General features: G+C 29.2%; 3 protein-coding genes and 1 long non-coding RNA gene across 7 annotated transcripts; 1 reads left to right on the plus strand and 3 right to left on the minus strand.

The window, feature by feature from the left end:
• The first annotated feature begins 44,004 nt into the window (after nt 1–44,004).
• LOC136977432 (uncharacterized) lies at nt 44,005–46,554 on the plus strand. The gene is made up of 3 exons (XR_010881087.1): nt 44,005–44,264; nt 45,052–45,160; nt 46,294–46,554. It is a non-coding gene; the product is annotated as an uncharacterized lncRNA (long non-coding RNA).
• Nucleotides 46,555–56,316: 9,762 nt separating this feature from the next.
• Nucleotides 56,317–131,670, minus strand: LOC136977567 (protein expanded-like). Of its 3 annotated transcripts, XM_067273081.1 has the most exons (14): nt 131,438–131,670; nt 121,337–121,482; nt 118,931–119,021; nt 98,820–98,899; nt 97,910–97,989; nt 93,832–94,018; nt 83,193–83,417; nt 79,401–79,472; nt 71,900–72,071; nt 70,216–70,452; nt 69,348–69,500; nt 66,443–67,740; nt 66,002–66,063; nt 57,229–57,360 (listed from the first exon to the last, which is right to left on the minus strand). In XM_067273081.1, the coding sequence occupies exons 2-13, from the start codon at nt 121,448–121,450 to the stop codon at nt 66,046–66,048; spliced, it is 2,727 nt and encodes a 908-aa protein (XP_067129182.1). In that variant the 5' UTR covers nt 121,451–121,482; nt 131,438–131,670; the 3' UTR covers nt 57,229–57,360; nt 66,002–66,045. The 3 variants fall into 3 exon arrangements, with proteins under 3 accessions (XP_067129164.1, XP_067129173.1, XP_067129182.1); XM_067273063.1 differs by lacking the exon at nt 66,002–66,063 and having other exon boundaries at nt 56,317–57,360; nt 131,438–131,667; XM_067273072.1 differs by lacking the exons at nt 66,002–66,063; nt 131,438–131,670 and adding an exon at nt 122,414–122,423 and having other exon boundaries at nt 56,317–57,360.
• A 5,815-nt stretch (nt 131,671–137,485) lies between these two features.
• Nucleotides 137,486–205,905, minus strand: LOC136977614 (uncharacterized). 2 transcript variants are annotated; one of them, XM_067273151.1, is made up of 13 exons: nt 205,675–205,905; nt 184,941–185,029; nt 183,039–183,252; nt 180,189–180,320; nt 172,494–172,553; nt 168,338–168,613; nt 160,628–160,729; nt 159,711–159,815; nt 157,786–157,917; nt 157,508–157,597; nt 151,943–152,044; nt 139,815–139,934; nt 137,486–139,352 (listed from the first exon to the last, which is right to left on the minus strand). In XM_067273151.1, the coding sequence occupies exons 1-13, from the start codon at nt 205,699–205,701 to the stop codon at nt 139,221–139,223; spliced, it is 1,581 nt and encodes a 526-aa protein (XP_067129252.1). In that variant the 5' UTR covers nt 205,702–205,905; the 3' UTR covers nt 137,486–139,220. The 2 variants fall into 2 exon arrangements, with proteins under 2 accessions (XP_067129252.1, XP_067129258.1); XM_067273157.1 differs by lacking the exon at nt 157,508–157,597 and having other exon boundaries at nt 205,675–205,903.
• On the minus strand, nt 176,105–176,993 carry LOC136977437 (U11/U12 small nuclear ribonucleoprotein 48 kDa protein-like). The gene is given in 2 exon segments (XM_067272930.1): nt 176,105–176,474; nt 176,476–176,993. Coding segments are annotated over 2 exon segments (813 nt in total). The 5' UTR covers nt 176,989–176,993; the 3' UTR covers nt 176,105–176,174.
• Nucleotides 205,906–227,201: the final 21,296 nt, after the last annotated feature.

Below are 227,201 nucleotides of genomic sequence, written 5' to 3' on the forward strand. Positions count from 1 at the left end.
TCAGTGAGGTGTTCTTTTGAGTATTACTTGAATAAACAACCTCTAGACGTGTCTCCAGACTAGGCATCTCACCCGGTTTTATCCTATACAAATTATTTTCTTTTAAATAAATATAAAATTTCTCCATGTAACTTAGGAAATTTTTATAATGACGTATAATTATTTTATTATTTTTAAAACTCTAATATAATAAGGCTAATTTCATTAAATTTTTATTATTTTTATAAGGATGTTATTTAATATTTTCAGTACGTTAAAAACAAGAAGTAAGGACTCTTGCTTGGTTTTCTCGGCACTTAACTGGAAGCTAAGGGAAACGGAAAGCTAATTTTCAATTATATTACAATACAAAATTTAAATAATAAAAGCTTAAAAGCAGAAATTTTGTTGAATTATGTTAAATTTCTCTATTTTTAAAAAAGAATATTTAAATTTAAAAAAACACCGATTATGATTCAAAGTTAAAATTGTGTGTGGCACATTCTGTGGAAAATTTTATTTAAAAAACAATTTTAATATTATTGATTATTATAAAAAAACAAAAGGCTTAAATTTGAGAGTAGAGATGAGTTTGCACAAAAATATAAATGCCTATAACGAGTAAAATTTTAATTAAGTCTAATCCACACAAAATCCCACGTATGTCCCCACGCTAATTACCAAAATCCACGCTGGACTTTTAATTACCAAAATTTAATAGCATCAACGCTTCATATATATAAAATAATCCTGCCAAGTTTCAAAATTTTTGGTCCATCCAGTCCTAAGATAATCAAAAATAAACGCCGACAAACACAGAATTTTTGACTCCTGGAGTTTCAAAACGTTGATCGATCACCATACTCTTCCATAACAGCGAGGAAAGCAAAAATTCAATAACGTATTGGCTTGTAGAATGTGTAGTTATTAAACGTACAAATATATATATTCTTAATAATTTATAACTGATAGATATTCGGACTAGCTAAATGGAAAAAGAGACCCACCAATGGTCGAGTGGATAGCAACATTGAACAATGGTAATTCAGTTCCAAGTTCGCACCTGATCAACAGTTCCAGATTTTCTTCAGGTGCCTAACACTTAATAGGTGATATTCATCCCGGAAGATACTCCTTTTGACAGATTGCACTCGTGTTTGCTGTCTTATCCAAACAAGCAAACAAACACTCATACATAATAGTCAATTCCATTGAGGATAGAACCCATCCATAATGGGTTAATTGAAATTGGTAAATTGTATTGTACTAGTATCTTGTATCAACATATCAAGCTAAATTAAAAGATTACAAACGATTTAATGAATATAAATTACAAATTATGCTTAATTTATTAAATAAATTTTTTACAGACAATAAAAAAGTGTTTGTTAATTAAATAATCTTGCGATTCTAAAATTTCTACAATGGTTTCACTTCTAACGCTTTTAATCTTTTCCTTTTATTTAATAATTTAACAGATTAAATTGAAGAAATTACATCATATTTCTTATTATACGTTTTCATGAAAAAATCCAGAATCAAATTCTATTTGACTCGAAATTTTCAAGGAGAACCGATTCAATTCATTGATTTTCATTTCTTATCGAACCCATCATAAAACTGATACACTATAAATGCTATTCATCGCTATTATATAAAATCTCGATGCAAGTAGAAAAGAATGCATTATAAAAAGAATGCTCAAGTATTATGTAGGGATTTGACCGGATGTAGAAAACTCTTGCTACTGCTTACATGAAACAGAATGCCTATATAACATATTCTTGTACTTTTTTCAACATGTTAAAGTTTTTTAATGATTTTTATAAATTTATTTTATAACTAGAGCTGGGAATTTTAGTTGATGTTATCTTACATTTAAGTAATTATAGTAGTTAGTAAAAAGTGGAAAACAGTTTTTAAATGAAATTACTTGGGTATAAATGGCTATAATCATTACATAATATAATATTAGGCTATAATTGTTTACACAAAATCTCTTCTACATTTATGTTTTATTGCATTTTTCTATGAACAAAGCAGGATATAATCAAACAACACTTAACCATGCCCCAATTCAAATTCAAGTTTATTAGCGTAGTAGGCATTAGCCTGTTACAAGGGGGTTAATTATACATTTTTTAGGATATTATAATCTACAATTTTAGTTCTTCTTTAACATTATATGCCTTTTTCAATTTATTAGTTAGCCTTAATGCTTAATTAACAATTAATACATTGCCTTAATAATCTATTGACAGTATTGTATAGCCCATAAATGTCATTACTATTAACTTTATTTAGTTTATTATACAAATCAATTTCCGTCTTTTGGTTATACCTTTGATTTTTAGTAAATACAGTAGAGCGTCGATAAGTGGAACGTCGGTAAGTGAATGCCGAAAGTGGAACGATTTTCAGTCGGACTGTGTCGTGCTGAATCGAATGTTTTTGATACTAAATTTACTTCTAAAGTATAATTTTCATGTTTTTTATATTCTTTAATATATTTATTTTGTTTGTACAAAATGCAGAAATAATTTTTAACGATACGATAGCCTCGATGATTATTATAAAAATTTTCGTTAGGCTTAAAATCGACGAAAATTCAACACGAAGCGACACGCAACGGAGAAAAATTCAACAGGAAGCGATACGCAACGGAGAAAAATTTGAACATCGGACAGGTTAATGTATTTTTTCGTACAAAGTCGGAAACTGGAACAAATCATTAACTGGAAGGACCCCAGTCCCCAATTGGTTCCACTTATCGACGCTCTACTGTATTTAAATCTTGTTCTTCCTTCTCGTTACATCCATAGATTAAGTGTAGTTTTGATAATTTTTTTCCACACTTGGAGCAGGTACATTGATCATATTGTATGTATTTATTTATAATAACTAGACCTTTTTGACCATGCCCCTATCGCACAATGACAGGTTCAGGTGGAAGACCGATGATTCAACAAAAGTCTTTCTTCTGCACGCTGCTTTTACAAATATTTTTTAAGTTCAGATAAATATCTGTCAACTAGCGGTTCCTAATCAATTTTGATACTTGATGAATTACATGAGTAGCACAAGTTACATGGATCATTTCTGGGAACCACTTTTTTAAACCTTGACATGATTTAATCATGTATGGAGCTGCATCGATTAGAAAAAGTAACAAATTTTTCACAGAAATCCCCTTTTGTAGAACCCCGTTTACTGGTCTTTTTCGACCGCCCAGATTTGATCCTGGGTCTCCCGAAGTACTAGACTATTGTTTTCACCATCGTGGTCATCTGGTCGTTTATCATATTTATTAATTAACACTAAATAATACGAGTATTATTCATTTCTTAATTAATGACAAAAATAGCCCAGAAACGTAGAAATCGTAATACAATGATATGCCACTAAACATATATTACGTAATTGAAAGAAAAAGTACAACATATTTAAGCACAAATTGAAAGGCTGAACTCAACAGTGGTCTAACCTTCTCCGATGTCAAAACTGAGTTAATGGTTCTCTCATGTATTAAATATACTATATCTAAATAATATGAAATATTACTAGATTAAATATTGATGGAAACAAAATAAGTATATTAGCAAAATATGAAAAACTAGCGTATAATATTATTTAAATTCATATTATTTATTTATAAAATTTGTATGTTTTCCGAGGCGAAAAACCCATATAAAGAAAGCGACGAAGATAAATAAACCAAGGATATACGTAATTATAATTTTTTTTTTTTTTTACATTTATTGATAGAACTAAATTATTCGGTAGGAATTGTACTGTGAAATACAATACCTCAAAACTGGGTTAGACCACTATCATAATCAACTTTTCAATTATTTTTTAAATTTATATTTTTATATGTTATATACTGGAAGTGACTATATCTTCAAATAAATCTCTTATGAACTTTGATGTAACGGCAATATGTAAATAATTTAGTTCTATCAATAAATATAGAAAAAGATTTATAATTACGAATATCCTTGGTTTATTTATCTTCGTCGCTCTCTTTATATGGATTTTCGCCTTGGAAAAAATAAATGTGTAAAAATTTCATAAATAGATAATATCAATTGATTTTTGTAAACATACAGAAAAAATCTTAATTTTAAAATATCTTTATTATAATTCTTTTTAATATAGATCGAAATCTAAACTGTATTTTCAAACATATTGTATAAGAAAAAATTAAATTTAGTCTCTACCTTACTATTTATTATTTCATTTTAATTTTTTATAACTAATTTTTTATATAATTAATTATATTTCTTCAGTTGTACACATAAATTGATTTATTTCTCTGAGACATTTATAACAGAAATCCGTATCGATTGTTCGAGCCGAGTTAAAAAATCCTTTCAATTTTCAATTCTGTAGTCATTTATTCTCTGATTTAACAGATTGAGAAATTTTTACGGGTATATTCGAATTCTAATTCGATAATTTCTTTTAAACAGCAGCTAGTGTCGGCCGGATGGCCAAGTAAAGGCGTCAGCTTGCTGCTCTAGGAGGCCCCTGAATCGAATGTAAAGCGAGCAACCCCAAGAATTTTTCATTGGATTTTTACTTAGTCATAGTCTAATTAATGGTTTTTAATAATTATAGTATAGGCTATGTTTCAAATGAGTTGTTTAATAATTTTATAAATTAACTGAAAAATATTCTGAGTAAATAATAAAATGGTAAAAATTGTAAAAATATAGATGCTAATTTAAGTCCAGTTTATAGTTTATCCTCATTGCAAAATTCCATAAACAACGTTGGTTGTAGATAAATTTTATTTAGATTCTTTGCATAACGAAATTTTCTAAACAGATTATCTGTTTAGAGAGTTTTGTTACTCTTTAATTCATTTTATTGTTATATTTTAAACGGAACTTTACTTATGCAAATTGAAGGATGAGTCATCGAGTAAAAAATAAGAAAACTTCGAAGTAAATTACAATATTATTTTATGCTGATTTCGTGAAAGAGAAGAAAATAATTTAAAATTTCGTACTGTCATTTCCAAAATACATTTTATATCCAATCGACAGTCACTTCAGGTAGCAACCAATAACTGACAGTTTATACGAATAGACAGACAAGTGCAAATGACAGTTTAGATTAGTTTCGTATGTCGACAAAAATGGAGAAGTAATAAAAATTGTCATGTGAACATATATTCATAGGCATCTATGATTTAGAATAAGTATAAATAAATAAATATATAGAGTATAGTACATGCAGAAAATTATAGTATTTCGCATTAAAATGATGGAGATATTTTATATAGTTATAAAATTCATAAATCGCGGCATGTCGGAAAATGTTGGTTTATTCAAACGCCTAATACTGCAGTATATTATTACCATTGTCAGAAAGTACTGCGACTATTTTTTGGCCTAAAATTAGTTCCAGTACTTTCTGAGTAACCGATTGATGGTCTATACATTTACGCGTACCTGGAGCCTAAATCGGTATAACAAATGTATTTGAGCTCGTATGAAGTACAGTAATTTCATAGAGGATATTTTCAACATGAATGAATGGCACGTGAATGTGTAGGCGAAATTTATGAATGTCATTGTCATTGGCAAACATTTCTTTCCCTCAAATTTATCAGTCACCGACTATTTGGAATTTGTGAAAAATAATCTGCCTTACCTGTTAGATGGGCTATGACTATCAATGGTTTTGATATCCAATATGATGGCCCACCAGCTTTGCCGAAGACAGGTTCTTTAAAAACACTGAATTTTAAAAATTCTATTTGAAAGTTTAAAATTTAGTCACATAAAATACATTTGATTGCATGATTAATAATTAACCAAATTGCACAGTATAATGATAAAAATTAACAGAATTAGCAAATTGTTAAACTAAATAATTTGACATTTATAATTTACGTAAGAATATTATAAATTTTCAACAAATATTAAATTAACATTTAGTTTTTTCGTATTGCAGTATATTTTATAATACATTATTTATTGGTTTTAAAATGAACCGACCTAAGTATCAGGTAAATATCAAATTTTATAAATGTATATTTTATTCATAAAAATGTCTTATCAAATGGAAACATATCGAAGTTTAATGTTAAAGAAGAGAGTTTGGTTTCACGCACAACTTCTCACACACCATTGCTTCTCACGCGAAATGTGATTAATATTAAACAGATATCAAAATAGTTCTCAGAAAAATTTTAAAGAGGAAAACATATGAAAAAATACTGCATAGAAAGCAATTTAGCTTTAATCTCTTATCAATAGAGAGAGACTCAATATATACAACAGGTTACGAAACTGTAAGATAGTAACACGCTTTACATAAAACTGACGAACATTAAACAGATATCAAAGTAGTTCTTCACTTCTCGTTTATCGCTGTAACTTTGCTAATCATTACATGAACTCTTCTCGACTATCTGATGATGACTATTGCACCCCTGTTAATTATAAGTTATTCCCATTAAGGACGCCCAAAACTCATACTACTTAACTCTTGATTAATGTATTAAACAGTAGCTAATTAGTGGAGCCTCTTAATTAATTTTCTCTTCTCATCGCTTCCAGTCGGTAATTAATAGATTTCCTCTAATGTTTTTCAAAAAATGTCGAATCAAGTATCACATATTGCTAATCGTCTAAATTACCCAACGAATTCTTGACATAAATTAATATTCGTTTTAGCTAAAGTTAAATGAAATGTTTTTAAATAAATATAATGTAATTAAAATAAACATTTAATTAAATATTAATTGAAAAAATTATCAATTAAAACAATCCAAGTTATTTGAAGTTTTATTAACTAACTCTGAACAATGTGTTTCAAAAATCCAGTGATAAGCAGAGGGATTTGAAGTGAAAAGATCGTTTAACCATTTAATATCTGGTAACAGAATACGAAAAGAATTTTATTTGCTAACTTTTTATATGCATTAAATATTAAATTTTTTATAAACTCCGATATTTACTTTTAAGTATTGAATCTTCCATTCACAAAACTTCTTAACAAAGTTTCTAAATATTTCACGATCCCAAGATTATCTTTTTCATAGTTTACTTTAAGAAAAGTTTTTAATCTACAACTGAAATATTAGAAGGTTTCTCGAGACGATCCTATTGTTCGACGTTTTCAATTCAACCTCCTTTAAAAAGCAAGTTGATCGAGACAGAATTTCTCTTTGAGCATCTCCAACAAGAGGGTTGCTGCACGATCTCTTCTAGTAATAACTGTTGCAGGATTATGAAAACTAATCCGGTATTACTTTCTGAAAATTTCGGTTCTTTTTTTCTTCTTTTTAAAGTCTGTATACTCCAGAAAGCTTATCTTAAAGAATAGATGGTATTCTACACATTCTCCTCTTTTTCCTAAAGGATTTTAATATTGTGAATACTCCATTAAAGTACTAGAATTTTTGTATTTTAAAGTATTGAAACTGGAATAAAAAAATATAACGTATTAATTCTTAATAACCATAATATATTATCTGTTGCTGGTAAGATATAATAATAAAATGGCATTATTAAAACCATTAAATGTGCATTTTAATAAAATAATTTTTTTCTAAGATTCTCTTAGGAAAAAAAATTTTTATATAACAATAACAATGCTTATTAATTACATTATGCATCATATGATTATAAAAGCGTTATTGTTGTTTTTTATTATAAGATATCGCAAATTATTTCTTATTTGAGAGACTAGTAATTCTCTTATCTAAAAGAAAAGCCTCTTATCTCCTAAGAGACGATATACAGAAAATGTTTAATGGCTTAGAAATGATTAACGATATATCTTATGTGTTAAGCTGGCGATGTTTTTACATCAAACGATTTTTTAACTGTTTATAATAAAAGTAAACTTATTAAACATCGAATATTTTAACCTTAAAAAAATTACATCAGCATCCGTATCAAAATATATATATATAAAAAAGTCGCAATTCATGAATTTTGTTTTAATATTAAAATGAAGTATAAAAATCATATTTTTGGAACTTCTTGGAAATAGTTATAGAGTTCGTTATTTGCATACTTTTTATATTTTCAACATTCTTATTACCATAAAAATCCCTTAGGAAACGAGTCAGAATTTTTGTATTCAATGGTTTCTGTCATAAAATCTTATTTTTTTCCCCGGGAAGCCTTGTTAGGAGAGATCAGAATATTCATTGATACTTTCTCTATATAATGCAAATAAGTTGAAGAAATCCGCAGAAAAAAGCGAAAAAATCCGTATGTCACAATATTAAAAAATTCATTTTCCATGATTATTAAAGGCGAAAAGAATTTTTTTTCCTTTTTACGTAAGTTATATTGAAATCTATTCGGACGTAATAATTAAGATAATTTTTATATAATAAGAATAGTAAAATAACAAATTATTGATTATAAGAAAGATTCTTGTGAATCTTTCTTATAAATACAGTGAATAACTCGTAATTTATCTTATGTATCAAATGTTTCTTCCTTTATATCCAAGCAATTGCCTATTACTTCTCGTCGTTAAGATGAGTTATTCTGTTAGAAGATTTTAGAACAACTTCATTACTAATATGCGACTAAGTCAACTAACTTAAGAAGTTTCTTTCAAGAATATATCTTAATAGGTATTAATAAAGTTACTAATTTTAGATTTTAATGAAGACAAGCTTCTTTACATTATATTCCGATAATATATTAAGTACAAAGTATATAGCACCGACACGTATTTTCTTCAATGTAATTTTCTCATCTAAAAGTGCTTTAGATGAAATGTCAATATAGATCCGAGTTTGACTTATTTGTCTTTCTCTCTCAATACTCATCTTGTTAATGGAGGAATGTAAGATACAACGCAAGTTCTTTCAGAAATGTTAATATTAATTATAATAAAATGTAATTATTAAATATTTTAACTTCAATATTTTAATTAAATTTAATTTATAAGTCCGCAAGTGTCACGTAAAAAAATTATCCCGATATGTAAGGGAGTGCTTGACACGTGTTGTAAGTAAAGTAGTTTATATTCATGTCAAATATACGAAAACCTATGTTCGTTCGAGGATCGTATTAAGATCAAAACGAAAAGGAAGATTGTGCTAGATGATAGATAAAGGAAGCTATACTGTGACTCTAAGAAGGAAATTCAGGATAGACAATGGAAATCTTAAGATTGCCCTTAGGAACTGTCCAGAAGATTGAACACCAAAGAAGAAGTCGAACTCAAGACAATATATATATATATATACTTCAAGAAAATTTTCTTGGAATCTTTATCTTATCGTTTTCAATTTCAAAACTATGGAAATTCACAATTTCTAGTACAATATTACAATATGTTAATAGATATGTTTTTAATTACGCAATCTTATTTTATTCTTCAAGATTTAAAAACCAAATACGGTTCGTTTTTAAAAAAGGAGAAAGTAGTGCTTTATGCTTTAGATACCACTTCGGATATTCCAGAGAAAATTGTTTTGTCGTTAAGAAAACTTTGACAGGAAAATTGCTTCCTTTTCGTCCCGTTAAACCGTATCGTATTTCCTCTTCACACAAAAGAATTATTTCACAAAGTTTCGAGAGTCTACAAAATCTAGAATTTTCAAAGCAATTTTATCAATTGAAATTTAAAAACAGCCTAATTTTTTTAACCTAATGATTACGTCTTCGAATTCTTAAATGCAGATTTGTATGCGTAATTTCATATTTACAGAATAAATTTCGTGTTCGAATAATAAATTAATTGAATTTTAATTTATTAATTTTTTACCATTACCTGCAAAATTTGTCACCATTTTCTACGGCTTTTATTTCATAAATACTGATATATTATAATTAGTTAATTTATCTTAACTGTAATTAATAAAGCTCATATAATTCTACTACCCTTAAAAAAGGTATAGTATTTAAGATACGGTTTATATCTTAAATACTATATAAAACCTATAACATAAAATTTGATACTTTCTGTAATATTTATTCTGAAACTTCTGTTGGTTTTATTTTTAATTATTTTCTGTTGGTCTGTTGGTTAATTTTTTAAATAATTTCTATTCAATATTTGAAGAAAATTATTTTATCTATAAGATACGCTAATACTTACTTTTGTTTATAATAAAACATAACATTTACATCTGAGATATTCTTTGATATTCTTGTACGAGTTTTATTAACAAAGTTTCAGTGCTTTTTACTGTCATCTTTACAAGACTTTGATGTAGGAGCATCATTTTAAGAAATGTTAAATCAAATTATAAATGTTTGAATCTGAAAACCTGCAAAGCATACCATTTATATGTATTGAGGAGTGTACGTCTATTTACAGAAAGTTATCCATCACGTGATTTCCAATCGAATATTCATCATCTTGTTGACTCGATCAAAAGTCCATCCGAGCGAAAATTCGAACGGAAGGATCAAAAGACAAGAGTAAAAGAAGTACACAATCGATTGTGACAAAGAGAACATCCAGTCGAAATTTAAACACGGTTTAATGAACTGTTCTTTGTTATTTGTATTATAATTCGTGACTTTAGTTTTAATTTATAGACTATAATTGCAATAATAAGATTGGAAAATCCTTTAATATAATTCCTTTTTAATTTTTAAAAGGTAATTTATCTAATTCAACATTGTAATTAAATAATAATTTAATTTAAATAAATATATGTATTACAATATATATTTAAGTAAGTTTATTAAATAAACTTCATTTAAAATAATTTCTAAAATTTAGTTTAATATTGTTAAAATTTGTAAAATAGTCAAGATTTTCATTATTATATTAATAATAACGGTAAATAAGCTGTTAAATATTTTATTTAATGTAAAATAATTATTTTAATGTGTTAAAATGTGTAAAAGAGTAACGAAGCTACGTTTCAATTTTATATATAATCTGGTAAATTTATAATAATATTTATACTTTATTCGCTATCAAACAAATATATATTTCACGAAATTCAAATGTAATTTCAAATTTTCTTTCCTCCTCATATACTTTATCATAGTGACTTGATAAATAAATAAATAATGCAGAATGCAATATATAGTATATATTCATAATGCTAGTAATACATGAATATTTCACATCTGAAATAAAATAAATAAATAAATGATCTATAGGCTAATCGATACGTTTTAGATTATTTTCGAATTTGCAGATTGAAAAGTTTAGAATGTATCAAGAATAGTAATGAAAATAATTGATTTAGCCAAGAAATTATTGTTTTTCTCATCTGTTTTTATATTATTCCTTCTTTTTGTTATCCAGTTTGGTTTGTTTTAGTTATTATTTAAAGATTCGTTATTCGAGATTTAATTATTCCTTTCAAAATTACACGAACCTTCAGTGCTTTAAATAATTTTTAATTTTTCTATCTTCTTATAACTTACATAAATTATGCTATTTTTATCTTGTACAGTACATAATAATGAAAATTCATTACATAAAAATATTTAATTATTTACAAAATATAATCATTTTTATTTTTATAAAAATAAATATTTTAATCTGATAACTTCATGTTCCAAATAATAACAATGCAATATGTGCGGGATGAATACATTTAGACTTAATCTGTATAAAATACAACGTGTCTGTCTGATTGTCTGTCGTTCTATATACTTCCAAACTCTGACAGGTGTGCACCGAATTTTTTATAGCTTCTCTGCAGGCTACTGCAGAAAATATAGTGCCATGAAAATTGGACACTTCACTCCGTCCCCTTGATACTTCACAGGCTAAACAGGGCTTTGTTTAGCTGCCGGAAATAATAGAAATTTCAATGTGGTTTCATTTTAATGCTCGTCCTTACAGGCAATGCCAGGCATATTCACTAGTTATGAATATTTTCTAATTAAAACATGCATTATTTTAGAAATGCTTATTGATTTTGAACGAAGGAAATTTAATAAACGTGTAGCATATATGTCTTGCCTTAGAATTACAGACTATAAACAATCTTTTCTTAAAATTAAATTAATGAAGACCGAATATTTGTTGACATTTCATAAAGTAGGCATTAAAGTAAATGCATTAAAACGTTGTCGTTTCCCAAAATTAGCAAATGGAGTTAATTTTGAAGTTAATATAACATCAAACATTGCTTTTAGTTATGTTTGATGTTATAAATTTTTATAAAATCAGAAATGTTTAATTACCTTAACGTTGAAAGATCTAATGTGAAAATGATTACACAACATTGTATAAAAGTATTATTTAAGTGCTGCCAAAACTCATACATTTAAATAATTGTTCGTTTTGTCATACATTATTTACGAAAATATTCTAAATAAATACAGAATGATAGTGTTTAGAACTGTTTACAATTTTTTACTTTTGCGGTTGTTATATATCATAGAGGGAAAGTATGGCGATCGGTCAAAAGATTATTCCCCCAAGACTTTTACAGTTTTAGACTCAGGGGACCTTAAAACATCGAGAAATGCAAAAAAAGTTGGGATTTTTTTCTGTATATATGGATGTTTGTGTGGGTGTATTTGGCACGATTTTCTTCACCTTCGAAGTTTAATAACTCCTGTACCCTTTTGTCGAAAATTTTCTGAAATTTTGCAGCTAGGTTTGTGTATTAGGTGGATTCGTGCAGATTAAATTTTGGTGGTTAAAGGTCGACGGGGCGGGGAGTAAAGGGAATCGCGTGTCATATCTCGAGTAGGGTCAAAAATTAATGACGATTTTACTCGTTATTAGCATTTACAACGTTTTTATAAAATCCACCCCTACTTTCAACATTAATATTTTCTGCCATTTTATAATAATTAATAATATAAAAACGTTTTCAAATAAAATCTCATAACAGATGGCGCGGCACACAATTTTAACTTTTGCCGGGAAAGTTACGCAACTCGTTGCTTGATTTTTATATACAGCCTGTGTTTGGAATCTCATAAATCATTTCCGTTTGGAGTTTCGTGAACAAATTACATTTAAACCAATTTTAAATTAATCTTTTTAGATTGATTTTTTAAAAATAATAATAATAACATATTCATAAAAATACTTAAATTTTTTTAAAAATAAAAAATATATATATTAAATTATTAGCGATTCAGGAAAATGATTTCACATATTACTTTAATTCTAAAAAAATAATATCCATAAATATTAATTTTCTGCTTGAGACATTAAAATCAGTGTTTGTTGATGATAAAATTTGCTCAACCGCACTTACCAATGCCAAATAAAAATTGAAAATCAAATAAAATAAAAGCTAAATTTACCAAAATAAGTATTGGAAATGATTTCCCCCCTTTTTTTGCATTTTATGCAGATACTGAACAAACATTGCCTCCAGCAAAATACAGAAAGCTAAGGTCGATACGAAAAAATAAATAATTTTTTTTTTACAATTATAAATTTAAATCAATCATTCAGATTAATCAAATAATTTATATATTTAACACACACTTATACACAATATTAATTTGTATAATTCTAGAATTAAAATAAATAAATAATCTAAAACACATCAATAATAACTTTTTAAGAGCAAATTATTCACTTAGAATTACAGTATATAAATGAGTTTTATTATATAATAACCATGTAAATTATTTTTATTCTAAAATCAATTTAAAATTTTAATTTTAATTTTTTCTTATTTTAAAAATTTAAAAAAAAATGAAAGAAAAAAAAATATTAAACGATTTGTTTAATATTTAATTAATGTGTTATTTATTCCTCTAAATTTAATATATTTTAGTAAAAAGTAGTCTTTAGCATGTTTCTTACTCGTGCGAAAAAGAAAAAAATACAGCATTCACATATAAAAATCTGATTCCAATAAAGGAAAAATAAAAATTAAAAATAATAATATTGGATTATTATTTTTCTTTCTTCGGCTATTTTAAAAGTGATTATTGATGTTTAATAGTTTAAAGGAGAAAAAAAAAAGTTTTTAAAAATATTTTAAAAATTCCGGCAAGAGATTCATTTTGAAAAGTTTTATCGTGACGACACTACAAATATTTTAGTAAATGTCAGCGAGTTGACATTTATTTGCATTTTTTCTTCACTATTAGCAATTAAAATTTTTATTTACAATTAAATCTTATCAAGTACACGTTAAATAACGATATAAATATTTATTTAAATTTAAAAAAAAAATTAAAAATATTCTTCAAACGAAAAATTCTACCTTTTTAATTTCCTCATTAAAAAAACTTAATTTTTCGCATTTTTAAAATACTGATTAGTTCATTTAATGTAATAGTCTAATTTAGTTTTTTCAAAAAAAAACCAATTTTTCACAAGTGATCAAATCTGTTGTAGTTCTTTCATCATAAAAAAATTTATTTTTTGTCTTATAGTTTCGGACGTATTATACCATTAAGGTTGAGTAATGCATCATTTATAATATCTTACTAGCTTTCTATTTTAAATTCAACATCAAAATCCCATATTTTACACAATTTGCAAAAAACCCATTAAATGTATATTTCCCGAAAAAGTAGTTTTCAGCTTCCCATTAAATTTAATATTCAAAAAATTTATAGTCTGAACGTTTCAAAGCATAATTTTCTTAAAGCATCAATACGTATTACCGATTAAATATTGTAGAAATCTATAATTAGAAATACCGTTTATTAAAGCTGAATAAATTTATCACGATCAACATTAATTTGAAACAAATTTAAATTAAGTCGGAATAGAAGTTTCGATCTATTATACTTACTTGTTAATATAGATGTTGTTAGTAAATGTGCCAGTTTCACTATTGTTATAATCACAAACACGTCTGTTTTAGAATTAAATTCATTCCGAAAACAGCAATTCTACTAGAAACAATCTCGAATTTAAAATTAAAATAATTATTTTACAATCTGAGACTTCTACTTTAATTTATATTAATTAAACGATAAAGAAAAACGAGAATTATACACGGATAACATGTTTCTTTTGTTTGTTACATAAATTTTTTGTCTTCTTAATGGTCATTCAGTATTTTTTTTTATTATTATAATTTTACTAGTAAATATGCAATTCTACTGAAATGTTTTTTTTCCTGTTTTTTATTTTTTAAATCGCGCAGGAATGTAGAACCTATTGAAAACACATTTATCATTCTTTCAATATTGCTTCATTTGAAAAAAATAACAAAAAATAACTACCTATGTAACAGAGTTCTAGAATTATAACCTTTCTTGTTTGTTTAATAACCTTGTGAAATAACTTATGAAGTGAAGAAGGAAAAAAAAGAGCCAAATTTGTATCGATTTTGTATTCACTTTTATCACACGATGCTGTAATTTTATAGAAAATGATGTATTAAAAGTTGTTTTAAAAAATGTTTATCTCTTGTTTTCTCGCCACATTTATTGATATAGAATTATTGAGTTGTATAGATTTTTAGTTAAAGGGACACCCTCGAAAAAAGTATATTTTAATTATATCTATCTTCAATAACTCTTGTTCTATTGGTTAAATTGGTCTGACTTGGCACAAAAACATGCATTATTCACCAAAGCTAACAAAGAAAGTAGTTTCCTTCCATAATGCATTAAGGTAGTTGTAGTGGATAAGTAATTCATTCCGATTATGGTTTCTATAAACACATTGTGTGCCATTAAAGTAGTAGAGAATTAAAGTGTTCTTTGTTTTCCTCTTCGTTGACTTGCAAATCAACCAAAACAACTTTACTAACAAATATAAGGATTTATATTCAGTCGATGAACTTTTATTATTATTTTTTTTTAACATTAAAGGAAATATTATAATGATTTGTGGAAAATTTTAATCCGTTTTTGGCCTGTAAGGAGTTTAAAATTACTCAAACATTTAATCAAGAACAAGTAGTAATGGAACTATCAATGTTTGCACAGTCAATGCTCTGTCGAATCGCAAGTACTCCAATTAATTTTGGAGAAAAGCTTATTCTTAATAGTCTAAGTACTTCCAAAGAAAATAAATAAACTGGACAATTTATTTTGATAGCAACTGTAAGAGAATTGCAGCTTTAAATTGTGAAACTTTAATGAGGATTATTCAAATAATTACTTTTTAATATTTTCTTTCTGCAAATAACTAACTTAACTTTTTAAAATAATAAATATTAATATTTATAATAATTCGTAATTAATTTTTAATTCTTAGTTTTCGTTTAAATTTTCACATACAAATAATAATAATAAAAGAAACGTAAAATAATAATTATTTTAAACAATTTAATCTATATAAATATACTTTTGTTCCATTTTATTTTAAAATTAATTATTATTTAAATTAATTAAAAATTAAATTTTATTTCTTTCTCATCATAAATAAAAATTATTATTTTAAATATAAAAAAAAATTTTAAGATTTTTTATCATCTGTCAATTTTCATTTTCATTCTTACAATAATAATAATTACATTTTTTAGGATAATTACAATTATAAAACTTTAGAAAATAATCAAATAAAAATTAATTGCAATTTCAATTATTTAAAATTTAATATTTCTCAAGTAAAAAAATTTTACAAAATAGTAATTTTATATTTTAAAGCAATATATATATTATTAAATATAGAAAACTTTATATAATATATAATAAGAAATAAAAACTTAATAATATATATATATATATATATATATATATTATATAATATTAAATTTTATTTTTCTAATTATATTTATACTTATCTACTTATATTTTATTTAAAAAAGTAATTTTTATTGCATTATTTATCAATTTTTAATCATAATTTAATTTCTTATAAATAAAAATTCTATTATTTAATCATTTTTAAAAACTTAACTCGCTTTTTGTTTTTGTAGATAAACAGCAAAACATTTTTAAACGTAAATTCACTTAATGTACCTTTTTTTATATATAAGAAACAAAGTAATGTAGCACATAAAAATGAAAATTATAATTAAAAATCAATAATTACTATTTTCATAATTAAAGTTTAAAATTTATATTTATTTTATTTATCCAACAAATAATAATTGTTTATTAGGTTATATCTTGTTACAGGAGGTAAAATTGAAACGATTAAATATAATTTAGATTAAAATATATTAACACAATTGCATTCAGTTACAAATATTCATTATTTTTTTAATAAAAATTCAAATTTAAAATTTTATAAAATATAATTTAGTTATTTTTATTTTTTAAACTCTTTTTTTTATCCCAGTTTTTTTTTAAGTTAATTTTACATATACTGTATTTTACATAAATTAAAATAAATGGTATAGTTTTATAATGAAATTATAATAATTTAATTTTTTTAAACTTTCTAAACAAAAGAATTATTTTTAAATTATTACATTTTTTATATTTATTATTATTATTTTTTTAAAATATTTTCAGTTAATTCTAATTCTTTTTGTATATCTGGCATCCGAAGAGGTCGATTGATCTTTTGTCCTGCTTCACTTTTTTTTTTATCATATATTCGATTATATTTCTAAATTTAAATACTAGAACTAGTTATAACCGGTTATTTTTATATAACTTTGCATTTATAATAGATCGTAACAACATAATTTATGTATTCGATAAAAATAAATCGTCAAATATAACAGATTTATGATTAATAAATCAAAAATACTCGTGCATCATCCCATCAATCTTTCTCTGTTTTCTGTCAGATTTAAAATTTTAAACTATAGTCGTTGGATGAACCAATTATTAAATATAGATTTGTAGTTTAAAAGTAACTCGATATAAAAAATTAAATTATTTTTACCTACAATTCAACGATTAAACTATAAGTAAATTAAATTGTTTTAAAATAAATTATTTAAAAAGTTATGAAAAGTTTTTCTTCTTAAAATTTCTAAACTTTAAATTAAAAAAAAAAAAATTAAAATGAACCTATTCAACAGACTAAAATTTTTTACATTAAGTACATTAAGGTTTTATTTTTAAGTTCAATTTTTAGAATAAAATTCTGAATTTTTATGCTTTATACATATATATTTCTTTTTAAATTTTAATAAGCTTAACGTTAAACTTAAAAAAATATATATATTCAGTAATATTTTAAGCGTCAGATCATACTATATATCAAAAGTTACAGGTTCTTCATAATTTCTTCATAGAATAAACGAGCAAAAGGGGAAATAAGAAACTTGAGAGAATAAAGAAATTAAAAATAAGCTCTAAACAAAAAAAAACTGAAATAAAAAGAAAGTAAAATGATTTGCATATTCTTTGTTTATCTGGTTTTTTAATTGACACGCTTGAAGTTATTAATAGTCCAGTGTTTACTTAAGAGCAGGTTTATACAATTTGAAAAGAAAAACCCACATTTACATAACAATTAAAATAAGAATTCAATTTTAATCAAAATGAAGTACTTGCTGGAAAAGAGCAAGAATTATAAAATTTGAACAAAAAAAAAATCAAGAATATTCAATTTTTTATGTTTTTAAAAAAATGTAATAAATATAAAATTAATTCATAAATTTAAATTTGAGTGAAATGAATATTACATAGACGCTAACTTAATTGAATTTTTTAAAATATTATTATTTGCTCAGTAAATATAAAATGATCAATTAATTTATACTTTAAAAAAAATAAGCTACAGGATAATTTGCATATTCGGATTTGCTGTTCGTAACATAACAATATTAAAATCATTTTAATTGTAATTTTTCTTTTTATAATTTAGTTTTAATGTTAATTGAAAGGCAGCTATATTTAATGCAATGAAGATATTTTTAAATACACGAAACAGTTATTGTAAAATTTAAATAAATTATTTTAAAAAAATTCAATTAAATCGCTAACCATTTTTTATATTATTCAATATATTTTTAAATTTAAAATTTTGTAATCGTAATTTCTAATAACAAATTTCTCGAAGTTACTTACATTTTTATTAACATTAAATTTTTACTTTTTTACCATTAAAATATAAAATTATTCTTTATTAAATGAAAAATAAATAAAAATTTTTATAAAAGGTGATGTAATAATTAATTTTAGAACCATTTGTTCTTACATCGATGCTGAAAGATACTTTCTAGTATCAATCGTTATGTTCTTCACAATCAATATCGAAAATAGTTGAAGAGATTTTGATGAATTTCAGTACAAGGAAAAAAAATTATAAGACAAACAGATAAAATCCATATAATTCGAAATAAACGTCTATTAGCTATGCTTACATTCTCACTGTTTTGATATTTAATACTGTATTAAACTTAAAAAAGTAGATAATCCAATTATGCTTTAAATGATAGTTTGATAATTTACAAAGTTTAATGTTTAATTAAATATCTACAATAAATTTCTCTTGCAAAAACTTTAAAATAAAGAAAAATTTTGATGACAATTTCGAGAATTATAAAAATTTTTGTTATCAATATAATCCTATCGTAGACAATAAAGTACTGTACATTATTTTAGTGACATTTCCAACATCAATGTTGAAGTATCTTAACGTCACTCGTTCGCACAATCTCCTACAGATTGAAGTTATTTGTGAGGATTTCGAACAACATACACATTATCTGAAGTGTCTTGGACACATTTTGAAAAAAAATTTAATATAAGGATTATATTCAAATCATTTAAAATTTAAAATTGTTTCGTTCATATCAGGTAAGTTAAAAATTTTTATATAAATTTAATTACTTGACTGGTAAATTCTTATATTTATATACAATTTTATATTAACAAAATTCTGTAAATTTTATAAATTCAAAATTATTGAATAAATATAAAACTCAAGTGTAATAATTCTAGGAGACAAAAGTAAAATATTTTTTAAAATATTAAATATATTTATTTTAAAATAATCTAATTTTAAAAGGTATTTGATTTAAAATTATAATTGGAAGTCATAAAATATCAAAACCTTATTCGTCTAAAGAAAATATTGTAGAAATAAAAATTTTCTGAGCCATTATATTGATGCTATGAAACGTTTTCGTTTTTAATATATTGTTCATTACATATTAATCAGGTAGAGAGATCTTTTAGATAGAAAACTGGATATGAAAAGCTCTTAATTTTCATTCTTAATATATCTCATAGCGTATAGAAGAAATTTAGCATTAAGAAGCATTAAGAAATAAAAATAATTTTCAATAACATACTTCCTTTTATATTCTTATAAGAAATTTCCTAGGAGACAAATAATAATAAAATCTAGAATTAACAAGAAATCGATTCCCGCCTATAGTATCAATGCAGCCTTAGAGATATATTGAATCTAGGTTTTAATATATCTCTGAGGCTGCAAGGCCCTTTCCATCTACTCACCATTGAAATGATTTTCTGAAATCAAGCAGATCTATTTTAAAAATTTATGAAAATTGATAAAATTTGTAATAATTTTTTATTCATTTATCATTGCTTTACCTTTAAATTGTTTCGAACTCAAATAACACAGGCCTACACGTTTTTTTTTTTTTTTTTCCTTCTCTCGCTTTACCGCCTTGAATATCAAGATATGATTTCATTCAAAATTTCTAAAAAAAAAATATATATTTTTTAGTAATTAATTTACAGTACAATGATTACAGATGAGTGATTAGAAAAATTTCTCAATTAAAAGTCGTAGTTTTTTTTCTCTTTTTCTTTTGTTTCGAAAATTAAATAATTTTAAAGTATTTTAACTGAGATGAATTTTTTAAATTATAAATTAAAGAATTAAATGATGTATAATTTATGAATTTTTTAAAAATTTAAATTAATCTTTTAATTACAATTTTTTTTTACTTATTTTTTATTTTAAAATAAAGCTTTTATTACAAATATTACAAAAATGCATTTTTATTTTTTTAAATTATTTGCTGATACTTATGAAACTGCGATGATGCTTTTATTATTTCAAAATTATCATGCAAAATATGAATTTTTTTAAAGTTAATTCTCATCAATCAGAATATAGAAAAATAATTTAAAAGAAATATATATATATATAATTTTAAATAAAATATTAAGTTTATTTATTTACTAAAATATAATTTCCAGAAATAGCATTTTAACATCACATTAAATTTCAATTATATTTTATGTCTTATGAAAGAATTTTTTAGAAAATTTAATTTATTTTATATTAAGAAGCTCTCATATTCGACATTTATTAAAATAAGCTTTGCTGTAGTTAGTTTAATAACTTTAAAAAATAATATTTAACAAAATGTAATAGGATACTAAGTCTATAATATATATTTTATTAGCGGGTGGCCTTTTATGAAAATAATTTGAAATTTTATACGAAAATGTAACTTTATTCTTAGCTCTATGTTTAAGGTATATATGCAATTTTCTTCGAAATTTAAAATAGGTTTTAAAAGGAGAGAAGAATTCGGAACACGTTGAAGAGATGCAAAGAAAGCTTTTTTTTTTTTATGAAAATGTAATATTACTTTTTGGATTATAAACTCGAGAATTCAAGAGCATCGTTATTCAAGAAGTATGCTTTTAAATTAACATTACAGCAATAGATTATTCTAAAAGTGAAATTAATTTATATAAACTTACTTGAAATTTGTTTGTATAATTTCGCATTCTTTCGTTTAATATCGAATTTTTAAAAGAAACGAAATGTTTTCTACTAAAAATTCCAAGCTGTAACAAAGAATAAATTTCATTTTTTTCATAAAAAATTTAATTGAAATGTTTCAACTGTTAAAAAAATTCAAATTTATTTATTTATTTTTTTAATAATATATTTTAGTAAAAGAACATTAAATAGTTTTTGCGACAGAACAAATCTTAATACTGTATCTGCTTTGTTTACTTTTAAGCTTTTTTTATAGCTATTGGCTATTTAGAATATTATTTTTAATCACGTCAAATTTGGATGATAAATTTGATTGTATTTTTGTCATGAATATTAATGGATATTCTTATAAAAAAAATAATAAGGAGTGACGTTAATATGAAATAGTTTTCTTGACTGTTTTCTGTTGATGATTCAATTCGATAAGTAAAATTCATTTTGTATGTTAAACAAACCGGCAATTTAGATTTTACAAAGAATTTTTTTAATATTAATTTTTCTGAATATTGTTAATTTTTAATTTCAAATTAAATTTTAAAATGCCATATTTGATAATTATAATTTCTTCGGATTTTCATCTAAAATTTATGTTTCATAATTCATTTTTTAGTAAATTTGTATTGTAAAATATATAAATTAATTCATAAAATATTAATTAATTAATTTATATAAAATTTTCTTAAATTTTTAAAACTTCTTCATTTTTAATCAAAAACTTTTATCTTTTAACTTTTTTCCATTTATAGAAGTCTCAAATGGCTTGTTTTTCATTAATAATAAAACAAAATAATTAATAGTTTGAACAAATTACGAGGAAAATAAATATTATTATTTTTTATTTATAAAAATTAATTAAATAAATATTTAAAACAAATTATGTAATGTAGCTTTTATCAGTTTTATTCGCTAGCTTTTCATTTATTTTACTTTTTTTTATATATTAAAATTTTCAACAGATGAATTCAATTTGTATCATCTCTAAGGAATATTTTTTTCTATAAAATAAACATTTTAATAATAAATTAGTGCTTTAAAAATTATTTATTAAATCTAAAAAATGTAATTTGGAATATAAAAACTGAAAGTAGATAATTTTACTTTTTAAATGTATATCATAAACGATGGATAACAAATTTAAATGCCTTAACATTCATGCAGTGGGATTCAGAGGTTCTTTATTAACATAAAATGAGAACAACGTTTAAAGGAACATGTAATAGAATTTTTATCAAAGGAAAGAGTGAAAATGCATCCAATATTTATCGTAGGCTTTTGAATGTTTATGGAGAAGAAACTCTTTTCTACTGTCAAGATACCAGATGGATCAGCCATTTCCGGTGCACGGTTGAAGAGGAATTTAGTAAACGTGGAAAGAGCAGTCGTCTCGAAACAGCCACGATCTCCAATAATGATCATGAAAATTGAAGAGGGGAGAATCCACAGCTTAAAGTATAATCGACGATTATCAGGGAAATATCAGTTCTACGAGGGACGAAGAACAACACAACTGAAATTTGTAGCAACACTATAAAGCTATCTGATAAGGAAAGGTGCTTTTCTGAAAATAATCGTTACAGAAGATGATGTATGGGCTCTATATTTCGACCGTGAAATAAAAGCCTAAAGCAAAAATGGACGGAGAAAAAAGAAACGAAACGTTTTCAGATAAGGTTATGTTAGCTTCGAATAGGGAAACTTGCCAATGGGATTATGAAAAAACACGTGAATGGCGATTCCTGTACAGCAATTGATGTGCTCCCGTTATTCGACAATGCCAGACCACACATACACGACCAATTCACTAAAAGGTAAGGCTAAGGAAGTGTGGTTGAACGATCCTTTTACCCTCCTTAAAGTACTAACTTGAAACTCAATGATTTTTGGGATATAAATCATTTAAGGATAGAATTTTGCAAAACCGTTTAATGAAAATATTATATATTCTACTTTCATATTTTTTTCAATAAACTTTTCATTTAAATATGTATTATGAATAAAATATCGAAAAAAAATGTAGCCTATAATTTCCTACAATTATAAATGATAAAAGTTAATATTTAACCAAGATTTTTATTGAATTCATAGAAAATATAACATAAAAAATAAGTTTTAACAGAAAAAAACAATATCTAGTTACATAAATTCAGGCATAACAATGGATACAGTACACTTCACATATATATTAAAATTATTTTCATTTCAATTCGCATATTACCGGGTATATAAATTACATTTTATTTTCTATGTTTAAAGTAAAAATAAAAATAAATAAATATTTATATCCTCCCAAAAATATATATATTTTAATACAAAATTGATTTCTGGTATAATGAAATTGAAAATATTCTATTTTTTACTTCACAGAAAAGTAATTTGCAACGTTTTATGTTTTTATTATTCTACATAAGAAAGGAATAAGATTACGTTGAATGTTTCATGAATATATATATATATATATAGTTGCATTTTTTAAATAATAAATATTTAATTTACTTTCTATTACAGAACTATATGATCAAAAAAAGCATGAACTTTATATAGTTACGGTATGCTTTTGACCATACTAAAAACGAGTATTCCTTATTTATTTATAAAAAAAAGTCGAATAAATCGTTACAAAAAAATCAATTTTCTGTATTTTTTGTGTATAGAATTTTTTATATTTTTTAATATTATTTTTATTGGATTTTTTTATATTAAATTGTAAATATAGTTTTTACAACAAAAATTACTAAGATAGATGTTTATTATTTTAAAAATGATATTTGTTTAGTATTACTCAATTATTATTAACTTCAGATAATAGTAATAATAATAAAAAACATTGGATTATTATTATTATTATTAAAAAAAGGATATGAAAAACAGCTTGAAGAATTTTCCATAATTTAATTTTCTTAATATATTCACTCATAAAAATTCGAAAATAAATTACCAAAAATAAAAAAAAAACAAATAAAAATTTCGTTTAGAATTTACAGAAATTATATTATTTAAATTCAAACGAAAGTGAAGGTTCTTTTTGTAAATTTATTTTTTAAACCTTACTAAATAAAATTCTAAGTTTTTATAAAATCAAATATTTTGGGTATCGATTTTCAAATTCTAGAAACCGTGTTGAAAAAAGCAAGAGATTTTCAGCTTTAAAAATATATCTATAAAAATTTTGTTTTAGATTTTAAAATATTAAAATATAGTTTATATTATAAACGTATTCAAATAATTTATTTTTTTAATAATATATATATATATATATTTATTTTTTTTGCATATTTTAGTACATAAAATATAAACGAAGTGCTATCTTCTATATATAAAATAAAAGCAAATTAATTTGCATGTAGAATATTTAACCCCTTGTAAGTTAATAGAACAAGTGACGAATGTGTTTACACAGTTTACAAATTAATCAATACATAATTATTTATTCTACGGTTATAGCAACGCTGAAATAATTGATAAACATGCAAATGATCAAGTCTCTTCTTGCAAAATAAATATGCTTATAATGCATAATAAATATTTATCCGCGCGTGAACACATAATTATAAATTATATATACAGTATTATAAAACAGCAATAAATTTTTTAAAAAAAACTTTAAGAAAGTTTCTAAATACTAAAAAATTTATATATAATGTGGTGTTTATGTGCTCATAATCTTTATAATCAAATAACTATTAGATAAATAATTAATTAAATTTAAACAAATTTACGAAAACTTTTCACTAATAAACGATAAAAATTTCCTTAAATTTCTTTTAGTATAATTATAAGAGGAAATAAATAAAATAATTAAAGTATTAAATCAATTACTTCATCAGCAAATTTGTCAAAAAAAAACGAATAATTTGAAAGATTTTTTAAAATATTAAATTATATTTTAACTATTGTAGTCTTTTCTGGAGGAAACACTCTTGGTTTTGATGTTAGTCTCAAATAAAATTTCTAGAATAGTAAATTATAAAATCAACGTAGCTGAATTACTATTATTCTGTGTCTCGGAAAGTTATTTGCTCTATTGAGTTACCGAACTTTACCATTCACATAATCTTCCATTGGATCCGACAGGTTTTACTTATAAGAACATCCAGTATGAAGGTTGGCAATGCAGTCATTGAATAGAGAAGACAAAGAATACACTCTGTGTGATGTATGATAGACAAAAAGTAATGAAAGATAAGATATCGCCCAGTTCCTTTGGTTTATATCCACATACATTGTCAACATATATGCCACAGTCTTATTCTGTCGCTCGATAAGTCCATCTGTCTGAGAGCGATAGGCGGTGGTTGACTTGTCTATACAGACGAGCGATTTCGTGTTCAATCTTTGCTAAGACTGTTTGACCACGGTCATCGATAATGGCACGTGTTGCTGGATATTATCTAATCGATTAATTCTTGTCCTTTATATTATGTTACCTATCTAATGATGGCAAAGTATTCGATAAATTTAATAAAAAAAATTATCTCTGATACAAGTTACCGTAATTATTCTGTATTGATTATTTCGATATTAATACACTTGGTGCAGGGCTAATATGTATATATTAATAATTTATTTTATATGATAAACTTATTAAATGATATGAACGACATAATTAATAATTAGAATGAAAGTTTTTTAGATGAATAATATAAAGAGGAGATGTCTAATATTATATGTACAGTACAGTACAGGAAATAATCACATCTTGCTATTAAAAATTATTATAGCCTATATGAATTAAAATAATTTTTGTCATATAAATATTAATAAAATTATAAAATTAGATTAAAATGAAAATAAATTATATTTTAAATGCTTTTAAGCTGACAACAATTTATATTTCAATTCTAGCGACGACATTTACTTTCTTATTGGAAATTATTTATTTATTTTCTTTTATTTGCATTTTCTAGTTTTATTTAATATTTATTTAATAAAATAAAACTTTCGTTATTTACTTTTATCTATCTAAATGACATATATTTATTTTAATAATGAATAAATATATATCATTTAAATGTTATATATATGTGTTATAAAATATATATTAATATATATATATGTTGTATATTACAATTTATCTGCTTTTCTTTTGTATTTTACCTTATGATTCGTTTATTTTAATAATAACATAAACATATATCTTGGCAACATATAAAAATATATATCTATATACTTATTTACAAGATCTGCTATGCAATCCTCAAGTTACCATATATTTCAACGACGTATTCAATCAATTGTCTCCTGGGCGCTTTCCGTTACTCCTAATATCCATTTTCAAATTTTTAAAATATTATATATAATGTAGAGTCTCCTATCTTTCTAAACATGCCTAAAACATCTAAAAAGTATCATTTGAAATGCCCTTCCGTTAAAGATCATCAATTATTCTAGAAAAATTTTGAAAACTAAATGTAGGAATAATGCTATATATTTATTTATTTCTACTAAGCTTATGTATTGCGTTGAAGGATGATTTACACACTTTAATTTTTAACTTTATAAAATGCAAGAATTTTAATAATTTAATTACTGATAGGATATTATTAAAATTCTTCTAGGAATATTAAAAATAAAAAAAAGAAAGTATACATTAAAATGCTTCAATTAATCCATCAATCAGTTTTATTGTTGTTGTATAAAGTATGATTCTTTCATCATTTTTCCCAAGCTAATTTCCTGATCAGTAATTAGCTTTAATGTTTATAATCCCTAAAGTTCTGAGAAGCGGAAGGAAACGTGAAATCAAGGAAATATTTGTTAACGGTTCAGAGAACGTTACTAATTAATTTGATAGGATTTACAATTGGTGAATATTTGTTTGTAGAAATGTTGCTTTGTACTGAAAGTTATTTTATGCTTTTTTCCTTCTTTCTTCGCTTTCTAATTCTGTAACAGTTTAAATCTTTGCTTAGTTTAGTTTTAATGAAAAAGAAAGACGTTTAGAAATAAATAATAAGAGCATTTCAATAGCGCTTCTCATAATCTATATATTATTTAATAAATAATTATTCTAACCAAATTGAATTATGAATGTAAATAACTAAAAATTTAAGTTAGTTATAGCTTCTCATTCTCTTATAGATCAGTAATTTTATTTAATTTATATCAATTTTTCTTTAATTACTCTATATTAAACGTATACCTAAAACACTACTTTAACATTTTAATTTGGAAAATATTTAAATCATTTTTATACAAAACTAAATTAACTGAAACTATTAGCATCTTATGACTTTTAAATAATTATAATAATGACAATTCAGTTAATGTCGACTATTTAAAAATTTAAATGAAATAATATATTTAAAATTTTGTTTTATTTTAATATAAACGATTTCTTAAATTTTATAAATTATACAACGATAAAATTAAATTAAAAATATTAGAAGAAAAGAAAGGAAAGACAGGCAGAAAGCGATCAATAACAATGTTAACGAAAACAATTAAATTAAGTTCGTATAATTAATAAAAATTAATAAATAAATGATTAAAGTTAAAATTTTACTCGTTAGATGAACAATTTTACGAGATTAATAGATCATAAATATGTTAAATGAAGGAGATAATTAAATATTAATTAATATCATTAAATGAATTTATTAATTTGCACGTTAAAAAAAGCTAAAGATTAAATGACTTTTTAAAATCGTTTATGGAAAAAATTAAGATATAAAAGTGTCATTGGATTGATAAAGCATTATATTTTGTAATATAAAAAGTTTAAATAGGTAAAACTAAAACAATTTTTTAAATCATTAGATTTTAGGAAGTGAAGACGATAACTGTTTTCTATGCACGACTAATTATCTCTCTCTTGACTTCCATTTCTGCTCTAATGCTATTGTTAAGCTAATAATACTCAACGAAAATTTCATTAGTTAAAACATTTTCTCTTATAATTATATTATACTTTAAATATTCCCAAATTTTTTAATGCATTATTAAAATAATTTCGCTCTTTGAGAGATGTGCCAATACGAAGAAACAAAAGTGAAAATCATTCAGATAAGAGGAAAGAATATAAAAATAAGAAGCCAGTTTAAAATATTCCTTTTCATAAAACTGTCTAAAAGAATATTTCAATTCAAAATAGAAAAATATATCAATTTTGACGTCATCGGTTGCTAGGGAAACTTCAGACAATAAAGAGACAATCGAGTGCACAAACATTGTTTCCAGAAATTTTGTCATTCCTTGTTCAAACAAAAGGAATTGTAATTTTACTTCCAGGAAATAATTCTCGTTTCTTTATCTATAATTTACTCAATGTCTTATGCGGATATTAAATTAACGATATTTATCGTTTGTAAATTCGTTTCTCAAAAATTATAAATAAATGAAATTTGTAATACGATTTTCTAATACATTAAAAATAACATGGCTTCTATATACTTCATTACTTATATATAATTTTATGATAAATAAGTAATAAACGAATATGTATGGTTACTCTGTAATTTCATTTCATTTATAATATATTTATTGAAATTTTACCGTTTTTAATTACATTTTATTTAAAACATTTAAGAATATGGTTTTAAATGATAATAATAATAATTTGTTAATAAATTTTTTATTCTTTAGGTCTATAAATTATAAATATTCCGGGATAGTTAGCAAGTTATTGTTATTATTATTTTAAAAATGAATGAAAAGAAACGAGAATTTATTTATATGATTGAAAATTAGTTAATAAGTAAATTAATTAACTAATTAAAAATTAATTATTTATACAAACTTAGAAACTTTATGTTTTTTTCAAATTACTATTGATTAATGATTAATGAATAAAAATGAGAGTATTTTGTTGAAAAAAGTATAAGATTTACAATTTTTTTTATTATTATTATTTAAAAGCTTTCTAGCCAAAAAAAAAACTTAATGCGTTATCTAAAAACATAAAATGGCTACTTTCTGTATTAAAAAGCAGTTTCGTTTTTTAGACGTAAAAACAAGTTTTAAAGTTCTTTTATATCACTAAATCTAACAAAGTCAATTCTATTGATAAAGACTCATTCGTAATTCAACTTTAAAACCTCCACCTTTAACACGGCTCGAGGTCTAACAAGAACAAAGTAAAGAGAAGAGTTTGACAGGAAGAAGGATCTTTGAACGGAAGAAAAGGTGGGAGAATAGAGTCCGACTGGAACTATTTTTCTTCTTTGTGTTTCATAGCTTTTGCCACTCCTTTGCTTCTTTTTTCTCCTTTCGTTTCTTGTCCTGGAGACTCGAACAAGAACTCGAACCGTACGTTCCTGTAGTGTCCAACCAACATCAGCAACGAATCACGTCTTTCTTGTTCTCGGCTCCCATTATGCTCTCTCTTTTCAAATCCACGCCTGAGACTTGTACAAGTCTGTTGTGATAAATGGTTATCCTTCACTTAACCCCTATCTCCTTCCTTTTTTATATATACTTATTTCATTTCACAATTATTCGAAATTACTTTAGTTACAGTGTTATATATTCTCTAAAGAAACAAAAAAAAAAAGGGAAACACTTCACAGGTTAATCTTAAATATAATTTACTTTTATCTACACTAAATTAAAAAATTAATAAAAAGCTTAGTTTTAAAATACCGTTAAAATATGAATTAATTGTATTATGAAGCATAAAATTATAATTAAAAATTGTATAATTTTTTAATGTCCGTTTTTTAAGCACCGGAAACTTTCCTTTAAAGTAAAGCTGTAAGAAAATTACGAACAAAATTCAATATTGTAACGTATTAAATCAAATTTCTGCTATTTTAAATAATTTATAATATACTTAGATTAAATGAAAATAAATTGTGTTATAACAACATTAATTATGAATATATAATTTGCATTAATTTCACTTTAAAAAAGGTAAACAATATTAAATATATTGTGAAAGCTAAAATTATAATAAATAATATTAAATATATAGTGAAAGATAAAATTTATTGTACAGAAAATTAATTACTTTGACCAAATATACATACTTATATATTGTTATATATATATATATATATATATATATTATGCATAGAAAAATGTTTTTAAGAAAAAAATAACTAAAAATTAATATTTAAATTGTTATTAATGTAATATAGTTTAATTTTTTACAGCGTTAGAGAATGAATAAATTTTCGTTTTATCATTATAATAATAGTAATAGTATGCATCTTGAAAAAATGTATAAACATAAAAGAAATATATATATAATAGAATGACTGTCTGTCTAATTTCTATACACATTAAAATCGTTTGACTAATTTTGTAACAAGTTCTTCAGAATTACCTTCGTAAAGTACTGTACAGTACTGTACAGTACATGCTATCGTAGAACCTGGACACCCTCATCCCTGATTTCATCCCCTTAAAACTTTATGATAATTTAAGTTTAATGCATAATTAATTTATGTAAATAAGCATTGCGTAATAATTAATGAAGGCACCACGCGATTTACGAATCATATTCTTATTGATGATTTCAAAGAGTATAAGGTTTCCGGGATATGCAAGCTCAACCAAAATGACTCTGTCGATAGAGTTGACTAAATTTTACTTGTTTTTAGAATAATTATAATAAGGATAATAATTTATAAAATTATTTCTTATTGTATTAAACTGTACAATTAAAAGTTACATTAGGTCAGTGTTTTCCAATCTGCGCGGCGTGAGAATATTCCAAGGGAAGCATTCAATTTTTAATCAAACAAATAAAAAAAAGTCAAATCGATGTCGAAAAAATGAATCTGCAAAACAGTTATGCCTAATTCACAACCCTCGTCTGAACGTCTCGGATACGAATGCTAAAAATCCATCCACACTCTTGCCGAAACGTCTCGACAAGAGTGAGCCCCGGCGAACAATATACTTTATTTAATGGGGTATATTGTTTTGTAGGCCATTAAATAAATTATAAAGACAGTATTTATGAAATTAGGTTGTTATGAAAATTGAGGAAAGGGCAACAATTTTTTTTTCTGAAATAAAGGGGGTAGAGTACAGAAAATTTGGAAACCACTGCATTAGACTAATATAAAGAGTAATATGTTTTAAATATATATTTAAAAAGAATATATATATACATTATTACAAAAATATGTTTATTTACTTACAAATTTTTGTAAGTAAATAAACATATACTTTATTAATAAATTTTTGTAAGTATGCATATATCTATATATATTATATTTAACTAGAGTTTTCTTTAAATGTTTACATTATTTATCCTTTTTTCTATCTACAGATATTATAATGAATTTCTTTCCCGAATCTCCATTGTTACTGCATTATCATCAATCAATGCCAAAGGAATTCTAAACCGATAAGAGCTTTAATGTATTTTAATATATAAACTACACAGCTTACAATTATACTTTTAAAACTGTCATTTATATTCTGTTTTATAATCGAATATCTTTCATTGACGTCTAACATCATTTAACAAGAATATATATATATATATATATATATAAAGTCTTTATTTATTTACATTTTTAGCAGAACATTTTCACAAATACTACGTAAAATAGAACGTTTAATGTGTTATAAAGATAAGATTTCATTTTTAATTACTTAAAATTTTATAAATGCACTTTTTTAATTTAAATGATTAGTTAAAGTACTGTACTTAATGAAAATTAAAATCATATGTATGCATGCATATAGAATTTCTAAAAAAAAATTAATTTTTTAGATAAAAATTTATACATATTTGAAAATAAACCAACACATGAACTTCATTGTGGCATTAAAATTTTTCTATCCTTTTTTACAGATTGAAAATTTATTTCCTTTTATTGGTAGAAGCGATGTTAATCACATAAAAAAAAAGAATAGTAAAGTATAGAATTTCTATTGAAATGAACAGATTAAAGAGAAACAAGAAACTAAATTCGCAGTTTGAGTTGATCGGATTTCTTCCCAGTTAATTTGACAGCCATATGATTGACAACAAATGTAGATAGTCTCTTGTGTCTTGTCCCTTTATGTAGATAGACACAATGCATTGTTATTATTGTCACCAGAATCCATTCTACAAACTAAATCGCATGTCGCAACTTGATACTATAATTATATTATGTACAGACAAATATCGAATGTTTGTAATAAAAATCAATATCATTTAATTAAACACTATTATACAAATGATATTAATCGTTGTATATATAAATTTTTAAAATTTACACTGATTTGGTTACCGATAAGTTTTTAAAAATGAAGTTTACGTTTTGTTAAAATTAAAAATTTCTTTTATACGTTTTTATGAAAAATAATGAAATTTATTTAGCGAAACAATTTTCTATCTTTTTTTATTATAAATATATATATAGACAAAAGAAATTTTTCGTCTCCTCTCATCAATTTTGAGTCTTATAAAAAACACAAAAAACAAGTAAAAATCGAGCTAAGAGAATTCTAGAACCTCGAATATTTTTTATAGAAAACAAATGCAAATTAATTTTTTATTCTATCCAAGAAAAATCGAAAAAATCGAAGTAGATTCTTAATCGACTTGCATTTTTTTAAAATATTTTTTATTGCATGTTTAGAAAAACTAAGTAAATACATTGAGTTAAGGTATTCATACACATGCGTGGTCTGGATTAAACTTTACATCATGTTTTGATAGAAAAGGACGTTTTTTTCGTATTCTCGAAATCAGAAAAAAATAAGTAAATAAATAAAAATTGCCGATAAAGCAAATTCTTCGACCGAAATTTAAAATTTAAATGTCGGTGAAGCTACCGATTAATTTTCACTTTGACGATTTTTAGTAAGAGGGAATAAGAAGAAGAGAAATTCTGCTAGCGGTTGATGTAAAGAAAGTATACATGTTGAAGGCACTTTCAATGATTTCTCTCACGCTTCACAGAATTACGTCTCTCATCCATTACCAAACTACAAAAATGGCAGTAGACTTACTTTCCGGATGTCTCCATCATATTCAAAGGAAACGTCGGAAATAGGATAGTGCAAGAAGCAAAACGAACAAAAGTTCTAACAATACTCTATAGTATTATTTCTTAGTCTAAAGTTAATATTTAAAAATAAGTTTATAAAATAAATAGAATACATTTAAATGAATTCAAACTGATGGAAATTAATATATTAAATTTACGTTAGAAACGTCTAGAACTTATAATTAATAATAGAAAGAAAAATAATTATAATTACTGTGTAAAAGATATTATTATTCGGTATTATATAGCAGTGATTACAATATACGTTTTAGTTTAATTGTTAATAATATTTTATGGATTACAATTATTTTCATTTCAAAGGCAATAAACGAATACTTCAGTCTATTACATAATGCATAAATTTTATTTTTATTAGAAATACAAATGAAAGACCAGATATCTATTTTAACATTATGACTAATTAACTAGGAATCTAGTTGCTATTACTACCAAATTATTGCACTTAAAACCGTGTGCTATTATGTGATATCATTACTCTAGTGTGGTATTAATGGACAACTAATACAAGAGTACTGCAATGAGTATCTACTTATGTAAGTATTATACAATTTATTATATATAATAAAAACTTGCATAATTCTTTAACTATTTGTTTAATTGCTTACATTTTGTTGTATAATTTTACAGATATAAAAATAAAGCTTTTCAAAATTAATTACAATATTTTCGATTTAAATTCTACAACAATGTCGGGAACATAAAAAATGGCCGTTGTTTGGCGGTTATTTGATATGCATTTTTGTTTAAAAAGTTTCTGCATAAAATGGCCTTTGTTTAGAGGTTGGCCATTATTGGAGGTTCGACTGTATAGATCTATTAAATGTAAAGCTAAATGACAAATCAAAACTATTATCAAAACTAGTTCAAAATTGTGTGTTTTAAATTTTATATTTAATATCAGATGATCGTCTTCTATATATATCTAATGTACCCCTAGTTAAGAATACATACACTCTATATATTGCATATTTCGTAAGATAGTTTCAAAAAAGCTTTTACATTACTACAAATCTGCTGTATGATAAATATCTTTTTATGTTTGAAATCTAAAAGCAGTAATGCGATTGTATCACTCAATAAAAGTAAATTTTATTTTTTAAATATAGATTTAATGTCGTATAACAGGAAACATTAGACAAAATTGCAAAGCTTCTAAAATATTATATAGTACAGAATTATCTCCAAAATTTTTATCTGCTGCATACAGATTATTGAAAATGTAGAAATTTTTTGAACCATTTTTCCAAAAAGAAAAAGAATCTCTTAAAGACAAACTAGACTAAAACTGCTGCCAGAAAAATGATAAAGAATTGATCAAACAAGTCAGAGTTTCCCACTTAATCAAATTAAATGCATAAATTAAACTGATGGAATTTCCACTCAACATTTGACAATAAAATCAGGAAATTCAATACTTTTTCACAAACTGAATTGAAAATATAAGTTTTGTCTTGAAAAGAAAATAAAATTTTTCACAAAGAATTTGAATATTTTTATATTAGACTTGGAAAATATTTTCATTTTTATTATTAAACTGTATATTTAAAAAAATGTATCATAAATATTTCATTTATATTACAAAAATTGAATTTTGATCAATAAATTAAGCGGTAAATAATAATATTTTTGAATAAACTGGTAACCAAACTATGAAGTAATGTTCAAAAATAACCACTCAGTCAGGTTTGACGAAAAACACAAATTTTATATTTACAGTAAATGTACAAAGTAATCCAAATTAGAGTTACAATTAAATATGCACAACACTAATTCCAACAACAACCGACTATTCCCGTACAAATTCGTCGAAAGAACTCCTTACGAACAAACAGACTTGTAATTAACAAAACCTCCGAGTCAGGAACAAGTTCATACACAAACACGTAACTTCCAACGAGAGAGTTAGTTAGCACCTCGATAACGACGATCTCCCTTGATCCGATCCGATCCGATCACCTCCGATACGATCACACCATCCCAGCCGATCGCGATACGAACTTAAATAGTCGACGGCGTTCGAACCCTGCTCCAATCAAATTTGAATGTTCCCGCAACGGCCGCCAACGGTCACTTCCCGCCGGCCAATCGTCCGATGGTTGACGATTCGAAACTTAACGGTTCTTCCCACGGAAGTTCCTAACGGTCGTTTCCAACGGCCGATCCTAACGACTTTTCCGTTATGACAGTTCGTTATAACAAACAGGTGGGAATCGCGCGTCTTGGCGATTCCATACCTTACATATGATATTTTTGAAAATTATTAAAAATATTCAAGAAAATTGTAAAATTAAAATTAATTTTGGTTAATGTTACCTATGGTTCCAAAATGGCGGATCTTCTCTGATTCCAGCAAATAGAAGGAAGGAAACAGTGGGGACGCACGTTCTAACCTAACTTAACCTATTCTAATAATTTTGTTGGTAATAATTATGGTAATTTATTAGAATAGATTGGGTTAGGTTAGAACGTGCGTCCCCACTGTTTCCCTTCTTCTATTTGCTGGAATCAGAGACGAGCCGCCATTTTGAAACCATAGGTAACATTAACCAAAATTAGTTTTAAAAAAAGGAAAGATTGAATACATACACATTTTATACACTTTATATACATATAAATTATAGTAAGGACAGCCCATAAATTACGTAACACAGATATGGGTGGGTGGATATGCAGGTAATCATTACGAAGCTTTACAAGAGGGTATTTACGAAAATGTTATGTATGTAGAGTCTCAACCTTGGGTAACGGAATGATTCATTTTTATTTCTGAAGTGTCGCATAGAAAACCGTTACTGTTTTGTACTGTACGTCATACTGTATAAATAATAAATAAAATAATGTAACGTTTAGTAATGCAATCTGTGTTGTGATTATTCCTTAATACAATAAAGAGAGTTAGTCGAGGATATGCGTTACGGAATTTTTGGGGTGGATATGTACGATAGCGTTACGGAGCGTTACGGGGTTGGGATGATGATTGAAAAGTATAAAAATAACGTCATGTAATTTATGGACTATCTCTAAAGCTCTGAATAAAAATTACTTTAACCAAATTACCTATGGCAATTTAAAAATCGTATTAAATGTCCATAAATATCAGTTTTAAGTTTACAGTTTATTTATTTTAAAAGTTCTATAAAAAATATTAAATTAGATTGCTTATTTCAAACTTATAAATTGCGATTTTTATTTTTTTATTATTTTTTTCAGAATTAAAAAAGTTAATCAAGAAATTTTTGAAGGTAGTTTCCTTTAATTTCTTTTTTAATTCGCACGATAAATTTATTACTGCTTTAGATTAGATCTTCACTAATTTAGATATGAAAAATTTATCTTTTTAAAATTTAAATTAATGTAATTTATAGATGATCTTATTTTAAGATTAGAAAGCCAACAAAGTATACCGGAATATATAATTTTTTATTGCTCTGTGATTTTTTATTGCTAAAAAATTTAAATTTTATCACAGATTAAATAACGTATTCGTATAATAAAAAAAAATTAGTATTTTATTCGAATAAAAACAAAATGCTTTTTAATTTGAAAAATTTATCGTTATACATTTTTTCCAATTAGTTCCACTTTTTTGTCAAGCTTCTAATATAACAAAAATCAATATTTTTGCTTCATCTTTCTAATTTTTAAAAATTGCTTAAATTTTGTTTAATAAATTTCATCTTTTTCTTGATTTTAAGTATATAATATCAAATCATTTATATGAGTACAATAAACAAGCTTACTGTTTATAGTATAACTGTTACAGATATTCAATAAATTTATAGTAGTAATAATAATAATATATATAATATATAATTTTAGATATTCAGTTTAAATAATAACAGATTAACTTTTTATGTTTTAAAGATGATAATTTTTTTTTTTAGTTTAATCTATAAGCATCAATTTTCAAAAATTCAATTCTATTTATTACTTTTATATAGAATAGAAATAAAAATATTATAACCATTTAATTATTTTTAAATTAATTATTTGAATTTTTCATTATTAAATTATTTTAAACATTAAAAACATAATTATTAATTAAAATTATATTATATCATTAAGATTTATATCATTAAGAGAAAAAAAACATTATTTTCAAGTATAGAAGTAAATAAATATAATACTTTAATTCATAATATTACAATATTCAATTTTTAAAATTAAACTTCTAAGAATGTAAAGCATTTTTTAAAATTCAAAATAATTTTTAAATATGTAATTTATTTAAAAATAATATCATTTATCATTTATTTAATTATCTAATCTTTAGATTTTTAGATTAATATTGAACTTTTTATATTATTTTATGCATTTTGCTTTCTTATTAAAAAAATTATTAATTAAAAAGTTCAATAAATTTAATTTCAACTTCATCACGTTTTAATTAATAATATTTCTTTTTTTAGTCATTTTATTGTTGTACAAGTAGCCATTATCATATATTTCACTATATTTTTTTTTTCTCAAGTCCTTACATTTACAAAAACTTTATAATAATTATATTTCATAAGTAAATATAAATAAATCAGAAGTGGGTGCTTATTAATAATAACCATTAACATTTCTTATCTAATTATTTTAATAAATAAAAATCAGCCACTTCATTACACTAGAATTTTAAAAATTATTATATTAATTAAATTTATGTTTTCTTTTTTTTAATTATTTAGTAACAATCTCCTTCTTTACAAGAGGTTGTTTTTCCTCCTTTAGATGTGTTAATAACTGCTTATCCTTTCAGTTCGTTAGAATTATTATTATTATTATTATTATTCTTTCTATACTCAAATATTTGTCAAATTTTGAAATATTTTATAGCCAAAATGTTAGGTATAATCTCAACACGTATATTTCATTTCTTATGGGTAACATATCTCTGTTGGAGTCAATATTTTTTTATGCTGACTACAGTCTATCACGTGGAACTTTTAGAATCACGTGTCAAAAAACGGAAAAAAAGAATATATATATATATATATATATATAGAAAATATCATATCGTTATAATTTTTCACTCTAGTTCTCTGAGAAAATACAGTACATCATTTTATTTTATTTTTTTTTATTTGCTCTTATTCTATTTTTTTACAGATCATTCTGAAAATCGTTTTTCAAATATCATTTATCTGATAGACAATTTCAGAATCAATAAATCAAAAATTTTTATCCTGAAAAATGTATTTAAATTTCACTGTCTAATTATTAAATCAAATTGAAATAATTAAGTAATTTTTATATATTTTTTTCAGACTATTAAAAATCTATTATTATGATTAATGATTTTCTGTATTATAAAATATAAAAAAATAATTTCTGTTATGTACGTCTAGATATTAAAAATTGAATAAAGTGATATTATTTTAATTAAAAATTATTATAATAAATAAGATGAAAACACTTAAATTATATATTAAATAAATTATTAAATAATGTTATAAAACTACATAATACGAAAATTTAATTTTTATATGAATATTTATAACTATACTTTTGTTTTAATAATTGAAATTAAAATGAAAGAAATGAAAAAAAAGGCTAATTTAATTTAAAATATATTTTAAACAAAATTTTATTATATTTTTAAAGTTGCTTTTAATTCTTTAAACAAATTTTATTTTGAAATGTCTAACATCTTTTCAAATATTTATAAATGATTCAAATTCGAATGCTCATAACATTATTATTATTATTATTATTTTTTAATTATTAAAAATTGAGATACAAAACAAAATATGACAAATTTTTATGTTTTAAATAATAATTTTCATTACAAAATAAAAACAATTAGTAATAACTATAATAAATATCTTATACGTACTGTACAGCACATTTTAAGATACAAGGTTGATATAAAGATAACGCTTTATTTATTTAATTATTTAAATAATGTTTAAGCTGTATATATTTAAGAAATGTATACCCATTACTATGTAAATAATTCATTATATATACTGTATATAATAAATTGTTTTATATAGTAATGACTCTGATGAGTATAAACTTCTTAATTTTGATAGTGTTTTAATATATGTGAGAAATTTAAATTGATATCAGTAATAAAATGAGATATATTTAAGAAGTGAAGTAATTTTTACTTATTTTAACTCTGCTTAACATAACCCACCCTTCTGCAGGAATGTATTAATCAAATAAATTATTATTATCATTAAAAATTAAGTTATTTTCTAATTTCTATAGAGTTTTTCATCGTTGCTAACAAAAAAAAAATTAACTAAACAAAGTAAAAAACCTAAAAAAATAAATATTTTTATTTACAGTAGTGGATGTTTTTAATTTTCTATATTAAGTTTGTTTTATATTTATAGTAATATATTTCTTGAATTTTTTAAATTGAAGAAAAATACTTTAAATTCAATCACAGGGACTAAATCAAAATTCTTTTAAGGCTTCTATTATATGTTATATTTTTTTTATAACGAATCAAGATGTAATTTCTTCTATCTAAAATTTCTAATTGTCGGAACGTTCTCCGAATAAAAGCGATAAAAAGAATATTTAAAAAAATATATTTTAAATATAATTTTATGTAAATTCACTTTAAAAAAAATCGATATTCGACCGATTCGAGAAATCTCAAAAGTAAACTGACAAAAAATATATATATTAAAGTATTGAATATCAAATTTTAAACATTTCTAAATTTCTCTCCAGAAGGATTTTCTTTCTCTCCTTTTATGTTATTTTTTGTATCTTCAGAAAAAAACTGTCAGCTGTCATCAAACTTATCAAAATTGAATCTTCTTAGTAGAATATGTAATTTTAAACATAGCAAATATAGCCTTGTAAATTGTAATACAAAGAGTTGATTCTAAATGAATCCGAGCTCTTCCAATATTTTTGAACATAATAAATCACTTTGACATAACAGATGGCTTTATGTATAGTAGAATTTAGATAATACTATTCAAGAGAATAAACTAGTGTTCTCGACATAATTAATAACTTCTAACTCATACATCATCGATACTCTAGATACGTAAAAGACGAAATTAATTTAACAAAACGAAAATGGCCAACCGAACTTACTAAAATACGTTCTCTAGGGCGTAAAGTTTTCTTCATCGTTTTCTTCATTTTGTTATTGTTGAGTATCATTATTCCTGAAGATAATTTTGTTAACGGTTCTCTTCTTTGTCTCGCTGCCTTACATCTTATCGTGTTGTTAAAGAAATTACATTCTATTACAGAATGTAAGTGACGTTGTCTCACAAAAATGATTCTACTCTCTAAATAGTTTTACTCTAAAAGTCCTCATCTTAAAAAAGAAAGAAAAAATGTATAATTTGATCTAGTTTTAAGCCAGTTTTCTGTAATTTAGAGTAGCGTTAATGCTGTAGAAAAATAACCGAAGTTTTTCTTTAATTCGTTTTATTCGAAAACTTATATTTTGTGGACTTCTTCAATAATTCAATTAATGACTTTATTCACGTTCTCGAGAATTTATATACAATTACGCATGTTTTTATCATAAAAGATCATCACTAATGAGAAATCTTTTCGATTTTTAAAAATTTATTTTAATACAATTTAGATTAAAATCTATTTATGTTCTTTGGATGGAAAAATAAAAATTTAATTGATTCAGTTTGTGCCTTTTATAGGGACATCTTTCACATATTTTTCAACAAACTTCTCATTTTTCAATTTCCTAGAGTCAAATTTCAAATCATTTATCTATCAGTTTTCAAAATTTTTGACAGATATTGAACTTCTATATATCAATTAAATCGATATTAGTTGATAAAATTAAACTTTAAATTTAGATTTATCAATTGAATGTTGACGTAAATTTAAATTTAAAATTTTACTCAATGAAGTGTAAAATATGAAGATAAAAGTTCGATAAAAATAATATATTTATATATATATATATACATAAATGGAAAAAAACTCATAATTAACCATAATTAATTATATTCAGTTAATGACGATTACGCATTTAATTAAGAAATAATCACGAATAAAGCTCTTTATTATCGTAATATATTTTTAATGACGTTCATTAATAGAAAATTTAAGAGATAAATAAATTATATTTAAAATAATTATCATTTTATCTCAATTCTCTCATAATAATTTTTGCAGGAAACTAATTTCAACAGAAAAATGATTTTTGTAGAAAATCACTTTTCTCAAATAAAAATTTCCCATTTAGTTAATGGAAGATATTAAATTTATTTTTAGATCTATTATTCTTTTTCCTCTCGAATGATTATTGTTATCTTCTCTTGTATCCTAGAACATAAAACAATCTGAAAATTAGAGAAATTACTTAATGAGATATGTAATTCATATCTGTACAGTGACAAAAATTTAAAGTAAGTGTTTAATAATTATTAATTTAATTTTATATTAAAATAATTTAAAAGCTTATAGTTTAATTGATTGTTTTAGTTAACTACTTTGACTGATTATGCATTTAATTATGTTTGTTTGTTGATTTTAAGTAAACCCTCCGCATTATGAAACAGAATGGAAACTTTTTTAAATTTTAAAGATGGAGTCTATGAAGAATACGATACAGTCTTTGTTGCTTTAGCATTTGGATAAAATCTACAATCCATCGATCAAGTTGTCTATCCGAGCGGAAGAAAATAATCAAAAGAGATGCTTAGAATCTGATGTCAAAACTACACTTAACTCCAATGGATACTTTGATGCAGCAGACTTTCACAGAAGGGGAAAAAATCCCTAAATAAAAACTACACAGTTGCTTCACCTGAAAAAATTACCTTTGAAGATTAATGGGACGGTGGATATTTATAAGAAGGTTTTTAAGTTATATTGTAACCGTTCGAGGAGTTTTTTCCCCCAAAAGTGTTTTCTTTATAAAGAGAATATTTGAAACTTTATTATGTGAAAAGGTGAAGAACCTTCTGCTAACTTAGCTAAAAACGTTGGTAGTAAATTTTTGCCGAGCATGAACATTTTATATGAATTAATAATAAATAAGCGTTAATGAAAAGATTGAATTGCTCTTTTTTGTATTCGGTAGAATAGAATTTTTTGATTTAAAACTCTTAAAGGAAATAAGTAAAATTCTATAACGCGTTTTTATTGCTAGCAGTCATACAGCTCGCTAGTTTTTAACAATATAAAGAAAATAATAATAATAACTCATTAATTTTATGTTAAAATATTAGATAATTTATATTATATCTTGTGATTTACCGAAGCAGCTTGTAAACATTCATACCATACGTGATTGCAGTTTGTACGCTACTTTTCTCCCAGAGTAGATGCTTTAGTTTTCTTTAGATTAAAGTTGAAGCTGATCTATAATGATTGCTGTTCAATAAAACATGGCAGGGAATATAAATAACTGTTTCTACATATAAAATAAATAATTTAATACTTAAATCTTTAATAATTAATGAGCTACTGTTGCTAACACGTAGACTTACGAAAGAAGTTTTGCTGTACTTTTCGAAAGTAATATTATTTAATAACATTGTTTCTTAAAATACCGAGAAAATTTATAGATAAATATTTATATAATATTTTAGTTTTTTTTGTATGATAATAAATTTGGATAAAAAGAGCAAAATATTTAAGAAATCGATTTAAAGTTCTTAATTCTTTCAGCTGAAAACAACTCTGAAAGCAAAATGATATTGTTAGAATAATTAACTTACAAAAGCTCGATGTTATCTTAATTAATGAGTAAAATGCAACGAACAACGATAGTAACAAGGAACATTTTCTTATAAATTAGGATTAACTAAGAAAGTTTGTAGAAAGTTTAAACATATATTTTCTTGTAAATTATAAAGGTAAGAGTCTTTTACACTTAGCGAAAAGAGTATAAGCTACAACGTTTCTTAGTAACTCGAAAAAAATTCCTTTCGCTCGATCTACTTCATTAGACTTTAAAAGCATTATCAATCTTTAGAATTAGTTTGGTGGCCATTCTTCCAAATTCTTTCTTTCATCTGCCATTCTTAAAAGTATTATCAATATTGCTTTCCAATATTTTCGATACATTATCGTCAGACGTTAGCATGCATTTTTAATTAAAGGAAAGATGTCGAGTCTGACATTGTATTTTTGTTTTATCGACAGTTTAGACTATTTAAAAGTGAAATGTTTCCTGGAAAAATTTTTAAAAGTATTCTGCAAATGAAAGATAGTCCTAGCTTGTCAAAAGCAGAAATGGATAAAGTAATAAATTACTGACACAGTTCGACGTCCCAGTTTTGTATATGGCAGTACTATTTTCTGGAATCTATTTTAACATAAAAAATGACATTCGAATGAATTTTAAAAAATTTTATTTTGATTAATAAGAATTTTAGAAACTTAATCATATTAAAAACGGAAAATATCTCAAAATTTTTGAATATTAAAAAAATAAATAATGTTAGGAGCATTATAATCGATTTAAAAAATGCTTTAGCAAAACCATTATCGTATGTAATTATTACTAACGTGTTTAGAAAATTTAAATATTTTTAAAATATTTTTTAATATGTTATAGTTATTTGATATTATAATATATATATATATATATATATTTTCCATATAAAATCGTTACGAAAGTTTGGGAAAAGTTGGGAACAACTTCAGATATTGGACCAGGAAAGTGCCATCTGGCGCTCTTTAAACGAACTAGATAGGACAATTTGAATGTAGAAGAGGCCATTACAACCATCTTTGCGGATGATGTAATAGAGAGAGAGGATAGAAATATGGGAAAGCGAGTGAGGAAATGCCACCTGTGATCAAACTGTTTAACGTCGTTAAACGAAGTTTTGAGAGGAAATCGTTCGAGAAAAGCGTATTTTCGCTCTTCTAGAATAGTTTGGCAAAACTGGGTCGACGTTCGTGATGTATAATATCCACATCCCGGTAATAATGGATAAATATTGGATATTTAATAATTTAAATATTATATATTATCCTGAAACTCCGACAAAACTTCGACTAACTCAGTTTAATTTTATAAATTATTTCACATGCCCTTTAAAGCGAATACACTACTTTTAATTGATGAGACTTGTTCGTACCTGGAAAATATATTAATATTTGTATTAATTAAAGAGACGACATTCTATAAAGCACTGGAACTTTTATAAAGTCTCCCTAATGATATTAATTATCGGGTTTAAAATGAATATTAACATTTCTAGTAAAAGTTCTTCACATACGTACGTTTAAATTCTTAAATTTATGTATTCTTTTGTTTATAAAATATTAATATTTTAAAATTTTACAAGTATAACTCTATATATATTTTACAATCTAATCTATTCAGCTAGAATTCTACACAGTAGCTACAGAATAATGCATAGAGCAACTAAAATATCATAAACAAATTTTAGACATATCTAAAAATCAATATTATTAAAATAAAACATATACATATAAACATATCTAAAATTAAATTTCTAAATATTAAAACATTTATAAAATATTGTGACTTTTAATTAATGTTTTATAAAACATATATATATATATATATATATATATATATATATATATTAATCAATAATTTTTACTGTTACTAAATTAAATAGTAATTAACACTTCTTTTCGTATTATTGTTTTAGAACTTAGTTATATTTATAATCTTTTTTTTTTTAAATAAAAATTAAATATTTAGAATAAAACCCTAATTGAATTTCTCACTTTATAGAGTTGCTACGACTTTCAATTATCGACAGAAAGCGTTGGAAAAAGTACCAAGAATCGAATCACGTCTCTAATCCGTACCAACAATCCTCGTCACGTTTCCATCTAATCAAGTAACTCTTTTATTTTAAACATTCGTTCTGACTTTAAATTCTTTTCTTCACTTTTAATTTTAATTATTTTAATATAAAAATACAAATTTTTAATTAATTTCTTCTGTTTATATTAATTTGTTTGTTATCAGAAATATAAAAAGATTTAAAAGATCAATCATATTTTTGACACAGTTTTCCAATGCAAAAATTTATTATTCAATTTTTTTTTTTTTTTTTAAATTCTTAATTAAATTAAACTTATAATAGCCGTTGTTTAAATTACTTGTTTGTATCGGTCGTTTGCATTAAGTAAATACGTACAATTCATTTTGCTGTCCATTGGTATGATTGGACAGATAAACAATGCAGGAAAGATGGATGTACAGGGGTCGATTCTATCAGGTTCAGACTTCCTTGGAGACTTCTGTTGCGATTAGAATCTTGTTTCGGTCAAGCCTAGAAAAAGAAAAATATAATCTTTTCCTAGTAAATATATCAGAAAAAATATTTCATTCGATCTTATGCTGATTTTTCTATAGATTAAAAAATATATATGTGATATAGAATCGATTTGGTTTTGAATTTCTATAACTAAGAGTCTATTTTAAAATTGAAAAATAAAATTTTTCTGTGGTGATTTTTATGTGGATTTTTTTAAATTAAAAATGTGATTTAATAAATGTTTTTGTTATTAATTTTATACACGAAAAATATCTAAATATTTAATACATGTTTTTATTATTGTTGTACGACTGCTTGTAAAATAGAATATATCTAAATTTTAGCTCAAAATTAACTCTGAATATAATTAAATTTGATTTCATAATAAAACATTAAAAATTTATTTATTTTTTTTAAATGAAAAATTGTTTTATATTTATTCAAAAACGTTTGACGGCATCAACGATAAAATGTCTAATTGAAAATTGTAGTTTGAACGATTATAAAACTAATTTTATGCTAAATATTTTATTTTCCGTTTAAACTGAGATATTATTTTAAAATGAAATAAACTATAAGAATAATGATGCTATTAACTAACTTTTTACTGACATGTAATTTCTGATAAACATTTTAAAACTTAATAAATATATACGTCAGAATGTTTATTTTAAAAGTGAAAAGTAATGAAAACCCGATTATTTTCTCAGAATTTGCTGTTTATTCGACGTACTTGAGAAACTGCAAAGTGCTCGAAGCGATCGTTAAATAGTTAGGTATTCTACTGAGGCCCGTACGTGATCTTCCGCCTCCTACTCATTAACTGGTACGAGAGTCTGCCTTTAATTATCAAACAACCACTACTAGAATCTCTTAAGATGCAACACATCTACGTCCGGTCCTCCTTCTCGTCTCAACATTTGATTTGTTCGAAAATTTTTATTATGTAATTCACTCGAATTGTATAAGAAAATTCCTTTTAGTATATTCAATTTTCTGATGCGATGTATGCCCAAAACACGATCCAATTGTTATTATTGTTATGAGTAATATCGAATTTTTTCTTTAAATAAATCTAAAATTTAAGCCATTAGTAAAAATTGATTAAAAAAAATAAAATAATTATTATATATTTGAGTGAAAAGTTTTAAGAGAACGTATTTTAAAGCAATTTTAAAATTGAATTTTTTTTTTTAAATTCAATTATATGTAATTTTTATATTTATACTTGTTTTATGTGTATTTTTCCTCTTCCATTAAAAATTTATTCTAAACATTAAAATTATATAATATTTTATTTTTTAATTTTTACTTATAATATTAAAAAAAAATTAAGATTCTATTAAAGATAGAAATTCCACCTTTTATAAAATAAGTAAATTTAATACAGTTGTAAAATAAAAAATAAAAAATAACCAGAATAAACAACTTGATAAAGACTTAATGGTAAAAGGTAGACACAAATATTAAAATAAAATCACCCCAAATGTGCAAAATTCACTAATTCTTTTAAGAAATAGAATAACTTGCAAATGAAAAAATGGAGAAAAATAAATAAAATCAGAAATTTATTTAAACATTTAAATTCATAAAAATTTAAAATTCGAAATGGAAAAGAAAATAAAAATTTTAATTTACAATGGAAAGGAATAAATTATTTCATTAAATATTTGTTAATTTATCAAAAACTTTCAGGAATAAACAGTCAAATTATAATTTAATTAAAATTAGTTGAATCTGGATATAGTTGAATTATCTAATGTTTAGAAATTGTAAACATGAAAAATATTAAACTTTAAAACAAAATTGAAAATGTCGAAGATAATTATTTCATTTTAATTAGTTATTTTGTTTATATTAAAATAATAAAACTAATTTTAATTAATATATCATTGCTATTTTTATCTGTAACTTAATATAAACATTCTCTTTGAATATTCATGCATTTTCATTCTTAATTAATTGTGACAATTAATGTTTATAAAATTCATACAAAAAGTATGAATCGAAATGAGATCTGAAAACGAATTTACAAAACAACAGCTGTAAAAAAAACTTTCGAATTCTAAATTAAAAAATATTTCAAATTTAAAATAATCTTTTATACAGTTGTGTAAAATATAAAATATTAATATATATTATATATAAATATATAAATACACATTTATTTTCTAATATCCATCTTTAAAAAGAATCATTTTAAAAAACTTTTCGAATGTACACACAATTGAAGAATGTAAAATAATTCCTTACTGCTGTTCAATAAATTGAACTTAATTAAAGGTATGGAAATAACTTTTAAAAATACAGTAATTTATTATAAATTTTATCAAGTGTTAAGATTTAGTATAATAACGATTAAATGAAAAATTGTTTGTACAGCATTCAGTATAAATAAGTATATATTTTGTGTTTAAAACTAGATTTAATGTAATTTTATCTCTTTTTTAAATTTATATTTAACAAACTGAAGAAAAAATATTTATAAGCGTGTATAAATTAGTAGACATTGCTTAAATTAATTATGTTGACTTTATGTATTATTGTAAATTCAGTAATGTTTGGCGTATTATTAGTTTTCGTTTTTAACTTTATCCAAATAAAATTTAACTTTAATTCGCTGTTTTTTTCACTCATAATCAATGTATTGGATTCGCTCCAAAATTTTTCTAGATGTGTATCAGAAAGATCTTCCATTATTTCGAATATGCAAAAAATTAGGGCTTGGTCTGCTGAAACGTTTTCTGTAACGATCATTTTAAGCTATCTCAATCCACATATCACAAATATATATACTGTCTTATCTGTTTTAATCGAATTATTCCCAAGTACTGTATCTTAACCAAGTTATTCTTTGAATTTACCGTGATTAAAAAAAAATCATTTAAACTTTTCCATTTTAAAACTGAGTCTATCAATGCAAATTTTCAGATACTTTTAATTTAATGTAATGACAATTATTTGTTCTAATATTGAAATTTTAGCTCTACCTTTATCATTTGGAGGGTCAACTTATGCTGTTTATAGAAAACAGATTTTTGTTGTATAATAGAGGAGATTATTTTCTTTAAATTAGCATTTTATAAAATTTGTTTTAACTTTTCTCTTGTATTTGTTCTATTACAATGTCATCATAAATCGTAGTTTATATTTATAAAAACTATCACTAGATATATTACATACAGTACATTGTAGATTGAAGAGTTATTGTATTATGTATTATGCAGTTAAGTGAAAAAAGAATATGGCTTCCCTACAAGGATATTTGTCCTTGACAGAATTTATTTCTTCCTTGCTATTGTTTTTCTGCGCTTGGTTCTATACTTCAACAATGATGTTGTCTTCAAATATGTATCCACAGATAGCTAGGTCATTGTCAACGTTGACAAAATCTTCGAATGACACTTTTTCATCACTCGTTGCTGCAACGAAATCGATCCAGTCTTTTTCAATATAATCTACAAATTCTGGTGGAAATTCTGATTTATTCAGAAATTGACTGAAACCTGAATTTGTGAAGCAATTTGCAACGGTACTTCGTGAAACTCCATTCCAATCTCTGTTAATTAATCATTCATATTACATATAACAAGTTTACTAAAATGTCATGTGATGTGACTTCAAAAATATACATCATCTTTTGTGTGATAAGCTTTCCAGATCGTAATTTAAAGTTTTGAATGATTTCCAGATCTAAAAGATTTCAATCTAGAAGTTGTATTTGGTGGTAATTCAACGATTCCAGAGTGGGAGTCGTTGAATGTACTGTAATTGTCAATAAAAATATTTTTTTTACTGTTTTCGGCGATCTTGTGGGAGTCTAACTTTTTCATCAGTTAGAAAAATCGCTGATGTGTTCCATGCTTTCTTAATTGCTGCATCTTGTATTGCTAAAATCTTGACGGCGTGAAAACATGACGGTTTTAAAGATTTTTCAATTAATAATGATATTGGTTTTTCATCACCTGTCGTGTTCGTTGTCAAAAGAAGAGTTACACGTTCTTTGCTTTTCTTGTCTCCGTGACATGTTTTAAATGTCTGCTGGATATTGTTTTGTCCGGCAGACATTTAAAAAAAATAAGCCCATTTCGCTTGTGTTGAAAACATCATCCAAGTTATAGTTCTGTACAACCTCTAATAAATTTTTCAACCACTTCGTTCAATTCTCCTCTCGCACTTCTGCATTTTCATCATAGATTCTATTAAAAACTTTTCCATGCCTTTTATATTTATTTAGCTTTCCGCTGCTTGCTTTGAATTCGATCAGTGGCGTAGCACCGTTAAATACGCGAGAGATATATCTTCACTTAAAAATATTGTAGTGTCTAATGATTATTGATATGGTACTCTTATTAATAACACCTGTCCATAAACCGCGACCTAAGAACGAGAGAATTCTCCCTCTTGGTCCTCTATATATTCATCCTTACCAAAATGACATTACGACACTGAATCTGGTAAGTTCCAACTACTGACCAGATTATATAGCTTCCTTTCTAATAAGTTCTGTATCGTTTTGAGCATCGTCCTCTAAGAACTTTAATTTTGACGTTCTACCATTTGTATTTAGAATCGTCTCTCTCATAATAAACAAGGTATAAACGAGTATGCTGTATAGACAGTCTCCGACTTACGACGGAGTTTCATTCTGGAACTTTTGTCGTAAGTTGAACACAAATAATAACGATGTTAATAGGGTTCAAACTGAAGTTTACTATTTTAATTCATTTATTAATTATTGTATTTTATTAATTAGGATTCAAGGATAACTCTCGGATTGTCAATCTTATACAAAAGAATAAAATATACTATGAGTTTGTATTGCAGTATTCATGCACAGTTAATTTTATTTTTAATTGTTAATTTCTATTTATTTAATTTATTATTAATTCAATTTAACATCATTCTAATTTCAATTTCATAATAATGATCAAAGTCCGAATCCAGTTATTATAATTCCGAGAAAGATAGCGGACCCAAATATCATCCCTGCTCCTAATATCGCACCCACTCCCAACTCGCTGTCCAAGTGAATGGTGTTCCTGTGAAGTATGTCTGCCCGCAGCAACGTAAAAGTTCAGTCACTGTTGTGCCGATATTTTTCACGAAACATCGGTTAATTCGAGTAACAGGGAAGTGCATTTATCAACAAGACAAAATTCGGCATATTTCGAAGATGAGTAGGTTTCTAGTAATGGGGAGTACGTTTAACTGTATTCTGTATTTAACAAACTTCCATTTTACATAACGATTATCAGCCAGAGAAATGTTTTGTGTATGCAAGTAGTATATTAAATTTTTCCATTCGTGTCTAATATCGTTGTTTTTGTATTCACAATATCATATAGAAAATGATATTTATTACGAACATTGGAAAGTCTGTCCTAGTCTCCATTGGAGAATTCATTCATTCATTCATTTTACTTATTATTCACTGTCAAGTATAGTACATTCCTGGTCCCGCATGGAGCATTACCAGGAGATAAACAATACAATTACATTACAATATATATTCGTAGGCCACTGTGCTACTGGCCGATGTAACACGGTCCCCCGTAAATCAATTTGCCTGGCCCATCGACTCGCTGTGGATCAGCAGCGATAGTGACGTCTTCGCCTCTTGAAAATTCAATACAACAATCACTGGACAAAATACTGAGCGGAATGCAATCAATAAAAACAATAAAAAAAAAAAAAAAAATCTGACGAACACGAAAAATCCGAAGAACCACAAGAACAAAAACCAAGCCAAAAACAGCTCGGAAAGCTGTGAAGACAGCGTCTAATAATTCGGACACTTCCGAATCGAATGAAGAAAATGAATGAAGTTATGAAGAAGACACCCGATGTCATTTATAGTATGTTTCAGTGGCGTAGCGAGGGGGCAAGGGGGTGTATCATGCACCGGGCGCCACTCGCAGAGAGGCGCCCAAGTGGTTTCCAAGACAAACTATATGTGTTTCTGGGGAGAAGGGGCACCAATAAAGTGTCGTGCCCCGGGCGCCAGTTATGTTCGCTACGCCACTGGTATGTTTCTGGCCTTATTCCGTTGATAAGCACGGAAAAAAACGTATTTGATGCAACAGGTGTTTTCAGTGGAGTCATGAAGATTATGATGCAGAATCCCGAAGAGACAATAGATATTGTACATAGATAATGTACAATACTGTACGTTCTGTTTGAATGGTTAAAACTGAAAGATGATGATGATTATTATTATTATTATGTTGCAAATGTCATGCTAAGCTGATACTGGCATCAAGTGCTATGCCGGATTAAAGCAAAGCCATCTAAACAAGCGTAACATTAAGCTGTGTTATTGGTATGTGTGCACACATCTAGAAATTTCCTAACAATGTGACGTGTTCAATATTGCAGCTGTCTGTAGTGCCATGTATATGTTTTTATTAACCCCTCTTCAGTCCTTTTTTTACAGATAGTATTCGATTATTTAACACAGATTGGTATTAAAATTAGGTAATTAAACTGGATATATTAAAAAAAACTGTGTGTGGATAAAAGTGTAATTGATAAGATTTAAAAATAAAATAAATAAATTGATATTAAATTGGGTTTAAAAAAACTCTTTATTCAAATCAAAAGAAACTAGTAACGGAAACGATCAACCAAAGATTTTTCCTTGTAAATTGTATATTAGTGTATTGTAAGATTATTCTGCTAAATTAAAATCAATTAAGTTTTATATAAATTGTGTTATTGATTGTGTTTTCATGTTTATTTATTTTTGTTATTTTCGACTCTCCGTCCTGAGGACACTAAGAAGACTCTTTAATCATGTCTATGGTAGGTTCGTCCAGGTTCCACAATGAGTGGCTGAATAGAGGGACGGAACGCGACATATCCGAGACAGATCACCCGAAAAATTCCTGGCGTTTTTCGACAGGAATTTTACGGGTTTGAACCGGATTCCCAGAGCGATAGGCCATCCGGGATGCGCCTGAAATTCATTAATAACACAAACTTGGATGTTAATACTGGCAGTATTTATGAAAAACTATTGATCTAAAACATTCATAATAAAGGGTAATTATTATTTAGGCTGTACAATTAAAGTTAGACTTTCTGACAAAATGTTTCATTATAAAATTTATTAATAATCTGAATTAATTTATATAAATGAATAAGTGGAAGTATAAGAGTTTCGTCCTTCCTGAAAAGACAAAAAAATTTCTTGAACTATAAGTTTGAACATATTCTAAATCCCTTCCATAAACGCAAAGATAGCGAAAAAGTGAAATTTCTAATAAAAAATACGTATTTTTTTCAACAACAAATAGTTTATTGTTAGTGCTAATCAATATTAGCCTACTTGTGTTTTCGATTGTTATAGAAGTGCGTTCGTTTGTTTTATAAACCCAAGGGTCACCCTAGCTTTTTATAGCAATTGCCAACCTATTCGCCGGGTTACTTTTTCGCTTACTGTAACTTTTTGTATCAACCAGAAATGAAAGGACGGCCGACAATATAAAAAATGCAGAGCTTTTATGACTGAGTTTCTCAAGCAGCTTTATTTTTGTTTATTAACAGTAAAATTATGTCGACTAAGACGGATTCGTGTTCTGTGATACTCTTTTTCACTGCGTGACTGTTTTTTTTCCGGGCTGCTCTCTGGAAATTCGCCATTCTAATCAGCAGATAAATATAATTTTCGCAAATTGCGAATTTTGCGACAAGCAGTGTGATTCCTGAAACGGTTTTGCAATTTTTTAATAGAAAAATGAGTGAAGAGGAGGACTTGTTGGAGTAGGATATTTAGACGAAGAACTACAAGCAAAAAAAGGAAGTGTACAAAAAATGGAGTAAACAGAAAAACAGGTAGATGATCATCCCACAAAGCATTCTAAGGATCTAGGGCCTAGTCTAAACTACTTTCGGTAAAACCAGAGTTTTGGCATCTAACGAGAAACTTAGTTTGCTCATTCGAATATCGAACCGTATGTAAGCTTACGAGAGTTTAGCTGTCAGCTAATGCATTTATGTTTGGTATGGCTTCGAATGTGCGATATAAGGCCCCTCGTTTCCACCGGATACTGAAATTTCGATGTTATCGAAAATAGTTAAGACTAGATCCCCGGTAGCTAGTCGATTTCCGCCTGATTCCCCGGAGTAGGCTATTCTCAACCTCTGGAGGATCCAGAAACCAAGTGGATTTCCTTTCGATATCCAGGAAAATATCCAACATCCAATGGTTTCAGAAATTGCTAGGTTCTCCATCATCAGAGCATCCTCAACATATCGAGTCGGATCACTAACCTCCATTGGGATAAATCCAATGTATACAGGCTGAAATTGGCTTACATGCGCCACCAGGAGATCGAGACCGAAATAGGGACTGAGGACATCCAATTCGACCGCAACAAACTTCATCGGAAGACCATCTCCAGAATTAAAGAAACTGCTAAAGAAAGAGAGGAAATGCTCTTGTTCCAGCTTCCGTGATTCAAAAAGTCAAAACTGGGACCGGATATGGAAGATTTGAGGAACATCTTCGGACGTTTGAGGAATCATTTTTTCTGATAAGCGCAATTCTGATAGACTGCGTATTGTTCTAATTCGATTCTTATCTTATTCAATGTTATTTAACTCATCGATTGGGTAAAGATTAAGACATTAACCTTTTCATGGTGAATGGCTTTTAAGACCCAGCAAAGTATGTCAGCACTACTGCCAGCAGGATCATTCATGCTGGAGCAGCAGTCATGCCAGCAGGATCACTCATGGTGGCAACTTGGCCGCGCGGCCAAGTTGCCACCTTGACCGCTCGGCCATCCTGCTGTTAATCCGAATGGGTTGAAAAACCCCAGGAATTTTTTGGGGGCTCGCAATCCACACGTCGGGTCCTGTCCCTCACGACCCGAGTCGAATCCGGAATGGACTTTGCTAAAAAAAGCCTTCCTAGTGTCCACAGGGCAGAGAGTTGTAATAAAGATAATGTTTCTAAGAATTTTCTCACGCAAAAATTTGCATTTTCGTCTTTAAAGTTATTTGATGCATCAAGTTTTGAATTTTGCATTCGTTTTTAGCTATTCTTCATCGTATGCTCCATTTAATATATGTTTTCGAATAAATTTTGGTTGGCAATTTGATTTTTCTTAACAGTTTCTTGAAACTTCTTTTTGTCTTAACAGTTGTACAATTTATTGTTTCATGGAATGAAGGTTTAAAATATAATTTCCTACTTTTTAATTTTAATACAAGTTTTTAATTTTCTTAATAGCGAGCTGGCGCATTGGTATTTTCTATTATAACTTTATGAATAATTATAACGTTACGAGTATAAGCGAAGTCTCCCGTTATAAAAATAAGCTTGTAACGGTATCCAATAGTAGTAGCCTAATCGTTTGCTTATAACAGCCAATAAGATGTATCAAAACGTTGACGTCATTTTATGAAACATGAAACTAAGGAATTTCGATTTTTTTAACACTAAAAGGCGTAACAATTCGCAAATTACTGAAGAATGTGTATTTCAAGAAAAACTAAAGTAAAAAATACAAACTTCTTTAAATATAATGGATAAAAGCTTATATATACAATGGAATCCGCTTATTATGATCACTTGGGACTTGCAACTTTTAATAATAATAATAATAATAATAATTTGATAACATTAAACAGAGGATAAAAAATGTTCATTACTGAACTCAATTTATTATAATTACAGCATGAATGCCTTCGATTTATATTTATCGCAAATTGTACACTTAATACAGCATTACACGTACAGTACTGTACATGCTACATTTCTTATAAACAACTGTTTTTAACTCAACAAAATACTTGAAATTTACTTTTGGGAATGATCAAAGACCATGCGGTATACGTATTTTCTAATTCTTATATGTATTCCTTACAGTATGTAAGATAAAAGGTATGCTTTGATTAAAAGTAAGTTTCGAAAAAGATTCATTTAATATGGATTTTCTAAAAATCCTTATAGTTTGTCTCCAAAATTAATTATCACAATTGATAACAATAGCCAAAATTTGATTATAATAGATGGATTATTTTAAATTAATTTTATATACTGTTTTTTGAACAAACCGTTTATAACAACAATAACCGATTGATATTATCCCCGATTATAATAACCGGATTCCACTGTATTTATATTTTGAGATTCGTAAGATTCTAATTCCGAATGAAATGGTAACAACCACTCTACCTGACCAAATAAGTCCAAATAATTCAAGAAATAAGAAAATAAAGGCTAAATGGGAAACATTTCAAAGGATGCTTAAAGTTACAAACCTTTTATAACTATTATATTCAAAATTCATAGGATTATAATTGAAAAAGTTTCTCAACTTAATGGACAATCGCAATAAACTAAGTATTTTATGAATCGATTGATAGTCAAAACTATCAATATAGATAAAGTATGAAATTCAACGTAGAATAAACATTTGTTTCGAAAGGAGGGGAAAAATAGTTTGAACAATGCATTATGTACAAAACTTTGCATTCAAAATTATGTAATTTTATCAACTATAATCAAAAAATAAATAGATTCTGAAATATTTATGCGCTGGATATTTAATCAGAACATAAATATTTTAAAAAATCGAATTAACGGATATGTTTACCATATTCGTATGCATCGTTTTAATTATTTGTGTTAACATTTACTAACAGTAAATATTAACATTTAAATACATACTAATCCGATTGTTTCTTTGATATACATATAATTTTTTTAGATATAACAATAACAATTTTATTGATATAAATTTCAAATGTTCATCATCACCTAATTTTACAAAGAAAAAAATATATTTTAACATTAGGGAATATTAAATATCCCAAGTTATTCAATAAGAATACAATATAACAACACTTTTTACAAAATTTAATAAAATATAATCAAATGACAACACTTTCTAAACACCATAACAGTATTAATATACAAATTAAGAATTTCGTCGTTGTCCGTTTAGATATTAATATATACATCAATATTAAATTTACCAATGTTGTGAACATTTACTATATTTTTATGAACAAAATCACATGATGGCATTTTTCTGGAATAAATATTAACTGGTTTGTTCTTTTGCATATAATCTTCCATTACAACCCTGAGCAAAAGATAGCTTTCTTGGTATTAGTTGCCTCTGAGCATGCATATTTTTATTCAAGTGCTCAAAATAACCATTATTCAGATGATCGTCGCTCAGTGTTGAAAATGATGCAAATATTGAAGACGGATGTTGACAATACGTCGTATGAGAATGATGTAATTCCGAATGAAAATGAGACGATGCAAAGGGATACGTGTTATTGAATTCGTTTGATAAGCTCGATCCAGTACCTTGATTCAAAATTGTCTTGTTTCCTTCAGAAAAGTGAGTTAAATCTTTCAACCACAAATAATCGGATGACTCTAAATGCCAACTAACAGGTCTATCGAGAGAACCGAAAGACGACTTCGTCATCTCCGACAGATTCTTCATCCTGCTGGATTGCAGAGAGTTGATGTAACTACAAGAAAACCTTCTAAAATCCTTAGTTCCTATATGGCGCTGTCGACTGCAAGTTGGAACTGTCTTTGGTAGCATCAACAAAGAACGATCGTTACAGAGTGCAGATATCAGAGGAAGATCTAAATCTTTGCTTTTTTCTCTTAATTGTTGCAGATCTAGGATATCCGTCGAATCGGAAATTCCATTTTTAAAAAGTGAAGGAATACTTTCATATTTTCTTGCAAATTTAATCAATCTTTCTGTAGAACAAGAACTATTCGTATCTTTTGAAGTCTGAAAATTTAAGTTAATATATTAGTAAATTATTATAATTTTTACAAATTAAATTAAAACTAAATATTTTATCATAGTATTTCTTCTTCATTAATATAAGAAAAAATTACAACTTTATTTTATTGATAATTATATTGTTTAAAATATTAGTATTCATTTCATATGAGTACATTTAAAAGACCGAAAAGTTACAGATAAAATACCTTCTCATAGTTATAAAAACATGACAATGTTTGTGTTTTCTCTAACTACAGTTAACATGCACTTAAATGAATGAATGGAACATGAAAGTTCAACTGAAAAAGCAACATTTCACTTTAATGTCATAATATTTACAGAGTTTACAAGAGAACATAAAAAGTAACAAAAATCAATTTTAAGACTCGTCCGAAATTATAAGAACAAGCAGATACAATTCATTTTTCTCAGTAGGATACAATATTTACATACTCCGCCTTACTAATTTACATACATTGGAAATACAGTAATCTGTCCTAGAGCAAAGTGCTTTGTGGCAAATAGTTGGCAGAAAGTGAATTTTGGAACATTTGAAAACTTTACGAAGGGAAAAAAATCTATTCGCGTCATTGCTCAAAAAATCAACAGATTGAAAACAGCAATTGAAATATAGTAGAAACGGAACTACCAAGAAACGATCTGGATGCTTAGTCTGAAGTTATATGAGAAGCAGCATAGACTATACCCATGTGATGAGAGTGTTGCTACTTCCAAAACTCGAGACTAGACACCTTAGAAGGAAGAAGTTACTCCTAAATACTTTAACAGATATTTAGACTAACAGCCAACAGCAAGATGCCTGCTAATCAAATTTCTGCCAAAATGCCAACTCGTGTTTCTCGTCAAATTATTTCCCCTTGTCCTCCATCAATCTGCGTACGCATTAAACCCGCCCCAACTACATTACATAAAAAACGCAGAGTTGCTATTCTCAAATGAGTAGAGGACAACATTAATTAAAATAATTTATTGCTTTGTGATTAAAAAAACGGTTCAACTTAGATGGTCCTGATGGCACGCATAACTACTGGAACGATTTAAGAAAAGAACTAAACATTCAGATGATCTGACAGCAACATAGAGATCGATCAATCATGGTGTGGAATGCACTGTTATCAAGTGGAAATACTGATTTAATTATGCCTAAAAGAATGAATTCATAGAATATATAGATGTGTAGTTACGTGCTTAAAATTATCTCCACGTAGAAGCCATCCATATTTTTCAGCAAGATAACGCAGCCTGTTATACCCATGGTTTAAAAAAAGGAAAATAACAAGATGACAGAAAAAAACATTCAATTGCTTAACTGGCTTGCAAAATCCCCAGAACTTCATGAAAAACGTCTGGGAACAAATGTTTGTGCAGCAGGTAGTTCTTATTACTTAATGATATCTATGTAGTATGTGGTGCTTAGGCCAGTATTACACACCACAGTACCTTTCAAAACTAGTTCAAAACATATCAAAACGCTTAGCTGAGTGTCTCGAAAACAAAAATGGTCTTATAAGCAAAAAATCAAGTTGGATCTGTCTGTACTAATTTTGGACAAGTCTTAAAATTAATTTTTGTTAAGTTTTTATGTTCTATTACAAACTCTATAAATATTGTGACATTAACGTGAAATGTTACTTCTGTAGAATCCTCACATTCCATTAATTTATTAAATGCTTTTTAGGGGCTGTCCATAAATTACGTAAGGGCGATTTCGGCCATTCTAGACCCCCACCCACCCGTGTAAGAAACCGTAATATTTTCTTTGATCCCCTCCCCTTCCCTATCTTACGAAATATTTAGGCATAATTTTATAGAAAGATTTTAACAAAAAATATTTTTTTTATGAAACCCTAAAAACCTTAGGTCCAAAATATATAATTATTAATTAGTTAATTAATATGTACTATTATTTACTAAACACTTTATGTGAACAAATTTAAAAATATAAAAATTTAATGAATTCGAATAAACAATTTATTTTAAGAACTTTATTTTTTAATTGTTAACAATCTTTTTTTCTTCTTTAACTGCACTTAATTCAAGTATGGACACAAAAACCTTTCAGAATGGCTGAAAACGTTAGAAATTTGAATTAAAAGGCTGCAAATCTCTGATCATCACCATGTAAACAAGGTTATCCTCAGGGTACATTTGGTGTCATCTGCTTCCTCCATGGATAACCATACAGATATTAATATCTACAAAGATGGGTCTTTATGTCGGCTCAAGTATCTGTATCTTCCTCCAAACTGACATATTTTGCCCAAAATATGTTAGAAGGTACAGCCTCCATCTATCAAGCTGAAGAAGATGCTGTCTACCAAGCCGTTCAGTGGGCCACTTAACTACCAAACAAAACTTTGTCTATCGACATTTACAATGATTCTCAGTCTGTCCTATAAGCTCTATTAAATCCCAATTGGAATAGCAATAAAATCACATATATCCAGCACCATATTAAAAATCTTGTTAATAAAATAACTTTTATATTCGTTCCTGGACATACTGGCATACTAGGAAATGAAAAAGCCAACTTTGAGACTGTCAGCTGCAAAGGACACTGACTTGGACTACACATCCCTCTCTCACGTAGCAGCCTTAAAAATTATATTCATGACAACGCTATGCAAAAGTGGAATCAACAATGGTTGAGCAGTAAAACTGGTTGAATAACAAGACTTTATTTTCCTAGTGTTGAATTCAGGTTCTCATCACCACTTACGGATTTAACGTTTGCTACTGCTCAACTACTTACTGAGCATGAGCAATTTATGATCAAGATAGACTTATTCTGAAATTAGAAATCTTTACGCTTGGTTTCAGGTGGCCATGTCCACTCAATAAGCTTGTTCAGAAGCCACTGTTTGATGATTTTTACAATTATGTTTAAAAAATATGGAAGAAAAGACTATTCATAATTTCTAATCTCTAGTTTTACATTTTAGTTTTCACTAAAAGCCGAATACGAAATAGCTGAATTTTATGTTTACTCTGTATCATGTAGTTTGGTTTACGTATTCTTAGTGTTATACACCCATAGGAGTGGTGCACTTATTCCAAAAAAAAAAAAAAAAAAAAAAAAAAGCGAGAAACCACCACACGGCCTTTCTTTCTTGGTAGAGTGTGAGTCTGCTGGCGTTATTATTCTAACACTTCACATGAGATGGCGTTAGTACAACGAGAGTTCTTAATAGAAACCGCCAAATTGAAGCCAAATTCAAAACTCCACCACTCAACGAGATCAAAAAATAAAAATAAGAATATTACGTAAGACGAGATCTATTACCCCCTACCTCTGAGTAAGAAATTGTAAGAAATCCTTGACCCCCACCCATCCCAAAATACCTTACGTAATTTATGGACGGCCCCTTAGCTGTAGTTAGAGAGAAAACAACAAAATTTGTGATGTTCTTATAATTATGAGCAGGAGTGAAGTTCTTCAGTTACATTGTTATGCAATGATATGGAAAAAAAAAGAAACTTCTACTAAGTACTATCTTCTACTATCAAAAAACAAATACAAATTTTGAAAAAATAAGAAAGGATTTAGGAAAATAACTCAGAAATCATTTTAAAATGATTACTAAAAGCAATATACTAATTGGTAAATGCAATGTATGCTCAAATATAAAATTTACCATTACATTTTATGTATCATTATCCAGTTTTAAATTAAAAAATAATTATATTCTATGAATATCAAAATTAAATTCCATTCTTAAAAGAATTTAGTCATAAAACAGTTTGCATAGATGATTTTTCAATTTCAATTTTAAAAATTTAATTCATTTATTGATAGGGTCAATGGAAAAATGATGCAAAGTAACAAAAGGTTTTTCCAGTAAACTTACAAAAATATTTACCATATTTTACGGCATATAAGATGCAACTTTTGTTCAAAGAAAAGATTCAAGAAATTGCATGAGTCTTACAGGTGAAGTTGCAATCCATAGGCTAACGAATCTGCAAACGGTCTTCAGTAGCTTACAGATAACCTCTATCTAGCCCAACTCTTAAATAAAATTGTGTTATTTAATTAAACATATTATTATTACTTACTTATTTAATTAATTATTATTATTTTTTAAACCAGAATACAGTAAGAAAATTTTGGGGGCTACTGCCAAAGACATGGCATAGCTCAAATACACTAAATTTTTTCCTAGATATTCTGTGCTGAAATAGGAGTGCATCTGATATGGTGTAAAATACGATAATTCAAAATTATATGAATAAATCTCAGTGATATGCAAGCAATTATACCTAATTGTTTTTCTTTTAATTGTAATATGATTTTTTTAAACCAATATTAACTTTATCGCTAATTAAAATTTACACTTTTACAATGAATCCCTATATTATAATATTCTTAGAACTGGATATGATAGCAAATTTAACAACTTGAATTGATACAACTTTTATTTCAAGAGATCTCAATTTTGGAACTTAAAAATAAAATAATTTATAAATTTTAGATTATTTTAATTCAATTTCATATCTGTACAGTATAAACATCAATAAAAATAATATTTTAAATCATTTGAAATAAATCAGATGATTTAAAATTCCCACCAGTTATCCCCAAATCTGAAAGATTCCTCTCAATAGCAAACTGATTAAAAATTATTAAACTAAAACTGCATTTAATAAATAGTTTTCTGAAAATGTGTCATATGGCACTGACCACTTGTTCTAAGCACTTATATGTCAGTGAATAATCTCATGTCAAGAACTTACTTCACACCATATAAATAATTTTAGTCCCATCTTACAGGAAAAATACAAATTTTTAAACATTTAGGATGTTTTTCCAATGTTTTGCTTTAAATTTTCATTGATTTCGGTACCTGTAGTGCTGGATGACTTTCTCAAATCATCTAACACTGCAGGAACCGAATTTCAGAGATTTTATTTCTCTTAAAATTTCATTTCTAGACCCCTTTTAGTTTTTCTTTGTTTGTTTATATTTGAAAAAAACTACATCTCTAGAAAGATATTGTCTTTGGCAAAGATGAAATCTTGCCTTTTAATATTTATATAAAATTTGGATCAAATTATTAAAAAAATTATGTATGACAAATAAAAATTAATATTTCTGCTTAGGAAATATTGGGACACATTAACTTCTATTAAAACTAATTGAATTTTGATTAATTTAAATCAAAAGGCATCCAATTTTTAAAAATTCATAACATGCAAATCATATTTATTACTACATGAATATAATTTTTTTCTAATATTTCATATACTTTTTAATTTTTATTGTTATGTTGACATAATTGTAAATCTTAGAATAATTAATACAGTACATCTGAAGATGAAGAATTTCTCTAATTTAAATTATGCAGAAATGCTTTGTTTGAAAGCATTAACTTTTCATTCATTATTAACTTAAAAAGTTCATTTTATTACATTTGATAAATTTATTTAAATTTAATGATATTAATAAAGTTAAATATATAAATTTTTTAATTACCATCAATCATGGATTAGATAGGAAAACATTAAATCTCTCATCTTCTCTTTAAATTATAATAAATTGATTTTATCTTTTTCTTCTATTATTTATTACTTGTAAAGATTATAAAATTCATTAAAAAATTTAAAGAATTTATGGAATCAATAGACAAATAAAATAATCATTTAAAACTGTGTAATAATTTCACTTTTATTACACAAAATAGTTACTAATTTTCTAAATTTTGCTTGAACTCAATCCCAAAATAATATTCAAGTGTTTTCAATTGTTTTATGTAGATACAATAATTTTATTGTATTTTTTTGTTTTGTTTAATAATTTAAAATTTTGAAACATATATAAATAGTTTAAAAGTCAATCATTTATTTTTTATGTATGAAAGATGCTTTTATAATAAAAAATGTATTTTATATATACAGTATATAATTTTTATTTGATGTTTATATTTGATTAGCTATAAATAATTAAATTTATACCTGGTCAAATTTTTAAAATGTACAAATAATATTCTTGGTGTTATTTTTGATTACAAAGTCATTCATAAAGCTATTATTATTTGTTTATTAAACATTTTTATTTGATAAATAAATAACAATAACTTTATACATTAATTTGAGCCTATTGTCAATTGGATAAATTTTAAACTATCAATTAGGATTGCATATAATAAGAACTTAATGTGCAAATTATTGCAAACTGTATTATTGGAAATATGCATAGTATCTGCAATGATGTGAGAAATTACAAAAATTTATTTCTAATAAATATTAAGTATACATCTACACAGAAATAAGTAAAAATTAAACTTACATATAAATAAATTAAATAGATATATCAAGTTATGACTTGCAATTATAAATTCAAATATATATTTTGTGAAAGAATTTTTCCATGGCTTATGAGAGCTCAAATAGATGTCACTTATTCTATATACAGAAAGATGATAATTTATTCAGTGCCAACATTCCATATTAAACAATAACTAATTTTTCAATGTTGTAAATTGATGTTAATGTACAATCTTACAAATCATTCAGTGTAAGTTGTAATGAAAAGTAAATCTATTTCATTATGAAATTCTACAGAAAAAGTCAAGGAAGATTATATCTTGCAATTGATTTCCCTGATTAGCTGATTTCAATGACTGCAAATTCAAAAATTATGTCATCACATTTAGGGGTTGCAAATTTACTGACTTTTTATTATCAGTAATTTTTAAATTTTGAATCCAAATGTGAAAATTAGAGTGCTAGTGATTGTTTTGTTGCTGACTCATTTGTGAGTCCAAAACTAAACAACTAGTATGCTCTGTCCAATTAATTACTCTTCTTCTACTCCGAACAGCAACAAGTGCCTTAAAATAGAGTAGTGTTCTGTAATTTTTTAGTTGCCTAATTAATAAATTTGTTCCATTATATCAGTTAAAATGTTCAATTAAAATCACTATTATGTTCTAGGTATTACTAATACAGAAATAATTTGCCAAACTGTCCAGCAAAGTGGTATAATATGAGACCTTAAAAATAAAGAACTGTAAAGTAACAATTTAAAATGTAAATGACATAGGCCGAACTACTTTTACAGTTTAAATAAAAAACATTTAGCACTTTTATATTTTTAATAAATAAAAACAAATATATATGAAAGTGTATGCAAATAAATATTTGGTTTAAAAAATTATTACATGTCTACCTATTTTTACTAAATTTAATAGTAAACTGGTAAACTGATTTACTGGTAATAGAATCCCTATCCACATTATAAATATAAGATCATGTTCTGATTTTTTTAAAAATTATCATTATCAGGTATCATTCAAGGCAACTCCAATATTTCATAGAAGAAAATGATAAAACAATTGATTGTTTTGCCATTATTTGTGTTATATCATAATATATGCATGATATAAATGAAATATTCAATCTTTAAAAATGTGAAAAGAAAAAAATATTTGTCTGTGGCTAATTTTTTGGTATCTGTAACTTTTCTGAAACAAATTGATGTAATCACTCACATTATTTATAAATATTCTGTGAGTATATTTATTTATATCAATTTCAATAATTAATTCAACTTTACAAGCTTAATGAAGAATTTTATTTTATGTGGGTTGCTCAAAAGTATCTAGAACAGAATTTTTTATAGAGAAACTTCTAATTGTAGCAAAGTGGAATCATGGAGGATATTTGACATCTACACCATGCACCATAGTGGCTGGCAGCACAAATCAATTGTCAGTGAGTTGAAATATAGTGCAGGCATGTGTATCTCTCTCTGTTGTGTTGTGAAATAGATGGAGTTGAAGGATCAATATGTTTGCATAAAGTTTTACTGGAAACTTGGTAAGATGGCCACTTGTCAAAATGCTTCAAACAAGCATTTGACAAGCAGCACTTACTCAGTCCAAGACATTTGATTGATATTCAGTTTCAAAAATGGCTGCACTTTAATTAATGATGACAAATATACTGACTATCCTTAACAACACAAATGAAAGAAACTGTCTACTGAACAGTTCTATCATACTGCCCAGGTGTGTTCATTAGAAACTCACAAATGGTCTTCTGATAACTGTCTTCTGCATCATAACAACACACAATGCCACATAGTCCTAAGTGTCATGAAATTTTTGGCCAAACACATCTCCATAGTTCCTATCTATCTTAATCACCAGATTTGGCTTCCTGAGTCTTTTTCCTTTCTGTCAAACTCAAAAGCACCTTAAAAGAGAAATGATATCAATACATCATGGAGATACAAATGAACATGACAGCTGCAGACCATTCCCAAACAGACCTATCAAACATGCATGAAAAGAAGAAGGATCATTGGAATCACAGCATACAATCTAGAGAGTACTTTGAAGAAGATAATATCCAGTAGCTATTAATTGTTTTTTTTTTCCGTACAATAAATTCTGTCCCAGATATTTTTCATCAACCCTCATATAACTATTAATTTTTAATATTACTATAAAACTTTTATATTATTTAAATTTTTCAGTATATATTTTTAATGTTAATAGAATTTTAAATATTTAATATATAAATATACATTAACAACAAAATTATATAATCATTGAATTTTTGTTAATAGATTTGCAGATTTTAGAAATATCCTAGAATTAGTATAAAGAAGATATGATACCTATATTGTCAAAAGATTTCCAATGAATTAGCATAAGAAGTATTTCATTGAAGTGCTATATTCTGCACAAAAAAAAAATATAAAGAAACGTAAATAAAATGAAATAAAATAGTAACCCATGGTACATAAACTTGTTGCAAAACATGATTAAAATTTTATTAAATCTTAAATTAAAAGTATTTTTATTTATGCATATTTAATTTTTAGTATATAGAACAATTTAAATTGTTTCTTTTGAATAAAAGTAAATTTAAATTAAAATCTTCAATGTTTAAATAAATTTAAGTATTGAAGATTTTAATTATAACACAGCACAAAGAAATAATCCTAGATTCCAATATACCTGGTATAACTTAATGTTATCTGTTATCAAAAATTTAGAAAATTCAAATTTTATAAATAATTTTTCAATGATACTTATAGTTTATTTCTATCACTTACCAGTTGTTTACCATCAATGAAAGAAGGTAATGATTCTAAGCTTTTTGAAAAATATGTAACAGGAATATTTCTATGCACACAGTTTTGATGACACGAATGAATTTCATCTATACAATGTCTTGGTAAATTTATATCATCAACACCTTTATCACTTGAAGTTCTATAGGCTAAAGGAGGAGGTATACAAGGAAAATTGTTGAGATCTAGTGATGAATCAGTATTATTACAAAAATCAACTGTATCTAAATTGTTTTCTGATTGAGTACAGTTTGAATATGGCGAATTGTCTAATAATTTTTCCACTGTGTCACAAGATGAATTTTGAACCACGGAATTCCCTTCCTGAAGAGAATTGTTTGATGAAGCTTTGGAATTTACTGAAGAGATACAGTGATGCTCATGCAATGCATTTGAGCAACAGAGATTTGGTTCTGATGCTGTAGTCATCATTGGCACTCTGCTGTAATTAAATATCGACAGAGGAATTCTTTGCCTGGTCAGCGATGAAACTCCAATTCTTGTAGCATTACGAGTGTGTAAGTGAGAAGTTGATGCAACTGGATTAATGACTGAATGTAATGGTAGACTTTGAAATTTAAGTGATGATGAATAATTTGCATAAGGTTCTTGATTAAAAATCTGTGATTGGTGAGAAATTGTAGGAGTAGATGAATATAATGGGGAATGAGAGTTATCTCCAAAATTCTTTTGTCTACTAACAGAAATTTCTTTCAGATTTTTTTTATTGCAGAGTGCACCAATCACATGGACATGATCATAGGGTTTCTCCAAGCATGAAGATGAAGAAATTTCTTTATCAGAAAAAGAAAGAGATGGCAATGTATTATGCATGTATTTGTGAATACATTGTTGTCTTTGATATAGTTGTTTTTCCAACAAAAGTTCTATTTCTTGAGGAGATAATTTGTTAAAACCATTTTTTGTATTGCTGTTATTTTTAATACTCTGATTTTGTTCAACAAAACTACATTGAGGTTTTACATCTGTCATTTTCACATCTTTTTTGGTAAAATTTTTAATTTTATCACTGTTGGAATCATCATCATTAACTACATTAGAACAACAAGAATTCGAACAGCAATTTCTGTTAGAAAAAGCACCAACTCTTGGTGATATAAGATTTGCTTTAACTGTAATTGCACTAAGCTGAGATGAAGAACTGTGAGTACTGTCAGTAAATGATGTATAACTTCCACCAGATAACAAGGATGATGTAGGTGTTGTTCTCTTACCATCAGTATTCCAATATCCACTTGAGGGAACACTAAGCTGATCACCTATAAACAATGACAACATATCAGTTCTTTTTCAAAATTATTGAAAGACATCATTAAAAAAATTTGTATGATCTGCAATTCAAAACTAATTTTAAAAAATTTAAATAGCTTATAATCTATTTAAATAAATAAATTAATATATATATATATATATATATATATAAAACTATTATTTTATTGCCCGATGTTATATTAATAAACCAACAAACACCTAAATAATTGGGCTAATAAATGGCTATAATTAAATAATACATACAAATGAATTTGGTATAGAGATAAGCATTAGGTGCCATCTCTTAACTAAATTAATAATTATAATTTTTAATAATTTAGAACAATCTGGAAGAAAATAACTGACCCAGGGTGGGGCTTGAACCCGCAGCCTCCACTTGCCATGCGGTGCGCTATTGGCCTTGGACGTAGGAGTCGTCTCCAGCCAGCGCTGTTAGTAACCTTGGACAGTTATATTGAAATTTAAGTACGTCTGGAAGTGATGACTGGCTTGGGGTCCGGGTGGCACTATTGGTAGTGCACCGCACTGCAAGCGGAGACTGCGGGTTCAAGCCCAGCCCAAGTCAATTATTTTCTTCCAGATTGTTCTAAATTATTTATTAAATTATTAATTTAGTTAAGAGATGGTGCCTAACGCTTACCTCTATACCAAATTCATTCGTATTTATTATTTAATTATAGCCATTTATTAGCCCAATTATTTAGGCATTTGTTGGTTTATTAATACAATTTAAAACTTAAAATTCATCTTCATTTTTTGTTTTATTTATATAATAAATATAAAATATTCTTTTGATATACTAAGCCTAAATTTTGGTTCTTTTTTTAGTAACTTCAATCACACAGGGATAAAATATTCTAGGATATTTTAGGATATAATATTCTAGGATAAAATATTCTAGGATATTTTCTTAGGATATTCACAGGGATAAAATTATTATTAAATTATGAAAATGAGCAGCAAGGAGTGTTATAGATCAAGAAAAAGAAATTTTGTTAAAAATAACTTCAAAAAACCAGTAATTCAGCCAAAAGGTTAAAGTCTACTATTGAAACATATGTTTTTGACCATAATTAGCAGTCATCATCAGGTTTTGGAATGGAACATAGAATATAGAATGTGAAATATAAATTTAAAGATATTTGAACTTGTTAAATTCAAGCATAAGCAGAAAAATTTTGTTAAGATATCAGTTAGCTTGAATAATCTTGAAATCTTAATCAATGCTTCAAAGTGAGTAAAATTAAATTTGAAAGTTTTAATATATTCTAAAATAAACTATGCATATTCTTATCTTATTTAAATACTTTTTATTTCATGTCTGTTTAATAAAAGAAAACAACAACATTCACTGCAAAATATAATTTTCTGGTATTTTTCTTAAATAATAATATTTATTTATTTTAAAATTATCTAACAATATCTATTTAGTTGAAAAAACTTATTTAATTCTGTAACTATACTGAATATTTGAAGTTATATATAACAAAATTATGATTTAAATTAATAATATCTGAATTACTTAATCATACAAATTTATAATGTTTAGTATTCAATATATACTAATGATGATAAATTTCCAAATATTACATACCCATGCCTGATTCAACTGAAGATGAATGTTCACTACGTTCACTACATTGTGATCCATTATCTTTATTTTCCATTCCAAGTTGTCTATTTTTTACAGATGTTACATTTAAATTATGAGATATAAGTGGAGTTAAATTTTCAATTTCTATATCATCTAAAATATAAATGATTGATATTATTATTATTCAAACTGTAACAATGCATAATGTATAAAGAAATAAATAATAACTAATATTTTGAAAGATTGTATATTTTTTTAAATACAGTCAAACCTGTTTTTATGTGGTGGATAGGGACCGCATAAAAAAAACGCATAAAAAAAATCGCACGAAACTTCACGAGTGGCTATAAAAAATAGTTTTCGCAACACAATTAAAAAAATATTTTTTTATGCAGTCAATAGGGACCGCATAAAAAAAGTCTCACATAGAAAATAACTCAAGACCGTACAAAATAGAATTTATTGACAACAGATGTCAGCACTTGACTGCATCGTCTCGTCTATTGTCTGTTTTACATATTTTTGTCCAGGTGCTGTTTTTTTGACTTAAAAAATAAATTATTTCATTTTTTGCATATTCATGCAATAATATTACTATAATAAGTTCATTTATGCTATAATAAGTCAACGTGAGACATGACAAATCGCACGAGACTAGTCGCCAACTATACCGCACAAATAAAAAATCGCACAAAAAAAACCGCACAAATTAAAAATTCGCATAAAAAAATCGCACAAAAAAAGACCGCATAAAAACAGGTTTGACTGTATTTAATTCATTAATTTCAAACTTTCAAATTTGATATTTTTGGAACATAGTTTCCTTTATAAATTATTTTTTATGTAAGAAAATTTAAAAAACAATTACCTTCACTTTCATCAAAACTTTGAATTCGATCAGAAACAATTCCTGATGTAGTATTAGATGATGTGCTACTGATAACTGAAACCCTTTGTTCGTTACTATTATTGGTAGTATTCATTTTTTTCAATCGAGAAACAGAACACTGTAATGTAGACTGATCTTGATGTTCTCTCTGTCGTTTTTCCCAAGCCATATCAAGACTATCACTATATATATAAGATTCCCTATATGGTTTATGCCCTGTAAAAAGGAAATGGAAAAATTCAAACCATTCATTTTAACATTCTATATATACATAATAAATATATTGAAAACTTTTAAATTTTATTTTATTATATTTTATTATATTTTAAAGAAATCTTGCATACTTTACATGATTTTTAGAGTGATAATTTAAATTTTAATGTTGAAATTGGAAATTTCAACATTAAAATGATAAAATATGCAATCAAATAGATTACTTTTTCACTCAATAAAATAATTAGCATTAGAGATATATTATTTTTAAATTAGAAATATTAATTAATTGCAATTACATAATTAAACATAATATCTTACTGTTGATTTATCATCAGTAACATTAACATGATAAATTCATTATTCATTTAAAAAATTTAAAAGACTGAAAAATAACAGTAAATGTATAGAATTTAGAAATAATGTTTATGGTTTATAAACAAAGAACTCTGTTAATGTTTAAATACATTATTAGTTTAAAATTATTTACTAGGACAAGCTAGTATAGTGTGATTTATCTAAATCCAGGTGCATAGTAATTTGATTAAATTAGTAATATGTTATAGATTCTCCATTAACTCATTTCTATCACAGTTTTTTAAAATTGTGTATTAGATTATTTTTGACTAAAGATCAAAACAGCTAGCATGACTTACAAGCATTAATTTCAAAATATATCTTGGAACAAAATATGTTAGTAATAGGTTCATCTTTTAAAATATTAGTAAGGTTACACTAACTATACATTTCCTAATTTTAAATGAACTGAAAGTGAAAGATCAATTAATTTACTCTGTATTAAAATTAATATATGACTATTTTTCTGCTTTGTTTACATTGAAAAAATATTTTTTATTTGCATAAATTGAATGAAATTCCAACATTTACAAATTATAAAATTTTGAATTTTTAAATGTTCAAATAATTTTGCTTATACAATTAATCGTAAAGACATTGTACTTGAGTATATACAAAATCTTCTTAGTTCACACTATTTATTATTATATTTACTATCAAAATGACTTTAACTATCAAGAATTAGACTTCTTCATATAAAATTTGTTTTATTATGTACTTTGATATGACAAGTCTATTAACCTAAATTTTGAAAAAGAGAAGTGACCATAATTAATTTCTTGTCTTTCAGGTAAGCATCATAATTCTATTTTATCTCAAATAAAAGACTATTGATCAGATTAACTAGTTATCACAAATAAAGTATATATCTTGCAGATATATATTTATTTATTTACATATTTAGGTTTATTAGATTTATCTTAATCACATAAAAATATAACTAAGTAATTTTTCTTCAGATTTACAGATCTAAAAACTAGAAAAAAAGCATTATGTCAACAAATGATAATCTATGATTATAAATAAAATTATAATATACAAATGTTATATTTAAATTTATTGATTTTATATTATGAAAAAAATTAGTGCATACCTTCTAATTCTAATTGTTTTAATTCTTGTACACGGGTTTGTGTAACCATATGAAATTGGTGAGTCATCCTACATAACCATAGTAAGCTTTTAGCTAAGTCTTCAGAACTAGCGTAATAAGTAAATTTCCGTTCTTCTGGACAACCAACTGAACGAATCTCAAACTTTTTCTTCTGTAAAAAAAATTATATTTCTATTTTTTAGAAAATATGTTATCTTTAAAACAACAATGCTGAATTAGTTACTTTAAAAAATTGTTAATTTAATTATTAATGAAATTTTTCAAAATAAAAAGTCTTAATGTAAAAAAACATACTCACATCCAAAACCAATCACCAGTGTGAAAACTTCCAAAAAAGCAAACGTTTTTGATTCCCCTCCTGGGATCTTTGTCAGGCTTAATTAGTTTTTTCTGTTGGAACTGCATTCGAAGGTTTTTTAAAAATTTAGAATGTGCCCTGCTTCCAAAAATTTTTAAGATGGAAGGAATTCATGAGCTGTTTTTAATAATTTTCGACCAATGGGGACACGTTGAGTGTATGTTATAATAAAATTATCCCATACTTATGATTATATTAATTATGTCATGCTTCGTCTTCCAATAAGCACTGCCATGTGGTAGAGAGATTCATTTCTTCTTTAAAATGAAAATTTTTGGAAGTTTTCACACTGGTGATTGGTTTTGGGTGTGAGTATTGTTTTTAAACAAACCGGTGTGGTGAGAGAATACATTAATGTAAAATTCAATATTACTAAAAATACTGACTAATTAAAATAAAATTTAAGCAGTATTATATATAAAAGTTAGTATGTCACTGTTCAATATTCAATAATCAATGTTGACTAGTTAAAATACAAATTTATTCAAAAATCCATTTTGATTCAGATTTCTTGCCTAATTATCTTTATTAATAATTATTAACTATAATTTTAATAGATAATTATGAATTGGATCCTATTATATTAATATAGTAAAAGATTTTCTATATTTTTTTACTCCGGGCTTAATTTGCAAAATTAAAATTCATTATTAAATTTTTATCAATAATTATATTCAAACATACATTATGTAGCTTTTAGCAACACAACCATAGGATATTCTTTGAAAAAATGAAAAATCTCACAGATGAAGACAACCAATTTCTTGTCAGTTTGAGGATCTCTAATGAAATTTGTTTTTAGTTATGTAGTTTTATGAATAAACAAAATTTTAAATATTAATCCACAGGAAATCCTTGGAATTACATGAGAAACCATTTCACTGTGAGAAAATAACTGTTTGATGTGCAATGTAATGTTACAAAATTTTGGTCCTGTATTTTTTCAAGACAATAATGGGAAAAAGGGAAATGTAATGACTATGACATCAGCAAAATGTGCAAATGATCAAAACTTTTCTAACAAATAAAATGGCATGTTAGTCTCAGATTACCTGGTTTCAACAGGATACTGTTCATATTATCACAATCTCTATGACTGCCTTACAGTAGCCTTTCCCAAATCAAATCATATCTAATAGAGACAACATTAACATTATGAATGTTAATGTTGTCTCTATGTTAATCATAATGGCTTGAACAATCCTCTGATCTATCAGCATATATCTTCTTTTTATGGGGATATTTGAAGAGTGTAGAATATGAAAATCATCCACAAAACATTGAAACTAGTGATGTAATGAATATTCAGTTACTACCTGGTATTTGGCCTATTTTTCGCTATTTGGCCAAATACTGAATATTTAAATCACTATTCGTCCGAATATTTAATTGCTATTCGGCCGAATACTGAATACCTAAAAACAGGAATAAGAAATAACAAAAACACAGTAAATTAATCATTTTGGTAACTTTTATTAATGCTGAACATTAAATTATCATTATTAAGGTTAGTAAGAAATAGCATCTAACTCTAGTAATAAATTATTTCGTAATTAAATAATATTATAGCCTTTATCTAGCCCGATATCTTATGGCATTGATGGCGTGTAGGTTAGAATGTATTGGACATTAATGTTATTGTTTCGTTAATTATGTTATATTCATATTCACATATATTTTAATATTTTTTATGATATATTAAAATGATTTACGAAAAGTTTTATTGAAACTTATCGTATTTAATGAAAGAATTATTTATCTGTTTCTAGAAGATGAGTGACTAATATATAATTTATTTTATTGTGAGATCTGGAATTCCATCAGACTCAAAATTGTAATAATTTTTCCTATTGTAAACATCCTTGATAGAAAAAAATTCCTAGCCGAGAAAATATGCGTCCCTGGCTGTATAACTGTCAACTATCCATTGTTCTTAAGCTGTATACAGATCATCTTGCAACTTAAGTTTATAGTTAACGTCCGAATTCGTCATATATTTTTGGTCCCGGGAACACCTATGACCCAAATCACCATCAACCATCGATCACGTGACCAATTTTTCCAGCCTAAAGCTATAAAAGCCACTTCTTCCCCCCCTCAGGGGAGTTTCTTATCATCTGCCGGACCAACGCCATTGCAGGTCGTCACTGCTCTGGACTTAAGTTCCAGCGTCACCGCGCTCAGTCGTGACTTTATAAAAGTGTGCCATTCCCGGATACCTATATACACTTCTTGGATATCAAAGGGCTAACTCGATAAGGAAACTAATAATGAGGTATGAACTGAACCTGTAAGCTCTCTCTCGAACCCTACGTGAATTAGGGAAATTAGTTAATTTTTGTAATTGTGTCCTTTGTTTAATTCCAATAAATCTTGTTTTAATTGTTAAATGGTGTCCTCTTTGACTCGAATATCGCTTTCGCCTTATCATCGACCCTATCTCACCTCCCATCCACTTGCCCGACAAGAAGAGTCCCGACGCTCGGAACCGAAATCGTAAACTTAGCCATCTTGACAAGTGAAAGGTCAACAACCTGTTGCCGGAAAGGGGAGATACGACTTCCTCCTACCTCCCTCGATCTCACATTATATATAAAGCAAAGAATGAGCATTTCTCATTATACACAAAAGATAACATTTGAAATCATGTTAATTTTAAAAATATTGACAAAAACAATAGCAACAAAATATCACAAATACAAATAATATATTTGAACTGTTCCACAACTGAGGAGAAACTAGATCATATGTCTCCACTAAAGTATATCCTTAGGGTACTATTCAGTCTATAAATACGTAGTAAAAACAAAATTTTAGTGCTTAATTAAAGAGTTAAAAAGATCGATTGCAAATAAAATAACTTATAAGTTATAACTTATATCTAAATACCAACAATTGCTGAATCATATCAGGCTATTTACCGCTATTACAAAAATTATACACCAATTTGGCACTAGAGGTAGACGTTAGACTCCATCTCATATTAACTTTAATAATTATAATTTAATTAATTAATTTAAATAATTTAGACCTACTGGAAGAAAAAATTGTAGTGACAGCAAGTCAATAGAGAGCAGGGTGCGCGATCCTTGCCATAATGCGGTTTGCGTGCCAATTTTTTCGTATGTGCGTTAATCAAGCTGAATAGTTTGGCTAAATATTTGGCCACTCGGCCATGCTCTTGGCCGAATATTCGGTATTCAGCCTGAGCCAAATATACTATTCATTACATCACTAATTGAAATTCTTAAGGCAAAAATTCACCAGTTAATCAACATACTTAAGAATAGCTTGGCACTGTTCTATGCATGACATACATCAAAGATGCAAAGAGGTTTTTCCAATGTCGATATATAGAATTAATCTTCTGAAAGATTTTCTTCATTAATAAGAAGAATTCAGAAAGAGTGCCTACATAAATCAATTAGGGTTATAAAAACAAGAAATACAGAACTTTAAAGGAAAATGAACCAAGAAGATCCTGAAAGGTTGAAAGAAATAAACAGAAGAATTATAAAACTAACAGACCAGGTATATCACAGTCTAAAAAGAAAATATTTGAAAAAATGAAGTAGATCTTGAAGAAACAAGTTCCAGAAGAAAAGTAAAGCAACACCATTTATTCTTTGAGATCAAATTGAAATACCAAAAGAGGTAGAAAAGAGTGCTAAGCCTCGATGCTATAAGGGGATAAGAATAGAGAGTTTACCAGTAGAGTACCATGCCAACAGTAATGAATGGATAACTTGTGAAATTTTTCAGAAGCGGCTTACGAGTTGAGATGTAGAATTACAACATAAGCAAAGGAAAGTTTTGTTGCTTCTCAATAATTGTGCTGCAAACCCTCATTTAGATAATTACAAAAATATACGGCTGGAATTTCTTCCTCCTAATACAACATTGTTAGTGCAACCAATGGACATGGAGTAATAAAAAATTTGGTTAATGTTATCTTAGGTAGCCAAGATGGCGGACCTTCCGGTAATCTTGATCCAGGTTACTTAGTGACGTCAAGATGGAGGGAGCTGCAAACTATCGCGTTGTGTTACGCAAATTAATAGTAACAACGCATTTCGTGTAAAGGTATCGGCGGAAAGTAGTAACAGGTGTGATAATTGTGTTGATTTGAGTTATTTTTGATTTTAGACGTAATTTTTTTTTTCTTTTCTTTTCTCTTTTCGAAGTTTTTCGTTTAATATTAATTGGTTAGTTATGAGTTCTTTTGATATTTCTTCCCAAGAGTTTTGGGCAGTGTGCACCACCCATAATTTCTATCAAGTGCTCGAATCGAAATTTTCCGAATTAGGTATGGACCCTAGAATCGATAAAGGTTTTAAAAATTTGTGGTGAGTCTAGGATTACAGCATATTGAGGAAGTGTGTAAGAATTGTTTGAATTCGTGCAAAATTTTTTATCAACATGACCGAGATTCGTGTGTGATGAGATGCAAAAAATGTCGAATAGTTCCGCATTCGAAGGAATCTTTAAAGGTAAATGTGGAAAAATATCATGGAGTAGAATCTTTTCTTTTATATGGCATTACATTGCATTGGAATGCTCTTTGACCACCTCGGGTATTGCTGTGGGCATTTCAAATAAGGCTGCTGTCGACTGGTCCAACCATATACATTTTATTATGCTAGTTGCTCTGCACAATATGACGTCGTTTAAAATTGGAGGTCCAAAGAAAACCGTCAAAATCGACGAGACTGTCATATGTAAACGAAAATATGAAAAAGGCCACAAACTAAAAAGTACGAAATGGGTTGTAGGGGAAATATGTCGAGAAGACAAGAGTTGTTTTATCTGTCAAGTAAACGATTGTTCCGAAATCACGCTAAATTCGATTATATCGAAATTTGTCAATTCAGGAAGCTTGGTCTTAACTGACGAATGGAAAGGTTACAACAACATAGACGATTTAGAAGGTGTCGAAATAGAGCACAAGACAGTCAATCACTCTGAGAATTTCGTTGACCCCAGAACAGGAGACCATACGCAAAATATAGAAAGGCTATGGGGGTATTTAAAAAACAAAAAAATCTACCAAAGCATTACACCGAGGATCTGTCAGACTCGTACATGTATTCCTTTATGTATAAAAAGTTTTGTGGTTGGACTTCAAAAAAACCTGGGGAAAAGTTCTACACACTTGTGAACCTTTTAAGTAAGATATATCCCGGTTCAGAACGAATTCCTTTGTGGAAAGAACCCGAGGCAGTCCCTGCAGCCCCAGTTTCTAATATTAAGAAAAAAGTAAAAAAGGTGGTCGAAGAAAAGGTGAAGAAAAGAGAGGAATGCAATATTACTGATGATAATAACGATAAAAGTAGGAACAAGGGCGGAAAAAAGAAGAACAGAAAGACAAGTAGTCAAACGGTATCAATTCCTGTCCAAACCAAGCGTCGGAAAAAAAAACAGCAGCATGCACAATGACGTAAATAATAACATTATATTTATTGTTTATTTTTTTATTTATTTTTTTAATACTTCGAAATAGTAATTATTTTAACAAAATCCTTAAATTCTAAAATCGGGATTTAGTATTTAATAAATCGTGGAGCATATCACGTGATCATATCTGCTTCATCGTAAATCGCAGTCAAGATGGCCGCCATCTTGGCTACCTAGGATAACATTAACCAAAAATTTTAAAATGTTGTATCAAGGAAAATTAGTTAATTACATACTAGAATCCATTGATGAAAATCTATTGACAAGTTCATCAACAGCCAGAGAAATCAGCACAAAAATTTCCATTTTGCAAGCCATACAGTTTGTCGCTGACAGTTGGCAAGCTGTAAAAAGCAGCACAATACTAAACTGCTTTGCAGTTAAAACCTTTGGATGTTCCTGAAATTTTGAGCAGAGGAAAATGAAGGCATACTGCAAGTTCCTATCATCAATAGATGACAATTTATCATGTTACAACAAAAATGAAAACTTTGAGGATGCAATTGTTGATGTCATTAAATCCAAACATCAAAAATTTGACAAAGAAAGTGATGATGAAGATGATGATCCACCTGTGCTTTTGACAAATCATGAGGCAAAAAATTTATAGTCAGATTACAGCACTATTTTATGCAAAAAGGTAATGAAGGAAGCCCCACATCTGCACTGAATATATGTGCTGATTTTGTAGAACTGCAAAATTTCAGAAGCAAAAGACAGACTACACCTGATGCATTTTTTCAGGATTAAAATTTGAAATTGTAAAATTTATTACATGTGGTATGTGTTACTTTTTCTGTATAATTTATAGTACAAATTTTTTCTGTATTTTACTTTAATAAAGCGTTAAAATAGATACAGTAGCTGATTATTATTTTTTTACTTACTTATTTATTTATTTTATTTTAGAATTTATTATTAGTTCATTTAATCAGAGCAGCCACTTAATTGGATTAGTCCCAACGTGTCCCAATTAAACGGAATCGACTGTATTTATTTGTATTTTGTTAACCTTGTATATCTAAGTTTATTTTTATTTATTGTTAACCTTATCTTTTTCATAAATTATTTATTTAACTCGTTTCATTTTAAATTTTTGTTCAAAATTCTTCAAAGGTTAAAATTTAAATGGAATGTTCTATTTGTAGAACAGTTTCTAAAAATGGTTTTAAGAAATAGGAGTAGGCTGAAAACATTTGTAATTAAAAATTTTCTCTCAGTAAATGTATAGATGTGGTCATAAATTTGTAAGAGGATATTGTCTATTAAATCTGTTTGCAAGGCTCCTGAAATCATATTGATTAGTTTTATTTCTAATAATTTTGAAATTCCTAATATATTTAGGCTTATGTCTTTATGATAATTATTTGATGATTATATATTCATTTTTAAAAAATTAAAATTAAAACTGTTTATATGTAAATCTTTGAAGGTAATAGGAATATGTTGGTAAATGGTAATGAGTTCTGGAATACAGTTGCACTATGATTAAACTTGGAGAATGCCATGTTGATGAGGGGGTCAACCAAAACACATCCATGGAAGAATTCAGCAAACAAATGAAAAATTTGCTTGATAAAAATGATTTGGTCATTTGTGTTTGTAAACTAATAGTAAATTTAAAATATCTTTGAAAAAAATCTATAAAATTATTTGAAATTTACTTACTTCAAAATAAAGTTTAGCAATATCAGGCCATAAAAATGTTGATAGTTTGCTCTTCAATCCTACATTATTTTCCTGGAATTCAAAATTATTTTTATATAATAAAACACTCATTTTTCTTATAAATCCATTAATATATAAAAAATAAAAAAATATTATTATTCAAATGTCATAAATTACAAAATCTTAATTATTGGGTGTAGCTAAAGTTAAAGTTGCTTTCAAGTAACATATACAGGGTGTTTCAAAATGAATATTGGAGTTTTAAGGCTTTGTAGTATTTATTACATTTAAGTTACAATTATAAATAATACATCAAATGAAAGAGCAGCTCAAACAGTTTTTCCTACAAGTGTTCAACATGAGCACCATTCATCACATGGTACACATCCAGTCGGTAGGCGAGTTCTTCCCAAACCTTGATCAGTGTGTCTGGAATAATTGTTGCAACAACTATCTTTCAAAACCTTTTATTTCCAGTAAAAATAATAATATTTACTTGCTTGAACAAACGTTTTCATATTTCTATCGAGAACTGCTTTGGGTTCAATAATATTCTGTGATGTGTGAAGTGCGATAGGAATACACAGACACGTGAATTCAATTAAAACAAATTTAATTTCGCGATAAACAATATATACAGATGAGTTCTTTTGGATTCCCTCGGTCCAATTTCTCTTACTGTCCGTTAGTAACAATAACCCAAGTAGCTTACCTCCTTGGAAACTACTTGCCCGACAATACTAATGAAACCCGCGTGATCCTTAACTAACTTAAACCTAGGGATAGAAAAGTATAGAGATAGGGAAATGAGAAGAATTGATAGGATAGTGGGGTACCCTTGTTCTCGCTGAACTCGATGCTGGCTGGTGCTTTATTCTGCGTGTCTCTGGGTTCGTCAATGTTTTAAAAAAATCTTCTAGGATAGTTTCTTTTTGGTGTCTCTGATTCGAGAATCCAGATCCTCACCTCACGGCTCTCCATTCGGCCCTCGTAGAATTCCGTCTCACGAGCTCTCCGTTTTCGTCCGTGCTTCTTCGTGTCCGGCCGGGGAAAAAGTGACCCTTCCTGACCCAGATTTGACTCGTCCTCCACTCGAACTCTTTGTTCCACACGGCCCCCTGGTGGGTGGGGAGTGGGAAGCCCCCGTTCCCAGAAGCCAGAACAATGAACAAAGGAAGTTAGAAAGAAGGGTTAAGAAAGAGAGAAAATTATTAAAACTAATTAAATCTAAAATACATATGTACAAAAATATGGCGTACAGCCACAATTCTAATATTGGGATGCCCAGAGTTCAAATATTAACTGACACTTAGTTCAAACATTCGAATTATTTGATACAAATTAATTTGGCTATTTATGTCCTACTCCATTATATAGGTCCATCTTCTGCATATTATTTCTTTATCCTGGAATTCTCTGAATAAAATGTCAATATTGTTGAGGATCCTTCTGATATGTATATTGCCATGCATATGATAGTGTTGTTGTCTTTATAGTTTATACAGTTCCCCGCTCTGCTGGCTTTGTATATTTCTAGTTTTTCCAATTCCCTGATATGATCAGTTTGGAATGATTTCTTTATAAGGGTAGAATTCTCTAGGGCCGCATGTATACCCTGATCTGATGCATATATTGCCAGGGCTGTCATGTTGTTACCTTTGTCTATATCGTTAGCCTTTTTTGTAATGCTCTTTTTATTGATCCTATGTACACTAAGTCTCATTGAAACCTATTATCTTTGATTGGTATTTTGTATACCCCTGGTGCTCTCCTGTTATTCAACTTGTCTTTATCATTCCTTAGTAGTTCATATATAGTCTGAGTCCTTGTGTATGTTAATTTGATCCCCTTCTATTCCGCTATTATATATGTGATGAAGATTTTTGTTGTATTAGACAATTATGCGTTTTGTGTTATTTTCTGGCTCAGGAATCTTGATAGATCCTGCTAGTCCTATGTTATTGCGGATTCCTGTGTGTGGAGTATGGAGCTTCCGGGCTAACTTACGAATTATGCTCCTATTGTATCCATGTGTGGCTGCTATATCTTCAAAGTGCCTGAATTCTTTAGTTGTATCTTCTCTTTTGGTGTTGTGGGTGAACACTCTTTTTACTAACATTCTGAATGCAGCTATTTTATATTGGTATGGGTCTTCTGATTCTGCTGGTATATATAGTGGCGAGAATCCCAGCTTATAGTATACCATCGTTTGTATTTCATTATTGTTGATATGCATGGAGATGTCTAAAAAGTGCACCTATGAAGACGACATTTGGTCTAGTTTAAGTGCGAGTCCATATGGATTGTTATTGATGGTGTTTAAAAAGTTGTCAATCCACGGGGTATTTTTCCTCACCATTAGGAGAAGCCTCACTGTTTCCTCACCAGAGGAAACAGTGCATCACAGATGTACCCAACAAAACTGTTTGAGTTGCTCTTTCATTTGATGTATTATTTATAATTGTAACTTAAATGTAATAAATACTACAAAGCCTTGAAACCCAATATTCATTTTGAAACACCCTGTATAATAACTTATCATAGTACTAAACAAAACTATTAAACATAATCAATTATTAATGTTTGTTACTATAGTATTAACAAAAATTCATAGAAGTTTGTCAATACCCTTCAACTTTCTGCCAGTGTAAAGCACTGTCAATTATTAAGCTAACTAACTTTTTCTTGACAAGAATTTTTTATATGATTAAAGTCTCTTCCACAACAACTTACAGCATTACATTTCTCCAAAATGCTTGTATGCAACAATCAAGATTTTGTGAATGATCCAAACTTTTATATTAAGAGGTTGAGAATCTTAAAATTTTTTAATGCTTAATAATGAAGAAATCATTTGACTTAAAAATGAAATGATTTGTTCATTATAAAGCATACATCAAAGCCACTATACAAGTTCACAATCTCTTGCAGATCATCTCTAAGACCTGACAAGTAATGCCAAAATATTAATTCACTTGATATTCTTTCTCTGCATTTTAGTTGCACAAACTTCATCTATTAATGTAACATTGGATTGTTTAAATGCATTCCTGTTTCACACAAGTTTTCCCACCTGTTATAAAATACTTCGTGTTAACTTAATATAAATAATATTTTGAAAATATGCAGTCAAAAGTCATCTACTTATTTTCTTCTCAAGCACTTTCTGCTATTAAAGGCTGTTTTCTCCTTTCAGTTTTAGCTTTAATTTATTTCATAGAAGAAATATGTTGTTTCACAATGACTTTCTTGTTAAATAATACATAAGCAGCATAATATGTGAAGTATATTTTGAAGTTTTGGATTTTCAACCACCAAACCTGTATTTGGAAACTTGGGTAATTGGTCACAGGGAATTACACTGGTTTTAGGCATTGCAAGAAGTAATCTATAACACACATTTGCCTAAACTTATTACCCTAGTACACAAAAAGTCGTCATTTTGGTTTTGATTTCAGCTTTGTTTCATTAAAGGGTTTCATATGTGACAGTCACTTGATACAAGGTTTACATTTTGTCATTTTCCTCCAAATTTTTAAAAAAATGCTTTTAATTTTTTTTTTTACAAAACACAAACAGATATTTCAATTGTATTACTATGTATAATTCCAAAATTTATAAGATATTCACTATCAAAAATGAAAAATGCTTTTAAATGCTTTTTAAGTCTGATAAGCCTTAATAATTACATAATATTTAACTATAATTAAATAAGTTGTACAGATATCAGGATTAAGTTAAAATTGAACAGAAAATAATGCTTTTATAAATATTAAATTAAATCACTAATACCTCATATATTTCAATTCCTTTGGCACAAATAGCTAACCACACATTTGAATCAGCTTTTGTTTTTTTCCTGTGCATTTTATAAAAATGTAAATTATGAGGAGCTGTACTGTCAGAAGCTTCTTTTATGTACATAACTTGAGCTTCTCCTCGACTTAGTGATGTATTATCTTTATGCATTGCTGGTGTGTGTTTAATAATGTATTCTTCTCCCAAATTCTGTATTATCTAAAATTTAAAAAATTTTCTGTTAGAATTATCATTATATAAAATATTGTAAAAAGAAAATAATATATATATTTTTTCATTTAAAAGTGATAACTATACAATTTTAATTAAATATCATTCAAAATTTCTTTTTAATATTAAAAGAATAAAAAGAAAACAAACTGAAACAGTAGTTAAACTAATACACTGACATGAAAATATTTTAACAAAATAAATGTTTTGGCTCTACTTGGAAGACATTTAGATAACTCAAAAAGAAGAAGAAAAGAGAACAGGGTCTCAGTGATATTGATTTTGTATTGGTTAAAAATATTCTTATGGTATGTACAGTACATTGTTGAAAATAAGATTAAAACCCTAATAAAAATATCAGTTGATGCCATTTTAAATAGCACAATTGAAATCAATTAAACTGAAATGATTCAAATTAAGATAGTTAAAATGATGACAATAAATGTTCAAGTTTATCAATCATTACCATTTGAAGTATTGTCAATTGATATCATTTAATATGAATTAATGACTGTAATGATAGAAATCTGTAAAATTCAAAAGATAAAAGCCTTTTTATTTGTAATGTAATCAGAAAGATTTTACTTTTATTTAAAAGATTGTTTTATAAAATATAAATGTATTTTATATTTAAGACTTGAATAATTACAAGTTAATTATTAAATAACTTAAGTTTTGCAGCATTCCTTTCAAAGTTTCTTTTGAATGCTCTTCATAAGATTTTTGACAGTATTTCCTTTAATCATTGTGACTGAAGTTTTCCACTTCAGAGAAAAATCTTTAATATCTTTTGCTGTTTGTTCTATTTTTTTATTTTAGTTTTTACAAGAGACCAAAATCTTTCTCCATCTTACATAATTGTATTGTAGAAAAATACATGAAAATTCAAATTTTCTTTCTTTTCTGACTTACAGAGGATAAACAACTTCCAAATTCTAAAACATTACATTGAGCTAAAATTAAAGATTAAAAAGAAGTTAAATAAAAATTTAAATTTACAAACTTTTAATAATAGAAAGTATATAAAAAATAAGAAAGCTAAATTGTTGAAATTATTTGATTATCCATTAGATAATGAGAAAATAGAATGGCAGAAAAATCTTGTCCTTAACTTGTCTACTAGAAAAATACCAGAGGACTATATACGTTTCTTGTCATACAGTGTTAGTATGAATTTACCTTTGTTTAATAGAGTTATAAATACAATAGCAAATATAGAATATGCAACGTTCTGATGTGATCTTAAAAAAGAACAAGGAGAAGAAATTAAATTAAAGTAAGTGAAGATTTGAAGAAACTAAACATCAAGAAAGTTAAATTAAGGTTAGGCAAAGCAAGGTTTTACATAGGTATTTATATTAGAATTAAAAAATTCTTTAAAAAATATAATCTTTGTTTAATAAAAGCAGATAAATTGCACCAAATAGTAATAGTAATTGCACCAAATTTTTGATTGTTCGGTTTGTATGTGTATATATTGGATTGAGTCATAAATAAGTTCCGTTAGCGAGTAAGTGTAAATGACTGTCAAATACTTGCCAGATGTTGTGTTGCTTCAACTGAGTTTTATTAGTGGCTATTAGCAAATAGTCTATAAATGTAAATTTTAACACTGAAGTGTCAATAATGTAATAAAAAATGATTTTTGAATTCATTTAAAATGGAACATTTGAAAGTGCATGTACGCCATATCATGTTGTGGGAGTTTAAACTCGGCAATAACGCTACAGAAACAACAAAAAAGATTTGCAATGTCTACGGCAGTGGTGTAATTTCAGACAGAGCAGTTCGAAAATGGTTTACAAAATTTCATTCTGGTGATTTCTCCTTAAAAGATGAAGAAAGACCAGGCCGCTCCTCAGACTTTCACGACGACGTTTTAAAGGTCCTGATTGAGCAGAATCCACAGCAAACGACGAGGGAGTTAGCAGAAAAACTGCACACATCCCAATCAACCATCAATCGTCACCTCCAAAAACTAGGAAAAGTAAGCAAGCTGGGAGTTTGGGTTCCACATAACCTCAGTGAACGGAATAAAGCTGACAGAAGGTCGATAGCTGCTACCTTGCTTTCTTGGCAAAAAAGGAATCTTTTTTGGATAAAATTGTTACGGGAGATGAAAAGTGGATCACATACGAAAATGTTATTTGAAAAAGACAATGGGTTGACAAAAATTATCAGCCACAACCAGACCCTAAGCCCAGTGTGCATGGAAGGAAAATTTTGTTATGTGTACAGTGGGATTGTCGAGGAATTATCCATTTTGAGTTGTTGCCACGCAATGAAACTGTTACTGCAAATGTATACATACAACAGTTAGAGCAACTTCGGCTAAAACTTCATGAAAAGCGTCCTGCACTTGTTAACAGAAAAAAGATCACCTTATTGCATGACAATGCAAGGCCACACACAGCGAAGATTACACAAAAAAAAATTTTGGAGTTTGGCTGGTCTGTTTTGCCTCATCCACCATATTCACCGGACCTGGCACCGACAGATTTCCATCTTTTTCGGGCACTGCAGGATGCTTTACAAGGGCAATGCTTCCAAAATGATGACCAAGTCCAGGAGTTCATCCAGGAGTTTTTTTATTCAATACCACCAGAATTTTATGCAAGGAGAATTGACAAGTTGCCCGAAAAATGGCAAGAAGTCATTAATAATGATGGTGAATATGTGTTAGATTAAAGTCTATTTTTGTACATTTTATTGGCAAATAAATTTTAGTTTAGAAAACGGAACTTATTTATGACTCAACCTAATATTATATATATCATTGGACATAACTTCGCGTTACTTTTATTGTATCGGGTTATTATTATCACGTTATTATTGTATCGTGTTATTATCGCGTCATTATTGTATCGGGCTTTCCTTTCTTACTAACCCTGAGATGTAGTGTTGTTCTCCAGTGCTGCATAGTGTTTTGAAAGAATGCAATGAGTGATGGATGTATTTTGTACATATGTAGAATATGTAGCAGCCAACTGTGTGGAACACTGTCGAATGCTTTTCTGTAGTCTATATATGCCATGTGTATGTTTCTGTGTTGTTTGTGTGCTTGCCGTAGAATGAAAATTTCTTTTCGTTGATTTTTCCGTCCGATGGCGGAATTATTATTAATCAAATTGGAGACAAGTCTGCCCAAGAGGGGCAGACATTATTAATCAAATTGTCCATTTCAAATCCTCTGAAGGAGTATTTGAAATGATTCTTTGTTTTAGTTTTAAATTTGATTAATAATAATCCCGCCATTGGACAGAAAAATCAACGAAAAGAAATTTTAAAATACCGTCGCCAGGGTGCAGCTTCAAAATTTGCATTTTCCAGCGCTTGTTCCAGCAGATAAAAAGCGGAAACACCCATTGGCCGGATGGTTGAAGAGTAAGACGTCTGTATGTCACCGACTCCTTTAGTTTTAATCGGATGTTTGTGTTTTCTTTAAAGGACTTTTTTACTACTGGCGACACGAAGCCTAAAAAGGAAGGCCTGTCGCCATGTGTGTGTGTTTTTAGTCTGAAACGCAAAATAAATGGTGGTCCCTCTTGGGCAGACTTGTCTCCAATTTGATTAATACTTATAACCATTTATTTTTCATTACTACTGTACTATGGTTTCTGTTGAATGAATGAATAACTTCAAAAAGTTTGTTTCTTGGTACTGTACCATAGGCTTAATTCTAACAATAAGACAGAAGTTTAATAACATTAATATGTATGACAATAAATGGTGATTAACAGCTTAACCAGATTAATCTTCTCTAACAGATAATGAATATTGTTCGACTTTTTACAACCTGCTCTCCTCCCATTTTCCTATTTTAAGCCAATCTTTATTTGATGCCTACGATTAGCATTTGTCCTCTGAAGGAGTATTTGAAATGATTCTTTGTTTTAGTTTTAAAATATTTCATACATAATTAATTCTTTTAGAATATTAAAAATGACTTTGTGTTTTCATAAGGTAGGGTATGGATGATGATATTCATTATTTGGATTGTCCACTAAAAGTAAATATTATAGATGTCCTATTTGAAGGGTCTGTGGATTGATAAAATGTCTGTTAAGTAGGGATGTCCTCTATTCGGAAGTGTCCGTTAATGTAGATTTCATTGTATTTTAATTTTTATTAAAATATATTATAATTACTAATAAATTTGTTATATTTCATCATTACATTTTGTATAATCAAATATTATCACTTAAAAATAAATATCTAAAAACTTCTTTTTGCTTAAAAAATGTAATATGTAAGTCATGAAAGTCACGAGCAACAATTTTTTTTATAAATCACAATCTATTAATTACATAAAACTAAGAACATTGTTATATTCTATAGACTACAGACAGTGCCACAAGCAAGTAGTGACATTATTAGCTTCCATTACATGATCACAGACATCCAATAAAAAAAAATGCAACTGTTTTGTTTTGCCAGCATGCTGTGATTGAATTTCTTATTAAATAGGGAATCTCCACTGCAGAAATTCACCAGAGACTTTGGAGTGCTTATGGAGATGTGTGCATGGGCTCCAGCAGTGTTAGAAGATGGATAAAACATTTTAAAGATGGAAACACAAGCTTAGAAGATCAGTCTCATAGAGGCTGTCTGCATCTAATGAATGCAACAAGGAAAGAGTGGATGAGATCATTAAGGAAGACTAATGTGTAACAATGGAAGATATTGCAGCAAATCTTGGAATAGGGCACAGAGCAATCCAGAAGATGCTCAAGAGTTTAGGATATTGGAAAGTGTGCGCCTGCTGGGTTTCCCATTTATTGATTCACTATTGCAAATCAATAAATGGGAAACAAATAACAAACTTGAGATAAACCATCACTCAAGAACTTCTTAACAGATATGGAAATGAAGATGATTTTTTGCTGAGTATAGTATTGTGACAGATGATGAAAGCTGGTTCTACCATTATGCATCCAAAACAAAATGACAGAGTATGGAATGGCACCATCTCAATTTCCTAACAAAAAAGAAGACAAAGATAGTGACATCAGTTGGAAAAGTTATGGGGTCTGTTTTCTGGGATGCAGATGGGATGATTCTGGTAGAATTTTTTGAACTTGGGCAAACTATTAATGCTGCTCACTATTTCATGACATTTCAGAGCTCTGTCATGCATTGTGTAATAAATGTCCTGGGAAGAAGATCATCCTGCAGCACGATGTGAGGCCCCACACTGCTCATTACACCATGGAGTAAATTCAGAAAACGGGTGGGAAGTTCTTCTGTAACCTGCCTACAGAATCTGCCTACCGATTTAGCACCCTCCAATTATCATCTTTTTGGTGCTATGAAGGAAAATATGCAAGGCCAATGCTACAAAATAGTGGAGGACATCAAGAAAGCAGTGCATCAGTTTTTTTGCATTGCTGGAACAGAGTTCTATCATAAGGAAATTTTCAAGTTCTCACAACAGTGGGAAAAATGTATCCAAAAAAATGGAGACTACATGGAAAAATAAAGAAAAGTCTGAAAAATAATTTGATGTATTTGTTTTTTCAAAAATAAATTAATCTTTGATTCATAAACTTCATAAGGTTTAGATACATGGACACTTGGCAATGTTTATCAAAAAATTTATTTCAGTAAATTAATCTGATTTATAAAAAGTTGTTGCTCATGACTTTCAGTATGATCTTTGTAGTTTTAGGCAAATCAGTTAAAAAAAATTATTAGAGAGGACAAACTGCATTGCATAATATAACCACAAATTTTAATGAGAGGACTTTTTATTTTTCATTATTTCTGGTGTTTAATTACAGATAGTCTTTAATATCAGTGTTAATTGATAAACAAAATGACTTATAATATTGTTTCTAAATTAAGACTTTAATATATTTCTGAAATCTTACATTTCAAAATATTAAATAAAATTATATGAACTAAAAATAGTTACAAAACACTGTTTTCACTAGTGAATCCAGAAGGGCAATAGGGCAATCACCTCTCTTGAAATTTTTATTATAGAGTTACATTACCATAATTTCAGGTGGATAACCTACAGATTATCTGTGTTGAAAGATAATTTGAAAGGGGGTGCAGGTTATGCAATGGGGTGAGTTATATGCCAATTTTAAACTTCAGTCATGAGTTAAAATTGATTCATACTGTATGACAGGCTTGGTTGCTTGACATTGGCCAGATAGGACAATGACAGGCAATTAATCCACCAGACTAACAATTATCTATTCATATATCCACAAAAATTGATACAAAATGTTTAATTATACTCCCCACTATAAACCTGACCTATTTTGATAGGTTAAGATTTTTTTAAAATAAAATCATGCAATTAAGATACACAGAAATTGTGTGCAATTATTATTTATGATTAAAAAACCAACAATTATTTATTGTGACATGATCATAATGCTGGACTGCAATTTTTAATCTATTTCATTTAAAATATAGGCTCTCCACCTCAAATTAGTACTGATGTGTCTTGTCTTGTACATCATACTTTTCTGTCAGCAATGGAGTCATGCCAGTCATCTGTCCAACTCCTTTCAGGGGAAACTTTTTAAATTGAAATAATGTGACTTCCAGTTTGCATCAGAAGTTCATATATAGTTAATCAGGGCCTCCTGCCCCTAAGCTTTCCATGTCTGGTCTTGAATTTCATTTATCTAACATCATTCTTGAGATTAAGGAAAGACAGACAGCCAGATGGATGACAGTAAGAATTTATAGGTCTACAGTTTTTCAAATTGCAGCCCAATAGTTTTAATATTAATAAAAGTATTTTCTATTTAATTTTTTCCAAGTTTAGTTGTTTATTTTATTATTATTACTAGACAAAGGAAATTAGTCTTAAAATAAAAACAATGTTTCTTATTTATTTATTTTACACTTAATTTACATAATTGAGCCACTCACTTTCCAAATCAATTAACTCCATAAAACAAAAAGTATAAAAACTGATAATATAAATTATTTTAAAAATTCTTTTTAAACTTTAAATTCAAATAAACATTGTAGAATGTATTTTTATATACTGTCATATACTGTAACAATATACAAAATTAGTTATGTTAAAAATGTAAAAATAATAATGATTATATTAAGGATTTACAAATGGAGTTAATCGATTTGGCATGTGAACAGCTCAATTGGGACAGTTCATAAACAGCTGCAATTAAATTACAAAGGTGGCCTGCGAGTAAAGGGATGAATTTCTCAGTATTTCAGAGAGATTTCTCAGTAGCAACTTTCCTGTTAAGTCTAAGTACTATCAGTGGCGTAGCTAGCATGGGTGACACCTGGTGCGAATATCGTAGTGTCACCCTTTTTAATTCTTTTATAAAACACTGTTGAATTGTAATATCTTTGCACTCGAGCAACTTGAACGATGTAATGAATATGCAACGTTGCAATGTATTAGTTTAGATTTATAGGGTAAATCGTAGTAAGATTTTCAGCTGGTGGCATCTCCTCATAGCAAAAAAACTGTCATGTGAGGCAAGCTGTTGACCTTCTTCTTTTTTTTTTTTAGGTACAGCCCTTCCGGGTATCATCCCTACACGGGTGACACCTGGGGCAAGCTGTTCAGTGGTGATATTCAGTGGGTTTGCACAGGTTTGGCTGAACCTGTTGTTAAAATTTTCAGTTTTCCGAACCTTGTTAAACACACGTAACATTTCTCAGTGGTTTTGTTTTTTTTTAAAAATATATTAAAATATATGTATTATACTCTGTAATACTACTAAACTAAAGCCTTATACCCCGTTTGCACTGAGCATTTCAATCTAGATTGTGAGCAAGGTTGGGGACTATGTCTTGGTGCAATCTCTCTCGACCGTTTCAATCTCGACTGAAACGAGGTCTAATTGTGATCAATTCAAGAGAGTTCTTGAAACTAGATCCAGTCATAAGAGAGATCCCACAATCTCACACGTGCGAGATAATACAAGATGGCTGTGGAACACGTGTCGGGCTATGGACAGCGAAATAAAAAGGATATTGTATTTCGAGAAATGATGACATCTGTCTATTATCAGCAGTGCCATTCGGGGTGAAAAATTTCTCTACCTAAAACAAAAAAAAAAAAAGAAAAAAAGCGATAGCACTAATATACTATTGTTACCTGGTCTTCGCTCAGGGCTCATTACGCTCCAAATACGCCACTGATTATTAGATATATCGCAAGAAAAGGTATTGTATTTATTTCTAGCCAAAACTTCCATTTTGTTTGTCGGTGATTGTCAGGGAAAAATTTTCTGCTAGCGAACCCTTTGTTAACTATTTCAAATATCACCACTGGAGCCGCCCCCACCGCCCCCTAGCTACGCCTCTGAGTACTATACAATACAAATAAAGCATCTTCAAATGCATATTAGCAAAGATAATACACTAAAGTATGCTTGTGTATTTATGCCACTACTGAGCTATTATCTTTGCTAATGCAAACTCAGACTGAAAGTTATTTAATATTTCACATTTTAGACAAATGTCAGTTTTTAATTAATGTAAAACAGATTTCTACATTATAGAGTTTAAAAAATAAAACAAAAAGATTATGTCACTTTTAGTTTTGATTTTGTTAATAATTATTTTGAATTAAATTTAATACAGTAGAGCATCGATTATCCAACTCAATTGGGGACTGGGGTTGGTCGGATAACTGAAAAGCCGGATAACCGAAAAGTATGAAAAAATACATTATTAGTATAGTGTATTAGGCCTGGTTTAAATATTAGCCTCCCTTTCATGGTCGAGTCAGGGCTGCCAGCTAAAACATGCAAAAATTTAACAAAAATAATATTAAAGTAGCCAAGACATAACCAAATATTGTAGCGCTACATCACTAGCAAACATTTGAATTTGCTGACTAGAACGCGGTCGGTTAATCGGGGGTCGGATAATCGATGCTCTACTGTAGTTATTAAACAAAACTTAAATAAAATTATTGAATTTAATCCAAAAATTATTGTAATTATTAGTTAATATTAGTATAAGATAGTGATCAACACCTACCTTTAGAAAAATTTATTTTATATTAATTATTAATAGTCAACTATAGTCTGAATAATCCAGAAATTAATATGATTATTATAGAACTTTTGGGCTTGGTTGTTTATGTATATCTACAATGATTTTTTAACAGAAATGAAACAAAAAAACCAATATTTTAATGCTTGAGATGACAACTTCTAAATTGAAGTAATTCTCTTGCTTTCAATGGCTGCCCCAGAGGCACGGAGTATACAATAGGGCAGATTATATAAAGGTTTAATTTTTGCTCTTGCAATTTTCTGCATTGTGGGTTATATGTCATGTGTTATCCAACCAAAATTACAGTAAATTTTTGAAATACGTATTTATTTGCATATAAGACGATCTTGCATATAGGACGAGTGTGACTTTAAAGATCAAAGTAAAGAAAATAAAATTTATTAATACAATTCTAATTTTATTTTGTTTAATCACAAGTAAAATATCAAATGAACATAAATGAACACATTGTCCCACAAAAATTACTGGCATTTTAAACTTCAAGGAAAAATCTTGTAAAATCGACAACATAATTTGTTCATGTAAAGCTGGACAATCGGGAATCTTTTTTCCAATTCTTAACAGTTGAATTCACTCTTTGTCAATTACACTTGTGAGTTTCTCCGAATTCTGATTTCCAAATAATCATCTGTTTTCACATTGGAATGAATTAAAACTTATATCAGGCTCCCATGTAATTTTGGAATTCAATTCATAAGCTTTGCTTTTCCTATTGCTACTCCTGACAATACACAAGAAGGATTCAAACAACCCAGATAAAATACTTTTGTTTTTAAACATCAGAGGGTGAGCATCCGGTAAAAAATGTGAATATGTTCACAAAAATTATTACAAAAATGAAAAGAATCCTTTGCTCGCGTGTATAGGACGACCTAGGTTTTTGAAGCAGTGAAAAATGAATAAAAACCTTGTCTTATATGCGAGTAAATACGGTAATGATAAAAATGCTAAAGCATCAATATAAGTTTCTATAATAAAATTTTAATTTCTGAATTTGCATCAAAATAATTTGATTCATTGAAAACAAATGATAGTTGTATTAATTTTCAATCTATGAAAAACTTTAAATTTTGCTATATTAACAAGTTGTTTTCCTAAACAACCATGCATTTTATTTTATAATCAATCTATTTGTGAAAATAGTTTTGTCCACAAAAAACTAAATTGCATTCACACATAAATTGCATTCATATAAGAAAAACTTTCAAATGTTGAAAGTTGAAATTCAAGAAAAATTTATTAATATGAATGAAAATGTATATAATATAATTCACATGTTAATAACACTGAGAAAGTAACTATAACTATTACAGTAACTATAATTTTGAATTTGTAATACAATAAATACTAAAAACTTTTCATAAAAACTTACTCTTTCTGGAAAATATTTTTTAGGATCAAAATATTTATCTTTATGTCTATCTCTATTATAATTTCCAAAATCAGCTTGAAGTGCATAAGCTGTAAGCAAGAGTGCTCTTTCTTTGCTAAGAGATTGTGAGTAGTTTATTACATTTTGTAATAATTGCAGATAATAGAAGTGCCTTGTTATTTTATCACTATAAATAAACAAAAAATAACTATTATTAAACATAATCTAAATATAACTTATACTTGTCTTTTGTTGTAAGATATGTAAAGTTAATATAATATGAAATTATTATTTGCAAATAATAACTAGTAATAATGTGTTTAAAGAAATACAAATAATTACTATCTTCATAAAAATTTTTTTTTAGAAACATGCAATAAGACAAAAACAACATTTTAATTCTGATTATAGAAACAATAGCAACTTTTACATAATTATTAGGCCTAATAGAAGATAATTATTATTATTATGTTGGGTTAAGTGAGATATACTTGGTAACACCGGTGGCTGTGTACTATGTCAAGGCATAGTAATCAAAACAGAAATTAAAGAAGTGTATCAGTGTGTGTGTGTGTATTCAGGAATTTTCTCACAATATGACATGTATTCAATATAGTGGCATCATCATCATCATTATTATTATTAGATTGTATATGGTGATTTTCCTGCACATTGTATACTAGTACAATATTTATACAAGTAATCTTTCTTTAATGTGGTATTTAGGTTCCACAAAAATATGTTATGAGAGATTCATATTATATATAAAAAGTCGGTTTACATTCCAAAACAATTTTTTTAATAGAAATTTTATCTATTATGTAGGAAAAAACAGTTTTATTTAATTCAGAAAATTCCTTTTAACAAAAACAAACTTATTAAAATTTGTAAACTAAAGAATTGTAAATAACAAACTTTCATTGCTATGCACTTTAACTAACTTGTATCTAATAAACTGCTATTTTCAGGAAAACAACTGAAAAAGAAAATTATAAGCAGCATTCAGCTTATACACAAAATACCAGAATTTTCAGTGTAAAAAAATACATAATAAGTGAACCCATGATAGATGTTTTAAAATTTTCTTACAGGATTGCCATGAAAAATAAAAAGCTTTCATCATCACAGAGAAAAGTGCTTTCACCATATGTGAGAAGTGAAAAATCTACATTGGCAAACTATGTTGCAGTAACTGAAAGAACATTTAATAGAATAAAATACACAGATAATTTCATATGAACTCTCATATCAAAATTACACTGAATAAGTACCATGTTATACAAGGATTGCTGCAATTTGTGAACCTGCATTATACAAGGATTGCCTATAGTAATAGTTAATTTCAATGTTAAGAAGCACAAATTTAATAAAAATAAGATTCTTTTATCCAGATAGATAGTGTTAAAAATGATTTCAGTTAAATAAAACAGAAGAACGATGATCCTCACAAGTGAAAGTTAATTCAAATAAATAATTCAAATTGTGGTAATAGTTTAGAAATAAATATACATAGAAAATTATTATATATATACATATATATTAATTTTAACTATAACAGTAAAAATATAATTTAAAATTCTTTTTAAATTTATTTTATTTTTTATTATTTGACTATTATAATTAAAATTAAGTTAAATGTATATTATTTATTTATCTATCAGTCAGAAACTGTTTTCCAAACAATAAAATTTGAAATAATTTAATTGAAATTTTGTTCAGTTTGATTTAACTGAAAAAACTCTCTGTTAATCTGGATAAAAGAATTTTGTTTTTATTAAATACAGGCTTCTTTTAACTTTTCAAGTTAGATATTATTATGATTATTATACTAATATATTAGATAATTACATAGTTGTACCTTATTTAATGACCATTATTCTACAAAGCCTTAAATTTGTAAATTATCCAATAAGCATTTTTGAGTATTTACAAATACTAGCAATCAGAATCAGCAAACTTATGCAAACTATAAATTCAAATAGAATCTTTATGAAAGACTTCAACCTAACTAGAAATATAGCAATCCTAATAATAGTTTTTGATGTGGATTATTTTTAAATTTGATAATCATTTTCAACAATTAAAAATCAACAATTATCAAAGGATTAAGTCAAAAAATTAATTAAATTTTTTGACTTAATCCTTTGATAATTGTTGATTTTTAATGTCATGTTTTAAATTGTTACAAAGGTATTTATGAAAAGTTAATAGGATAAGAAAATTAAAAATGTTTACAAAATATTTAGCAAACTCCAACAATCACCATTCCATTAACAAAGTTTATTCCATGCCTCAACTTAGTGTAATTAAAAAGATAATAATAGAAATTGATAGTAATACTAAAGCTATTCAGAATGGGAATTTAATTTGAATAAAATGTAATGTACTGATACTATAATAAGAATGAAAAAGTAATTTACCTATTCATTTAATCACCATTTGATCATCACTTTTTTATTTATTTATTACATTGTAGTAATTTGTATCATTAAAATGTTAAAATCACAAATGGGAAATAATCACAACTTAAGATAAATTCTCATTCCTTGAAGTTATATATATTTCAAATGAAACACTATCAAAGCTTTTAGTTTTGTTTTCAAATGTTCAAAATTTTTAAATTGATTATTAATTTTAGAATAATTATATTAAAATTAACAATCAATCAATCAATCAGTATGAATGTAAGTTAAGTGACTGATTCCTTCAATTTATACTGCTTGATTTAAAACTACTGGAGTCTTTGTCCTTATAATGGCATTTCAATGATTTTTTTTTTATATAAACTGTAATCCATTAAAATTGAAATCTTCATAAGCTATTGTTTTCAAGTTTTTATGGAACTCCTCTGGCTAAACTTATTTTTTATTCAAAAATTAATATGTTATTTTAAATAACAATATATTGACTTTTTTGAAACCAACAATTGAAATTACAGCTTGATGGTGTGTTATTAGTAACAGAAATTATATTCACTTTTATATATGTTATTAGTGATGTTTTTCTTTTACTTTATTTATAATTGATTTACCAAACAATGATAAATAATCAATTTACATATTAATAAATAATAGAAAGCAACAAATATATGCAAATGCTTGCTAGTATACAAAATTATTAATAGTAGCAGTAATGTAGCCCAATTTGACTTTAATACAAAATTTTTATTATTTGATAAAAATATGTTATTTAATATCGGGTGTAGTATAGATTACTATTTATGGAATTTCGGGACTTTGAGTATATATCTGAACTGAGGGGACCAAGACAAGTTCAATGGTACCTTACTTTTGGGCTGGAGGCAAAAAATAAGAAAGTTATCATACTTTTTTCGGCGATTGCGTGATGATCGGGAGTCGCGTCGCTCTCTCCACTAAGCCTATCACGTGTTTAACAGGCAGTCTGGCAAGTCGGCCATATATACCTTCAACAGTGGCAGATGTTGATCCACGAGCACACTGATTATCTACAGTTTGAGTTAAGTCCTTTTTGCACATCCTCGCTAGTCGATCTCGGGGGCTACGGCCCCTCAGTCTCGCTATTGCTCGCAGTCAGCTAGTACTACGAGTCGACCACGCTATCACGATCGGGAGTCGCAATGCTTGAACAAAAGGAAATAAAGGAACTGGCGTTCGGCTGTTCGTGCTCCCGACAGACTCCCTGGGAGGGGAGCCACCGGCAGGCCGCCAATTGTTTAACATCATTAGTTATTGATTCATGGTAGTTCTTGAACAAAAGAAAAAAAAGGAAGTGGCGTTCGGCTGTTCGTGCAATTTCTTGCCTTTCAGCGTGTTTTTTTTAAAATTTGTTTGAAGACTTTACCGCAAGATGGCAGCACTAGCAACTACGGTGCCATCTGTATGAAAGCATTAAAAAAGTATGATAACTTAAAAACTATGATAACTTTCTTATTTTTCATCTCCGGTCCAAAAGTAGAGTATCGTTGAACTCGTCTTGGTCCTCTCAGTTCAGATATATACTCAAAGTCCCGAAATTCCATAGATAGTAATCTATAGTATCCCCCTTAATATCATATAAATAATAATAAACAAATAAAATTTAAAAAATATATGTATACTTGATAAGAAGATGGCAGTCTACATAATATTGAATCTTGAAATGCAGAGTTAATAAAGGTTTTCCAGAATCATCAACTCCCTAAAAATAAAATAAATTAATATATAACATATATGTAAATTTTTTTAAAATTTATGGAACATAAAATGATAATTATCTTCTTACAAATAACTTGTTAATAATAATAAATCATGTAATTAATTTATCAGAATAAATTGAGATATTTTTCATTTTAAAGACAAAGTTTTTATACATACTTAAATACAGATATACTGAAAATTTCTAGATTATAATTTTAAATGAATAATTTTGATATTTTAAAATGTATTACTCAATAATTATTTACTTAATAATTTTATTAAATATTCAATTCTCTGATAATAAGCATATGTTTATAATAAAGTAAAAAGCTATTTTAGACAGCTGGGATTATCCATTTTGATTTTCTAAAAGACGGTTTATCAGTTTTGGTTATGGAAATTTCTAAAAAGTAAGTATTTTTAGTTGCTTTATTTAAAGTCATGAAAATTTTAATCTATCTGTTGATACTGTATTGGGTGATCCTAAGCAACAAGCAACTAAGCAATCAAACCAATGACATAATCCATTTCACATAAAATGAATTATACGATTGATTTACTTACTTATCTTCTTGTTACTTAGAAAGCCCCATTATTTTAAATTGAAATTTACACATTTCTGTAGTTAGAATGAATTAAAACATTTCTGTTTCATTTAAAAATCAATAAGATTTAAATAAAACAGGACTATAAATAATATATGTTGATAAATTTATTAATTAGGTATTTATCACAGTGAAGGTATGTAAAAAAAGTCAAGAATTATGCATATTTGATAAAGATAAAGTTTTAGTTCTGTATTAATATCAAAAACAAGTAACAGCAACTTACATAACCATGTTGTGCTTTCCATGATTTTGGTGCTGTTTTAGAAATCTTTAATGTTGGATCTATGAATTGATATTCATCTCCTAAAAATAAATTTTACAAATAATCAATTTATAATTTAAAATATACAAATATTTTGTAGTTTCATATTTATTTTTAATATTGATACATATTGAACATATAGAAAAAAATAAACTGGATGACTTCAATCCAGCATAAATTAAAATTAAAAATAACAAATTTTTGGCTATATGGGAAATTTTCTAATTAATGAATTTGTAGAAACCAATATTTTGAGTGTTTGATATAAGAACAATTCTATACATGAAGAATAACAACAACTGATCAGTTGCAACTTTACAAGTATAAAATGCATTTAGAAATAAATTTTCTTAAAGTGTGAAAAACGTAAAATATATGATGCTTGTTCAATTTCTTCACATTTCTGTTGTAAACTGTTCTTGATGGCTCTGCCGGCTGTCACATTCACAGCATGTTGACAGAAATCAACCAAGGATTATGCAATACTTATCTAAAAGTTGCAAAAAAACAAATTGCTATGTTGCAAAGGAAAACTAAGCATAAAACTTCAGCTTTTAATGTCAGAAATCTGAAGGTAAGGGATAAAAAGTCAGAAATAAATGTTTTTAATAAGCAAAAACATTGTGACATTGGCATAAAAACAGTCAAAAATTTTCTTCAAAATTAGCTCAATTGGCAAATCACGGGATCTGGCAACTTACCCTGTGTCTATTCAAATTTTGAAACAATTAATAATTGTCAAAGATAGTAAGAACTTGTCTGAGGAATTTATAATTGTTGATTATAAATAAAGTAATGCTCATAATTGGAGCTACTGTCTTCAACTATGCCTCAAACAGATAATTTTGATATAGATTGCTGTAACATAAATGGCAAGAATTTGAAATAAAGGGAATTTTACCAGAAGATTTTGAAATTTGTTCATTGTATGGCATAATAAATCTTGACTTGGATTGATTGTATAGATTTATGCACTGATGATGCTGCAGCTATTACAGGGAAAAATAATGGCCTTGTAACTAAAGTGAAAGCCATAGCTCCAGCAGTAAAATGACCTGCGTGTGTAACTGACAGGGTTAGAACCAAACATTAATCGTTTTGTGAAATTCAAAACAAGCTCAAATTTCATTGATTTGTCCACATTGAAAATATGGAAAATATATATTTTTTTAATTTATATTGTTATAATTTTAATCAGAAAGAATAAACTTCTGGTTGTACACTAAGTACAGATATTACCCATTTTCTTTGTGCAATAGGTAGGTATACCTGTATTTTTAGTAGTGCAATTATATTTTTGTTTCATATTTTCATTCAAACCATACCAGTATCATTTAATTTGTAATAAAAAATAAATAAATATGGAATACAAAGGAATAAACATTTATGTGTATGTTGAGGGAGGCAACATTGCATACGAGCTCCAATGGGAGAGGCATACTTTAGAAAAGGTTGGGAATCACTAATTTAGATCAAAAGTTCTCAACCTTTTTCATGTATCAATTCCTTTTAAGAAAATGTTTTATCCATTGATCCCTTAAATATATATATACATTATTTTTTAATAAAATTTTTTGTATTTGGAAAGTTTTAAAAATGATAATATAATGAAAATATTTTCAAGCATTTTTAAATAATTGTATTTACTAAATAATTAAACAATATTAAAATATTATACCCCTGTGATTAAAAAGTATCAAAAATGGTTCAATAAAACACAAGATTTTAATTTATTCATCAAAATTTATTCCATTTCCTTCAAAGCAATCCTCTCCCACTGCAATGCACTTATGCCAACTTTTTTCTAATTCTCAAAACATGCTTTACGATTGTTTTCACAAAACTCATTCAGGACTTGAAGCAAATTTTGTTTTATGGCATCAATCAACTCAAAACTTTGACCACGAAATGGAAATTTTAGCCGAGAAAACAGGAAAATGTCACATTGTGTCATATCAGGTGAATATAGAGCTTGTGAAATCATATTTGTTGAATTTTGATCAAAAATTCACAAACAACAAGAGGATTATGAGCAGGTAATTGTCGAAGTGCAAAAAAATCCATGAGTTCTCTTGCCACAAATAGGGTTGTTTTGTATGAACTGCTTCGTGCAAACAATGCAAAACGCTCAAATAATATTCTTTGTTGTCAGTTTGGCCAATCAAAAAGAATTCATGATGCACAACACTATAACAATTGAAGAAAACAGGCAACATTATCTTAATTTTTGAGTGGCTTTTATGTGGGGGTTTTTTTTTTTTTTGGTCTTGCTCTACCTTTCAAGTGCCATTCACTTGATTGTTGAGCTGCTTCAGTGTCAAGTGTAGATTCATGATTCATCACTCATAAAGATGTGTTCTAAGAACAATACCTTGAGAAATCTAAGCATTTGTTGGAGGATCTAGACTATTTTCATGTTGATTTTCTTTGATTTCATCAGATAATTCTCCAGACTTCTTTGCTAGCCATTTGGTATATTTCCAATGATGTCATCACAGACAACACAGGAATTTCCTTCTTAATTGCCAACCAGTTTTTAAACTCTCCTTTTGTCACATCTTCTGGAGTGTTATTTATTATCTCCTCTTAACTGACACAACTTCATTTTCAGATGTCTCCACGACTAATTAAAAAAAGTACTATTTTCAAAAGAATTCTCAATGGTCTTCTTAAACACTTGATTCTTGCAACATTACCAAAAGATGTAGTGTGTCAAATTGTCAAATGGGTTAATTATTTTAACAATAGAAGTAATTTCAGTTTGTCTTATATAGTTTTCTTCAAATCTTTACATAAATTTCACTTCTCAAGTGTGCCTTTAAGTTAGATAAGATTTCTTGGTGAAATGGTTGAATCATTAATATTCTTTAATGCTTTTTTAATTTCACATTGCTAACATGGATATACTGTACAATTGTCTACCAGTAAAACAACCTTTCATTTCAAGTTTAAATATCATTTAACTAATCAGTTATATAAAAATGTCAGTTGTCATCAAGGAATTTGCCTTTGAATAGTAATTCATCACATCCTTTGAATAGTAAATTTTTCACATCCTTAAAACACCCAAGACTTTTACTTTTTCCAATCTTTAGAAGTCTGTTTCTGACCATGCATATTAACAGAGTAAAGAACTCTAATACAAGGGCTATTTTTTAAATAAGGTCCGTTTGTGAATGAGAGTGAGAATGATGCGCAATCGCAGCAGTGTGCATAAACATCCATTCCCAGCATACTTTGCACGCATTTAGATGCCATTTGCAGCTGTATTGTCTGTCTGTGTGCAGAGCTGTAGAAGTTTATAATGTTTAAGAAAATTGAGTCACCTGCCAACTGTGAGATACGATCTTTTATTTGATTTCAGCACGAAAGATCATGGCAACTGTCTTTTGGGACAGGAAAGGGACTTTGTTAGTGGATTTTATGCCATGAGGCACAACAATCAATTCTGATGCATATTGTGTGACCTTGAGAAAACTCCAGCATGCCATACAAGACAAGCGGTGTGGCCTAATGTCTTCTGGCGGCAGACGACAAATTTCTTTGAAGTCGGAATTTAAAAAATTGCTGAGCGGTATGACAAATGTTTGAACAAAAATGGAAATTACGTAGAAAAGTAGATAAAAGAATGTAGAATATGGGAAAAAATATATTTTAACGATATTTATAGTAAGAGTCAACTGAAATAAACTTAAGATGAAGATTGCCAAGTGTCCGAGTGTCTGCACTTTATAGTGTTTAGGAGACAACAATAATTACCAACACAGTTTCAAATGCATTAAAACAAGTGGTAAAACAGAAACGGCAACATTCATCAAGAAAGAATGCATATGACTAATAGCGAGGATAATGGATATGTGGAAAAAATGCAAGTTGGCTGAGGAGGGGCCTTAAGAAGCCTAAAACTTGCACAAAACACAGGTGCATGTATCAACTGAAATAAACTTAAGATGAAGATTGCCAAGTGTCCAAGTGTCTGCACTTTATAGTGTTTAGGAGACAACGATATTTATAGTATTTTTCTTCTTATTAAAAAACAGACCTTATTTAAAAAATATCCTTCGTACATTCCTTCACTGATTTAAATTCCTTGGCACTGGCACGTTTAAACATATAAGTATGGTCAGGCACTGCACAAAAATAATGTAGTTTCTTCTGCATTGTAGAGATTCCTTGGTGAATATTCAATAATTATTTTTGACCATTGAAATTATCCATATTTTAGCCAACAGAGTTAAAACGTTTCTCCTCATAATGAGTACATCTGTAAATAACGTTCTCTTATTTTCTCAGGTTTAACTATCTATCAGTTGCAATAAAATCTTTTTTCTATGTTCTTAACTAATTCTGCTTTTTGATGCATTAGTGGACCATTAACAAGTGTATTTTTTTTCTTGAACATTACTAAACCAAATCTTTAAAACTAACTCAATTTCACTATCTTCAATTTCAATTTCTCTTGCCATTTCTCAATCTTCAATTTATCTTCCAGTTCAATTTCTCTTGCAAATCAAGTTCTTGTTTTTTCTGCTGGCATTTCAATTGTTATTCTGTTTTTCAAAATCTTGCACAAACTGGCTGTAAAATTTTTAATTGTGTAGCAGCATTCTGTTGACTCATTTTTGGAAATTTATCACAGTATTCTGAAATAAGTTTATCTTTAAAGAACAAATGTTTGTATTTCTTATATGCTTCTTTCAATAAGCTAAGAAGTATGGTACAATACTTTAATTAAACCTTAATGAAGATCACAATCTTCAGCAATAACAAACAGTTTACAAATGAAGTAACAAGCATCAGAAATTAAAATTTCAACCAAGGCAATGTATACAGTATTGAGTGCAAGATTAAATCAAACATTTAACATATTAAGAGAAAACATCTTACATGACTGGATGATTTAATTTAAATTGATTCTGACTGTTATGCTAATGTTTTTATTAAAATAACATGGCTTATAATAGTTATTATCTGTTTTATCAGTTGGTTGTTATTAACCATCTAAGTAAATTCAAACTTATTAGCAACATAATGATAATTAGAAGTGAATTTCTGATTACAACATGCAAAAGTTTTGTAATGTTAATTAATTTATATGTTTTGAAACTTGTTGATTCTGATAACATTAAATAACTGATAATTATATTTGCAATTATGAATACAATAAGCAGAAGTACTGTATATATTAAATCCAATTTTACATCTGTTGATAATTTATCTACAAGACTAATTACTTAATTTATATACATATCTGCATACCATACTGAGATATCAATAAAATAAGACTCTCTAAAACAAATAATCAGTGCGAAGTACGGCTAAGCAACAACAAACGTTTTCATAACCACTTATTTATAATTAAGAAAACCCGAGGAGAAACCGAGAAGGGGTTATGAAAACATTTGTTATTTATTGCTTAGCTGTACTTTGCACCAGTTATTGGTTGTAGAGAATCTTATTTTATCCTAATTTATATGATAAAAATATGATTTTTGAAAAATAATTAACTGATAAAAAGTAGAAAACATAAAATTATTTTGTCATGCTAATTTTTTTTTATTAATTTACAAATATATTTAATGAAGATCTTAAAGTTATTGAAAATATGTGGAGAAAAATTTTAAACTGTTTTGAATAATTTTAACTACAGAATTTCCAAATTCCTTATGTATCATGTATGAAATAAAGAAAAAGACTTCTCATTGCTAATAAAGCATTTTCTAGATAGAAAATAATAATAAAAGAGGCAGGCATATGGAAATATTAAGTAAAAGAACAAGGTGTGTTTCAATGGAGTATGAGAAAATATAAAAACTAATGTTCTAAAATTTTTAGCTGAGATGCTTATCTTTAGTTCTGAAGAATATGAAACAGTTTATAGTAGGGATAGGCAACTTTTAAGTGGTGAGTGAAATGAAATGTGAAGATGTATGTATGGGGCATGTACTGGCTTTTACAATTTATAGCCATTGTGGTCAACAAATCAATTTCAATCAACCAATTGATTGTAAAAGATGTTGAAAACAAAGTGTGTACACAATAAAATATATCGGGTAACACAAAGAACTGGTATGTAATAAAAAGTTAGAATAGTATATAAATGTCCATGAATAAAATGTCCATGGACTTCATTACATACATTCTGGGGTAAATTTTAGCCCTAGAATGCATGTAATGTATAGGTTGGCCATTGCTAGTATATAGGATACTTTCAAACTTATCTATTGTTTATTTATGATTTTTAATTTTATATTTACATTTTATTATAATAATTATTTTCTCAAATTTTATGAACATTAATTCATTTCTTTTGTAGTATTGTTACTGTTCACTTCCTATTGAAGAGTTACATTAAATGATTTTTTCTGATCTCTCTTTTCATCAAAATAAACTTTAATTCTGTTCTATAAGCGATCATTATTGGTTACCTTGTATTGCTAAGTTTATATTATAATTTGTTATTCCTTCATTTAAATTAAAAATACTTCAAAAACAAATTTTTAACTTTTCTAAATATCTATATTCCAGTAAACTCCACAGACTTCTTGCCTTTTAAGAGGCTACCTTTATCTCTTTGATTAATAGTCTTAATTTTCTCTAATTGAAATCTTCTTGGTTTGAAATTGACAAGCTTAAGCAAATTTTCAACAATCTATGATCTTTATCCTAATCTTTTTTGAAACTTAACAAAAAAAGAGTTTCATCTAAGATTCTACAAGTTGTCAAAAAGTTATCTTTGAAGAGACTTCCATTTCATTTCTCCAACATCCTTTCCAAGAAATTATTATGGCAAAATTAAAATAATATTGGCTCTTTTGTTCTGGAAAAGAATTTCACTATATTTGAATTCTTACAGAATAGTAAAGAAATTGATCCATTACCAAAAACCAATTTACAGTCTGATAGTCACTAATTTGGAAACATGTTAGGGAGAAGAAAAAATTGTCTTGCAAATTTAACTATGAACACAACACTTCAAGTTATTAACATTTTGAGTTTTATTAAAGTATAACACTACAAATAATTTAACAAGGCAATTAGGAAACTGAAAGTACTCATACACAAAACAAATGCAATGAAATACTGTTCCTATAACACAAATGCACAAAGTAAAATTACATATGTAAAATAAAATACTGTTCACATATACAACAAAATAGTGAACATATATCAGAAATGAAAAAATTAAACTATCCAGTTTCAATGATTTAAGTTTTGTTTATTGGATTAAAAATATCTGAAATTGTGATTTGCACTGCAAACTTGACTTGGTTTTTTAATTATAAATTCTTTCATGATAAATAAATTTGTTACTTAAGTTGTTTCACTGGCTAAAGCATTTAATAAGATAATTTACAGCATTCATGTAAATCTTTCTTTCATTCTTCATAGTCACAGTCCAGATCAATTTCATCAAAGAAGCTAGATTACATTCCATATTAGCATTCTCAAAAGCTATATTTTTCACGTTTTCATCTCTGATGTTCATATAATCATCAATTGACATCAGACACAAACAGTTTAGTTTTTCAATGTTACTCTGAAGTTAAAGATTTTATTCTTATCTGCTTCGTGGGCTTCTTGAGTTTCACCTGCAATTAGATTTATAATGCTTCCAGCAGTTTGCATCGGAAATACGGCAAATTTCATTCTAAGCTTCAACAGTGTAACAGTGTCAAGAAGGCTAATGTTGGAATTCTTCAATTTGTTCAAGTCAATGCTTGACAAACTTTCTGTGACAACATTTCTTGAATGCAACAATTGAAGCATGAAATGCCATAATGTTGTAAATGCCAAAAAACAAACTATTCAGGAGAGGTAAATAACACTTTTTCTAGTGAATGAATTCATTTCAATTTTACAATAAAATGGTAAAAACCTCACTAGGAAACAAATTTTCTGGAATGTCAAAATGATGTAAATATAAGCTGTAATGTTTCAAGTGTCAAAAGTCACAACTTGCACTTTGGCACTTTAAACACTATGGCTTCATATAAATTCAACTTCAAAATACAGCCACTTACAGTGCCAATATTGCAACAATATCTTTTTTGCAGCAGAAAACATTGCATTTAGATTTCAATTCTTCAATAAAACATATTTAGAGAAAAATGGCAATGTTATGACATCCACACTTCAATTATTCCTATATCTAGTGACTGGAGAACATTTGAAATATTTGGAGTAAGAAAAATAGCTTTTGTATAAAATAACAGTCTTCTAATCAGAAATACTGGAGTGAGAAATGAACTGTCACAAACAAAACCTTTTTTACCAGTATTGAACTAAACAAAACTTCTGAATGTTTTCAGCATTCATCAAGGCCTGCTTCAGGTGCTAAACTAAACTGGCTTCCTACTTGGACTGTTAGAACGATGCTGTTTGATTTTAAGCATTGTATATATTACATTTCACCCTTCTGCCTGGCTTCGTTCGAATTCCTCGAACAGGTATCTCCACGCATGTGTGATACTCTCACCATCTTTAAAGTTAATACAGTTGCCTCTTAAGTTGGCTTTATAAATCTCCAAGGCCTCCAGGTGACGAATATGATCTATTTGAAAGGCCTGTCTAATTAATCTGGTGTTCCGGAAGTCTGCCTGAACTTCTGGGTCGGTGGCGTATGCCAACAAGGCAATGGTGTGCCTGTTGTTTGTAAGGTTGGATTGATGTTCACATGTCCTTTTTCGAGTTGAACATATGGTTGAGCCAATATAAATTAAGTCCCTTTGAAACCTATCATCCCTGAGGGAAACTCCATTCCCTCAGGGATGATAGGGATAAAATAGGCAGGGATGATAGGGATAAAATAGGCATAAAATAGGCAGGGATGATAGGGATAAAATAGATCTTAGCAGAGTCCCAGGGGGCTCTGCTAAGATCTATTTTATCTTTTGCATTGTGTAGCAGCTTGTAAATTGTGCTGGATCTCCTGTATACGATTTCCATGCCATTCTGGTTTGCCATCTCCCTGTATAAGGAGTTCAAATGTGATTGAACTGGACAACTGTGTGCCTATAGCCTGTAATGGGCTGCTGGCTACTGTTAGACATAGACCGGGCATTAGAAACACTGTGTGAGGGAAGTTGATTGGCATAGGTGTGGGCCAAATTGCAAACCATGCCTCTTTTGTAGCCATGTTCAATAGCTCTAGCAGGGTGTCGTGCCTGTTGGTGTGATGAGTAAAGGCCCATCTGGTTAGGGCCCAGAAGGCTGCAATTTTATACGAAAAGGGGTCAGACAAGTTCGCAGGGATAAATAGCAGAACATGGCCCGGTTTGAAATAAATGCTCATTTCTATTTTGCTCCCAATGAAATGCATGTTGACATCTAAGAAATGGGCGTTAAAGTTACTAAATTGATCTAGTTTAAGGGTAAGACTGCACACGTTGTTATTCATGCACAATAAAAACTCGTCGACATTTGGTTTAGTCTTCCAAAGGATAAACAGGTCATCAACATATCTTTTGTAAACAACGACGCTTGGTAAAAACTTGGGTAATATCCTGTCTCTAACTGTTGCACTACCAACTCACAAAGGTCCCCTGATAGGGGGCTGCTCATGAGTATGCCCCGTTTTTGTAAGTAAGTGGCATTATTAGACTGAAAAACCGAGGTGTAGCACATGAAGTGTGCAAGCTCCAAAATCTGCTTACGATGCTGATGTGCTCCCTTCTCACTAAGAAAAAGGTCTCTAAGTGTGCAGAAGCATGATTGCAGACGAATCAAAGGGAAAAAGGATACAAAATCAAAAACTGTGATGTGGGGATTGCTACATACCTCAACTTGGTGTAAATTATCAACCAAATCAGTAAACTTGTTAATAGAAAACATGTAACCTTTCAAACAATCAGAGGTGTGAATAGCCTTCTCGAGTAGCATCATTGGGGACCTAGCTTTATCGAGAGCTGATCTAAGTGAAGGGGTCGGTTTATGAGTTTTGGCAAATGCAAACAACCTTGGAGTGTACGGAGAGGCAACCACCGCACTGTTTAACCTTCATTTCTTGGCCAAGGAAGTGTGTGTGAATCTTGATACTCAAGAGTGTAGCTTGTTTACATAGTTGCCATCGACAGGTTCACAGTCTGTGTCAATGATGTACTGCTGCATGAGTGATCTGTAGGAAGCTTCCTTTAATAGAACGAGAGACTTGTTTTTATCCGCTTTCAGGACAATGATGTGCTCCTCTGCAAGCCATTTCTTGGTTGTTTGTATGAGACACCAAAAATCGTTATTACGGGCGTTGTTGGTGGAACAAATTTTGAAGACAGCCGAATTTTAAAGGTAGAACAAATTTTGAAGGCAAATGTTATCAAATAGATTGGAAACCTAACATAGGCTTATGAAATAGACTGAAAAACATTTGTGTTCTGAATAAATATGTTTGCTGGAAATGCAAGGATGATGTTGAGATTTTCAGGTTAAATAACAACAGTTAACAATGCAGATTTTTTCTTTTAATGCTAATATTTGTATTCCTGATGTAAATTTTTATCAAGACATAAGTATGCATGGATAATCCACATACAAATAATTGAGTGTATACTGTATAAAAATATATGATTCAGTCCATAAATAAATTAACAGAGAAACTCAAGTAATTGATACTGTTGACAAATTGTATGCCTATTTATCAATAATAATCAATAGTATAAGAATATAATACCATTGATACATATAAAAAGATAGATAATTGGAAAAATGAACTTTTATCTCTAGATACGATGATAAATATTCTGAAAACAAAATATCACTTTTTCATTAATCTAAACAAAATAAATTAAAATTTATATAGAATAACTGTGTATTTAATAAAATTTTTATGTATTTAATATTTTTGATTTTATATTATTCAATATTTAAAGAGATAATTAGTATTTTTATTTGAAATATTCATATTTATAATAAGTTTGTGAAGACAGTTAACTTCATACCATAAATAGAAATAAATAATATAAAAAGATGAATCAGTTTTATTTTTTATATCATTAAAATAATCAGATTTAACATGCACAAATAAATTTGTAGAAATATCAGTCAACCATCCAATTTAAACAAAAGCAATATATTCTAATTCAAGTACTATTTCTTTTTCACTCATGCATGAAATTATACAAATATTGTACAGAAAATTTTGTATAATGCATAGCACATTATTTCATTCATATCATTTTGAAATTACTAAAAAGAACTTTCTTGTCAATTATATTTTATATTACTTTTAAAAGAAATAATTTCATACATTATTTGTTAATAAAATTGAATTGAAGTAAGTTGTTATTAATTTTAACAAATTATTTTAAATAATTTTATTAACTTTCAGGAAATTGGTTATTAATTTTTAATTTTATTACAAATATTACTAAATACTTCTTCATTCAATTTAAATGATTATTATTAATCTTTATATTAAAAAAAACAATCTTGCATTTAAGATAAACTTCAATTCTCATAAGGGCACATTGTCCTTGATGTTGTATCGTGTGTGAAAATATGCTATTCAATGAACCATATCAAAACTATTAAAATAAGTCAAATTTACAAAATTTTACTTGTTTATTTTTTAAAATTATTTTCCAAAGCAAGTTGGGGATTTTTGTTTTAAAAGAAATAAAATATAAGAAATATTTTATTTATTATTATTTTAAAGATTTAAAGTTCTAAATAATCTTTAAAATATTTGATAATAAAATAGGTTTATTTTCAAATATATTTTTTTAATTTTCAATCAATCATTATAAAGTTAAAAATTAATCCATCCAGAAAACTGTTTTAAATTTAAAATCAGTTTTCTGGATGTGAAACAAACATATTAAAGCAACGTTTATAGTAAAACATATTTTCTTTCTGATTGTTTTTGATATTACAAAAATGTCATCTTTATGATGGCTTTCCAAAATGGAATATAAAGTGTGTGTAAAAACATGGATATAAAAATTCAAATACATTCAAATGTTTTACACATGAAATTACATGTACAGCTTTTCAGTTTAAAAATTGATAATTAGAATAAAATAAAAATAATCATAGAAAATATTAAATTAATTAGATATAAGCTAAAACAAGAAATTTAAATTTTACTGGATAATTAACAAAATTAACCAGTAAAATCATCTAAATCTCGAGAATTCTATGTAAATACAACCAATACAATCCAATCCAAATAAAAGTCGTTTTTGGATCATTGCTAGATTTTAACAGCTTGATATTATTCCTTATGGGGAGAAAATTATTTTCTAGCACTAGTTTTGCTAGTTCTGTCTTTTCTATTAGTACAAAGCTACATAAAAAGTGCTGGGTTTCATGACTGTATTATTTATGGGATGGGCCAGTAGAATGGTATAGATTCTGGAGTATTCTCAGGGCCTAATTTGGCATAAGGCAGACAAGGCACTTGCCCGGGACCCGTATTTAATTGGGGCCCATAATAGGTTCTAAACGTGCCATTGTTTTATTAGTATTGCGAATTACTATATTATTAGCGCCATATTCAAGGGTTAATATATTGATTATTTTATGTTTGTAATTGTTTTGAAATAGAAATACTTTAATTTTAAATATTACAATTTTATTTATATTTGTAGTAATACAAAATTTGTAAAGGGGCCCGTAAATATTATTTTGTCTAGGGCCCGCGAAGGTCTAAATTAGGCCCTGAGTATTCTACTAATGTTTCAGGTCTTCTCTTGAATAAGACTGTTAAGTGAAACACAAGCTGTTATTGGTAAAATATAATTATATTTCTTAAACAAAGTAGCCATTTTTAGTGATAGGGTAATAACAACTGGGATAGACCAGAGCATAACTGCCTTTGGTTTAACGGCCAATGTGGAAATAAGATTTAATGTTTTGATAAGTTTGCCTTTTAAATGTTCGAATTCACTCTGAAGATACAATTGTTTAGTGTTATTTTTATGATATGTAACTTCACATTGAGTTGTATGGAACCCAAAGTAAGAATTTGGGATCTACAAATAAGGGAAATACAGTGTTTCCCTGAAAATAAGACCGAGTTTTATATTAATTTTTGCTCCAAAAGACATATTAGGTCTTATTTTCAGAGAAATTTGGTAATTCCAATGTTTTTATATATGATGGGCTGGTATACATTATTGAGGACACTGTAAAAGACAGCACCAATTTTTTAGAATATTTCAAACTCTAGATTGTCCACTGTTTGAATGAGGTTTAGATCTAAGAAAGGAACAGACCTACATACCTACATGATGTTTCTTGTTCAACTGTAAATTTTATAGAGGGATAGACATTGTTTAATATATTGACAAAGGATGCAAAATTACTGTCCATATCTTCCTATACAAATGAGGATATCATCTACATAGTGTAAGTATAAAGCCTGATACTTTATAGTATAAAGGGCCACAAAAAACTTTGTTCTAAATTTCTCATAAGGATCTAAGCTAAAACAGATGAAAGTGGTGATCCCATGAGGAAGTCCTGCTGTTGTAAATAAATTTTGTTATCAAATACAAAGTAATTATTATTAACATTTTGTAATATCAAAAACATTCAGAAAGGAAATATATGTGTTAATTTGAATGTTGCTTTAATATGTTAGTTTCATATCCAGAAAACTGATTTTAATTACAGAATATTTTTACAAAAATATTAAAAATACAAAAATTAAAAATTGAGACTTAATAAGAAAATGGGTTCATTTTAGCTATGACTAAGAATGAATTAATTCATAGTTTCATTACAAATTCATATAAAAATAAAATGATAATACATTTTTCATTTACTATATACAGTAGAATTTTTATTCTAAAATACAATTTACTATATTGTACTTATAGCATTTTGAATTTAATTCAGACAATTAAATTAGTCATAAACATAACTATTGTTATATATTATAATCTAACTTACTATTATAAAACTAATCATTGATTTATTATAATTTTGTTTCTTATTTGTATTCATAACAAGAATTTAAATTCCTATATAATTAAAATTATATATTATGCATTTTAAAAATAACTGAATTATTTGAATACAAATCTTTTTAAATTATTAATATTTTTGAAAATTTTCATTGTTGTTGTCACATTAATTTTTTATACATAACTGGCATTTATAATTAATTGAACATTCATGTTACTAATTCATTTATTAATTTACATTGTAATATAAATATGGATTTAAAATTATCATTGTATTTATCTAAAATTTTAAAATTAAATCTTTATTAGTTTTAATGAATATTAAACTATGTTCTATAAGCAGTCAAATAAATACAGACCAACTATGTTCAATAATAAAATGATCTTTATCATCAGTCATATATAATATGTAACAATTAACAGTTATAAAGTAGTATTTCTCTTTTATATGTTATATCTATATAGATATTTATCACATTTTATTACATAATAAATTATGTATTCTTACATTCATATTGATAAATATGTACGTATATGTGTCTCTACAAAAATTCAGCAACAAAGTTAATGAGAAAGAATTCTTATTGTTTAAAATTACACAATAGAATGATTTATATCTTTTAAATTAAAAAATAATATAAGTAATCAATAAAAGAATAGGTAAAAAAAAATGTGTTTGTTATTAAATAATGCAGTAATGTATTACTAATTAAATCAAGATATAATATTTAATTAATTTTATTTTTATATCATTTATTACATGAGAAAATAATTTAACTTAAACATTATCATGTTAAAAGCATCAAATAAACTGACTTTGATCATATATTTTTTAAATCATGTTTTTTGAAATTTTTTACATCAATGCTATAGATTAAATTATCAACTTCATCAAAAAAATATATTTGACATGAGCTATTTTCCACAATAAGAAGATTAATAGACACTGACATATTTTTCATAGGGAAATGAATGAATTCTTAGCATATAAATTCCAAAGTAATTAATATTTTTCTTGTAGGTGATCTAAGCTTATCACTAATGTCAATGATGTCATAAAAAATCCTGAAATTTTATATGATTATTTTACATGATAATTAAATTCATTTTAAATTATTTGTAATTAATTTCTTTGTTAAATTGAATTTCATATCTTAGTATACTTGAGGACGATAAATTGTAAGAATAAAATTTTAATTTTGTGCAATCCTACACTTTGTCAAAATCTTGTTATTACTGTATCTACAGTACAGTGATATAAAGAATGAAGCTATACACTGTTTTACAGTAGAAACAAACTTTGCAAAATCTTTCTCAAATCTTTAATCTAAACTTCAAAACAAATTAATAAGGAAATAATTTATGTTATTTAAGAGCCATCTCACAGTCAGATACAATTAATCTTCAAATTTTCAAATTTTTTCAACTTCATGTCATTGTTAATTGTTCACAAACCATCCTCAAATCATTCAAGCAACAAAGAGCAGCATTACCATATATTTGTTTTATCAATTCATAACTTTCAAGTTACAGTTTTATCAAACATGCATCGAAATTTAGTATTACATTATAATAAACAATAATAATAATAATAATAAGTTGCATTAAACAAAACATCTATCATAAGTATCTGGAAATGAAAAAATATAAATGAATTTATAAAGAAAAGCAATATGGCCAATCAACTATCATATATAAATTTAATCTAGTTCCTATGTGTTTTTGTATTCTAGTGATAGTAGTTCTAAGAGTTAATTCTCGAATTTTGTATAGATATGATATCTATAATTAATAAGAAAATGTTATTAATAAAAGTATTATAAATAATATTTATTTATAAGGAGATGAAATTTCAATTAGTGAATTATTATTTTATCTTATCAATTACTATTCCATTATTAAAAAATTTTATTCAAGTAAAAATGATATAAATTGAATTAGAAAATAATAATGCAGACATAAACTTAAGCATAATATGTCTATTATATATTTAAAGATAAGCAAAATATTATTTAAATTTAGTGATATCAATTTGACTGAAATATGTATTTATATTAACTACAGTAGATTCTTCTGGTTAAGCAGAACTCAAGCAACCAGCATAAAAATTGAAGAAGTAAATTAAAAATTAAAATAAAATCAATTTCTAACAGAAGTATACATTTAAACCTCGTGCACTGCACTGTGAGTATGCCCATGCTTTGTGCACCACATCCCACTTCCCAGTTTATTGACTGCCATTTAACTAAAATTGCACACTCCATTCCTAAAGCTGTTTTTAAAATAAAATTGTGTGACAATAAGTTTGTCTTTATTTGTCTTAATTTGCTTTTAATTACTGTTTTTCAGTATTAATATCAAGTCAGTGGTATGTTATGTTATAGTATTACTCCTATTTTTAGTAGTAACTCTCAAGCAACCAGAATTTATCCAGCATCTATCAATCCCTATGGGTGATGGATAACTGAGAGTCTACCATATTAAGACATGGCAAAGATTTGAGATTTTTTGAGTACAGTAGAGCGTCGAAAATTGGAGTCAATTGGGGACTGGGGTTGTTCCAATTAGTCATTTGTTCCGATTTCCGACTTTGTACGAAAAAATATATTAACCTGTCCGGTGTTCAAATTTTTCTCCATTGCGTGTCGCTTCTGTGTTGAATTTTCGTCGATTTTAAGCCTAACGAAAATTTTTATAATAATAATCGAGGCTATCGTATCGTTAAAAATTATTTCTGCATTTTGTACAAACAAAATAAATATATCGAAGAATATAAAAAACATGAAAATTATACTTTAGAAGTAAATCTAGTATCAAAAACGTTCGATTCAGCATGACACAGTCTGACTGAAAATCGTTCCGATTTCCGGCCATTTCAATTACCGACGTTTCGATTAACGACGCTCTACTGTATATATGATTAATATAAATATAATTTTTTACATTCAATATTTAATTTAATGTAATAAGTATACTCAGTGCTCTTTTTTCTTAAAAAATTTTTGCTGGAATGCATATACTGTATGGTGACTGAACATACAGAATTGTTTCACTGAACAACTGCTGGTACTATGTACTGAATACTTTTTTAATGTCATCTCAAAAATCTTTGTTTTTAGATTTGAATATAAAGAATCTAATGATTTTTTGGTAACAATATGTTAAAAACAACATATGGAAACAATATATGGAAACATATTGGAAACAATATATGGACTGTATATGTCACTGTATCATTTATAAATATAGTGTGTGTGTGTGTGTGTGTGTGTGTGTGTGTGTGTGTGTACACAATTAGTGATGTTCTTTCAACTTATGGCTCACCAGTGGCTGAGTAGATAAAAACTACTGAACACTGAGAGTTGGCTGCAGACTCAAATCTTGCCAAACAGGCTGGCTACAGGGAATTTTCCAGGTTTTATTCACATGTCTAACTTCTAAATAGGGACCAGTTTCCCATAAAAGTCTTAGGAGACATTCCCCTTTGGCAGATTGCCCATGTATTATGTTGCTTTATCCTATCCATCCGATCATCTTCCATCTTTTACTTTACTTACCAGCTAAAAAGAAAAATAATAGTGTTGGCAAATGTGGTATATCTTCAAATTATAAGTTGTATATTTCCTAATATAAAAATTATTTCAACATTCCTCATTGGTCCTAACAGTTATTTCTTTGCTTTCTTCTTTCTATTCTCCCATAGAAAATTTTATTTATTTAGTAATGATTTTTCATCAGCAATTTCAAAAATATCAATTTTCTGAATAGTTGTTAACTTCAATAAAAGCATCTGTATTTTCTAAAAATGCCAAATGATTGCATTACATATTTTTGCTCAGCTTCATATCTTTACTTTCAACATAATGCTTCCTCTACTTAAGAATTATCTATTTGTGTGGTCCTTGGCAGAAACTATCCTTTCAAAGCCAATTGCCAATTTTTCATAAGCATCACTATTATCAAAACAACGAATGAAAAAAAGCAAGCAAATAATCAGATATTCTATTTGCTAATGAATACAGTACTTTTATAGCAACAACAAAACAAGTTAGGCAGACTAAATGACTTATTAAATTTACATACATTAATACAAGATATTCAGTCAGCTGTCATGTTGGATCATATCAAAGAAACCTAGTATCATCATCAAATATTCCTGGTAATATGTAAAACATACAGAAACACTATGCTGAAGCATAAAAACATTGATAGATAGCAACAGAAAAATGGATTGCCAAGAAGTTTTCATAAAATAGCAAATTAGAAAAGTATAGAGCAGTATTTCCCAATCTTTTTGGATTAGCAACATGCTTTGAATTTAATAAGATTCTGCGACACACCATAATTTTTAAAATAAATTGATTGTTTTTAAAAATTTTGATAACACAGAAGTTAAACTTACCAAGACAAAAACTCAGAATTTTATAAATATACTATAAAAATAAAAAGACTATTTGAATCAATTCATAAAGAGTATTGGACTTTAAGCTGGTAAGTTGAAATGGTTATAGAAACTCCAAAAAATTGGTAAGCTGACATATGCATAGATGCATGAAACTATGCAACTGTTGTGAGGAGGATATGTTGCTGTTGCAAATTTTGCAACAGTTGGCAATTTATTGAATACCTCCTTCTCCCTTCAGTCAGCTGACAGTAAAAAGATGAAAGAAATAAAATTTTAAAAAACAACTTATTCAAAATTCTAAAAAGTACTTAATATTTCTGCAATACACCTGAGTCACTCTCACTACACAAGTGTGTCACAGTACACAGGTTGGGAAACACTAAAGTATAGTAATCAGCAGACTTCCATATAAATTTGATCTTTACGTAAGTAGATTTTTTTTCTCTCATCTTTGTGATTTATACTATGACTGTACAAAATTTATTATTTTTTAAAAATTAGCATCTTGTTTGATAATTTAAATCTGTAAAATAATTCTATGTTATTCTTATTAGATTATTTTGTAAATACACTGGAAGATTAATAATCAAAATACCTATAGTCTTTCCCAGAATAAGAATAGAGTTGATGTTCATTAGTCTACATACACAAAAGGAAAATAATTTCATATTCATTACAAAGTAGAACATAATATATATATAAAACATGTATTAGATATTTATAAGATATACTTAAACTCTCATCTATTTAAAATCTGATATTTTTAAAAAACAAAAAAAGTCACTTGGTATGATATTTGAATTTGCAAAGGTTTTTCAAAAATTCAATCATCACATTTCAAAGAATTTTCATTGCTTTAGCTATTGTGGCAAAAGGAATACACATTCAGGATTGGCTCCATTTTTACTGTGGGAAATACTATAAATTTAAAAAAAAAAATTTCTATACATTTAAAGGAATATCAAATCATTTTATTACAAACTTAATAATAATTTGATTATTTTTCATTCATAAATATGGAGAAAGTGTATCATATTTATCCCTAAAATTAGAAGAAATTATATTGTTACAAAAAAGTTGTATAGAATCATATAATCAGATCTCATTTTATAGATATGTTACATCTACAAATCTTATATACAGTTCCTACTGGTTATGTACAGGTACTCTTATTTAAATAAATATTTCTTCATTATGGATAAATGCAAAAAGTCATAAGAAATATTTTAAAGCTATTATAATATGACCACATTATAAAACTACCATAAAATTAAACATTTTATTTAAAATAAATTTTTTTCTTATATTCTTTTCCTATATAAATGAAAAATAAAATATTTTAAATTATGAGAATGGAAAAACTTGCTGTTTAAATTATAATGTTGCTAACCTTGAACTTAGAGCAATAAATATGAAAACAACTGAAATTTTGATTATAAAAGAAAATTCTCATTCTGAATTACTTTATTTTAAATAATTAGATATTAAAATATTTAGATAAAAGATATAAAATCAATAAATATGTTTAGTGCATCAGACATAAAAATATAATTTTATATCTTTATAAGATAAAGTTGGCAGTGACCCAAAACAAATATAATGTATTTGCATATTCATTATAAATCTTCATACTTAATTTCTTAAACATATTTCTTGCTTTAATTCTATTTTAAACTCTTTTACTTGATTGAAGATTGTCATAAAAATATTTAATAATTTTATGTACATAATATGTAATAATTATTTAAGATAATAAACATTACCTGTGTAAAGAGCCAAACCAAACAATTCTGAATCATTTAAACCCAAATAATTACAGACTTGTTCAAATAATTCTTGTCCTTTTGTTTTTAACTAAAATTAATAGAAATAATAAAATCAGCACATAATTTATTAATTTTTATCTATACAATTTTCAGTTTAATATAAAAAACTTAGATTGAATGAGTTTATATCTACTATTTGATTTTAAATGTTTAATTATTATTATATTTAAATTAATTTTATTCCATACTTAACTATTTCTTGCTCATAAATTATGCACTTTTCATTAATATCGATTCATATACAGAAGCTATTAGTTTCATAATAATCATAATAGAATAAAATTTAATAAAGTCCATCATGTCAAGCATTTCAGATTTATTTCATATTAAATGATTTTGAGTTAAAAGCAGTATATATTTAAAAATTTTTAAATGCTAATATAAAACTATGATATAATCTTACATTTCATGTTATTTATCAAGTTAGATTTTCTACAGATGTTTCACTAAATTGTTATAATTAATTTGTTAATTTTTTTTTATTCCAAATTTTAATTGCATTTTCTCATTAATGTAGTAAGCAACAATAACAAAAAATAGTTAAGAATTATTTTAAATTTTTTTTAAAAAATATATTAAAAGATTTATTCAGTTAACTACTCATCTGTATTAAAAATCATGACAATTATGACAATTGTGCTAACTGAAGTTACATTAATGTAATTATCATTAAATATTCTATAGTGTTTATTCTTTGTTACCAATACAGTTTCCTTTTTTTAAACATATCTTATTTATATTAAAAAAATCAATAAAACTAATATAAAATTTTATTATTTACAATTCATTAATTATAGATATTCATTTAAATAATACAATAATCATATTTAAAAATATATAAACTTTTATTTCCCACAAGTTATATGACATAAAATAAATTACAAACATAAGAACACAATGACAGTTTTTAAATGACCTCAAGCAAGATCTTAAGCCAGATAGCTTATATATTTTATAAATCATCACTCTTATTTTCTCTGACACCTAATAATTTGTTGAATGGATCATTCGTTCTTTAATTTTATTCTCTAGATGTTACTGTTAACATTTTTTGTTTATTCTGAGATATTTTAAAACTCAATACAATAACATTAAACAATGTCTTCATTTTAAATAAAATATTTTCATATAATAATATGAGTGTATAAATATTTTTTATAGATTAAATAATTTTATAAAATGTATATAGGTACAAAATCAATACAAGACTGTTTTCAATTTCTGAATTCAAATTTATTTGTTTTCCATAGAAACTATCATAATCAATTTTGAAACATTTTACAGTAAATTTATTAAAAATAAATCAATACATACTTTAATTGATTATTTACATACAAATTGGCATTGATCATTCATAAATTTGTGTGTAGATATAAATTTATGAATGATCTATGCCAATCTTCAACGTATATTCCTAACAAAAACTGATTAAAATACTGTACTATATCAGTATTTGTGTAAATTCATGCCTAATTTCAACTTCAAATTAACAACATTTAACATAATTCATTGAACATATATAGTGATTCAAATTTTAAATTTCAAAAAAGCTAATAAACAAAATTAATAAAACTACAGCTGTAGAAAAAAGAAATCCAGTTGCTTTATTAGAACTGTCAAAAAATAAATATACCTTCACTTTTCAAGTTCAAAAGTTGTCTTCAGGAGTTATTCAATAAACATTTGAAAAACTTTCTAAACTTCTCAAAAACTCCAAGTAACATTATCAATGCTGATAAAATAAGTTTCTAAAACACTGATATATACCTGTATAAGTATATATATATCTAAAATTTGTTAAAACTTTTATTATAGATTTAAAACATCAATAAAATTTTAATATTTAGTGAAGTTCCAATAAAGCAGTTGTGACAAATATTGGATATTTAATTACTTAGAGCTATAAATTATTATTTTTGTTGTTTACAAATATTTTGTTCCTTCAGGTTCTTTTAGAGATGCATATCTTGCCTGCATATTGTGAATTTAATTAGAAATAGTCAAATAAATACAGATTAACAAATATCTTATATACATGCAGTCATTATGATACTTTTATAAATTTGATATTTTAATAAATATTCAAATTCAAAAATATTATAAGTTCATAAATACAAGTAAAGAATAATAATAATAAGATAACGTAATAAGTGAATAAAAATATCTTTATATAAAATTTATGCATTTTTATTTTTTAATTAAAATTATTTTTCAATTGTGCTAACATAGAACAGATTTCATTTATTAAATAACCTTGACCAATTTCAACATCTCTGAAAATACTTGAGTATAATTAAGATAATTTACTTAATTTAATTTGTTTAATTTATATAATTTACTTACGTCGACAACAAAATAAAGTATTTCTTTGGTCAATAATTCTATGGCAACATATTTTTTCCCTGAAGGCAATGGAGCTGAACATGATGTTAAGGCACAACGATTTGAATGATGCATACTGTGATTAATTATACTTCTTCAATATACATCTAAAAAACAGAAAAACAATAACTTTGCAAATTGCAATGCTATATTAAAAATCAAACGAAAATTCATTTAATTATAATGATGATAACAATTGATTTAATTATCTGTATTAAATATAGACTATGTTTAATTAAAACCAGATAAGAACTTTTGATAAATTATGATTTGATTAATATTATTTATGATATAATTTTTAATTGCTTTTAATTTATAAGCTTATTTTAACACGCTAAAAATTATGACTAACTTGACAAAATATTATTTTTAAGTTTTCATAATATCTTATCTTTAATTAAGAAATGTTTCCTTTATTAATTATACAGTATTATGTAACAGCCATATGATTATTTCATAATTTTCTCTATAAGATATTTTATGATGCAAGATATTTAAATTTTTAAACCTAAATCATTCATAGTACATACAAAACATTTATATTTTGAATTCAACTTTAAATCGAATTCATTAAACATAAAAGGCTTTTTATATAGGCTGTACAAAAAAATTATGACACAACTTAGTTGAAGAATTGCATTACAGAGCTTCTTTTTAGAATTATTCTAGCATGTTGATGAATACAAATAGATAAATACATCTTTTAAAACACTCTTTGGTTTATTTAATTTAGTATTTCATCTGTTTAACAAATGAATTCACATAGTAGTCTACTATCTTGAATCCAGATCGTTGTTTTTCCTCTGAAACTTTTAAGAGGGATGTGAAATCGCCTGAAGCATTCGAACAGTTAAAATAAAAAAGCAAAAAAAAAAAAAAACAACTAGTGCCTCTTATCCCCAGGAGCCAGTGAAAAAGGAAATATCAGTCACGGAGGAGAACTTCTAACAACAGAAGGCTTTTCAAGATCTCACCCCTGAATAAACTAAATGCTTAATTAATATTCACCGACTACACGAGAATTGCTACTTTCCATACGATTCATTAGAGGAACATAAGCTAGAGAAGCGATACATTGTTTCGTGATAAGTGTATAAAAAATATTTGAGTATAAAAACGAAACGAAACGAAACAATTTTTCTGGGCGAACACTCGTCTAAAGCGGGTGGAGATGCCAACAAACGGTCGACTCCACCAAAACAGTTTTATAGGAATTCGTGACGTTATGTTCCTTTTGAAAATAGCATGATTATCTACCGTTACTATAAAACTAATCCTAAAGCGACGTTTCTGGCGCATAAAGATGCCACGTGAGATAAAATCATACGAAATTGTGTTGTACAAAACTGAAAACAAATTATTAAAATTAAATAATACGTTATTTGCAATATACTGATTTAATTTAATTAATTTTACAAAATTATAAGCTTTCTAAATTCATCAATCGTTAATCTCTAAACGCGCAATCTGTGTTTGGAATTTCAATAACGCAACATAATTACAAATACGAATAAATGAATGAATTAATTTAAAACACGGCTTAAAGTTAATCAATCCATACAAAAATTAGTTCTAACGAAAAGTTTTAAACGTTCTTTATAATAAAATATATCAATTATATGGCAAAGCTTTCGAGACCATTTTAAATATACTAGCCAGAACCCGTTAAATATTCGGTTTGATCAGAATATAGTTTGCCAATTAGTTCGGTGCCACGCTCATTTGAATTTTGAATCGAATTCATATTGAATAAATATTTTCATAAATGCTATTCGTCTCTTATTTCTTAACTTTACGAACTTCACTATTGAATGAAAAAGGTATGTTGACTCATTGTCACGACTGCACAATGAGAGCCTGTTTGATCAATACCTTTCTATAAGTACGATTTATTGTCAATGATGCAAGCCTGTGATGCAACTTTATATTGTAAAATAAACCTAATACATTATATAATATATATCTATAAAAAATTATTAATAAACTCAAATACTAATCTAAGATCTAATTAGAATGCGTTCTTTTTATAAAAATTTTAAAGAATATTAATTATTTCTTTACGAGAAAGAAATTATGAACCCTTTTTAACACAACTCATAACATAATAGCAGACATCTTACAAACAAACTGAAGAACTTAAGATAAGTAGACCTACATGCTTTACAAATGGACAATATATAACTAATTCGATACATAATTAAGCTATACTTTCGAGCTACAATCGTGTCTATTGTATTAAGCAAATTACACGAAGGAATCAGGGCAACGATCTCCAAATATACTTCAAATTTTCAGTTGTTCTGCTGGAAGAAAATCTTTCATAATCAATTGTCAAAATTCAAAATGCTAAATAATAAAATTTTACTATTCTTTTTTTTAATATTAAATTCAGTAAAACTGAAAGAGAATTTATTACAGATTATTAAAAGACTTTTTCTATTTTTATATGATATGTTCATTTACTTTAATATTTAATTTTTCAAGTTTCTTATATGCTATTTCGAATTTGCGACATATTTTCTTTTAAATTTTATACACAATAGCACCATAAAGTAAGAAAGTCCTAGCCTAACTGATCATATTATTTAACTAAAACACTAAAGATAACAGTAATCCTATTAAATTTTAATTTAGATGCTGGATTTAAACAAATAATAGCTCCCATATAAAGTCTTAAACGTCTATATAAAATATAATGAGGCGAACTATATATCCCACAATCCAGGTTTTTCGGTAAATTCAATTATTATGTTAACCCATAATACGCTTGGTTGTACTTAAGCTTATATATACTCAAAAGTAACAATAAAAAACACGTTGTTTTCACCCTACTTAAATAATTTATAAGCTTCGGGTTATATGTCCTTTCGTAATAAACCATGTCAATTCAAGAATAATTTTTCGGATGAATTCTGATATTAAGATGGATAGGTTGAAGTTGCTTTGTAAAACCAATGGGCTTCGTACAAAACTCGAAACTCATTAAATGTTTATCTATCCAAAAGTTTTCATAATGATTTATTGTCATTAAGAAAAATATCCTCCTTTATCATAAAACATTCAGATTCTAGTTAAACTGGGTTTCTAATTACGAAGGATCGGATTTATGACAACATATTTCTTACGCATAAAACCCATAGGCAAAACGACCAGACTTTTTTGTTTTTTGTTTTTGTACTAAATATGGAGAGCACTTCCTGAAATTAAAAATAAAATCAGGCACAAACAGCAGTCTGAGATGTATGTTATGTCACTTATCAAAAGACGAATGTTTGAAGTTCTGCTGTGTTGAATGCTAAACGCGCTCTGTTCATGTTTTTTTTCACAAAGGACTGAATCTTTATAATCACAATCTTAATTGTATTATTTTTTAAGAAAATGTGTAAAAAATGTAGTAAATTAAGATACGCGTTTAACGGTATAAATATTAATGTTGACATTTTGAAAAATTATGGAACATTCGAGCCGAAGCTTGAATGTTCCATAATCGTTATCGTCTAATCGGACACCTGACTACATTTAAAAGAATATGAATACGTGTGTGACTTAGCAATTGGAAAAATAAAAAACTATTTATTGATGTAAAGTAAGAAAATGTGCAAATATATTGCTAGAATTAGTTTAAAATCTTTAAATAAATTAATTGTAATGTACAGGATGGTTGAAAAAATGCCTTTGAAACAGGCGATTTTAACGAGCATTAACTATTCTATCCATAGAAGTCAAGTGTTTAAAAAATGCTCGTAAGTAACAAGGGAAGATCTGAGTACATAAATTCTTCATATACTGTATAATTTCCAATCCGCGAAAATATAACATTGGGGAATGCTTCGCTCTACTGAAATGACCTTGGCAACGTTCGAACTGTTATCATTTTTTGTCGCCTCACTGAACATTCCAACTTCAACATAGATATAAGGATCAGTTTTAAGTGTAGAACTGATACACTGCATTTAGTACTTTTCATATTTTCACTAAATTATTATTAACGAATTTTGGGGCCATCATAAATTTTATTAAAGAAAATTCCTAGAATTTCCGAGATGAAATTTGAGTGAAATTTCAAAAATAAAATTCTCGTTTACAATGAGATCTAAAATATTTACAAATATTTTAAATCGTGAATTTTATATATTATTTATATTTTATTAATGGAATGTCGAGAAACGAGTTGGTAATTTGCATTTTACTTTTGCATATCTGACTGATATAAACTACTTTAAATATTTTTTCTTGAATTTCTTCTTGAAATTTTAAACTAAAATGCTTATCTGAATATAAAATAACTTAAATATCATGAATTTTTTTAACAGGCTATTGGAGGACTTTTAAATTAAATCGAACAACAAAAACGATGTCAAGTTATTAGACCATGACCGCGTAAAAAGCCTGAATATAAATTAATCTTGATGGCAACCATTTTATATTTTGCAATGGCTTAAAATCAATCACAAATTATTATTTTAATAACCGTTAATAAAATAAATATTATGTAATTTCGATTTTATTGTCTTTAGAACTTGCAGTTCTCTTTGGATCATGATCATGCATAGAGCATGACGAAGATTCTTTGTCCTTGAACATTATCCGCATAAGCAATTAGTGGGTTTCTTTAACGATTTTTCTCTGAACCGTATCTCAATAGACAGTAAGGTTACAATAGAAGTAGGCATGTTCATTCTCATATATGTATTTTTTTTTTACCTTCTCCCTATTGAATGAATAGCGTCATCGGTCCGTTAGATATTCGTTTTGCGATGATTTCGTGCAAAAAAAAAAAAAAAAAAAAAAAAAATGTACAGTTTGTTCGTCATCCTTCGCGTTCCTGGAATTTAAAGAATTTTAGGAAATTGCATTTTACCCTGAGATTTTTTAGCTTTCTCTAAAGATAAAAAATGTCATTTGTACAGAAAAAATATGTTATTCTATAATAAATATATACAGTATACGTGTATTGAGAACTATAAAATACAAATGTAATGAAACTTTTAAATTTCAAAATTATAATTTTTTTTTCAAATATTGATTAAATATCACAATACTTTCTTATTTTAGAAATAATAAGTAATCATTTCGAACAATAATATACACATAGTTACTATAAAATTTAAAAAGAAAAAAAATAAAAACTTGGCCTTTTCATATTCACTACTTATAAATCAATAAATTGGAAAGCATGCAAACACATTTAAGAGCATGCAAAATCCTACTTAAGATACGGTTCCATATGACAGCACGTAAGAAATTATTGCTGTGGAAATTATCCAAATCGTTCCTAGGAAAAGAAAGAAAAACACGAGGTTCCCAGCAGTTCATAGTTTGCATACACCTGTAGATTCCTTTTTAAAAAAAAGTGCACGAAACAATTCAGCGTAAAATCGAATTCCGTATAAGATCTGAAAATTGTTTAGCGGAAAATATTTATATATAATTAAGATATTTGTATTATTATAACTTTAATCTCTACAATTATATATATATATATATATATATATAAGACACACGTAGTGTACATAGATGTGTATGCACATATATTGTATGTGTAATTTCTCAGTTATTCAATTTTGAAGCCTACTACCAGAAATAATGATAAGAGTAATTGTTTAATGTTCTCATGCAAATAATGTACAGATAATTTATCTTCTCAACGATTCGTTCATTAAGTACATTCATATTAATGAAGAAAGAAATGATGTTCTATTATGGAATTCCGATAAAAATTTCTTATAAGAAATTATATTCTAGGATAAAGTTTATTTCTTATTAGTCTGAACAATTTTAACAATGAATAGAATTTAAACAGTTTTTAAAACACGAACACAATTTAAGAAAAACAGTGTTTAAATTTAATGATTACATTCTATAAATGAATAGTTTTTTTTTTTTTTTTTAATATCTATTCTAGTTTGGCCGGATGGCCGAGCGGTCAAGGTGGCAGCCTACCGCTCTGGGGGACCCGGGATCGAATCCGAACGGGTCGAATAAACCCCAGGAATTTTTCGGGGGGTGGTCCGTTCGGATATGTCGGGCCCCGTCCCTCACCACCCGGTCGCCCCATTGTGGGCCTGGCCGAACCCATAATGGGCCTTCTAAAAGAGGCCCTCTTAATGCCCACAGAGCGGAAAGAGTTAAAAATAAATAAAAAATCTATTCTAGTTTAAATCACTGTTAAATTGCATATAATTCAACTAAAAAAAAAAAATTAAAAATTACTGAAATTTCACCGTCGGCATTAAGAACTGACCTAATTAACCACATTTTTAGCCAGACAAGCGCATTTTTAAAATAACATTATTAATTATTAAGTTTTTAACTACAGATTGTTACTACAAAAGAGCAATTTGTCACGATCAATATAATGGGACTAAATTATTTTTGGCAACTTTCTTATTTAAAAAGAAGAAAAAAAATGATTTAACAAATAATTCGAAAAATTCCAGATGAGAACTTGTTTATTTTCACTTTAAAGAACTTGAATTTTTTTTGTTTTTAATAAATTAATTAAATTAATGATGTATATAAATTTATGAACAGATTCTTATCTCTTTGATATAAATTAAATGAATATTTAATAAATAAAAAAAATGATGTCTGAATTTTTTACATAGTAATAAGTTTAAAAACTTTTTTGTTCACTCCCTCTTAACACTTGTATTTTAAGATTCCCTGGAGAATTATTTCAAATTGAAAACTTCGTATTTATACTTGAAAAAAGAGGAGGAGCCAGCGAAGTATACTTGGCTGTACTTGTCCGACTATTGTCTCCTGCATCAGAAACGTATAAAACCTGTCACGCCAACTAAATAACTGTCGGATGTGACGTCATGGGACAGAACGTTGGCATTCGGTTCTCGCGTGATGAAATGTCAAACATGAAAAAGTGCGTGCGGGTCACCAGGTGAGTGGAGCGACTGAATCGAGAACGATTCAAATTTTAGGCAGTTTTAATAATTCTTATTTAATTAAATTTTTATTCGCTGCCTTTTATCCCATTTGATTTCCTATTTTCCTCTTCTCCCTCTCCACGTAAAGAAAAGAAGAAGAAACGGTTAAGGAGCGTAAAACTTTTTAAAAAAAGAAAAAAATGTGGGTGTATAGAATTAGCAGACAGGTGTTATGGCAACCTAGTAGCAACTGCGAACGACCTTGAAGGTTTTCTTGTAGGTAGAGATGGAGGACAGAGTACTGAGAGATTTTTCGCTCCCCGCTGCTAACCCGCACGTCTTCGAGTTCAAAGTTACCATACCGGAATGTAATCAACCGTATATAATGTTATGTACATTAATAAAGCTAATAGAGAAAAACTGAATAATGTAAAACACGTTCGAAAAATGTTGACGACTTCACAAGTTAATACAACTAAGAGTGGGAAATTTATCAATTTTACGTTAAGTTTACCCGATTACGTTAGAATGTGAAAACCTTTTTAAATTTCTTGACATCCCTTATAAAAATTTAATTTAATTTAATTTACTAGATGTAAATATAATTAAAATATAATAAATCCGAGTCGATCATTCCACTATATCTAACTGTAATCTTTTCGCATGATTTAATAAATTTTAATCGAAATCTTAAACTTTATTAAATCTTTCGCAGTAAAATAAAATTTAGGTAAATATGTTATACAGTTTCAAAACTTCGTAGCTTATTAAAATATACTTGTGGTATCTACATAATTACTAAATTTAAATAATTTTAATTACATTAAAACAAAATGTCTAAATTTCTTTGAATTATTAAAATCCAAATTTTAAAAAATTTAATTATTTGATCATTAAGCTAATAAGTTAAGGAGAAAATTCTATGAAATCGTGTAAAGCAATTAACTGTAATTAGATTGAAAGAGTAGAAGTGAAGTACTTTATAATTTACTAAATTTTAATAAAAATTGCCAAATTCTATTAAATCTAGCAAATTAAGCGTTACTTAATTTGCTAGATCTTTTTAATTTAATTTTTAATAATCTACTTTGATGAATTTACTAAATTTACAAATTTGAGTTTAAAATGCTAAGCTCGTAAATTCTATTTTATCATTGGTAATTTCCAGTTTAGTGAAGTAAATTAATAAAATAATATCAGCTTTACGTTTTAATATTTTCATTCTTGTCTGTCTCTTTCATCCTTAATTTTACCAGTCTCAGATCAATTTATTTGTTTTTTCTTCCATTATATTACATAAAATTTAAAGGTAAAAAGAAGCTTAACATTTCTCGAACAATAATCAAAAATACCAGAGACATTTTTAAAATGTGTACATCATTTAAAATGCTACATAATTAATTAAAATGCCATTTACTCATTTGCAAGCACATTTTCCAAATCTTGTCTCCTCCTGATCTACAATGTCATTTGAAAAAGGTGTTAGTCCGGCATTTTATCATTAAACACCGTATAATTAATTGTATGTTAATTTATGTTCGCTACGTATTAAATGGATAATGATGCAAGGCAACGTCACAAGGGCCAATAACCGAATAAATCCGAAGAGTTCCGATCACAACCGACCTTCTGGCAAAATAGCTTTCAGGGTAGTTCCCCTCTTATGTACAACCTTGTTCCATTACATTTTTCTCCCCCCTTCTCTTGATATTTGCCTTCCAGCTGGCTTTTTAAGACTTCTTTCTATAGACGGCGGCCATTTTTCCAATCAGATTAGATTACTTTGCATTGTTTTATGACTATCAAAATTATAACTTAAATATTCCAAAAATAAGATTAAGTATAAAAAATCAGTGTTACTTCAAAACCGATTAATACAATATAATTTTCCACATATAAATTTATTCGTGTATTAAACAAAGTGTTTCAGAAAATTTGATCAAAAGTAACTTACTTCTTCAGAAATTGCGGTTAAAAATTTTTTACGGAAGAATTAAAAAATAGTATTACGCAGGTATATAAATTGATATCTCTTTTTTTTAATGTCCTAAAATATAAAAATCTGCAATACGGAAAATAGCGTCGTCAAAAGCAAAATAACTGAGATTTTTTTGATGGAGGAAACTTTATAAAATGCTATTTTTACGATTTAATTTTTGTGACTATATAAAGATCAAGAAAACATACGAAAATTCCATTTTAAAATATATTCCCAGAAAAAAAAAAAAAAATTGAATGCTACCTTTTTATCCTTATCGGTAAACAACGCTTCATTTTGTAGAATATTTAGTGCAAATTTGATGAGAACCACTAAGACAAAACTCATCTGTTTTAAGATTGTGTCAAGAAAAAAATTGCCATGTGTTTTCAACACTCACCTACTTTTCTTAATAACAATAATGTATTAATACATCTAAAAGGACAGAAAATTAACTTCACAGGATAGTAATTAACAATTCGAACCCCTTTTACTACTCGAAACATAACATTCGAAAAATGTTATTGCCTCAATTTACGAGAAAACGTTTATAACGTAGGATAACATCAATTTATTATTCACGGGGGAAAAGTCTAGTTATCCTTGCGTAATTCATAAAATAGGTAACAGAATACATTAGATAAAATAGGTAAATATGAATAAGTATACAAAACTTAAAGAATGTGCCGTACATTAATTAAAAATTATAATTATTTTTATATCATGACTGAAATAGTGTATTATTCGCAATCTTTGATCTCGCTTATTAATCTTTAAAAAATAATTATATTCGCGTTATTCTTATAACAGATGTGTCCGCGATTTAGACAAAAAATTTAAATATTAAAAAAATTACAAAAAAAAAATCAAATTCAACTTGGAAGCAAACCTTGAAGCGTAACTTCCAAAACGATAAGCATAATAACGGAATGTATGGCAGATTTATAACTTCTTCGCATGACGATTTCATTAAAATGATATTAACGCGACGTATGTAATAGAAAATGAAAAATATATGATCGATGCCGATGTTTTGATGCCGTCAATGTTTGTATATCAGTAACCAGTACAGCCATAAACCCTAGCGGGCACATGGTCTGTACACCAATTATTTACCTTGTCCGACGAAAAGATGCGCTCACAAACTTAACATTTACTTCTACATTCTACTTGTAACATATTTTGAAATATATTACTTACTTTTTTTGTGAATTGACGTGTTTCACATTGACGAGTGGAGTATCGTCGTCGATGTTAATCCAACGTTTTCTCATCCGCTCGATTTGCTTTAGCTTGTCTGATACTCTGTACACGTATAACATCGGCATGCCAGATAGAAAAAATGCATTACCTAGTTTTTACTCGTGCTACCATCTGTCGACCAGGATATTAAGCTTAAAATTCGAATTTCTCTATAGAGTTTGCCTTCATTTCACGTTACAGTTTCACGTATAAATCTTTAGAACATTTTTTTGTTTGTTTGTTTGTTTTTTTACACAATTTAATTAGAGATTATTTACTTCTCTATTAAAAAATAATATAATAGAAATATTTTTAAAGGAGGAAAATTTTAGAAGCGATTTTTATCAGCATTTGGCATAATTCCTGGTAAGAAAAAACTCTTGTGTTGATTATTATCGTAAATCATAAAAAATCGCTTCAAACGTATGATTTAATATCGTATTATCGAATTCAATTGTTCTTAACTGTTAATATTCTATTAAATACTTGATTTTATCCATACCTATTGTGAATAAAGACTACATCAACGTATAGATGCGATCTCCTCCCTCCTAAATTTAAATTGACGCTAGAAATGAATAGAAAGAGAAACAGCTTTGCATTTCTTAAATATAAAAAATTACTATTATTATAGATAAAAATGTACAGAAATCGGATGATCTTTAAATAGCAATTAGGTCTAACTATTTTTATGTAATAAGAACGAGAATACTTTCTGTATCTTTGATATTAATATCTGAACATCGAAATGTCCTGAAGTGTGTTTTCGTGTAGCTAGCTAGCCAAATAATGGTAGTTCAGTTATATTTTACGCCATTACTTCCTGTCTGTATTGTTTCTCGAGAAACGCTTTATTTATCCTTTAGCAAATGGCATTATCGATAATCTATTAGTTTCTTACACTATGATGCTAAATAACACTACCAGTTGTTTCAGTTAACGGGAAAACGAGAAGACGCGTAAACTCTGTAACGAAAATAGTTTCGGTTAAACGAAAACTGACTGACACACGAAAACACGCTAGTAATTTTAAACTTATTCTTTGGAATGGATAAAATAATTTTGTTTCCTTGCTTATTTTAGATTTTGACTTTAAAGCGCTTAAGCTTTGAAGGCCGATTACCTACCGCTCTGAAGGATCCGGGATTGTATCCGGGCGAGCAACTTTCTAGGAATTTTTCATCCGGTCGCTCCATTGTGTGATTAGCCAAATCCATAATGGGCATGATTTATAAGATCTCTTAATGTTCACAGAGTTACAAAACGACGAAAAAAATTAATTACCTCAAAACTAGTTGATGTACGGTAATTTTGTTAGATAAGTACGGTACATCATTGAAAATGTAAGAAAAAAGACGTTTTAATTAGTAATTTCATTAAAAAACAGATAAGAGAAAATATTGAAACAGCAAGCATCGAAAAAAGTATTCAAGCAAAAAAACTAGCTGTAACAATACAGTTATCTATATCAGAAATTAAGATAAAAATATATATAAAAATTCGAAATATTAATAAGTGATAACAACTAAACGAAATGAGGCTTTTGGAAAGTGCTAAAAATAAGTAATTAAGGATAAAATAATAATAATAATAGCGAATAGTCTTTAAAACATTCTTGGAAAAAGAATGAATCATTATGACGATGCGTTCACATCTAAATGTATAACTGCTGTATGATCATCATTATCTCAATTTACAGCCATTGAAATTTTTGCTTTAAAATGTAATTCTTACGGAAAAGTAAACAACGCATATTTTATGAAGTATATTGTTAAAAATGATATTCATTCAACAATTCAATAATGAAGAAACAATTTATTATGACTATATATTAATAATATCTTCTGAACTCTCGGGATTTCTTTAATTCTCGGATATAATGAAATGTTTCTGTTATCTTAAAAATAAATATAATTAAAGATAAATCTTGTAACTTCAGATAGTCTAACAATCATATTAATGGCATCATACCTTACACCTGCATTATTAACATTCTGCTGATTCATATAAACTCAGCAGGCGTATAAAACTTCAGAATAGTGGTTCCCAAACTATAGCCGCCAGACCAAATTCCACGTTAATGTGGTCCGCGAACATATTTGATACATCATTTATAATGATAGAATTAGGCAGTGACGAATCCTGACCAAAATTTTTGGGCAAACTGAAAGTTATAATAGGAATAATGGACCTATTTCTAGCATTAAACCAAGGGTCACCAAACTACGTCCCGCAAGGTCAGTTCATCCGGCCCGCCGCCGCACTGTGCCACAAATGAGCTAAAATATAATTATTTATATGGAAATATCATAGACTGTAGATGAACTTACTATGTAGAAAAAATTAAAATGAGTGTAAGTAAAAATGCCAGTAGTGGTCCAATCTGACTTTTGCATCTGACAGTAATACAATTTTTAGGAAAATCAGTGAAAAAAAATTCGGCGACTTTGGATATCAGAGCGCTTTTTGTGTAAGTACTGTAGGCCTAACTGCAATCAAGTTTCTAAGAAAAGCGATTATGAGCTTGCTGCAGCCATCGTGTTTGTGTATTGGTAAATAAATACGTTGGTTTTCTTTATTTTTTCTGTATTCACTATACTGTATTGAACAAAATGTTTATGCGGCCCGCGCTCGTCATTTTCTCACTTATCTGGCCCGCTGTGAAAAAAGTTTGGTAACCCCTGCATTAAACAATAGGCATAAATGTTATTTGGCGTGAATAAAATAACGTATAGCGACAACGTACGTAATTCATAATAATTCACAACTTAGATTTGAAATCACATAATACATGTATGCTGACTGGCTACCGCAAAGCTTTCGATACAATCTGGCCATGTTAAATGCTTCGAATAACGTCATACGCACTTGTTTGCTGCGGCAAATCTCCACACGAGCAAGCGTCGAGTTCCCGGAAGCATCGCACTGACTTAAAACGGCTAGCCGCTAGCTGCCAATGTAAAAGTTAACACAAATGATAAAAGAGTTTACATGTTAGAATAAATTATTATTGGAATATTTGTTCTCATACAAAAAGTATATTGACAGTCAAAACTTTCTCTTAATTAAGCATGCGGCGCATGTTAAGAAAGCCCAGAGAATTCGCTCCTGGAATTAGATCTGCTTTTTCTATATATGGAATAAACGAAATATTTCTGGCCAACCTACCTACAACTTATTCGTAATTTGGCCCAGCAAAAGAAGGTTTGGACACAACTGTTTTAGAACACCAACTGCAAAACATTGTCACATGGGTATTTTAGACGCCTTATCACATTTTTCTTGAAAACCGTTCGTCGACACAGTTGAGAAACTTTATGGTTAGAGCCAAAATCGATTGGGGACGTTGTCGTCAATCGGAACTCAGCAGAAATACGATCAGTCGGCCCTGACTCTTAATTTGCCTATCGGAACAGCGGTCGAATCTGATATCATTGGATATACGTTTTCATTAATAAAAACTTTTTATCTTCTACCGTTTAAAAAATAACCAAACTTTACTTCTGATGTTTGCTGATCACATTTACGTAATAAAAAATCATGTTTCAGTAATTAAAAAATGTAATAGATTGTCTGTTGATTTTTGTAGCTTTCAGTCTCTGTAGATATTCGTTTTGGGTAATTTCTCAAACATTCACTTATCACGGGAAAAGTACGCCCTACAGTAATGGAGATGCTTTCGAAATATTGGTATTGGATGAATATAAATCTCAGGGCTGCGGAACGTCTCTGCGCCCAAAGAAATCCAGATCTAACTCATTACTCCGTTATGTATTTCAACGTTTGGCGATCTGTGTATGCGAAGCTGGCCACATAATCGCTATCGATATATTAAACGAAAAATCAAAAATATGAAAAGTAGATGCTCTAGCTGCAGTTAGGTTTATCCTCATGATTTCGTTTGAAAAATATCTTTAGATTATGATATGAAGAATCTAAAGTTATTTTGAAGTTCAAGTGTTTGAAGAATTTTGAATGACGATGGAATGCATTAATTTCACTGTTCACACGAATTCATTGTTGATATCGACAGTGTAACATTTTGTATATTAAACTATTTATTAACGATTTTCAAGAATTCAACTTTGCGACATTGATCTTCAAAGTCGCATTGAATTCTGTCATTGGGGCTAAACAGAAATTCGCTTTTCCACCGACAAGTTCTGCGGTCCAATTAAACGATATTCATTAACAATGGGGGATGTTAATATCTACAATGTTCAATACTGGACAGCAGAGGATCTTAAGAAATGGACACTCGACACACGTGGAACATTAATACTTGGTGTGATATCACTGGATTTAAAAAAAAAAACAAAGACCCAGTTATTTTAATTCCTTTGAATGAACAACGATTTGCAGATTTTCTTGTTAATACGCTTCCAGATTTTCTGGAAGATGAACCACTGACGTTAGACGGAAAATGTGGTTCCAGTATATGGTTGCTAGCACACTTTGTCTAGAGGCCGGATGGCCGAGCGGTCAAGGTGGCAGCCTACCGCTCTGGGGGACCCGGGTTCGAATCCCGACGGGTCGAAAAATCCCCAGGAATTTTTCGGGGGGTGGTCCGTCCGGATATGTCGGGCCCCGTCCCTCACCACCCGGTCGCCCCATTGTGGGCCTGGCCGAATCCATAATGGCTTGCAAAAGAGGCCCTCTTAGTGCCCACAGGGCAGAGAGTTAAAAAAAAAAAAAAAAAGCACACTTTGTCTAAATTGGTATCATAACCACCACGATCATGCATGGGTTACTACTTATGGGGAAGATTAAAAATATTGTGAATCAAAAGTATCCTATCACGTATGAAACCATGAACACACGTATCAGACTAGCATGTACTGTACTGTAGGTCTCTCAACAAATTGAAGTTTTTCATGCACAAGCAGCTTTCCGAGAATGGATTCTAAACTGACTATTTATATTAACAACTTATTAACTTTATGTATTAACTAACTGTTCATTAATTAAATGGCAAAAGTTTGATTTATTTTGTAAACGGTAGGTAAACGAATTTTACTTGAAAAAATTTTTATGAAAAGCTCAGTAACCTACCGAACAGCAGAAAATCCGCAACTCAACGATACCCTTATTCCAATATGCAAATTCAGAGTCAAGTCGTCGTCTGATGCTAACGTTGTCAATCAATTCTTCATATGAACTTTGACTATATAAAAAAAAATTTTCCAATCTTCTATGACAAACGATTTTCAAAAAATTTGCGCGTTACAGTATGTAGTCTATAGGGTGTTTCAGACTTACTGTATATCTTGTATATTTACAAAAGAAAATATTATTTAAAGTGAAAACTTCATATCACTATAAACAATATTTCGTTTAAACTAATTTTTTTTTCTGCATAGTCTTTATAAACATTTTATATAATGTTTTTAAGATCATGTTTCATAATATAATACTATTACCTGTTACCCTAGTGCGCGTTTGTACTGTTAGAATAGCACATACGTTTACCTACATATTGTATGATATAAAGCACAATGAATACATCATAAAGCCAGATTGTTTTAATAGTCCGTTCAGAAGTAAAAATAGTTCTTATAGAACTAAGAATCCTAACAAACAAATCAACCTCGGCCATTATGTATCTGATTTTTTCAAAGATAGATTCAAATTCATAATGTAAAAACTATACACATTGCTCTCGTAATTAGGTTTTACAGCCTATTGTTGGTAACTATCAGATGAGGCGTGTTTTGTTCGTGTTTACTGCATACATAGCCAAGACATTAATTTAACTCTAATTTTGACATTTATAATTTTGTAGTAATTTACAATTTATATACACAATGTTCGTGTATCCATCTTGAAAATCGATATTTTCAACGCTTCAAACGTAGTAGTAAACAAAGTTTGAAGCTTTAAAAAACAATGATTTTTAAGGTAATTCTAATTATAATTCAATAACTAAGTTGGCACTATTTTTTGCTAATGTCACTAATTTTTTGTTTTCAAACGAATTTTAAAAGACTATAACAAACTATACAATACTGTAATTCAAAACAAGTTTAATATAAATGCATTTACGAGATACATATTTATAATGCAAACATTACAATTCCCAGTTATTATAAGCAATGCAACTCATTTTTATATAGTACATATTCCAAAAGGCACAATGTTAAATAACTTCTTGAAAGCATTTCTGTCGTGGTAAAGCACCACATGACAATTTCATAGTTATTTTTATTTATGAAATATAACAAATAGAATTCATTCATTCAAATTTATTATATTTATAACCAACAAATATGTAATTATGTGTATATATATATTTATCTATCTCATGAATATATGCCATGGAAAAAAAATGAACGTTTATCATCTGGCAAAACTATTGCTTAGAATTTTATTTTGAGACAAATTAAAAACTTATCCTGACACTTTCTAAAATACAATAAAATCTGATGTAGAAAAATAGTCAATCACCAATTAGTTTTTATGATTGAATAAATAATTGATTCAATCACACTAATGACTATGCTTAAAAATTTACAAAAAAATTAGCAAATAAAATATATTACTTTCAAATGAATATATCTTAACTATATAATTAGATTCACTGAAATATCCATTTACTATTAAACAAAATCTGAAAATTGTAATAATAAAATTGTTTAGCAAAATAAATGGAAATTTTGATTTTTGCTTTGAAGTGCACATTTCCAAAACTTCAAATCTTGAAGTCGAAATATACTTTTAAGGATATCTATTTAATATTTTCAACAAATTACAAATCTATAACTATCAAATTCCTATAATTTAAAGCTATTTTAAGTATTCAACCTTGTAACTTTTTATTTCAGCTTTTATATAATTTTTCATTTTAAAACTAAACTATTTCCACCTAATTTATCACAATGAAACAGATGACAAATTTTTCTTAATTTTGAAAAATAAAAATTTGAAATATATTTACCATAATGAGCATTTTAATTTATAAAAATAAAAATGTAGAGAAAAATAATAAAAATGAGCATTTTGATTTAAAATAATAAAATTTAGAAAAAAATTAATACACTTTCAAACCAAATTACATGATACCAATCTAACATTCAACATAGAAAATATATTGCAAATTTGTTACATCTTTTAATGGAAAATAAAACTTGATTACATAATTTAGATCATTTTATAAAAATCACAAAAGCTTTAAATTTTTATACTATTAATGTCTCTTAAAATTTTTAAAAAAAGGAACTGGAACTTAATATTTTAATTAATGTTTTTGTAGTAATAATTTGAATGATTTAATTTAAAATTTAGAAACTGATTTAAAATAGTTTCCATAGATTAAACTTTTACAATATATAAAATTTATAACAACAAATACAAATGCATGAGGTAATAAAAATATAATTCAATATTAACTTTTTATATTAACATCCTTTTTTATATTATACCTGTTACATTAGCAGTGTTGATAAAACAATATAAAATTTATTATAAACAATGCTATTTTTGTATTAACATATCTACAATAGTTTCATAAAATTAAATTAATAAAGAAACACAGTTGAAAATTTAATATTTTCATTTTATGAATAAGAAAAATAGCCATATAACATTTTCTGTATTTACTTATACAATATTGCAAGTTTTTTTTTTTTATGTACACTTTTATTTTTAATAGGCATTGGACAATAGGCAATCTTATTTAATTATACAATTCTTCATTTATTTAACAATGCAAAATGAACAGTTCTTAAAAAATTTTAAGACTAGTCTATTCTTCTTCACTAGAACTGCTGCTGCTGCTACTGTGCCATCCTCCCATGTGCCAACCTTTGTGTTTGAAGCCTTTATGCTTGAAGCCTTTGTGCTTGTATAACTTTTTCATTTTTTTTCCAATTTTCAACTAAAAAAGTTTTTTTAATTCAAATAATCATTATAAAAAATCACACAAAAATAATCACATACTTGATTATGTGAATTAGCTACTAAAACTACGTTAAAATAGTAGTAGAAAAATTTAACTGCTGAAAATTGGTTTGATATAACTATAAATTAAGTTTTCTTTTGTACAACATTAAAATATTTTACATTTATGATTTTGACTAAACGACATATGTCTAAATTACGATCTTATGAAAAATATTAAATGAATTAATTGTTTTGATGATAATTGAAAAAGAAAAAACAAAAATCAATCATTTACAATTTTAATAATTCATCATCTTAGATAATGTCATCTCACTTTAAGTTTTTGGAAAATTCCATATTTTAGCACTTTATATCAAATACACAATATAATAATGAATTCAAAAATTCAGTAAAATCTCTCATTTAAATGGCTATTTTATTTTAAAAAATTACTTACTGGAGATTTTCCTAGCATTGCAGCTCCTGCTAAAGCTCCTGCTCCAGCTGCTAATCCAATTGGGATTGGACTGCTACTCTTAGGCTTTCCATATGGATATCCAGGATAACCTCCTCCATGCTGAAATAAAATGCTTTCAATTTATTCTTAGATCATTAAGGGCAAAAACACATGGATGGATATTTTTCACAAAGAATATGACAATACATGGGAGTGAACGAGAGTGAACAAATTGCCTTCATAAAGAGAAATTTTAGGCCAAAAAGTGAAACTCATATGCACTACTACAATCTGCATTGAAATATTTCGGTGCAGAATGTAATAGTCATAATACTGTGACGTGAATGAAAGTGAATGCAAGCCATAAAATACTTGATATGGTTTCTTGATTATCCTCCATTTCCAAATGGAACACAAACTGGCCCAATCCTCTGACCAGAACCATCAAGAACTTATACAGGGGTCAGGGATAGAACAGGCCCATTTTTCCACTTAATGCCTTTTTTGAACAGATGAAATATGTAGAATGTTCTTTATTAACAAATTGCATTCAAAGATTTTACTTTATGTAGTAAAAATAAAAGTAATTTATAGAGATAGTAATCACTTCAGGCCCAGGAAAAGTTCCCAGCTTCTCCTCTTGATGGCACCGCCTCTAAGGGTGTGACTATGCAGACGTGAATTTAGTAACGAGCGAGAAGTTGCGAGCAATATAGTTCTTGCAAAGAAAAACATGCACAAAACAAGAAGCAAGAAATTTCACTGGTGTGAGCATATTTCTGGTTCTCGCACGTATCTGACAGGGTTGGATATTTATTGCATCTCGCCACATATTCTCACTCGCATCTGCATAGTCGCACCCTAAATTATGCACAATATATAACTGTTTCAACTGGGCAGAATTCGGTGTCTAAATTGTACATACATACAAAAAACATCCATCTGTGTTTTCCAGCCCTAAGAAACTTAAAAACATCTAAAACTGAACAGAAAAATAAATTTATTATTATATAATCTTCAGAATAATTCTCAGAAGTATAACTTGTCTTAAATATAAATATAGAGAGATCAGAAGTATTGTCATTTTTCACAATAAAATTTAAGTGTGATTTTTTTTTTTTGTCATTTAAGCAATCCCCATCAATAATATTTTTTCACTCAAACTAAGTTTTCTACACATTTATAGAAATTTTGGGAATTACTGTTAAGAAACTCATACAAACACCTATTTTTACATCTTAAGTTTTCAATTTTTTCCTTCTAAATAACATTGCATTGATGTAAATGAATAGTAATCAGAAGATGCTATCTGGAGAGTATGATAGATGTAGAATTGTTTTCCAGCCAAGTTCTACTTATTTTCTCCAGATTGATTTTCAGTGTGTAAATCCTTTTTGCAAAATAATGCTCTTTCTGTTGGCTATTGCAGAATATTTTTGACAGTTACAATATTTAGAAGGTTTAGATTATCACAATACAGGCTTGCATTAATCATTCTCCAGAATTAGAGTTTAAAATGTATTATTATACACAGAAATGCACATTTTTTGCATATTTGTTTTGAGTGCTCTGGCAGTTTCTCCTGGTGATAATCATATGATATGAAGTTAGTGGTTAGCCACACAGTATCTTTCATCACCAGTAAGTTCAAGAAAAAAAATAAAGGATCCTTTTGTATTTATTCTCTTATTACATAAGGCACATCAGCTCTTATTATCCTTGAAAAGAAGATATGGAACCCTGATTACCAGAACTTGCCAATTTTATGCAGATATTATTGTACTGTAGATAAAGATGTAAAAATGTTATCAGTAATTGCAGCAATTGTTTGTCCTGGGTTATCTTCCATTATGGGACCTTAAAATGTCTATAACCAATGTTCTTGATGCATCTTTTAGATTCAAAATTAATGCTAAAAGATTTAAAAACCAATATTTTATAAAAAGATGCTATATGATTACTTCTAGAATAGATTCCAGAAGGAAGCAGAACCTGTGTGTTGTTGGAGGAATAAGAATAGTGCCTTTATTTATAAAATAATGTAATAGTAACTCTCTTAAAGTTTGGTTAATGTTACCTACGATGCCAAGATGGTGGCTCGTCTGATTCCAGCAAGGAAACGGTGGGACGCATGTTCTAACCTAACCTAACCTATTCTAATAATTTGATTGTTAATAATTATGGTAATTTATTAGAATAGGTTAGGTTAGGATTAGAATGTGCATTCCACTGTTTCCTTGCTGGAATCAGAGATGAACCGCCATCTTGGCACCGTAGGTAACATTAACCCAAAGTTTTAAAACTATTACTACATTTCTGGATATGTAAATAGTTTGGATACACAACATTAATTAATGTTTTTTTGTGGTAATGGTATGTTTATGAATTTTAAAAAGATAATACATTGAAAAATATGTTGTTCATTGGATGATTAGTGTTCATTTTTAAATGGGATAACCAATATTTGTTTATTTACAGAAAATTTAAGAAAAAAAAATGTGTATGGGTATGTGACAATTAACAAACTTGATGGAAAAGAACAGAGTGCAGTATTAAACAAAAGCAAATATCGATACTAAAAAAAAACAACAATGCTTTCCAGTCCCTCTGATACCAAATTTAATTATAATTCAAATTAAAATACAATTTAAACAGCTTGAAATAGTTACACAGTTATTAAAAATAGAAGTTATGCAGTTATTATAAATTAAATATTCTTAAATTTATTTAAGAATTGCTATGTAAAAGATAACTTTAAAGGGGGGGGGAATCTTGTTTTTATCAAAAGATATTAAAAGTTACCATATTTAGAAATTCCAATCATATTAGTACAGTCATATTCTAATATTCAAGCTTCCTGTATCTGAAATCCCACTACAATGAAAGATGGTATTTAATACCAACATAATATCAATCAAATAATCCAATCACAGATTTCTTCAAATTACATTTGTGAAAAATTTAAAAATTATGCTAGTAAATTTGGGAAGTAGCAAGCAACTTGTTTCATCAGTTTTCATTCCTTTTATTGTTGTTGTCTGTTCTATAACTGTTATGCAGTTGTAATTTTTATCACAATCTTTCATACAAGCTTATTGTTAACAGCTCATTACAGCAAGTTCACTACCTGATTTGTTTGTTTTCATTTTGTTCTGTTTTTACAGAGTAAATTTTAATAATAATATAAGTTATGTTATTATTAACATTTTAATTTTGTGTACTACATATTAATAAAAACAGTTGTATAAAATTTCTAATAAGGTTACTGTACAAGTTTATTCCTTGCATTTTTGCTTACAAACATTAATAAACACTATGATCAATATGGTCATTAAAGAGTAAGATAACAAGATAATTGAAATTTGTGATATTAATAACACAAGTCATGAGTTGATTAAGTAAATAGGTGTTTTTATGGTGTCAGAGAAAATTTGTTGGATAATTGGGATGGATGGCCCAGTAAAAAGTTAGAAGTTTTTCTATAAAAAAAAATAAGGAAAATACTTCTCATTCAGAATTCCAAATACCATAATTTTTTTAGGTATATACCGTATTTACTTGCATATAAGACAATCTCCCATATAGGATGAGGTGTGGCTTTAAAGATCAACATAATTTATTAATACAACTCTAATTTTATTTCATTTAATTACAAGTAAAATATCAAATGCATGTAAATGCACACATTGTCCTGCAAAAATCTGTAAAATTGACAACATAATTTGTTCATGCAAAGCTGGACAATCAGGAACCTTTTTTGCAAATTCTTAACAGTTAAATTCACTCTTCATTGATTACACTTATGAGTTTCTTTAAATTCTGATATCTAAATAATCATCTGTTTTCACGTCAGAATGAATTAAAACTTGTATCAGGCTCCTGTGTAATTTTGGAATTCAATTCAAAAGCTTTGCTTTTCCTATTGCTATTCATCTTTAGTCCTGACAATACACAAGAATGATTCAAACAACCCAGATAAAATACTTTTGTTTTTAAACACAAGAAGGTACAAATCCGAATGGAAAAATGCAAATACAGTGGTGCCTTCATATAATGTACTTAATCCGTTCCAAGTGCACATTCGTTAAGTGAAATGTCCAATATACGAAACGCATTTTCCCATAGAAATACATGTTAAAACATCTAATTTGTTCCGCAGCATAAAATAACCGTACTGTGTCATAAAAAAATGAACATGGGGTGCGTTCTTTTATTCCTCTGTGTAACTCTTTGCGAGCGACATCTGTTTAAAAATTCCTGCGGAACGCGTTCCTAAATTCTGGCGGGAGTGCATGCTGTCGAACGGCAAAAATGGCCGCTTGTAGCAGTAGTTTATTGTGGAAAGCAACATGGCGTCCTCCATGGCTCAGATAATTTCCTTTCCGGGTCCATTATGTGGTTTTATGAATGAAAATTCAGAAATTGTGAAAGCGCGAGTTAGCGCACGCGGTGATGTAAGTGTCTTTACGAATTTTTTTCGTGGCTATTTTGAATGCTCTTTCAACAAATAATCCATTTTATAATTAAATTTTACAATTGGGACCCTTCTTTTGCCTTTAAAAGCTCATATTTTAGATTTATAGATTCCTCCATCACGATACTATCGATAGTGCGGGCACCACTATCTTTCTTTCTTTCACCGTCGCTCCTAAATGCCTACAAACAGCAGCGCATTCCCATAGTAGCAGAGACGCAGAGCGACCGCTATTAAAGAACGCACCCATCGAGCAGTCACTAATTATGCCAGAAAGTCCGTTGTTCACAGCCAGTCCATTGCTCGAGTCACGTAATGGCCAAACAGAAAGTCCGTTGTTCACAGCCAGTCCATTGCTCGAGTCACGTAATGGCCAAACAGAAAGTCCGTTGTTCGCAGTGTCCGTTATTCGAGGCGTACGTTATACAAGGCACCACGCTACACAGTTTAGAAAAATTATACAAAAACGAAAAGAATCCTTCGCTTGCACATATAGGATGACCTAGGTTATTGAAACAATGAAAAATGGATAAAAACCTCATCTTATATGCAAGTAAATACAGTATTAATTTACATTTGAATAATTGGGTATGCCTATATTCAATTTCATTATTTTTTTACCAAATAAAAATTTCATGGAAATTAATTCATAGCTATTTTAAGTTTAATAAACTGTTAAATGAAATATTTTACATTTAAATAGAAAATTCTTTATAAAAAGATATTAAACCTAAAAAAAAATTACACTCATTATGAGAAAAATAATACAAAATTGAATTATATATAAATAATCCAATCTGACGTTGACAGGATCATGATAGAAAAATGTAATTATGTCAATTATAAATTATCACATGAATGCCCAACAGATACTTTGGGAAAACTAAAATAAAAGGACAATAAGCAATATTATTGTTGGTAGTATAAGTAGTTCAATATTATCAGGTCAGTCCATAAGTCCATGTGCATTTTTATGACCTTGAGAATAATCTTGTTTTGCTGTTAAAAATGTCAGTCTAATGTGATAATTTTTACACTGAAGTGTTAAATTGGATCTCATTCATATAATACTGTTCAGAATTGTGAACATTTCAGTTGTTTATTTTCGTTAAAATGGAAGTAATCGATGAATATAAAAGACATGTTTTATACTTTTTATTTTTAAGTGGTGAGAATGCTACAAATGCAGCCAAAAAAATAAATACTGTACATACTCAAATTGTAATTAGTGCAAGACTGCGCAGAAGTGGTTTGAAAAATTTAGAAACAATGATTTTAGTGTGGAGAATAAGGCTCGTACTGGAAGACCCGTTGACTTTGATGATGATGCTCTCTCTGCACTAGTTGAAGCAGAACCATCTTTAACAGTTGATGAAATTGTGGAATGTTTAAATTCATCCCACGGAACTGTTCATAGACACCTACAACAAATCGGAAAAGTTTCAAAGCTAGGAAAATGGATACCACACGAACTGTCAATAGCTAACCAACAACAACGTGTAAACATTTGCACGTCTCTTTTATCCCGTATTGCTTTAGAACCTTTTCTTGGTAGGCTGGTTACTGGAAACGAAAAATGGATCCTCTATAATAATGTGATGAGAAAAAGACATGGATGGATCGCGACAAGCAGCCAAAACAGACTGCAAAAGGTGGGTTGCATCCAAAAAAAATTCTTTTGTCTGTTTGGTGGGATATGTCAGGTGTAATTCACTTTGAGCTGTTAGAACCTAATCAAACAATTACAGCTCAAATGTATTGTGAGCAATTAGAGCATTTAAATGAAAAATTGAAAAAAAATCTACTGTTGTTAGTGAACAGAAAGCAGGTTCTCTTGCAGCATAACAATGCCAGACCACACGCTGCAAAAATAACTGTACAGAAACTTGAAAGCTACAACTTGGAAATTTTACCTCATCCACCATATTCGCCAGATATTGCTCCCAGTGATTATCATCTTTTTCGCAGTTTGCAGAATTTTTTAAAAGGGAAAACTTTTGAAGATGAGAACAATGTAAAAAAGGCTATTTCTGAATATTTTGATTCAAAACCAAAATCATTTTACGAAGACGGGATTAAAAAGCTACCATCAAGATGACAAGAAAATTGTACAAAATAATGATGAATACTGTAGGATATGCACGTGGTGAGTGATTCACAATGGAATATAACACAAAATTATGTTCTCGTCACCCGTGTTTATTTACTTTGCAGGATTCCTTTACACTTCCGACACTCCTTGTTTTTACAATAATAACCCTTTCCACATATAATTCCGGCAGATGCTCGGATAGGATCGTTATGCGACCTCGCGACAAAAGAATATTCAGCGCGTTACAAAATATAAGGACTAAGACTAATTACTTAAAACTACTTATATGACTAAAAAAGATAGGGAAGAAAAGATAGACAATAGGATAGTTGGAAGTATGATAGAAAAGAATGGGTACCCAAAGTGTCGACGATCTTGGGGTGATGGTTGCGAATACTAGATTGATAATTTTCAGTGTTGTTGATTTTGGACGTCTCTCCAATCCTCCCAATAAAGTTTTTCGAAGTTCCTACATCAGAATATACTTCGGATTTCTCACGAACGTTGGCTTAGGCTTACTGTCCTTTGTCCTCCAGTTGATGCTAGAACAACCTGGAGGTCTTCACAATACGTCCTGTCCCTTCGACGTCTCAGTCAAAAAGTGACCTCTCCTCCTCCACTTAGCCCCCAGGCTACCACCTCTTCTTTGTATTCTAATTAGGTCACCCCCATTTGAACAGGGAAGGGTTAGGGAAGACAGAAGTTTCTAGAAAAAGATGGACAAAAGAACTAACGAAGAGGAAGAAAATGGACTAAATACTAAGAGTAATATATACAAAAATATACAAAACTAGCTGACCCGGCCACGCGTTGTTGTGGCTCAAAATGTATCTATTATAAATGTATAACATTTCCCCCGTGGAGAGAATTTCAAAAAATCCCTTCTTAGTGTACATTCTCTTGACGTACCCTATTAAAACGCAATCAAAAACCGCATCTAAAATAGTATAATAGAAGCCAAGTTCTTCACGGTAAGCCTTAATCCCAATCATCTCCCCCCAGTAGGGGGAATTTCGACATGTATATTATATAAAAACACGTGCGTATTTGAATGCAACGTTGTGTCAAAATTTCAAAGGAATCGGTAGGAACAAACAAACGTTATATTTTATTTATATAGATAGATAGAAAATGATCTGCTTTAGTCCGTTCTCACAGAAAAGCAAACTTAGGTCGTTGGAAGTTAGCGCCATCTGTTGGACATAAAAGCCTTAATCCATATATAAATATATTTTTGAAAGGGGGAAATGGTGGTCTTCACATATGCCAGAAACCTTCGCGGGAGTGTATTAAACAACTTCCCGAAGTTTCGTGACAATCGGATAAATGGTGTGGTAATGCATGAAGGACAAACACACACACACACACACAGACATACATTCACTTTTATATATTATAGATAAGGCGCACGGCCACAATACATTATAGATTGAAATAAAATTTATTTAAAATTTTTTGCTGCTTTTTTTGTAGATAAAAATACGCACAAACTTATAAACTGACCTGATACTTGTGCTGATGCATGTAAGTACCAAAATAAAAGTTTCTGTAGTACATTCTGATGAGCATACAAAATGGCACAAAATGGCATAACATGATCAGGAAAAAAATCATTCAGGCCACATTCCAATTTTGCAACATTCCAAAAAATTGAGGAAAAAACGTTCAACAATGCAGAAAAAATTATATTAAATAGCCATCATTTGTGCCATTTTTTTTAATAGATCATGGCCCAGGGTAATATTTTATGACCCACTATTGTGGACTTATTGTGTTAAAAGTATTGGCTACTTGAATTAAGCAATGGTTTGATTTATTTATTAGTAACAATATTAATAGTAGTAGTAGTATTATTAGTAAGCAGTAATAGTAGTAGTAGTCAGTAGTAGTAGTTGTTTTGTAAAATATATATATGAGTATTTTATGATTGATATTAATAATTTTAATTATAATTATTATAAACTTCCTAATTATCTTAAGTAAAATGTTTTTAACAACAACTAGAATTTGAATTTAAATTATATATATTTGTTTTAAATATTAAAAACTAAATGAGGTTGTCAATTGTTAAGATAGTAAAAAAAAACCAATGTATTTAATAATAATTACATTACCCCTAATGTATTGGTAAATAGAAAATCAATTTACTGCAACACTTATAGAATTCTAGAAGTGAAAAATTTATACCTACCCATATAGTGATAAATTTTTATATTATAAGTATAATAATTATTTCTAACATTTGAAAACATAAAATTTGAGATAAATGCATTAAATTTAAGAGGTTTTAAAACTTCAAAAAGTACTAACTATAAATTAAGATACATGAACAATATAATATGCAATGCATCAATGGTTCTTAACCTGTTTTTGAGCTAGTGACAATTTTTGATAGCACACCAATGAGTCAGTGTCACATCAGAAATGCCTGTGTATAAATGAAAAACATGATATTGAAGATCAGCACTTTTTATATAAAATAAAGGAATTTTAATATTTGTGTTTTTTCTACTTTTTTAGCAAATTTTTTAAAAATTTTGTGGCATTCCTCAAAAGAAATTTGTAGCACACCAGCCTTCTACAGTAAGTCAGTTGAGAACCACTGAAATATATTAATATAATACCAATTTTAAGAAAATTAAATAAAAATGATATAATAAATGAAACTAATATTAATAAATGCAATTATTATTATAAAAATGATATATTACATTGTGATAAATATCTTATGGCAGTATTATCTATGCACAAATTTTGTATTCTAATGTGGCAACCTAATTAAATAAAACAAGTTTATTCTATTAATGAAGTCATATATAATTACACATCAGTTATTTTCTAAATTAAAACTAAATTAAAATTTATCAAATATAAAACTAATAATTCATTGCTTAGAATTGCTATTTTTATAACTCATTTTTCTTTCAAATTGCATCATCATATCATAAATAATAAAAACCAAAGAAAATAACTATATTAAAATTTAAAAGCTAATTCACTCAATAAAGCTTTCGTTAAAATATTGTTACCATTTCAGTTTTAAAACATTAAAATTATCTTAAAAATTTGTTTTTGAAGTATAAAATGTAAATTTATCAATTTGCAATAGGTAATTTAGAATCAAAATTTAAAAAAAAATGCATGCAAAATAAAGAATTTAAACAAAATCATTAAAAACAAAATTTTAAAAATTTACACATTAAAATGAAAACAAAACAGTAAAGTAGTTAGTCCATATTTTTGCTACCGATATCATTCCAAGAAGTCTAAATTAAGCTAGTCAGTTAAAAAAAGTTTTAATTGCACTAAATAATATAGTATTACAGGGTTCCAAGTAGCAGATAAGACTGAAAATAGCTGAAAAAGTAACTAGAATTCTTTAAAAAAGCAAACAAAAAAAGTAACTATATGGTAAACAATGGGTATGTTCAGAACAATCAAATGTTATGTAGCTGCTGATCCAATTATCCTATCTACAACTTAAGACTGTTCAACTGCAACAAAGATTGCTTTTATGATCATTTTAGATATCACTGTCAACAAGTTATTCAAAATACAGTAAAACCCGTCTATGGCGACCACCCACAGTTCCTTCAAAAAGTAGTCTTTTAGACAGGTGGTGCTATAATACTGTATTTCCATATGTATTTTATGCACTTTTTAGCCATTTCTACTAAGCAAAACTCAAGATGAGCAAAAATAAGCAAATTTTTTCAACGATACAACTATATTGGTATTGTATTTTATTCTCATCGGATAACTGGATTAACAGAAATCGTCGTGATTTTATAAGACTGATTTAATACCACTATTTTAAAAATGAATACAGTATTCACATTTCCTCGATTATAATGCAACTTTCTTTTTTTCCTGACTTAATTAATTCAACTTGGTTCTTTTCATTCACTCCTCAGTTACATGTATTACATCATCGATATACAAGCACATCGTATCGCTCCATTACTTTGGTTTTGGTTAGTTTAATCTTATTTTCACTTTAAAAATACTGTATTTTTTTAATATTTAATATTTTCTTAAGTACAATAAGAAAAATTATTAATTAATAATAAACGATTTTATTGTTTTTCTGATAATACGATTTCATTACATTTCTGCAATTGTCCAATGACAAATTGCAGAATCAGAAACTTGCCTGTAAAACTGATTTTTGCATTTAATGCATTTATTGTTTTTGAATATTTTGTGTGTGAAAATTACTTGGATATTATTTTTCTAAAAATATCATGGAAATAAGGTAGGTTGATACAGAAACTATTTATCACACACATACTGTATATGAGCATAAAAAACAAATAAATTTTATCAAATGATGAGATCAGCCAATTAATTGTATCATGTACAATAATTTATACCCCTGAAGAAAATACTGTAGGTCTACGGTAAAATAAATTTCATTTTCCCACAGTTAAATTTTGCTGCTAATTGCTGTTGTGATAAACCATTTTCACTTTCTCTGATAACTTTTACACAATCTTCTAACACTGCATTTCTTTCATTTTCAGACAATTTCAAACAAACTGAAATGAATTTCCTTTGTTGCTAGACTAATTCATTAACACCTGCACCTAATTTCAAGGGTGGGAGAAGTGCCCGAGGTGGGTTCAAACAAGAGTTTAGACCAGATATTCCCAGAAGTGGTCGCTTATTACAATTGTTGTATGTTCTTTTGGACCAAGAATCTATGCTCACAGTCGCGTTACACAGGTGGTCGTTTAATACGGGTAACTTATACGAAGACTATGTATAAACTATTCTGTGCCAGAAATTTTTGCCTGTTTTGACAGGTGCCCGTCAAATGTAGGTGGTCACCTAAGCAGTTTTCACTGTATACGATTTTGAGGCAATGTAAACAATATACTAGGCCATCCTAATTTCAACTATGTAAGCAGCATTATACAAAAAGTTTTCCATTTGATAATCAGCTTGGAAGAAGCTTTTATGTAGGGAAGTGGAAGATGCTTGTTACTGCATTGACAGATTATTGATTTGAATACAACTTAGCATTTTTTCCAGATTTCTTTAATTATTCATGTAATCTAGTTTCTAAAATCATCAATAGGAAGTGAAATACTTACCATTAATTTTAGAATAACAAATCAAAACAAATTACAAATCAAAAAAGATTACTTATTTAATAGTTCTTTTCATCTAGCAGCATAAAAAATATTTATTCATTATTCTAAAATGAAAACATCTTTCATATTATACTGAAATATATCTTTAGTATGAAATCCTAAATTATTGCTTAATAAGTTAACCTTATTAATAATGCAATATGTTATTAGTAGTAGCTACTCTCTTTCAGCATCATATTATAAAAGACAATATATTAGAAAATGGATAATAGGTTATAGATGAGTACAATCTATAATCTTCTTGTGAAATCTTAATGAAGGGTTTCACAACAAGATTTTGCAAAAAATTTTGATCTAGTAACATTAGTATAATAATTATATGATAAATACTATTTTCAGCATCATTTCAAATCTACCAAATGTTTTTCCAATCTATTTTTCATGCATGCCTAAAATAATTACTTACTATTGAACTAGAAAGTGAAGAAGCTGCAGCATCTGCTAACAATCCAACCCCTGATGCAAGGGCTAAAGAAGTTATATTACTATGTTCTTTAGATCCGTGAAGCTAGAAGACAGTAATGTCAAAAGAAGAAAAAAAATTCATAATTAGAGAAAAGCAGATTAAGTTTTAAATTTTTAACTCCTAAGTCATACTAGGCCTATATCATGCACTGCCATTTTCTATTAGAACACTGTTTAATTAGTGTAAAATTAATAAAAAATATACAAAACATTCCTTAAAACAATTCATATTAAATTTTGTAAAGTTATTAATACTTTAATTATTTTCATGCAATTAATTCAGAATTAAACCAAGCACTTAAAACATTTTATTTACACTTCATGCTTTAATCTAAAGTTTAGTAAAAGGGTTTAAATAAAGATTTTCTGATTAATTATTTTCATAAATACACACAATAGTGTAATGTTTGTGAAATATATGATTTAATGTAAGTATATACTATGACATTTAAAAAAAGATATTTGTGAATATCAAAAACAACAACAAATCAAGATAGCAGATAAAGTAGACTTAAATTTGAAAAGAATTTAACAGATATTTATACACAATTCCAATTATTATCAAATAACATTGAGAATAACTTTAAAATATCAAGTTTATCCTTAAATCTGACTTGTTTCAATTGTCTAGGGAAAAAACAAAAAAAATCCACGTGTCATTGGGTTATCATTTATCTAGTCGTTCTTCTCAACTATCATATTGGATACAACTGTGAGAAGAATCATAAAAATTAAACATTCTAAAAAATTCTATTACAATTAAATAGTTATTATTCATTACAATTATTTTTAGCTTTGCAAGTATTTTAACCTACTTAATTTTTATGAAGTTACATCAAATAATTGAGGGACTATTAAGATGTTTTCAATAATACAAAACAATTTTATAGTGAATAAGAAACCAAGCTCAAGTTATCTATTATTAATCAAATGATGAAACTAAATTCATTATCAAGCTATAGTCTGACAAATTAAAAATATAGATATGTAATTTAGACTAAAGATAAGCAACAAATAAATTAACCATAATGCAAGATGGTGACTAAACATATATGTTACCGGCAAAACCCGATTTTACACCAAACTAGTTTTGCCTAGGCCAAACTAGTTTGGCGTAAAATCAGGTTTTGCCGGTAACATATATACAGATATTTAGAATCAACATTTAATTAATCAATCACACAACTTTATAACAAATGCAAACTATTATAAGAAAAACAAAATCAAAACTGAAAAAATGTAAACATTAATCACCTCAGTAACATTAGTTTTATTTGAGTCTTATCTTAAAAACAACGAATGTTTAGATCATTGTTTTAAAGGTAGTACTGGAATAAAAGTGGCATTTAGAACACTAGTTAAGAGGGCATTTATCCATTGAACTAGCATGGAGAATACAATTTGGATTCCTCATCCAATTAATGTGAGCTTAAGCACAAAGAATAGTGATGGCACATGGGTACTTGATAAAACTTGTAGAACATTTAGCACAAAAATAAGAGAAACCAATATACAAAGAAATTACACATAATGGAGGAGCAGGGATGGCTTACAAAAGAGGCAGTACTATATACCAAATGCTGCAAAATGATAAAGATACACGTATCATAGATAGCATCAGAGCTCCTGGAGTTTATAGCATACCATTAAAAGATGAAATATTTGACAAGGATTTAATTTACATTGGAGCCACATATAGTTCTCTTAGAAGAAGGATTAAAGTACACAAATATGATATTGAAAGAGAAAAACAAACAACAGTGCTATCCATATATACCTCAGGACTAAGAATTGAAGCTAAATTAGAGCAAGCAGCATTGATTAAAAAGTGTTCTAGAGAACAAGCTAAATTTTTAGAGATGTTAGAGATAGTTAAAATAGCCTTGGAGAGAGTGCATTAACACATGAGATACAGATTTGTTATCATATGCTTGGAAAGTTTTTTTATGATATTATAATAATCTTTTTTGGGGTTAACTCAATTAACTCATGGGATGTTAATTGAGGCGGAGTGTAGCAGAGTTTACAGATGCTTAAAGAATCGTATTCGTTCTCAAAATCCATCCGTAGATTTTAATTAAACTTTGCTATTTTCCATTAATTGAGATGAGGAATCCAAAAATATAATGTATAATCCAAATGAATAATGCAATAGAACAAACATTCTAAACAGAACATGTATAACTGACCTGAAGCAGGACAGTCAAGCTTAGGGTTCATTTCCTGGTCTTTTGCTTGTCCTGGGATTTCAGGAAAAAGTGAACTGTTCCAGAATCCCGGGATATAATTAACTACTTTTAAAATATAAAAATATCTTGAAATCAAATGATATAATTATTTTTCATTTTTAAAAGTAATTTAATACATTCTGCAACCTCCAATCATAATAATAATAATGCTCTGTAAAATATATATTAAAATTACCTTTGAATTACGTAGAAATTTTCACAAATAGAAAAAAATTTATTAAAGTTTGTTGGAAACTACTCACAAAAAAATTGCCTTTGAATTGAGTTGAAAATTTAAAGAAAAAATAAACTTTACATTCAAGTTAGAAGTTTGATCTAAGTTTATTTTTTTAAATAAAACATAATACAAAATACTGTAAATTTTTATAAGATTTTGAAAACCAAAGATGGTCAATACTTTGATCACTCAATCTGATTATTATTTTAATAATGAAAAGTCCTGCTACTGAAGATGCTCTTTCAAATTCAATTGATGTGGGTGGAATCGTGTTTAATGCATTTAAGAGAAATCAGATGTTATGTGTTTTTTCACCTGTAGCGTCGAAGATTTCTAGTTTGTTTTCATGATGTGTTGCAGTACTTCTTTTGCTCTCTAGTATTCTTGATTTGTCTACCTTGGCTGCTTTAATAGCAATATTAAGCTTATAGCCCAATAATTTGGCAGTTTGTTTGGCTTGAATAATCAGATTTATGAAGAAAAACGTCATACTTGCAGACTTTGTACTCATTTCTAGCCTTGTCCAATTTGCACAACCTGACATAATGCAGTTATTGAAGCTACTAGGCATAGTTTAAATTAAGACAGCATCAGCACAATTATTTAAGATATTACAGATTCTGACAAGTAAAGAATTTTCAGAGTCCTGCCACAAATATATATTGATTATTGACAATCTGTGAGATGTCATTACATTTTTAAAATTTTTGCTTCTTATAAGTGGGCTTAAAATTAATAAATACAAATGTATTTTGATAGTTTATGAGTTAATTATACTTTCTATTTGCAAAATTTCTTCAACCTTCACTCTTTCTTTTTTTGTGTTAACTTTTAAGAAATTTGTGAGATTTCCCAGGATGAGAAGAATTTCCTGGGTTAAAAAACAGCCGGGATCCCCAGGATCCCATTTGAAAAACCCTAGTCAAGCTGTTTGAAAACTTTCATAATTTTTAAGGTTACTGAGGTGACTGATATTATAAGAAATCAAATTTTATTTTAAAATTCAAGTTTTGAAATTAAAGTCTTAATTCCATCCTTTACAAAACAAAAAAACAAATTAATAAACTAATTTTATTTACATAAAATGTATTTATTATGAAGTTTTAAATATCATATTTTAAATTATAGAATGCTCTTAAATCATATGTTCAAAATTCTTTTTAAATAAGCACTTTACAAAATGATAACATAGTTAGGCATGTTTGTGCAAATCATTTTTGATAAATTAAACAAATTGTTAAAAAAAACTAAGTACTATTTAAGATTTTAATCAGTTATTTTAGCATAAAATATAATTTATAGTGGAAAATATACTTGAAAAAATTTAATAGTACTAACTTTGTAAGAAATTTAAAGAGAAATAGAATGAATTTAAGGAACCATAAACTTTAAAGTATAAATCTTAAGTATTTTAAAATTATTATTTAGACCATTTACAGACTTATTGAAATATTCAAAAACGAACATGAAATTTATTATAAACCTAGGTTCGTGACCAAAGATTTTATCAGTTTAGGGCAGACATTAGCATAAATCAAGTATCTATTAAAAAATTTCCAAATTTTACAATATAAAGTACATTTAAGCTATTTAAAGCTAATTATTAAGTAATTTGGCTATAGATTGGCAATTAAGCCTCCATCTTATTTTTACCCAATAATTAATGAATATAATTTTTCACAAAAAGTTAAATGTCATTTTATACTAGATTTAATAGTTAGAAATGAATGATTAATTTAGAAGTAAAAAATCTGGCAATTAAAATCTCAACTCCTGCAAACTAGACAGGTAATATTACAAATTATGCAGAACTATCTAGACAAATTTTCTTAAACAGCTCATTTGATTCACTCTTCTGTTAATCCTCTTCCTTCAAAACTGTTTCACAATGCTTCTCTTCTATTATGCAAGAGAAATGCCAGCATTAATCTACCCATATTTGAAACAGTGTAAGAGTACTATAAAAAAAAATGAAAGTGAAAACTTTGACAAGTTTAAGTATATAAAATTGCATGAAATGATGACACCAAAAGATACAAATGACATTTTGATAATATTCAAGGAAAACATACAATCTATAGTGTTTCTCATAAAACCATTTCCAAAATGAACAATGAAAAACTTTCTGGGCAAATAATTGCTTCCAAAGTAATTTTTTATTAATTTAGAATTGAATATAAAAATTCTGACACCTAAAACCACAGTCTAGAAAAGTATGTATTAGATATTCAAATATGCTGTAATTTGCATGTCAGTGCTAAATGGCCAAGCTCAAATACTGGCAAAAACTTCATCTACTAATGCCATGTGGTACAAAGCTGACAATTCAAACATGGTTAGATTAGAGCATTTTATGAAAGTGATTGCTAAGAAGAAAATTTTGAAAAAGGATTAGATGAGCAGGGATCATAATTCAAAATTATTTGAAAAATCCGATCCAATACAATGTTATTAAGCAAACTGTAGCAAAAATAAGCTGAGAATGTGAATTGTGATTAAAAACTCATAAGTTTTCTATATATTTTAATAGGAACTACTCATCAATTACTTTCCTAATCCATTTAATCCTTCCCAAGTCATCTTTAGTGATGAAAAGAAGTTTAATCTGGATGGCCAATATTGGTTTTAAATAGATACCAATGTGATTTACACAAATTTTCAAAATTGTTTTCTAAGAAATTTTGGCAGAGATAATGCTATGGTATGGAAAATGTTTTCATCAAAAGAACAATTTGAATTAGCACTTCCAATATAAAGAATGAACAACAAGAAATATATTGGTGTGTATGTATAGAATAGTTTAAATGATTAGACAGATAGAATTTAAATGTTCAATTTCAGAAAATTGCCAAAATCTATTATTAACTAACTTCAAAATTTTCTTCTAAAGACATTACATATTACAACATCAGTGATATGAAAGTTATGAAATATGGAAAAAATAATTAACACTTCTATTAAAAAAAAAACTCAAACTAATTAAAAATTAAGGACTATCAAGTTAAGATGGAAAGACTTTGCTACTGCATTGGACACTTACTTTCTGTTCAGTCGCTGATACAACTGCTGCCTCAGTTAATTTTCCAATGCCAGCAGCAAAATTAGACAGTTGTTCATTTTTATTCTTAGGCTAAAATATAATTCCATGAAAAAAACATGAATAATTTCAAAATGTTAATTCATATGAAATGAAAATGTTACTATATTTCTTAAATGAATCTAAAAGATTAACAATGAGCAAAAAGAAAAATATTTTGATAAATGAATTTAGGTCAAATGCAATAGAGACAAATCTTCTAAAAAGCTAAAAATACTTACTTTTGATTTTGTCATTGAAGATACAGCAGCATTTGTCAATATTTCTACCCCGACAGCTAGGGCAGCATCTGCTGCACTGCTGTCTTTTCCCTTCCCATTGTGTCTTTGATTATCTCCCATTTTTTCCCTTTCCTATTGAACAACATTACTCAAATAAAAACAATGTTTTTTTTTCATAAGAATTTTAAGTCATATTTGAAGTAATTTCAGATATTTAAGAATTTATTATACTGATAATAATATTCAACTTTTGTAATTAAAATAAAATTATTTCAATTAATATTGAAATTACATAATTATGATATCATTATTACATTTTAAAACTAATTTAGCTCTTTGCCATTATCATCATTTCATAACAAACAAACCACTTCAGGTCTTTGTGCTTCAATCTTTGATTATGTATGATAATATTTCAATTTTTGGATAATTTCAGTAATATAAATAATAATAATGACTAAATTTATTATTAATTTATTTTTGAACAGAATTTACATCGTAAATATAGTAAGTTCATTATAAAATATTTATAAATTGGATGTACATTTTCTAATTTATAATTTTGTTGTTGTTTAAGTGATTTTAAAAAATAAACTTAGATTTAATATTAAATGATGACAATATTCATTTCTATCTTATCTAATTACTAAAAAGCATGTTTATATTTCTTTACATAAGTATAATTTAAAACATAGGTATTAATGCATGCTTAGGGAGTTCTGCTACTGGCCACTTTAGGCTGTCCAACTTTAATTTGCATTGTTTCATGGTATTCCTTATATTTAAAATTTATAGCAATTTTCTTTCTATTTCCGGATTAAATAACTGAACAATTATTAAATCTATACATCAAAAACTTTTAATTAAAACAATAATATATAAATTCATAATATCTTGAATGACATTTGTCTATTTTTGAAAACTGCACGTTTTATATGTACTGTATATATGCATAAATGCTCCATATACACGTACATACATACGTGTGTACATGCATGTATATATAATACACGCACAAACATTAAGTTATGTTTACATCAAGACAAAAAGTTCAACATTGTAAACTGGTCTAATAAATAGTCGTGCAAAGAAGCAATCGAATCAAACTTTATAAATGAAAATGTTTATAACAACATTTTACCTAGTATGACTTAAATAATGATATTTTCAACTACATTGAAACTTTAAAAAAAGGGGGTGAAAAATATAAATTGTTAAAAGAACAAAAATGCAGAACAAATTTTAACATTTTTTAAAATCAGAAGTTTTTACATAATAAATTATTCCATTAAATTAAACTACTTTTAGTCATTCACATTATCATACTTTTCAAAATAAAGTTTAATATATTATTATTTCAAATTTACAACTATACAAATCTACTGTGTAGTATGTATTGCAACAATCAGATAAAATGTAGAGTTAAAAATTCTATATAATTATTTTTCGTTTTTGAATTTTTATAAGTCAATTAATTTAAATTTAATGTATAAATAGGTTTTTATTCTTTCATTAAGAAGTTTAAATATTAGCATGATTCAGTTGATAATTCTTGAAGTAACTTATAATTTAGAAATATCAGTAAAATCCATTACAGATTAATCAAATGAATATAAATTCTCTTTTTAACTTCAAAAAATATTCCAGTGTCCAAAATAAACTAAATATTCAAATTTCTTAAATAAATAAAATCGACAATTATGTAAGAAAACATGGACATTCTCAAATTAGCATTATTTTAACAATGAATATATGCTATTTTGCTTAAAATTCAATATATTTAATTTCACTTCCCGAAAAAAAATTCAAAATTTAATGCATATGTAAAGAAATATTTTAAAGTATGATTTTAATGTTGTTTTGGAAACTTAGAATTTAAGTGATAAAATGCATTAAGGATACAAATAAAAACAGTAATTACTTACTTTAGGCTCTGCTGCAGAAACAGCAGCAGCCTCTGCTAACAATCCTATTCCAGTTTTTAGAGCTTCAGTTGTTAAAGTGCTAGTTTCCTTTTTATCTGAATCTTGCTAATAATTACAATTTGAAGATAAGAGACTGAAATTCTAAATTAAAATTATATTTAAACAAAAGCAGTTTCTTCAAAACATTCTTCAGATACTCAATACTTTCATACAAGAATAAAAGCAAAACAAAACAAAAAAACTTAAAAACATTAATAATTGATTGATGATTCCCTTTGTTAATGAGAAACATTTCTATGAATGAATTAAAATCAAAAAGAAACATCAAAACTAAAATGATCAATAATACAGGAAATAATACAATGTTTTACATAATATGTAACTGAACTTTCTACCTACTGTTTAATTATGCCATATTTTAAGATGAATGATGATACTTTCACTTGTATTATGAGATGTTGCAATTTTAAGAAATCAATGAAACACTTCAATTTAAGTTTCATACAATTCTTTAGCAAAAAATTAAAATTTTCTTCAATAGTAATTCCTATAAATAGTAAAACTGATACAATATTATCATGATAAGATATTTATAATGATTAATAAAAATTATTATAAATCTTACAGGCAACAGCCACATCAGAAACAAAATTTGTTATTTCTAATCATCGTTCAATTCACAAACATTTGTTTTAATGAAATTTACCATACCTTAATAATAAAATATTGAAATTAATTTGCATTATTTGATAAACACTTTTTCACTAAATATTTTTATGAATCTACATATTAACTTGAAAAATCATTTCAAATAGTCTTACAGAATTTTAACTGCATAACTGAAATAAAAACACAGTTATAATATTTTAATTATGTTCACCTGATTTAAAAAACTAATATTGTTAACATTTTCTTACCTTTCCTTTCCCTAACAATGATGATCCAGCAAGTGCTCCCAGGCCAGCAGCTAAACCAGATGGAAGTAAACTTCCTAAACCACCAGATTGTTTTGAACCATGCTATTAAAATTATATAGAAAATATTGAGTGCCAACTTAAGAATACATTATTAAAAAATGTATAATACTAATTTTTATTAAAAAGTTTAAATAAAAAATTGACAGGTATTTTCAATTAAAAATAAGTGCTTAATTTAGGCTTAATTTTGTTGCTGTTGTATTTTAACCCTTTGCACCCAAAATTATTATTATGAATGACTCAACTCCAAGATATTTTTTGAATCTAAATACCTAAACTTAAATTCTTCAACTTTTTTAAAATTATTAATAACGACGATGAGGCAGAAGTTTTAAACGTGAAAATATGTACATCAGACGTTCAGCACCACTTACAGGAAAGTGATGCTGAACATCTGACGTACACGTTTTCGCGTTTAAAACTTCTGCCTCAACCTTGCTTTTGACTCAATACTAGATCAAAAATTGCAATCTAAATATTTTACATGAATGATCTCAAAACATTTGTTTTACAAGTTAATGGACTGAAAGGCAAAGTAGAACTGTAAAGCAGTTCAAAAGTATTTGTCAAATTCTATGTTGGTGGGATATATTGATCAATCCAATTAATGTTGCCATGAAATCAACAGTTGAGAGCTTTATTAGTTTTCTGATCATTATTATTCTTTATGTGGTCAGTTGGAACCTACTAATAATGTCATACTTTCCACACTATTTCCAGCAAACAGTTAAAATTTAATAAATGGTTTTAGCTACTTTAAGTGGCTTGCTTCAGGATTTAACAGTCTGAAATTAAACATCTAAGTAGAATACAAATTTGGAACATTGTCAATGTTTTTATAAAGTCATTACTTTCAAAATACACTGATCCTCATGTTTGTGAATAATTGGGACCAAGTAATCCTTCTTGATCATCAAATTCTCAAACTTTGAGTTCCATTTTCAATGTTAAATTTGTACCAAGACTATGTATTACTGCTGTTTTAAAAAAATTTCAGAAAAATGAATGGTTTTATTAAATAAATATAGCCTACTTTGCAATGGTTTATAGTGCTGCAAAAGTAATTTTACCTAAGCCAAAAGAAAAAATAAATAAAATAGTAATGTAACTTATGACAGACCATACAAATGAGTGAGAGCAGTGACCTTTTAGCATTGTATTTGCTTGAACATCCAGTCTGTGCAGATTCAAACTCCAATTTACAGTAGTACATAATCTCCCATTTCCCAAAGGGTTAAAACCTTTCACGAAAATTGAAATCTTGGTGCATAAATGTCCAATCACGAATGATCGAATTTCCAAACATTGATGTCCATGAACATCAAGGCTATAATGTATAATTTCAATAAACTTTGAAAATAATGATGTCATAAAAACATTGACAATGTTCCAAATTTCTATACTATTTAGATGTTTGATTTTAAACTTAAAATCTGAAGCAGGATACTTAATATAGCTGAAAATGCTTGTTTCATTAAATTTTATTAAACTGTTTGCTGGAAATAGTGTGGAGGTATGACTTATTAATAATTATTTCTACACCTCAAAATTCTCCTGATAAATGTTATTCCTGCATGTTTCCTAGTATTCAATAGTGTGACAATCTTCTTTTCTTTCCAAGCTAACAACATTATATTTCCTTTATACAACAGTATTTTTGTTTGAAAATTTTGCTTTTATAGAAATTAGAACACCTTTTCTGTTGGTTTGTATAGTATCAAATCAAATGGCATTTCATTTTTATCAATTCTTCAGCTAAAAGTATACTAAAATTATACTGGTTATTATCTATTAGTACATAGGTTGTTTGAAAAGTTGTCTTGAACATCTATTGGTTGTAGCAAAATGAGTTTTTTACCAATCAAAAGAGCATGAAAAATAAGGGAAAGTAAGGTCCAAGTCAAGTTCCTGTTTCCAGTACTTTCCAAGCATGCAGTGAGGAATATGGGACAAAAACCAAATATACAATTATCCATTATAATTTTCTATGCAATCTCAGTAAAGTTGAGTGTTTTGCAGAAATGTTTTTGTGGAAACACTGTCCTTCCTTGAAGACCATTATGTGATGATATACTGTAAACAGCTTGAAATATGATGATTTTAGTATGGAAGACAACCCACACTCAGATTAGTCAGCAACAATATTGATGTCAGAAATTATAGTTGCTATAGAGAAACTTATCAGTAAAGACAAGCAGCTCACCTACTTGAAACTATTACACATTAGTGCATTATCTGTTCATGACATTCCACACAAGCACCTAGGATTAAGGAAGATTTGTTTGCTTTCTCACTGTCGAAGGAGCAGAAACAATAGGGTAGAATAGAAAAACCACTGAGTCGAGACATCCAAAGATGTTAGCAGCATTATAACAGGTAAAGGAACTTGGTTGTATTATTACATGCTAACAAAATCTCAGAGCAAAGATTGGCTCTTAGAAGGTGTAAAACTCCATTAGAGGTTCAAAAATCATGTTAAACAAAAAAGTGAATGATTGATGCATTCTTTGGAAAACATGATATTATGGAATGTGTCATACTAGAAAAAGAATACAGTCACTAGTTCCTGGTACATCCAAACATGTTTTCCAAAAGTCATTCAATGACTCTGGAACATCTAACCAAGATCCTAGCTGACACATCGCTCCTTCACCATAATAATGCTCCAGTGCACAAGTCAAAAGATACAATTACCTTTCCTAACTGTTTTGGATCATCCTCCATACAGTCCAGATCTTGCTCCATCACTTTGGCTTATTTCCAGAAGTAAAAAAATCTCAAAGGAAGGTGTTTTTCCAGTTATGAGCTTCTGGCAATATGGGATCAAAAATGCACTGACCTTCCAGAATAAAAGTGGGAGGGCTGGTTTGATGACTGATTTTGGTATATGGCAAGATGCATCAAATGTGATGAAAAGTATTTTGAAAGACTAAAAAGCAAGCTTAGTGGACAAAACTTTCCAGGCAACCTATGTATGCATATTAGATAAGATTCCTATTGAAGAAGGATATTGTATCTTTGATATAAATGTAATGGAATTCTGGTACTTACAGGCAAATATGGTCTAATAAGATTTTCTGAAATACTATTACCAATAATATAGAAAAATAATATATACATATCCTATATTCCCTATTCCATGGGTTTATTAGAATTCTAAGTGACAAAGCTAAATAATTCTTTGAACTTTACTGTAGATTCATCTATGGGGCTGTCCATAAATTACATAAGGGCAATTTTGGCCATTCTAAACCCCTACCCACCTGTGTAAGAAACTAATATTTTTTTTGATCCTCCTCCCCATCTTATGTAATATTTAGGCATGATTTTATAGAGAGATTTTAACAAAAAAAACTTTATGAAACCCTAAAAACCTTAAGTCAAAATATATAATTATTAATTAGTTAATTAATATGTACTATTATTATAAAAGACTATGAACAAATTTAAAAATATAAAAATTTAATGAATTCGAATAAATAATTTTTTTTTAATTATTAGCAATCTTTTTATCATCATCATCATTAATCAACGTCATAATATTCATTTTTTTATCAATTTTAATTTTCACAAAAGGACGCAAAAAATTGACAGATTGACTAGCTAGTGCATGTGTAAACAAACATCATACAAAATAAAACAAGAGAGAATAGAGAGAAACCACATTCCATTGCCATATTGATTACATCTTGGCTAAGGCCAAGAAAATAAACTACATGCTGCTAAAATGTGCTAGGTGCACCTGGGGACTAAATCATAAAAGCTTGTAAAACTCTATACAATGGGGCAATTCAACCAATGCTACATTACACAGCCTCTAGCTGGGGTCATGTAACTAGTAAAAATTCAGTAGCAAGTAAATTACTCTCTCTTCAAAGACAGTTTGCCATCAGAATTTCAAAATGCTGCAGAACTGTTTCTACTAAAGCTCCTCTGATTCTAGCAGAGCTCCTTCCTTTGCCACTATATATTGTAGAAAAGGTTCTAAACTACTACATCAGAACTACAAATATCAAGGCTCAACAACAGTCTCTACTCCTATCTATGGCTGTTCAAATGCTCTCACATTGCAATTATCCTATCTCTGATCATCACCCTGTAAACAAGGTTATCCCCAGGGTACATTTGGTGTCATCTGCTTCCTCTCACGGATAACCATGCAGACATTAATATCTACACAGATGGGTCCAAAAGCCCCTTTCATGTCGGCTCAAGTATCTGTATCTTCCTCCAAACTGACATATTTTTGGCAAAAATATGTTAGAATGTACAGATATCCCCCCATACCTCCATCTATCAAGCTGAAAGATGCCATCTACCAAGCTGTTCATTGGGCCACTTCACTACCAAACAAAACTGTCTATCAACATTTACAGTGAATCTCAGTCTGTCCTAAAAGCTCTATTAAATCCCAATTGCAATAGCAATAAAATCACATATATCCAGCACCATATTAAAAATCTTGTAAATAAGATAACTTTTATGTTTGTTCCTGGCCATACTGGCATACTAGGAAATGAAAAAGCCGACTTTGAGGCTAAGTCAGCTGCAAAGGACACAGACTTTGGACTACACTCACATCCCTCTTTCACGTAGCAGCCTTAAAAATTATATTCATGACAACGCTATGCAAAAGTGGAATCAACAATGGTTGAATGGCAGTAAAACTGGTAGAATAACAAGACTATTTTCCTAGTGTTGAATGCAGGTTCTCATCACCACTTAGAGATTTAACATTTGCTATTGCTCAACTACTTACTGATCATGGTAATTTTAGCAACTACCTGGGAATGTATAATTGGGCAGAAACTGCCTCTTGCTTTTGCTCTTCAGAAAACCTAGACACCGTAGACCATATGATCTATCATTGTCCAATTTACGATCAAGATAGACTTATTCTGAAATTAGAAATCTTTACGCTTAGTTTCGAGTGGCCATGTCCACTCAATAAGCTTGTTCAGAAGCCACTGTGATGCTTTTTACAATTATGTTCAAAAAACATGGAGGAAAAGACTTTCTACTTTTACATTTTAGTTTTCACTAAAAGCCAAATACTAATTTTATGTTTACTTTGTATCATGCATTTTGGTTTATGCATTTTTAGTGTTATACACCCCCTATATAGGAGTGGTGCACTTATTCTAATAAAAAAAAAGGAACCACCACATGACCTTTCTCCCATGATAAAAAATGTGTAGAGCATGAGTCTGCTAGCGTTATTATTCTATCACATCACACAAGATGGTGTTAGTATGAGCGGTTTCTATTTAGAACAAATAGAAACTGCCAAATTGAAGCCAAATTCAAAACTCCACCACTCAATGAGATCAAAAAAATAAAAATAAGAATATTACATAATACAAGATCTATTACCCCTCTACCTGAGTAAGAAGTCGTAAGAAACCTTGACCCCACCCACCCAAAATACCTTAATTTATGGACGGCCCCTACAAATATTTTGTACAATTGTAAAATAATATAAAAATTTAAAGTTTACATAATAAAAAAAAGCTTGCTTATTGTATATGAGCTTTGGTATCTTGGCTCTTAGAATAAAGTGTTTTCAAACACGGGATCAAAAATATATTTGGTTAAATCTATTCCTCATAAATACGACTGATAAGAAAAAAAAATTCTATTACTGTGTTTAGATGACTAATATTTTTGCATGTTTGCCAAGAGCACTGTATCCATATTGAGGATGATTACAATAAAAGCATGGCATTCATTTCATTCCATATCATTGGATTTCTGCAAATAAAGTTCTTAGTTAGTTTCTTCAATTTCAACAGTTTTTTTATATATATAAAAAAATTCTGTACCCTCAACCAGTTGATCTATAAAAAATGTTTTGAAAAAACAATGATTACAGAACTGAAGAAAATTTATGGTCTCTACTTTCGGCACTAACATAAACTTTAGTTTGTGCAATATTCTCATTTTCTGTAATATTCCGTTCTTTATGATGATCATCAGAAGCACTTCCTACATTATTAGCAGCACTTTCAACAACTTTTATTTTGCTTTTTTCCCACACTATCATGTCATTAAATCACTACAGCTCTCAGAATCTTAATTACTTACATTCAAATTATGATAAGTTTGATTTAAAAAAAAAAAAAAAAACCAAGAAGTTTTTCTATTTTTTTATGAAAGAAAAACTTGTGTAACACCACCAAACCTTCTTTGTAGTACCTTCTAAACAATTCCACAGTAGCTTATTATCTTGATCACAACTAATGTTTTCAATCCTTCAGTTTATAACAATGACATCATGCAGCAGATTTAACCTAGACACACATTCATTTAACAGAACATTTTTAAAATGCAACATTTATGTTCAGCCTGAAGATGATCCAGCTGAAGGATTGAAAACATTAGTCATTATCAAGATAATTACTGAAGAATTGTTTAGTAAGTAAGAAGGTTTGGTGCGATACTTCCACTCCAGTATTAATAAGTGTGAGTAGAACTTGTATAACAATTTGCGCTCACACATTTACATATAATAGTCATTGTAGCACAAGTAGCCGTGATGTAGACAATGTCACCACTGAGGCTAGAGAAAACTTGATGTTCATCAATGTTGCCTTAGCATGTATCAGTCTTCTGGCATTGCTATTTATATCATTGTATATATCCCAGTGTACACTCACAATATATAAACCATGCAATTCTGTAGCATCACCTGTAAAGTTATAAAACACATGCATGTCTCTAGTGACAACGGTGGATTTATGGTATGTATAATCAATGTCATTGTAATGGTACTAGTGAAATTTTATTACATTATCAATATTGCCATTGGGCATCTAAGGAGTGCCAAGGATTAAAAATAATTGATGTACTAAAACCAAAAGATGGACATTTAAAAATAATGAAAAAATGCTTGTTGTAATAAAATATTAGATTACATAGGTTTTATTTTGAATTATTTAAATTTTTGTTTATCCAATTTATTTGGTTTCTTGTTTAAGATATTTTCAAGAATCACAAAAGGAAAATTTAGAACAAATAATTTGATTAGCTTTTAAAACATTACCTCTAGTTTTGGATAAATGAATCTAACAAACTATAAATCTTCTGAACAACTATATGTAATTTGCTTTAAATTTTAAGGACTTGTAACTAACAAATTATGTTGTAAATCACATGTAAAAAAAACAAACAATTCATTAATTTTAAAAATTTGAATAAAAAATATTTTGTTTCAATTACTATTTAATATTATGAAGAGAAATGTTATATTTATAACAGGCTTAAAAAAATATAATACAAAAGTTAATAAGATGCTGCATGGAGAATATCCTAACAATCTTCCTGAAGATATTGTTTTTGTTTTAATACATTTTATTAAATGAAAGCATGTTAACCAAGAACACTATATAATTAAACCAGACAGACATTTAATGAAAAAAAAAAATTTGAAGAAAAATGTACATAAATATTCAATCTAATATAAAACTGCATTACACAATTCATAATTTATGTTTTGGATGTAGAATTAAAATTGATTTATTAGTTTGTGTTTTGTAAAATTTAATTATCAAATACAAACAATAATTCATTTCTGATTTACAGCAATTCTGTTTTATTTATTAAGGTATAAAAAAGAAAAATATGATATTAAGTACTGATAGCATTACTTACTGGATATCCACTAGAATAACCTCCAGGTGGTACTCCATAAGGAGAAGGACCATAATGACTGCTTCCTGGTGGGACAGGCGGAGTACCATATGGATTACTTCCAGGTGGTAAAGGTGGTGCTCCATACGGATTAGTTTGATAAGGTACACCTGGTTGGGTAGGGTATGGCTGCTGTCCATATGATGTTGGTGGTTGCGGTCCATATGATGTTCGTGGTGGTGGTATGGGATTAGAACCCGAGTAAGCTTGTGGTGGCAATAGACAAGTTGGTGAAGTCTGAAATATTAAAATTATATATAGTGAAAAACTACTGTAAAGTAAAAATTTTAAAAGTTGGCTGACAATTTTTAATTTTTTAAAAAAATATTACAAATATACAAAGAAAAAATTCTTGCTTTCATATTCCTTTCCATCTTTTCTACTAGGGTGTAAAAATAAGTGAAGAAAAATATTAAATATTGCCATTACCAAAATTCTTTTACTGGTTTCTCATAAAGATAACCAAGGGAAAAAGTTAAAATGATGAAAAAGTCCAGAAAAAAAAAAACCATTTTATTACAGTCATGTCAAAACATAACTACTTCCATCTGGCAACAACAAACATCCTATTTCCCTGTTCAATACTTCCTGAAACTACCCAACTTATCACAGCAATAACTGAAACCATTAGCTAACATGAAGAAAAAATGAAACTGATAATGAATACTAAACAAGATGGAACAACACCATTGCAATTATTTCTAGATTCAGTGAACTAAAGAACTGCATCCCAAATGTTTGAGTGTGTGTGAAATTACTGAAATGATTTCTGAAAGTAAATGGAAAGGTTTAGAAGTATCTGTATGAGATTTCTTCAGATGCTTCAATTTTAAATGAGAAAAAAAAATGAAATTCATTTTCAATGAACAGAAATTTCAAAGTTCCTTGTTGGTTACAAAATTGAGGAACTGTATGAACGATATACTTCACATAGAATTGATGAATGTACTTGGATTGATAATCTATCTAGAAGATTCTGAATGAAGGAAATATGGAATGAAGGAAAATAAACAAAGGAAAATGATGTAAAAGATCCTTTCAGTTTGCCTAGTTCTAAAGAAAGTCAAAAAGCTGGCAGAAGAAACATAAGACTGTTTCAATCAGAGCTACAGACAGCAAATCAAGAAAAAGTGTTAGTGTTATCAATTATTCTAGTTTACAAGATACTTCTTGTAAACTAGAATAATCGATAAAATATATTTTAAAGGAAAGAAAGTGTTAATGAAGTGACAGGCAATAATAAAGACTCAAGGTTTCTCAGCCTTCCACTTTTCATTTAGTGAAAGAAATAAAGTTATTTGAGGCAACTGGAAAACAGACTGAGCATCTTGAATTGCTTTAATCTTTGTTTATCAATCTTTGTTAACAATTAAGGCTATTAGTGTAGAAGCAAAATGGGCTTTTTCTTCAGTTGAGTATTTTATTTCAAAGATTCATTCTCAATTATCTCCCAAAACGTTAGATGCCTTGTGTTTTTTACAGTCTTTTTATAAAAACAGCAATTAAATTATAAATAAATAAATATATTGTAAAAAGTAATGTTTTATGCTAAATTTTAATTTTGCAACATGTCTGATATGCTTTAATTATGAAAACTGCAACATTTTTCTTGTTTATTTTTTATAAAAGATTTCAATTTTAATAAATAAATTTATTTTTGTTTTTTTCTGAGAAAGTTTTATTTTATTCTTTCATTTAGTTTAAATATATTATGTCAATGTAAGAGACTTATTTCACAAAATCCTTTTACATATTTTATCTTGAAAAAAATAATGCTCAAAACTTAAAACTGGCAATAGAAAAATGTTTTTGGTAACTTACTGGTAACTGAAATATCAATAATTTTGCACCCTAGTCCCTACCAGTGACAGTCCAAAATAAGAATTCTCACACAAGATGATTTTCTTTGAGGCTCTGCCTCGCAATATAATGCAAATGGAAACAGCATCCTCTGGTAATTACCATTGGCCAAGTTTTTAATTTTTACTTTATGTATTATATCGTGATATTGGCAAAATTACCAGAGAATGCTGTTTCCATTTGCATTATATTACGAGGCAGAGCCTCAAAGGAAAAGTTGTCTCCTTGTGTAAGAATTCTTATTTTGACTGTCACTGGTAGGAATGACAGAAAGAAATATGAAGGCAAGAATTTTTCTTTGTATATTCATGATATTTTTATATATTTAAAAAAAACTAAATAAATAAATTATTATTTTCACAGATTGTCCAGCATGTCAGTCTATTCAGGAAGACCATGAAATTAGATGTTTCCATATGGTAAAAAGTGGCATGCCAATTAAGTAACTCCACAAAACCTTCAAAAAACCAGCACAAAAATATATTTAAAATAAATATGTTGTCACAAATGTTTTCAATCTGATTTTTAAAGCCGAACTAAAGGGAAAATGCATCACTTTTAAGGAGGCAGCAAATATCTCACATGCCTGGCAATCCTTTTTCAATGATCCTGGAATCATTAAAAAAATAGGAAATCAATTTACCTATGATTTGAAAATGTATTCATTAATTTTTGTGTTAATTTTTATTTTAGTTTTAATGTTAACACCTAGGTGTGATTTTTGCTATATACTGGTTATAAGGTTTACAGTTTCAATGATTTTAAAATATTTAACTTTAAAAGAATTAGAATGCAGGAAGTTCGAACATTAATGACCTGAAGCAGATCCTAATTGGATCATAAACGTTTGTCACAATGTATTTATTTTAAATATTTTTGTGCTGGTGTTTTTGTGGAGTTATTTGTTTATAACCAGCTTTGTGAAGATTCAGTGGCATGCCAGTTTAAGTGAGGTTATACATCCCTCTCTAGAGGTCATATTAAAATAACGAGAGTTACATCACAAAAAATAAACAAGTTTTTATTCTAAAACTGTAAAACTCAGCATTACATCAAAAACTATAATTATATGTTTAATTTCTTCATTTTGTCTTCTTTCTATTGAAGTGAAAATAGTGTGAAAATACTTTATAAAGAGAAAGACCTGTATTTGCATAGATTTAAAGAACACACAGCAATTGTAAGTGCACATAATACCATTAATTTAAATAATGGTATGGAAATAAGATGTGTGAATGAATATTGTAGGATATAAAAGCACACAAGCAAACCAGTGTTGATTAAACAATGTTTCATAGACTGTGGAAACTGTGTAAATGAAGTTCTTTTGTTTATTGCAAGAAAGGTCAGTTGTATAATATGTATTTTTTACTTAAATTTAAATATTGTATTACTGTTTTATTCTTATGTTTTTCCATAATTTTGTGCAACCTGAAGAGGGGTGTTTTTAAAAAATGAAAAAACCCAAAATGCATTGTTATAATAATTAACAACATCTAAACACCTAAGTTTTGGTTCTTTATCTCTGATTAATGTGGTTACAGATGTAAAAACAGTTGGTAAGTTTTATATAATTTTAACCCTGGAAGTTAAAAGAAATGAACAATTGAGTAGTCAAAATCTTGATTTCTACATCTTCTGGTTTACCATCTCTTTTGAAAAGAAATGGTGAGTTTGATCCTAATTACCCTTTGGCTGATATGTTCATGTCTTGTAAACTCAATTGTGACTTTCCCATACTCAACATTTGACAATATAATTTCAAAAAATGTTCCCATAAACCTTAGAATAGAAAGTGCTTTCCAACACTAGAAACTTCAAAGAGGTAAATTTTAGTTAAATTCCTCCTGTTCACTCTAAACTTCATTAACCTATATAGTGCAGTACTTCAAGATATCTCAACCCTGGATTTATTTGAATCTTAGTTTGGAAAATATGATATTTCCGAAAATCTATCATATAAACAAAATAAATATTGATAGTTTGATTTCATTTTTAATGTTTTTGTGAAAGAATTTGATTCAATACTTGTTTAAGTTTCCATCTTTGATAGGTTCTAATTAATACAAACTAACAACAGAGGAATAATACACACAGCTTTCCACTCGAGTCTCAGGTTGTTTTAGACCAGATATTGTATGGGAAAAATTTGATAGTAAAGCCAAAATAATTGCAAATTTTCTGGCTTTCACAAGTTTGACAGGTTTTACTAAATGTAAACATACTGAATACAAAAATAGCTTTGAAGACAACTTACTGATGTTGGCATTCCTGGTGTTGAAATAAATCCTCCACTAAATCCTCCAGCTGATGGTTGCTATTAAAAACAAATACATTAATTAAAGTTTATATACAGCAATTTATATGTAAATTTATAAAGTAAAATTTCTACCAATTATTGAAAATTTATAATATAAAAAAACAACTTAAAATTTGTGTAAAGTACTGTGGTAATCTTATCAGAAACTTTCAAACATTATATAAAAACTAATAATTCATACATTTATTTGATACAACCCAGTTTTATAAAAATAAAACAAATTATGTTTAATACATGGAAAAATGTTTAAAAATATTTCATTAGCTTATCTCTTTTCACAATATTTTATTTTGAAATATCCAGATGATTGAAGATAATGCATTCTTCTTGAATTAATACTAATCTGTATATAATATATATAATAAAAGCAAAATGTTCCATCCTCACCAAAACTAAAACCAACACTTTACAAAGAAATAGCATGTAAGTAGGTCACAGATGGGGCTACAATCTGTTCCTCGAAAGGACCACCTGCTAACTTCCCCTGTATTATGAATTCATGGAAATGGATATTAGAAGCAAAATAGTCCCTCACTGCCACACACAAAGTAAATTTCAAAACAACTTTTTAACGGTTTTTAAAAACATTTTAATTTTTAATTTGGTGTTCCAATGAAAATGAGCATTACCAGCTGTTGTTCCACGTGTTATATTAAACAACATAGACATTAAAAAATTGGGAAAAAATGCTAAATGTTGGAAATAGATAAACACAAAGTACAGTTGGAGCAGAAAACAAAGCTGCAAGAGATCAGCAAATAAACATGGAGCAAATGAAGTAGCAGGAACATAGCATTTGACATTAGTTGAAATTGAGATAGCAGATCCATCATTATCATCTGACAACTGTGATATAGTTCCAACAACTTCCATCCAGGCTGAAAAAGTGATGCTATTTTTAAAGCCTGCCAAAAGAAACCTTGAAATGGAAGTGAAGAAAATGAAAACAGCCTCTTGTAACAAAAATTCCAAAACTATCAATTGGACAGAATGTAAGAAGCATAGTACTGAATGTAGACCAAGCAAAGATCTATCCAAAATCAATAGCTAGAGTCATAAATATTGAAGATGATGAATTTATCAACTTTGCACTAAAGTCAGAAAACTGGTTCTTAGTGTACAGTGACTCAATTTACATTAAACAAAGAAAATTTTATATAGTATCAAAGGAGGAAGAAAAGAAGTTAGCATACAGGAAAAGGTTAGCAAACTATCTTTTGTTGGAAGCAAAGGATTCAAAAAATGCAATTGCTTGAAAAAGTGTTCAACAAAAAAAATGTTTGTGCAATCATCTTTCTTGGGCAATTCTAAATGTCATAACAGTCAATCTTGTTACAATGAATAAATTTTCTCTATCACAACACAAACTATTCATATAAATGTTTAAAACTGTAAAAATATTCTATTTTACTATAACCGTTTATTATAGCCAGGGCTCAACACACAAGAGTATTTGTTTGTCTGTTAACCTGGCAATAAAACTTCAGCCATACCAGTAATAAAAATTAAAAATATTGTAAAATAAAATTTAAAAAAAATTTAGTGTAGTATTTATGTTAAAGGTTTAAAGATAATGTTCATTAATTATCTTCATACATTATCTTTGAATTGTTATGTGAGGTTCTGGACAGGTCCAAACCATCAAGTTTGCATTATAATTATTTGTTGTTGGAATGAAAGAATAGATTTTAATTGTGTTTGCAGTTAGAAATGAATTTTTGTTTATTTAAGAACATGACGCAAAGGTAAACAAGTGAATCCCAAGTATGACCGATTAGAATTGAGCCAGAGAGTCTGAACTTTGACACTAGTGCTCGTATCCCATAATTGGAATTAAATCAAACCAGGGAGAAAAAAAAATTAACAAAAAAGGAATAATGAATTAAATTATGAGCACAGGTTTCTCAGTTCCAAATCATCTCTGATATGAGTCAGACGATGGCGTCAGATAGAACATCTCATACTTTTTCCCAGGACCTGAAACGACACTATTTCACCTAGAAACAAGAGACAGGATCAATCGGGAAACGACAAGCAGAAGTCCGAACCAATTAAAAGAAGGGATTTTGGGAAGACTTCTATAAAATCCCTAAACTTCAAGGACACAGTGGTAGTCAGCACTGATGCCCAACTTCCAACTCACCAACGATATTGTGCCAACATCCAAACCTGTGTCCCAAGCAAAATTGGTATCGCTCGATTCTCCTAACACACCACCTGCCACTAGCCACCTCCTGCCGAATGCCTTGAAGTCACTGCTCCAGGGCTACCTCCAAGAGTCTCCACATCAAAAGTCAAACACCAAGAAACAGGACTTTTTGGTCGCCATTGGTTAATTGAACCAGGAACTCACCATATACCTATGTAAGCAGATCCTTAGTATAAATAAATGGGTTTTGTTGTAAACGTGTGTCTCTGCCACCACTGCCCACATATGAAAGGACCCTTTTTGCTATTCTGACAAGGAATTAATAATTCCACCCATTTTCAGCCTCATCATTTATTATTTCATTTTATCCTATGATGGTATAATAATAAATTTTTTAAAACAGGTATTTTATGATATTTAAAGTATTTATGTCATTATTAAAAAGTACTTGAGCTCATAAGTAAATCCAGATATTTACCAGTATTTCTTCATAAAAGTCTGAAATGTAAATATTTTATCAGAGATTCTGAACTTTTACCACTCAAAATTGGTAAGTGTCTGGATTTACTAGTAATTTCGAAGGGTTACTGGATTTCAGACTTTTACAGTAACATTTATATCATTCAAATGACATTCTAAATCCATATTTATATTTCCCAGATCTCCATCTAACTTCATCATCAAACTGATCTTCATTTGGAGGTAAGATATAAGTGCTAATAAAAATGAACCATGAATTTCTTACTGACTCTGAGCCATCTAAACAGAAAAAGGAATGAAGCATTGAGAAAATAGAGAAATAAATGGTATAGTAATAGGCTTATCATAATATTTTTTTCTCAAACCAGGACAATTTTGAGAAAATACTTGCAACAGAAAATTAAGCCTACTAGGATAAGTACCTATGATTGAAAAGGCTAAATAAAGTAGTTGTTAACAAAAGCAATAAGTTAAAAGCAATTTTTAATAACTGAACTAAACATATCTTATTATTAAGAAGTTATTAATATTGTGGGTACCGGGAGGTAGACAGAGTCGTACCTCCTTTGATTCGGCTTACAAGTCGGTAAGATCTGCCCACTGTCAAGGATGGCAGTTTCCGGTCTGGAATTCAATTGTCCCTAAATGTTGGGCTTAATTGTTTGGTAGGTCGAGTGGAGGAGAATGGGCTCGCCGATAAGATAGAAACGATATTCGAATAAATGACACTAGTTAAACAACAAACAGAATTTATTAATAAACAAAAGAAAACGATTACAAATGCTAACATCGATATGGATATATTGGCCCTATGTACTAATATGGGGGGGAGGGTTTACAAACCCAAGAGAGAGTTTACATAATATTAGTCTTATATTGGTTCTGAATTGTCCTGCAGAGGATTCTTTGCAGAAAACTACAATACATCAAATAGTTTTCAGAGGAATGTGGAATCAATTTTTTCTTTTACAAAACTAAAATTTAAAGATTCATTTAATATGATGTTTACTTTTATGATGAGAACTTCTGTACTTTCTTTCTCTAGAATGAGCTTTTACTCTTGTGTCTTCACTTCTGCATCCTTTGTACTCTTCATTTCTTTCTTCTTCCACTCGACATTCAACTAAGTATTCCATTTGATTTTCAATTACTTCTTTTAGTATCTCAGTATAAGATTTCTTAGTGATATGAACGTTCTTAGCTCTATACGACAGCCTGCGTCTCTTGTAGTCTCTCTCTTCCGCCAACACTTCTAAATGACTCTTCGGTTCTTTATCATCCATTTTATCTGACAGTAAAATTCACCTGCAGATCTTCCAACTTTATACTTACTGGTTTGTTAGTTACTTTTGCATATTCGACTACGTAATCGTAAATGGCCAGTCTCTCTTTCTGTGTTAATTCTGTCATACACCTATCCATAGTGTGTGGAACTTTCTTCTTTGGTTCCGAATTGTCCTGCAAAGGATTCTTTCCATTAACTTCGCAGATAATTTTATGCTGTTTTTCTTCATCTATTAAAACTGGTACAACAGATGTCAAATTTTTGTAGAAGAAATGTGAACTCGACAATGATTCTTCCTTTTCCTTTTTAGTGTAGCCATCGGCAATCCAACTACAAGTTTCTACGTGCTTTGCTAATGAAGACTGAGGCATGTAATGATTGGGATTCAATGGACACATGACCATTTCCTCTTTCCCTAAACGAGACCATCCTACGTGTTTCATAAAATTCTGCAAACGATTTTCTATAGAGTCTATAAAATATGATATTTCTTTAATTGATTCTTCTCTCTGTTTCATTTTTATAAATTCAAGGGCAAGGGAATACCTAGATAACATGTCGGTAGAAGAATCTCAGGTATGATTTTATAAATACGATCAGTGAAGAATAACCCAATATGTTTCCACAGATTGACAGTAAAGCTTCTTACGGAATTTTATAAAGATTCGTACCCTAGGACTATTCGCACCTTGTCTAACCTTCCGAATGAGATACGGTCCACCTTTTAATGGTATACAAGCTCTTACCACCAGGATTTAGAAGTTGGCTGAAGAGGGGCAACGGCCCGAAACGCGTAATGTAAAAAAAGCGTTCCAACCAAATAAAAGGATGAAAAATTCGCCCAGTGTTTTTTAAATCTACATCACTACATTGTGTCTCCGAAAGAAAGAAAAAAAAATAATATTAGTCGTCAGTGGGTCCCTGGAGTGGGTGGCTGACAGCGTCGAGGACAGGCTTGTCGGCAGATGCGGGACGTCTTTAGGATGCAGAGGACTTTGGGTTTGGCATGAGGCTGGAACGACGAACAACCCCTCTGTCCTCTCGCTCCTTCTCTTTATTTCATTTGGTCGCATTACTTTTCTCGCCAATTGGCAAATTTTGTCTTTAGTTCCCCTCTGACTCAAATTCGAGTTCTGCGGGGAAAGGAAACAAACAGTGGGAAAGGAAATATAGACATCCTCCGGTGGAAAAATCCCGAAATATGTATCAAGAACAAAGAAAATAATAAAATAATATGCCATAGTAACAATTTAAAATTATTTTGTTTTGTCGAAGAATTCGGATTTTCACAATATTTATCACTAGTGTGAACTTCAAAAAATCTTTGTCACTTAAATCGGTACATTTAAAATATGACAATACATTTGAGGAAGTTCCTATCACTTGCCTTACATTTTGTACATTTCAACTGATTTTTTATGTTTTAATGCCCATTATGAGTAGGGATTGCAATCCAACAGTGTTTTGAATCTAGCTGGATTTTTGCTGGATTGAAATCATTCCAGCTGGATCCAGCACGGATCCAGCATGGATGTATTTTTAATGCAATAAAGTGTTATCTGTCTATCTATCCTGCAATTTATATTTTTTTTTAATGAAATAAAACATTTTTTTAAAATACTTAAGAAGCTTTTATTTATTTAGACTATTATTTAGACTAAATCAGTAAAACTTCTTACACATTTAGGTAGTAAACTTAACTTTGGTTCGGTTTAACACTTGAGATAGAGATAATTAAATTTAAATGTTTAGTTAGATTATAATTATAATGTAATCTTTAAGTTAAATAATAGCAAAGGTAATTCTACTGACTAATTTATATTAATATATTATTATAATGTAAGGACGGATAATCAGTGGCTAAGTGGCTATCAGTCTTACCAGTTTTCATATATAGGCTCTACATATTAGTCTGTAGTTATTTATAAGTATATAAAACTATGTACTGGAAGTAGAATAAGTTAAATAAACTACACCTTTATCAATCCAGCAAAATTTAATAAAATAATAACGTTTTCAATCGTTTTTAACGATCTTCCCTGGTTACCAAAAAAATAAAACATTAAATATAGAACATAAAATGTGTTTGGAATAAATATAAAAATTAACGGAAAACGCCCAAACGGACAAAATATAGATAAACAAAAAAAATAAATAGTGGAAAAAATATATACAGGGTGTTTTTTTAAACTGACAATACTCAGAAACATCTGTAGAGCAATCTAACAGCCGGACTGTCGCCAAATTTGGGAGAGTGACTAAGGATGACACGGAAAAAAGATTCCGCAAAAGAAAAAAAGTAGTACCTAAATTCGCCGGCAGAGGAGGATTTGGCGCTGTTGTAGCAAAAAAAGCTACCAGCATTTCACTGAAGAAAGGGTCATCAGTCGCTTTTTCCACTTGCATGGCCACCTCGCTCCCTGTTACTTTTTCCTGTGGGGTTACTTAAAGTCCAAGATCTATCTGAGGAAGATCATTAAAAGCGATTGAATACGTTATTATTTTATTAAATTTTGCTGGATTGATTAAGGTATAGTTTATTTATAAGTAATTTAATTATTAGTGTTAGTAAAGTAGTGAGTAAGTAATTAGTAAGTAATTAGTAGCAGTCTAGTAGTTAGCAAAGCGGCAATGGGACAACGTAGACTTTTGCGCAATTATTTAGAAAGTTAATTGAGTATTTGCGGATCCGCAGCGCTGGATCCAGCAGGCCAAAGAATGCACTGGATCCAGCTGGATTGCTGAATGAGGGATCCAGCAATTGCAATCCCTAATTATGAGTTACTAAAAATTCTGAAAAGCAGAGTTCATATTTCACTTGGTCAATATGATAACAGACTTTTTTTCAATCATCAGTAAAAACAGTTTCTTTTTGGCATTTTAGAGATTAAATGAATTTAATGTACAGTACGAAATAATCGCAAATGCCAACCAGCAATTTGAACTCGATTAAGATATGACATGGCCAGTGTAATTTTCAGTGTTGCCTATTCTAATTGAAACAAATTATCTAAAAAATTAAATAAAAACATCTGGATATCATAGGCTATGTACTATTATAAATTCTGTGAAAAAATAAAACGTCTAAATTCCACATGCTATAAATTTTGGGGAAAACATCTAGACAACATTAAAAGTACTTAGATCTAGATATGAAATATTTAGATTGACAACAGTGAATGTAATTGCCAAATCGCCATTTTACTCGAGGCTGCACTATTTTTACTTCTTGTATATTACAATTTTGCCAAATAACTGGGACAAAATGACAAACTGGCTGGGACGCTAGGACAACATCGTCAAACCAGGACAATCTCAGTCAAAATGGGACATCTGGTAAGCCTATATAGTAAAAGATTTAAAAAAGAATACTAAGGTGATAGATAAACCAAAGAAATTTTACAAAAAGGCACAAACTATCAAACTAGTATTCTATTATAATCAAAAGTTAAAACCATACAAAAGGCTACCCTAATGTACAGTACATTGCAGACTATTTTAAGAATATCTGGCATGGCAGAAGCCAAACATCCAGAAGTAAATGTTTTAAATATAAATGTAAAAAGAAGTCAAATAATAAAAATGTATATAATTTATTTATTTAAACAAATTATGTATGTTGTTATATCAGAGTTAATATTGACAATTTATATAATAATCATTATAGAATATATACCATAATAAATATCAATCATATTAAAATTTCAAACTAACCAACCTGCATTGGAGAAACAGTTCCTTCATAATTAATTTGATTTATAGTTGCTTCACCATTTATTGATAAAGAGGTAACTCTATAAATTGGTATTCTATGTTTAAATTCACAAAAATGTTGACCATTTACTGCAATCTAAATTTAAAAATATAATAAATTAAAATAATAGTAATAATAATTTAAAATCGATTAAATCTGAATCCATTACATATATAAAAAATTCAAGATTCAATATGACAACTAAGACTGAAATATATATACAGTCGACTCCGCAGAAGTCGACACCCAGATAACTACGTAACCAATGAGTGACGAGTTAATTTTTTGTGGTCCCGGCCGACTTACATAGGCATTAATGTTATTAACCTTAAAAAACTGTTTACTCAACATCGTTTAACTCATCACCACTAGATAAATCAACACACTTTTTCTGTTTCACACTTTTTGGAATTCTGATAAGTCGACTCCCCCCTGAAAAACAAGTTCACACCACACTGCTTATTGTACGGTGTGAACTCATTCAAAATCTAAACTTCATTCTGCTTTCAAATAATATAATGAACTAATATACTTTATTCATTTTATATAAAACAAGATTATATATTTTTGTAATAAACATACAATTACCAGTAGCAATAGATGTAACATTTGCTGATATTTTAGATTTAAAAAAATAATTAAAAATTATAAAAATATATAAAATGTCAGAACTGAAAATCATAACTTGAATATTTATAATACATTAACATATTATAGCTGAATAAACTTATTATAGCATCAATGAACTTATTATAGTAATATTATTGCATGAATATGCTAAAAATAAAATAAAAAATTATCAGGAAATGAAAAAATAAGAAAAAAACCGATAATTAAAATTTTTTAAGTCGACAAAACACCACCTGGACAGAAATATGTGAAACAGACGATAAACAAGACGATGCCGTCAAGTGCTGACATCTGTTGTCGATAAATTTTATAAAAATCGATTGTTAACAGGGTAATGATGAATCGTTACCCTGGCCATTTTGCTTAACAACTAGGGTAACGATAGATCGGTACCCTGGCCGGGAAAGGGTTAATAACATTATTGCCTATGTAAGTCAGCCGGGACCACAGAAAGCTGACTAATTAACCTATGGTGACAAGTTATCCAGGTGTCGACTTATGCGGAGTCGACTGTATATATATATATATATATATTTCAGTCTTTATCAGATAACAATATTATATATATAATTCATTACATGCCACATTAAGATTTTATATTGTGCAAATCTTTAGTGTTAGAATAAGGAAATTTTTTTTGCAATAATCGAGGAAAGAGAAAATCATTAAGTTCTCTTTCATACTAAACAAAGTTAGATAAAATCCAAGCTGATAAAACAAGCTATAAATCTATCATCTACATAAAATCTTTCTAAATTTAGTATTTTATACTTTGATAATTTATCAAAAAACTTCAAGTTAAAAAAAAAAGTGTGTTGATTCTTTATGCATGAAATACAATGTCTCTTTCTGCAAACAATAATTAAGATTTTGCAATATACAGAACTGTAGATACACAAATTAAACAAAATAGGTTGGAAGTAAACAGGAGAATGTCTTATTCACAAAACCAAATTGATGATTTCAGGATACAGAAAAACATTTAATGGAAACTGGTAAAAATAAATAGTAATAGTAAATTTTAAATTATTTCCATTGGTTAATAATAAATGCAAATTCTACAAATTTTTTTAAAAATAAATATTGCCAAAAGTTTACAGATAATTGTTAATTATTAAATTGAAAAAATATATACTGATACTTAGTATATCAAGTTTAATATATACATGAATAAATACAAATATATAAGACAAGGTTTTTATCCATTTTTCACTGCTTCAAAAACCTAGGTTGTCCTATACGTGCGAGCAAAAAATTTTTTGCCTTGTGACCAACCTGGCAACACTTCAACACCTTTCTCATATAGTCTGCCTCCCTCTCAAGTTCATTCTTAACACATGCATTGTACTGGTGCCTGTACAGTTTTCAAATAAAATTATTTTATTTTTTTTAAGATCTGGGATTATTTGGTCTAAAACCCAAAGTGCTTTTGCAATAATTTTTGGGAACCAAGTATAGTTTATGCTGCCATTATAGGTCTACAGTCTATCGTAAGTTGGCATCTACTGTAAACAAATTAAGACAGACACTCCCTTTGTTTATTGGTTTAATCCTACATCCATCAATTAAATCCACATTGCATCTCATTCCTCCACAAAAAATACTTCATTATCTATAAAATCATTAATGAAATATAGGTCACTTAGCAATGATTATAAATGTAGTTATTTCATATTAGTCAAACTGTTATTTTTAATGAATATTAGCACATTCTGAGTCATTAAATATAAACTTTTTCCAGTCATGCCCATTATAATGTTTTGGTTTTGTTTTCCATTCATCGCATTAAGGCAAGCATGGTTGTCTGCCTTAATACATGCATTTGATAATATTTTATTTGTGATTAAATGAAATAGATTTATTAAAATAATTCTAAATGTAATTTTCTTTATTTTGATTTCTAAAGTCATAGCTCGTCCTATATGCAAGATAATCTTAAACGCGAGTAAATATGGTAAATAAATAAATAAATGAAAATCTAATTTTGAAGACAAGACCAAAATGCCTTTAGAAATCTAACTGATATAAATTATGGAAACATGTTTGCTTATTTTCATCCAATTAAATATTTAACACTTTTATAATAAAAATTGGATAAATTACACTTTAAAAAAAATATTTTGTTATAGAAAATATTCTGTAAAAATCAATCATTTTTCTAACTTTAATTATAAAAAAACTCACTTTATATTCATCTCCTTCTGTCAAAATTAATATTTCAAAATTTTGACCAACTACAAATGGAAAATAAGGACCATGACTTTCTTCTGGACCCCATTGTTGATTCTGAAGACTATTTCTCACTAAGCGTGGAGGTGGAGAAAATACTGGGCTGAGATGAAGAGCAATATCATCTTGGGAACTTGAGCCTGGACCACACTGAAGATTTATTGAAAAACTGAAAAATAATATTTAAATTATAACTAATGTAAGGTTTTATGCATCATCAGTTATTAAGCTGTAAACTACGACACACATGGTGTCTCCCACATGCTAAAGACTATATAGATAAACAAATCACTAACAAATGAGAAGCATCATTGGAAGAGTCTAAATATTAATCATTAAATAAAACTAAAAAATTTTAAAACGAAATATTTCATTACTATATTACATATGTAGTTCAGTGTTAATTATTCAATTATCATTTCTATTGAATTCATTATGTAAAAATACTTTCAATTACATAACTTTAAACATGTTAATCTATTTTTTATGGTTCAATGTTGCATATGCAACTCAATTTATAAAATAAATTATATTATATATATATATATATATATTTTTTTTTTTTTCATTAACTTAATGTAGTCCTTAGATTTATGTTTAAGTTATGCAAGATTTTTTTAATTTAATGAAAAAAAAACTGAATTTGAAGTCAAATTTGTTAAATTTTATTAGTTCTCATATTTTGATTTTCATAATAATTATGAATTTTTAATAATTATTTTTATATATTTATTATGAAGTTGTAAATTTTAATTGTTATTTGCTAAAATATACTCTTATTCTAAGTAATTTTTTTGAATAAAAAAATCTATTCTAACATTAATTTTCTACATCAGAAAACTGATCTGTTTGGTTGCTTTAAGTGTCTTCCACAATTTTATGCAGTGGTCTTCAAGTCCTTTGAATCATAAAAATGACAAAAAGCACACAATGTTAAAAGATTAAAAGAGGCAAAACACTTGCTTTTAATCTCTTGATAATGAGCACAGAGTTCAGCATTAATACAACATTTCTTATATCGCAAGTACTTTCAACGAGTATAAATTAGTCATCCTCAGGTGAAAAAGAATATAAAGAAAAGAACGTGCAGTGTGTTCCAAGGAGAACAGAAATTCTTAACAATTTTTAAATCTAACATCCAGTAATAGTTAGTAACGTGCAAAAAGCTTTAAAAAAATGTTCGAAACTCTTAAATCCACGTAGCAGGCGGTACACGCATTGAATTGCAATAATGCTAATTGTGCAACATTTGGTGCATTTCATTGTTGAAATGCTGATATAAGGCTACCCATATCTCGAGCAAGTCGAAGGTGGGAACATTGCATGCATCTGTGGTCGTTGTGAGAAGCACTTCCCAAATAAATACAATCCTTCTGTTACTACAGCACTTGACCAATGCTGTTTTGGACCACAATGGGTTGTAGCCTTGCTGTAGAACTTTTTTGATGAGCTCTGTGGTTTGTCTTCCTTTGGCTATATCTTCCTGATGTTCTCTGATGTGGCAAGTGAGCAAAATGTCACAAAAAATGTTTTATGAAATGATAAAAAGAATGGTGATGATTATAAAATACATGTATAAAACACAAAGTCTTGGAAGAATTACATGTATAAAATTAACTTTACAATTTTACATGTATTGTATATGTTATATGTTTACAAACTAATTTCATTCTTTTTTTAAACAAATTTTTTCTGTTAAATTGCTGTGAGCATGCATGTATACATTTTCCTATTAAATTTTTTATAAGTTTAATGCAAGTTCTATCACTCACTCAATTCTCCTTTTTAAGAATTATGGCTATTATAGTTTGTGTATTAATATTATCTATTTTAAAAAAAATCGTGCTTTATACTTACCATCTGGCATTAGGATGTGCCACACCTTGCACTCTTATCATCCGACCAGGTTGAAGTCCTCCTGGAATAGCACCAACAAAAGGAAGAGCCTAAAAAATTTAAATAGAAAAGAAATTAAAATTAAAAAATTTATTGTTTATTACTTTAATGGTTTATAATTTTAGAATATAAAAGGTTTATGTAATTCAGATAATATGAACTATATATTAGATATAATATATCAACAGGAATATAAATCATTTTAAATTTGAATGATTATTTTAGTAGTACATTTCTGACTTTGTATCTTAAAAATGTGCTACAGTAATAAAAACTAAACCTACTAAAAACTAGAGAAATAACCTTATAGAAGTATATTTTGTTTTTAATGTAACATTTATTATGTACACAGACGTGCAAAACTTGAGCAACAATAATTTTTAAGCAGACAGCCATGGAATTGTAAAAAAGGGCTTGTTTCAATTAGTACAATGAACACCCATTCGTATGCAGGAAGAAAACATCCAGGTGATATGAGGGCGCACGAAAAAAAATTCATGCAGGCAGTGCAAGACTACAATAAAAAGAAGGCTTTGATTCCATACTGTATGCATTCTATTCATTTTTGCACTAATATGCTTTCTTCATCCTTTAAGTACAAAATACTCTCCGTATTCTGAATTTCGTGTCTATTTTGTGATTTCTTGTGGAGTTAAGCAACAATTGTTTTTTTGTCATAAGTTTTGCACACCAGTGTAGTACAGGAAATACTCGTTAGTTCAAAATTCAAGAGATGAAATAATAATGACTTTGAATTATCAGAGATTACATTTAACATATTGTACAGAAAAATGTAATGTGACTGATGGAATTTATAAAGCAAATGGAATACAGCTATGTGTACAGAACACTATTTTCATTAATTAGTAATAATAATAATATAAATAAACTGCAGGTAACAGCACATCTAGTGAGAACCTGACAGGTTTCCAGATAGGTTTTATAAAAAGTTAAGCAGAATTCCTCAAAATATAGCCCAAGTTATTTTAAAAGTTACCTAAAAAGTAGTAATTCATCCAAATCTAATGTCATACGGCCCTACAAATATCTCAATCTGCTACTTGTAGCCCAATCTTGCAATCCCAAAACCCAGCATATTTTGAAGAGAAAAAGAGGGTAGTCCATGGATAAGGTGACATCCAAAACTGTGTTACTATAAAAAGCAACATATTTTCAGATCACACATACTTATGAATTAGCCGTCACCGTTGACCAGATTAGAGTTGTTCTTGGTCTAATGTTCTCTTGTAGTATAAAGTAGTGTTCCGCAACCTTTTTCTACTTGCGGAACACCCACGACTCAACGCTGCACACCAAAATGTTATTCCCCTCAAAAATGTATGATGTGATACTATTAACAGAATTACGTAATGCCACCAACCTTTTATTATTATTGTGTTGAGTTATGTGATATATACTCAGTTAACACCAGTGGCTGTGTACTATGCCAGACCAAAGTCAAGGTATAGTAACCAAAACAAAAATTAATGAAGTGTATCTGTGTGTGTCTGTATTCAGGAATTTCCTCACAATATGACATCATATATGACAACAATAAGTCAAAAACAAATTTTTCCATAAAAAACAATATAAGATGGATTAATCCATTCCAGACCCCCAAAATAATGACCTTGTTTTTTACCTTTTAGATGTGTATCATGCATTAAAATGTCTACAAATGCATTATAATATTATAACGTACCAATTAAATAAAGAATAAAATTATAAATAAAAATTTCATTCATCCTAACCTCTAAACACTAATTCTTGGATGCCATTTATATTATGTAAATGTCAATTAACGTTTGCCGTTTTGAAATTTTTTACGCCGGTTATTGGTTGTGCATTGTGTGTGTGTTGAATTTATACAGCCTGGTATAGTGAGAAAGTGCATTAAGTCAGTTAATGTGGTTTTTATTAATTTGATTTAATTCAACTATGGCAATTAATAGTATCTTTCTTGGATGCACATTGAAATCTAATTTAAATAGCAATGTCATCAATGATTCATGTTGTGACATCTAACAACACAAGACAATCTCAAGATCACTAACTTCTGAATCAGTAGTTTTGTTGTTAGTTGGTTGCACTGTTGACTTTGACATAGGAAGTACAGGAAATTGACAATCTGTCTCTAATCTGCAGCTGGTTCTTGTCAAGTAGCTTGTTTGGCAACAGAGTTATCTTATGGCAACCAGTGCAATTATGAGTTTGAAATTCTGCTCATAAACCAATCTGTTCGAAAAGTGAGTGATTCAAAACCAAAGGTTTGACAGTAACTGGTTATAAATACAATTATTAATTATCATCTACTAAAGATATTTTAATCATTTTTATAATTGTAAAGATCATTTGGACCCAATGCTTTCATAATTGTAAAGATTACTTCAACCCAATGCCACAATCTTAAATATGTGTTCTGCTTAGGATGTTGTCAAAGAGGCCTAAAGAGTAGAGACAAAGTGATTCAGGCTTCAACTCAACTGGATTGTTTTCCAGAGGGGGGATCACAGTTAGCGTGAGTCATCCTGGACAAGTTGAGAGGGGTGTGCCAACCGAGGCAGACCAAAGGAAAGGTACTAATCCAGCTCCGGATTGGATGACCAACAAATCTCAAAGTTCAATAAAAGGCAACTTGACCGATCAAAGAGAAAAAAGCAAGGCTTAAGACTATATTGTTAGTAGCCATCTGGAAGTATTACTGTATATACTGTAAATAGTTATAAAATAAATGGACTTGATCTGAGATAAATGAGTCTTAAGGAAGTTCTTTCTGACAGACCACAAATCCAGAAATCAGATGGCACAATTCTGAAGTTTACTGGTGTAGACTTCTAAATCCATCACTATATTGTACTGTATGACTAACAATTAAGATAAAATTTATATGATGAAAATTTACAGTACAATTTTCTTAAGTTTGTTATAGTGTAAACTTTTCTCATTATAAATTTTACCTTATGTTAATTTAAAAATTGTCTTAACTTATTTTCATAAAATAAACAAAAATTGCTATATAACAGTTATGCATTTGCAAATTCATGCACTCTTAAATGACAATGTATAAATTCAGACTATTCCATAAAAATACTACAAAAATCATAGTTTGTATGTTTGTTCCAGGAACAAGCACCATACAAATAAAATTATACTGTACAGTGCATATTTTTTAAATAAAAGCAATTTATTTCCAAAAATTCATTTAAGATTTACAAATATTGTTATAAAATTCATTTGTCATTCAGAAGAAATCAGGATGACATTCAAATTTTTCTCTAATTGTTGTTTTTAGTAGTTAGTTAAATTTGTTAATTTTAAAGGAATGTGTGTAATGTACTTTCAATTATATTAGATTTTACAAATGTTTAAAATTTCAAACTTTTACCACATTTCCTAAAGCTTTTTAATTCAAGTATAAATATAAATTGCTGTTTTAATTTCCTCTATCAGAAACTGCAGTTATCTGAAGATTTAAAACAAATAAGCAAAATTCACTTCAAGTTTCATTATGTTATTTGAAAAATTTATTAATTTTACATTATTGTATTAAAAAACAGGCATTTACTTTAACTTTCATTAACTCTTCGTAAGGTGTACCCATAGCAAATTGCTACAGAATATTGATAATGCAATACCTATGTACAATGTCTTGACCAAGACATTGTACATAGGTAATGCAGAAGTGAAGTGCACTTTATTCCCTATTCATAGCATAGGTCATCACCTATATTCATAGCAAATGTTAAGTGGCCTCCCTGTTTCTAACCATTTACTTGTTTCTGAGCTTTGAATTAGGTGGTATTGTTTCTACAGTGTACTTGCTACTATGCACCTTATAATTGCACTAATTACTTTATCATATTTACAATATATTTGAAAGAGTAGCTTACTTTTTGCATATCTATTGAAAAAAAAAATACAGCTGGCCCTTGATAATCCAACACTTTTGTAATCAGACATGCTCAGTAGTCTGACGCACCTCCCTTCAAGGTCACCGTAGTCCCCATCCCGTTACGTGTCTACTTGCACAGAAGGATGTCGCGACACGAATCTCCCCAGCCAATTCTTACATGATGACATACATTTCTTGTGTTTTCCATGAGCAGTTCTGTACATACTGTATTATTTATGCCTATACATACTGTGTACATTTATTGGCTTCCATATTTCTTTTAATAAACATGTTTTAGTTAACCGAAATGGGTGTTTCATTTCCATATTAACCTAGGCAGCATTTTACTCATAAAATTTAGGAATATTGTAGGCTACTGCTAGCAAAACAATGCCAAATATGTAATCACTTTTGGTAATCTGACACCCCTTTGGCCCCATACCTGTCGGATTATCAAGGGTCAGCTGTACCTTTATTTAACAATGTTGTAGGTTTCAGTAAATTTTTAGACTTATGTATGTTTGAAAATAAATCAAACAACTTTCAGGATAACTATAATTTTCTGATGTTTCTAGCTCTCATAAGAAGTTCTGGGATTAAGTCCTTTTATTTTATTCATATTTAAAAAAGAAAAAAAAAATATTGGAGGATATGAAATATAATGTATGTTGTGTAATAGCCACAATGCATCATCTCAAAAAACTCTAAAAGACCGGTCCACTGAAGGTTAGCCTTCAATAGCCTTTAAATTTATGCTTAACAATGGATTAATTATAAATAATTTAACAGTAATGATATTTCTATCAATATATGTTTTTACTGTATTTGATAAGAATGTGTAAATTTTCGGTCCATTTCTCATTTCATTTATTCAAACAGTTTTAAATATATTTCTCAATATCCTATATCACAGATGACAATCAAAGGATATTAAAAATATACCACTAAAAAAAATCAGCCTCACTTATTTCATCATTTACTTCTGTGAACTATCACTATAGGACTAAACAGTTAAAATCACTTCTGTTCAAATTAGATATCCAAATTTTTTTATGACTCATGAAATATTTTGAAATTAATCAAAACTAATATTTTAAAATGTCATCTGGCCTCTAACACTTTCAAAAGACCTATAGATATTGATTATTAATTCATTGATCATCATAATATAAAATATTTTAAGCTACATGACTTTGAATATTCTGTTAATTCTATAATATTTTACATTATTAAAAAAATTTATTACAATTCAGAAATTTGTTTACAAGATCTGTACAAAGACTATCTAAAAATTAGTTAGAAAAATAAAAATCTTGCTAGTAAAAACTTTTGAACAGTCTTGGTGAGAAATTTATTTGATTGGCATTAGAACTTAAAACTTATTTATTATGAAAAATTATTAAGCAAACAAACACTATGATAATGCAATTATTCATTTATCAAATATGGAAAAGAAATTTAAAAACATATTTTTAAAACTTACTGAAATAATAAACAATTAAATTTTTATGTACAAAATTAAAATCATTACAATAAATTTAAAAGTGAATTATATCTACTGTCTTCAATAACTATATATTTATATGTATTAAATTACTGTATTTTTATGTATTTAATTCACTTAGGTGTATAAGTTACAAAAATGTGCAGAATCAGAAATAAAACCTCTGTACAACGTTTCATTCAAATTATTTTATGTTTGCTGGTTATTGATGTCTTTGTTAAAGTATTTATAACCAACACCTCTGGTGTAGCTGTTGAAAGCATGACACTGTTATACAGTTTAGAAGGTATCATCTCAAACATTAAAACATTGTTTTCCTAATATAATTCATTGCAGATGTATGAAATAAGTGGAAAAAGAAATACTAAGAGGGATATCTACTAAATACTAAATCCTAAACATCAGGTCACTAAGATAAAAAAAAATTTCCTTAAACATTTGTAAATTTTATCATATCACTTCATTTCTATATTATTTATCAATTAATAATAATAAATATATAATAAGTTAAAATAAAGTCTAAAAGTAGATAGAAAATAATTTTAAAGTCTATAATATCCAATAACCAGTAATAGAATGGAAAGTCACTCATTCAGTTGTTATTAGCTACAGAGAACTAAGCTTAGTTCAGATTAATATTAAAAGCTGGTACTCATTTTAAAAGATTAGGTGTGTATGTGAAAATACAATCAATGATTTTTTAAAATAATTAATTAAATTACAAAAAAATGTTTAAAAATAAAAAAAATAGTAATGGAATGTTCTTTCTAATAAATTTTCAATTTCTCTTATATCAGTTTTAAAAACAAAACTTTTTAATGAGTCAAAATTGTTAGAACAAGATAATTTTAGAATCATTGGAAAGTTTATTTTAACAAAATAAAATTTCTTATTTTAATTTATTGTGTTTTACTCTATAATCATAAAACTATATGGCTTTAAAAAAAGTGAAGGAAAGCAAATTGCTTTTAGTTTTCTGGCTCTGTTATATACAACAAAGGAAAAGTATGTCAAATTGGTCAAAAAAATGATGGCCCATAGATTTTTACATTTTTGGACTTAAAAGACCTTGAAATGTCAAGAAATACAAAAAAAATTCAGAGGTTTTTTCAGTATGTATGGATGTGCATGCAGCACTGGATCCAATAGATGCGAGGCCCGATTGAATTGTTTTGCGGGGCCCCTCAAACTTTAAATAACAAAATTAATTAACTGTTAATTTACATATTGAAATATGTTGTTTTATTTTTAATAATAATATACCTAGATATTTATTTTTGTAACATGTACTATTTTTAAATATATAAATTTTGACGTGATGCGGGGCCCCTTCAAGCGCGGGGCCCGATTGGGACCAATCGCTCCAATCGCCTCAAATCCGGCCCTGTGTGCATGTGGGGGGCACAAATTTGTTCATTTCTGAAATTTTGCCAAATGGTTTGTGTATTAGGAAGATTGATGCTATTAAATTTTGTTAAAGGTTGATGGGATGGGGAGATAAAGGGGGCAGTGGCGTAACGAACATAACTGGCGCCCAAGGCATAACTGGTGCCTGACACTTTATTGGTGTCTCTCTCCCCCCTCTAGAAACATAGTTTGTCTTGCAGACACGGTGCATGATACACCCCCTTGCTACGCCACTGAAGGGGGGTTGGTGTCATATCTCAAGTAGGGTCGGACTTAATGATGATTTTACTCTCTACAACTTTTTACAAATCCCTTCCCTACCCTCAAAATTAAGCTTTGTGCCATTTTTTAATAATAAAATATAACAGATGTGCCACACATGCAGTTTTAAATGTTGCCAGGAAAGTTAAGCTGTGGCTGTATGCCATTCTATTTCATATAGTTTTTAATTTAATTTTATATTCTATTTCTCTAAATTTATCCTTTCTTCCATTTTCCTTTATTTTGAAGTTTTGAGAACTCTGACTCACCAGATTCTTTTCTTTGGAGTTATATTAAAAAAAGTCTACTCAAACAAGGCAAGAACTTAGCTGAACTGGAAATGAACATTTAATATGAAATCAACATGAAATCAACTATGTAACTCCTGAAACTTTTCTTAAAGTGATGGGGAAAAATATTAGGGGTGAGAACTCTGACTCACCCCTAGCCCACCAGGAGGTAGGGTAAAAACAATAGTCTGTGACAAGGCTGGAAGGGAAAATAGAAATTCCAGTACACATTCTTGGGCCAGACATGAGAGATAACGGATGTGTGACAGCAAGGCTCATAAGTAGAATCCAATGAGTGCTGTGAAAAAGTGCTGTGAGCAATGAGTGCTGTGACCATAGGGCCAGTATCTCTTTGATACCACGTCAGGATGACACCACTGTACCTTTAGATTGATACAGAAAATCAATTGCGCGAGCGGTTACGTATGGGTTAGACCCGGAATGAAGCGAGTGGAGAGGATGATGGAAAGAACGCACCCAGAGATTTATATATAAAAATATACCCGTTTATTTTTTCCATAGGACTAATTAGATACAAACGATTACTTTACAGAGAAACACGTGATAAGGTACATGGCTCACGATCCACGAACATTAATCTACGCGGATTAGAGAGAGAGAGAGCTTACAAATATTCGCGGGTAGGATAAATACCTTAAGATTTATATAGATTATATCGACGAACGTCGAATAGATGATATGATATCTTCTGTTCTAGATTTCTGCCTTCCAGCTAGTTAATCCAGTGGTCCGAGATTCCAATCCAATTGTCCGCTAGTCCATGGAGGATGAACAGGGGAGGAGGAACTTGACGATGGGTAAATCCGAACAAGGACACGCACACAGTCAAATGACAACTTCCCTTGTCTTACTCATCGTACTCTCTTTTTATATGGAGAGGTGGTTTGCAGGCCCTTCTTTGATTTCGTCAGAAGAGATGATCTTCTTGGACCAATAACGTTATCGGTGACGTAGTCGTGTCACCGAAATTTGACTCATCTTAACAAGGAACTCAACTCGTGGGAATCGAGTTTAAACTGTTCTTATCAACAGAATTTATCAGTTGATTTCCCGTTTAACTAACCCTTTTTGGTCTATTTCGTTCCGTTTTTGTATAAAATGTAGAGTTTGTATAAAATATAGTTAAAAGATTATAAAGGTACATATAAATGATAAAGTTCACAATATCCCGATCGTCACATCACCCTGGGTTTTCTAAAATCAAGCTTGGTTTTATCGAGCAAGCTGGATTTTCACCTAAGGAATTGGTTTTACAGATTCGTTCCGGCTCTCTCTCTTTTGCATTATATCGCGATCGCGTCATGATGTCCTATCAGTCGTCTTTTCGTTCGCGGAGGTTATTAATAAAGTACGGAAATTGGCAATTTCCTCACGATATTTGCTCTCTCTCTTTCTAGTAGAATAGTAAAAAAAAATAATAATAAGGAAGTCATGGAATAGGTTATCTGGAGTAAATATGATTTATTGATATATAAAGGCTACATGCATAGCAAAATTATAAGGATAAATCGTAGCAAGAGCTGTATATGCATAATGCCTGGAGTCTCGTTGGTCGGAGTATTCTGGATAAAGGGGAAAAGTCGTTAGATGAAGAAGGTAACAGGACATATTATAATTTATATTAATAAAATTTTGATTTCGTAGCTATTTCGTTTCTTAAAAGGGATTAAGTTTACGATTTAGAGAATTTTGCGATTTAGGTTCCCCTTTTCGTTACCTTTGGGGGTTGTATATTGTTTCTGCTTTCCCTTGGTGAGCTAGCTTTCCTTTTAGGGATTCGACTTCGTCGTGGAGTTGGAAGGATCCAAGGTCGATCTTCCACAGGTCCTTGACTTCTTAAAGCATAAGAATGAGATGAAGTCGGTTGTTCCTCTTCGATAGTGGATTCTATTTCAGGTTCCCTTTCATCTTCAGCTTCCGATTCTGATTCCGATTCAGATGTGGGTTCAGATTGTTGTCGTGACATCTCGGAGAAGATAAATTCGTCCCAGGGGTCTAAATAGGAACATTCCTCTGAAAGAGATTGATTGATCGATGTGGTAGGGACAGGTTGATGTAGAGTGTTCAGCTCAAACTCTTGCCGCGCAATTGCGTGCTTGAGGCGATTAGCATGTACTTGCAGTCTTTTCTTGGTAGTTAGGTTTTCAATGATAAAGGTAACAGGGCTTAGTTCAGCCACGATTCGGAATGGCCCTGACCACCTCGGTGCCAACTTTCGTTTAAGTCCTTGAGGTACAATTACTTCGTTCAAAAATACTCGATCGTCAATATGATACGTAGGTATTTTGTGAGTTTGACGATGTCGTGTCTGTCTTTTTCGGGCAGCTTGTTCTGCATGTTTTTGTGCTACCTGATGAGCTTCCGTCATTCGGTATCTAAGTTCTGATGCATAATTGTCTTCAACATCGTATTTAGTTTTCGTGGGACTAGTTATTAGATCAAAAGGAAAGGTTGGATCTCTCCCGTATAATAGAAAGAAAGGGCTGTCGTCTGTAGAAGCATGTATAGTTGTATTATAAGCAAACAACGCATAAGGAATCCATTCGTCCCAATCTCGTTGGTCCTTAGCTACATAATGTGCAATGATATCGATAAGGGTCTTGTTAAATCTCTCCACTATTCCGTTACATGCAGGATGATATGCGGTAGTAAGAAGTCGTTTTATTTGTAATAATTCGCATACTTCCTTAAACATCTTAGATATTAGATTCGGTGCGCGGTCAGTAAGTAATTGAACAGGTGTGGAATGTCGTAGGACGATATGTGTGACAAATGCTTTCGCAATAGTTTTGCTCTGAATATTCGGTAAAGGTATGGCCTCGGCATAACGACTGAAATGATCGATGAAAACAAGTATATATTTGTTGCCATTTGACGTGACAGGTAAAGGTCCTACTACATCCATAGCGGTACGTTCGAACAATCGTGTTAGAGGAGGAAATAGCTGCAATTCCGCTTCTTGTCGTTTGTCCTTTCTTTTCATTAAAGCACAACGTTGACAGCTCTGACAATAGGTTTTTATATCCTGTTTCATTGTTGGCCAGTAGAACAGCGATTGAAGTTTTTGTTGCATTTTCTGTGATCCCAAATGGCCTCCAATAGGTGTGTCATGATGAATTCGTAAGATGTAGGGAATTAAGATGGACGGAATGACTAGTTGTTCTATGATTTCCCCTTGAGGGGTAGATTGTTGATGATACAACACTCCTTCTTCATCTAGGAAATAATGTTGTGTCTGATCTGGAGACGTATCGCTTTCTAGATAATGAATAATGGTATTCCATTTCTCTTCCTTTCTCTGAAATTCGCCAATTTGAGACTTTGAATAGATTGGGTCGAAGTTGTTGGCAGTCGAAATTTGTCGAATAGGAATTCTACTTAATGCATCTGCATTTTTATGACAACTTCCGGCTCGATGTTTGATATCAAAGTCAAATTCCTGTAAGAAAATGACCCATCGTGCAACTCGAGAATTTGAAGTAGAGTCTTTATTACTGATAAGCCATCTTAATGGTCGATGATCCGTTATTATAGTGAATTTTCTCCCATACAGGTATGGTCGGAAGTATTTGGTGGCCCAAACTACCGCCAAACACTCCTTCTCCGTAGTACTATAGTTCTTCTCTGGTTTTCTTAATATTCTGCTAGCATATGCGATAGGTTTTTCTCCGTCTATTTCTTCTTGAGACAAGACCGCTCCAATTGCTTCGTTTGATGCGTCTGTGGATAGAATAAAGGGTTTGGAAAAGTCTGGAGATTTCAAAAGAGGAGCTGAGGTGATTATTTCTTTGAGTCTCTCGAAACTGCGTTCGTGTTCTTCTTCCCATTGGAATTTGTTATCCTTTTTCAACAAATCGGTTAGAGGTTTTGCTATCTTTGCATAAGAATCAATGTGTCTTCGGTAGTAACCCGTTAATCCAAGGAAAGATTTGACATCGTGTTCGTTTGTAGGACGAGGGAAGTTCAGAACACATTTTATTTTATTTGGATCGGGTCGTATTCCTTCAGCCGAGACATCATGTCCTAAGAATTTTATTTGTTGTTGAAGGAAATGACACTTCTTGGGTTTTAATTTTAGACCCGCTGTAGCCAGTCTCTGAAAGATTTGTTCTAAACGAATTAGATGCGTTTGGAAATCGGAGCTAAAAGTTAGTATGTCGTCCATGTAAACTAGACAGGTTTTCCCCTTTAAGCCATGTAAGATAAAGTCTGCGGCCCTTTGCCAAGACGCTGGGGCTCCGCAAAGGCCCATTGCCATGCGATTCCACTGGTAATGACCATCAGGGGTTGAGAACGCTGACTTCTCCTTGTCGCGCAATCCTAATTGCCAGAATCCTGATAAGGTATCCATTGTCGAGAAGTATTTCGCCCGACCTATAAGACTAAGCGCTTCTTGCACCAAAGGTAAAGGATAAGGATCTGCCCTTGTCACTTTATTCAGCCTCCTATAATCTACCACAAGACGCCATGTTTGATCCTTTTTCTTCACTAACAAAGCGGGGGCTGACCAGGGAGATTTCGAATGTTCTATTATACCCTGTTCCAATAGTCCGTCAATGATTTTATTCATCTGTTCTCTTTGAGCATAAGGTATCCTGTAAGGTGGTTGATACACAGGAGAGGCATCTCCGGTGTTTATCTCATGTTCTACTACTGGACAATATCCCAAATCATAGTCATTCGCGGCAAACACATGCCTATATTGGTACAATAGATCTAATAAGGGACGCTTCTTGTCCTTTCCAATGCGGGTCCAATCGAATAGTTGACCGAATTCCTCTTTCGTTAGAGTTGCAGTTGCACTCGAATTCTGAGCGTCAGTAGATTTGATTGTGTTCGGGTTATCTTCTTCCTCTACTGCCTTGTGGAAGGTTCCTACACACTCGCCTTTGGATAATTTCCTTGGTTGAGTAGATAGATTCATGATTCGGATGGGGACTTGGCCTCCTTTTCTCGTCTTTACTAAGGAATCGACACCTAGGACACCCTCTGGATTAGATATTTCCGATTCTATAACTCCTATTTCTCCTCTCCGTTTTACTCCGGATATTCTCGCGGTAGTAATAATCTCTGTTCTTGGAGGAAGATTGCAGTCTGTTATCAAGATTACCTCTCTTGCCTGTTCTTTAGGAATAGGTTGTTGTGAAATATTAGATTTGTCGTTTTTCGAAATTATAGAGTTAGTAGGAGGTCGTATAAACGTACCCTTACGAGTTCGTTTCCCATTTCCTCGGATTGATCGTGTTGTCTCCACTTCTGGCTTCCGAAAATCTATTTCCTCTCCTCCTGGAAGTATTATTTTCTCTCTTGCTAAATTTATGAGAAGTTCTTGGCCCTTAATTATATCTCGTCCTAATAGACCGTCAAAAGGATGAGGTATTTGATCGTCTACTACATAACAGGAGTAGTCGAATTGTAAAGGTCCTATTTGAAACCGGAACCTTATAGTTCCATACGTTCTGATGCCATGTCCCGTGACACTTTGAAAGAGTATTCTTCTTCCCCTTTCATTAAAATTGATTGTAGTTGTTTTCTTAGCGAAGGTTCGAGATATAAGTGTTACCGTGGAACCAGTATCTATCGCCAGTCGAGCTGGATAATCGTTGATTGAACAACACAGACTAGGTTCTAGATTATCGCCTATCCTTCTAGCTCCTATTCGATTTCGCACTCCCAATTCATCTCCTTTTTCTTGTACATCTAAAGTCATGGTCTCAGATCGGATATTTTTTTGAGGTCGACGTGTGTGTGTATTATCGTTCCTCCATCGCCTATTATTCTGTCGCCAATTCATTTTGTTTATTCTCCCCTGTGGTGGGTTTTGAGATGGCGCTTGAATTAGATTAGGTTGGAAGTTGCCTCTTCGTCTGCCTGGTAGATTGTTTGATCGATACGGTCGGCTTCTGCCGCGCGCTCCCCTGACAGATGAATCAAATCGAGAATACCCATGTCCTCCTCTCGAGGAATAATAGTGTCTTCCCCTGCTTACTGGATGTGTGAATCCACGCCGCTGATGATCCTCCTTTAATTTTAGTTCGTTTAATTGGCTTTGTATGTTAGCTAACGTCGCTTCGAGGTTACTTGTGCGTTCGTCCTCGGGACTGGTTATTGCCCCGACTATCCCTTGTGATTTCCCGGTCAACTGCTCTATAGTTTCCTCGCTGATTGCCACTTTAACTGCTTTATCAAAGGAATCTGGTTCTCTGGACATCACCCGTCTTTTAATTCTATCGTTGAGACCGCTTAAAAATTGGGCGAGTAGCCGCTCGTCTCGCTCTTTATTTTGGCATCGCTTGATTATTTCTGTTTCGCGAGCATCGGCCCCTGTCTGTTCGATTATGGTCTCCGATACTAGGCCTTGCAACCGAACTGCGTACGTCTGTACGTCCTCGTCGCGTTTCTGAATGCATGCATGGAATTTCTGAAGTCTAAGCGAGTATGGTTCTTTCTCAAAGCGTAAGATCATTTGTCGTTTGAACTCCTCGTATGTATCAATTGCTCGCATTCGCGCATCCTTCCATGCGAAATCCCTCGCTATGCCCGTTAATTTTAACTTCGCGACGCCGAGACTTTGTGCCTTAGTCCATCCAGTTAGTTTTGCTATTTCGTCTAGCGAGTCAAAGAAGTCCCTGATGCGCAATCCTGATGTGTCGCCCGAAAATGAGGGGGTTAAGGGAATCATTCCGGATAATCCCGAAGGTGCACTTCCTCCCGGATTCTCTCCACCTTGAGCCTCCATTCTTTGTTAGATTATTTTCTTCAAAACAAAATCCCACTTCCGGGACACCACTGTGACCATAGGGCCGGTATCTCTTTGATACCACGTCAGGATGACACCACTGTATCCTTAGATTGATACAGAAAATCAATTGCGCGAGCGGTTACGTATGGGTTAGACCCGGAATGAAGCGAGTGGAGAGGATGACGGAAAGAACGCACCCAGAGATTTATATATAAAAATATACCCGTTTATTTTTTCCATAGGACTAATTAGATACAAACGATTACTTTACAGAGAAACACGTGATAAGGTACATGGCTCACGATCCGCGAACATTAATCTACGCGGATTAGAGAGAGAGAGAGCTTACAAATATTCGCGGGTAGGATAAATACCTTAAGATTTATATAGATTATATCGACGAACGTCGAATAGATGATATGATATCTTCTGTTCTAGATTTCTGCCTTCCAGCTAGTTAATCCAGTGGTCCGAGATTCCAATCCAATTGTCCGCTAGTCCATGGAGGATGAACAGGGGAGGAGGAACTTGACGATGGGTAAATCCGAACAAGGACACGCACGCAGTCAAATGACAACTTCTCCTTGTCTTACTCATCGTACTCTCTTTTTATATGGAGAGGTGGTTTGCAGGCCCTTCTTTGATTTCGTCAGAAGAGATGATCTTCTTGGACCAATAACGTTATCGGTGACGTAGTCGTGTCACCGAAATTTGACTCATCTTAACAAGGAACTCAACTCGTGGGAATCGAGTTTAAACTGTTCTTATCAACAGAATTTATCAGTTGATTTCCCGTTTAACTAACCCTTTTTGGTCTATTTCGTTCCGTTTTTGTATAAAATGTAGAGTTTGTATAAAATATAGTTAAAAGATTATAAAGGTACATATAAATGATAAAGTTCACAATATCCCGATCGTCACAAAGTGATGGGGAAAAATATTAGGGGTGAGAACTCTGACTCACCCCTAGCCCACCAGGAGGTAGGGTAAAAACAATAGTCTGTGACAAGGCTGGAAGGGAAAATAGAAATTCCAGTACACATTCTTGGGCCAGACATGAGAGATAACGGATGTGTGACAGCAAGGCTCATAAGTAGAATCCAATGAGTGCTGTGAAAAAGTGCTGTGAGCAATGAGTGCTGTGACCATAGGGCCAGTATCTCTTTGATACCACGTCAGGATGACACCACTCAGACAGCCGATCTGCAAGAGAATAAAACGTTCAAGACTTGAAAGTTAAGATGAAGAAATACTTGGACTACTCGCCTATAAATTGGGTACCTCCTATCCTATTATTCTTCTTACTTCTCGTTCTTCTATCCACCTTCTATTAGATTAAGTTAGATTAGGAATCACACAAGAGACTATTAGACATGAACATTGTCAATTAGTAGTTGGGATAAGACCAACTACCTGGATCGCCTGTAATGTTGAAACCATCAGAAGGTAGCTGGAATTGTACAACAGCAGAAATCCTTAAAGAAACTGTATATATATTTTTAAGCGCAAAATTAAATTTGTTTAATTGGATCACGCATTGTGTCTTCCTTTCACACTGCACGTCTTACAAAGCAACTCTTTGCTGGACTTTTTTTCATTTATTGTTCATTAACAAATCCAATAATATGTTACAAAAAAGTAAAAATTTATTGATGTAAATTTCATAAATTTACTTTTCTGTTATATGATCAAAATTATTAATACAAAAATTGAAAAAAAATGATGAATGATACTGTTTAAATTAGTTACTTATAAGTTTTTGCACTTTATTTTTAGATATTAACATTAGCCTTCAAACTGATGTGAAAAGGTTGTTGTGAAGAGTAAGGAAAGAATGAAATTTACATTTGTGTATATAATGTCTACTTGGACCTTGTTTATTAATAGGACTTATTATACTGGTGTAGTTTGATTAGCAAATAGAGGAGATATTACTCAAAAGTCAAAACAATATCTTTATTTTCACCTGGGCATTCAGGTGAAAATAAAGTTGCTTTTTTAAATGTACCTCTCAACTACTTTTAAGGTAAAACGATGTATTTTATATATGAAACACATTTAGTTTTATTAGAACATGTTTAATGTTTTTTTTTTTTTAAACTCTTTTTGCCCTGTGGGCACTAAGAGGGCCTCTTTTAGAAGGCCCATTATGGGTTCGGCCAGGCCCACAATGGGGCGACCGGATGGTGAGGGACGGGGCCCGACATATCCAAACGGACCACCCCCTGAAAAATTCCTGGGGATTATTCGATCCCGGGTCCCCAGAGCGGTAGGCTGCCACCTTGACCGCTCGGCCATCCGACCGTCCATGTTTATTATGTATGATTGATGCTACACAACTAACTACAAATTATTTCATATTAGAAAATTAAAAATTATGATGTGAGGTGTATTACTAAGTAAAAAGGAAAATGCCAATTTTAAAACATTGCTCCTTTTATTTTTTGTTTAATTACTTATTATAAGCACCAATTCATTGCATTGCGGTCAGAATTAGTATAGTTAATTGAAAAAAAACCACACAAAAACCTATAAGTAACTTCTTTTTCTAATTAATTGAATTGTTAATTTAATATAACTTGTATTTGTATAATTTGTGTTTTATGTATAAGATGATACAAAAGTTCCTGAAACATTTGTTTCTTCTATAAGTTGCAGGATAAAAGAGAAAAATTAAAATACAAAATTAGTTTTATTCATGAAAATTTTTTCCATTAAGTGCAGGAAATAACATTACTGAAATGATATGTCTCAAGAAGTGGTGACTTGAGGAAGTTGCCATGTTCACCTAAGCTGACAGCACCAGATTCTTTTCTTTGGAGTTATTTTAAAAAAAAGGTCTATACAAACAAGGCAAGAATTTAGCTAAACTGGAAATGAACATTTAAGCACTCAGCAGTGAGGGACATATATATACGTCGCAGGCGATCATGTGGCAGTGGTGAGGGACACATATCTGCTAAATTTTTATGGGGGGTATTGCCAAAAAGTAGCCAAAAACTATCACAAAAAAAAATTCACATAAAAACTGAATTATGTAACAATAAAAAAAGACTTTTCTTTACTAGACATAACTGTTTACAAAATCTTTTTCCGAAACAGTAATGAGAAAAATCACGTAAAAAATACTTTAAAAATTTCCCAGGTATATTCTCCACTACTAAGGGATAGCACCATACCTGACTATCCCACTGCTGAAAGATTAACATGAAATCAACTATGTAACTCCTGAAACTTTTCTTAAAGTGACGGGGAAAAATATTAGTGCCTCAAGTAGGTGGTCATTTAAGTGACATTTTCCACACTTAATTTTTTGTATTTCTATTTTACTCTATAAAAGATATAAATGTGTTAAGCAGTCCAAGATAAAATGTCCTATAAAAAAAGTATGTACCCTGTACTAAAACAAAAACACTCCTTGTAAAAAGTGAAACAAATTTTAACACACTTTTAAGATGAAATTTTAAAATATAAAAAAAGTATCAATTTTCACAAGGTATTTAAACACTGTAGGAAGAAATTGCAGAGTATATTTCATAAAAATTCCCAAAATTATGGTTTTTTTCTAATGTTTTGTTCATAAATAATAGATCATAACTGGTATTATTAACAACATTTCACTATACGCTTATCAAATTTACTTTAATAAAATACTGAATACTATTATTGAAAGCACAACATACTTTGTGTAACTGCTGAATAGATTCAAAAAATCTAATTTTACCATCTGGTTAAAGTTTACCTTGGTAGCCCCAACGACCGCATTTCCGACTTAGTGCTCCTGACAGACTCCTCCTGTAGGGGAGCCACCGGCAGGCCGCTGATTGTTTAATATCACTAGTTATTGATTCACAGTACAAGGGCTGTTCGGAAAGTTCGCGGCTTTGCCTATATGCAGCGCTGCGATCAATTTAATTTTTGGCGGAAATTATTCAGACATCTTTTCTAAAGATACAATACCAATTTCCGCTTGATTTGTCGTAAAGTTTTGCCACGACCGCTTAGCAGATAGTTAGTGTGCAAGTGCTTTGTCAAAAATGGAGAAGACAGACTCGTGCAGTCATAAAATACCTGACGAAAAAAGGGTTGACCCCATCTCAAATCAAAGCTGACATGACGAAGTTTTGGGAGAGTCTGCTCCTTCATACACCACTGTGAAAAAATAGACAGCCCTTTTTAAATCTGGCAGAGAGAGTGTGGAAGATGACCCTCTCAGCGGACGGCAGTCAACCGCTGTCACTGAAGAAAATATCGACAAAGTTCACGATTTTGTGTTAGCAGATTACCTTTTGAAAACACGTGAGATAGCTGAGACAACAGGCATCTCTGTCGACCGAGTGCACCACATCTTAACCGAAAATTTGGGTATGACGAAGGTCTCAGCAAGGTTGTTGCCACATCTGCTGACTGCCGAGCAAAATTGTGTTTGCACTTTGATGTCAAAGGAGTGTTTGGACTTCTACCAGAAAAATCCACAGGATTTCTTGCATTGGTTTGTGACTACTGATGAAATGTGGATCCATTACTACAGTCCTGAAACAAAAGAACAGTCAAAGCAGTGGAAACACCACAGTTCGCCACCACCAAAGAAGGCAAAGACAGTTCCATCAGCAGGGAAAGTGATAGCTTCAGTTTTTTGGGATGCTAAAGATCATCATCTTTATTGACTACCTAGAAAGAGGAAAGACCATCAATGCTGTCTATTACTGTGAACTTTTGGAAAAACTGAAGAAAGAAATTGAAGAAAAGAAGCAACACTTGAAGAAGAAAAAGGGTTCCGTTCCACCACGATAATGCACCTGCATATTCTGCCAGAATCTCTGAACAAAAGATAAACGAACTTCACTTCCAAATAGTTCCACATCCACTGCACTCATCTGATTTGGCCCCCAGTGACTTCCACCTTTTTCCAAACCTAAAAAAATTTTTGGCTGGAAAGAGATTCCACTCAAATGATGAAGTCATCTCTGAAGTGAATGAGTATTTTGCACACCTTGACAAATCGACCTATTGTGATGGCATAAAAATGCTAGAACATCGCTGGAATAAGTGCATTGCTAATAAAGGAAACTATATTGAAAAATAAAGAAAGTTTTAACATTATTTTGTTTGTTGTTCTAATTGAGGCCACAAACTTTCCAAACAGCCCTCGTAGTTCTTGAACAAAAGAAAAAAAAAGGAAAAGTCTACTAAAAATATAGTTAACCTAACCAAAGCACAGCCATTGGGACTACCAAGGTAAACTTTAACCAACCATCCTTTTAGCATAATTCTATATTAAATGTTAATTATTTCTATAACTATCTATGATGTTAAATAAAAAGTCAAGGACTCTCATTGCTTTAACAATTCTTGTCCTGAGAAAAAAAAAAATTATATACTAATTGAAAAATTATTAAAGCATTAGATATTTGTAATAAAATTCAATGTTTGAAATATGAACTTCTACAATTCCAGCAATTTTCTATGTTATTTCAAATGCCATAAATTTAAGATTCTTTTGGATGTTTTGATTTCATACTCAATCTATAACTTACTATAATCCATAACCATCTGTACTAAATGAAAAAAGCTAAAACAATGCAAATGTACTGTACATAAGTCATGCTTTCAAAAACCAAATATTATACAAGAAATAAACATTTAATACAAATATACTTTATTACACATACATAGAATATTATTAATAATAATCTTTATTCACAAAAAGTGGATTATCCCTGTTGCATGGGGTTGTACAAATTTGGCATATAAATTTTCATATTATTAAAATATTAACTAGGTTATCAATATTTAACCGTTTTTATACATTGGTTTTATATTGTTACGTTATTAACAACATAAAATATTATTACAATGAAAGTTATATAAGGCACTGTTTTCATGTGTGTGATAACTCCTTCATTGTAATAATATTCTATTTGTGTGTAATGAAGTATATCTGTATTAAATATTTAAAAAAATAAAGATTAAAGACTTATCATTAGAGAAACACACAGATGATTCAATATTTGTTTCTTTAAATCAGCCATCAAATACATGTAATGTTCTTTTCAAACAGAACCCCCTTACAAATATTATTCTCATACCTACTGCAGTATGTTAAAATTTTTATGTGCTGGAATAGGTATGAGTGGTGAGCAATGTTTTTAATCAACTATTCCAGCTTTTGAATGTGTTTAAATATTATTCTGTTCAATAAATACTATTTTAAATAACAAAGATGAAATAATGTAATGCCATCTGAAAAAATGTAATAAAAATGACAACAAAAATCAAATAATTTCACAACTTATTGATCATTTGTTTTTTAATCTTATGAAGATGAAACTTCCATTTTAATGCTGATACAAACCATAGAATTTCAAACCACATAAGAAATGAAGTCATTGGACATTAAAACAAATTTTGTCTGAATATTCAATTTATTAAGACAAGCTTATCAAAAAGATTATATTATTTGAATCAATACACATTATTTTAAATATTTCGTTTATTTCTAATCTAACCATATTCAATGATAAATCAGATATATGAAATCAGGTAAATAATTCATTCTTTTCTTAATGGATACTTACAGGATTTATAATAGGCTGAGCACACATTTTTCTTCTAATTCAGATTATAACTCGAATCAAAATTTTTAGAAATACAATTAATATCTGAATTATTCTGATTTATTCATATCATGTTGTTAATGCCGAAAATGTCCCCGAGATTCTTCCAAGTATTTATAACGATATTCAAAACTGCAATCAGCTGCACCACCTTTTAAAAGTCCATTGCAGATTGATAATGCGACACCTGGTAGACGTTACAGACGAACCAACTTCGACTTCCGGAATCGAGATTATTATTATTCATTTTACGGTATTTTCGATCAGACAACGTATTTTATACATGCTAAAAGTGTATTAGAACACCCTTAATGTGACACGACCATTTTTAGAAAGTTAATCCCTAGCTTTATCGTTATTGGGAATTGAGACGAGAAAGAATAACAGAGATCTTAATTGCTTGACAGAATTATGTTCTTCTCTGAAATCGACCCGTCTCACACGGAGCTATAAATAAGTTTATAGCTCCGTGTGAGACGGGAGACCTCCAGGATTGTAGACCAATCTGTTTGAGTAAAAAAATCAAAAGGAGCTACACTGATTTGAAGTTTCACATCAGAACGCTGCCCACATGGGATTATAATTCCAAACGCGTGTCAAAAGTGATTCTAATAGAGTCCTTTTGAGATGTCTATTCAAATGAATATATCTTTGAATCCGAAGAAAACGAGTCATTTCAAATAAATTCTGCCAAGTCCATCCGACAACTTATATAGATGACACTGTTACTGACATGTTACTTACATAGATGACACTGTTACATAGATGACACTGATAGATTCATTCATTCCACCAGTGGCGTGCCGTGACATTTGATGACACGGCACACCACTGGTCTTAAGCCCTGGTCACACTATGCGATTTCCAGCCGTGCAGGCGACTGCAACCGCGACGGCTGTTCCCGTTAACTAGTAATCCCCCCTAGAAAACCGGCGCGACTGCAACCGCAACTAGAAACAAAAAGTTTGTTCTACTCGCGACAGTTGCAAACGCGCATCCAATCAGAAAACGTCTTTGTGCCACGTCATACTTTGTGTTGTATATTTGTCAACATATCTTGATTATAACATTTGTATTAACTCAGTTTCAGTACATTTAAATGCTATATTTGATATAATACAAATCTGAATTTATAAAAATTATTGTTAGATTTATTTTAAAAAGTTTGATTACTTTTAATAATATACAATTGAATAAAATAAATGCTGATATAAAAGAAAATAATATATCGATTATAAATGAATTAAATAATTCAAGCTTTCCTCTAAACCACTTCAACCCTCAAATATTCACTTTTATAAGATTGATAAATAGCATCCAAAACTTCTGGGATAATGACTGATATCGAATTATGGGCCACTCTAAATTGGTATGCCAAACTACGAAACGTTTCACCTAAATTATATATAAGTGTTGGTATTCATACGGATATATCCCCGATAACCTTCGGCATCCGAAAGCCTTAATTCATTCATCAGCTGGTGAAAGCACGATTGTTTAGCCCGTTGATTTTCATTTCGTCAAGTTTTAACCCAGCATGAACGTTTTTTCTTATTTTTCTCTTCGTATATTCTCGCCAGCTCTAACAAAATTATCGCCTTTTTTTTCTTTTATTCATTCCAGAAAAGAAACTGCTTGCCATTTTAATAAGTGGCTAAAATCCGTAAATACTCTGAAGTAGAACGTAAAATGTCGGTAAACTCACGAAAGTAGACAAAAACACGCTACTGTAATTTTATTGGTTTATTATAGGGTCACGTGTTTCCGAGTTGCAACGTCAACGAACAATGTGCGACCACGAGAAGACGCGCGCGACTCGCGCTTGCAGTCGCCTGCGCGGCTAGAAATCGCATAGTGTGACCAAGGCTTTAGGGAAACTGTGTTTCTCTAACAAGCCGACTTCCAGGGGCAATCAGTTAATTATGCGTCAGTGATGGTCTAGGGTTCATTCGTATTCATTTGTTCGATAAGCCAGTAAAAACTGCAGACTTCTCTAAATGTATGTTTAATATCACAGTTACATTCCGAATCGCTAGCCACGATATACGGGCTAAAATTAAAAATAAATTATAAAAACTTACTCGGTGAAATAAAATGTACGGTGGATATACATACCTGGTAAAATATACAGTGGTGCCTCGTATAACGTACGCCTCGAATAACGGACGCTGCGAACAACGGACTTTCTGTTTGGCCGTTACGTGACTTGAGCAACAGACTGGCTGCTAACAACGGACTTTCCAGCATAATTGGTGACTGCTCCATGGGTGCGTTGTTTAATAGCGGTCGCTCTGCGTCTCCGCTACTACGGGAGTGCGCTGCTGTTTGTAGGCATTTAGGAGGGACGGTGAAAGAAAGATGGTGGCGCCCGCACTATCGATAGTATCGTGATGGAGGAATCTATAATTCTAAAATATGAGCTTTTAAAGGCAAAAGAAGGGTCCCAATTGTAAAATTTAATTATAAAATGGATTATTTGTTGAAAGAGCATTCAAAATAGCCACGAAAAAAATTCGTAAAGACACTTACATCACCGCGTGCGCTAACTCGCGCTTTCACAATTTCTGAATTTTCATTCATAAAACCACATAATGGACCCGGAAACAAAATTATCTGAGCCATGGAGGACGCCATGTTGCTTTCCACTGTAAACTACTGTTACAAGCGGCCGTTTTTGCCGTTCGACGGCGCGCACTCCCACCGGAATTTAGGAACGCGTTCCGCAGGAATTTTTAAACCGATGTCGCTCGCACAGAGTTACGCGGAGGAATAAAAAAAACGCACTCCATGTTTATTTTTTTAATAATACAGTACGGTTATTTTATGCTGCGGAACGAATTAGATGTTTTAACATGTATTTCTATGGAAAATTGCGTTTCCTATAACGGACGTATCACTTAACGGACGTGCACCTGGAACGGATTAAGTACGTTATATGAGACACCACTGTATTGTTCAATTGTATTAATATACTTTTAAAGAAAATTATAATTAAGTGTAGCTTTGTAAAGAAACGTACTGTACATAAAAATAACATAAAATATTCTTTACTTTTTAAATTTTAAAACAATCCACTTAATCAAATAGCTCGATATGAGTTGCTAATGGATGGAATCGGAGACGGTCCAGGTAGGTGTGCAGTGTGTTGCATGCGAAATCCCAAGGTGCCGATACCGATCAATGTCAAATTGCCTCTTAAATCGCATCACTAGTATATCTCAAAGACGTGACTGGGTTGTTGTAAATTTTAAACGTTTCTCACCATAGCTGTAAAAATCTAATTATGTTAAACTTAATACAGTAGTGCATCGATTATCCGACTTAATTGGGGACTGGGGTTGGTCAGAAAAGTCGGATAACCGAAAAGTATGAAAAAATACATTATTAGTATAGCGTATTAGGCCTGGTTTAAATACTAGCCTCCCTTTCACGGTGGAGCCAGTGCGGCCAGCTAAAACATGCAAAAATTTAACAAAAATAATATTAAAGTAGCCAAGACATAACCAAATATTGTAGCGCCGCATCACTGGCGGGCATTTGAATTTGCCGACTAGAACGCGGTCGGTTAACCGATAAGTCGGTTAATCGGGGGTCGGATAATCGATGCTGTACTGTACTAATAGATTGTCCGTCATTTGTTTTCTAACTATTTCGTTTTAGGACCAGTGTCCACGGAAATTTTCAAAATTTACAACTTTTTAGTCACTCTCATTGAACTGGAGAAATTTCTGTCTTTATTATCTAATATTACAAAGAAATCAGTCCCCACTGAACTGGGCTACAGATTGGTTCGGTTAAGCAGGGCCGTTCCTAGGGTATCTGTCGCCCGGGTGCGAGAATAATTTTGCCGCCCCTTCCCCCAAAGTTGTTAAAAATTTACAAATAAAAAAGATAAAGTAAATTTAAGTTTAAAAAAATTGTACAAATATACACAGTTTATTTAATAGAATATAATGTTACAACTTATTTGTAATGTAATAAAGAAATAAATACATAATTCATACATACAGGTAAGGATGCTAACATATCTACTATTTTTACTAATAAGTTATACAGTAAAGTTTGCTTTTCTAGCCTTTTTTAATGCAAATGTCTTAACAATGTTAGACACATCTATATTTTCTGACAGCTCGGCCATCCGGCTTTTTTCAATACTAATAATGGATAAGTCTGAAAGCCTTTCTTGCCCCATTGTGGATCGTAGATAATTTTTTATTATTTTAAGTTTGGAAAAGCTTCTTTCCCCACTAGCTACTGTGACAGGTAATGTTAAGAAAATTTGTATAGAAATTACTAAATTTGGAAATAGATAGATGAGGTTATTTGTGAATAGGTAGTTAATAACATTCAATGCGTTCATTTCAGAGGAAATATAGGGTGCAACATTGTCAATTTCATCATATAAATCTTGAGCTAAAATATCTTTTTGAGTTTTACATGGCTCACATAAACTATTCTCTAGAGCTTTACATTTTTCAAATCTAATTGATTTATCCATTTGAAGGAAATTATATAGGTTGTTAAGAAAATTAAACAATGTATCATGCTGCTTTATTTGCTCGAACCTTTCTTCCAATTTTGATAATGCGGTGTCCAATATTACAAAGTAAAAATTAATTTTGAATTGGTCAGCCGGGTCTTTAGGTGCCTCGTCTTCACACTCGTAATCAAATAATCGCTTTTTTGTTCGGGGTCTCACAATATTAATCGGAGGAAACGAAGGGTCACAGTCGATATCATCGGCAATTTTTTTGGCCTCTTCTAAAATATCATTAAAACCTTCATTTGATCTAATATTAGATAAATAAGTTTTCGTCTGCTCCAAGATTAAAACGATATTAGGTAGTGTAGAATCTGACTCCTGCATCACTTTACTTGCAATATTAATTTTTGTTAACACAATATTCCATGTAATAATAAAACAAATAAATTTAAACGACTTGATTTTTAAGAGTAATGAATTTGCCATATTTCTGGTTTCAGGGTCTCTGCTATTATCAGAATAAAGTGCAAATAAAGCGTCATATATTTTTGCCAAATTGTATCTAAGAACTTTCAAAGCATCTATTCTACTTTCCCATCTAGTACTAGAAAAATGTTTTAATGATAAAGTTGGTATTTCATCTTTTAAAATTTGCCAACGTTTAGTTGATGCAGAAAAGAAAACGTAAAGTTCCTGCACATTAGCAAAGAAATTTGTAATTTCTAAAGACGCTTTTGCAGCGTCATTAACAACTAAATTTAAGCTATGGGCCGCACAAGGCACGTAAAAAGCTCTAGGGTTTAATTCAAGAATTTTTTTTTGTAAACCATTATTGCGACCCTTCATATTCGCACCATTATCGTAACCCTGCCCCCTTAAATCTCCTAAACAAATGTTGTGAGTCTCCAAAAAATCCAATAAAACATTGGTTAAGCCTTGTCTGTCGAATCTGATATTGAAATGAATCCCAAAAAATGCTCCCTAATTTCTATTTGCTTTGATTTATTATTTAATAAAACAAACCTTACTACAACAGTAAGTTGGTCTTTGTGACTTACATCAGGAGTCCAATCTAAAATAATAGAAAAATATTTACTAGCTTTTAACATAGATATAATTTCATGTCTTATTTTCTCTCCCAGAAGGGAAATTAGTTCGTTTTGAATATGAACACCTAAATAATGAGGCATATTTGATGGAGTTTTTCTAATCCTGTTAATATGATCGGATATCGTATCATTAAAGCTTGCAATTGTTTCAATTAATTTTAAAAAGTTTCCATTTTGTTGCTCATATATCTTGTTATTTTCACCCCTAAAACTCAAATTTTGACCGGCTAAAAATTTAACAACATAAATTATAATTTTTAAAACAGAAACCCATCTATCTTTTTCCATGTTTATTAATTTCTCATTTAGTGAATCAGTTGTCGTTTTAGAAGAAATTGATTGTTTTAGATCAATCCAAGATTTTGTATTACAAATGTGACCTTTTGATTTTTCATGTCGTTCTATAACCTGACTTAAATGTCTCCAATCATTATAACCCTCAACTAAACCACTAGAACAAGTTTTAAATATTTTGCAAGGAAAACAATATACACAGTCTTTTGATTTAGAATACACCAGCCAAACTCTTGGAATTATTTCCCCATTACACAGTTTTTTTTTTATAATAAATAGACGAGAAACCTCTATTTTATTTATTTAAAGGAAACGTTATATCAGCTTCTGTCAGTTGGGTAGGCCCTAACTCTATCAGAGTTAATTTAATTTTATCCAATAAAACACCAGGCCAATAGTTAGGATCCTCATGAACATGAAGATTTTCATTTTCAAAACTTACTTCTTCAGGACTTTGTTCTTTTAATAAAACACCTGCTTCCATTGTAGTTTTGGTATTCGACGAGTCCTCCTTTTTTTCCCCGCTACTGACCACTATGAATTCGGTCTCCGTCACATTTACATCTCGAGCTTGGGAACTTGATGGTGCCTCCTGTGATGTTGTTGAGATTAAAAACGTTTCGAGTGAACCACTAGCCTTTTTAACTAATTCTTCCTTTTCACGCTTTCTTTTTCTGTACTGTGCGCGAGAAAGCCTTTTTCGATTATCAGACATCTACTAAAAAAAAAAAAAAATTGAATCCAAGTTATGATTCGTCGAAAAAATTTTGTTTTCGAAGATTTAAAGAAGCATAAATTAAATAAGCTTTGTTTTTCGAAAAATACCAACTTTTGAAAGGAAACTTTACAAAATTTTTTATTTTGTCTGAAAATTTCAACATTTTTAATCAAAACAAAAAAATATTAAGATTATGCTAATCTTTAATTAAACTATATTTTACTAATAAAAAAAAGAAAAATGTTTTACTATTGTTATTATGTTGGTATTATTATTTAAGTTATAAATTTGTTACACAATATAAATTTAATTTAACAAAATATTATTTAAATTTTATTTAACCGCGCAAAAGCAAAATATAATCAAATTAATGTATGTACTCACCTTTAATTTTTACTGTCTCTCTAACCACGATATCAAACAAAAACTTTCTAAGCTGTTGCGATTTACACGATTACACGTTTAAAATTAAAATAAAAGAAATTATCCCGGTGCGTGCATTTCTATGCTTTGACCACAGACGAGTATTTTCCTGTAAAATCTTCCTCGCGACCGACGTGAAAAATAGCTTAAGACGAGTTAAAACAAGAAACTGTTATACTTGCCACTTGTTGTGGCCTGAATAAGTTGTGTATATAAAATTTGAATTTGAAATATAATTAATAAAATTTAGAATAGTACATATATTCAAATAATATTAGAATAGTAGTATTTTAATGATAATATTTAGAATAATATTTATGTATTATATTAATTTAATGATAAATTAATTTTTCCCTTTTTTTAAGGCGGCTCGCGCCGCCCCCTAGGCTTGCCGCCCGGGTGCCCCGCACCCTCTGCACCCCCGGGTCGGAACGGCCCTGCGGTTAAGCTTTTGTTTAAGTAAAATTCTGGCTCTTTCAGCAGGGTTTTATTTATGTCCCCAATTCCCTAATCTCTTAATTATTTAATTACTTCTTAAGTAGAAATACAGTAGTGAACCGAAAATCGGAATCAATTGGGGACTGGGGTTGTTCAGATTAGTCATTTGTTCCGATTACGGATTATGTACGAAAAAATATATTAACCTGTCCGATGTTCAAATTTTTCTCCGTTGCTTGTCGCTTCGTGTTGAATTTTTCTCCGTTTCGTATCGCTTCGTGCTGAATTTTCGTCGATTTTAAGCCTAACGAAAATTTTTAATAATAATAATTGAGGCTATCGTATCGTTAAAAATTATTTCTGCATTTTGTACAAACAAAATAAATATATTGAAGAATATAAAAACATGAAAATTATACTTTAGAAGTAAATTTAGTATCAAAAACGTTCGATTCAGCACGACACAGTCCGACTGAAAATCGTGCCGATTACCGGCGATTCCAATTACCGGGGTTCCGATTTACGAGTCTCTACTGTAAGTCGAAACTAGTTATTTTGTACTTGAATATCTGTAGTCTTGGGAAAACAGTGGAAAGACAAATTTTTATGACAACGGATATATAAATCGTAAATTTAAGGAAAATAAATTCTAGAGCTTTTTTTGTACCTTGTACAGTACGTCTCATTCATTAAATTTGGTTGTAAATGATGATGCCAAAGTAACAGTTAATTTTTTAGCATTATAAAAAATTGTACACGTTTTTTCGGCATCCCCTTACAGATGGGACATACTAAATCGTAATATCACTGGTTTAACATTGAAATCCGTAAGTAATATAAGATGGGAGAGCAGAATAAACGCAGAATAAATACATCAAATGGATTTCTTAAAACTCCTGGCAACTATACAGTACTATCATAAAAACATGCCAGTAAACTCCTATCGATTGGGTTAAGGGGCGAGGGCGGCCGAATATCTAGCAGGCAGGCGTCTAACAGCCCAGAACCTGTCCGGAATATAAAATTGGAAGCTTTATACTTATATAGCTTCCACCAGCTAAACCGTGAGGTTGGTGCTCTGTAAAGCGCATGCGCCAATGCCTATATAATCTGGCTGCTTGGAAGCTGACCCGGTTTCGACATTCCTTCCGCCACCGATATTCGAATATACAATAGCAATCTTATCGTTTTTTTCACGTGTAGTATAGAAATTTGTAATAAGATACATAATGCGGTTATAATAAAATATTAATTTTAATTAATTCAAAGTACGTTAAAATATGAAAATTTATATTTTAGAAAATACAAGGGAAGATCATTGGAAGGTGGAAGCGGCGCTCCCACCGCTTCCATAGACGGCAAGTCACTGCATTCCACTGTTTCCTATATCTACCGTATAAGCCAAATGACTATTCAGACACACTATCGACATGTTGGAGTTATATTAGAATATATTTTGAAATATTCAGTATATCGAACTACTATAAACGTAAACTTTTCATATTAATTAAGCTCTGATTTTGACCAGAGCCCGAGTAATTACGCCAAAAACTTAGATTCGCCCACTGTAAAATCCGATACAGGATAAAGTTGTCATCAGTGATGTAACGAATATTGAAAACAACCCTCATACCGGTACTCCAATATCCAATATCACTTCCTAAGCCTTTTAAATTTTCGTATAGAGTACCGGAAATTTAAAAGGCTTAGGAAGTGATATTGGGTAACGAATATTCGGTTACTATCCGGTATTCGGCCTATTTTTCGCTATTCGGCCGAATACCGAATATTTAAATCACTATTCAGCCGAATACCGAATACTTTTTTTTTTTTTTTTTAACTTTTCCTCCCTGTGGGCACTAAGAGGGCCTCTTTTAGTAGGCCCATTATGGGTTCGGCCAGGCCCACAATGGGGCGACCGGGTGGTGAGGGACGGGGCCCGACATATCCGAACGGACCACCCCCGAAAAATTCCTGGGGATTATTCGACCCGTTCGGATTCGATCCCGGGTCCCCCAGAGCGGTAGGCTGCCATCTTTACCGCTCGGCCATCCGGCCGTCTATGGCGTGTAGGTTAGAATGTATCGGGCATTAATGTTATTGTTTACTTAATTATGTTATATTCGTATTCGCGTATATTTTTATATTTTTTACGATATTTTAAAATGATTTACAAAACGTTTTATTGAAACTTATCGTATATAATGAAAGAATTATTTATCTATTTCTAGAAGATGAGTAACTAATATATAATTTATTTTATAAATAAAGCAAAGAATGAGTCTTTCTCATTATATACAAAAGATAACATTTGAAATCATGTTAATTTTTAAAATACAGTCAAACCTGTTTTTTTGCGCTCTTTTTATGTGCGATTTTTATTTTGTGCGATTTTTTTAATGCGAATTTTTAATTTGTGCGGTTTTTTTTGTGCGATTTTTTATTTGTGCGGTATAGTTGGCGACTAGTCTCGTGCGATTCGTCATGCCTCACGTTAACTTATTATAGCTAAATAAACTCATTATAGCATAAATGCACTTATTATAGTAATATTATTGCATGAATATGCGAAAAATGAAATAATTTACTTTTTAAGTCAACAAAACACCACCTGGACAAAAATATGTAAAACAGACGATAGACCAGACGATGCAGTCAAGTGCTGACATCTGTTGTTAATAAATTCTATTTCGTACGGGTTTGAGTTATTTTCTATGTGAGACTTTTTTAATGCGGTCCCTATTGACCGCATAAAAAATATTTTTTTTAATTGTGTTGCGAAAACTATTTTTTACAGCCATTCGTGAAGTTTCATGCGATTTTTTTATGCGTTTTTTTTAATGCGGTCCCTATCCACCGCATAAAAACAGATTTGACTGTATTGACAAAAACAATAGCAACAAAATATCACAAAACTTCACAAATAGAAACTCTCCAATAATATATTTGAACTGTTCCACAACTGGGGAGAAACTAGACCATATGTCCCCACTAAAGTATATCCTTAGGGTACTATTCAGTATACAAATACGTAGTAAAAACAAAATTTTTGTGCTTAATTAAAAAGTTAAAAAGTTCGATTGCAAATAAAATAACTTAAAAGTTATAACTTACATTTAAATACCAACAACTGCCGAATCATATCGGGCTATTTACGGCTATTACATAAATTATAAACCAATTTGGGACTAGAGGTAGACGTTAGGCCCCATTTCATATTAACTTTAATAAATTATAATTTACATAAAACTTTAATAATTATAATTTAATTAATTTAAATAATTTAGACCTATTGGAAGAAAAAATCGTAGTGACAGCGGGCCAATAGAGAGCAGGGTGCGCGATAATGCGGTTTGCGCGCCAATTTTCGTACGTGCATTAATCAAGCCGAATAGTTTGGCCGAATATTCGGTATTCGGCCACGCTCCTAGCCGAATATTTGGTATTCGGCTGAAGCCGAATATACTATTCGTTACATCACTAGTTGTCATACGTCCCGACTTTTCGGGATTTATTCATTTAGTATATTTCGTCCAGATGGGAAAATATGTTCCGGAATTCCCGATTTGTTTATGTGAGGACCCGAACGGGGTCGACTTGGAGGTCCGAATGTGGGCTATCAATCGAGAAATTAAAGATTTCCTTTTCAGACACGAATAGGAAGAATTAAATGTCCCGATTGAACAATGAAAGTTTTATTAAAACAATGGAAAAGACTAAAGTCGAGGGAAACGCTGGAGAAGAGTCATATTTAGTCTCAAAACTCTCCCGCGCCCTCCAATCGGTTTCGAATTGTCACCAGGTGACGAGTGGAGACCAATGAAAAGTCGGCTTTAGGGGAAAAACTTATAAAACCGCGCGAATCAAGGTCGTTATGTTCTTGGTTCGTAGTTCATGTATCTCTGTCTCTGTCTGTGGCCCATATCCAATTTCTCACCAGCATCCTGGGACCATAGTGCTGGCGCATTGGCTGCCCCGGATGCGGTAGCATTAGCTGCAATCGGGATTCGTTCGAAATTCATGCGGTTTCTTGGCTAGTTTCCCCAGTTTCCTGGTTCTGGTCATCTCGCCAGAATGACCACCTTCCTCCTTTCGCAGCCGGGCTTAGGACCGTCCAAGGCGGAGTTACAGACAGAGACGGAGGCCATATATCACCCCAAAAATTGGACTGAACATTGCTGCATGGAACGTCAGAACAGGACATCATGTTGGCCAAAAGGAAATCATTGCAAGTGAACTTGCTAAATGCAATATTTCGATTGCAGCCCTATCAGAACTAAGACTCACTGGATCTGGAACAGTGATCATACAACCACCGAATAGTGATAAGACAATGACGCTTTACTATTCTGGAGCTGACAACCGGGAGGCGGGCGTTGGGTTCATGGTGGATGGCCGGGCTGGGCGTAGTGTTATCGCCTTCCAGCCAATATCGGACCGCTTGGCAGTTCTCACGGTACACGGTACTATCAAGGCCCACATCGTGAGCGCCTATGCACCAACTGAAACTAGTCATGACATAGCCAAGGATGATTTCTACAACCAACTGCAGTATACGGTGGACATGATCCCACAGACTGAGCTGATTATCCTGACCGGCGACTTCAATGCCCATACTGGTATGGACAGAAGCGGATGGGAGACAACAGTGGGCAAATTTGGATATGGCGAAATCAATGATAACGGACAGCGTCTCTTATCCTTTGCTGCCTCCAACAGTTTGATCATAGGGAACACCTGGTTTCAGCATCCACTAAAACACCAGCTCACATGGAGAAATCCATCTGGTGAGGATTCTGCTGTACTGGATTACTTCCTAATCAACCACCGATTCCGCTCAACGCTGAAGGACGTTCGATCTATGAGAGGACCCGATTGTGGCTCGGACCACTACCTGGTTCGTGCCAAAATCCAGCTTAAACTACAACGTGCTAAGCGGACCTCGCCACCATCACCTCAGCCAGACTGGAAACAACTCATGGTCACAACACGCAGACAAGAATTTCAGATCGCCTTGTCAAACCGCTTCTCCATATTGGACACATCTGATGACATAAATGAGGAGGAGAGACGGATTTCAGAGGTGATACTGGATTGTGCCAAGCCCCTATGCCCACCAGTCCGCCGGCGAACACAGCCTTGGATATCTGACGACTGCCTCGATTTGGTGGCCAAACGAAAACAAGCGAAGTTGACCAACTATAGACAATATCGCCAGCTTAATCATGAGGTTCGACGGAAAATGAAGATCGATCGAGAGCAGTACTGGAACAAAGTGGCCGCTGACCTGGAAGCAGCAGCGTCCAAACATGAGTACCGTACCCTCTACAGCACTCTCAGAAAGCTGAGCGGAAAATCCAAAGTAACAAATGATACCATAAAGAAAGCAGATGGAACATTCGTAAAATCGTCGACAGAACGACTGCAGCGTTGGAAGGAGTTCTTTAATGATCTGTACAATCATGACGCTCCTCAGGGAATGTTAGCAGACCCACCGCCGATTGATCAGCCCACAACACCTATGTCAGATGCAGAGCCTACAATTACAGAAGTGAAGGCAGCCATTGGATCGCTGAAGATTGGCAAAGCTGCTGGACTAGATCTGATCACTACAGAAGCGATCAAGGCTGGTGGTGACATCCTGCACCATCGTCTTTATCTACTTATTAAAGCAATATGGCACACAGAACAAATACCAGCCATCTGGAAGAAAGCTATCATCGTGCCAATCCATAAGAAAGGTGATAGCCGGGACTGCAGTAATTATCGCGGTATCAGTCTCGTTTCCATCGTTGGAAAAGTATTTATGAAGATAATCCAATCAAGGCTACAAAAACACCGTGAAGAAACCAGCCGAGAAGAACAGGCAGGGTTTCGTCCTGGTCGTGGTTGCTGCGATCAAATCTTTGCCCTGCGTCAGCTTATTGAGGAAAGGACCAGATGCGGCAAACGGACTATTGTCCTGTTCATCGATTTTAAATCTGCATTCGACTGTGTGCACAGGCCAGCGCTATGGAGAGCACTTGAGAATGAGCATGTCCCACAAAAAGTTATCACACTACTTAAGGAAGCCTACAAAGATTCCACCAGTCAGCTGCGAATCCGGGGGGAACTGTCTGAGGAGTTTACCATCCAGACAGGGGTTCGCCAGGGAGACGTAATCTCTCCACTATTGTTTAATATTGTGGTGGATTCAATTATGAGGAAGACATTTGATGGGAAACGTGGGGTCCAGTTTGGGGATGGCCACTTTCTAACTGATCTAATGTTTGCCGACGACAGTGCCGTCTTCGCTGACAACGATGCAGTGGCCACAGACACGCTTTATGATATAGCTACTACCGCTCAGTCATATGGCCTTAAAATAAATGTGGACAAAACCAAAGTGCTTACAACGGATGGATCGCGGGCAACTGTTTACCTTTATGGAGTCCAAATCGAGCAGGTACAAGAGTTCAAATACCTTGGGTCACTGATCCAGGAGAAGAAAGTGGCATCGTCAAAAGAAACTCATGCCCGTATTGGACAGGCAGCCCATGCATTTGCCTCACTTAAATGGTGTGTATGGAAAAAGAATAACATCTCTTTGATGACCAAGATCCGCCTGTTCCGTACACTAGTCATACCGATCCTTCTCTATGGGTCAGAAACTTGGACCCTGCTTAAGACAGACTTGGACAAACTTGAGACCTTTCAATTGAAATGCTTGAGACAGATTCTTGGTATCTCCCTTTGGGATCGTATCACCAACAATGCCGTCCGGGCCAGATGCCAACAACAGCCATCTGTTAAGACACAAATTCAACAGCGACGGCTGAGATGGTTCGGCCATGTGTGCCGAATGGATATTAACCGAATTCCCCACCAATTGCTCTTCCGTCAGCGACCTACTCTGTGGAAAATCCAACACTCCGCACCTAAGAAAACGTGGACCAAACACGTTGAGGAGGACCTCAAGAACCAACGGCTTGATTTGAACCAGGCAAAAGCGGCGGCCATGGATCGGGGGCATTGGAGGGGCATTGTGGAGAAAGCTCGACTTCCTGCGGCACCCACAGCAGCATACTGGTTGCGCGGACACCCGCAGCCAAATGCCAGCTAGGGATAAAAGAAGAAGAAGAAGAAGAGTTCATGTATCCTGTAAATTGGTGCTTGACGGAGAGATCTCATCGGGAGGTTTTCTGTCAACCTGGGAACATCTTGCGCCCTCCGGTTTCATCCGTACTGGCCGAGATTCACTTTTTCTCTAGAGACTTTCGCCCGAAGATGTGCCGCACGCCCCGGGGCTGTCGATTCGCAACGTCCGTCATCGCGGGACAGAAGGAAGAACTTCTTACGGAACGTCGGACTCTTGGGTGGACTTTTAGCTCGCTCCCCGAGCTGGGTTACATCGAAACTTGGCGAAACGTTGTAAGAAACTTTTGTTATATTAAACGGTTTTAAGATGAAAAACCTGTCTCAGTGAGTCTTTTCACCCCCACACGACAGTATTGACCGCTCGATTGTCGTGACATTTTCCACCCCAATCGGCTAACCTCACATTCATTTCTACCCAAAAATATTTTGATTTGTGTTAAAAATAATCAAATAAGAAATGTAGATATTTGAAAATTTTCTAAGAGGTCTTTTTTAGCAAGCCCATTATGGGTTCGGCCAGCAGGATCGTCGAGAGGAGAGCCGGAGATTTTTTCACGGACCCGAAGGAAAAAGTAGGGGCCCATACTCTATAAATTAATGTTACTTTTCTAACAGAAATAAAAGATTGCTTTCTATTAACAAAGAAGCATTATTCATATTTCATTTGTTCCAAAACAAAATAGCAAAAAACACCCGTTCTACATCTGGGCCCATACAAAATCTCGATGTGTGTGTATGTGTGGTGTGTATGTGTGTGTGGCCGGTATGTGAGGAACAGGGCCCGACATATCCGGAAGGACTTCCTACCGAAAAATTCCTGGGGTTTTAGACCATCTGGATTCGAGCGGTAGGCTGTCACCCTAATCGCTCGGCTATCTGACCGTTATAAAACATTACTTATGAGTTTTAGTGGCTAGATGCCCTAGCCTTAGTAATATACAACGTTTTAAATAATAAAATAATTTTTAAAATTCAATAAAACAAATACATAAGCTAATAAAATTTATTATTTTCTACCAGGATTCAATTTTGATATACTACTATTTTAATAATATTAAAATAAAAATTAATTGTTTTACAAAATTTGAGTTTTAAATCGTATGAAATTTAGCTTGAATATGAGGATTGAAAAATGTTACTCCGTATAAAAAATTTAGGATTATTGAGATATTGTATTATTCTATTGATTCGTAAATGCTCTTGCCCTCTTTATGTCTTGCAATGTAATTTCTCTGGATAAGATTTTCTATTCGCGTTTTAACATGGGCACTATTAATTTCATATTTGCTTTTTAACTGTCGAATTACTCGTGAAACAAGCAAGTTATGTTCCATCGTTTTTGAATATTTCATTACCCTCAGGATTACTTCTTCAATATCATATTTTCTGTTCCTATTTGCATTTCTAAGGATTTCAATAGAAGATTCTAACTTTTCTTTCTCTTCGATATTTTTTATATACACATAATTCGTCTTGGAGAAAAATAATTTATTAACTTTAAAGATATGGTCCGCTTTTATTAAATAACTTTCTGGTATTTTAATTAATATTTTCTGCGACATTAATCCAGTTGTTAATATTTTTAATTCTTTTCTGAGATCTTCATCGCAGATTTTTGTCTCATTGGCTATCTCTTTGAAGGTAGCAGTTTTTCTCGTATTGAACAGCATCAAAATACACATTTGGTATGTAGAGAGGTTTAGAGTATATTTCCTAGATTGGTATTTATTAATCGGAAGAGTATTTGATGATGATGACAAATTTCCGTTTTCAGTTTTTCCATTCATAGAGTTTTCATAAAAAGTAGCTTCAACTTCTGCCCTCCCCAAATGCGGTTGTAATATGAACTTACATTTGGAATGAATTTTTAAATATTGTTTTAAAAATCCTTGAAGAGGTTTCTTTAAAACTTTTGGAATATTGCATTCTGTTATTCTTGATTTGATCGGCCAAAATGCCGTAGTTAACACATTTATTCTCATATCTACGGAACACGTATTCAAATCTCTGTGCTTGAAATTTTCGTTCAGATTATTGGAATAGCATATGTCCCAGATCATTTGTTTCAATTTATAAGTCATATGACTGCCAAGTTCTGCACTTAACTTTGAAACCATATCTAATTCAGTTTCTATCGTGTTATTTTTGTAATCCAAAAGTCGTTTCATTAAGAGATATTCATAATAATGTATCAAAATATCTTTATCTTTTAAATATCGACAAATTGTTAAAATTTTCTTTGTGATTAGTTCATTTTCTTCTGATATTCTTTTATCATTTTTCCTAATTATATTATCGAGATATAAAGCTAAGTATTCAGGACATTTAAGATTCCAAGATAAGACATACTTTAAGTCATCAAAGAGGATGCGATTTAAATAGCTGCAAGAATTAAAACATTTTTTGGAAATACGATCAAATTTTTCTTTTAAATTTAACACAGTAATTATGTATTCGTCGTATTTAAGTTGTCTTTCTCCATTTAATTTCTTCGCCTCCTCTTTAAAACATAAACTTACATATTTTATTATTGTTCTCCAGCAGTCATCAGTGAAACTATATAATCGATATAATTGAGAAAGATCGTCAAACATTTCATTTTTTAGCATATGAAATATTCCAGAATTTTCATTTTCTATAACTGTTTCAAAATGTTTCCGAATTAATTCTTCTTGCAATAATTCCATAATGTGTTTCTCAGTTTTTCTGCAAAAGCAAATTTTTGCTCGACGAATTTCATCAATGATTATTTTATTAACTTTTCGAATGTAGACTGAAGAATTATTTTCTAGTAATAATATATAACTTTGCTTTTTATAAAAGTCTTTCGATGCTTTTAAAAAATATTTTTCAAACTCTTCCTCGTAGACAGAATTCGAATCAATTCCCAAAGCAACCAACATATCACAGGCGTTTTTGATATCAAATCTGTTTCCGCGTTCTCCTTTCCTTTCATTTTCAATCATTTTGAAAAGAGTGCGTCGGAAATGACAGATGATGTCTTTATATTTCAAACCATTATTTAAGAATAAAATTAAACCAAGATTATATATATTCTCTACCTTTTTCTCATTCACGTATCTCCGATCTAAATATATAAATAAATAACGAATCATACACATGATCACTTGAAAATCATTCCAGGCTTCATTAAGTGTCTTCATGAAATAGTTATTGAAAGAAGACAAAAGCTTTTTACGGATTTTATGTATTAAGAAAATCGTTATAAGTTTCTTTATTTCGATATATAGTTTCTCTTCTTGATTATTTCTTACCATAATATAAACGTCTCTATATAATTCTTCGAATTTTACTTCAGAGGTTTTCTTTTCTTGAATGTCACTTATTACATTTTTTAAAACTAGCCAATGATCATCCGTAGATTGAAAGTTAGTGGCCATCACGATCACAATAATTAATACTTTAAAGAATTTGTAATTTATCGGAAAAACAATCAAATTATTATTTATTTCTTGAGATAACAAAGATATGATATAAGCCTGCAGATAATCGCGCAACAATATAAGTTTTTTTTTTTTTTAATTTTGAAAACGTTTTGATTTTTTAATGTTATGATACGTTAAAGAGATTAAGATTCCGAGATTTTTTTTTTAAGTTAATATAATTTGCATTTTTATTATGCGTTGGCACTTGCAAAGCAAATAAATTAATCATGTGTTTTTAAGTCTGACTCAAAATATGATGTTTATTAGAAAAGTTTAATTTCATTCTCTTTTAATTTATAATTAACGCAAATCCGTGCGTAGGATTTTTAAAAAATCCCATTATTTATTCATAACGTAGTACTTTATTAATTTTTATAACACAGCATAGGTATACAGAGTAACACAATAAAGTAGAAAAATTGAATGGGTACAAAATAAAAATAAATTATATAAGAGCTCTTATTTATTGTGACATCGTCATAATGCTCTCAATTTTAGTAGTCTTGCCCCTGAGCGGCCGGATGGCCGAGCGGTCGAGGTTAGCAGCCTACCGCCCTGAGGGACCTGGGATCGAATCCGGACGGGTCGAGAAATCCCCAGGAATTTTTCGGGGGGTGGTCCGTCCGGATATGTCGGTCCCCGTCCCTCATCACAAGGCCGCCCCATTGTGGCCTGGCCGAACCCATAATGAGCTTGCTATAAAAGGCCCTCTTAGTGCCCACTGGGCGGAAAGAGTTACAAAAAAAAAAAAAAAAAAGTCTTGCCCCTGTATATCATATTTTCTCTGTTAACAACGGAGTCATGCCGGTCATCTAACTCCATTCAAGAGAAAAATTTTTTGTGAAATAACGCGACTTCATGTCCAAACCGGAAGTTCTTATGTACAGGTATCCTTAATTAACGCGATTAATTAATCCCTTGACGCTACCGCGTATATGAAAATCGCGTTAACAAATTCTGTACCTCCAGGGCGGATCTATATAGGGACTAATATGGCTTAAGCCCTGGGACCAGTGTCAAGGACCCCCCCCAAAAAATTGAATTATCAACTCCCGCTTACTGTGCGGACACACTGTAAGCGGGATCCCGCTTCGGGCCGATTCTTTTCTTTTAGTTTAATCTAAATTAATTAAAATATTGTAATTACTAGTTTTATCAAGAGATGGCGACTAACGCCTAGCTCTAGTACCAAATTCATTAATGTTAATTCTACTGATAAACAAAAAGTAAAATCTTTAAACGAAGAAATATTCTATGTATCTCTTTTGTTCAAAAAAGGGCAAAAGGGCCAGCTTTATCCCCTGGTCCCATAAAGTTTTCACTGACCTGCTAACTAGTACAGAGTATTTCAGAACTAGTTGATTAATATAGTTTGTTATTAAAGAAATTGAGGTTAACGATTAATTAGAGTATTAAAATTCCTAAGGGAATCAGAGCACACAATAAGTTAGTTTCCATGTTAAAGTAATGTGATTAGAATTTCTGAGAAAATAATGTTTAGTACTTGAATTTGCTTATTTTTTGGTACTCAGATGCAAACTAATACGGATTGCAGAAGTGTGAGTTTGCATCTGAGTATCAAAGTATTGAAATACCTATCGCTAATTTTTGGGTAAAACAAGAACTTTTTGAAATTGAATAGTTCATTATCTTACATTCAAAAACTCATACCTTCAGTTCAAACTCTATTTGGATTAAATGTAGTTACAGTGGCCTAACTAACTACTATTAAGCTCATTAAGCAATGCTTAAGAGCCCATGGTTTGGTTTATTTGTATACAGCAAAGCAACATGTGGTGATCTGCCAAGATGGGATGTCTCCCAGGAGGATATATTCTATTGGAAACTGGTCCCCACTTAGGTGTTACAAACACGAAGAAAATCTGAACAATTTCATGTGTCCAGGCCATTGGTGAGGCACAAACTCACAACCACTACCAGTTTTCAGTGGTTTTATCTACTCGGCATCTGCTGGGTATCCTAAGTGCCCAAGACAAGGGGATCTAGACTACGGACATTATATTTATACTGTTTGGTAAAAACAAAAATTTTTTTTAATTGTATAATATTATTTTTTGTTTATTCTGACTAGGAACGATTAATTTTAAATATATATTTATTTCAGTTTTTAACAGTTTATTTTTTCCAATTACAAAGTTTGCTGAAGGATTTTGATTGTAATTTCCCAAGTGTGACACAAAATTTGATGGATGCACACCTTACTTGAATTTATCAGACACACACAATTGCAGAGCAGTCCTTGTACTACTTCACAAAACCATACATAATGATTGAACATGTACTCACTCTGATACTACTCAGCAGTGAAGTAGAAATGACAACTTTCACCAGTACATGTAATTTGGTTGAATAGTAAAGTCACATTTAGCTACAGTCCTGGAACTTTCCAATACTACCTTGTACATATAAAATTTTTTAATCTGTCTGGCATCAAATGCTTAAATTTCCTTCATAAAAATAAAAACTAAAAATCTAGGAATGTATTAGAAAAATTACAAAATTCAAAGAATAAATACACAAACCATTATGAAATCATCTGTAAGTCCATTGACTTTTATGAGTATATGACACCAAAAGAACTTTTAAACAATTTAAACCTTAGACAGCCTTTAACACATTTGATAAATGTATACACATCAAATTGAGCAACTGATGGTATTTTAGAGAGCATTCAGTAATGCAACATTGAGAGTGAATACAATCACCATGAAGTTGCTTGTTTCTTGATGGATGGCAGAATCAAAATTAGTTACTCTGTTTAAAGGAACTTCAAAACATGTTGTAAAGCCTCTTTTTCTCATAATAGCATTCTACAATTTGAGTATGAAAGAAATATGAAGATTGAGGAATCCTGGATATCATTATCATGTAAACTTTATATGTTTTTCTTTGCAGCTCAAGTAAATCTGAAGATAAATCAAGAACTTTCTTCCTCTGAATTCATGGCACAGTACATACTGTATCTTGAATAAATGTTCAAATTTAACTCATAAAATGTGAACATTCATTCAATTATGAATGAAATTACAAGAGTACAGTTTTCACCACAGAAAAAAATAATACAATAATAAAAGTTGCATTATTGTATTACTTTGATGTGAAAACTACAGTTGTAATTTTTTTCCTCAACATAAGTTTATTTGAAATATATTCACTCTGTTTTGGCATCTACATAATTAGAATTGATCCATTAAGTATCAACATATCACACAGTATATCTTGTTAATGTTAGAAATATTAATTCTAATAAATATGATTTGCATATTCTTTTCTCAATCTGTAAATATTTCATTTAATCATTGAAAATTCTTGTTTATGCAAACAAGAAAACATTGACAGTTCACATTTAATATAATATAAATTAAACATACATTTGAATTGGATTATCTTGTAAGGCAAACTGTATGCAGATTTTTAAT

The sequence above is a fragment of the Centruroides vittatus genome, unplaced genomic scaffold, assembly GCF_030686945.1.
Source record: "Centruroides vittatus isolate TY-2023 unplaced genomic scaffold, ASM3068694v2 contig_1114, whole genome shotgun sequence".
Classification (NCBI taxonomy): domain Eukaryota; kingdom Metazoa; phylum Arthropoda; class Arachnida; order Scorpiones; family Buthidae; genus Centruroides; species Centruroides vittatus.

Excerpts from the sequence above, each read along its gene's own strand:
- LOC136977614 (XM_067273151.1), bottom strand. The coding sequence starts at position 205,701 with ATGTGTGCTCAGCCTATTATAAATCCT. Across the intron at positions 185,030-205,674 it reads CTCAGCCTATTATAAATCCT|GCTCTTCCTTTTGTTGGTGC; the intron begins GTAAGTATCCAT and ends TAAATTTTTTAG. Across the intron at positions 172,554-180,188 it reads GAACTGTTTCTCCAATGCAG|CAACCATCAGCTGGAGGATT; the intron begins GTTGGTTAGTTT and ends TGTTTTTAATAG.
- LOC136977567 (XM_067273063.1), bottom strand. The coding sequence starts at position 121,450 with ATGCATCATTCAAATCGTTGTGCCTTAACATCATGTTCAGCTCCATTG. Across the intron at positions 83,418-93,831 it reads AAAAATATTTTCCAGAAAGA|ATAATACAGAATTTGGGAGA; the intron begins GTAAGTTTTTAT and ends TTTAAATTTTAG. Across the intron at positions 57,361-66,442 it reads TCATTGATGGTAAACAACTG|ACTTCAAAAGATACGAATAG; the intron begins GTAAGTGATAGA and ends TTAAATTTTCAG.